Source organism: Anarhichas minor, unplaced genomic scaffold (assembly GCF_050575085.1).
Source record: "Anarhichas minor isolate MPS153535 unplaced genomic scaffold, ASM5057508v1 ptg000055l, whole genome shotgun sequence".
Lineage (NCBI taxonomy): Eukaryota > Metazoa > Chordata > Actinopteri > Perciformes > Anarhichadidae > Anarhichas > Anarhichas minor.
Genome location: NW_027466501.1, coordinates 578,829 through 857,900, shown reverse-complemented (window position 1 = coordinate 857,900; position 279,072 = coordinate 578,829). Strand labels below are relative to the sequence as shown.

Sequence of the window (279,072 nt, the reverse complement as noted above, 5' to 3'; positions counted from 1 at the left end):
TGGACTGTTGCCAGCAGAGGAATGATGTTTATATGTGTCATAAACCACTTCTATGCCAGGTGTAGCCAGGCGTAGCCAGGCATAGACAGGCATAGCCAGGCGTAGCCAGGGAGCTGGTTATCGGATTTGAAACGTTGCTGCATCAACAACACAGTTATTTGCATCATTAAATCCACTGCAAGATACTAACATTTGGGAGACCATATCAGATATACTTGTACAATATAATACTCAAGCACACATTACCCCAACATAAACATCTGAATCACTGCTGTTAGAGATAATGACAGGGTCAGGTGTAAAGTCTGAGATGATTCAAAGCTAAACACACATAAGATGACACACTGTTTGATTACCAGACAGCAGTGTGGACTTTGCTCAGCTGAGTCTGGACCACAGCCGGCTTGTGAAAGTGGAACAGTATAAAGGACCTCTGCAGTAGGGTTGTCACGATACCAAAATTATGACTTCGATACGATACCTGCCATAAGTATCATGATACCCGATACTTACGATACGATACCAGACTTCGATACAATACCACAAATACGATACGATACTGGTATATTTATCTATAATAGTAATAAATAAAACATCTGTACGGTTCCCTTTCTTACCAGGTTGTTCCTGCCCAGCTTTTTGAACACTTAACAAATGGCATTAATATTAATGTTTAACCTCTTCGCATCTTTTGAGCCTCTCTCATATTTCCGCTGGCTTTCAAACACAGCTGGAAGGGAACTCTGTCTCTGTGTTGCTGCTGACTCTGCTGACATCTGTCTGACTGTCTGTGAGAGACTGCGGTCAAGTCAGATCTCCGTGGTCAACTCAGCAGACACTTAAATTGTAGTGCACCTATACGCTGAAACTTACGGTAAACGCAACCAAACGGCACAGATCGGGAGCGAGCAAAGAACTTTGCAAAGTTAGCGGAAAGATTAACGTGAGACAACTTCCGGTTTTCTACAGACGAACATCCGGTTTTCAGAATAAGATGCCAACAAAGTATACATATTGCATAATGAAATGAGATTAAATGAATTATATTCACATTAAGTATAAAACATGCTACCTGCATCTCCTGAGTTAAAGGGAAAATACACCTAAATTGTGCGTAAAGTGTCTTTATTCTTTGATTTGCGTGTTGCTGGAAGTTAATAATACCTGACTGACGGTCAATTAAGATATTTTACGAAGCAAAAACTCTGAACTGAATTTGTATCTTCAAATGGCACATTTTTTAAATGTTTAAGGTGCTATAAAAATGTTTTTCTCAATAATTCCAGACAATGACTGACATGTATGTGTTGGGAACATCGTTGACTCCACCCATACTGAAAATTAGAAATTTGTACTGTCCTAATTAGGAGATATTTCAAAGTAAATGTCATACATTTGAATCGAGAAAATATCTAATAAATGGATATTTGAAGTGTAATAAAAAGTATTTTCTCAATAAGTCCAGACAATGACTGATATACATGTGTTGAGGACATCGTTGACTCCACCCATACTGAACATTAGACATTTTTACTGTACCAATTAGGAGATATTTCAAATTAAAACTCATACATTTGAATTGAGAAAATATCTAATAAATGGATATTTGAGGTGCTATAAAAAGTATTTTCTCAATAAGTCCAGACAATGACTGATATACATGTGTTGAGGACATCGTTGACTCCACCCATACTGAAAATTTGACATTTTTACTGTACCAATTAGGAGATATTTCAAAGTAAAACTCATACATTTGAATCGAGAAAATATCTAATAAATGGATATTTGAAGTGTAATAAAAAGTATTTTCTCAGTAAGTCCAGACAATGACTAATATACATGTATTGAGGACATCGTTGACTCCACCCATACTGAAAATTAGACATTTCTACTGTACCAATTAGGAGATATTTCAAATTAAAACTCATACATTTGAATTGAGAAAATATCTAATAAATGGATATTTGAAGTGTAATAAAAAGTATTTTCTCAATAAGTCCAGACAATGACTGATATACATGTGTTGAGGACATCGTTGACTCCACCCACACTGAAAATTAGACATTTTTACTGTCCTAATTAAGAGATATTTCAAATGAATAGATTTACAATAGTTACAATAGTTGTTGGAATGCTTAACAGCATTCCAACAACTAGGCTAAGGCTACTCGTGTTAGCTGTCTATGGGTGAGCTTGGGGGTGTTCATGTTTATAATCACATTTGCTTACCTGTCGTTCTTTGAACTCTTTGAAAAGTTGATGCATGTCTCCCCTGCGATCACTCGCTGTGAGTGAGGCTGCCTGTTGCTGTGTGAGCGCTGGGAAGCCCCGCCCCCTTGCAGTCACTGCCTGCAGGCAGCATGACAGGGAGCGGAACAGCGAGTGCGCTCTGATCGCGCTATTTTAAGTCAAGCATCAAAGCATATAATGCATAGATCTATGGTTTCACACAACACAATAATTGATTAAGTATCCCTAGCAACAGACACGAAGTCAGGGATCGGAATACGCATCTCTCCTCTCTGTGTTTGTGAGCCTTGTTCTATCATTTCCCTCTTTTCTTATACTTTCTAATGAGGAATTTGACATTCTCCTGCACAGGGAGTCGTTATCTTCACACACACACACGCCAGGTTGGGGGCCACTGTGTGTGTGGGAGTCCAGCCGTTCTCAGGGACAGAGAAGATGCTGTTCCTGCTTTCCACCTGTTGTTGCTACACAATATCCCACGGACTCACCCGCTTCACAACACATCTAGTTATACGTTTAAGCTAAACCACCTGTGAATCAGAGCTTCATCTTTGTACAGGGAGCGCGTGAGTGCCTCACCCGGAGATTCAAACCTTTACTCTATGACACACGCAACACTATTGCAAATGAACACACACACACACACACATAATACTTATACGTTTAATGCCTGTAAATACCGTTAGCATATTTCTACACATCCAAAAAATACATATAACCATATATATATATAACCATATATATATATATATAACCATATATATATATATAACCATATATATATATATATATAACCATATATATATATATATCCATATATATATATATATCCATATATACATATATATATATATATATATATATATATATCCATATACATATATATATATATATATATATATATATATTGAACTTCATATCTTAATTTGATTCGTTTTAATTTAGGGAGTTTCAATCTTCCATACTTCACATCAAATAATCTTTTAGCTATTTAGATGGAAGTGACAGTCAGATTTCAAAGGTTAAGAAAAGCTTGAGGACACTATAATCACTTTATGTTCTTTTTTTTTGTTTTTGTTTCAATTTAGGTATGTTAAAGCTTCAACAGAGAAGCTCCTATACTCTTTGCTTATTCTGTGCTCTTTTGGCTCATGGGAGTGGTTAAGAAGAGAAGGCGTCATCAACATGAGATTCTATGTGTATCTTTAGCTGTGACAGTGCTGTTTGCTGTCACTACCCTTCAATTCATTTCCTGAAAGTCAAGCACAGAGAACACCGTTTATTGTAAACCTGTGAGATAAAGTGACGGATCACACTGTGATGAACAGAATCTCCAAATGAATCTCTGCTGAGGTAAGACACATGAAACGCTTAAACAAAGTATATATGAAGTTAAATTTATCATGAATCAGCATCAGTAACCATTCTAATATACTGTATTTGTGACATTTGATTTTACTTCTACTACTTCTGTTTTATGTTACTTAATACTTCTGCTCCACTACATTTCAGAGGGAAATTTGTACTTTGTACATTACATTACATTTACTCGACTGTAGTTATACACTGTAAGAAACGTACTGTGAAATTCACAGTTATTAACTGGCAGCAATTGACAAGTTACTTACTGTAAAAAAAAACACAGTAACTAACTGTGAAAAATAATCACAGTAATTGTTACCATGTATTGTATTTTTTAATACAGTAGCAGTTTTATATTGTGAAATCAAACAAAGTAACTAAAGTATTTACTGTATTTTTAATTACAGTAGTAGTTTTATAACCGTAATATAAAGAACAGTAATCTCCAAGTATTGTAATTGTTTTGACGGTTATAGTGTTTAAACTGTAAAATAAAACACAGTAATATCAAAGTACCGTTTTTTTTACGGTAATACTGTTTAAGCTGTAAAATATAAAATAGAATGTTGTATTTGTAAGTTACAGTATCTTAATGGCGTAATTTACATATTACCAGTATTCTGCTGTTAAAATAAAATATCACTATCTTAAAATACACCCATTTTTAAGCTTCAACAATAACTGTGGGGAGACAGCAAACGATACATTTTTAACAATTTATTCTTAATTGTTGAACAGTAGCAAGGATAACATTATTCCTGTGCTTGCGAGTATACCATGGCTTCAACAAACAATGCACTAGGAATTTTGTTTTCTTTTGATAACCCAATGACAATTATCTTCTTCTGAAATGTGCATAACTGACAAGAGCTGTAATCTCTAAACATTTACAATCACAAAACGATGGATATTAATATCCAAAAACATGAATATTGCAACATTTGAAACCGTGGCGATAACAAAAACACAAAAATATGAGGCCTTTTCTTCTGCCAATTTTAGATATGTTCTGTTATTGAAAAGGCACCATTTGGTAAATATATTACACACATTATTCTTGCATAAAACACATTTTAAAAAACTTTGAATACACAAAACCAAATGCAAAAATGGTGCCAAACTAATTCATTCCCCTGAAATCCACCGATCTTACTAAACATTAAGAGTGTAGAGGAATTGCCACAGTAAGAAGGGGCCAATAAACCAAGTGCTGTGACAGTTAACATGTACTCTCTACAGGAGGAATTTGAGGTAGACAGCTTAAAAAGTAACTCTAGCTGTCTCTCAACTTTTAAGTATTAAATCTCTTTTTGAGAGCTTTTGTGCATTTACTTCTGGGTAGATATAATACACAAATATCACACAAAAAAGTATTACATCTCCATGAAAACCTTAATGCTAACTGCAAAAACAGTGTACTATACACATTAGTATACAGTGCAGTTCATACTTAACAATTGGTATATTTTATAGAAATTGAACCAATCATATGCATCAGTGACAGTTCCATTTAAAACAATGATAGTAACATCTTAATAATACTGTTTCCCCTTTACATACAAAGAGAGCTCACCCTGTTCCACGGACGAACTGAGGTGACTTCACTGAGCTAAGTAGTCTGTGGCTCCTTGCCTCTTAGTGAGTCCGTCACTATTCAGTCCATCAGCTCCACAGTGCAAAATGAATAGCAGATCCCTGAAAAAACAACAAAAACAATAGCAAATAAGAAATTAACTTAATTTGAGTGGATGAAGCAGGGATTAAGGAATATTATTTGACCTGTGGGAGATCAATGTCCCACATATATCTTTAGTGGTGTGAAGGCAATCTGGCATTCATGGGGTGGTCACCAGTGTGGGGACAGGTGTATATTTTTTTTTTGTTGTGGCGTGGGGGGGGGGGGTTACATACACCTAGGTTACAGTCGGCCCTTTCCAGCAAACTGATGCCTGAACTGTATTATAAACAAGGTTTTGCTACCAGGCGAGCAATGTCCATTCCAACCACATCTACTGGCATAAAAACAGGAAGTCAGTGGTAAAGTAGCCTGCATCTTGCTTGACTTAATTGGCTGCCTCTGTCAATTGTAACATTGACAAGCAGTGCGACTCCGCACCTGGTGCTGAAAAGTTGAGAATATTTTATCTAAGGTGCGCACGGTGTATGAAAGGAATGCAATGATTTTGCAGGTGACGCGTTTTAGCGACGCGTCTTGGTGTAGTCAGTGTGAAAATTGGAGGTTTAGTAAAACTCACATACTGTTGTGAGGAGGAACTCTGCTTTGTCTGTGTGCATGCCTGTTCTCTCACTGCCACCAGTTCATCAGTTCTAAGTTATCTAAATATTTTAAGTTGAAGTTCGCTCAAACAGACACACACGGATAAAATAACACGGAAGAAAAAAACGAGGCCACATCATCTTTTATCTGTAGAGCTAAAATCAGTAAGCCACGCTTGCTCTGGTTACTGATATGCTACATGTATATATGCAGATTTACAGTGCATATAAACCTGTTGACACAGTTAGCGCAGATGAGTTCAATAGTATATGGCATCAGAAAAAGCCACATTCTGACAGATTAACTTCCAGCGTGCAATAGTAATAAAACTCAATTCAGAGTTTATGAGTGTTATTTTACAGATTTCTTAAATTTTACTGTTGTTGGACAGAGTTTAACATATGTAATGGACACTTAGTGGTGGTAATGTTTACGATTACTTACTTACATTCAATTGTTTGTTTTTGCTGTTGCATGCTGGGAAATCTAGCAGATACAATATAAAACTTTTAATCTTACACAATACTCCATTCAATTCTATGCCATTAGACAATATACATGTATATATATACGTATATATATTTTTTTTAAATATCTATTCAAATTACTTTATAAAATCGGTCTAAATGATCAGATACAGTTCCTTTTTCCACGCTCATATGCAACAAAAAGTCTAATCTTTTATTCACAAATTATTTCTGTTCTGTGTGGAGCAAGGTTGTAATAGTTTTTAAATTAAGTATATTTTATATTAGTTTTGACTTTTCAATTTCATAGTTTTAGTTAGCATTCAGAGTATTTGCTGGTTTTAGCTTAGTTTCAGTTTGTCAGAAATGAATAGTTTTAGTTTTTGCATTTAGTTGTTATAGTTTGTTTTTGTTTGGGCTAGGTATAATGTCTCTACATACAAAATACATGGTCAAAAAAAACTGTATGAATGGCCATAATTTTGAAATCTTTTGATTTGGGAATAAACTTGTGTATTTTCAGAACCACACTCGGAAGAAAACCAACTGGCAATTTCAATCCTACCCCAGCTGGTCAACATCAGACCTGAATAGATCTGTTAAATGTAATTTGTTCTACTAAATCATATTGTTGTTAAATTCTAGACTGCATGTGCACTAGACTGCATGTGAAAAACAAGAGGGATTTATTGTGAAAGCAATTTGCAGCATCCCGTGGAATGTCATGTCTGTTTAGTTGATGGAAATTCCTGTCGTCTCCTTTTTTATCTGAAGTGATATATTAGCAGTAAAATGTTTACGTCCATTTTATATTATTTTTGTTGAATGCCAGATTGCGTTTATACCATTAATAGCCACATATTGGTCTTTTTTGTGACTAGAAGGGCAGAAAACAGACATCTATGCCTGCACACGGTTCAAAATATCCCATTTGAAATTGCCATTACATGACAATGACTATTTCTTCAGTGGAAATTAGTTCCATTGAAAACTGTCCAATGTGTGTTCTGGATATATTATTTAAAGTATCAAGGACACATTGAAAACAGATTTAACTTTAACATTATCTAAGAGACTAATATTTCAAAACTTTGACAAATAAAAACCAAACCTTCATGGATAAAACCAAACCTTCATGGATAAATACCACAAGAGCGAACTCTTTAAAGGCCATGTTATTATAAGAGCCTCACCTCCATCTGGTTATTCTGCCAGTCAAATGCAGTGAAGTCCCTCATGAAGGATTTGACGCGTTGGTTCATATCTGATGTCTTGCGCTTTACTGGTCTTCCACTTTCCATTCTTTTCTTGACCTTGGCACTGCATTTGCTGGAGTCTGGATTTACCCTGACAAGGAACCCAATACAAATGAAAGTTAATATTTAGAACCACCAAGCTCATCAGTCTTTTCAGGGCATATCAACAAGGTCATACAACGATCAAACTCTTTTTAGATAATAATTGGGCAAACGTTTTTTACAGCAAAATCAAATAGATGCTGATTGTAAGAAGTCCTATTCTTGTATTGTCCGCAAATGCCACCTAAATGCAAGTACGGTGATTTTTACCTGGTCAATGCTACAAGCAGACTTTAATGGAGAAATGCAGGTAATGCAAATGCAAAGAAACGTGATGTACATAAGAATTTATAACAATACCTTTGTATACGTTGTGGCTGCTTCCACCTGATACTCAAGGGCCAGGGCAGTTGTGAAATCTGGCATGGGAGGTAAATATGTGATTACCACACGGCCTTCTATGGACAGCATCCACCTGTTCGCAGACATACATACAATAAACATGTGCTGTACATGATTTAAAAAGTCCAATCGTGGAAAATGAGCATATTTGTTTAATCACTCTTATTATAAACTGTAAAACTTACAATCCGTGCCTCTCCACCAAGTCAGAGACGCAAACTTTGACAAGTTTCAGCCTGTTTTTTTCTGTAACAATGGCCTGAGTTTGGAGTTCCTCAAATATTTCAGGAACTTTCTTATCGAGGAGCGGTCTCAATCCATCCTATACAAACGGTTCCTTTGTAGGCTGAAAAGAGAACTAAGAGCAAAGCCGAACAAAGCAGAAATTTAGACTAATTTCCATGAGATTCTTCGAAACTAAATTTGACAAGATGTACACATAACCCCAAATAATATATATGAAAATGTACCGAGTAAGACAGACTTCTCTTGCAACAGGTAGAAAATGGGCACTTGGAATCTGTCACGGTAACTTATCTGTACACTACTATCAACATCAGTAAACTCTTGGAAATCTGAGTTAAATTTTAAAATCCTTTCAAGGACAAATCCCAATTCGCTCGTCTTTTCCAGAAGTTGGTTTGTGCTTTGGACACAATTTTTCTTTTCAATTCTTTACCATTCTGTAATGTGGTTGCGAGGACTTTCACAGATTCATGCTGCTCTTGTCTCCCTTCCTGTAAACAACAAACAAAACACACGTTAAGTACCAATCAAATGTATTGTGGTATTGACTAAATATATTCATTTATCCAGTGTTTTCCACTTTTAGAGGGTAAAGATGCTGCATCACGCATTCACAGAAAGGGAGGTCACCTAATCTTTAGTCAAATAATCAAAACTCACTACAGGGACCTTTTTTATTTGAAAACAAAACACACCGTTGCTGAATTATATTAAATATAAAAATTCAAAGAAAATTCAAATGGCATGAGAGCTATTGTGCTTATACTACAGTGCACCATTTCAACATAATACAGTTTCAGAATAAGAGCATCTACTCCTGCCTGCCAGCACATGCAAGAGGAGAGGGAGACATGGGCCCTGAAGCTCTCCACAGATTTTATATTCATGTGCTTAAAGGTCCTTCGCCCTATAGCCATATAACGGCAGGGAAAGCCCTGCCGTTATATGGCTGTTCAAGCCAATTGTAAACAGCTAGCTAATATTAGTTCCATGTAGGTTAATGGCACACTTAGTTTCTTTAACAAATCAAACACAGTTAACCCAAACTTTACATTTAATAACGTTACAGCTTAACCACTTAACGATACTTACTTTTCCTCTGCCCCATCGCTAACACCTGTCTGCTCTAAGCGCATCTAAGTCACTCTATCTACACCTCAACACCCACACACTGACGTTAAAGTTACGCACTTTCGCGCCACTTCTGACGGAACAATGAATTAAATATAACAAAGATAGCTAGCTAGGCTTGACCAACCGAGTGTTTGCTAGCTCACAAATGCTAACATGAACTGACATGACATAACGCTCATCATGATGGCCAGAACATAATTTACCCAGGCAGTTAAAGAAGCTAGCTAACGTTAGCTATCCAATATCAGCTAGCAGAGTCATTCATTCAACGTTAACCACTAGCTTAACTCAGTTCTTCAGCTAACTAGCTGATAGCTAATGTTAGCCAGATGGCTAGATACTGTTGGCAAACTATTTTAAGAGATATAATGTTAACGTTACTCACTTAAATTAATCTTTACCGATATCCAACCAGCTCTGTGTCATCACAGTGTGTGCAGACGTTCGCTCCGTACCGCAGCTCCCGGAGCTCTCTCCCCCCCATCAGCCGCACAGGCGGCAAGCGGGCGGGGAGCTCCGAGCGCTACAGCACGGGGCGAAGAGTTTCACCGGGCGCCGCTGGACTGCACACACTACGTTACACACACTTCCATTAAAATATGGGGCCACTGTTTTGGTAATATAACCAACGCCAACAACTCACCGCTAGTGTTGGAATGTCCTCCTCTGAGACGTCCATCTTCTTTGGCAGCCAGCAGTGAAAAGAGCAGCTTGACGGTTGCAAGTTGAAACATTTGAAATAGCTCAACCGTGATTGGTCAAGGCAGTCCACTGTTCCCGCTTTACCAAGTCTCAGGAGGATACACGTTTTATATTTGCGTTTATTTGGAAAGCAATAATTTGATTTCAAGTCCATTTTCAGATGGCTTATTCATACATTAAATATTTAAAATTGTAGAAACTGAATTGTCAAAAAACACATTTTGCACTCAACAACACACTCATGTGTGGGCTGATCCATTGTCATACTACATGTGTGTCTGTTAAAAGGATACAGAAATGACATAAAATGTGTTAAAGTGCCCTTGACACAGCAGATGTGTGATGTATATTAATTCAGATTCATGTTTTTCTGCTGGATGGCACCATCCCTGAACATGTTCCAGTCTGTATTCCAAACAGTCCTGTAGAGCAGATATACTAGTTTCATCTAACAGTTGGGAGTGAGGCTGAGGGACAAAAGGGTGTGCTAGCTAGCTAATTTAGTGGTCTGATTAACAGTAAATTCATAAAATGTAGTCCCCCATGTTACTATTACTCATTTCAATAATAATAATACTTTTTATTTGTATAGTGCTTTAAAAGGTACTCAAAGACACTTTACATGCTAAAAACAGAAACAATAGAAGCAATTACAATATAAACAAGATAGATAATATAACCGTATCGAACAGCACAAAAACATACATCACTAACTACACAGGTTAAAAGCAGATTTAAATCGATGAGTTTTAAGTGCAGTTTTGAAAGTGGCGATTGACGGAGAATGTCTGAGGTGCTGGGGGAGGGAGTTCCAGAGGGAGAGGGCAGCAATGGAGAAGGCCCTCTCCCCCGAGGTCCGGTGCTTGGACAGACTAGGGGGGGTAAGGAGGTTGGCGTGGCGTCATGTTGGGAGCGTGTCGATGCAGGAGGTCTGAAAGGAAAGGGTTCAGGGTTATGAAGGGCTTTGTATGTGATGAGAAGAATCTTGAACTGGATTCTTTTCTGTATGGAGAGCCAGTGGAGGTTTTGAAGGACTGGGGTGATGTGGTCTCTGGTGCGGGAGTGGGAGAGCAGACGTTCAGCTGAGTTCTGGATGTATTGTAGTTTGTTGATGATTCGGGTGAGCCGTACAGGATGCTGTTGCAGTAGTCCAGTCGAGAGGTGATGAAGGCGTGGATGAGTGTTTCAGCAGCTGTTGAGGAGAGGGAGGGCAGAGACGGGCGATGTTTTTGAGATGAAAGAAGGCGTTTTATGGGATATGATTGACGTGGCGTTAGAAGGAGAGGGTTTGATCAAAAGCAGGGACATCGATGCAGAGAGAGAAGTTGTGGTGGGATTTGTTTAGTGATTTGGGGCCGATGATGAGGATTTCAGATTTGTTGCTGTTGAATTTGAGAAAGTTGGCTGGCATCCAGGTTTTTATATCTGTGAGGCAGTTGGTGATGGTGGAGTGGGTGATGGGGTGATGGATTTGGTGGAGATTTAGAGCTGGGTGTCAGCATAGCAGTGGAAGTCGAGACCATGGTGGCGTATGATGTCGCCAAGGGGGAGCAGGTAATGAGTATGAGGATGAAGAGTAGGGGACCGAGTACCGAACCTTGGGGGACACCTTGGCCAGGACAGAAAAATGCTGTGACCGGGTCGATTGGCCGCAGGTACTTCTGAGCGAGGCAGCAGAGCGAAGTGGCCGGACGGGGGTGTAGGGCTTGACCATGGGCTGGAGATAGGAAGAAGCTGTTCCTTTCACTGCCCTGTAGGCTAGCACCTGAGTCTTAAACTGGATGCAACCTCTTACAGGGAGCCAGTGTAGAGAATGGAGAAGGGAAGTTGTGTGGGAGAACTTGGGGCGATTGAACACCAGACGAGCTGCAGGTTTCTGGACAAGCTCCAGAGGTCTGATGGCCGACGCCGGGGCTCCGGCAAGTAGTGAGTTGCAGTAGTCCAGGTGGGAGATGACAAGAGCTTGGATGAGCACCTGCACCGTCTCATCAGTGAGGAAGGATCGAATCCTCCTGATGTTGTAGAGCAGGAATCTTCAGGAGCGTGTAACCGATGCAATGTTTGCTGAGAACGACAGTTGGTCATCTAGGGTCACACCCAGATTCCTCGCAGTCCGAGTTGGCGTCAACACGGTATCATCAATGGTGATGGACAGGTCTCGGTGAGGGCAACCCCTCCCCGGGAGGAACAGTAGCTCGGTTTTGTCCAGGTTGAGCTTCAGGTGGTGTGTCGCCATCCACTTTGAGATGTCAGCCAAGCATGCAGCAATGCGTGCCTCCACTTGAGTGTCACCGGGGGGAAATGACAAGACCAGCTGGGTCTCATCGGCATAACAATGTTAAGAGAAGTCATGAGAGCGAATAACAGAACCCAGAGATGTTGTGTAGAGCGACAAGAGAAGGGGGCCCAGAACTGAACCTTGTGGAACCCCCGTAGTCAGCATGCGTGGTTCCGACACGGCCCCCCTCCATGTCACCTGGTAGGATCAACCTGTCAAGTAGGATGCAAGCAGGGAGAGTGCAGAGCCTGAGGTTGGAGAGGAGGATCTGGTGGTTCACCGTGTCAAACGCCGCAGACAGGTCCAGGAGAATCAGGACAGAGGAGAGAGAATTCACCCTCGCAGCATGAAGCGACTGTCACCGCAAGGAGGGCTGTCTCTGTCGAGTGACCCACCTTGAACCCGGACTGGTGGGGGTCCAAGAGGCTGTTCTGGTGGAGATAGGAAGACAGTTGGTTAAAGACAGCACGTTCAAGTGTTTTGGATACAAAGGGTAAAAGAGAAACCGGTCTGAAGTTCTTGACATCAGAAGGGTCAAGTGATGGTTTCTTCAGAAGAGGGGTGACTCTGGCAGTCTTGAAAGCCGCGGGAAAGCATCCTAGCAGGCCGCTAGAAGGCTACCCAGCTTGTTAAGATGAATACCATCGTTCTTAAAAGAGGAAGAGCGGTCCCAAAACAGATTAAAATTGTCAATGAAGCCTACGTTGTGGGTCCTTGACTGGAGTCAAGTGTGGAGGCTGAGGACTCTGCTGAACCGCTGTGATCCACGGCCGAGTGTCGGAGTTGGACCACTGATGAAAGCAGACCGTCCACGGCTGTCTAAAAAGTGTAAAAGATTTAAAAAATCAATCTTATTCAACTCACACTGGTGGAGTCTGAGTTGACCAACTGTGTGATTCCCACATGAACGATCATTTGCCGAATGGTAGACGGGAGTGCATGCAGCAGGCGAGGCAATTTCAACAGGATGTCGGGAGCTGTCGCTCCAGGGAAACAGTGTGTGGCTGCGTTGAAGAAATGGATATTCCTGATTATGGAATCCACGACTATCAGTGCCGTCGGGGAGAAGAGGGGACGAGGAGACAACACAGCGCGTGTAATATGGAGGAGACGAAGATTTAACAAGTGGTGACGGAGTGGACAGGGAAGGACTGAGAAAACGGGGGACAGAAGCTCGCCGCGGTGCTGGTGTAAAGAGCGGTATGGAGCGGCGAGTCCTGGTGCGAGAGGAGGGCTGAGGAATGACTGGCATAGGGATCTCAGGGGACCCGGGGCCGTGGGTCCCGCGAGGCGGCAGGTCAGATGGTGTAGTCAGAGGAGGGAAGTCGTGGAGGGCAAGAATGTCATATTTATTCTCCAGCTGGACATTAAGTCCAGCTAATGGGGTGTAGGAAGTAATGGGGTGTAGGAGAGGGATGTCTCCCTTTCCGGCTGCTGCGAGCACAGACCAGGGACCAGGGCTCGTGATGGGATGGAGTGGAGCTGACCAGGGCTTTAGGCTTAGCTCCGAGCCGTAGCCAGGAAGCCTCAGGGATTTTGACCGGAGGAGGGGCCGCGTCAGCAGGACTGGAAGCGGTGGAATCACATGGTCGCTGGCTGTGTCGGTTTGTGCTGGACCGAAGATGATGGTGTCCATGAGCTTCTCAGCATCCTGGATCCTGTAGAGTGTGGAAATTCTTCCTTCCAGCTCTGTGATTTTATCGATCAGGCGCGCGCAGCTGACACAATTGGATGGAGAGGTGAGTGGAGCCATAGTAGATGTGGTGGACAATTGGGCTCCAACCCGCAGCCCACAGCCTTGTCCAGGTATTAGCAACGTAGCTGATTCACAGACGGCCCCGTTTTCAGTTTGCTGATCACTCTGTATCTGTGGTCCCTGTAGCATTAGCTAGCTTCAAAGCCCAAAGCTAAAAACAAGCCGGTAGTAGCCCAGCAGGCTATCCGGTCTGGGGAATGCCAAACCTAAGAGGTATAGTACGTGTTGGCTGACATCGTGCTCCTAGTTCAATACACACGGATCAAAACAGCCAGGATCTCAAAAGTATAGCGCAAGAATGTGGCCAAAACTGGACAAAAATGCCAATTTGTGGAAAAGGGGAGCGGAGAAACAGCTGTGAAATAACTGAAATAAATAAGTGTGGAATTACGAAATAAAATTCCACTGAAATAAATAAGTCATTTGAAAAACATGTATTTATTTATTGAACTATACTGACTATTTTAAATATTTATCATTCCATTTATTTAAATATACAGATATTTATTGCCTCAATTATTTATTTCAAGATTTTTTTCAGTGCCATATTTATTTATTTCAGAGGCATTTTTTTAAATTTAATTTTTATATTGAATTAAATCCATTGCAATGCAGCTATCAATTACTGTGATTTTTTTACAGAATATTTGTTGTTTATTTTCTACAGTACTATGATGGGTAATGTGATTTTCTACAGTAGCTTGTTGGTTATTGTGATTTTCTACAGTACTATGTTCGTTACCGTGATTTTCTACAGTACTATGTTCGTTATTGTGATTTTCTACAGTTCTATGTTCGTTATTGTGATTTTTTACACTACTATGTTTGTTACTGTGTTTTTTTACAGTAGATTGTTAGTTACTGTGAGTTCTACAGTACTCTGTTCGTTACTGTGGTTTTTTACAGTACTATGTTCGTTACTGTGATTTTCTACAGTAGATTGTTAGTTACTGTGAGTTCTACAGTACTCTGTTTGTTCCTGTGATTTTTTACAGTACTCTGTTCGTTACTGTGAAGTTCTACAGTAGATTGTTAGTTACTGTGAGTTCTACAGTACTCTGTTCGTTACTGTGATTTTTTACAGTACTATGTTCATTACTGTAATTTTCTACAGTAGATTGTTAGTTACTGTGAGTTCTACAGTACTCTGTTCATTACTGTGATTTTCTACAGTAGATTGTTAGTTACTGTGAGTTCTACAGTAGATTGTTCGTTACTGTGATTTTTTACAGTAGATTGTTCGTTACTGTGATTTTTTACAGTACTATGTTCATTACTGTGATTTTCTACAGTAGATTGTTAGTTACTGTGAGTTCTACAGTACTCTGTTCATTACTGTGATTTTTTACAGTACTATGTTCATTACTGTGATTTTCTACAGTAGATTGTTAGTTACTGTGAGTTCTACAGTACTCTGTTCGTTACTGTGTTTTTTTACAGTAGATTGTTCGTTACTGTGATTTTTTACAGTACTTTGTCGGGTACTGTGATTTTCTACAGTACCTTTTTGGTTACTGTGTTTTTATACAGTAAACGAGTTATTACTGTGATTTTCACAGTAAAACTTTGACTACAGTAATATTTGGTTGAATTCACAGTATTTTACTGGGAAATAGTATACAGTAAGTTACTGCTCACATACACAGTAAATTACTGTGGATTTCACAGCCGTTTTTTACAGTGTAACTACAGTCGAGTAAATGTAATGTAATGTACAAAGTACAAATTTCCCTCTGAAATGTAGTGGAGCAGAAGTATTAAGTAACATAAAACAGAAGTAGTAGAAGTAAAATCAAATGTCACAAATACAGTATATTAGAATGGTTACTGATGCTGATTCATGATAAAATAAACTTCATATATACTTTGTTTAAGCGTTTCATGTGTCTTACCTCAGCAGAGATCCATTTGGAGATTCTGTTCATCACAGTGTGATCCGTCACTTTATCTCACAGGTTTACAATAAACGGTGTTCTCTGTGCTTGACTTTCAGGAAATGAATTGAAGGGTAGTGACAGCAAACAGCACTGTCACAGCTAAAGATACACATAGAATCTCATGTTGATGACGCCTTCTCTTCTTAACCACTCCCATGAGCCAAAAGAGCACAGAATAAGCAAAGAGTATAGGAGCTTCTCTGTTGAAGCTTTAACATACCTAAATTGAAACAAAAACAAAAAAAAAGAACATAAAGTGATTATAGTGTCCTCAAGCTTTTCTTAACCTTTGAAATCTGACTGTCACTTCCATCTAAATAGCTAAAAGATTATTTGATGTGAAGTATGGAAGATTGAAACTCCCTAAATTAAAACGAATCAAATTAAGATATGAAGTTCAATGTATATATATATATATATATATATATATATATATATATATATATATATGGTTATATGTATTTTTTGGATGTGTAGAAATATGCTAACGGTATTTACAGGCATTAAACGTATAAGTATTATGTGTGTGTGTGTGTGTGTTCATTTGCAATAGTGTTGCGTGTGTCATAGAGTAAAGGTTTGAATCTCCGGGTGAGGCACTCACGCGCTCCCTGTACAAAGATGAAGCTCTGATTCACAGGTGGTTTAGCTTAAACGTATAACTAGATGTGTTGTGAAGCGGGTGAGTCCGTGGGATATTGTGTAGCAACAACAGGTGGAAAGCAGGAACAGCATCTTCTCTGTCCCTGAGAACGGCTGGACTCCCACACACACAGTGGCCCCCAACCTGGCGTGTGTGTGTGTGAAGATAACGACTCCCTGTGCAGGAGAATGTCAAATTCCTCATTAGAAAGTATAAGAAAAGAGGGAAATGATAGAACAAGGCTCACAAACACAGAGAGGAGAGATGCGTATTCCGATCCCTGACTTCGTGTCTGTTGCTAGGGATACTTAATCAATTATTGTGTTGTGTGAAACCATAGATCTATGCATTATATGCTTTGATGCTTGACTTAAAATAGCGCGATCAGAGCGCACTCGCTGTTCCGCTCCCTGTCATGCTGCCTGCAGGCAGTGACTGCAAGGGGGCGGGGCTTCCCAGCGCTCACACAGCAACAGGCAGCCTCACTCACAGCGAGTGATCGCAGGGGAGACATGCATCAACTTTTCAAAGAGTTCAAAGAACGACAGGTAAGCAAATGTGATTATAAACATGAACACCCCCAAGCTCACCCATAGACAGCTAACACGAGTAGCCTTAGCCTAGTTGTTGGAATGCTGTTAAGCATTCCAACAACTATTGTAACTATTGTAAATCTATTCATTTGAAATATCTCTTAATTAGGACAGTAAAAATGTCTAATTTTCAGTGTGGGTGGAGTCAACGATGTCCTCAACACATGTATATCAGTCATTGTCTGGACTTATTGAGAAAATACTTTTTATTACACTTCAAATATCCATTTATTAGATATTTTCTCAATTCAAATGTATGAGTTTTAATTTGAAATATCTCCTAATTGGTACAGTAGAAATGTCTAATTTTCAGTATGGGTGGAGTCAACGATGTCCTCAATACATGTATATTAGTCATTGTCTGGACTTACTGAGAAAATACTTTTTATTACACTTCAAATATCCATTTATTAGATATTTTCTCGATTCAAATGTATGAGTTTTACTTTGAAATATCTCCTAATTGGTACAGTAAAAATGTCAAATTTTCAGTATGGGTGGAGTCAACGATGTCCTCAACACATGTATATCAGTCATTGTCTGGACTTATTGAGAAAATACTTTTTATAGCACCTCAAATATCCATTTATTAGATATTTTCTCAATTCAAATGTATGAGTTTTAATTTGAAATATCTCCTAATTGGTACAGTAAAAATGTCTAATGTTCAGTATGGGTGGAGTCAACGATGTCCTCAACACATGTATATCAGTCATTGTCTGGACTTATTGAGAAAATACTTTTTATTACACTTCAAATATCCATTTATTAGATATTTTCTCGATTCAAATGTATGACATTTACTTTGAAATATCTCCTAATTAGGACAGTACAAATTTCTAATTTTCAGTATGGGTGGAGTCAACGATGTTCCCAACACATACATGTCAGTCATTGTCTGGAATTATTGAGAAAAACATTTTTATAGCACCTTAAACATTTAAAAAATGTGCCATTTGAAGATACAAATTCAGTTCAGAGTTTTTGCTTCGTAAAATATCTTAATTGACCGTCAGTCAGGTATTATTAACTTCCAGCAACCCTCAAATCAAAGAATAAAGACACTTTACGCACAATTTAGGTGTATTTTCCCTTTAACTCAGGAGATGCAGGTAGCATGTTTTATACTTAATGTGAATATAATTCATTTAATCTCATTTCATTATGCAATATGTATACTTTGTTGGCATCTTATTCTGAAAACCGGATGTTCGTCTGTAGAAAACCGGAAGTTGTCTCACGTTAATCTTTCCGCTAACTTTGCAAAGTTCTTTGCTCGCTCCCGATCTGTGCCGTTTGGTTGCGTTTACCGTAAGTTTCAGCGTATAGGTGCACTACAATTTAAGTGTCTGCTGAGTTGACCACGGAGATCTGACTTGACCGCAGTCTCTCACAGACAGTCAGACAGATGTCAGCAGAGTCAGCAGCAACACAGAGACAGAGTTCCCTTCCAGCTGTGTTTGAAAGCCAGCGGAAATATGAGAGAGGCTCAAAAGATGCGAAGAGGTTAAACATTAATATTAATGCCATTTGTTAAGCTGGGCAGGAACAACCTGGTAAGAAAGGGAACCGTACAGATGTTTTATTTATTACTATTATAGATAAATATACCAGTATCGTATCGTATTTGTGGTATTGTATCGAAGTCTGGTATCGTATCGTAAGTATCGGGTATCATGATACTTATGGCAGGTATCGTATCGAAGTCATAATTTTGGTATCGTGACAAACCTACTGCAGAGGTCCTTTATACTGTTCCACTTTCACAAGCCGGCTGTGGTCCAGACTCAGCTGAGCAAAGTCCACACTGCTGTCTGGTAATCAAACAGTGTGTCATCTTATGTGTGTTTAGCTTTGAATCATCTCAGACTTTACACCTGACCCTGTCATTATCTCTAACAGCAGTGATTCAGATGTTTATGTTGGGGTAATGTGTGCTTGAGTATTATATTGTACAAGTATATCTGATATGGTCTCCCAAATGTTAGTATCTTGCAGTGGATTTAATGATGCAAATAACTGTGTTGTTGATGCAGCAACGTTTCAAATCCGATAACCAGCTCCCTGGCTACGCCTGGCTATGCCTGTCTATGCCTGGCTACGCCTGGCTACGCCTGGCTACACCTGGCTACACCTGGCTACACCTGGCATAGAAGTGGTTTATGACACATATAAACATCATTCCTCTGCTGGCAACAGTCCATAAAAACATATATTCTGCTTTTCTGTGACGCTGTGGTCTGATTACATCAGCATCAGAGCCTTCCAACTTTCTTTTTTAGCAAATGTTGCCCCTCATGCTGTAGCCTTGAATCACATTATCTCTATCTTTGTGGTGATGTGTGTATTGTGTTAATGCCGCGATGCTCTGAACCATCGAGACATGAGGTAAAGCTTTCAGTTTGCTAAAACAATGCACCACTCGCACTTTTCTTTTCTTCTCCATGTCCCCTCCCGGGCTCCGCAAGATCCTTATCGGGAACATATACAACGAATACCTCAGTCATTAGTCATAGTAGTAGTTCAAAAATAACTGAAAATAAAATGTGTCCACATTAACCAACTGTGAAAAACTGTAGTTAGCAGAAGGACACGAGCACCTCTGATCTGTATCATGAGAGTGAAAACAGATATTAGTTTGAAGGGTTACTTTGCAGAGTGTGATGTGGATTACAAAGGACTGAATGATGTTGCAAAGTGTACATGATAGAATGGATCATGTTGAACAGCAAGAGAGGGGATGCTGTCTTTGGTTGTGGCCTTGATTGACGGATGATCAATCAAAGGAGTTTCCTGGGTGACTGGATTTAGTTTGGTCCTAAAGATTGAAAGCTGAACATGTCACACTATTAGTATAGAGAGGGAGGATTTCACAACTGAGTTCAGATTTAAACAAGTTCTTCATTCACAAGTTCTATTCTTCAGCATTACAAGGTGTCAATAACCATTTGTTTTTTTGATGTATATTTTCTCAATCCAGTACCAAAGTAACTGATGCTGAAGGTGAAGACTAATCACTGATCATGAAGGCCACATTTTGTACAAGAAGGGAGATCTGTGCCCTCTTCCTCTTTCTGACTGTCTTTGTCTTCATCTTTGTGCTACGTCACATGGACATTCTGGAGGTGAGAACCTGGTTTTAGTGGGATCGTGTGAAGGGTGGACCCTGTTTGAAATGTTGAATATTAGTCAGGTTTTTGGATATTGTTTTAAAATGTGTGTTTCAATGTTCTTCATTGCAAATAAATACAATTTGAGTTCAATTGTATTTTCTCTCTCAATCCTGCACCTTGACTTGATGACAGCAGCAGCTCCTGTAGTTAAAGGACAAAGCTGGCAGTATTCTATACTTTAGAACAAACCTCTATGTGTTACAACCCACTGGTTCCCATTCGTTCTTACTGAGACATACATCTTAACAAAAGGGTCAGAAGTATAATGTTTTTAAAAAGCCAAGTGATGCCCCATGAAAGTTTTTGGAACAGGTTCTATTTTCTGCCTTTTTTTTTGCATCTGTCAGAGTTGTATCTCTGACTGAATATCCCAAAACATGAATTTCAGTTAACAAAACCTTGAAATCACACGCAAAAACAATCTTTGAATTTAACATTCACTTTCTTGCCTTGTGTAAAACAGAAAGCAAGAGTATCTTGAAACTTTTTCCCTGGGTTAATGTTAGGAACAGTTGTTAGCAACCCTCCAAATAATATTAAAATCCTGGCCCTTTTACTTTATTTGGTTCATTTTCTTTTCAGTGCATATGCTTGATGTATCTTTGACACCATCTCTCTCCACCCCCTGCCAGTTTCAGCCTAAATTCAACTCCACCATCATCATGCCGAGAGTCTCCACTCACCCTAACGAGATTCGCAGCTTCTGCACCTTCCAGCCACTGTCCCCTGAGGACGCTCTGGAGGAACGTCTCATACTCAACTCAATTGCTTGCCCTGAAACTCCACTTTTGTCAGCTCCTATTTCCCTGGAGCAGACCAGTGATCCAGCTCACAGCACCTTCACCATTCTACCAGGGAGGAAAGGGAGACAGTGGCATGTTGGGGATCAGCTGGAGGTCATGATACTAACCTCTGACTTCCAGGGTCGTCCCAAGAAGTCTGGGGGGGACTTCCTACTCGCCCGGCTGCACAACCGGAAGCTTGAAGCAGGTGTGGCTGGGCAAGTGGTGGATCATCTGAATGGGAGCTACTCTGCTGTATTCTCTTTACTCTGGGAAGGAGACGCACAGGTTGAGGTGATGCTAAAACCATGATGTTTAATGTAATGGTATTGTAAGTGTTTTTAATATCATAATTCATTGTTCACGAAGCCCTGCCCTAACTGTTGCTATGCCTGGTAACTTCCACTTCTCGCACAGCACATATGCAGTTTGTTCAGCTAACAGGGACAGATGTAACACTCACAATCTCAGTCATTTCAGACTCTTTAATTTCAGACAAATGCAGGTTCTCATGATTGTCGATTTTATGAAGCAAGGATAAATCATACACAAGACTTCAAGTGCTATTTTTTGTGGGATCTTCATTGTCTTCCCATTTTTTACTGTAATCTTTTGAATATAAGTAAATAAAAACTTGGAAATGGTTTTCAATTTACCAAAATAAAGTGGTCAAAATCTTGTACTATTTTGGCGTGGATTTTAGGAGCCGTTTTCGGTCCCATGCTGTTATACAGGCACGAGGAAACGGTGAGTAATCACACAATGTTGTGACTGCACTCCAAGAGTTGGTGCTTACCGTATCAGGCTTCAACAACACGGCCGGTATTTCTTGTTTTGAGTCACAGGAAATGGGCAGCATATAAAAAGGGTTTTGGAAACTTGAAAGGTAAGTAAAGAATATAAAACTGGGATGTGAGGATGAATCAAACTTGTGATGAACTGTGACTCGCCTACTTATTACACAGGGAATGTACATATCCAAGAAAGGTCGTAGTTGAATGCAGAAGAACATACATGATTTGGGATTCAATTAGTTATTATTAAGGTGAAACATTGCAAGAATAAACATGTTTTTTTCTTATCGACATTGGCTGGAAGACCCTTTTACCACATTTTCTCCTCCATAATGTCGTGAAGAGTCGTAGTTTAGATTACACTGAACTCAATATGCACATTTTCTACCACACATACATTTACTACTCCTAGACTAAAGCCTTGTGTGAACTTCAGAAATTGGAATCTTAAACTTTCAAAACCCTGCATCCTGCAGCAATGACAACTCAAAGCAAAGTCGTAACGGAAAAAACCTGAATCCTGTGTAATGGGAAAATATGTCATAGTCTCATGTGAAGGTTTAAAGAATGTAAGTCCTAAAAGTGCAGACACCAAACTGTAGTTTCAGTAGATGACTTTAATTAGTTTAGTATCCAGGTGTCTTGTTATCTGTTATCATTGTGCACTGTTTCTTTCTTCTTCGTAAGACAGAGACACAGAGAGGCCTTGACTAACAGAGATCCTCTGATTGAAATACTTTTGACTTCCTTTGCTGACGCATTATCTGAAGTTGTAAAGGCGTAAACCTTTGCATGCACATATGATGTGTGAGGGTAAAGAATGTCTATCCTGTCTCTGCAATGGTCATTTTAACAGTGTCACAGTGGCTTCAAAGGAAGCATCTGCTGTGAGTTTAAACTGTTTATTGTAAGGCAAACTGTGAACAAAGGGATTTGCAAACACGAGATAAAGCATCTTCCTGACTGTCTTAAATGAAGTATACTAAGGCTCGAAGGATGACCTGCCTTTTATTGTGTTCTTTGTGTATTCTTGTTAGCTAAGCAGATAACAGGAAGCTGGCTGAGCATAAATGTCCATGCATTGTGACTGTTAGGTAGAGCACTCTTCCAGATCACTGCAATGTGTCTGTGAGACTGTTCTCTTTGCTTGCAAGCAAATAAATTGACTTTACAAACCTTGATCGTTCATCAAAACTCTGTTTTACTTTATATTGATAGAAAACCTCCACTTTCTTCTCCCGACTAGTCATAGGAAATATTCCACAACACCTGTTCTGGTGCTCTGCTGATTCCCTTAGAAGACCACTGGCTCGGTCGGATGAAGGTTTTCTCCCTGGCCCAAAAACAAGACCAAGAAGTGGACCATGATGGTCGACCTGTGGGACCATGGAGATGCCACTACTGTTGCCGAGTACAGAAACTTCAGGTTGGGCAGTGCAAAAGCAGCTTTCAAACTGCATGTTGGGAAATACAGAGGAGATGCAGGTATTGCAGGCCTTTCGAATGTCTGCTTTTTTCTCATTGACCATCTTTTCAATGACAAATCTTTTCCCTTTGCCTTTTAGTGATACACAAATTTGATCCCATTTACTTCCCTTCCATTTATGCTGTTTGGAGAGGTCTTTTTGCCACGGTCATTTGAACCTTAGCATTTTGATAAATGTAAATGAAAGCTGCTCAGTGCAGAAGTTTCTAATGGCGTCAAAATAATTGTGCAGCCTGTGAGCCCAGAAAAATTGAGTTTTTCATGTTTAGTGTTTCAACTATATCACCTCAGGTACTTAGGGGTCCACCTTCAATCAGACCACAGTCATATTGTTAGTGCTTATGGTTGTGGACATATTCAACTTGTTACTTCCCACTATTTCCCCTTTGCCTTCTTCCACCATCTGCTTTCAGCACAAACTCTGTCTAAGCTCTCTTTGAAGGGTTGGTCTACACATAATAAAATGCTATGGCAGCTTTAAAGCGAGTCAATATAACTTTTGAAAGAGGGAAATAACACAATTTCCTCTTTCAAAAGTGGAATTCAGAAGTAATCAAATGCACCCCAATCTACCCTGAGGGGTTTTACTTCTCCATCCTTACTTGGTCTGGTATGACCAGTAGCTTATTGTGGCAAACATTAACTAATTTTGGCAAACTTAAGTCAAACTGGCAATACTGAAAAGGTTCACTGTCTCCTCTCTACTCATCTTGTAACTGCCACATGTGGTCACAGTGGCAACTGTTCCGCAAACGTTGCATTTCAAAAGGCACCCTCTGAATTCCAAACTTGCTTCAATGGTTTCCAACTTTGTCCACAGGTGATGCCATCCGTGGTGCCTATTCAGGCATTGACCAGAATGGCTTCAGCACCGTCGACCGCGGCAGCGACGGCTGCTCCCCATGCATCGTTGGTGACATTGCTCAAATGGATTGTACCTCTTCAGACGGTGGCGGTTGGTGGTACAGCCGCTGCGGCTCTGAACGGAGACTTGCATCCTAGTGGTGAACACGTCGATTGGGCGTCAGGCCTCCACTGGCAAACCTAGAAAACTCATGCGCCTTACTCCCTGGGTACATCCCAAGTCTCTTAATTCTCATTTCCTCGCTCCTCGATCCTCGCTTGAACCGGAAGTTGTTCTGCGCCGCCATATTGACGGCCGTCCCAAAGCTCTTATTTAGCTCTGAGGAGAGAGGATCGAGGAGAGAAGAGAGATCTCTGAGGAGCCATGAGGGAGGACCCACGAGAACAGACTTACAGGAAGTCTTTTAACGGCCGACACGCCCCCTCATTGTTCATCAGTCATGTGATTGGACGCTGCAGCCGATCGGACTGATGAGATTTTTTTCAACATGTAAACAGTGAAGACGGATCACAGATTAAACTCAAGCTTTATATTTGATTCGTTTTCTGATTCAACATCTGGTTTAAATAAATGTTCATTGTAGTCTGAACAACAAAAGGACCACAAACAACTTTCTTCATTTATTAGAAAGATTTGTCTTTTCATGATCTGAACTTTTATTATGGAAACAATTAAAGTCAGAGGGAACTGGAGAGACGAAACACGTATTTATATATATATATATATATATATATATAGAGAGAGAGAGAGAGAGAGAGAGAGAGAGAGAGAGATGGAGAGACGAAACACTTTTTACATAATTTATCATCATTTCATTCAGTCACGTGAGGCTGTTCATTCCTGATTGTCGGGTTTGATGAGTTTTATCATTTAAGAGAAACAATAATCATATTCTGGGTTATTTAATATCGACGTCACAATCTGAATTTCAAAATGTACAGACGCAAATAATTCATAAATAAGACATCGCATTCCGCTGGTACAAATGGATCCTGTGCTTATAAACAGAACACAGGACACAGTTTGTTAACAGACTACAGAGAGAAACACCTCTACAGTGATGATTACTGTGTGTCTTTATTAGTTATTAGTATTATTAGTTACTACTATTAAGTACAGTGATCATGTGAACAGACACAAACTTATCAAAAGTCTCTCCAGCTGTTAAAGCCGACTGACAGCTGATCCAGCTGTGATCATCAGCCACCGTCATCAGAAACAGACGTCGCTTCACGTGACGCAACTGAGGAAAGGACGTCTCATGTCTCTTAAAACATATTTCCTCGTTCCTCTCTCCTTGCATGGTTTCCTCCATGCATCCCTGGTGGGAGGGACTAAGACGCAAGGAAAGGACCCAAGTGAGGGAAACGGGGATGCAATTAAGAGACTTGGGATGTACCCCCTGACGGCCCCCAGAAGGATGATCAAGTCTGCGTGAGAGGACCCAACCCACATTTAACTTCATACTGGCTTTTCTAGTCCCACATCAAGGCTGGTATTACATTTCAGAAAAATTACTCTTTTATATGTGCAAATCAGTTCGCTTTTTAAGATACTGGGCCTACTGTTCACATTTCCAGGATATATGTATGTATGGTATATGACGTCATCATTGAGGTTTGACTGATTTTATTAATGAAATTCCACATACAGGCTAAGTGCATTAATTCCATTGTCATTAACACCTGAGTATAAGTACATATATATTCATTAAAGATATTTGTTTGCAGAACCCTTGATTTGTCTATTTCTTTTAAATTCCTAATAGAAAATCACACCAATTGATTAACAATGAGTAGCTACACTTTATTACTACATGAGGACTTTTCTGTAAACAATGTGTGGCATCAATACCCTTATAAACTCAATATCAAAAGTTGACATCATGTAAAAATATTACTGTTACATTATGAAAATAATCTTGTTTTCTGTTCTTTTGAGCCATAAAACACATTCATTTTTCTTGAGGGAGACTTTTATAAATATATGGCTGTTAAGGGTATAGATTAATGTTAAGGCGTTTATTATACATTTCCAAAAACAAGGGAATCACTGCTGGATAACAACAGTTTCTGGAGTATATGTTATAGTGAGCCAGACATACAGGTTTTGTTAAAGTCACGGTCAGAAAGAATTTAAAGTTGGCTGTACTCAGAAAGCAAAGCAAAAAGAGATATACAGTGTTAATTAGTGGGCTTACGAAGTGCTGGAAGCTGGATGTTGTTACCTGTCAACATAGCTCGGCTAGCTGTTACCTTGCACAGCAGCTGGATTATTGTGATGTCACGGGATCACGAGAGAATTGGAAAAATGCAGAACTTGGTGGAAACACAGAAATAACATGTAAACTCAATGTGTGCTTAAATCCACATTCCTCTCCCCCAAGACACAAACATCTAGCCGCCATTTTTAGGACATATGGAGGACAATACTTGGTTTATCATATTCCTAATAATGGGACGTGTTGGGTGGATGTTATGCGGCAGGTGGTGGGCTAGGGTCATTTCCCAGGCATCAATCAGATGGACATTCAGTCCTTTGAACATGGCTCTGAGCACCTTACCATGCTGCAGCGAGTGCCAGTCGCTATTGGTTAGCGAAAAAAAAAGGTTTAAATATTTGGGGTTCCCTGTCCGGATGAAGACCAGCGTACCTGGAGCCCTGTCCAGCAGCCGCACCACCGCCCTGCGGATGCTCTGCAGCCTCCTGATGTAGATCTCCATGGGGAAAGAGCCGAAGTGAGCCCAGATGCCCAAAGCTACAAGAGTGTTGGGGCCTCCGACTAAGTCATCTAATTCATTAGCAATGTAACGAAGCTCTCTAGTTGAGATGGGGTTATATTGGATAGGAGGACCGTGGCAGCGGTACGTCATGAAGATGTTGTTTGCATAGTCCAAGGACATGTAAGGTCCAGTTCTCTTCAGGCTGTGCAGGTCAAAATTCTTAAGACCTGAAAGTATGACAGGGGGAACACATTAAGCTGCAGTGGGAACAAAATCATCTGTTTCCAGAAATCCCTGTGGATCAGTTACCTGGTAGAGTTGCGTCGAAGAATTCAAACCACTGCCTGATGGTGGAGTCTCCATATATGTAGATCACCTTGCCTTTCAGACACTGACTGATGGCAGATGCGCTGAATTCGCGGACTGTGGTGCCACCTAGTGCTCGCCAAACACCCTGGTAGTAATAACCAGAGGGTCCAGATGTAACAGTGCTGCTCTTCTCCTTTAGCTGACCTGAGAGGAAGTTAAAGAATAACTTATCCCATTTAAAAACAATACCAAAGTATAAAGTGATTGTATGAACCTCTTAAGTACTATCCTTACTCCTGAGAGACTATAAACACTACTGACAGCTGAAGCCACATTCATGAACTTTTAGCCTAGAGCTCCATGCTCCCAGCACTCTTTTGAAATTGGGCTGAATACTGTTACATCTGCAACATTTTTATGAATAATATTTGAATGGCTCGTGCTCTTGTGTGGTGGAATGCGTGGATCCGCTGCAGGTTTGCTGGATTGATTTGTCATGCTTTTATATGAATATATGTGACTGGTTCTTATGACTTTGTGGTTGTCATTGTGTTAATTACGTTGATTTGACTATGCATTGTCCGTTAATGACGCAGCGTCCCGTCATGCACGGATTCATGTATCTGCACCGTAGCTGTTCAACTGTAGTAGGACAGCACAGAAGGCCCTGGCATAAAATGCACGGCCCGCCACTGCTGCAACGGAAAGAGGTCAAATAATTAGGGCCCGAGCAACCGACAACGTCGGGCCAGCGAAGGCCCTATTGAAATTGTAAGGGTTCTCGTTTGTTTTTATTCCGATTTTTTTTTTTCCACTTTGGGCGCATATTTGGAGTATTTGCCATACTCGAAAACTCACCAAATTTTGGTGGCTTAAAATAACCATTTGAAAAAGGATGCATCTTTCTGTGTAAAAAAATGTCTCTCTAGCGCCCCCTAGAAGTCGGACCGGCGACGACCCTCGGCAAGTATGTCCGATTTACTTGAAATTCGACACACATGTCCGACTCCACTAGATCTACAAAAAAGCCTCTCAGACCCCTAAGCTCCGCCTACTTAGATTTTCCGCCATTTTAATTTTGTGAAAAACACATTTTTGCGAACTCCTCCTACATGCTGGGTCCGATTTCTACCAAATTTGCTGTGGATTATTGGATACAAGATATGGACCAATAAACGTTTTAGGGCGTGGCTTATATTTCAATACACATAACTTCTCAACCGTTTGTCCTAAAATTACCAAATTTGCAGCATACGTGCACATTGCATCCTGTAACATAACTTGATATTTTTGCATTCAACCACTAGGGTGTGCTACAGTAAACCCATGAAGTTGTGCTTTTTGTCACTTTTTGCATTTTTCAGCCTTCGTACTTTAACAAACTCCTCCTACAGAATTTATTAAAGATAAAAAATTATCAAAATCGGGAGTTTTCATCGAAGAACCTTGACGTGGCGTGGCCGTCATTTTGCCTCATTGGTTATGGAAAAATAAGTTGTTATAACTCCAAGGTACATTATCCAATCCGCACAAAACTTCTTATGCATGATGTTACTTCAAGCCTGAACATACTTCAATTGAAAAAAATGCAATAACTCATAGCGCCGCCTACTGGCTAAAGGAAATGTCATATTTTATACTTTTATTTATTTCTCCTAGCTACGTGACCTGATGAGTCTCAAATTTGGTAAGGATAGCCTTAAGACATTGATGATGCATCATCATGAATATTGTGCGTTTTCGTTGAACGCTGTTGCCGTGGCAACGCATCGTTCGCCTTTAAAAAGGAAGCTGATGGTTTAGTGACTTGGGATGCTCAAAAACTCATGGAACTTTGTAAATGTGTACCAGGTCATTGGAAGAAGTATTTTATATGATTTTTTGGCTTGGCCGTTTTAAATTGCCTCTATAGCGCCCCCTTCAATATTTCAAAAGAGCAGCCCCAGCGCTACGTTTGAGCTACATGTATGAAACTTGGTAGGCACATGTATCCTATGGAAAATGTTAAATAAGTCTCTTGGGACCATGCTCTAAACCCTACCAATTCGGCCATTTTGATTTTTGTGTAATTTTTCCATAGATTTTGCCCTATTTCTAGTCACTATATTTTAACGAACTCCTCCTAGGGAATTTGTCTGATCCTCTTCAAATTTGGTCAGTACAATTGCAAGACCATTGTGATTAAAAGTTATCAAAAGCTTTACATTTGACGCAATGGTTTAGCCGTAGCGGGTGGCTACTTTACGTGATTCCCCATTAAATAAGCTAATGTAACTCAGCTGGACTTGTTCCAAACGGTCCCAAACTTCCCTTGCTTGATAAGACTCATGGCCTGAGGATGTCTACAAGCTCATTTTCACTAATACGCACAGCGCCACCTGCTGGCGAAAGGAAATCTGCATTTTTGTGACAAACAGTATCCGATTTACATGACTTTCACACAATGTGGTTTACATTTGATATAGAGCTACATAAGGCATGATTGCACATGTGTTCTGTAGCGCCACACAGCGGATGCAGGAAGCAGTGAAGTATTTGCAAAGCATAATTTCCAGCATCAGGCAGTCCACGCAGGAAAAAAATGTCAGACTCGCGGACGCGTTGTCCAACGGTCACAGACACTCTCCGCTGCGCGAGCCGAAGTCCCGCCGGCACCCCCGACATGCGGGAGGATGTGAGGGCCCGTTCATCGCTGCTCGCAGTTTTAATTTAACTTGTTTTGTAGTATGAGATGGTCATATACTGTAGATATTGGAGAGTTACACAATAGCATCAAAAGCCAGTACAAATGAATGATGATGAAGTTAGGCTGTATGTGTCACGATCAGGCTTTGCCCTGTGTGTTCTGTGTCTTTGTTTCTTTCTGTAGCTCCTCACTCACCTAATCAGTTCATTCAGTGCACCTGCCAGTCACACTCACCTCATCAGCTCATTACTCTCACCTGTTCACTCTGCCTAGTCACTATTTAAACCCCTGTCTTTCACTCACTCACTGCCAGATCATTGTGTTTGTTTCCCGTCCAACCCGCCCGTTTTGATCGTCCTGTTCCCGGTTTTCCAGTCTGCCTGTTCTGCCTTTTCCTGCCGGATTTTCCCCCTCGTCTTTTGTCTTGTCCCTGGATTCCCTGTTTTCGGTTCATTAAAAACCTTTTTTTCACTACACCTGACTGTCTGCGTTTGAGTCCTCATCATGCCCCGTGACAGAATGATCTGGCCCCCGGCCGCCGCTGAACCGCAGCGACCTCCAGTCCCGGCCGCCGCCGTCTCCGAACCGCAGCGACCTCCAGTCCCGGCCGCCGCCGTCTCCGAACCGCAGCGACCTCCAGTCCCGGCCGCCGCCGTCTCCGAACCGCAGCGACCTCCAGTCCCGGCCGCTGCCGCCTCCGCGCTGCAACGACCTCCAGCCCTTTACCCCGCTGGGTCATCAGTCTATCCCCCTGAGCCCCAGTCTATGGACTCCGGTTGCCCGGAGCCTCATCTCCAGCCCCTGGAGACCTGTTCCCCGTCTGATCTCTAGCCCCTGGAGCCCTGTTCCCCGTCTGATCTCTAGCCCCTGGAGCCCTGTTCCCCGTCTGATCTCCAGCCCCTGGAGCCCTGTTCCCCGTCTGATCTCCAGCCCCTGGAGCCCTGTTCCCCGTCTGATCTCCAGCCCCTGGAGCCCTGTTCCCCGTCTGATCTCCAGCCCCTGGAGCCCTGTTCCCCGTCTGATCTCCAGCCCCTGGAGCCCTGTTCCCCGTCTGATCTCCAGCCCCTGGAGCCCTGTTCCCCGTCTGATCTCCAGCCCCTGGAGCCCTGTTCCCCGTCTGATCTCCAGCCCCTGGAGCCCTGTTCCCCGTCTGATCTCCAGCCCCTGGAGCCCTGTTCCCGGTCTGATCTCCAGCCCCTGGAGCCCTGTTCCCAGTCCGATCTCCAGCCCCTGGAGCCCTGTTCCCAGTCCGATCTCCAGCCCCTGGAGCCCTGTTCCCAGTCCAATCTCCAGCCCCTGGAGCCCTGTTCCCAGTCCGATCTCCAGCCCCTGGAGCCCTGTTCCCAGTCCGATCTCCAGCCCCTGGAGCCCTGTTCCCAGTCCGATCTCCAGTCTCTGGAGCCCTGTTCCCAGTCCGATCTCCAGTCTCTGGAGCCCTGTTCCCAGTCCGATCTCCAGTCTCTGGAGCCCTGTTCCCAGTCCGATCTCCAGTCTCTGGAGCCCTGTTCCCAGTCCGATCTCCAGTCTCTGGAGCCCTGTTCCCAGTCTGACCCCCAGTCTCTAGAGTTCCGATCCCCGGACCCCAGTCTCTAGAGTTCCGACCCCCGGACCCCCAGTCTCTAGAGTTCCGACCCCCAGTCTCTAGAGTTCCGACCCCCGGACCCCCAGTCTCTAGAGTTCCGACCCCCAGTCTCTAGAGTTCCGACCCCCAGTCTCTAGAGTTCCGACCCCCAGTCTCTAGAGTTCCGACCCCCAGTCTCTAGAGTTCCGACCCCCAGTCTCTAGAGTTCCGACCCCCAGTCTCTAGAGTTCCGACCCCCAGTCTCTAGAGTTCCGACCCCCAGTCTCTAGAGTTCCGACCCCCAGTCTCTAGAGTTCCGACCCCCAGTCTCTAGAGTTCCGACCCCCAGTCTCTAGAGTTCCGACCCCCAGTCTCTAGAGTTCCGACCCCCAGTCTCTAGAGTTCCGACCCCCAGTCTCTAGAGTTCCGACCCCCAGTCTCTAGAGTTCCGACCCCCAGTCTCCAGAGTTCCGACCCCCAGTCTCCAGAGTTCCGACCCCCAGTCTCCAGAGTTCCGACCCCCAGTCTCCAGAGTTCCGACCCCCGGACCCCCAGTCTCTAGAGTTCCGACCCCCAGACCCCCAGTCTCTAGAGTTCCGACCCCCAGTCTCCAGAGTTCCGACCCCCGGACCCTCAGTCTCCAGAGCTCCGTCCTCCAGTCTGCCAGACCGGCCGTCCCTCCTCCGGACCCCCTCCACCCACCCGGTTGTGGACTCTGACTCTCGGCCTCGGAGGAGTTATAACCCTCCTCCGGGCCCCCACCGCCCTCCCTTGGAAGATGTTCATGTTTTTGTTTTTTGTTTTTCTTTTGGACTTCTGGATTCCGTCCCTTGGAGGGGGGGTACTGTCACGATCAGGCTTTGCCCTGTGTGTTCTGTTTCTTTCTGTAGCTCCTCACTCACCTAATCAGTTCATTCAGTGCACTTGCCAGTCACACTCACCTCATCAGCTCATTACTCTCACCTGTTCACTCTGCCTAGTCACTATTTAAACCCCTGTCTTTCACTCACTCACTGCCAGATCATTGTGTTTGTTTCCCGTCCAACCCGCCCGTTTTGCTCGTCCTGTTCCCGGTTTTCCAGTCTGCCTGTTCTGCCTTTTCCTGCCGGATTTTCCCCCTCGTCTTTTGTCTTGTCCCTGGATTCCCTGTTTTCGGTTCATTAAAAACCTTTTTTTCACTACACCTGCGTTTGAGTCCTCATCATGCCCCGTGACAGTATGAATACATTTAGAACTATATTAACCTATAATTTGAAATCGCCGAGTAAAATGTTAACATAATTATAAAGTGTAATTTACACAGGTATTTCAGACTCAATATTGACTGTTATGACAGGTCTTGACCACTGTTGAAAATTTAAAAAAAATTTAAATTAGAAGAAAGTTCTCCTAAATCACTCATACAAACCACTAAAGAACAAATCTGTTTGTAAGTGGTTCTTGCACGAGGACCATTGTCTGAAACATATTTTGTTTTGATTTACTGTTATAGGAAGTTGTGGCAGTAACTAATAAATAAAAATTCAATATCATGCTTTACCTTCTTTTTGTGGCAACACGGTGACATTAGCAGGTCCTGAAGCCCGAATGTAGACTTTCAAGTTAACACCGCTGAAGAAAAGCACACATAATATATCTCTTAAAAACACTTCAACATTAAGGACATAGATACAAAAGGAGGGCAAACATTTGAAATAATTTAATCAAACTCAAGCATAAAAATGGGAAACGACTGCTAAAAAGTTCATTCAAGATCACACAAATCTTAACAGCAAATCCACTTTGTAAGACTGTTCAATCAAAGTGTAGCTTTGGCCAACTGTGACCAGGGTCTGACAACTATACGGCTCTGCTCTATAAACTCTAATGCAATCCTTTCAGATTTACTTCATTTTCAGGCTAGTTTTGTTGATCTGGAGCTAGTCCTGGTTAAACGTTGTGTAATAGTGAAACTCGTTACCTGGAGAAGTCTAAACGTTACGTTTCTACATTAAAACTTGTGGAACTGACATCAGCAGAGTACTTTCGCACATCATTAACTCGGGTTAGTACATATGCTATGCTAGCTATTAAAGGTTAACTGAATGCATACCTGCAAACTCATATGAGGTGAAAGAGGTGACAAGCACCGAAACCCGAGACTTTTAAAATGTAGCATCCTGGTGTACTCTGAGAAGAAAATTATTTACTTTAAGCCAAAAACTAATTTATTGTTCAGATTAATCAGTATTTCAGCTCTAGTTGAACAGCTGGCTAGTTTTAATTTTTTCAATCAATATTATTATTATTTAGACAAAATCCATTGAGACAGAGGTCTCATTTTCAAAAGTTTTAGTCATATAAAAACAAAGATAGCAAGAGTAGCGAGAACCATCGCCTCTACAAAAGAAAGTGATTAGTTTTCATTGAACCCTGTTACTGTATGGCTTAATATTAACTTCCACTGTTACTCTACAGCTGTTACAATTGTGGCCCATCTTCTATTTTCAATTAATATGCATTCAATCCAGTTCAATTATTTAAATGAAAATGATAATCTACTCTGGCTAAGGTAGTTTATCAATAGTAAAATAATAGCTGTGACCTCTGCATTAGCAACCCGCTGAAATCAAGGTACAGGCTCCTTAACACTCTCTCTCATTACTTCAGGGCCCTTGAGAACAACTGCACGTGGGATTGGAAGTACACTGGCTGTGGTCATCACAGTGAACAGTGTCTGGCAGTGTGATGAGAGGGCATATGAGCCCTTGCTGTACTTTATCTCCTTGGAGCAGAGGCTCCATTTAGCATACCCTGCCTTATCAATGTATTTAAAATACTGTGACAACGGGAAGCTGTACTGCTCTCCCTTCACGTTTGTTTAGACCTCCACCTTTATCCAGGCCCAGCTCCACTCACATCTCAGCCCTGAATCAAGCTGCGCAACACAAACAGCATCCTCTTCTTTAAGCTCTTTGACCACATCATCTCATCAGTATCTGGGCCTCATGTTTCGTGGTCATAAAAGTTATTATGACCACGAAATCACCTCATTCTATTTTGAGTTAAAAAAAGCAACCTGCAACCAGATCCGCCGGTGTTCCGGTTTAATGTTAATGAGTGACCGCGTGAACTGAACCGGAACACGGCCCCCCCCCCGTGCATGTTTCACCATGTTACGGTCATGCAGTGGCCGTTAGCCTTAACCCAGCAAGTCTGAACTGTAACGGAACATAACGGAACTTAAACTTTAACGCCAATACAATCCATTAACGTTAACGCTAACGTGATATCACGCTGACTAGCTTTCCATGAAGACGCGGAGACATCTTAACGCTGATTGGCCAAGACTCAACAAGTCACATCAAAGACGTTTTATTGCGAAGATCGAGACATCACCTTTTCTCCTTGTCTCACTCCAATCTGAGAAACGCTGGCTGGCCAATTGACCCCCTCCCCCCTAAAAAAAAAAAAACTCTACGGATCCACACGATTCACGTGGATGACATATTTTGATTCAAAACGGCGAATTTCGCCTAAAAGCGACAAGTTTGCAGGTATCTGAATGTATACACATGCTGCTTTTGCTTTTTAATGATTGCAACTTTGAATAACGTGGACTTGTGGACTTTGTGGACTTTGTGGACTTGGAGAAGGCTTTCGACCGGGTCCCTCTGGTGTTTTTGTGGGGGGTGCTGCAGGAGTATGGGGTACCGGACCCGTTGCAACGGGCCATCCGGTTTCTGTACAACTGCAGTAGGAGCTGTGTTCGTATTCTCGGCAATAAGTCAGACACGTTCACGGTGGGTGTTGGCTTCCGCCAGGGCTGCCCTTTGTCACCGGTCCTGTTAGTGACTTTCATGCACAGGATATCTAGGCACAGCCGGTGGGTGGAGAACGTCAGGTTCGGGGGTCTCGGGATCGCCTCTCTGCTGTTTGCAGATGATGTGGTCCTGTTGGCCTCTTCGGATCGTGACCGCCAGCATTCACTTGGGCGGTTTGCAGCCGAGTGTGAGGCGGCGGGGATGAGAGTTAGCACCTCCAAATCTGAGGCCATGGTGCTCTGCCGGAAACCGGTGGATTGCTCCCTCCAGGTGGGGACGGAGTGCCTACCACAAGCAAAGGAGTTCAAGTTTCTCGGGGTCTTGTTCACGAGTGAGGGTAAGATGAAGCGGGAGATCGACAGGCGGATCGGTGCGGCTGCAGCAGTAAAGCAGGCGCTGCACCGGACCGTCTTGGTGAAGAGGGAGCTGAGCTGGAAGGCGAAGCTCTCAATTTACCGGTCGGTCTCCGTTCCTACCCTCACCTATGGTCACGAACTCTGGGTCGTGACCGAAAGAACAAGGTTGCGGCTACAAGCGGCCGAAATGAGTTTCCTCCGTAGGATGGCCAGGCTCAGTCTACACTGTGATCTGTAGACTTTAGCTTATATATTTATCTTTTTAAGCTTTTTTTACTGCTGATTCACTTTGCATCCTGATACATCCTTAAAACACATATTGCAAAAATGAGATATTATGTATTCAGTGAGTGCAGTTAGTGACGGTGTGGGCTCCATGGTAGCTCTGACATTTTGACAGAGTATCAGCAGGGGGCGGGCTAAGTGAAGGGTCAATTGTGCACTACCAACCGTGTTAATGCATATATTAAACAAACTTTTGAAAAACAGCAGACAGACAATGTTAGCGACTAGCAGGTTGAATATAGCGGCACATTTAGATTAAGGCAGATATTTCCTTCTGGAGTTGGTGAAGACCAAAATACAGCTAAAATGTGAATAAATGTGAGACACAACTCCAAATGAATAATAATGTGTCTCCATGTCAACTGGTGTTAAATAGGCCAGTGTTTGCTCACATTTTAGCCATATCTACTTTACAAGGTGATCATATGTTAATAGCTTGTTGTGCTGCCCCCAAGTGGCAAGAAAGTGTGCATCTTAAAGTTTAGGAAAAGACTACATCCAAAATAATATGATATCACAATGAATTTACAATAAAACACAAATTAATCATGGCAAATACTATCTAATGTTCCAAATGAAAGTCAACTTGTATGATATAGACTGGTTTGTTTGATTTGCAATACCTTTAAAACATCTTTATATTCAATCTTAACGCCTGTAGTTACAAACTTTTGAAACATTCCACCAATGCGATACAAAGGTAACACTGGATGTACGTATTTAGAAGTCACACAAAATACCAGTCTCTCTGCTCCCTCACCTTCGAAAGAGCTTCTCCTCATTGGCATTGACGAGGTTTTCTTTGCCTCCTCCCATGTAGTGGTTGATCCTAGCATCACAGCTCAGGTTCTCTGGCTTGTAGCAGAACCACGGCTCGCCTGTACGGAGGTCAGTGTAGTTGCACAGCGGCTGCTGGGTTGGCCTTAGGCAGACGTCACAGAGGGTGGTTTCAGAGAGTGAGCCTGAGCGGAAGAGGCTCATGTACTTCATCCTGTAGGGTTGTTCTCTGTTCAGCCTGTTCAGCACTGAGATGGCCTCACCAGAGTGAACCAGAGTCACCTGATTGGATAGAGAACCAGAGTTTTCACCAAGTCCAATCATGGTCAGTCATATCAATTGACATTTATAAAGATTCATGTCTTCAAATTCTACACCAGATTGACATCAGACAATAATCTCTGGAGAATTGTCTATTCATCTAAACCCTTCCCTGAACATCGATTGTCCAATCAAAGCTTAGCAACAGTACCTAGGCATGGCAGGTCTGTCAAACTCTAAACATGTTGAAGTGGTGTGCATGGGACTGTAGCAGGAGAGATACTCTGCATGTTAAGTGTTCAGAGAGGGAGTTGTCTTTTTGTGAACTTGTTCAAAACTAAAAAACACAAGAAAAACAGTCCTACAAATTAAGGGAATTAATTCTGTTTGTCTGCTTTCATGTAATCTGCTAATATTAGCATGAACATCTGACCAACTGGCTACCTTCATAACCTGACAACCATCATGACATAATAGCCTAGCCTTACTTCCAACACCAAGGAGTATGTAGAGGTTAGGTAAAGATATATTATCTAAAGTTACCTTCAGAACTAGCACATCTACTGTGTAGTATTTCCCCAATATGTGTGAGCCTCCTGGCTGCTGCTTTTCGAGACTAAATTGACGTTGGCAGTGCTGTTTCATTGGATTTAAAACCCCGGCCAATCTTGATATCTGAGACGTTATGTGCGCCATCCACATCAGCCAAACAGGATTATGTTAGCAATAGAATTCTGCTATACATTTTCCCATCATAACACTAGGACTACCTAGGTAGCTAATCTGCTAGTGACAGTTTGCAGATGAAAATAAATCTACAAACCTGAGAACCTGCTTTTGTCTGAAATGACTGAGATTTTGAGTGTTACATCTGTCCCTGTTAGCTGAACAAACTGTATTTTTGCGGTGCGAGAAGTGGAAGTTAACAGGCATAGCAACAGTTAGGGCAGGGCTTTGTGAACAATGAATTATGATATTAAAAACACTTACAATACCATTACATTAAACATCATGGTTTTAGCATCACCTCAACCTGTGCGTCTCCTTCCCAGAGCAAAGAGAATACAGCAGAGTAGCTCCCATTCAGATGATCCACCACTTGCCCAACCACACCTGCTTCAAGCTTCCGGTTGTGCAGCCGGGCGAATAGGAAGTCCCCCCCAGACTTCTTGGGACGACCCTGGAAGTCAGAGGTTAGTATCATGACCTCCAGCTGATCCCCAACATGCCACTGTCCCCCTTTCCTCCCTGGTAGAATGGTGAAGGTGCTGTGGGCTGGATCACTGGTCTGCTCCAGGGAAATAAGAGCTGGCAAAAGTGGAGTTTCAGGCCAAGCAATTGAGTCGAGTATGAGACGTTCCTCCAGAGCGTCCTCAGGGGACAGTGGCTTGAAGGTGCAGAAGCTGCGAATCTCGTTCGGGTGAGTGGAGACTCTCGGCATGATGATGGTGGAGTTGAATTTAGGCTGAAACTGGCAGTGGGTCGAGAGAGATGGTGTCAAAGATACATCAAGCATATGCACTGAAAAAAGAGTAAAATGGCCAAGAATTTAATATTTATTTCGGGTTGTTAACAACTGTTCTTAACATTAACCCAGGGGAAAAGTGTCAAGATACTCTTGCTTTCAGTTTTACACAAGGCAAGAGAGTGAATGTTAAATTGAAAGGTTTTTTTGGTGTGTGCTTTCAAGGTTTTGTTCACTGAAATTCATGTTTTGGGATATTCAGTCAGAGATACAACTCTGACAGATGCAAACAAAAAGGCAGAAAATAGAACCTGTGACAAAAACTTTCATGGGCCTTTTTAAAAACGATATACTTCTGACCCTTTTGTTAAGATGTATGTCTCAGTAAGAACGAATGGGAACCAGTGGGTTGTAACACATGGAGGTTTGTTCTAAAGTATAGAATACTGCCAGCTTTGTCCTTTAACTACCGGAGCTGCTGCTGTCATCAAGTCAAGGTGCAGGATTGAGAGGGAAAATACAATTGAACTCAAATTGTATTTATTTGCAATGAAGAACATTGAAACACACATTTTAAAACAATATCCAAAAACCTGACTAATATTCAACATTCCAAACAGGGTCCACCCTTCACACGATCCCACTAAAACCAAGTTCTCACCTCCAGAATGTCCATGTGACGTAGCACAAAGATGAAGACAAAGACAGTCAGAAAGAGGAAGAGGGCGCAGAACTCCCTTCTTGTACAAAATGTGGCCTTCATGATCAGTGATTAGTCTTCACCTTCAGCATCAGTTACTGGATTGAGAAAATATACATCAAAAAAACAAATGGTTATTGACACCTTGTAATGCTGAAGAATAGAACTTGTGAATGAAGAACTTGTTTAAATCTGAACCCAGTTGTGAAATCCTCCCTCTCTATACTAATAGTGTGACATGTTCAGCTTTCAATCTTTAGGACCAAACTAAATCCAGTCACCCAGGAAACTCCTTTGATTGATCATCCGTCAACCAAGGCCACAACCAAAGACAGCATCCCCTCTCTTGCTGTTCAACATGATCCATTCTATCATGTACACTTTGCAACATCATTCAGTCCTTTGTAATCCACATCACACTCTGCAAAGTAACCCTTCAAACTAATATCTGTTTTCACTCTCATGATACAGATCAGAGGTGCTCGTGTCCTTCTGCTAACTACAGTTTTTCACAGTTGGTTAATGTGGACACATTTTATTTTCAGTTATTTTTGAACTACTACTATGACTAATGACTGAGGTATTCGTTGTATATGTTCCCGATAAGGATCTTGCGGAGCCCGGGAGGGGACATGGAGAAGAAAAGAAAAGTGGGAGTGGTGCATTGTTTTAGCAAACTGAAAGCTTTACCTCATGTCTCGATGGTTCAGAGCATCGCGGCATTAACACAATACACACATCACCACAAAGATAGAGATAATGTGATTCAAGGCTACTGCATGAGGGGCAACATTTGCTAAAAAAGAAAGTTGGTAGGCTCTGATGCTGATGTAATCAGACCACAGCGTCACAGAAAAGCAGAATATATGTCTTATAACCGGTTGGACCAGACTCTACCAATATTTGATCAAGCTTCTGGAATAACGTTCGCATTATCTTTGGAGTGGAAGATACACACACACAGAGAGAAAGAGAGAGGATCAGACTGAGGAGCAGAATCTCTTCTGGTGTGATCATCATGGCCGTAACCAGCTATGAGGTCATCTATGGTCACTGCAGCGATTTAACACTCAAAAACTATCTGAAAACTGAAACTCTACTTGGTGATATATGCACAGTATTAGAAGATATTATCGTTGTCGCTCTATTGTGCCATTATTTCATGCTATTTGATGTGATCTTGGATTTCTACAACCGATGATGATAATTTCATCAGCTGATTCACAGCTGACTACGAGCGTCTGTAGCACACAGTCCTCCCTCTCCTCTGTGCTCCGGAATGTGATGGTGAGACAGTACTGATGAAATATTGAGCGGAATCTGATTAGAGATTTGAGTTGGCTTATATCTTGTACAGTTGAAAGGTGCTTCTGGAATAATTATGTCTCACTAGTACAAGCACAAATAACTCTGATTTTTTTGTGTCTGTATTTCTGTTTGCATGTTATGATCAAGTGAATATAGCCTGCACTTTATCAGAGGTGGTGAAGTTAACATTTGTGTGGACAACAAGACATAATAGTGAGACTACAGCCATGGTGTCAAAGAAACCAGACAATCTGATCTCATAGACGTAAATCCCAAATCTTGTGAATACTCTGCTCAGTGTGTACTATGAAATATCCTATTACAAAAACTGTTACTACAACAATGTGCAAACACAAGAGAACAAGAAACACAAGATGAAGATTAATTTAGTTCAGCTTTCAGATACTGCAGTATGAACTTGGGGAACATATAATATAATAATATATGATTCTAAAATGGGCCTTCTGCATTATGAGCATCTTTGCTTGAGGTACTTGAGGTATATTTTGATGATAATACTTTTGCACTTTTACTTCCATCAAGTTTTGAATGCATGATTCTATAAACTGGTCATACGTCTTTAACTTTATGTAAATCTTAAATCAACAAAGTATCCAATAACTACAGTAGAGTAAATGTAATGTAATGTACAAAGTACAAATTTCCCTCTGAAATGTAGCGGAGCAGAAGTATTAAGTAGCATATAACAGAAGTAGTAGAAGTAAAATAAAATGTCACAAATACAGTATATTAGAATGGTTACTGATGCTGATTCATGATAAATTTAACTTCATATATACTTTGTTTAAGCGTTTCATGTGTCTTACCTCAGCAGAGATTCATTTGGAGATTCTGTTCATCACAGTGTGATCCGTCACTTTATCTCACAGGTTTACAATAAACGGTGTTCTCTGTGCTTGACTTTCAGGAAATTAATTGAAGGGTAGTGACAGCAAACAGCACTGTCACAGCTAAAGATACACATAGAATCTCATGTTGGTGACGCCTTCTCTTCTTAACCACTCCCATGAGCTAAAAGAGCACAGAAAAAGCAAAGAGTAGGGGCTTCTCTGTTGAAGCTTTAACATACCTAAATTGAAACAAATACTAAAAAAAAGAACATAAAGTGATTACAGTGTCCTCAAGCTTTTCTTAACCTTTGAACTCTGACTGTCACTTCCATCTAAATAGCTAAAAGTTGAATTCTTGTGAAGTATGGAAGATTGAAACTCCCTAAATTAAAACAAATCAAATTAAGATATGAAGTTAAATGGATATATATATATATAGTTATATGCATTTTTTGGATAGCTCTGATAATGAAATCGAAAATATTTGGTAAATACCAATTATTCAACTTTTCTTTAAAGACTAAATTAATTATATTTCAAAGTGAAAATCTGCATTGCACTGAAGTGTTGTCCACTCAAGTGCTGTATATTTATGTACAATTTTGAAGTACTTTATCATTGTATGCAACTTTGTACTTCTACTCCACTTAATTTATTTGATATATCTTTAGTTACTCATTACTCTACAGATTAAGATTGTACAACATATGAAAAGCTTACAAAACAATGAATTGCTAAAGATTAAACCCCCGGGTCTGAACCTTTCTGGCTTGTCACCCCCCCCCCCCCCCACACACACCAAAAGCGGTCACTTTTCAGATGTTTAGCCATTCTACCGTTTGAGCCCTAAAGAGGTCAAACCATCCATGCTACTCAGCAGATTGGATTCAGTTTCAAATACACATTTTTGTTAAAGCATGTAGCAGTTAGGTTTTCAATTAAAGTGTTTACATTTAAGCTTTTCTATTTTCCATTCTAGGATTTAAAATTTCACTTTTCATTTTCAAATTGCAATTTCACATTATCAATTAATTTTTTCAGTTTTTTTAACATTTTAACATTTCCTGATTAAAATGGAAATGAACACAAAAAATTTGTATTTGTTGTGCTTCATTTCTTTGTTTGATTTGATTCAATTTAGACACTTTAAGTCTTCCATACTTCACAGGAATATGTTGTGCAAATTACAAGAAAGGCCCATGCTCATAGGACTCAAATCTTAGTGGCCATTATTGCTTCTTTATGGACTAATTATCTGTCTGTACTACTGTCAGGATACAGTGACAGTTTAAGCAAATATGACAAAAGCGTCATATTTATTCAAGTTAATGACTGTACCTTTTAATACTGGACGCAAGAGCTAAATCATAAGTTTAAAAATAAGTTTTTACTTTACTTTGTTTAGCTTTCTTATGCTTGACTGATTTTATAAATGAAAGTCCACATACAGAGCAGTTTGCAAAGGCTAAATGCATTTATTCCATTATGAAACACCTGAGCATAAATACATACATTAAAGATATTTGTTTGCAGAACCCCTGATTTGTCTATTTTTTTAATTCCTAATAGAAAATCACACTAATTGATTAACAATGAGTAGCTACACTTTATTACTACATGAGGACTTTTCTGTCAAATATGTGTGGCATCAATACCCTTAAAAACTCAATATCAAAAGACGGCATCATGTAAAAATATTACTGTTACATTATGAAAATAATCTTGTTTTCTGTTCTTTTGAGCCATAAAACACATTCATTTTTCTTGAGGGAGACTTTCATAAATATATGGCTGTTAAGGTAAGGGTATAGATTAATATTAAGGCGTTTATTATACATTTCCAAAAACAAGGGAATCACTCTGCTAGATAACAACAGTATCTGGAGTATATGTTATATTGAGACAAATATACAGGTTTTGTTAAAGTCACGGTCAGAAAGAATTTAAAGGTGGCTGTACTCAGAAAGCAAAGCAAAAAGAGATATACAGTGTTAATTAGTGGGCTTACGAAGTGCTGGAAGCTGGATGTTGTTACCTTTCAACATAGCTAGGCTAGCTATTACCTTTCACAGCAGCTGGATTTGTGTGATGTCACGGGATCACACGAGAATTGGAAAAATGCAGAACTTGGTGGAAACACAGAGATAACATGTAAACTCAATGTGTGCTTAAATCCACATTCCTCTCCCCCAAGACACAAACATCTAGCCACTATTTTGAGGACATATGTAGGACAATAGATGGTTTATCATATTCCTAATAATGGGAGGTGGTGGGTGGATGTTATGTGGCAGATGGTGGGCAAGGGTCATTTCCCAGGCATCAATCAGATGGACATTCAGTCCTTTGAACATGGCTCTGAGCACCTTACCATGCTGCAGCGAGAACCAGTCACTATTGGTTAGCGACACAAAAAGGTCTAAATATCTGGGGTTTGTGGTCCGGATGACGACCAGCGTGCCTGGAGCCCTTTCCAGCAGCCGCACCACCGCCCTGCGGATGCTCTGCAGCCTCCTGATGTAGATCTCCATGGGGAAAGAGCCGAAGTGAGCCCAGATGCCAAAAACTACGACAGTGTTGGGGCCTCCCACTAAGTCATCTAATTCATTAGCAATGTAACGAAGCTCTCTAGTTGAGATGGGGTAATATTGGATAGGAGGACCGTGGCAGCGGTACGTCATGAAGATGTTGTTTGCATAGTCCAAGGACATGTCAGGTCCAGTTCTCCTCAAGCTGTGCAGGTCAAACTCCTTAAGACCTGAAAGTATGACAGGGGGAACACATTAAGCTGCAGTGGGAACAAAATCATTTGTTGCCAGAAATCCCTGTGGATCAGTTACCTGGCAGAGTTGCGTCGAAGAATTCAAACCACTGCCTGATGGTGGAGTCTCCATACATGTGGACCACCTTGCCTTTCAGACACTGACTGATGGCAGATGCGTTGAATTCGCGGACTGTGGTGCCACCTAGTGCTCGCCACACACCCTGGTAGTAATAACCAGAGGGTCCAGATGTCACAGTGCTGCTCTTCACCTGTGGTTGACCTGAGAGGAAGTTAAAGAATAAGTTATCCCATTTAAAAACAATACCAAAGTATAAAGTGATTGTATGAACCTCTTAAGTACTATCCTTACTCCTGAGAAACTATAAACACTGCTGACAACTGAAGCCACATTCATGAACTTTTAGCCTAGAGCTCCATGCTCCCACCATTCTTTTGAAATTGGGCTGAATACTGTTAATCTATCTTCAGGGACCCCCAGAGTCAGGGATCCCCACTGACTCTGTCATCCCCAGGACAATTTCCTACCGGTCACTCCCCTGCACATCCCTTCTAGGTTCTTATTTAAATACACTCTCCACTTTTACATTACACTTACGTCTCACTTGTTTATAATCCTGTTATCTGTTCGTTTGTGCACTTTATGTTATTTTTCACTTTATTTTATTTTATATTTTTCTGTAAATTTTAATGTTTCTACTTTGCACTGTGTTGATTGTTGTTGATTGTTAAATGTTATGCATTTCCCGTCATGTCAAATTCCTTGTATGTTCAACATACCATGCCAATAAACGATTCTGATTCTGATTCAGGAGAACCCTACCCAGAAGAATGTAGTATGCTTTTTCTGAACTTTCTCTTACCTTTCTTCGTACGGTAAACTCGTATGAGTGTGCCACAACAGATTCAGCAAACGCTCCTAACTTCAGATAACTGTGTCAATGACCAGTGTAAACATGATGAATGCCACCTATGCATAAATGAGTGCATTCATGAGAATTATAAATTAGCATTGTAACCCCACTAAAAGATCCATAAAGAAAAGTCTCTAATTTTTAACAGAGTGAGCAGCGGAATTAAAGGACCTGCTAAAGTCAAGGGATAGGAAACACTAAAGATTGATCTCATTGCCGTGTCACCTGAGGGTCGCACTGTGACTGAAATAAAGAAAGTATGAGATGGTCATATACTGTAGATATTGGAGTTACACAATAGCATCAAAAGCCAGTACAAATGAATGATGATATAGATAGGCTGAATACATTTAGAACTATATTAGCCTATAATTTGAAATTGCAGAGTAAAATGTTAGCATCATTATTAAGTGTAATTTACATAGGTATCTCTGTCAGGATCCTGTCTGACCCATTGTGTGTTAACCTCTGTTTCCCCCCAATCTCCTCTCCTCATGTGTCTGTCATTCCCCTGTTTGTTTTGTTATGCCATGTGCTTGGTGTTGTTTTCTCGGGCCTGCCTCCAGACACCTCCCATTGCCACAACCCTGATTGATGCACAGCTACGGACAATTTGGCTCGTTATCCGGCAGTATATCGACCCTGGTCTTGCAGGCCTGGGTCGTCAGTCCGTATTGTCTTCGGCCTCGGTAGCCTCCGCCGCCGTTCTGTAAATTGAACCCCATTGTCTATTCCGGGACTAATCTCTCTCCTCTCTGCTACGGGTGTAGAGTACTGGTCGATCTGCGTACTCTCCGGTGTCGAGCCACGGGACATCACACCTTCGATCTGCCTACCCTCTGGTGTCGAGCCACGGGACTCACACCGTCGATCTGCCTGCCCTCCGGTGTCGGACCACGGGCTCGACACCTTCCTGTCCTCTTTATTCTGGCAAAATAAAATCTGTTATACCGGACTCTGTCTCCTGTGGTCTTGCTATTGGGTCCTAACCGTGAACTCCCGTGACAATTTCAGACTCAATCTTGACTGTTATGACAGGTCTTGACCACTGTTGAAAGTGGCTAAGACTCCTAAATCCCTCGTACAAACCACTAAAGAACAAATCTGTTTGTACAAGTGGTTCTTGCATGAGGACCATTGTCTGAAACGCATTTTGTTTTGAATTATTGTTATTGGCAGTTGTGGCACTAACAGTAATAAATTAAAATGCAATATCATGCTTTACCTTCTTTTTGTGGCAACACGGTGACATTAGCAGGTCCTGAAGCCCGAATGTAGACTTACAAGTTAACACCGCTGAAGAAAAGCACACATAGTATATCTCTTAAAAACACTTCAACATTAAGGACATAGATACAAAAGAACAAACATTTGAAATCATTGAATCAAACTCAAGCATAAAAATGGGAAACAACTGCTAATAAGTTCATTCAAGATCACACAAATCTTAACGGCAAATCCACTTTGTAAGTTCAATGGCACTAATTAAAATGTTCATGTAAGCAATGGTTCCAATAACTGTATAACGTGCAAGGTGCCACTCGCAGTGATGAAACCAAATATAATGATTACTATCTACACAGAATGTTTTAGCATCTTTCATTTCATAGTTTTGGTTTTATGGCCGGCAAACTAAACTGATTTGGTTGAGTCTCATTGTTCTCATCAACATATTTTACTGATGCAGTAGGCAGAGGGGGGGGTGTACTCTGAGAAGAACATTAAGTGATAAGATATTTACTTTAAGCAAAAAACTAATTTATTGTTCAGTACCACTTGTTCAGTATTTCAGCTCTAGTTGAACAGCTGGCTGGTTGGCTTTATTATTTTTTTCAATCAATATTATTATTATTTAGACAAAATCCATTGAGACAGAGGTCTCATTTTCAAAAGTTTTAGTCATATAAAAACAAAGATAGCAAGAGTAGCGAGAACCATCGGCTCTACAAAAGAAAGTGATTAGTTTTCATTGAACCCTGTTACTGTATAGCTTAATATTAACTTCCACTGTTACTCTACAGCTGTTACAATTGTGGCCCATCTTCTATTTGCAATTAATATGCATTCAATCCAGTTCAATTATTTAAATGAAAATGATAATCTACTCTGGCTAAAGTAGCTTAGCAAGAGTAAAATAATAGCTGTGACCTCTGCATTAGCAACCCGCTGAAATGAAGGTACAGGCTCCTTAACACTCTCTCTCATTATTTCAGGGCCCTTGAGAACAACTGTACGTGGGATTGGAAGTACACTGGCTGTGGTCATTACAGTGAACAGTGTCTGGCAGTGTGATGAGAGGACACGTGAGCCCTTGCTGCTGTACTTTATCTCCTTGGAGCAGAGGCTCCATTTAGCATACCCTGCCTTATCAATGTATTTAAAATACTGTGACAACGGGAAGCTGTACTGCTCTCCCGTCACGTTTGTTTAGACCTCCACCTTTATCCATGCCCAGCTCCACTCACATCTCAGCCCTGAATCAAGCTGCGCAACACAAACAGCATCCTCTTCTTTAAGCTCTTTGACCACATCCTCCTATCAGTATCTGGGCCTTATGTTTCGTGGTCATAAAAGTTATTATGACCACGAAATCGCCTCATTCTACTTTGTGTTAAAAAAACAACCTGCAACCAGATCCGCCGGTCCATCCATCCATCCATTTTCCTCCGCTTATCCGGGGTCGGGTCGCGGTGGCAACAGGCCAAGTAGGCTGACCCAGACTTCCCTCTCACCGGCAACATGTTCCAGCTCATTCTGGGGGATCCCAAGGCGTTCCCAGGACAGCTGGGAGATGTAATCCCTCCAGCGTGTTCTGGGTCTTCCCCGGGGTCTCTTCCCAGTTGGACGTGCCTGGAAAACCTCCAGTGGGAGGCGTCCAGGAGGCATCCTAATTAGATGCCGGAACCACCTCAGCTGACTCCTTTCGACGCGAAGGAGTAGAGGCTCGACTCCAAGCTCCCTCCTGATGACCGAGCTCCTTACCCTATCTCTAAGGCTGAGCCCGGCCACCCTACGGAGGAAGCTCATTTCGGCCGCTTGTAGCCGCGACCTTGTCCTTTCGGTCACGACCCAGAGTTCGTGACCATAGGTGAGGGTAGGAACGTAGACCGAGTGGTAAATTGAGAGCTTTGCCTTCCGGCTCAGCTACCTCTTCACCAAGACGGTCCGATGCAGCGCCTGCTTTACTGCTGCAGCCGCACTGATCCGTCTGTCGATCTCCCGCTCCATCTTACCCTCACTCGTGAACAAGACCCCGAGATACTTGAACTCCTTCGCTTGAGGTAGGCACTCCGTCCCCACCTGGAGGGAGCAATCTACCGGTTTCCGGCAGAGCACCATGGCCTCAGATTTGGAGGTGCTAACTCTCATCCCCGCCGCTTCACACTCGGCTGCAAACCGCCCAAGTGAATGCTGGAGGTCACGATCCAAGGAGGCTAACAGGACCACATCATCTGCAAACAGCAGAGAGGCGACCCGAGACCCCCGAACCTGACGTTCTCCACCCCCAGGCTGTGCCTAGATATCCTGTCCTTGAAAGTCACGAACAGGACCGGAGACAAAGGGCAGCCCTGGCGGACGCCAACACCCACCGGGAACGTGTCTGACTTATTGCCGAGAATGCGGACACAGCTCCTACTGCAGTCGTACAGAGACCGGATCGCCCGTTGTAATGGGTCCGGCACCCCATACTCCCGCAGCACCCCCCACAAGAACCCCGGAGGGACCCGGTCGAAAGCCTTCTCCAAGTCCACGAAGCACATGTAGACTGGTTGGGCAAACTCCCAGAACCCCTCCAGTAGTCTTGCGAGGGTAAAGAGCTGGTCCACTGTTCCACGGCCGGGACGGAATCCGCATTGCTCCTCTTGAATCTGAGGTTCGACAAACGGTCGAAGCCTCCTTTCCAGCACCCTGGCATAAGCCTTCCCCGGGAGGCTGAGTAGTGTGATACCCCGGTAATTCGAGCACACTCTCCGGTCCCCCTTTTTGAAAATGGGAACCACCACCCCAGTCTGCCAGTCCACGGGGACTGATCCCGACCCCCATGCGACATTGAAGAGGCCTGTCAGCCAGGACAGCCCAACTATGTCCAGCACTTTCAGCATCTCAGGGCGGATCTCATCCACCCACGGCGCCTTGCCACCAAGGAGCTTTTTGACTCCCTCAGCGGCCTCTGCCAGGGATATGGGTGAGCCTCCCCCTAGATCTTCAGGCGTTGCCTCCTCTGCAGAGGACATGTTGGTCGGGTTTAGGAGTTCCTCAAAGTGCTGTTTCCACCGCCCGACGATGTCCCCTGTCCGGGTCAGCAGTTCCCCCCCCCCCCCCCTGCTGAGAACAGCCTGGGATAAGCCCTGCTTTCCCTTCCTGAGCCGTCGGATGGTTTGCCAGAACCTCCTTGAGGCCAACCGAAAGTCCTTCTCCATGGCCTCCCCGAACTCCTCCCATGCCCGAGTTTTAGCATTCGCGACCACCGCAGCTGCAGCCCTTCTGGCCTGCCGGTACCTGTCAGCTGCTTCGGGAGACCCCTGGGCCAACCAGGCCTTGAAGGTCTCCTTCTTCAGCTTGACGGCTTCCCTCACCTCCGGTGTCCACCACCGGGTTCTCAGGTTGCCGCCACGACAGGCACCGATGACCTTCCGGCCACAGCTCCTAGCGGCCGCGTCCACAATAGAGGCTTTGAACATGGTCCATTCGGATTCCATGTCCCCAACCTCCCTAGGGATGTGTGAGAAATTCTTCCAGAGGTGGGAGTTAAAGACCTCCCGGACAGGGTCCTCCGCCAGACGTTCCCAGTTCACCCTCACTACACGTTTGGGCTTGCCGGGTCTTTCCAACCGGTTCCCCTGCCATCTGATCCAACTCACCACCAGGTGGTGATCAGTTGACAGCTCTGCTCCTCTCTTCACCCGAGTGTCCAAGACATACGGCCGCAAATCAAATGATACGATTACAAAGTCGATCATTGATCTCCGGCCTAAGGTGTTCTAGTACCAGGTACACTTATGAGCCACCTTATGTTCGAACATGGTGTTCGTTATGGCCAAACCGTGGCAAGCACATAAGTCCAATAACGAGACGCCATTCAGGTTCAGATCGGGCAAGCCGTTCCTCCCAATCACCCCCCGCCAGGTTTCTCCGTCATTGCCCACGTGAGCATTGAAGTCCCCCAGGAGAACTATGGAGTCGGTAGGCAGCGCCTTTCCAGGACCCCTCCCACCGACTCCAAGAAGGCCGGATACTCTGAACTGCTGTTTGGTGCATAAGCACAAACTACAGTCAGAGCCTTGCTCCCCGCAACCCGTAGGCGCATGGAGGCGACCCTCTCGTTCTCCGGGGAGAACTCCAACACAGCGGCGCTCAGCCGGGGGCTCGTGAGTATCCCCACTCCCGCCCGGCGCCTCTCACCCTGGGCAACTCCGGAAAAGGACAAAGTCCAACCTCTCTCCAGGAGCTTGGTTCCAGAGCCAGCGCTGTGTGTGGAGGTGAGTCCAACTATATCTAGCTGGTATCGCTCCACCTCCTGCACCAGCTCTGGCTCTTTCCCCGCTAGCGAGGTGACGTTCCACGTCCCTAGAGCTAGTCTATGCTGCCGGCGATCGGCTCGCCCAGGCCTCCCGCCTGACCCGCAGCCCGGTCTGCATGCTTGTCCCTGCGGGTGGTGGGTCCACAGGGTGGCTGCTCCATGGTGTTTATTCGGGCGAAGGCCCGGCCACCAGACGCTCGCCGACGAGCTCCCCTCCTGGGTCTGGCTCCGGGAGGGTGCCCCGGTTTCCCTGGTCCGGGCGAGGTGGCTGAAGTACGTGGGCTACTTATCATTAGGGTCGTTTGAACCGCTCTTAGTCTGGGCTCTCCCACGAGACCTGTTTGCCTTGGGAGACCCTACCAGGGGCTAATGCCCCGGACAACATAGCTCCCAGGATCACTGAGCCACTCAAACTCCTCCACCACGTTAAGGTGGCGATTCGCGGAGGAGTCAGGGCGGATCTCATCCACCCCCGGCGCCTTGCCACCAAGGAGCTTTTTGACTACCTCAGCGGCCTCTGGCAGGGATATGGGTGAGCCGGTGTTCCGGTTTAATGTTAATGAGTGACCGCGTGAACTGAACCGGAACACGGCCCCCCACGTGCATGTTTCACCACGTTACAGTCATGCAGTGGCCGTTAGCCTTAACCCAGCAAGTCTGAACTGTAACGGAACATAGCGGAACTTAAACTTTAACGCCAATACAATCCACTAACGTTAACGCTAACCTGATATCAAGCTGACTAGCTTTCCATGAAGACGTGGAGACATCTTAACGCTGATTGGCCAAGACTCAACACGTCACATCAAAGATGTTTTATTGCGAAGATCACGACATCACCTTTTCTCCTTGTCTCACTCCAATCTGAGAAACGCCCCCCCCCCCCCCCCCCCCCCCCTCCCTAAAAAAAAATCTACGGATCTACCCGAGATGACATATTTCGATTCAAAATGGCGAATTTCGCCGAAAAGCGACAAGTTTGCAGGTATGTGAATGTACAAGCTGCTTTTGCTTCATAATGATTGGAACTTTGAATAACGTGGACTTGTGGACTTGGAGAAGGCTTTCGACCGGGTCCCTCTGGGGATTTTGTGGGGGGTGCTGCGGGAGTATGGGGTGCCGGACCCGTTACAACGGGCCATCCGGTCTCTGTACAACTGCAGTAGGAGCTGTGTTCGTATTCTCGGCAATAAGTCAGACACGTTCCCGGTGGGTGTTGGCTTCCGCCAGAGCTGCCCTTTGTCACCGGTCCTGTTCGTGACTTTCATGGACAGGATATCTAGGCACAGGCGGTGGGTGGAGAATGCCAGGTTCGGGGGTCTCGGGATCGCCTCTCTGCTGTTTGCAGATGATGTGATCCTGTTGGCCTTCTCGGATCGTGACCTCCAGCATTCACTTGGGCGGTTTGCAGCCGAGTGTGAAGCGGCGGGGATGAGAGTTGGCACCTCCAAATCTGAGGCCATGGTGCTCTGCCTGAAACCGGTGGATTGCTCCCTCCACGTGGGGACGGAGTGCCTATCGCAAGCGAAGGAGTTCAAGTATCTCGGGGTCTTGTTCACGAGTGAGGGTAAGATGGAGCGGGAGATCGACAGGAGGATCGGTGTGGCTGCAGCAGTAAAGCAGGCGCTGCACCGGACCGTCTACCGGTCGGTCTACGTTCCGACCCTCACCTATGGTCACGAACTCTGGGTCGTGACCGAAAGAACAAGGTCACGGCTACAAGCGGCCGGAATGAGTAGGATGAGTAGGATGGCCAGGCTCAGTCTTAGAGATAGGGTAAGGAGCTCGGATATCAGGAGGGGACTTGGAGTTGAGCCGCTACTCCTTCGCGTCGAAAGGAGTCAGCTGAGGTGGTTCAGGCATCCAATCAGGATGCCTCCTGGGCGCCTCCTACTGGAGGTTTTCCCGGCACACCCAACTGGGAGGAGACCCCGGGGAAGACCCAGAACACACTGGAGGGATTACATCTCCCAGCTGGCCTGGGAATGCCTCGGGATCCCCCAGAATGAGCTGGAAAATGTTGCCAGGGAGAGGGAAGTCTGGGTCAGCCTGCTTGGCTTGCTGCCACCGCGACCTGACCCCGGATAAGCGGTAGAAAATGGATGGATGGATGGAACTTTGAATAACAACATACCTGGCTATACAGGAACAGTGTTGTACCTTAATGTCCTTAACTTTCACTTCTACACTGTCATCTGTAGGCTTTAGCTTATATATTTATCTTGTTAAGCTGTTTTTACTGCTGATTCACTTTGCATCCTGATACATCCTTAAAGCACATATTGCAAAAATTAGATATTATGTATTCAGTGAGTGCAGTTAGTGACGGTGTGGGCTCCATGGTAGCTCTGACATTTTGAGTATCAGCAGGGGGCGGGCTAAGTGAAGAGTCAATTGTGCACTACCAACCACTAAACAGCAGACAGACAATGTTAGTGACCAGCAGGTTGAATATAGCGCCACATTTAGATTAAGGCAGATATTTCCTTCTGGAGTTGGTGAAGAGCAAAATACAGCTAAAAGGAGTTTAATTTTAGACACAACTCCAAATGAATGCTAATGTGTCTCCATGTCAACTGGTGTTAAATAGGCCAGTGTTTGCTCACATTTTAGCCATATCTACTTTACAACGTGATCATATGTTCATGCATATAGTTACAAACTTCTGAAACATTCCACCAAGGAGATACAAAGGTAACACTGGATGTACGTATTTAGAAGTCACACAAAATTTCAGTCTCTCTGCTCCCTCACCTTTGAAAGAGCTTCCCCTCATTGGCATTGAGGAGGTTTCCTTTGGATCCTGCCCTGAAATGGTTGATCCTGGCATCACAGCTCAGGTTCTTTGGCTTGTAGCAGAACCACGGCTCGCCTGTACGGAGGTCAGTGTAGTTGCACAGCGGCTGCTGGGTTGGCCTTAGGCAGACGTCACAGAGGGTGGTTTCAGAGAGTGAGCCTGAGCGGAAGAGGCTCTTGAAGTACATCCTGTAGGGCTGTTCTCTGTTCAGCCTGTTCAGCACTGAGATGGCCTCACCAGGGTGAACCAGAGTCACCTGATGGGATAGAGAACCAGAGTTTTCACCAAGTCCAATCATGGTCAGTCATATCAATTAACATTCATAAAGATTCATGTCTTCAAATTCTACACCAGATTGACATCAGACAATAATCTCTGGAGAATTGTCTATTCATCTAAACCCTTCCCTGAACATCGATTGTCCAATCAAAGCTTAGCAACAGTACCTAGGCATGGCAGGTCTGTCAAGGTCTAAACATGTTGAAGTGGTGTGCATGGGACTGTAGCAGGAGAGATACTCTGCATGTCAAGTGTTTAGAGAGGGAGTTGTCTTTTTGTGAACTTGATCAAAACTAAAAAACACAAGAGAAACAGTTCTATAAATTAAGGGAATTAATTCTGTTTGTCTGCTTTCATGTAATCTGCTAATTTTAGCATGAACATCTGACCAACTGGCTACCTTCATAACCTGACAACCATCATGACATAATAGCCTAGCCTTACTTCCAACACCAAGGAGTATGTAGAGGTTAGGTAAAGATATATTATCTAAAGTTACCTTCAGAACTAGCACATCTACTGTGTAGTATTTCCCCAATATGTGTGAGCCTCCTGGCTGCTGCTTTTCGAGACTAAATTGACGTTGGCAGTGCTGTTTCATTGGATTTAAAACCCCGGCCAATCTTGATATCTGAGACGTTATGTGCACCATCCACATCAGCCAAACAGGATTATGTTAGCAATAGAATTATGCTATACATTTTCCCATCATAACACTAGGACTACCTAGGTAGCTAATCTGCTAGTGACAGTTTGTAGATGAAAAAAAATCTACAATCCTGAGAACCTGCTTTTGTCTGAAATGACTGAGATTTTGAGTGTTACATCTGTCCCTGTTAGCTGAACAAACTGCATTTGTGCCGTGCGAGAAGTGGAAGTTAACAGGCATGGCAACAGTTAGGGCAGGGCTTTGTGAACAATGAATTATGATATTAAAAACACTTACGGTACAATAACATTACATTAAACATCATGGTTTTAGCATCACCTCAACCTGTGCGTCTCCTTCCCAGGGTAAAGAGAATACAGCAGAGTAGCTCCCATTCAGATGATCCACCACTTGCCCAACCACACCTGCTTCAAGCTTCCGGTTGTGCAGCCGGGCAAATAGGAAGTCCCCCCCAGACTTCTTGGGACGACCCTGGAAGTCAGAGGTTAGTATCATGACCTCCAGCTGATCCCCAACATGCCACTGTCCCCCTTTCCTCCCTCGTAGAATGGTGAAGGTGCTGTGGGCTGGATCACTGGTCTGCTCCAGGAAAATAGGACCTGACAAAAGTGGAGTTTCAGGCCAAGCAGTGGAGTCTAGTATGAGATATTCCTCCAGAGCGTCCTCAGGGGACAGTGGCTTGAAGGTGCAGAAGCTGCGAATCTCATTAGGGTGAGTGGAGACTCTCGGCATGATGATGGTTGAGTTGAATTTAGGCTGAAACTGGCAGGGGATGGAGAGAGATGGTGTCAAAGATACATCAAGCATATGCACTGAAAAAAGAGTAAAATAGCCAAAAATGTAATCTTTCAAGAACAACTGTTCTTAACATTAACCCAGGGGGAAAGTGTCAAGATACTCTTGCTTTCTGTTTTACACAAGGCAAGAAAGTGAATGTTAAATTTGTGCTTTCAAAGTTTTGTTCACTGAAATTCATGTTTTGGGATATTCAGTCAGAGATACAACTCTGACAGATGCAAAAAAAAGGCAGAAAATAGAACCTGTTACAAAAACTTTCATGGGGCTTTTTAAAAACATTATACTTCTGACCCTTTTGTTAAGATGTATGTCTCAGTAAGAACGAATGGGAACCAGTGGGTTGTAACACATGGAGGTTTGGTCTAAAGTATAGAATACTGCCAGCTTTGTCCTTTAACTACAGGAGCTGCTGCTGTCATCAAGTCAAGGTGCAGGATTGAGAGGGGAAATACAATTGAACTCAAATTGTATTTATTTGCAATGAAGAACATTGAAACACACATTTTAAAGCAATATCCAAAAACCTGACTAATATTCAACATTTCAAACAGGGTCCACCCTTCACACGATCCCACTAAAACCAAGTTCTCACCTCCAGAATGTCCATGTGACGTAGCACAAAGATGAAGACAAAGACAGTCAGAAAGAGGAAGAGGGCGCAGAACTCCCTTCTTGTGCAAAATGTGGCCTTCATGATCAGTGATTAGTCTTCACCTTCAGCATCAGTTACTGGATTGAGAAAATATACATCAAAAAAACAAATGGTTATTGACACCTTGTAATGCTGAAGAATAGAACTTGTGAATGAAGAACTTGTTTAAATCTGAACTTAGTTGTGAAATCCTCCCTCTCTATACTAATAGTGTGACATGTTCAGCTTTCAATCTTTAGGACCAAACTAAATCCAGTCACCCAGGAAACTCCTTTGATTGATCATCCGTCAACCAAGGCCACAACCAAAGACAGCATCCCCTCTCTTGCTGTTCAACATGATCCATTCTATCATGTACACTTTGCAACATCATTCAGTCCTTTGTAATCCACATCACCCTCTGCAAAGTAACCCTTCAAACTAATATCTGTTTTCACTCTCATGATACAGATCAGAGGTGCTGGTGTCTTTCTGCTCACTACAGTTTTTCACAGTTGGTTAATGTGGACACATTTTATTTTCAGTTATTTTTGAACTACTACTATGACTAATGACTGAGGTATTTGTTGTATATGTTCCCGATAAGGATCTTGCGGAGCCCGGGAGGGGACATGGAGAAGAAAAGAAAAGTGGGAGTGGTGCATTGTTTTAGCAAACTGAAAGCTTTACCTCATGTCTCGATGGTTCAGAGCATCGCGGCATTAACACAATACACACATCACCACAAAGATAGAGATAATGTGATTCAAGGCTACAGCATGAGGGGCAACATTTGCTAAAAAAGAAAGTTGGAAGGCTCTGATGCTGATGTAATCAGACCACAGCGTCACAGAAAAGCAGAATATATGTTTTTATGGACTGTTGCCAGCAGAGGAATGATGTTTATATGTGTCATAAACCACTTCTATGCCAGGTGTAGCCAGGCGTAGCCAGGCATAGACAGGCATAGCCAGGCGTAGCCAGGGAGCTGGTTATCGGATTTGAAACGTTGCTGCATCAACAACACAGTTATTTGCATCATTAAATCCACTGCAAGATACTAACATTTGGGAGACCATATCAGATATACTTGTACAATATAATACTCAAGCACACATTACCCCAACATAAACATCTGAATCACTGCTGTTAGAGATAATGACAGGGTCAGGTGTAAAGTCTGAGATGATTCAAAGCTAAACACACATAAGATGACACACTGTTTGATTACCAGACAGCAGTGTGGACTTTGCTCAGCTGAGTCTGGACCACAGCCGGCTTGTGAAAGTGGAACAGTATAAAGGACCTCTGCAGTAGGGTTGTCACGATACCAAAATTATGACTTCGATACGATACCTGCCATAAGTATCATGATACCCGATACTTACGATACGATACCAGACTTCGATACAATACCACAAATACGATACGATACTGGTATATTTATCTATAATAGTAATAAATAAAACATCTGTACGGTTCCCTTTCTTACCAGGTTGTTCCTGCCCAGCTTTTTGAACACTTAACAAATGGCATTAATATTAATGTTTAACCTCTTCGCATCTTTTGAGCCTCTCTCATATTTCCGCTGGCTTTCAAACACAGCTGGAAGGGAACTCTGTCTCTGTGTTGCTGCTGACTCTGCTGACATCTGTCTGACTGTCTGTGAGAGACTGCGGTCAAGTCAGATCTCCGTGGTCAACTCAGCAGACACTTAAATTGTAGTGCACCTATACGCTGAAACTTACGGTAAACGCAACCAAACGGCACAGATCGGGAGCGAGCAAAGAACTTTGCAAAGTTAGCGGAAAGATTAACGTGAGACAACTTCCGGTTTTCTACAGACGAACATCCGGTTTTCAGAATAAGATGCCAACAAAGTATACATATTGCATAATGAAATGAGATTAAATGAATTATATTCACATTAAGTATAAAACATGCTACCTGCATCTCCTGAGTTAAAGGGAAAATACACCTAAATTGTGCGTAAAGTGTCTTTATTCTTTGATTTGAGGGTTGCTGGAAGTTAATAATACCTGACTGACGGTCAATTAAGATATTTTACAAAGCAAAAACTCTGAACTGAATTTGTATCTTCAAATGGCACATTTTTTAAATGTTTAAGGTGCTATAAAAATGTTTTTCTCAATAATTCCAGACAATGACTGACATGTATGTGTTGGGAACATCGTTGACTCCACCCATACTGAAAATTAGAAATTTGTACTGTCCTAATTAGGAGATATTTCAAAGTAAATGTCATACATTTGAATCGAGAAAATATCTAATAAATGGATATTTGAAGTGTAATAAAAAGTATTTTCTCAATAAGTCCAGACAATGACTGATATACATGTGTTGAGGACATCGTTGACTCCACCCATACTGAACATTAGACATTTTTACTGTACCAATTAGGAGATATTTCAAATTAAAACTCATACATTTGAATTGAGAAAATATCTAATAAATGGATATTTGAGGTGCTATAAAAAGTATTTTCTCAATAAGTCCAGACAATGACTGATATACATGTGTTGAGGACATCGTTGACTCCACCCATACTGAAAATTTGACATTTTTACTGTACCAATTAGGAGATATTTCAAAGTAAAACTCATACATTTGAATCGAGAAAATATCTAATAAATGGATATTTGAAGTGTAATAAAAAGTATTTTCTCAGTAAGTCCAGACAATGACTAATATACATGTATTGAGGACATCGTTGACTCCACCCATACTGAAAATTAGACATTTCTACTGTACCAATTAGGAGATATTTCAAATTAAAACTCATACATTTGAATTGAGAAAATATCTAATAAATGGATATTTGAAGTGTAATAAAAAGTATTTTCTCAATAAGTCCAGACAATGACTGATATACATGTGTTGAGGACATCGTTGACTCCACCCACACTGAAAATTTGACATTTTTACTGTCCTAATTAAGAGATATTTCAAATGAATAGATTTACAATAGTTACAATAGTTGTTGGAATGCTTAACAGCATTCCAACAACTAGGCTAAGGCTACTCGTGTTAGCTGTCTATGGGTGAGCTTGGGGGTGTTCATGTTTATAATCACATTTGCTTACCTGTCGTTCTTTGAACTCTTTGAAAAGTTGATGCATGTCTCCCCTGCGATCACTCGCTGTGAGTGAGGCTGCCTGTTGCTGTGTGAGCGCTGGGAAGCCCCGCCCCCTTGCAGTCACTGCCTGCAGGCAGCATGACAGGGAGCGGAACAGCGAGTGCGCTCTGATCGCGCTATTTTAAGTCAAGCATCAAAGCATATAATGCATAGATCTATGGTTTCACACAACACAATAATTGATTAAGTATCCCTAGCAACAGACACGAAGTCAGGGATCGGAATACGCATCTCTCCTCTCTGTGTTTGTGAGCCTTGTTCTATCATTTCCCTCTTTTCTTATACTTTCTAATGAGGAATTTGACATTCTCCTGCACAGGGAGTCGTTATCTTCACACACACACACGCCAGGTTGGGGGCCACTGTGTGTGTGGGAGTCCAGCCGTTCTCAGGGACAGAGAAGATGCTGTTCCTGCTTTCCACCTGTTGTTGCTACACAATATCCCACGGACTCACCCGCTTCACAACACATCTAGTTATACGTTTAAGCTAAACCACCTGTGAATCAGAGCTTCATCTTTGTACAGGGAGCGCGTGAGTGCCTCACCCGGAGATTCAAACCTTTACTCTATGACACACGCAACACTATTGCAAATGAACACACACACACACACATAATACTTATACGTTTAATGCCTGTAAATACCGTTAGCATATTTCTACACATCCAAAAAATACATATAACCATATATATATATATATATATATATATATATATATATATATATATATATATATATATATATATATATATATATATATATATATACACATATAACCATATATATATATATATATATATATATATATATATATACATTGAACTTCATATCTTAATTTGATTCGTTTTAATTTAGGGAGTTTCAATCTTCCATACTTCACATCAAATAATCTTTTAGCTATTTAGATGGAAGTGACAGTCAGATTTCAAAGGTTAAGAAAAGCTTGAGGACACTATAATCACTTTATGTTCTTTTTTTTTGTTTTTGTTTCAATTTAGGTATGTTAAAGCTTCAACAGAGAAGCTCCTATACTCTTTGCTTATTCTGTGCTCTTTTGGCTCATGGGAGTGGTTAAGAAGAGAAGGCGTCATCAACATGAGATTCTATGTGTATCTTTACCTGTGACAGTGCTGTTTGCTGTCACTACCCTTCAATTCATTTCCTGAAAGTCAAGCACAGAGAACACCGTTTATTGTCAACCTGTGAGATAAAGTGACGGATCACACTGTGATGAACAGAATCTCCAAATGGATCTCTGCTGAGGTAAGACACATGAAACGCTTAAACAAAGTATATATGAAGTTTATTTTATCATGAATCAGCATCAGTAACCATTCTAATATACTGTATTTGTGATATTTGATTTTACTTCTACTACTTCTGTTTTATGTTACTTAATACTTCTGCTCCACTACATTTCAGAGGGAAATTTGTACTTTGTACATTACATTACATTTACTCGACTGTACAGAAGTAGTAGAAGTAAAATAAAATGTCACAAATACAGTATATTAGAATGGTTACTGATGCTGATTCATGATAAAATAAACTTCATATATACTTTGTTTAAGCGTTTCATGTGTCTTACCTCAGCAGAGATCCATTTGGAGATTCTGTTCATCACAGTGTGATCCGTCACTTTATCTCACAGGTTTACAATAAACGGTGTTCTCTGTGCTTGACTTTCAGGAAATTAATTGAAGGGTAGTGACAGCAAACAGCACTGTCACAGCTAAAGATACACATAGAATCTCATGTTGGTGACGCCTTCTCTTCTTAACCACTCCCATGAGCTAAAAGAGCACAGAAAAAGCAAAGAGTAGGGGCTTCTCTGTTGAAGCTTTAACATACCTAAATTGAAACAAATACTAAAAAAAAGAACATAAAGTGATTACAGTGTCCTCAAGCTTTTCTTAACCTTTGAACTCTGACTGTCACTTCCATCTAAATAGCTAAAAGTTGAATTCTTGTGAAGTATGGAAGATTGAAACTCCCTAAATTAAAACAAATCAAATTAAGATATGAAGTTAAATGGATATATATATATATAGTTATATGCATTTTTTGGATAGCTCTGATAATGAAATCGAAAATATTTGGTAAATACCAATTATTCAACTTTTCTTTAAAGACTAAATTAATTATATTTCAAAGTGAAAATCTGCATTGCACTGAAGTGTTGTCCACTCAAGTGCTGTATATTTATGTACAATTTTGAAGTACTTTATCATTGTATGCAACTTTGTACTTCTACTCCACTTAATTTATTTGATATATCTTTAGTTACTCATTACTCTACAGATTAAGATTGTACAACATATGAAAAGCTTACAAAACAATGAATTGCTAAAGATTAAACCCCCGGGTCTGAACCTTTCTGGCTTGTCACCCCCCCCCCCCCCCCCCCCCCCCACACACACCAAAAGCGGTCACTTTTCAGATGTTTAGCCATTCTACCGTTTGAGCCCTAAAGAGGTCAAACCATCCATGCTACTCAGCAGATTGGATTCAGTTTCAAATACACATTTTTGTTAAAGCATGTAGCAGTTAGGTTTTCAATTAAAGTGTTTACATTTAAGCTTTTCTATTTTCCATTCTAGGATTTAAAATTTCACTTTTCATTTTCAAATTGCAATTTCACATTATCAATTAATTTTTTCAGTTTTTTTAACATTTTAACATTTCCTGATTAAAATGGAAATGAACACAAAAAATTTGTATTTGTTGTGCTTCATTTCTTTGTTTGATTTGATTCAATTTAGACACTTTAAGTCTTCCATACTTCACAGGAATATGTTGTGCAAATTACAAGAAAGGCCCATGCTCATAGGACTCAAATCTTAGTGGCCATTATTGCTTCTTTATGGACTAATTATCTGTCTGTACTACTGTCAGGATACAGTGACAGTTTAAGCAAATATGACAAAAGCGTCATATTTATTCAAGTTAATGACTGTACCTTTTAATACTGGACGCAAGAGCTAAATCATAAGTTTAAAAATAAGTTTTTACTTTACTTTGTTTAGCTTTCTTATGCTTGACTGATTTTATAAATGAAAGTCCACATACAGAGCAGTTTGCAAAGGCTAAATGCATTTATTCCATTATGAAACACCTGAGCATAAATACATACATTAAAGATATTTGTTTGCAGAACCCCTGATTTGTCTATTTTTTTAATTCCTAATAGAAAATCACACTAATTGATTAACAATGAGTAGCTACACTTTATTACTACATGAGGACTTTTCTGTCAAATATGTGTGGCATCAATACCCTTAAAAACTCAATATCAAAAGACGGCATCATGTAAAAATATTACTGTTACATTATGAAAATAATCTTGTTTTCTGTTCTTTTGAGCCATAAAACACATTCATTTTTCTTGAGGGAGACTTTCATAAATATATGGCTGTTAAGGTAAGGGTATAGATTAATATTAAGGCGTTTATTATACATTTCCAAAAACAAGGGAATCACTCTGCTAGATAACAACAGTATCTGGAGTATATGTTATATTGAGACAAATATACAGGTTTTGTTAAAGTCACGGTCAGAAAGAATTTAAAGGTGGCTGTACTCAGAAAGCAAAGCAAAAAGAGATATACAGTGTTAATTAGTGGGCTTACGAAGTGCTGGAAGCTGGATGTTGTTACCTTTCAACATAGCTAGGCTAGCTATTACCTTTCACAGCAGCTGGATTTGTGTGATGTCACGGGATCACACGAGAATTGGAAAAATGCAGAACTTGGTGGAAACACAGAGATAACATGTAAACTCAATGTGTGCTTAAATCCACATTCCTCTCCCCCAAGACACAAACATCTAGCCACTATTTTGAGGACATATGTAGGACAATAGATGGTTTATCATATTCCTAATAATGGGAGGTGGTGGGTGGATGTTATGTGGCAGATGGTGGGCAAGGGTCATTTCCCAGGCATCAATCAGATGGACATTCAGTCCTTTGAACATGGCTCTGAGCACCTTACCATGCTGCAGCGAGAACCAGTCACTATTGGTTAGCGACACAAAAAGGTCTAAATATCTGGGGTTTGTGGTCCGGATGACGACCAGCGTGCCTGGAGCCCTTTCCAGCAGCCGCACCACCGCCCTGCGGATGCTCTGCAGCCTCCTGATGTAGATCTCCATGGGGAAAGAGCCGAAGTGAGCCCAGATGCCAAAAACTACGACAGTGTTGGGGCCTCCCACTAAGTCATCTAATTCATTAGCAATGTAACGAAGCTCTCTAGTTGAGATGGGGTAATATTGGATAGGAGGACCGTGGCAGCGGTACGTCATGAAGATGTTGTTTGCATAGTCCAAGGACATGTCAGGTCCAGTTCTCCTCAAGCTGTGCAGGTCAAACTCCTTAAGACCTGAAAGTATGACAGGGGGAACACATTAAGCTGCAGTGGGAACAAAATCATTTGTTGCCAGAAATCCCTGTGGATCAGTTACCTGGCAGAGTTGCGTCGAAGAATTCAAACCACTGCCTGATGGTGGAGTCTCCATACATGTGGACCACCTTGCCTTTCAGACACTGACTGATGGCAGATGCGTTGAATTCGCGGACTGTGGTGCCACCTAGTGCTCGCCACACACCCTGGTAGTAATAACCAGAGGGTCCAGATGTCACAGTGCTGCTCTTCACCTGTGGTTGACCTGAGAGGAAGTTAAAGAATAAGTTATCCCATTTAAAAACAATACCAAAGTATAAAGTGATTGTATGAACCTCTTAAGTACTATCCTTACTCCTGAGAAACTATAAACACTGCTGACAACTGAAGCCACATTCATGAACTTTTAGCCTAGAGCTCCATGCTCCCACCATTCTTTTGAAATTGGGCTGAATACTGTTAATCTATCTTCAGGGACCCCCAGAGTCAGGGATCCCCACTGACTCTGTCATCCCCAGGACAATTTCCTACCGGTCACTCCCCTGCACATCCCTTCTAGGTTCTTATTTAAATACACTCTCCACTTTTACATTACACTTACGTCTCACTTGTTTATAATCCTGTTATCTGTTCGTTTGTGCACTTTATGTTATTTTTCACTTTATTTTATTTTATATTTTTCTGTAAATTTTAATGTTTCTACTTTGCACTGTGTTGATTGTTGTTGATTGTTAAATGTTATGCATTTCCCGTCATGTCAAATTCCTTGTATGTTCAACATACCATGCCAATAAACGATTCTGATTCTGATTCAGGAGAACCCTACCCAGAAGAATGTAGTACGCTTTTTCTGAACTTTCTCTTACCTTTCTTCGTAAGGTAAACTCGTATGAGTGTGCCACAACAGATTCAGCAAACGCTCCTAACTTCAGATAACTGTGTCAATGACCAGTGTAAACATGATGAATGCCACCTATGCATAAATGAGTGCATTCATGAGAATTATAAATTAGCATTGTAACCCCACTAAAAGATCCATAAAGAAAAGTCTCTAATTTTTAACAGAGTGAGCAGCGGAATTAAAGGACCTGCTAAAGTCAAGGGATAGGAAACACTAAAGATTGATCTCATTGCCGTGTCACCTGAGGGTCGCACTGTGACTGAAATAAAGAAAGTATGAGATGGTCATATACTGTAGATATTGGAGTTACACAATAGCATCAAAAGCCAGTACAAATGAATGATGATATAGATAGGCTGAATACATTTAGAACTATATTAGCCTATAATTTGAAATTGCAGAGTAAAATGTTAGCATCATTATTAAGTGTAATTTACATAGGTATCTCTGTCAGGATCCTGTCTGACCCATTGTGTGTTAACCTCTGTTTCCCCCCAATCTCCTCTCCTCATGTGTCTGTCATTCCCCTGTTTGTTTTGTTATGCCATGTGCTTGGTGTTGTTTTCTCGGGCCTGCCTCCAGACACCTCCCATTGCCACAACCCTGATTGATGCACAGCTACGGACAATTTGGCTCGTTATCCGGCAGTATATCGACCCTGGTCTTGCAGGCCTGGGTCGTCAGTCCGTATTGTCTTCGGCCTCGGTAGCCTCCGCCGCCGTTCTGTAAATTGAACCCCATTGTCTATTCCGGGACTAATCTCTCTCCTCTCTGCTACGGGTGTAGAGTACTGGTCGATCTGCGTACTCTCCGGTGTCGAGCCACGGGACATCACACCTTCGATCTGCCTACCCTCTGGTGTCGAGCCACGGGACTCACACCGTCGATCTGCCTGCCCTCCGGTGTCGGACCACGGGCTCGACACCTTCCTGTCCTCTTTATTCTGGCAAAATAAAATCTGTTATACCGGACTCTGTCTCCTGTGGTCTTGCTATTGGGTCCTAACCGTGAACTCCCGTGACAATTTCAGACTCAATCTTGACTGTTATGACAGGTCTTGACCACTGTTGAAAGTGGCTAAGACTCCTAAATCCCTCGTACAAACCACTAAAGAACAAATCTGTTTGTACAAGTGGTTCTTGCATGAGGACCATTGTCTGAAACGCATTTTGTTTTGAATTATTGTTATTGGCAGTTGTGGCACTAACAGTAATAAATTAAAATGCAATATCATGCTTTACCTTCTTTTTGTGGCAACACGGTGACATTAGCAGGTCCTGAAGCCCGAATGTAGACTTTCAAGTTAACACCGCTGAAGAAAAGCACACATAGTATATCTCTTAAAAACACTTCAACATTAAGGACATAGATACAAAAGAACAAACATTTGAAATCATTGAATCAAACTCAAGCATAAAAATGGGAAACAACTGCTAATAAGTTCATTCAAGATCACACAAATCTTAACGGCAAATCCACTTTGTAAGTTCAATGGCACTAATTAAAATGTTCATGTAAGCAATGGTTCCAATAACTGTATAACGTGCAAGGTGCCACTCGCAGTGATGAAACCAAATATAATGATTACTATCTACACAGAATGTTTTAGCATCTTTCATTTCATAGTTTTGGTTTTATGGCCGGCAAACTAAACTGATTTGGTTGAGTCTCATTGTTCTCATCAACATATTTTACTGATGCAGTAGGCAGAGGGGGGGGTGTACTCTGAGAAGAACATTAAGTGATAAGATATTTACTTTAAGCAAAAAACTAATTTATTGTTCAGTACCACTTGTTCAGTATTTCAGCTCTAGTTGAACAGCTGGCTGGTTGGCTTTATTATTTTTTTCAATCAATATTATTATTATTTAGACAAAATCCATTGAGACAGAGGTCTCATTTTCAAAAGTTTTAGTCATATAAAAACAAAGATAGCAAGAGTAGCGAGAACCATCGGCTCTACAAAAGAAAGTGATTAGTTTTCATTGAACCCTGTTACTGTATAGCTTAATATTAACTTCCACTGTTACTCTACAGCTGTTACAATTGTGGCCCATCTTCTATTTGCAATTAATATGCATTCAATCCAGTTCAATTATTTAAATGAAAATGATAATCTACTCTGGCTAAAGTAGCTTATCAAGAGTAAAATAATAGCTGTGACCTCTGCATTAGCAACCCGCTGAAATGAAGGTACAGGCTCCTTAACACTCTCTCTCATTATTTCAGGGCCCTTGAGAACAACTGTACGTGGGATTGGAAGTACACTGGCTGTGGTCATTACAGTGAACAGTGTCTGGCAGTGTGATGAGAGGACACGTGAGCCCTTGCTGCTGTACTTTATCTCCTTGGAGCAGAGGCTCCATTTAGCATACCCTGCCTTATCAATGTATTTAAAATACTGTGACAACGGGAAGCTGTACTGCTCTCCCGTCACGTTTGTTTAGACCTCCACCTTTATCCATGCCCAGCTCCACTCACATCTCAGCCCTGAATCAAGCTGCGCAACACAAACAGCATCCTCTTCTTTAAGCTCTTTGACCACATCCTCCTATCAGTATCTGGGCCTTATGTTTCGTGGTCATAAAAGTTATTATGACCACGAAATCGCCTCATTCTACTTTGTGTTAAAAAAACAACCTGCAACCAGATCCGCCGGTCCATCCATCCATCCATTTTCCTCCGCTTATCCGGGGTCGGGTCGCGGTGGCAACAGGCCAAGTAGGCTGACCCAGACTTCCCTCTCACCGGCAACATGTTCCAGCTCATTCTGGGGGATCCCAAGGCGTTCCCAGGACAGCTGGGAGATGTAATCCCTCCAGCGTGTTCTGGGTCTTCCCCGGGGTCTCTTCCCAGTTGGACGTGCCTGGAAAACCTCCAGTGGGAGGCGTCCAGGAGGCATCCTAATTAGATGCCGGAACCACCTCAGCTGACTCCTTTCGACGCGAAGGAGTAGAGGCTCGACTCCAAGCTCCCTCCTGATGACCGAGCTCCTTACCCTACACTGTAAGAAAAGTCAGTGAATTTTACAGTGAAAAACTGTTAAATCACAACAGTAAGAGACCGTAAATTGTAAATCGGTTATATTCAGTTTATCTGACAGTGAAACACCGTAAATCTATATATCAGCCAAAACAATAATTTGTGCATGTATTTCTTGTATAAAATACATTTTGTCACTGTTAAATGTACTAAACATTGTACTGATAACGGAAATACACCGTAATATGAAAGAAAAATCCATACCGTAATTTTTGCATTTATTACTTTTTAAAAATACATTTGGTTAATGTTAAATGTACGGACCATTGCTCTGCCAATGGAGGTAAAACGCATCATACAGTCAACAGCCAGCCCCGTATTTTTTGCATTTATTATTCGTAAAAAAATCAGTTTGTCACTGTTAAATGTACTAAACATTGTACTGGTAACGGTAATACACCGTAATATGAACAAACATCCATACCGTGATTTTTGCATTTATTACTTTTAAAACATACATTTGGTTACAGTTAAATGTACGGCCCATTGTGCTGCCAATGGAGGTAAAACGCATCATATATTCAACAGCCAGCCCCGTATTTTTTGCATTTATTATTTGTAAAAACATCAGTTTGTCACTGTTAAATGTACTAAACATTGTACTGGTAACGGAAATACACCGTAATATGAAAGAAAAATCCATACCGTAATTTTTGCATTTATTTCTTTTAAAAAATACATTTGGTTACTGTTAAATGTACGGACCACTGTGCTGCCAATGGAGATATGACGCATTATACATTAAACAGGCAGCCTCGTATGTTTTGCATTTATTATTCGTATAAAATACATTTTGTCACTGTTAAATGTACTAAACATTGTACTGATAACGGAAATACACCGTAATATGAAAGAAAAATCCATACCGTAATTTTTGCATTTATTACTTTTTAAAAATACATTTGGTTAATGTTAAATGTACGGACCATTGCTCTGCCAATGGAGGTAAAACGCATCATACAGTCAACAGCCAGCCCCGTATTTTTTGCATTTATTATTTGTAAAAACATCAGTTTGTCACTGTTAAATGTACTAAACATTGTACTGGTAACGGAAATACACCGTAATATGAAAGAAAAATCCATACCGTAATTTTTGCATTTATTTCTTTTAAAAAATACATTTGGTTACTGTTAAATGTACGGACCACTGTGCTGCCAATGGAGATATGACGCATTATACATTAAACAGGCAGCCTCGTATGTTTTGCATTTATTATTCGTATAAAATACATTTTGTCACTGTTAAATGTACTAAACATTGTACTGATAACGGAAATACACCGTAATATGAAAGAAAAATCCATACCGTAATTTTTGCATTTATTACTTTTTAAAAATACATTTGGTTAATGTTAAATGTACGGACCATTGCTCTGCCAATGGAGGTAAAACGCATCATACAGTCAACAGCCAGCCCCGTATTTTTCGCATTTATTATTCGTAAAAAAATCAGTTTGTCACTGTTAAATGTACTAAACATTGTACTGGTAACGGTAATACACCGTAATATGAACAAACATCCATACCGTGATTTTTGCATTTATTACTTTTAAAACATACATTTGGTTACTGTTAAATGTACGGCCCATTGTGCTGCCAATGGAGGTAAAACGCATCATATATTCAACAGCCAGCCCCGTATTTTTTGCATTTATTATTTGTAAAAACATCAGTTTGTCACTGTTAAATGTACTAAACATTGTACTGGTAACGGAAATACACCGTAATATGAAAGAAAAATCCATACCGTAATTTTTGCATTTATTTCTTTTAAAAAATACATTTGGTTACTGTTAAATGTACGGACCACTGTGCTGCCAATGGAGATATGACGCATTATACATTAAACAGGCAGCCTCGTATGTTTTGCATTTATTATTCGTATAAAATACATTTTGTCACTGTTAAATGTACTAAACATTGTACTGATAACGGAAATACACCGTAATATGAAAGAAAAATCCATACCGTAATTTTTGCATTCATTACTTTTTAAAAATACATTTGGTTAATGTTAAATGTACGGACCATTGCTCTGCCAATGGAGGTAAAACGCATCATACAGTCAACAGCCAGCCCCGTACTTTTTGCATTTATTATTCGTAAAAAAATCAGTTTGTCACTGTTAAATGTACTAAACATTGTACTGGTAACGGTAATACACCGTAATATGAACAAACATCCATACCGTGATTTTTGCATTTATTACTTTTAAAACATACATTTGGTTACTGTAAAATGTACGGACCATTGCGCTGCCAATGGAGGTAAAACGCATCATATATTCAACAGCCAGCCCCGTATTTTTTGCATTTATTATTTGTAAAAACATCAGTTTGTCACTGTTAAATGTACTAAACATTGTACTGGTAACGGAAATACACCATAATATGAACAAAAATCCATACCGTGATTTTTGCATTGATTACTTTTTAAAAATACATTTGGTTACTGTTAAATGTTCGGACCATTGCACTGCCAATGGAGGTAAAACGCATCATACATTCAACAGCCAGCCCCGTATTTTTTGCATTTATTATTCGTAAAATATTCAGTTTGTCACTGTTAAAGGTACTAAACATTGTACTGGTAAAGGAAATACACCGTAATATGAACAAAAATCCATACCGTGATTTTTGCATTAATTACTTTAAAAAAATATATTTGTTTACTGTTAAATGTACGGACCATTGTACTAATTACAGATATACACCATAATATAGCTAACAGCCAACTCTGCAACTTCTGCAAATATTATCTATTACCCATATCCCTGGTGGAGGCCGCTAAGGTATTCAAAAAGCTCCTTGCTGGCAAGGCGACGGGGGTGGATGAATTCGAACTTTGCCCATTCATTAAGTGGTTTGAAAATCAATGGAAAATTCCAAACACTTTTTGCGTAGTGAACTATGGATTTTTGACCATATTCGGCCTAAATACGCCCAGAAAACAATGGACTAGGAGGCTGAAATTTTCACAGTCAATCGACCTCTGCCCATTCATTAAGTGGGATGAAAATCAATGGGAAATTCCAAACACTTTTCCCATAGTGAACTATGGATTTTTGACCTAATTCGGCCTAATTACCCATAGGAAACAATGGGCTAGGACCCTGAAATTTTCACAGTCAATCGACCTTTGGCCAGAGATCAAGTGGTATGAAAATCAATCGGTAATTCCAAACACTTTTCCCATAGTGAACTATGGATTTTTGACCTAATTCGGCCTAATTACCCATAGGAAACAATGGGCTAGGACCCTGAAATTTTCACAGTCAATCGACCTTTGGCCAGAGATCAAGTGGTATGAAAATCAATTGGTAATTCCAAACACTTTTCCCATAGTGAACTATGGATTTTTTACCCAATTCGGCCTACATACCCATAGAAAACAATGGGCTAGGACCCTGAAACTTTCACAGTCATTCCACCTTTTCCCACAGATTAAATGGTGCGAAAAGTTGAAAATTGACTGTTTATTTCACCCAACAGAAAGGATTCTAACCCAATGGTACTTATGATCCGAAATGGCCTTCACCAGTCTTTTCTCTCAATTTTTACACTTTAAATCAAAGTAGAAATTTGAATCCTTTTCCTGTTTAAAGAGGGGCTAGTGAATATGAATTCCCCCAAATTTTACGGTCGTAGCTGCAAGTTAAGGTACCCAAACACAGCCCAAAAGGTCAAAATTGAGGCATATAGCCTTATTTTTCGGCTTTTTTTGGCAAGTGAGAAACGGGCCATTAAATCTTAGTGAAAGGTTGAAACTGCCTGAATTTTGTATTAATCATTCCCCTGTGATAACGTAATGCAGGATCTAAAGCAAGATCTCTGCAGACCCTTGGGAAAGCTAACTTCTGTTAGCAGCATGCTAATGACTTGAATCCAATTGAGCCTTTAAGAGGGTCCTCTTTTGTCCATCATATGTGAATATTAGGACAATAAGCCATTTACAAGTGTTTTCAAATGCACCCAACAGAGATGATTCGAACCAGATGGCACCAGTTTTCACCAGTCTTTTCTCTAACTTTTTATACTCTAAATCAGGGTAGAGATTTGACTCCTTTTCTCCTTCAAAGAGGGGCTCGTCACCATTACCTACCTATAATCTGGACTTCGTAGCTGCAAGTTAAGGTCCCCAAAAACAGCCCCAAAGGGCTTAATTGATGCCTTATTCCCTGAGTGGATTTTTTGACATATGCAAGAATGGCCATAATCTCTTAAATATGGGTCCCAGAACCCACAGATTCTGGACACACATTGTGGACTAGGCCTACAATGAGGTCACCTGAACAGAATTCCTCTAGATTATCTAGAAAAGATTTTTGCCTGTATGACACTCAGACCTCAGCATGGTGTACACGTCCTTAAGGCGTACACCCTGTTGTACTCTTGGTGAGATCAGACCAACTTTTACTTCTAAAGATGTCAGAGCCCTGCTTTTTTAATATGTTGTAGACTTGTTTGAAAACTCCAGAGTTACCTCTTCTTGTGGACAGTCGTAAACGCATACGTTTAGAAACGATGACATAAACACCCACGTTGTCTTTACTAGCAGCTGTTGTTCAGTTAAAGTCTGCATTTCTGCAGAGGAAGCAGCTGTTATTGGAGCGATTAGCGAGCAGCGTGTCCAGCGACGTTAGCAGACCTACGGAGCAGCCCCGTCTGAAGTCACGTTAACCTAATTCATGATATAGATTAGACCACATGGGATCACCTTTCGGTTTGTTTTTTTCCACATGGAACTATACATTCTGCCATTTCTCCTCGACTCTTTCCGCTTTGAGTCACTCAGCAGTGATTGTCAGAGCTAGCTGCACCACAAACAAACAGTCGGTTTGGACACCTGCATTTACTTTGACAGTCTTTTATGTTACAAACACTGAAGCGCATTCAAAAAACATTTGTTTTTTTGTCGATCATTACAGGCTTACATTTATGATTGTATTCAGAGCTGAACTCAAAACATTCGAGGCTTAAGACCTGGCAAAATGATCTTGCTACGCCACTGGTACACGCAGGAAATATTGTCTAACTCGTGCACGCAGTGTCTCATGGTCACAGAAAGCACGGCCGCGGCAACTAGAGTCCTGCTAGTACCCTCGACGTGCGTGAAGGTGCGAGGGCCCGATCAATGTTGCTTGCATTCATTATTTGTAAAAAAGACATTTTGTCAAGGTTAAATGCACTAACCATTGTGCTGTTTTTGTAAATACACTATAATATATAAAATATAACACTGCAGTTTTTGCAGGTACTATTAGTAAAAAGAAATACATTTTGTCACGGTTAAATGTACGAACCATTGTGCTAATAATGTAAATATACCATAAGATAAATTTGAAGGCCAACACTGTAATTTTTGAAAGACATTGTCAGTTTCAACAGTCAGAACTAATATTTAACCAACAAACAAAACAATAAGTGCTAGATGCAAACTAGTCTGCTTATTCAAAGCAGTAGAGAGTAACCTTCCATACGTTTTCCTTGTTTTGTAATCCTTTTTTGCAGAGCATAAGTTGCATCTCACCCCTCACCCCATCCCCCACCTCTCTTTTGATCTCTGTTGGTTAGTATTTTGTAACATTGCAGGTGCTTGCAGGTGCAGATCTCGCGACAGTTTCAAGGCACCCTGTGACATCTATTCCTAATGTGTGTGCAGTGCACCCTATATGATCATACTGTTTCACTGTTTAGCGATTCCCTCATGACACTTTAAGACCAACAGGTGCCTGTCTCAGTGAATAACCTGACCAAATGTGGTGGGAACACAGAGAGACAGACAGACAGAGAGAGAGAGAGAGAGTGAGAGAGAGAGAGAGAGGGACGGACGGACGGAGGCGGCAGTGATCAGACCTACACAACAATTTAAAAAAAGCAACGGTTGGAGGCTGAACTTTTGAACTCATTTCAGCGCCTTTTCTGCGCGCTCAGGCAGCACGTTACTGATGATCAACGGCCTGACTCCTGGAAACACAACACTTCTTCTGAAGGTAAGCATGTCAGCTAGCTAACGTTACATTTGAATTTGAGGCTTTGTTTTCTGCAGTTTTGTGTCGCCCTTGCAAAAACGAGTCATTCAACGTTAATAGTAAGTTCACTTAGCTATCTAAATGAGTTGAGAGTTTACTTTTCGTGGATGTAACATGGGTTATGGGTTTCTGTGTTAAACATTAGCTAGCTTACTTTACCAAAGGTTTGCTAGGAAAATGTTTAGTTGTCATTTCTGTGGCAAGTCAGTTAAAGCTAAAACATCGAGGGGTTATGTGCTTCATTGCAAACTTCATAGTGATGAACCACGTTGTTTATTTAAGTGCGTTGAAGCTGGTTGCAAGCAGACCTTTGTTAGATATGGAGCTATAAGGCTCATTTCTACCAGAGGCATAATGGTAACCTATCAGCTAACGTTACAGCTAAGCTAACGTTACTGTTGGGACGGCTGTTAACTTTACCGCTTATAAACTGTCTGTTAACGTTACCGCTTATAAACTGTCTGTTAACGTTACTGCTCATAAGTGCGCCATGTCTGTTAACGTTACCGCTCATAAATGGCTATGGCGTTATTTGAAAGCACATGTCCAGACACAAAGTAGCTAATTATTAAAGTGAGTGGATGGTCAAATGTTTTCACGGTCAGATCTTCATTTACTGCCCACATGCCACGGAGACACAAATAGCAGACAGCAGTATTAGTGACATGTACAGAGAATCTGCTTCTCCTCAGTCATCAGCTGTTCCAACTGAATCACATGACTGTGGCCCTCACCTGCATGACTCAGAAAATGTTATAGAGACCAGCACAGATAAAGGTGATATGGATATTTCTGAAAACTTCAGTGATCTTTTTCTCTGTTTATTCTACTTGAAATTGCAGGGACAGTTTCTACTACCTGCTTGGACCAAACTAACTTCACTGTTTAAAAATGACACACCAATATCAGATGAGGACATCAGCAAAGTTTGTGAGTCTTTGAGAATTTGATCTTTTCTCTGCATGTCATAGAGGGCCAATGAGGACAGCATACTCAAGAGCTCAGTCTTTCAAAAAAGGGTTCAACTATGTGGAGCCTAAGAAAATGTTTTTAGGACGAGATGAGAACAGGACTGATATGTTTTCATATTATGTGCCTGTGAAAGAGACTTTAACCCTTTAGGCTCTGCAAAGACAATACATAAAATATTAGCTGTCTATGTATCTGATGATAATTTGCCAGTTCATGTAAGGTCTGACACAAACCACATGTCACTTGTTTTATTGTGTAGAGAGAAAGATTTCAAAACATTTGTGTTCTCTGAATTACTAACAGACTTGAAGGATTTGGAGGAGAACGGGATCGTAGTATCAGATGAAACAGTAGTCAAAATAACCTTATATTGCATTGCAGGACATAATTTGGGCTCTCATGGCATTGGTGCCTTCACTGAAAATTTCAGTCACTCGCAATATTTCTGTAGGTACTGCCTAATAATCCGATCTGAATTTCAGGGTGACAATCCAAATCTGTGCGGAGCAGAGCGCACCATTGACAGCTACAACTCTGCTGTTGATCGCCTCCAGACCCAAGATAAACCAGATGTGGAAGGAGTAAAGTTCAAGTCAGTATTCAATTCTTTGAAATACTTGAATGTCTGTCAAAAGAAAGACAATTTGTTCCAGTGCTTTTGTGAAACTTCTAGGTCGAAGGCAGGTGGCATTGCTAAGAAGAATCTCCTTTAAAGTAAGTAAATTGTACACATATCTAACAAATATCTGAACATTTTAATTGGTACAAGAGCAGTTTGTGCAGATAATTAAGACAATTTACTCTAATCTTGCAACATTGAATTAATTTGCTCCTGCCACCTTTCAGACATTGCATTCAAACTCTAGTGGTTGTGGACTTGGATGGGAACAACTTGCTGGCTTTTATGACAACCAGGAAAACGGTGGGATTTTAATCCATTTAAATGCCCAAAGCAAGCAGTTGTTTTTTTTACTTTTAAAGATGATTTTTTTGTCATTCGTGTTTTATTGGACAGCAGAAGTAGAGAGACAGGGACCACAGTGGAGTGAGAGGGGATGATCTGCAACACATGGCCCAACGGGAATCAAACCTTTGTTGCTGCGATAACAATATGTGGTACGGGCTAAACCAGGTGAGGCACTGTTTTTATTTTTGAGTGTGAATTTAGCCATTTCATTTTAATTTGCAACCTTTGCATTGAAAAGAGTAAAAGTTGATGCTTGACATGATTTCATCTTTCACTTAAGAGGATGTATGTCCACCCCTTGTCTTTTTTCTCTTTATTCTTTCTTTCAGGTGTGATTACGACTACCAGCGGTTGTACTTCAGATGGACCTCATCACCCTCTTTGCTGTCCTACTAGTGTAACCTTATGATCGGATACATACAAGTGTTGTCAAGGATAAACAGAGGTAAGTTGTTGTAAAGTTCAATGTATGTTCATTTAACAAGAGAAGGCTTTAGGGTCTTCTATTTTTGTAAGCACTGTTTAGCCATTTCATGTTCAAACAGTGTATGCATGTATTGTTGATGTTAAGTACTGCATAAAACTAGGCATTTCATGATCCAATGTGATTTTAACTTCTTGCCAGAATAACCTTTTTTGACATACTGTGAATTTATTTTGACTTTATTGACATACCATACGTATTATGGCTATTTCTTATTCATGAATCATATTTGTAGCTTGACCTTTTTATGAAATCTTTAACCCTACTCTTTGTTTACCCTTTGGTAAGTTTGTTCTGTTTTACCCTCTTTAATGTTTTGTGTTTTTATAGTTTGATTGTTTTTTGTGTGAAGTATGAGAACCATTTTGCAACTGTGTAAGTGCTATATAAAGTTATATTATTGGTGATGTTACTGTTATTATTATTGTTAGTATTGTTAATGTTTTCTATGTTGTCTTTTTTTCTGGCTGGAAGATCATGCTAGCCCACAGCGAACACCAGATTGACTTGTGAGTCTTCAAGCAGAAATTATGACAACACCTGCCTAAAGTTCCAGTTTCCTGAACAGCATACCCTGTCTGTATGAGACTCTGTCCCACCTGTCTTCAGTCAAGTCTGGACCCAATGACTCAGACACCAGTCTTGTCAAGGCTAATTAGAGGTAAGCAGTGCGATAGGTGCAACTCAAACTTCACTCAATCAATCATCCTCAGGTGCACGGTCTGAGCCAACCGCTTCATGCAAACATAGATGAAACCACTGGAATATAGTTTTGTATTAGTACTATTTGTTTTTTAGTGCTCTGAACTGATATCCCCCTTACATTACGTTTCACGTAGCAGTAAAATGTCATTAATTCTGTGTACTATCTTTCCAAAATCCACCCAAAAGGGGTTTGCACCTGTGTCTTTGCACCCAAGTGGGCCCTACAGTGCACTCTTATGTTTATTTGATGGTAAATGCTGGGGGTCATTGTTTCCTATTGAACTGGGTCTCCGCCATACAGTTTGATTTTTGTTAACGAGAAGGCAGTTATATTAGCTATTGTACACTGAATAGCTCAGTTATTCAAATGCAATACAACTCAACAACAGGATACAGCTTACTGTATTCTAGTTTCTCTATTTATTTTGCAACAGTAATGTAATTGATTTTAGAGATATTTAAAAGGTCTTAAAAGTCATTGAATTAAAAAAATTAAAACAAAAAATGTAGAATTGATGGAATTAATAAGATGTGCAGATACCCTGGTTGTATCAAACATGATGATTGTCTTTACACTGTGTGCACAATTAAAAGGCAAGTTGTATTTTTGAGTATTAATTGTATTGAACAACTACAGAGCTCTCGGTCAATCCAAAATGTTATAAACCTCAAACCTGAATATTTAATAAAGTAAAAGTGAGGTTTTGGCTTTCTTAGGAGAATATATATGTGTGCACAATTATTATGCAACTAAATGAAAAATGTTCCCATCTCACTTGTTTATTTTTATCTGTTAAAGTGAGAATAATAAACAAACAACTCAAAATTTACAAATAAACGTTATTGATATTTAAAAAAAATAAAATAATCTGTGACACTATTATTTTTTATTAAGTATAAAGTGCTGGTTTCTTCTAGGTCATTGGAGCTCAGTTTAACAGCAGAAGGCAGTAAATGTTTCTGTAGGCATCATGTTGAAGCACTGCATCAATCTAACTTTGCCTTTGTTTCTGTTTTTGGGTGCAGAGAGGATCATTCCAGTCCACAGTGAATACCTGATGGTCAACATACGAGTCCTCAAGCAGAACTGGTGAAAATACACGCTTCATGTTCCAGCTTCCTGAACTTCATGTCCATGTGAGACGCTATACCATGTTGAGTGCCCTCTTCAGTCAAGTCTGGACTCAGTGACTCATTACTCTTGATCAACTCAGGGCAAGTGGCTAATCCTTTCATGTTTATTCATGGTTATCCTTCATATATATATGGACACATGCTGTTTCTTCAAGATCTCAACACTGCTTTGTGAGTATATTGTACAAGATATTGTATCAGTTCAACCTGTTTTTCACAGAGAATGTTAGTTTCTTAAGGTATATCAATGATGGTCTGTACCTTGATTTACAATCTGCTTTATTTGATATTTCCTTTGTAATTTACAATAATCAGAAGTTGACTGAAATCTATGCCAACCAATTGTATTACGTTCTATGTTGTACCGTATTTTTGTACCGTGATGTCTTATACATTGTCACTATATTTTTTACGGTAAAGTTCTGGCAACCACAGCTGCCGGTAATTTACCGTTAAGTTGCATTTTTCAATAAAATGCCGTAATGTATCATACAGTTGTACTGTGTTTTTTACTGAGAAAAACTGTAATTAGCTTCACAATATAGTTGCTGTTTATAAGGTTATTTACCGTAAACACGTTTATAACATGGCTGTTATTTCTAAAGCAAATTACCGTAAACAGGTTTATGAAATCTGTTTTTTTTATAGTAATTTACCGTAAACAAAAAACAGTTCTCAACTGTGAAATCTACGGTTGCAAAAATAATATACCGTGATGTATTATACATTCTCACTTTATTTTTTACGGTGAAGTTCTGGCAACCACAGCTGCCAGTAATTTACCGTTAAATTGCATATTACCGTAAACAGGTTTATGAAATCTCTTATTTTTTATAGTAATTTACCGTAAACCAAAAACAGTTCTCAACTGTGAAATCTACGGTTGCAAAAAATATATACCGTGATGTATTATACATTCTCACTTTATTTTTTACGGTGAATTTCTGGCAACCACAGCTGCCGGTAATTTACCGTTAAATTGCATATTACCGTAAACAGGTTTATGAAATCTCTTGTTTTTTATAGTAATTTACCGTAAACCAAAAACAGTTCTCAACTGTGAAATCTACGGTTGCAAAAAATATATACCGTGATGTATTATACATTCTCACTTTATTTTTTACGGTGAAGTTCTGGCAACCACAGCTGCCGGTAATTTACCGTTAAATTGCATATTACCTTAAACAGGTTTATGAAATCTCTGTTTTTTATAGTAATTTACCGTAAACAAAAAACTGTTCTCAACTGTGAAATCTACGGTTGCAAAAAAGATATACCGTGATGTATTATACATTCTCACTTTATTTTTTACGGTGAAGTTCTGGCAACCACAGCTGCCGGTAATTTACCGTATATTACACAGAATTTTTTTTACAGTGTACAGTTGAAAGGTGCTTCTGGAATAATTATGTCTCACTAGTACAAGCACAAATAACTCTGATTTTTTTGTGTCTGTATTTCTGTTTGCATGTTATGATCAAGTGAATATAGCCTGCACTTTATCAGAGGTGGTGAAGTTAACATTTGTGTGGACAACGAGACATAATAGTGAGACTACAGCCATGGTGTCAAAGAAACCAGACAATCTGATCTCATAGACGTAAATCCCAAATCTTGTGAATACTCTGCTCAGTGTGTACTATGAAATATCCTATTACAAAAACTGTTACTACAACAATGTGCAAACACAAGAGAACAAGAAACACAAGATGAAGATTCATTTAGTTCAGCTTTCAGATACTGCAGTATGAACTTGGGGAAGATATAATATAATAATATATGATTCTAAAATGGGCCTTCTGCATTATGAGCATCTTTGCTTGAGGTACTTGAGGTATATTTTGATGATAATACTTTTGCACTTTTACTTCCATCAAGTTTTGAATGCATGATTCTATAAACTGGTCATACGTCTTTAACTTCATGTAAATCTTAAATCAACAAAGTATCCAATAACTACAGTCGAGTAAATGTAATGTAATGTACAAAGTACAAATTTCCCTCTGAAATGTAGCGGAGCAGAAGTATTAAGTAGCATATAACAGAAGTAGTAGAAGTAAAATAAAATGTCACAAATACAGTATATTAGAATGGTTACTGATGCTGATTCATGATAAATTTAACTTCATATATACTTTGTTTAAGCGTTTCATGTGTCTTACCTCAGCAGAGATTCATTTGGAGATTCTGTTCATCACAGTGTGATCCGTGACTTTATCTCACAGGTTTACAATAAACGGTGTTGTCTGTGCTTGACTTTCAGGAAATGAATTGAAGGGTAGCAAACAGCACTGTCACAGCTAAAGATAACAATAGAATCTCATGTTGATGACCCTTCTCTTCTTAACCACTCCCATGAGCTAAAAGAGCACAGAATAAGCAACGAGTATAGGGGCTTCTCTGTTGAAGCTTTAACATACCTAAATTGAAACAAATACTAAAAAAAAAGAACATAAAGTGATTACAGTGTCCTCAAGCTTTTCTTAACCTTTGTACTCTGACTGTCACTTCCATCTAAATAGCTAACTATCTTTAGTTACTCATTACTCTACAGATTAGGATTAGCTAATAAAACAATGCATTGCTAAAGATTAAACCACCGGGTCTGAACCTTTGTGGCTTGTCACCCCCCCCCCTCACACCACCAAAAGCAGTCACTTTTCAGATGTTTAGCCATTCTACCGTTTGAGCCCTAAAGAGGTCAAACCATCCATGCTACTCAGTAGATTGGATTCAGTTTCAAATACACATTTTAGTCTCCAGAAGGCAAACCATGACCAGATGGACTGCCCTATAAACCCTTGTAGGAGGCAGAGGAGGAGGAAGGAGTGATCCCCCGCTCCCACTGGGCCGCAGCGACTCCCCGCTCCCGCTGGGCTCCGGCCGACTCCAGCTCCCCGTGTCCTGTCGGCGGTTTGGCCGGTTTTTACACGAAACAAATAATAACCGTAGCTGTGTTTCAGCTGCAGGACAGTTTGAAGGCCCAGGTATAAAATGCACAGCCCGCCACTACAAAAGCGTAATCTTTATTAAAGTTACCGATAGTACCTGTGGAGTCTTAGAACAAAGGATGAGAGCCTGCTAGGCCGCAGGACCTTCGCTGCTGCAAACTTCTTACTACGCACGCGTACCAAAAATGAGCTGGATCCGGTTCAAAATCAAAACAATATTTAATACTTAAATGTAAGCAAACAATTGCAATCTGAATTCTGTGTGGATAAATGGCACAGTTTATGCGTACTATAATATAGCTTACTCTTTCATGACATATTTAATGTGCTATATCATGACATTTATCAAAATGTCTACTAAGTAGTAGGATTTGTGCAGTCAGGATGGCTGAGCGGTGCTGCATTCAGGGTTCAGTCTTTTCCGTCTTTACCTGTATCTGAGCACTGTATTCATATCACAGCGTAAAGCTTAGTGCTCTGTACACTCTGTACACTCTGTACTCCAGCTTCTTCATGTTAAAGACAGTAACGTGTCATTGTTGGAAAATCTGCTCTCTTGTCAACTGTGCACGCTTAGTTTACACCCAAGACTGAGTTTCTAAAATACTCAATCTTACGTGTTAGCTACTTTTCTTGTCTGTGTGAATACAGCATTAGTACTACAGCCTGTGGTCACTTGGTCCTGAAACTGTCCAGTAAGAAGTACTCAAATTACATTGTGGAGTTTTCCTGTAAATTTAGTTTGAAGACCACGACATGACCAACTTTGTATAAAAATTCTATATTAATAAAAAATATAAATCCATCGTGTAAATGATTGTGTAATGTTTTCAGTGGATTCAATAGTGTTAAACTAAAGTCTAACTTCTTACCTTTCTACGTGAATTGTTTTAATTATTAACCTTAGCTTTGCTTTTACCAGAGTCGGCAAAAGGACGCTAACGCCGGTGAATTAGCCGTGCGCTGCCCTTAATGAAATTTGGTAATTGTTTAGTTCTAACAATTACTCTGTTTTTTATATTTTGGAGCAACCTCCTCCGCCTCTATGGACCAGCCTCTGGTTCATCTTTGGTTCATCTGTCTGCAGGCCTGGAGGAGTCATCACCGTCGCTGTTTTCCAGCTACTTCCTGCTCTCCACCTGCTGAATGTAACAAAATGTTATAATAAAAAATCAGTTTGCTGATGTCACTCCCTTTCTGACTTCTAAGTCCTGCAGCAGTCTTTCATTAGCTTTGATTTGCCAATTTGTCACACAATTCTTTGCTGTCACAACATAATCTACAGATGTGCCCAACTAAGATCTTTGCTTGACATTTGTTGTGGTTGTTGTTGCTCCTATGAAAAGCCTTTGTTTGGATTATTTCCCTTTTTTCCCAGGGGATGACATGGTGGCTTCCCATTCAAGAAGTCACAGTCAATAATGTCACATTTAACCATGCTCCCTTTTGGGTCCATACTGGTATTCCCATATCTTCATACCACCGTACATGAAAGGCACTCTGTCGTCACTGAGCAGTAAGCACTCAGTCTTTCTCGCCTTCTTCCATCATGTGAAGGCAAATAACAGTTTGACACAGGGATACAAAGCAATTGATCTGTTATCATCATGTTTCGGTTACATTAAAACCTTCTGTACGATCCAATGTGCATGTCCCTCAAAAAAGAAAATATATAAAAACACACACATATATATACATGAATGAATAAATAAAAGCTCAAATTGAGTTAAGTAGTATAGGTACCAATTGAAAGTCTGAAATTGAAGCGATTGAACCCTGACCTTTGCCATCCAGGCACACTACTTCCTTAGCTACCAACTTGTCTTTAGGTTATAGACTGGGAATTTAAGATTAACAGTATATTTAAGGTTGGGGTTAAGGTGTGGAGAGAGTCGATTGATCTGTAAACCGACGCAAGGAAATTCTACATTGTTTGCACGTAGCCACTGCAAGGCAGGTTTTACCTGGGAGCTATTTAACAGGGCAAAAAAACTGTTGCATAAGCAGGGCCTCAGTTTTATAAACAGGCCCTCAATGTTCCTGAATTCCCCACAGACACATATATCAAGCAGAGATATGTGTTGTTTCATATATTTTTTAGTGAATTAAAGTTTAAAGCCTTTCTACGAGATGGAAACCTTTTTTTCAGTTAGGCGGATCATTGGGCAGCTACTATATTTTCGACAACACAGAGGGGTCCTTCGTTGAGCGCCAGTTTAGATTTTCTCCCTCGCTCCGAGTTGTGGTTGTGGAGACTACAAGAAATGTTTAAGTATTATGTTTTATAAACTATAACTTCTGACTTGTACATTACCAACCTCGCGCGTCATGATGATTATTGGAAAACAAACAACATATTGACAGGTTGGACGTAGTTGTAAACTCCATCAAAGTGGCATTCGAGCTAGAAAAGGACACAAAGCTGTAACACCTGAGGTAAGTTCGCTGTCTCATTTTCTTTGAGGAAACAAACACATAGATGGAAAGTTACATTTTAAATAAAATATTTGATGAACGTTTCATTTTGTTACTCGGTATTCACAACTCCAAATGTCCTTTATGACTCAGTACTACTGATATGGTATACAGCCACTGAGTCAGTAGCTGTATACCATATTAAATGTTTACCTGTCTGACCGTTCAGTTCTACTTTAAAGCTGAGACTGTCTTGGAACAGTTCACTGGAACATTTAAAGTGCTAAAGTTATATTTCAAACTCTTGTTTTTTTTAGAGAGAAAGCAGTCCAGTCATGCAGATGTCTGATTGTTTTCTCAGGTCTACAATTCATGTTATTATAAGAGCTGCCAAAGTAGCCTTTCCTTCACTTCACACAATCATAACTGTCTGCCTTCTTGTAGGTCACCAGCTCATCTGAAATCGGCACCACTACTAACATCTCTAAAATGGACAGTGAGTATCATGGGATTTAAAACACCTTAAAATAGAGCCTCTTAAACAGGTCAAAACATAAGTCAGCTCATGTCTTGTCTGTCCAGGTGAGGATGATCTGGACATGTTGACGGCGCTGCTGGCTGAGAGTGAGGGAGTCGGAGAAGAACGGGGCAGTCAGGAGCAGGCAGACGACTTGGACGGCCTGTTTGACGGCGACAATGATGAGGACGAGTACAAAGAGGGTGTCGAGGAGGAAGGGCCAGATGTGGGGACCGAGGATGCCTTGTCGGATCTCTTCGGGGAGGTGGATGACATTGAAAATGAAGAGAAAGAGGCTAAAAGAAAAGGAAGTGGCGGAGAAGCCTGCGAAAGCCTGGACAGGTCCAAGGAGGATTTACAAGGTGTGTACCGCTGATCTGTCCCCTCTTATCTGCTTCTAGTTGCTGGACAACGTGTGTGTTCACAATCTTTAAATGTCTGCCTTCCTCAGACGAGCTGAGGCGCATGCAGGAGCAGATGCAGCGGTTGCAGCAGCAGCTGGAAGCGAGCCAGAAGGTTTCCCCCTCATCTTCCACTCCAGTCTTGACTGCAGGGAGCTCGGCTGGTCCCAAACCAATGACACCCAAACCGACACCCACTCGACAGCCGACCTCCAAACAGACCAAACCGGCTTCTACCACGCAGAAGGCCAAGACACAAGCAGGTAAACATTTTGTTGTTCGCCAGCCACAGCAGTAGACACATTCTGAAGTCCACTGGCCATGTTTTTACATATAATGTACAGAATAAATTGATAAAGGCACAAACAACAAGAGTTGATTGTTTTTTTTCTTGTCTTCTGACAGCAGCAACATCTTCATCCACTCCAGTCAGAGGAGGAGGTCTGAAGCTCCAGGAGTCCGCTGACTTTTTTGATCAGCTGAACAATTCTGACTCCTTCAAACGCAAGCCCAGGGTAGCTCACCATACCAAACCCAGCACATCGCCAGGTACAACTTATCCTTACGCAGTCCATTGATGAAAACCAGAGTTACTGAGTTTTGTCATTGGAAGTCGGGGTGTTTTTCTGTTAAAGAAAATGCTACTTGTGCATGTATTTGAGTGTATTTTCTTCACTGTTTCCTCATCAGAAGACAGAGGTCCACTGATGGAGATAAAGATTAGCAGCTCCTTCCTGCCAGTAGAGAGCACCAGCAAGGTTTGCAATCCTCTGCGTTCACCTCCAGCTGCATCAACAGGAACGCCCAAACCTTCTTCTCTTCCTCCCATTCCTAAAGATGTGGGTGTTGAGAAATACTCAGGACTGCGGCTCAGGTGAGGACACTGAAGAAATGCTGGCTTTTTCAAATTTACCATCAGCAGCGGAGAGGCCGAATTTGTGTCTCATACACACAAACAAATCCAGTGTTTCCGTCTGAATCTGGGCTCACTTTCATTTCAGAAGACCGCGCGTTTCCTCATGCGAGATGGACCGCAAGATGGCCGACCGCCGTCTGATCCGTCTGTCGCAGCTGCCTGAGCGTTTGGCTCGGGAGAAGCTGGAGGACAGCGACTGGGTGACCTTCGCTGTGCTGGTCAAAAAGGTCACACCACAAAGCAACAGCAGTGTAGGTCTATGCTTAAACCTCCCACCCCTGGTTGTGACCCTGATGTGTAGTTTGCTACAAATCGCACGCTTTTGTCTTCATTTCAAGAAAACTGTATGCTATCATACACAACAATAATACAGAATATTTTTGTTCTCGTGGAGCTCTGCTATTTTGCAATTTATTGTAATTTTGTAAAGTAAGGATACGGCGACATCCCCACCAACCTCCGGTTCTGCCGAGTGAAGCCGATGCGGAAGTGTCTTCAAACTTGCATTCTCTCTAGTGACCAGCAGGGGGCGACTCCTCTGGTTGCTAAAATAAGTCTGGTTGTAGAGAAGTCTATGATAAAATGACTCTACTTCTCTCTTGATTTATTACCTCAGTAAACATTGTAAACATGAGTTTATGGTCTCAATCTCTAGTTGCAAGTCTTCTTCAATACAGCATGATGTTCATTTAGTACATTATGGTCCATTTAGAGTCAAACAGACCATAAAGCAGGGGATGCTTTAGGGCGGGGCTTATGCCGTCTCTACGTCACTCTTCCGCATTCCAAATATGGAAACTTTCATTCACCGGTTGCAAAAAGTCAAGATGGCGACTAGAAAAACAATTGAATTTCTCGTTGCATAGCCTACGATGTCATGTTTTAGATTTTTTTTAATGCTTTTTCTCAAAGATTTAATTTTGCAGGTACTAAAGCCCCTGCAGCATGAGTTGATCATTAAGGCTTTGTTTCAGTCCATAGAGACGCGTCTCTGTTATAGACTTATAGCCAGTGCACTTCATTAACAGGCTCTGTGCTAAATTGGTTTTTGTTGATGCTGCGTACATTTTAAATGTATAGTTTGTGGATTTTGTTTACGTGGGAAATGCCAGAATGTATATTAGATTACAGTTAAAACCGTTGAATAAAATGATTATAAATGATGGCGAGGTGTGTGTGAAGGTACATTTAAGAGCAGTGACACAGAAGCTCACATAAATGTACTGTAGAAAGCATTTAACACAAAATATTTAATGATTGTAATACATTCACTGTAAAATAATACTGTAAAATGCATGCGCCTACTCGGCCGCTGCTATTGCGATATTCACGCTTGTTGACTGAGCGCTTCCTCTCCGCAGGGCAAAACCTTCAGCATCTGGAAACTGAACGACCTCCATAACCTGGAAGTCTTTGTGTCTCTGCTGCTGTTCGGCGAAGTCCACAGAGAGCACTGGAAGACGGAGCCCGGCACCGTCATCGGAGTCCTAAACCCGACCCCCATGAAGCAGAAGGACGGGTATGACGGGGTGAGCTGTGTGTGTGTAATGTACGACCAGAAGAGAGGCCGGCGTTCTGGTGTCAGAAACTGCAGATTCCAGAAAGATAAAACCTCCTTTTGAACGTGTGCAGGTGAGCCTGACGGTGGACAACCCCCAGAAGGTGCTGCTGATGGGCGAAGCTCAGGACTACAGCACCTGCACGGCCATGAAGAAGAACGGAGACCCCTGCTCTCAGCTCGTCAACATGGTGGGTCCATCTTCCCCTGCAAAATGGATCAACCTTACTTTTAGATCCATACTCCCCACCAGGGGTCGGTGTTCCCACCATGTTTTACGGTCTCTGTGTGGCTGTTCGTTCACAGTTTGAGTGCCAGTTCTGCCAGTATCACGTCAAGGCCCAGTACAAGCAGATGAGCGCGAAGAGGGCCGAGCTGCAGTCTGCGTTTTCGGGCAAAGCTCCCAACAAGCTGAAGGGGAAGGGCGGCAACCTGAGAGATCGGCTGTGTCAGGACGGCTTCTACTACGGCGGCGTGTCCTCAGCCGCCTGCGCCTCGTCGCTGTGAGTGATGTCAAACGCTGCGAGCAGGCTAACTGCAACCTCCGTTGCCGGGAACACAGTGGGGAACTGGGTAGAATCTGAGCTGCCCGACATTTTCAGTAACGGGTCTGTGTGTTGCAGAACGGCGTCCAAACCGAACAAACCCGTCCAGAAGACTCTGGACAAGCTGTTTGTGAAAGGCTCTGCTCAGCTCGTCAATCAGGCCAAGAGGCTGGGTAAGCACTGATAGGCTCTTACACACACTCGTATGCGCCAACTTCAAGGCTGTCGGTTAACCTGATTTTGTCTGTTTTGTTTTTGTTTATTTTATTAGCCATGCAGTCCGGTGAAGTTGCGGGTTGTTCAAGTGAATTTAAGAGCCTGTTGTCAGCGCCAACACCCGGAGCTCTGCAGCTGAAGAAGCACTTAATACAGGGCAGCCAATCAGGTACCTGGAAACATCCCTGTGCCTTTTCCTGCTCTAGCTATGAATTAATGACGTATTTATTTTCAAAAGGCAGGTCCATTAATATTGTGGTTTTTCTTTTAGGTTTTTATATCGTTCAGTAGAAGCATTTCTAAAAACTTGACCTGACGTAGGTTTCTGCGTGATGACGCTGCTACATATAAAGTTCATACACGTCCTTCTAGTCGGTCTTTTACATACAGCAACTGGTGGTCAGCGCGCTCCCAGACAGAACAACACCAACGCTGAAGCTAAGCAGCGTACTGCTGTGGACGCAACGTTAGCTTGGATTCTGAAGTCTCACAATAACACAAACAAACCAGCAACTCCTGTGTTCTGTGAGGTAATGTTATAGTTTTTTTGTCAATGGAGTCTGTGGCTTTAGATAACGTCTTAAGCTCCCCGTCAGACAGGGCTGTCTGGAGGCCAGGTTAAGCGGTGAAAATATTCTAGATATAGCGTACGCTTGAGCTTTTCTGCCGCTCGCCTACACAGCTGCTTACTTCGACGTCAGACTGCCCTTTCCTACAGGGAACTGAAGCCATCATCAAGACTCCATTGAATTCAACCTCTCAGAGCACGGGAGTAGACACACAACCCCACTTCAAAATATGTTGCTAATTTGAAGCTCTCTTTTTCAAACAACCATTTCAGACAATCCCCAGTGATATTTATTTCAACTTCACCCCCCCCCCCCCCCCCCCCCCCCCCCCCCACACACACACACACACACACCCTTTTATTAACCTGTTATACATCTTCCGTCTCCAAAGATGCAGCTTCAGCTCCACTTCAGTCCATCTCAGCCTCGGACCTGCTGAAGCAGCAGAAGCAGAGGCAGCGGGAGTTTCTGCAGAACCGGCGGCGGCGGGCTGACGAGATCCAGAAGAAGGTGCCGCAGAGCTCGGCTGGGCCCAGACCCGGGGCGTCGTCCTCGCTGGGCCGGGATGGTCTGACGTCCCCGAAAGCAGCCTCCGAGGTCCCCAAGGCCACGCAAAGCCCCGCGGCCCCCCGCACCCCCACCCTGGGCCGAGGCTTCTCTGACGGCGAGGACATCCTCTTCTTTGAGAACAGCCCGCCACCACCGGCGCCCGCTCTCAGCCTATCAGCCGCCAAGCTGGCTGCTCTGAAGAGGCTGAAAGGCAAAGGGGCGGGGCTTGAAAAGGAAGACCCCAACGCTGTGAAGAGGAAGAGGAGTAACGACGGCGAGATCAGCGCCCGAGTGGAGAAGAATCTCACCTCACCCAATGGTACACAGTGAAGAGCCATCTTAGTTATTGTACTTGGGACCAGCTCACATAAAAAAATCTGAGAGCTCACCAATGAATGTGAAGAAATGTAATCTCTTGATTTGATTAGTAAAATGCAGAATTCTGCATTTCAATTGTATACAAAAGGACTCATTTGTTGCTTGTTATAACTTGCCCTCTTACTTCCTGCGCAGGCGAATCGTCCGGTATTGAGGAAGAGGAACCGGCTCAGAAGAAGAAGCGAGAACAGCTCCTCTACATCCAGTCAGAGGCGTTTCAAAAGATCCTCAACGCCAAATCTCGCCACGACGCTGCACTACAGGCGGTACGACAAGTTGGAACTTAACCATGTGCATCCGTTAGGACTTCTTTTACTTTGCCCGTTTTGAATTCTCGCAATCGTTTCTGCAAATCTATCTGCGTATTATCTACGAGTTAAACACTGTTAAGTGTGTCTGAACTAAAGACTTGTCCTTCTGAATCTCCTCTCTCTCTCTCTCAGGCGGAGTACCAAGTGCAGGAGCGCTACTTCGATCCGCTCGTGAAGAAGGAGCAGATGGAGGAGAAGATGAAGGGCATCAGAGAGATGAAGTGTCGTGCTGTTTCCTGTAAAAAGGTACCGAGTTGAATTCACACCTACTTGGTTCAGATATGTATAAAAACATAAACATTCATGAGATTTCTCTGTCACTCGGTCAGAAGCAGGGAAAGTCATTTTTTCCATCTTCCTTTCCCTCCAGTGTAGTTACACCTACTTCAAGCCGGCAGACCGTTGTGTGGAGGAGAATCATAACCTGCGGTGGCACGATGCCACCAAACGTTTCTTCAAGTGTCCCTGTGGACAGAGAGCCATCGCTCTGGACAGACTGCCGAACAAACACTGCAGGTTAATGTTCGCTTCCCGGAGCTCTTGTCACGTCTCTCTCATAACCTTTCGATACCGTTTCAGTTTAATAACGCGCACGTTCTAACTGATCTTTTACCATTTCAGTAACTGCGGTCTGTTTAAATGGGAGCGCGATGGGATGCTGAAGGTAAGATGTCCCTCTGACTCACAGTTCACCTCTCACGTTGTGAAAGAAAGCAGAGCTGATGTTCCTCTCCACGTTTGTTTTTTTATTGCAGGAGAAAAAGGGACCAAAGATCGCCGGAGAGCTCCTCCAGCCTCGAGGAGAGGAGCACGGCAAGTTCCTCAACAGCATGAAGTGACGGCACCGGCATTTTTAAATCTGTAATTTAAACGTCTCAGTAGCAATTTTGCATTTGTGTGAATTATGATTTTACAGTTGTGTCATTGATTATGGAGATTTGAATGTCTGTGATTTTTATTGAATACACTTTAAATAAGCTGATTAAAGCGATACGTTTCGTGTCTGTTTCTGAGAAGCTGAGCAGATCTGGAAAGTATGGACTAATATTTAATAGAATGACTTATTAGTAACAGCTGTTCTTTTCCTACTATGCTGAAGGGTCTGCTGTGAAAACGGCCCGTCCTTTTTAGATACAACCTCAAACGTAAAACCAACTTCAGCTTTGAGGAATGATAAGAAAATAGTTCCACTTAACGGTTTATTGTATAAGAAGTTCAAACTTAATCAACAGATAATCCAAACTGAGTGACACCATACAGCAATGAGAGCGGACATTTCATTAAGGGTAGGTAACCTTCTACAACACTACCTTTATGCTTTATTTACCAAAAATCTAATGTTAAAGGGAAGAAATCCTGCCTTAAACATGTCAGATAAAGTCTAGCTTTACACCCGAGCTGCACTTGTTTTTCACAGGGACACAACCAGTCCCCTGCATCAGGACACAAACACACTCCATGTGTTATAGTGATGACTGCCGAGGCCAGGTGGCGCTCACACAAGTCTGCGAGCCAACCCGCATGGCCTCCAACAGGAAAGGTCTGAGCTGGGACCACAGTTAAGAGATAAAGTCAGGCTTTGTGATGTGGTCAGTGAGTACGGAGTGACACGCCACGTTGTTTTCAGGGTTTTGTTTGCTGTCATTATCACTGCTGGGCCTTTTTGTCACTCTCTGCCACGATTGCGTCTCCCGTTTCCACTCTGGAATGTGGAATTGGATTCAGCGTGATGACTTCTGCAGCTCACCTCATCTTCTCTTTTATTCCACACTGCCTCCCTCCCTCTGAATACTCCAAATACCAGACAGTGCTAGAGTGAGTTAAGACACATCAGTGGTCTGGGAATCAGGAAACCCACCCTCATAAATTTGTCATTTTGACTTGAAGACAAAGTCAGTTTGTTTTTTGCTAAAATGAAGCTACAATCAATGTCTGTTGTACGAGGTTGATTTATTGCTGCTAATGCCACAGGCTGACATAAAAGGACATTGTGTAGCTTGTATGTACATGTAAAAACAAGCATGCAAAACATAGAGCCTCCATTTAATATAAAGTTGAGCTTATAATACCCAAACTGCACTTTTAATACATCTTACAGTTTGATGTGGAGACATATTGCACAATTTAGGGGTTTTATTTTATTTTAAAAGGAAAGCGTTTGTAGAGAAAGGTAAGAAAAAGATCCGAACATAAGTTTAGCACTGTCTCAAAGTGTCAGGAGCCCCCTGGGGTACAGGTGATGGCAGCGCTGGCTCCGGTGAGAGGGGCCTCCATGCGGCCGTACGCTCAGTGGAACCAGTAGTAGCGAGGTTGGTGGCCGTCGTAGTGATACTCTCGCAGCTGCTCGTTCGTCTCCCTCGATCTCTCGTTTTGCTCTGCGGATAAAGAATTTGTAATTAAAGTGGCTATAATTTTAAAAAAAACAATGTAAATACCAAAGGATCACATGACTACTGGTATGTGACAGGGGTCAGTCGTAGGGGGAATTGTCACCGGACCTTGCACTTCACCTCTGCTTTACAGAGCTTTATAAAATAATTTATAATTCGATTTTCCAGCCAACAACGCCACATACACACATTATCACTGAGAACGCAAACATCCAGGTAGGAGTTATCAGGGATTTCTGTTCCCTATGATATCTCCCACTCTTTGAAACCAACTACAAGGGCGCCAACAAACAACAAACCGCTGACAAAACGGCGGCAAAGCCACCATCGCTGGCAGTTACACCTACATCCAAATTTGAACACTAATTCAATGAATTCAGCTCATGAATGCAGTTTGTTTGAGTCTGGTTTCCACTTGTTAATGACTCGCTACAGATACAAAGACAATGTGTAAATGCAGCATAAAGAGACAACAATGTGACGTAAAAAAACAGAGTTTTGACATTTATGGACCAATAAGCCGGTTTCTACGGAACCTGAGTGTGTTCTGTGGCCTGGTGGAGATCGTTTTGTCCTCCTAAACCACCTCATAAACCACCCAAAACACTGTGTACCTTAAAACCCCACTCTCATCTCTATGTGTTTGCAGTTCTTAGTTTAGAAACCGTCACTGCTACTATATCACACCAGACAGACAGCCGCAAGAACAATTGTCAGCTCGGGGTCGACCACAAATGGACGCTTTCATTTTGGTCTCTCCGCTGTGGTCCAGACTCGTGGGTGCCGAGAGGTTTTTGTTCAAGATCCAAACTCGGCCTTCCCTCGATGCGTTCTCCCTATAGTGAGTCCTCTCGTGACGACTGCCATTCAAGTAAAACAAAGTGATTCTGAGATGCAAATAATGTCAAATGTGTTATTCGTCGTCTGTGGAAGGGGTGAAAATGAGGATTTGACGGAGGGTTATTTTGTCTCTATTCATTTCTGCTTTTGTTTGACATTCAAGCATTACGATGGCTGTACTCTCAATTTGAGGAAAGACGGGGTTGAGAGGAATCCAGGGTCTCACCGTCGCGCTCCTCCTTGATGTAGTTGTCGTACTCGTCCCTTTGCTCCTCGTTGTACTCCCTCCTCCGCTCGTTCAAGGAAAGCCTTACCCTCTGCTCGGCTGTGGGGAGAAGAAAGGAAAGGATACTGATGGATGAGGGTCAGTATGCCACTTTAGTCCAGATTGATATATACATCTCAACAGCTTGACATTACATTCCGTACAAACATTCACGCTCCCAGAGGATGAGCCCTAATGGCCACCTTCCACTCGAGTCTCACCAGCAGCTCAGAGTTTTCACTTGTCCTGTGAAATATCTCAATTTCTCCAATAAGTATTGTAACATTTTGTACAGACATTTATGGTTCAGAGGTGGAAACCTAGTGACCACAGATGATCTACTGATATTTCCTCTAGGGCAGGCATGTCCAAAGTCCGGCCCGCGGGCCAATCACGGCCCGAGGTCAGATTTTATATGGCCCGCACCTTCTGTCTTAAAATGCATTATTTATGGCCCGCCAGCACAGTCAAAACGGAATGAATAAATCATACAAATTCAACATGCAATTCCTCTTTTTACCTCATGGTGGCAGCACCACTCTGTAACTGTCTGGCTGTTTGAAATTGGCTCTGACCCTTGACCTGTCACGTTACGGCAAGTAACAAAAGGAAAGTCGATAATGAGGGCCGCCGCTTCCAGGAGAGGTGGAGATCGCAATACTTTTTTCACCGAAAACCGAAACAACTGTGTCTGCCTAATTAGTCATGAGACTGTTTCCTTGTTTAAGGAATATAATGTAAAGAGACACTACGAGACCAAACATGCTAATGCTACAACAAGCTATCAGAGCGACCGAGCTAGAAAAGTGAAGCAACTCCAAGATAACTTGGCCTCACAGCAGCGGTCCTTTTCACATGAAAACATCATCAAAGTAAGCTACCAAGTGGCCATGGGAATTGCTAAACATGACAAACCTTTTACGGAAGGTGAGTTTATCAAAGACTGTGTTATGAAAATAGCAGAAAACATAATTGCCCCGAGAAGAAGACCGAGTTTGCTAATGTTTGCCTGGCTCGTAACACTGAAGAGCTATCATCAGATACTAAGAGACAACTTGATTTTTTTCGTTAGCCTGTTTCATGCGTGTTGAACTTAAATGTGAGACAACTTTTCATTACCCTCACTAAGTCATATTTAAGATGGTCTTGAGGTGAGAATATTGATCGGTTTCTATGTAATTAGCTTTTAGATGGCTTGTTCTTTGTGTTATCTGACTTTCAAGATGTGAAAGAAAGGCAGAATAGTTGTTGAGATGTGTTCATACATGAATGCTTACATTTGGTTACATTGCTATTTGCTGTCATTGAAAATAAAATGATTAAATAACAATGTATGTATAGGCTACTTGTATTGTTTAAAATAATGTCAGCAGGGACTGTTGGCCCTTGGGCATTTTCACATTATCAAATCTGGCCCTCTTTGAAAAAAGTTTGGACACCCCTGCTCTAGTGCCACCATGAGGTTGACATTTATGGATTTGAGTAGAATCGCTCAACACCTCCTGGAAGCCAAAAAGTAAAAAGTGAAGCCAAAAGTGAAGTGCCTGAAACTTGCATTCTTTCTAATGATCAGCAGGTGGTTGCAAAAAAGAAGTCTGATTGTATGGAAGTCTATGATAAAATGACTACTTCTCTCTTGATTTATTCCCTCAGGGGGGGTTTGATTAATGGCGTTGCTTACTTTGATGAGAATTGAGACCGGACCTGAAATACATCCATGTTATATTTTCTGATTAGCATTAAGCCCGCTAATATTGAACATGGATGCTGATGTTATAGCATGAGACTCACTGTGATTAGAACTTTTATTATGTCCTTTTATCAGAAAAAGAGATCACAAGCTAAAAGAAACTCATAGGAAGTTTTGAAAAAAAAAAAAAAAAAAACTGCACTGAAGTCACACTTGGTTATGCAATCATCCAACATCTGTTGGAAATATTGCATATACCCGATTTAAGGTTTTTTGATTCCTTTTAATAATGGAGCAATGCAGCAAGGGGGGGGGGGGGGGGGGGTTCTATTTTCCTCTTAGACTAAATGAGGTTAAACTGATTATATGAAATCATGAAATTGGCTGACAAACCACAACAGTCTATTCTCAGTATTACCCCGGTACACAACCTGTGCATCACTTTCTGGCAAAATTTTAAAAAAAGTCCTCCCAGCTGCTCGGCTGTCCCCTCAGGTTCTCATGAACCGTCCTGGCAAGGGGACATCAGTGTTTTATTATTGTTCCGAGAATGTGGGCCTGTTAGTGCAGAGCCGAGGCCCCGTTTGGTGCTCTGATGGGCGGGCAGAAGAGAATTCAATTAACATACTTGACTGTAAATACGAGCGCCGCCGTTGTCGGCAGCATATCGACAAGTCCGGCCATTTTTGTGCTTTAAAGGAAGACAGGAATCCTGTTTGGATATGTTGGATGCTAGAGTATGATAATGAGTTCCTGTGTGTTTGCAGCTTTGGCCTAGAACACCTCTCATCCGTGTGTTTGTTCAGTTGGTTTGAAGTGGCAGTGGAAGAATGAGCTTATTGTGCCGAGAAAACTGAGAGAGGGGGAGCCTGCTCCATACTACCCTGTGACTCCTTCAGCGGCCTCCAGTGTGTGTGTGTGTGTCAGATAGAGCTGGTGCTATGTGGAACAACACCTGCTTGAGTTTCCACGACTCTCTTTCTATTTCTCTCCTGAACTTTCGCAGCTTGCAGTCAAAAGCTCAAACCACGTCATCCTCGGAACTACAAACCAATAGGTAGATATCGAAGAACTTGCCTTGCAGCTCGTAGTATCGGGTTGAGCGGCGACTGCGGCGCTTGAAGAAGTTGGAGGCGTCCGACTCGGGCATGAACACTTGCCGCGCTGCGCCTAAAGGTCAGAGGTCAGAAGGCGATGGTCACGCAGGGAGGAAATGTGGAGCGAGGTTTTTTTGAAATCGTTAAGAGGCTTGAAGAAGTGTCACCTTTAGGATCGGCTGCTTTTGAGTCGCCCCGCACCGCCGCGCTTCTCACCACACTGGAAACTGTGCGGAGAAGGAGCAAGGATCATTTCCCGTCTTGGCACCAAAGCATGCATATGGGGCCAATATTGTAACACTACTATTAGCACATGCATGTTGAGATTTGCTAAACTGTATTGCCATCTGTTTGTGCGTTTAAAATTCTGAAAATATATACTCAAAAAGTTGGTGTGAATGGCCTTTTATTAATATTAATGAGCATTTGGCATAAAGAGCTGGAAACTGAGAATTCAGACATGTTCTTATTTCTTTATCCCTATGATAAAGTGGACAATGAAAACCTCATTTATATACGGAATAAACCCCAAACTTCTGTGCAGAAGCACTAGATTATGATTTACATAAAGCTTTCTAGCCCCCTATTTCTTATTTGTACCAGTGTTTGATGTTTGGGCCAAAAATAATTCTAAATTGTCCTCTACAAGTTACTGCACTACAGTTTACAGTTAGAAACCACGTCTCAGAAACAAAGTACATGCAAAGAAATAACATCACACGAGATTATTATTATTACAGGCGGACCTCTGATGTCACCAATAGACCGAAGTTTGCGTTGGCCTTCATTGTCCCTCTACAAGTGACCAATGTGCCAGATTTAAATGGGATTAAAATAGCCACAATCATAATTTCTCATAATGACTGTAAACCGTAAAATGTCTTGTTTGGCTAATCCATCTAACAGTTATCACTTTGATTGACTTAAAACGTTTCAATTCAATTAAACAATCAGCATTATTTTCAATTTTTTTACTTTTACAACTTTACAAGTTGATTCACACTGATCCCCAAATTGCAAATATTAAGCTGAATTTAGAAAATATATGTGGAATCTAAAATCTACTTTGACAGAGTCAAACTCTGATACATACAAAAGAAATCATGCTCAAGCAGACTAACGGACCTCACATATCAGCACTTTATATCCTCAAAACCTTTCTGCTTATCGCCCAAGGATGATGTTTAACCCCCCCAAAAAATACTTTTCCCCCAGTCACCCAGACAAGGTACTCACAGGTGAGGATGAGGAGGGTGGTGAGCAAAGAGAGCACGAAGACTCGAGTCCAGGACATCTTGAGAGAGAAAAGCAAGAACTACAGTGGACTTAACGCACAGTTAGATGAACTGAGCTGAATGATGAGGAAGGTGGGAGAGTGGAAGAGAGTGGGAGGAGAAAGAGGAAGGGAGGGGAAGGAGGCTGCTGGAATACCAGTTGTCCAAAGGAAAAGAAGAGGAGGAAGAAAACAAGGAGTGATGAGGTGAGGTGAGTTTAAAAAAAAGAGGGCAGCAGAATGGAAAACCACAGTATGCGTAAAGTGCCTTTTTTTAAAGAAAGAGGACAAGGACATAAAATAATGTCAAATGTCTCCAGTATGTTTGTTAGCTTGAGATGCATCTCTTTGGCCCAGTGTTCATGAATCTTGTGTCACATGCTGGCAAATTATGGGTGGATGAGCTGACATGAACGAGGACACGTCTCTCGCCACCAGCCGATCAGTTATCCAAGATTCGTCCCGGATGTCTATCGCCCTTTGGTGCCTTTAGGATCAAGTTCAAACAGAACTCACGATAGCGGTCCTTAGACAAAATGTTTTTGTTTTTGTGTATTTGATTAGCATCACGGGTTCAATTTGAGTCCGTCTGCCAAAGTTCACTGTTCAGTTCGACTGTATATTAAAAGGTGCTCGATTCCAAATTCGGAGCATACCTACGATTGAGGGATTGTCTCCACGCGGCTCTCAACATGGCGACGGCCGAGGCGGCAGCTGGCAGCTAACGGTGCCAACAACGGCAACAGTGCTGACGGAGCTAACGCGGCGTTTACCGGAGGGGGAACAGAGGTTATCGCCGTGTGAACGCATTTTGTTTTTCAATGCTCTGAAATTTAGCTCCTTTAAGTGAGGAAAATATCGGTTATTTTGCAGTTTGAAGATTTTTAACAGAATTCTTTTTTCATGTTTTGTTGGCTTTATGACCCTATTGTGCATTGTAACCTTTCCATGGGAATGACGTATACTTCCGCTTGCAGGCAGAGTGTGTGCAGGTAGCATCTTGAAGCTGCAGCGGACCCGTTCATTATCATTCCAGGTATGACTGATCTCAGGTTCTTAGCACTAAGCTGTGGTTAACGCTACACTAGTATAGCTATGGAACTGCAAGCAGAGGAGTTTGGCTTCAAGCGAGAGATGCAAAGTGCACGAGCTGCCATGGATCTTTCCTCTGACTGTGTGTGTGTGATGTTGTAAAATCTGGTATGTGTTTCCTCCGTAGGAAACTGGGCAGAGACGACTGGCCTCTTTGCTCAGGAAAGCGACATCAGATCTGCAGTTTGGGAAAAAATTCACAGTAAATAAGTCTGCAGTTAGAGACTTATTTGCTGCGTGTGCATTTGTACATTTATGTGAATGTGCATGTGTGTTTTTATATGTGTGTTTTTGTGCGGGTGTGCATATATTGCATAGGTGTGTGTAAACACACACAAAAGCACAAGTTTGCTTCTGCTTATTTGGTGTTTGTCCATATCATAGACTGCATGGTTCATATGCATGTGTCAGCTTACCACCTGCTTTAATGCCGACTGCGACAAAGCCTCCACATGTCAGCTCTCCTGCATGTGAATGGATTTCCTGCATTTCTGAATTAAAGAGCTGAGAGCTTCCCGCCGGGTTCGAACAAAGACTCTGTTTAGCTCTCCTGGATCGGGTGTTATTTTGGGCGGGGGGGGGTTCCAGCACGGAGAGCCAGGATATAACCGGGCCTCCGTCTGAAAAACAGCCAAACCCTCATTAAAATGTTAATGAGCAACAGTTTCAGCATCGTAGATCCTTCACTCACTTGTTTCAACATAATCTACATATCACATACATCATAAAGTATTGTATGTGATGTACAAATAAGGTGTTAATGTTTCAAGATGTTATGACATTGGTATTTAATTATGTTGTTGACTTAATAATCGCTTATAATCGTATGAGATGACCGACTGTTATTGAATTACATTACAGGTCAAATTGGCGAGTGTGTGTTTCTGTGTCTGAAGCTTTAAAAGGAAATGAAACCAGGTCTCATTAATAATGAATATAGCTTTCATTTTTATTATGAATGGTATTAAAATATTACATTTGTACACAGGAAGATTGTAGGAAACAAACATTCATTCGCTCATCATCACACGGACATTAACACGTCGATACATTTATAAGGCAGTACTTGGGTCAAGGCCTCTGTTTGTGTTAATTAACGAGAGCTACAATCAACACTGATCACTCGCACATTTCTGCTTGAATACAGCTTTCATTATTCTCTCTCTCTCTCTAAAGCTCGCTCTACCTCTCTGTCACTCACAATATGCTTACTTTTCTTAATCAACATCCCATAAATCATCGTCAACTTCCCTTTCCGTGAAGGATTTGTTGAATTAAACTGCATGTTGTGCTGTAAGACACTGTACAGCACGTAGCAGCAGGTGTGCTCATAACCTTCATTCTGCATGACAGTGTAGTGATTTACTGACTTTTTCTATTGAAATAGTATTTCCCGTTTTTAGAATAACATGGATTACATTCCCAAAATGTTAACGACGAGCCCAAACTCCGCGGCCTCAATTAAATAAACAGGAAGTGATCTAAAGCAAATTAGGGATTGCATCATTAGAAATCTGTTTTTTCTTTACGACAGGAAGCCTTGAAGACGTCCTGTGCTGGTGCGAACGTGCCCCTGTTGCTTCTTATCCGATCACCGTGTCGATCTGTGGTCGGTCGCGCTGCAACGACGTGGCGTTTGCTTCGTGCTTCGCTTTCACAGCGACGTCCTCTCTCCTTGAACCAGGCGGCCTTTGAAAGCCCAGGTGTCCTGTAGCGGGGAAAAAAACGAGTTTACGGGTCAGCTCGACAAAAACAAACCTTCAAAAAAAGAAAAGGGTTTCTTATTAACATGTTATCTATACAACTACATTATGTCCCAAAGATAATCAGCCAGTTTACTGATATATTAATGCTTATTTTTGAGCAAGACACAATGCACGAAGCATGCTTCTATGTTTCTCTTACGATGGGTTCCAAGCTCTCAAATACGTGTTGCTCTGCAAAGGCTAACCGCAAAGTAAATGTAGCATGACAGCTGCTTGTAAACAATAACAAGACACCAGCTAGTATCAGTTGTTATTGCAATTTATGAAGTCGGTTTGCAATTCTGGTGATGTTCAGGTGATGTTCAGGTGGCAGATGGCGGTCGTGCTGCTGCATTGGTTTCCCTAGAATCCATCCCTCTCCTTGTGCCCGGCAGCTGACGGACCACATGGCCCACGCATAGGGGATTGCACTTAATAGATAGCTGGTGCTCTGGCTTTGTTTTCAAATACACGCTGGCATTCTCTCATAAAATCATGTGGTCATGTAGGATTGTGTGTAAACGGTGTGAAATATCTAAAAATCCAGAAGTAATCCAACTGTATCAAGCGCATTCGAGCCTTCTGAATATCAGATTGTGTTGTCGGAGGAAACGTTTTAAACAGATGGATGTCATGTGAATGTAAGCGTCTGACCTTAAATTCAAATCCGTCGTCCAAATCGTACTTCCTGGTTGCGATTTCCTTCACTTCCTTTTCTATGTTTTCCTGCGTGGTTCCTTTCACGTCGATGTAATAGCAGTCAGCGCTGGCGTAGTGGCAGGAGATGGCCTGGACACACACACACAAACAAACACACACGTGTTCACTCACCTTTCCCTTTAAAATGTATAATTTTCATCACATCTGCCGTTATGATTTGCTTTTTGTAGATCACAAAAACAAGAGCGCACACAAAAATCCTCCTGAGCAGAGGCAGTACGGAGCTAGTTTGTCTGAGGTGGATTATGGGTAGCGCGGTACCTTGCGGAAGCCCTGCGTCTGGTTCATGCCGGAGCCGTGGATCAGCAGCGGGTGGAAGAAGACGGTGTCGCCCTTCTCCATCTCCAGGTGCACGCTGGGGAGCGTCGGGTCAAAGTCGCGCACTCCGTGGTACATCTTGTTCACGCCACCCTGAGGACATGCGAGACATTGCACACGTGTGTTCCTTCTGGCGGGCGTTCATGGTGAATGTCACGTGTGTGTGTGTGTGTGTGTGTGTGTGTGTGTGTGTGTGTGTGTGTGTGTGTGTGTGTGTGTGTGTGTGTGTGTGTGTGTGTGTGTGTACCTGTGTACCTCCCACTCTGGGTAGTCGTGCTCTCGCAGCGTGCTGGTGTGCGTTCCCGGCAGGACGACCAGGCAGCCATTCTGCCTGTCCACTCTCTCCATCGCAGTCCAAGAGCAGACGATCCGGTCGGCCGGGCGGAACGGGAAGTAGTGCAGATCCTGATGCATCGGGTGACGAGACGTCTTCTTACCTGAAACAACAGTTGATGTGTTTGACCGAACTGGATGAGGCTTATTAATACGGCAGTTCCCGTGTTGAGGTAAACAAAAAAACAGCTTATTGTGAATACGAATAGCTCCATACCTGCATCAGGAGGTTTGTTGATCAGCATTGTGTGCATGGCCATGATGTTGGGTCCGGTGAAACACTCGACATACTTCAGAATCTGACATGGGAAAGCACATGTTCTTGCCTTAACGGTGTTCAGGTTTTAATTATTTCAAATGTAAGTTATTTTAAAAAAAAGAATACAAATTTGAGAGTTCATTCTGTTGACATATGTTTTTGTTTGTGGAAAATTGGTGCAGTTGGGTTTTTAAACCAACTGCACCAATGTGTGTGTGTGTGTGTGTGTGTGTGTGTGTGTGTGTGTGTGTGTGTGTGTGTGTGTGTGTGTACGTACCTGTGGCAAGGAGCAGTACCGGAACAGTTCAGGATCTTCCTGGAAATCCTGGAGTTTGGAGACCGCTTTCTGATCCGGAACGAACTCGGACTTAACGATTGCCACGTCCCGCATCACCACCATTCCGGGAACCTTGACTTCCTGTCGACAGACCCGTTCAAACTCCTTCCTGAGGAACACACATGGATCACATTCATCACCTGACAAAACATCTGCAGGTCTATAATAAACATACCTATTTATTCACTGTGGAGTCATGGATCGATATTGTACATGTCAGTAAGATATACAATATCCTTGGAGACGCGTCATAGTGAGTTTGCTGTTCTCAATAATGGGTTTAATTGTATTTTGTAGGTTTTATAGTTCCACTGCTATATAAGGCCTCTATTGTTTCTTCTTTGTGGTTGGCAGAGTCTCTGATGCTCACCTGAACTTGTCGATGTCCTCTTCAGACACCAGATTCTTGATGAGGATGAAGCCATTTTCCTCAAAGAAGAGTCGCTGTTCTGGGGTCAGCAGGTCGGTATTGTCGGTGTATCTGCCCAGAGAAAGGGATAACAAACATCCATATCAACATCTGTGTTATGGAAGGTTCCTATAAACCGGTAATGACTGATAGACCATGTTTATGTGAACGTTGCATTCAAGTCATATTGGATTTACAGTAATTTACAGTTGTTGGCTTAGCTACTTACTAACATGGGACATGAACTGCCACTAAATTATCTTTTTTTTTTTTAAGTAGGGTTTGTTTAGTCGTTGTCTTATGAACACGTGAAACTAAATGCACCACCTGCTGCTACACGCAGATAAAGTGGAGAAACTGTGTCAGAGGTGAATGATAAACATGCATTGTATAACTTGTGACCTTAAGCCTGATTCAACCGGCCTGCGTGTCCCTACCTCAGTCTCTGTGGGGAGCTGTAGCTGAAGCTTTGAGCTGAGGTCGGTGCGGCTCTCTGCAGAAAACAGGTCAAGGAAACGACAGTGTGGAAAGTCAAAGAAATAGAAAAGCCTTCGACGTATATAACTGAACGTATTAATTAAAGATAAAAACACTCACGCTTTACAAACGACCCTAAACAGACATGCTAACGTTAGCTTTCCTGAGTTATTTTAAGCTAACGTTGTATTGTCTCCGCTACGTTAGATAGACGTATAAAGACAATGCCGGAGCCTAACGTAACTGTAGTGGCCATTTGTCGACTTCATCCAACTTAAACAAACAATACTCAAACGCCACTGATGCACCGTGGTCGGTATTTTTACGCAGCCAGAAGAGAGTGGATTGTCCATGCAGGATTCCGATTTTTGTGTTTATTGAATAAAGCAAACAAACGAACTAACAAAACTCGTGTCGTGCTGTCTCTCCTGTGATGTGATATGCTGGTAAAAACTATACGCCCGGTGCATGCTGGTCCTATCCTTCTACTCGTATATATAGCAACAGGTGCCCACAGTAATTACCCAAAAAACAATATAACTAAACAAATTACTATTAAAGAGAAAAATAATCTTAATATATAAAACATCTACAATAATTAAACAATACTACTTATAAATGAAATAACAAAATACAATATCAAATAACAGAACACGCTGGAGAGATTACATCTCCCAGCTGGCCTGGGAACGCCTCGGGATCCCCCAGAATGAGCTGGAACATGTTGCCGGTGAGAGGGAGGTCTGGGTCGGCCTGCTTGCCCTGCTGCCACCGCGACCCGACCCCGGATAAGCGGTGGAAAATGGATGGATGGATGGATGGATGGAATATCAAATAAATAGCTCCAACATTAACTGTTAGAGATATATTTCCAAACTCTTAAATCTAGTAGGCAGTAAATGCCTCCTGTATTGATCCTCATGTTACTCTAGGCCTGCAGTCGACCGAGGGACCCCGGGCTAGCCCACCAGAGCTGTCCGCTAACCGCTCCCGGTGATCCAAACATATAAACAAAGCATGAACCAAAAAGGATACAATCGTGGCAGGTGGTCGATCAAGATGACTGATCAGCAGCCTGAGTCTTTCCGCAGCCCGAGACATGTTCCAGTCAGGTAGTCTCCCGGTGTGATCCAGATAAACAACACCGATGACAGGAGAGAGCGGGTCTGACTGGGGCAAAGAGCAGAGTGACGACAGCACTCACACGTACACTTCAGACAGCTGTTCATACAGCTGTGTACAAGCAACTCAAGAATACAATGTGTCCGTGCCTCCAGCTGCACAAAGGAAATGTCATCGACCTCCATTGTAATTGTAATTGTTTGACAGGAGAAGATTTAGAGATAGATATCTCAAAACCTGCTCTAATAATTAAAAATATATATATATGTCCCAGAGAGGTTAAATGTCAATATACGTTTTTGTGATTTAGGTAAGCTAACTCTTTAAACATATATTATATTGTGAGATATTAGCACTGTAAATCCCTGCAGGACAGTAACACCAAAAATAGGATTGGATTAATTGTCGCCGCTGCAGCTTTTGTCCAGCAGGCGGCGCCAAATAACCAGAAATAAAGCCTAACGCGCGTTATGTTTATGGTTGTCTGTCCAATTTATGTCCGATGTCCCATTTTTCTGTTTCTGTTTTTCACTCAGATGATGGCTATTGATATTAATATTCATCCTTTCAAATCAATTAATTAACCCAATCATTGAAGGAAGAAGGAGAAATGAATTATTCACTACATCACACAAACATCTTTTCAACTTTAAATGAATTTCCTGAATATGTATTTCGTTGTAAATCTTTTTACATACAGTCCACGGTCAATTTTAGAATGTTGTTGTAAATGGACAGCCTGTAAACCACCATCTGATAATCTCAAGGATTATTTTATAATGAATCCCTTGAGTATAATTTGGTACAACTGAACAGATTTACTACGAGCGCCATTTATAAACCTTTAGATTTTTTGTAATACCCTAAATGTCTTTTATAAATGATGAGTACTAGTGTTTTGTAATTATTGTTTTATTGTCATAATTAAATACATCCATGTAGTAAAAGCTGCATATTTGATTGAAGATGGACTGAAGATGGGAGAAACTGTATTTTGAATCATTTCTACAATGTTACATCCTGTTATGTCCGCTGAAAAGCTACATTGTTGCAGTGTAAGCGAATGTGTTACAAGAAACAGTTGAAAAGAAAGCCATTCAAATAAAGTCACCTTTGTTTCGTTTATCTGCATTTCCTACTGCGTCCCTCAACTTCGTCAAGTTAACTGCAGTTTGCAAGCATTAGCGGAAAGTTGACTTTCTCTTTGCACAATGATATCATATAAGCCAAAATCATACCATTAAATATGTCAAAACACAACATTGAGAATATATGTATGCGTGCGTGTTCATAACTATCTAGATATTATAGAAAAAGTTATTTATGTCAGTTTTATTTTGAATACAACACGACAGACGTCAGCTGATAATAGTTTTATTTTGAAATTGTACAGGAAGCCTTATAATATACCACTGCGTTGAGCTTGATGGCAGCAGGGTTACACCCCTCCCTTCTCCTCTGTCGACACAGATCCTCCTCCAGCCTCTTTAAACTGCTTTCACCGCCACATGAACGACATTTTGGGGGTTCGGTCTTAAGCTCCCCGTCCTCCAACCTCTCACATTTCTCTGTGTGTCTCGGAGGATATTTCTTTTTCGTTTGGAACCGAAACCGAGCACAGACGGAGCTGTGTTTGACTAACGTTACTTCAGTGGGCGGATAAAGCGGAGGAGGGCATCCGGGCCTGGCTGCTCCGGAGAGTCGGCTTGAAACGACGGAATTCACCATTTTTCAGGTAAAAATGACTCAAATGTGAGTAACACACAGTCTGTCCGATAATGGACTCCGTGGCGTTACATTTTGTCCCGGCCGCTTAGGACGAAGACTGAATAGGGGTGTGTGGACATGTCAACACTGCAGTTTGAGAATAATTAATAACCAGCTAATTATAAATATCATATTTTACAGGTACCTGCGGTGCAGTTGGGGCTGTTCTGTATTGAGCAAATAGTCTGATTTGTTTACCTAACATTTCCTTTTAAATTGTATTAATACCACAAACTGCTGGACTATAATTTGAGTGCCAACGCAAAATATCATCCCGCCTATTGAAATTAATAGCGAGGAGAACATCCCTGCATTGTCAGTGTGAGTTCTGGGCGTCCTATTCACACCAATAATGCAGGAATGTCATTGCCAAATCTAAAAAAAGAGATAAATAATCCTGCTGTAACTCAATATGTAACACTGCCGACACACTTCTTATATCACTCCTCTAGCCATTTTGAATGTCCTTAATCTGTGCCCACAAACACAGATTAATGATGCCCTCACCACACTGTACTCAATTCTATTCATTTTGTAAATGCAGTGAGATTATCCTTTCATGTTTAAAGCAGAAAAGTTGCATTTTTCACAGTGAATATGTGGATATTTGATGACTCCTATCTGCTTGTATAAAAAACACATTCTTCCCTGATATGACATAGCATAAACCTAAAAACGTTAACTTTTCTGCTGTTGGAAGTGCTTGTGCCTGTTGCAATCCCCTCCTTTTGAAATGATTTGTGTTCATGAATTTAAAATGACTCGTAAATGACGACCTTTAGCTGGTGATGATTTTTACCGCTGTTTGCCATCGAGATGCGATTTGTAACCTGAGTTGGAGGATAACGGTGCACAACTTCCTCCTTGTAAATTACCCAGACATTGCTCTGCTTTTTATAGCCACCTTGAGTGAATGGTTAATCCCACACGGCGCGAACGCACCATCCTGTCGTCACCCTGGAAACAGTGAGCTATTAAGTGAATTGTTGGAGAAACTGATGTCTAAAATCCCTCAGAACCTCTAAACATGCTTCATATTTCATTTAATTACAGACAGCTGTCAATCATAATATCATCATATCACCCACGTATCATTTAACAGCAGATGATAACCAGTCATATCGACCACTGATCATTCACTTTTGCACTGAAGCGTTTGTGATGCATTTGGACTCTTTTCCGCTTCCTGCTTGACCTGGATACACTTTCACTGTCCTTCATCTGGAGCAACTGGCTGCTCATTTGTGTGTGAGTGAGTGAGTGTGCATGATATTGACCCACATTCACATCTAGGCTGTTCGCTGTGAGAGCGATACACCCCCAGAGGACAAAGTAATCACCCTGACAGCCCCCTCCCCACGTCTGTGGGCCGTACAGCAGCGCTTGTATTGATCCGTCTCTGCATTATGTCGCCTACAGCAGGAACATGAGTGTGTGTGCTGTGAATATGTGTACACACACACTCTCTGTCTCCTGGGACTGGCGGATGAGAATAGGTACAGTGAAGTGAACTGTCCCCTAGCAGAGTTGAGGTGTGTGATTGGTTTGAGAAGAAATAACTCTGGAAGAGGTTTCCAAAGTCTGATAAAGTAACCCCGACGATGTCGTTAGGGGTTGTCTCGGCTTGGCCTTGGAGACTACGACTTTATAGCAGAAAGCCTCGGCCTCTGTTGCTTTGATTTGGACCGTACGATTAGTAACGTCCCCCAACGTTATGGAAGTCCAGTGCTAAATTATTGGAGTGGCTCTTTAACTCGTGCAAACGCTGAAGCGACGGGAGCCAAAATCGTACTTGTTAGAGAAATGGGTGAAATGCGGTCGATGACATTGTACTGTGAAGGGAACAGCTTGCTGTCAGCTGAACTGTTCTGATGTCCCACACTGTGGCGGTCTGTAAAGCTGGTTTGCCAGTCAGAATCAAGTGGGCACGTGGATGAACCAGATCACCGTAGTGTATTGTTAACAAGTTGCAGCTAAACATAAGCGTATCATAAAATCTGTCTGTACTTCTGAACGGCTGACAAAAAAAAGAAATCTGTGGTGCAAAGCGTGGCGATATCCCACCATGCTTTGCAGCAGAGCTCGCTGCACTTACTGATGATCAGCCTCCAAAACACTGTTGCCATTGACAACCAGGCTAGCAGCTTGCTGTCTCTCCCCCCCCCCCCTCTCTGTTTCTCTCTCCCGTTTATATAACTCCAACGTGTGCAATGTTTTATTGATGTGTGTGTGTGTGTGTGTGTGTGTGTGTGTGTGTGTGTATGTGTGTGTGTGTGTGTGTGTGTGTGTGTGTGTGTGTGTGTGTGTGTGTGTGTGTGTGTGTGTGTGTGTGTGTGTGTGTGTGTGTGTGTGTGAGAGAGCGCGCATGTATATCCTCTTATGTGTGGGTTAACGTGTGCACGAGTGTGTTGGAATGTTATTCCAGTGAATGCATCACTGTATGTATGAAAGCGTTGCCTGTGTACATCTGTACACACACCTTTCTCAGGGTGTATGTGCACCCCCCCCCCCCCCCCCCGTCTTCTCTTCTTTGTTGGTAAGCAATGCCCAGCGCTGTCTGCGTATAATTTCTTGTTCCACCTGAGGAAGTGCAGAAAATGTAAAAAGCAGTAGAGTGTTACTAAATCTGAGAGGAGGACTCTCCAACAGCGATGGGAAACGTCTTCCTGTCACTGCACTTGCCACAGGGTTGGCATCATGTGGGTGAAGTAGTAATTATTGGTTTTTTTTGGGGGGTCTGAGTAATTCTAGGGCTCCAAAATGAGTACAATTAGTGTGGACTGAGTGCAGCGGAACACACAATTACATACATTCGTAGCCATATACACACACACACACTCACACTGATGAGGAAAGTTATGTGAGCGATGCAGAGAATGTGAAGTGGTGTGAGCTCTCTCGCTCTCTCTCTGTCTCTCTCTCTCTCGTGTTGTCATCTTATATGAATGTGTTTGGGTGTCAGAAGGGATGTTTGGTCTTGTAAGACAACTATGTTTGTCCATTAGTGTGTGTATGTGCACTAGTGGGAAAGAGAATGGGCCAGTGTGTTAGACCTCTTTGTTCTCTCTCACACAGACACACACACTGTATGTTTTGGCATCACGTCCTGTCCAATTGCCCCCAGGATAAACGATCTCACCATGCTTTTGTCAGGCGTGCGTGTGTGTGTGTGTGTGTGTGTGTGTGTGTATACTGTGTGCGTACGGAGGGTTTAGTTGGGTGGCTCAGATTGGCTCATAATCTGAAGATTAACCAGACGACACAAACGCAGAGGTCACACTTTCAAATACACGGACCTGCAGCTCATTCATGAAGTCACTTTCCCCTCACGCGGTGAGCTCTCGCTGTAGACTCGAGCGGTGTCGCTTCACAGCGAAGACGCTGAAATATTCATCGACGCTGACACACGTGGTCTGAACAGGATCAGTGAGATTCCTCAATCGTGTTTTCTTCCTAAAATGGGCTAAAAAGACGCCAGGAGACATGAAATGTTAATGTTATTAAGGAACACTATTATGCTAATCCATTCCTTTTGCAAAATAGTTATTCAACTCTTCATCTCGCCTGATGAACCCTAACTTGACTCAATCCAAAACTCTAAACTGACTGCTTAAAGAAATACAGCACAGACCCAAACTACCTTATCTTGTTAAAACATTTTCACAATAGGACTTAAAGATTTAAGGAAAGCATCTAATTACCATTTTTTCCCGACCGCAGTCTAGATTTGCACTTTTTTCAAACGGACTCCAGGCCCATGTTGGTGGTCTGCATGGTTTTCACGATTCTAAAAGTGGACTTTATGTGCTTACAAAAACACAAATAAGTGGCACAGTGTTGGAGCCGCTGCCAAGTACAGTCAGCTGTAGTTGACAATCTGCTGTTCAGTACATCCCGTCCTACACAACTCTCGCCATCTGCCTGCTTCTCTTAAACTATTTATTTGCAAATCCGTCTCGCCTATAATCATGACAATGGAATTATTCTACGTGCAGTTGAGTTTGGCCGATTTTTAGAGGCTGTTTGTCTCTTACCGGATTTGAACCTGCGAACTCTGGGATTTCAAGACAGGCTTTTGTGCCCTTGTTCCGACTGCCCTCGCTTCCTCTTGCTGCCTCCTCATAACAGTGAGTGTTTCTTTTTAATCTCAAGCAGGAATCTCTAATTACATACCCCTCTTTCTTCCCGACGGGTTAATCACTGCCTCACAGACACAGGCGCTATCTGCAATCAGTGCCAACAAAGAGCATCGGAAGTTCACAGGAAACAGTCATGGAAATCGGATCTCTCACGGAGCCCAGAGAGGCAGTCGGGCTTTGTCTGTGCTTAACTTAACCATTTCTAATTCATTCTATCAGAAATGTTGCTGAGATGGCAGGAGGTTGTCCCAATATCCCTCCGAGTGTCTATGTATCTCAAGCCCTTTGCCGTATCTGCACCGGTATGCACCCAATTCACCGTTATCTGAAAGGTCGGATCAATTCGAGGTCGGTGTCGCCCGGTGCGTTTGCACACACGCGCTGATAATCTGGTCTAACCAGATTAACGCAACACTCCGACACGTGGGGTGATAGCAGCCATGGCTGATCACACTGACAAACTACAAGAACCTCTTGACTTTATCAACAGGAATCCCACGGATGAAGAGATTAGAATACAATTCCACGCTGTTTGATTGACGGGTGAGCCCACTGCCGTGAGCGCGCGGCAGCAAAGATAGAAACTAAACCGGTAAACAGTACACAGCCGTCTCTCATGAATGCTGCAAGAGATACTGACATTTGACATCCATACATTGACATGAGTTCAGTGGACTTTTGCTCCTGGCTGGTAATACCCTAAAGACACAATTTGGGAAATACACTCATTTGCTTTCTTGCTGTCTGTCTGCACAGTAAGTATGAAGCTACCACTAGCAGTTGGTTAAATCAGAGTAACACAAAGACTGGAAACGGAGAGAAACGGCTACGAGGTGTTATGTGCCCGACTATTTCCTTCACCAGGCAACCAGCTGAGACCCCAGCAAGCTGCCAAACCAGGTCACGACATAGTCCAGCACAACCCCAGTAACACCACAAAGCTTTTGTTTTTGGTGAAACTGAAATATAACATGTGATCTTTAGGGATGTTTGTTGAGAGATTTTGTCGGACAGCCTGTTTCCCTGTGTTTCTAGTCTTTGTGCTAAACTAAGCTAACTGGCTGATTGATATAGTTTTGTATTTAGTGTGCGGACATCATAGTGGTTTCAATCGTCTCATCTAACTCTCATAAAGAAAACAAATAAGCCTATTTCCCCCAAATGAACTATACTGTTTAATATAAAGGCAACGAGCAGACAATCTCTTCCTTTGTGTAGCTCAGATATAGAATCTTGTTACTTTGACCACTGAGTAGTGTTTTATTCTTTAATTTTCAGATTTTCTCCCCCTTGTTTTTTATTATTCGGTATGTGCATTTACAGAAAATGCGTTGCCGCTCCAGAAAAACAAACAAAACAAACTCCCCAGCCCGCCTGCCCCCACAAAGTATTGTTATTTTTAATTCATACTATTTTGTTCTTCTTCTTTTGTCAAACTTATACGGGGTTTTGTAGAAAGGCATGTTAGTACTTCTCAAAGTAAAGTATAAAGAAAAGTCTTTTGATATCTCCGTGGAAACTCCGGGATCATATTGACACTAGTATAAAACACATTCAAACGATACCAAGCTGAAGGGGTTAAAGATATTGTGTGCGATGGACAAACACACAAACCATTTATTGTTTGTGTTTTCATGAACTCCAGCAGTCACAACTACCTGGTTTAATCGAGCTTTGTGCGTCACAGCACATCTAGGAGGCACAAAGACATTCTTCGGCCCGCAGACGCCGGATATAATGAATTCATGAGAAACGTTGCATCTTTGTAAAGAGCCCGGGCCACTGCTGGATGACGTGAACAGCTCACAACACACGCATTCACACAAAACGGGGCACCTCCGGGGAGTGAACACCTGTTCCCACAGGCCTCGGGGGGGGGGGGGGGGGTGAATGGCGATGGACTCGGGAGACAATGTTCATTGGAGCGGTGGGGCGTGAGAACGAGGATGCACGATGCAGAGACAGAGGAGGCGGAGGAGAGGTAATAATAGAGGGAGGGAGGTCAGAGTCCTGTTGTGTAAGACAACCTGCCATCCTTGGAAGTCTCTCCGTGGTGGAGCGTTGCCTTTTTGTCTTCGTGTTGTTGGGTGTGGGCGACTGTAGCTGTTGTTGCTTTCATCTGACTGAGTACATTTGAATGTGGATGACCCCAACCGGCAGCAGGAGGTCACTGATTTTCACATCTCTGCCCAGGAACTTTAACAAAAAAACCCAAAGAAGTTTTTTTGGGGGTTTTTTTCATGCAGCTTTTCAAATTTTACAGCTTTGAAAGTCGCCGATATGTGGCTGAATGTGCTCCATTCATCGGTCACACAAAGAGACACTGCGGGAAAGCCCTCAACACTTTGCAGCAAATTAGACATTTGAATCATCTAATGGAAAAGATGGCTAAGGACGTTTTGCAACACGCTCATCATTTGTCAGACATAATTTGTCATTCACAGTATTATCAAAAGGTCCTCTGAGCGAGTTGAGACCTTGTTTTTTCTTTCAGCTTTTCTATTGCAGTGCAACGTAATTTGCATAATACACTCTCATTGAGGAAACAGCTTATATATGTGTGTGTGTGTGTGTGTGTGTGTGTGTGTGTGCGCCATCTTAAGCTCCTACAGTTTCCCATCTCTCCACTGGAATGTGCGATTTCCAGCTGTGTGTTTGGATTCACCAACCAAACATCCAGACAGGAAAACACATATTCTTGGTACGCTGTCTTCATCCAGCTGTGTGCGTGTGAGTGTGTGAGTGTGTGTGTGTTTGTTGGACAGACCGGAAGCTCCTCATTAACCCTCGTTAGTCTGGTGTGGATGTAATGAGACAGACGAGCGTGTAACAGGCCAGAGGAGAAGGAGGGTGTTGATTCCACAAACACAATGGGCATTGTGTTCGCGTACTGTAGCAGCAGCTGATCATCGCGGCTGGAGGAGCACAGGGAGGGTTAACAGCAGGTGCTTCATGATTTCCTGACAAAATATTTTTTACTGCCATGAAGAAAAGATCCTTTTAGGTTGTTTTTTTTCGGCAACAACCTCGGACCTGTAGCACATTATGCAGCTACGCACACAGCTAGTGACGGCAAATCACTTCTTTAAACAGACAGAAGCTACAGTGAGGCGAACAGGGCAATGTGAACATCATTCGTGTGCAATAAAACCGCCTCTCATACGTAGCGGACAGCGCCAGATAACAACCACTTTCACTGCACAAACAACACGGTGACTGTGAAGTCGGGGAGCAGCATGATCTCTCAACAAACAGCCAACAGTCACGTTACAGCCTCCGAAATAAACGGTGTCCCAGCTAGCTGTTTTAAAGCCAAACAACCATTTGGAAAACCAAAGCCAATCGGTCGAGAGCAAAACCATCCTCATCAACTTTTGAGGAAAGTTATAGTTTTTGGTAGACTTCGACAGATGGTGGATTTTCAAAGGCAGATAAATTAACGATAGTTTTGGGGGAAAGGCGATGGCGGGTTGATCGGCTGATACCTGTCAACAGCTGGCAGTGTTGCATTATTTTACCAACCCTATCGCCAGAATCATGCGTGGAATGTTTGTCGTGGTGCGTAGAATTGCTTTCTGTCTATCTAAATAATAAATGTATACCATTTAATTTAAAGTCAGTCGTGCATTTTTGCAGCCCTCGGCCACTATCAGGACCCAGTTCCACTGATACCGATAGTTCACTTTGAAGCTGTGGTGGGGACAGCACAACAAGCTGTAAACAACATGTGTTCGTATGCAAATTGCTCCATTGTGGTCACCAGCTAGTAGCTAACTTTACAAAGAGCTGACACACACCAACTTCCTCTGTAGAGCTGAGGGGAACAGCACAGTGGTGTGATGAACCTTTCTCGAGCACATAGTCGTCTCATTCCTTTTGAATATACACACACACACACACACACACACACACACACACATACAGACGTTAGTGTGCGTGGGTGGATTGATTACAATGCCGGCGTGAACAAGTGATAAGAGGATCATCTATCCTGCACACAATCTCTGTTTGGTAAGTGGAGATGGATGAAGTGTATTGCCTTTGGCATGACCTCGAGCTAACCCCCCCCCCCCCCCACACACACACACTCACACACACAAGTGCGTGTACACAAACAAACACCCACAAATGCATTTATATATATTTATGTATACACAGTGTGTTTGTTTCCTTCAAACCTCGCCCTCCTGCTGAAAACAGAAGACACAGGAGTGTGTGTGTGTGTGTGTGTGTGTGTGTGTGTGTGTGTGTGTGTGTGTGTGTGTGTGTGTGTGTGTGTGTGTGTGTGTGTGTGTGTGTGTGTGTGTGTGTGTGTGTGTGTGTGTGTGTGTGTGTGTGCATTCAGCTGGGAGACACTGCAGCCTTCTATAGCTAAAAAGACCCCCCCCCCCTTCCAGCTCCCTTTTCCTCTCCCAATCCTTTATCTTCATTCTTCCCATCTCTCCCATTAAACCCCAGGATCTGTGTTCTTCTCCTTGTTGTTTTCTTCCCAGGTTCTGCATCATCTTTTTGTTTATGTCCTTGGTAGATTGTTTGTACTGTTTTGATGGGTTGAGTGATGTACAGCTCACTCAAATGAGATACTATTTGTCAGAGAGATGTGATTAATTTCCATGTCACTGATTTAGCCAAATTAGGCAAACATAAATCCACGGCAGATTAACAAACCGCAGCATTTAAAAATGCAGTTTTCACACATGGGAAAAGAATAAGATCCTGTTGTTCCTCGTGGTTACTGCTGACTCAGATGTTTATCGCTGTAGATTAATTGCGTTGCAGAACAGATTGCGGACCATTTAGATTAGCAGCGGCGACAGTGGAACACGCGGAAGTTTTGGGATGGAGCAACAAAGAGCCACACAAAGCACGTGGATGATTCTGGTGTCTATTTGTTGACCAATAAGACTCAAAGTTGTCTCACTTCTCTTTAAATACCTCCTGCTCTCCCTTGTTCCTCTTCTCTTCCCGCATCTCTTTTTCACCCAAGTGATATTCTTCATTCATTGGCCATCGGTAAAGTCTTTTTTTAATATTAACATTGTCGCCTTTTGTGCTCACACAGACAGGCAGAGGGTTATTTCAGCTCGCCCCTCTGGCTCAGTCATGCTGAAGCTCTTTTTTTAGTTTCTCTCAACCAAAACAAAGGCTCTTTCAGTGGAAAGCACCCACTGCACCGGGCTAGCAGCACTGGGTGTGTGTGTGTGTGTGTGTGTGTGTGTGTGTGTGTGTGTGTGTGTGTGTGTGTGTGTGTGTGTGTGTGTGTGTGTGTGTGTGTGTGTGTGTGTGTGTGTGTGTGTCCCCTCAGAGCTGCACAAACGCATGCTTGTTACTGTACCCGGCAGGGTTCAGCTGATGGGAGCGCTAGTAAGTTTGATAATGAAGCTGAAGATATTGTTGGTTGATACACGAAACACATAATCTAAACACTAGAAATTTGGGAAATATCCATTCACTGGATGGGTGCAGTCTCCTATTGGATTCAAAGCTGGCAAACCTACAGAGCGAAGATGGAATCAGCAGAACGTAGAGTCTTTGTCCACAGTTAGTTTTATTTAAGTAGGCCTCACAGTTGTGGTAGTGATGATATCGGATGCAGGGATTCATGCACCCCGTGGGCTTTGGCGAGGTGACACTGTGGCTCCTGGTCTTTGAAGTCTTTGCAGTGGTGTACATCATGTAGGACAGACAGCGGTGCTTTGGTTGAAATGTATACCTTCACTCTGAGGGAAACTCCCTCGTCTGTGTGATCTGTATATGATTATATGATTGCAGTGCTGTAATCAGTGCAGTGCAGTGCCTGAGGCATCGCAAACATTATATTCACCTGTGATCCTAGAACCAGACATTTTGTAAACCAGGGTGGGGGGGGGATCAAAAGTGAGCACCTGAGTGAGTTCAGATTTCGCCTTCTAGCTTTCTTTTTCTTTTTCATCTGAACCTCTCTGATTAACACGTCTGTCGCTGCTTTTAACAAAAGTGTGATTTCAGTTGTGTGGCGTGCGTGTGGGCGGCCGAGCAGGCTGCGAATGTGGGAGTCATCGGTCAATGAGACGTTCACAGATAAAGGACGCTTGACAATTGTATAATAGAACAGTTTGCCAAAGAAAACAAATGTCGTAAAGCCAATTCCTCATTATATAACAGCGAAGACGCAGAGGATGTTTGGGCGTGGAGCCGAGCTGATTAGTCAAACAAGGTTCGAAACGGTTTAAAAAGTAACGCTGCCAAAGGTTGGAGGATGATTCCAGATATTGTTGTTGCCTTCGCGGCGAGTTAAAGGATAAGGCTATTGTTGCTCTGTATCTTTTTTATTGTCAACATATCCAAAGCGAACGATGCATTAGTATGCCCGTCAATACCTTCTGGCTTTCCTGCTATGCCTGTGGCTCACAGACCAAGCTGATTCTTTCCTACAGAGGGCTTGAAACACAACACGTATACATAGTTTAATTAATTAAGTAATATCCTGAAACAGCTGGCTACTGTAGTTCTGGACAGATGTTGCTCAAACAGGAGTAAATAGTGCGTCTGTTAGGAACTATTCTCAGGACTATTCACGGATGAATGCGCATTTGACGCGTTAGTGTTTGAAGCAGCAGGACGTGCACGTGCGATTGACCTAAAAACAAACTACGGTGTCCATGTTCGTTGCAATGGAGGAACGTGTCGCTCAGTGGTTGCAATGGTTCGGCTCATTGATGTGTTTTCAATAGTTTCTATCCAACAATGGAGCTCTGTGGCCCAGAGAAACCAGCTACTGTATATATCGGGCTTTTAGCGAGAAAGATCTAATTTGCCATGGAGAAATGAGTTTTTCTCTACACAAGCAACACTTGTTAGCAAGATGAGTTCATTAAGGATTTTATTCTTCTCTTTGGATTTGCAGCATTATGTATTTCAACTTTGAAACATCAACATACCCTCACAGTTTAGTCAGGCATCTTTAAAAAGGCTTTGGTTGAACAAATAACACAAATTTCCAGTTTTGATAAACCAAGTTTTGGTATCGCCCACATTCACTCTTGATTACATGGTGCAACAAAGTCGTATTGAATGAAGCAGAATAGTGACACAGTGTTTTTTTACATTGTTTGTGCGGACATGTGCAAAGTCATCCACAAACCACAACAGGAACTTCTCCCTTTCTTTGGGCACAGTTGGCTGTACGCATGAGGATAAATCGGATATAGTTGATGCCTTTAGGCTGCAGACGTTAGCGGATTTGCCACAAAATGTTCTGGCAGCTGCTCGGTGTGTTGATGAAAGGCCTCATTTTGTGACTTTCACAGTTAGCTCCTTCCCGACTTCCTGTCCCCACTTCTTCCAGCCCCCTGGCTCGGACCACACCCAGCTCCGAACTTTGCCTTTATTTTCATCTCAACTACACACCTGTAACGTGGTAATGCCAGTAATTGTCTCATTTTGCACACGGTCACCAACCTGCAATCATCTGGTCAATAACAAGTCAGGGTTGGGCAAGGGTTAAAAACGGACACCAACAATACAGGGCAATGTGACTTAATGAGCATCAAGGATTGAACCACGTGTGAAACTTTGACCAATAGATCCCTCAGAAATGTGAGCTAATGTTCCCTTCGGGCCCTGTTCTCCTAAAGGAGAGTGAATGGGATTCCATACTGAGCAGGTTTATTTTGAGCAGCGATTTTAACGTCTCTATCTGTTTTATCCGTTTTTAGGAAGTGGCGACTGTTCAGTCTTCCTCTCAACTCTCCCTCTGTTCTTTGTTTTGTTTGTTCCCCCCCGTCCTTTTTTGGAACTGACAGAAGTATGGAAGAGAAAGTTGTGTTTGTGCATGCTTAGACTACTGTGGTCAGACATTTCAAAAAATATTTAAGAATCTCTTGCCCTAACTGAGGAACTGAAACATTTGGGATTTTATTTTAGGGAATAAACAGATTTGGGTAACGCACTCAACGATCCATTGAACTAGGGAGCAAACAGCGGATGAGGGGTCTGCATTTGAGGACCACAGACACTTGATGCTTGATTAGATTTTGGGAGCACACTCTCACATACTTGATGACATTATATCAAACCCAATTTTGATCAAATGTATGGCTGCCATTTTTAGTGTGGGAGAAGGGCTGACCCTGAGGGATGGGCATTTTAAGTGATATCAATATTCGGGTACTCGCTCAACGAAAAGCTGCCGTATGCTGGTCATCAGGACTGTCTGTAGGACACCGGTCTGGGGAGCTCTTACTTGACGACTAATTCAATCTTGAAAACATACATTTAATGTGTAATTACAAAGGGAACATGAACTTTATGGCCCACTGGATCTGGGGAGCACACACTTGGTTGGCCAACTTAAAAAGTTAATGCTTTTAATTCCCAAATCTGCTATTAACACAAAAACTAGCCACTGAAACCAAACCTAATATAGAGTTGACTCCACTCCCCCCACCTCCCCTTCTCTCTCTCTCCCTCCCTCCCTCTCTCTTTCTCTCAGCAGCACTGTACATGCCTGCAGTCACACTGGTGATTTCATGGCTCTTAACCAAACACAAAGACTCCGTTATGGCTCTGTTCTCTGAAATAAACTCACTTGCTTTCTCCTATTCCTTTTCTCCCTCCTCGTCCTCGTCGTCTTCTTCCTCTTCCGCCTCCCACTCTTCCTCTTCACACTCACCCACATCTCTGAGATTGGCTGTAAAGCTACGTCTTCCATTTCATTACCTCATTCCGTATTTGAGTTGGGATAGAAGAGAGGAAAATAGGAAAAGGAGGGAATGAGAAAGGAAGGAAGGCAAGGACTAGAGGTGGGAATGTGTGTGTGTGTGTGTGTGTGTGTGTGTGTGTGTGTGTGTGTGTGTGTGTGTGTGTGTGTGTGTGTGTGTGTGTGTGTGTGTGTGTGTGTGTGTGTGTGTGTGTGTGTGTGTGTGTGTGTGTGTGTGTGTGTGTGTGTGTGTGTGTGTGCTCAGTAATTAGGCCTCGTCGCCTGTTGTCTCCCCTCTCGCTCACCCTTTGAAGTTTCCTCCCCTGGACTACCCACAAGCCCTCAAGAGGCTCCAGGAGAGGGTGGGAGTTCTCGGGAATGTGGGTCAAAAAATGTGTGTGTGTGTGTGTGAAAGAGAATTTCTGGAGGTGATGGTGATGAAAGAGTGTCTCGGTTCTCCCTCTATGTCTCTCTACCGACGGCAGATTGCCTGTGCTGCTTTTCATGTTGGATTCCCCACACACGCACATACAAGCATCATTCATGTGTGCCAGATGCTGTAATCTCAACACACACTGACACACACACACACACACACACACACACTGACACACACACACACACACTGACACACACACACACATGTCACATGAGTCTCTTTGTTTTGGTTTGCAGCGGAGATAGAACCCGGCTCTGTTGCACTCCTCTGTACGGGAGACAAAGAGCACTTATCTCACACGCGGCGAGTGTGTGGGTGTGTATGGGGGAGAGAAAGTGTGTGTGTGCATTTGTCTCAGAGGGTTTCTTCAATGCAGTCATATTATTTTTGCATAGAGATTTTTACGAGCAGGACTGTCAGCCTCATTAGCTGGAGTGTTGTATCCCCTTTTCCCCCCATTTCCGGACCGTCTGATAGCTTTTTATGTGCATGTTTGTATGAGTGTATGAGTGTATGAGTGTATGAGTGTGTGTGTGTGTGTGTGTGTGTGTGTCGTCATCAGATCTGAATGCCGATGGGGCCAGCATGACACACTTCCCCTCCAAAATTGGGCTAATGACACACCACATGGGTTACTGGCCAGTAGATGGAGATGTTTTTAAAAAAATCCATTAAAAAAATGTTACTGCCAGTTGGGTTGGGTCTGAGATTCGGGTGTGTTACTGTATGCTGTTGTTCAATCTTTCCATTATTCTTCGTACTTTTGGGACTTCTCATCCATGCTCAAAGAGGGTTAAATTCATCTTTTATAGCCAGCTGCAGTGTACGCACAAAACGAGCCACTGCCCCCGGTTCCTCTGTCTCACACATGCAGCCGTGCACCTTCCCAGTGAGTCTCCTCCGCATCAATTAGTTTAGCTGCACAAGGTGTCAATGTGTCCGCTGTGTGTCCAACCAATGGTTTTGTTGAAATAAATCTGATTAATCACAGGCTATTTATTAGTAAGAATAAAAGTCAGAATATAATCTATGTCTATTTTAATGATATCTAACCCCTGTTAGTCTAACATACTACAGACTGGTATTACCTCATAAGCGTGTGTGTTGTAGTCTCACAGGATCTGATGAACAGGCTGTGGTTGTGTGTTACTCTGAGGTTGCGGGCATACGACGTCCCAACACTGATTGATGAAGAGTCCCTCGCCACGCAGTGCCATGAAGACAAATTACCGAAGTGTGTGTGTGTGTGTGTGTGTGTGTGTGTGTGTGTGTGTGTGTGTGTGTGTGTGTGTGTGTGTGTGTGTGTGTGTGTGTGTGTGTGTGTGTGTGTGTGTGAGCGAGCAGATGGTGTCTCATGAGTACGAGGGGCGCTAACGACCTTGAGCGAGGCTGAGAGAGCGTGAGAGAGCGAGAGACGGCAGGGGTCAGTTAGTTCTGGTCCGAGGGTCGGGGCGGAATTGGCGGGGCATTTCTGCTGCTGCTTCCTCACTGCCTTTCCTCCACTCGCACAGGGTGCCCGGTCCTCACACACACACACACACACGTGCATGGGGCGTTGACACGGCAACACAATGAGCAGGGACTGGCTTGAGGCAAATCGAGCAAGGTGTTTCCTGTGACCTGGACGACTGCTGCGTCAACGCAGACACACTCGTCTGGCACAACACTCGTGTGTGTGTCTGATAACTGATTTGACTCTCTCCTCCTTCAATTAGAGTTGATTAATTTCTCATTGTATAAATGTGTGTGCAAGTGAAAACAGCTGTATTCAAGTCTGTGATATTCATCCTTTATTCATGCTTTGTTCATGCTTTATTCATGCGCAGAGTGAATGAATATTGGATTAAAAGCAGCTTTACGTTATTCATGAGCTGAGATATTTTGGTTTGTACGGAGGCTTCTGGAATCCCCCCAGGCTGTGTGTACACACACACACACACACACACAACAACAAGGCAGTCCCCTAAATGTTGCGTGCATTTGTCTACTTGTGCATCAGTCCATTTCGGCTGAACTAAGGCTGACTGGGTGTTTCTCTGTGTGTCCCACAGGCCGCACACTGCCCTGCTATGGAGAAGATGAAGAGGATTAAGAAGCACCTGTCGTTAACACTCCGCTCCAGTCAGACCATCGACGAGTCTCTGTCTGAGCTGGCTGAGCAGATGACCATCGAGGACGGAGGCACCAAGGACAATGGTAAAAATTCACCCTATTTTTATAAAAACACATCTGGGAATTTTAAAAACAAGTTTTTACAGAGGGATTCTGGTCTATAATCAGCAGTGCATTGGCATATTCATCCCATTTTCTTTCTTAATTTTGTGTGACTGGAAGTTTTTCTGAGCTGTTAGGGTTGTTTAAATGATGAAGCACAGCAGTTCACAGCGTGTGTGTCAGTAACAGCTGTAATGGACTCTCAGTGAGTAGCTCTCTATCAAGTTATGTAACAGGAGCAAAAGCAGGGCAGCTACTTGAACACACACACACAGACAGAGCAGCTCAGCAAGTGAAAAGGTAGTGTGTGTGTGTATATATAGTGAGCAACACACTGGCAAGTACACTTTCCTTGACATCTCTTAGTTATATAACTTTCTGCCTGTTTTAGCATCGCGGTACAGTTTGTCTCCAGGACGCTCGACGGTGTGATAGACACATGAAAGTGATTGGCTGCCACTTGTGATTGACAGCTGCCACAATACAAGGACTCGCGCGTCCATCATTTACAGAACGCTTCCCATTCAGTAATCTGGCTCCGTATCCAGACAGATAAATGCAGCTGTAGGAGAAGCTTCAGTTCCTGGCTCAAAAAAACAAACTACAGATATTCAGCAGTAACAGATGTCAAAGGTCAGAACCACCCTGTCTTACAAAGTGCAGAGGAGACTATGAAGGTACTCTGTAATCTCTCTCATCAAAGCCACATTTTCATTGATTTAATGTTAATTGTTCAGTACGGGATTTATAAATGACCCAGTGACTCCTAAATTGAAATATGAGATGTATCATATTTTACCATCAGTTGCTGAAAAGCTTTCTATAATTCATGCTCAACATGTAATTCTGCTACGACTGACAAGCACCCGAGGGCAGCATACTGTTAGAATGTGAGGTTGACTTGTGGGAACACGGCACAGTCCGTCGCGTCAGAGTTTAAAAGGTTGGCTGAACGAAAAGAAAGTTGGCAGGAGCAGAAAGATAAAGCCACAAGTTGCGAGAGACTTATGGCCTCTCTAATGCAGATCAGAACGGGGCCATTTAAGACCTTTTCGTGAGGGTGCAGCAGCTGGACTCTTGACAGCCACGCTGCCCACAGGGAGAACACTGGGTCCTAATGTTTGCTTACAGGGTTTCCTTGCAGGCTGTGATTGGACATTTAATCGCTTATCGGGGCCCGTGAGTGAGGCTACTATTTTGCCCTCATTGGTGGAGTAACATAATTGCCCTTTGGCTCTCAGTTTTCCAGTACTGCTACTGTCGTGCAAAATGATGTGAAGCTACAGCCAGCAGGCGGTTAGCTTAGCTTGCCAAAAGATAACAAAATCCACCTGTTTGCACCTGTAACTATGTGTTCGCGGCAGAAAGAGAACTCTCGGCGACAAAGTGAATATTTTCAGAAATATTTCACAAAACTGCTCAATTTCCTTGTGAGCAGAACAGTTTGTGTAACATCTGATTCTGCCCATATCGAGCCAGTTTCTCCAAGCTAACGTGGTGCAACATTACATAACTTTGGAGAATATTTGATGTCTGTTTTCATCTATTTATACACATTTCTCTCTAATTTAGGCTGATGTTTGGTATTTTTGGAACCGCCGGGTCTTAGACTTTAAATGTCAAATAAAGTCCTGTAGGTTTAAAGAAAGCTTGGCTGCACAGCATGTGTTTGAAATGAAGAGCACACTGCAGTGGGTTGAGGAAGATGAGAGATGATATTTAGTTTCATCCATGTTTGTGTCTGAGGTGGGTTATTGAAGACAATTGTGCTGCGGCTGCAAAGCCTCCGTTGATTTATGGCCGTTGTTGTTCTGTTGTGTTTCAGAGCCCTTCATGAGGAACGGCCGCCCCCCCACCTCGCACAGCATGCACTCCTTCCTGCACCAGTACACCGGCTCCTTCAAGAAGCCCCCACTCCGCCGGCCGCACAGCGTCATCGGCGGCACCCTGGGGTCCTTCATGGCAATGCCACGCAACGGCAGTCGTCTAGGTGAGACACACACACACACACACAAACACATGTTCACACACTCGCACGCAAGGAAGGAAGTGAGTAGTGCGAGTGCAGATGGCATCCGGGAACAGACAGAAAACGTGTCACGGCCCTGACATTTTCCATCCTGTTTCTTAATACTCGAGAGCACACTCCTGGCCAGAGTGACTGGGTGTCCACATCCACGAGTGACAGATGGATGGGGGGGGTTCAGTCAAACATGACGTGGTCTCACCACTATCGAGCGGTGGCAGCGAGTCTCGGACCAAAGGTTGACGAGATGATTCAGGGGACAGCGTGAAACGGAGGAACAAAGTGTTGTGGGTATCATAATCTACCAGCCTATGGGCTCTCTAGATGTTCAGTCAAGCAAGCCTGGCAGGATCTGGAGGGACAAACAAACGCTTTGAAAACGCTTGATCTCAACAGATCAAGACTGATCTGTTGAGGCTTCAATTAGAGCTCTGAGTTAGCTAATTGCAGAGGTTCCCCTCTTCATATTTTGGTGTCACAGCTTCTTTACCCACCGCTGATTGGTTATGGTGGGGTCAAGATAGAGCTGAAACCGTTAGTCGACTCACTTGACGTGAAATTGTGCACAGATATTCATGGTTCCCAGAAGATGAATCCCACTGACATTAACGATCTCCTGACTTTTCCTCTAGTGCCACCAGATGGTTGACATTTTTCACTTATCCAGAGAATTATCACTAAACATAGATAGGGAACATCATAGCTGTTAAACATCAGCGTGTTAGCATAATGATGTTAGCAGTTAGCTGTGCTTAAGTACAACTGCTGTAGACTCTTAGTCTTGCTATTAATCATGTTCAAATTGTAGTATTTTCTGATTGCTCCGTTACTATGTCCCTTTAAGAATACTGACAGGCATTCCTTCCAGATTCATTATTGATTTCACAGCCTGTATGATCAGCTACACTCCACTGTACCACACAGATGCTGCCTTAAACCTTAAACAAACATTGTTTAACACTGTTTTGACTGTATTATTTCCACTTGGACAGGCAGCAATAATCAGCATCTGTGTAACTGTTGGACTCAATGTTAGAGGATTTACCACTTTGAGTTACTGGAATAATGTTTATTATTTCAGTAAATACGTGGACCCTGATTGATGCTTCTCGAAGCAGATTGTTTTGGCCGGGCGATACACGAGAGGACCTGTTGAGTCTCGCACTGGACCCTGGCCTAGATAGAGGGACTTGGATCTAAAAACAGGACAGTTAAGTAGGACATTGATGAACCACATACTGCTGCTCCACTCTGTATGCTTCTTAGCAAAGCTGCTAAAGACAGTAAAGAGTAAGTAGGAAGAGAGAAAGATCACAAAGTCAGAGAAAGAGTACAAAAGACTGTCAAGAAAGAAAGGAAGGATGTGTGGAGAAGGACAGAAAGACCAAAAGTGGGTGGAAAATCAATTCCTTCAAGGTTTTTGGATAGAGGAAGAAGTGAGGCAAGAGAAGATAAGAGACCTGCAAAAGAACAACAATGCAGGAAGATTATAAAACAGCCTTCAGGGTTTTTGAAGAGCAGCTATGTGTCTGTTGGAAGGCGAAGGGATGATGGGAGACGGTGAAAATATTATTGTGAGGGAAAGAATTTGGGAGGTTTTTTTGGAGGAGATGACGGGATAAAATAGCTGGAGATAATGGAGAGGCATGTGAAAGGAAAAGGAGGCTGAAAGGAAAAGAAAGTAGGACAGATGAGATCATTTGCACAGGTAGCGAAGGAATGTGTTGACGCAACAGTGGGAGTCAGATCGGCTGCCGCAAAAGAGAAAACAAGTTGGGAGCGATGAAGAAATATGTCGAGTGAAAGGGAAAGAAAGGCGGGAATGGGAAGCGAAAGAAATTGCTGAGGTTTTTGACGTCGGGCAAGAAACGTGAACACCAGAGACAGAGAAGTGACAGAAAAAGGGAACAGAGACCATTTGGTTTTTCCAAGAGGAGACAAGTTGAAGAAGGAAAGTGGGGCGAGAATGAGTTGTTTGCAAGGTGTTTATAGAGAGACGGAGGTGATGTTAGGAAGAATAAAGTCTGGCAGGTATAGGGAAAATAGAACACATTCTAAATATGTGTTGAAACAAACAAAACTGCTCCAAAAAATGCGTAGGATGGGTTGAATGCGGTGGTCAAATGTCATGTGGGCGGCCTGTATGTTTATGACGACTGTAATAAAGTTTTTTTTTTTTTTTTTTAAGCTCTGTATCGATCTGCTTGTGCGCGTACAGGCCCGTTTACGTACTGAAACGCGTAGGAACATCTACTTGGTCAGAAATACAACAGCAGAGTGATCGATCTGGTCACAGTGCAGCCAAATATAGTCGTGCTATTTTGAGAGAAAAAGGTCAGTCAATTATTAGCCAATTTCCATCAGGCCATGAGCAACCGCAGGCTCATTTCATGCTGCTCATGGCACACGACAGGGGTACGATGAAAGTTAGGAGTTGGTTACCTTCCTGAGTTTGAGGTGAAGGTCTTCATCAAACAGCTCGCTTTAAATGCTCCTTCTTGTTCCTTTACTCCCTTGCAAATATCAATAATGATACGCGGACAAAAAGTGATGAATGTAACTGCAGTCTTGTTTTGCAGATGCATTTTTGATGAGCGATCGTGGTTAGCGGCACTAGCTTCCGTGACAAATGCATCGTGGAATGGTTCACAGTAAGAAGCCGCGTGGTGTTTTTGCCAGTTCTTTTGATGAGAAGCAGGAGAAATGTTTCAATAGCAGTAACGTACTTCAGCTTTGTGGCAGCAGAAGAAGAAAACAGTAAACAGCGAGGCTGATATCAGTGAAATAGAATCATATATTTGCATCATGTCCTGTAAATCCCACATGTGGTCATTTGAGCCCTGGGTGAGAATGGCGGACCCCGCCTCTAACAATGAAAACTCCTGTATAGAGACCGACTTACAGAATGTAAATACATTGAATAGCTGTCGCTGAAAGTTGGCGACCATAAATAGTATAAATATCTTAACTTAATTTATATAATTCAATCCGAAACAAATGATTTCATTGTTTTCCCAATTAAGAACCGGCCGGTAGGGGCAGCAAGGGATCAGCAACTGCCTCAGTAGCAAAAGGCCTTTACGGCGATCGACTCGGCTAAAAACAAACCTTACCTAGTCTGTCGCTGGACTCATTTTTGCTAAAAAAAAACTGACATCCATAGAAAAGTTTGATCTCGAGTATTTGCCGATTACGTACGTATCCAACCAGTATGTTATAATCCACTACAGTTATGCTCGACACAAGATGAATATATCCCCATTTTTATGTAGCTGCCATCTTGACTGTAAGGGAGCCGTGAGGGACGATTGAGTGAGACTCGGCTCTACTTTGTTTGGGAGGAGAGAGGGAGACACACCTGGAAGAGCTCTGCACTCTACTGAGCGTGCTTTTAAAGTTGATAAAAATGGGGGCCCTTGGGAAAACAGAGGAGATGGATGAAGGTAGATGGTTGAATAGGTGAAATAGATGAAGAAATGAGGAAGGATGTGGAGCAGAAAGAAACCTTGCAACAATTTCCTGTTCCTTCCGTTTTTCTAATTCTTTTCATCTCCCTCACCTTTTCCTATATCATGTCTTACTATTTTTTTTTTTTTTAGCAAGACAGACGGGACATTTCTTCTTGCCTTCTCTATCGTGGTGAATTCCACAGGCAGTTTATTTTGGGCTTTATTGGGCAAAAACTATAATAACCCTTCAGCATCTTGTAATTCAAATAGACTTCTGTGCCTCCTGTTGGGTCTATTATTAGGCTTTAGAAAATATAGCCTATGACGGGAGACTTTGACCAATCACAGGTCATTTCAGAAAGAGGGTGTTCCTACTGGCTGGTCTACAAATGCAAAGAGTGTACAGGTCCCTTCAGGGAAAGCCTCACTCAACGCAGGAAAACTGCAGGAAAAGTTGCTACCACAGCATTGGCATCTACCTACACTGTAAAGCAACCCCAAAAAAAGGAAAGAGGACTCATCAAAAAGGAAGTGACGATATCGGTGAAGCGTTTCAGAGATAATAATTTAGCCTTCTGCTAAACTCACGCTAAGGTTAGCACAAACCTAAGCTATTAGCAACCTTTTCTCTCCATCTCTGAAAGGCTTCACCGATATCGTAGCGAAAGGTTTATCTGGAATTTTTGCCCAATGACACCAAACATAAACTGCCTACCCCAGCTTTAGAGACCTCCTGTACAATATCAAGTTCTCCCACTCTAACCAAAGCCAAAGTTCAGATGGCGCCGCAGCAAGACGAACCTCACTTCAACCATCCGTGGAAAACAGAGTGACACGCGGAGTAGAATTGAACGGGTCAGCCCCAAGAGGAAAATCCTGAAAACGTCTTGGGTTCTAAAAGTGGATCAGTATTTCCTTTTAATCTGAGGAGACTTTGTCTTGTTTTTTTTCCCAGATGACCACAGACAGGTTCACATTCTGGGGCAAAGTGTTCTTCTGGGTTGTGGCCAAACCGCGGAGTACAGAAATAGGACTTTACTGTATGAAGGGAAGTTTGTTAATAAGGCGCATGAATAGAGTAAGAGCTTTGTGAGGGTGCGAAAACACAATAATTCTCTCCTAAAATCTAGACTAAAAAGGATAATTAATTATCTCCGGTGTGATATTTAGAGAGTTAATCAGGTGTATCGTGTTTGAAATAATTGGAACACTTGATCTACATCAACAAAGGAATTCTTTCTCATTTCTCTGCTCTGCTTTCACATTAGATGACAGACTGCGTGGTTGGAGGCGCTGACATGCTGATGACAGAGAGCTGCTCAACCATGGCTACTCATTAACTGTGTGTGTGTGTGTGGGGAGGGGGTTGCATGTGGTTTGTGCATCAGTGTGTTTGCTCCTGCTGTACTCTGGTAGTGGTGGTAGTTTTATTGGTGGAAGTGGTGCTGGTTAGAGAGCTTAATATTTGGCCTCTGGGGTTACAAGGGTGTGAGAGGGGGATGAGAGAGAGAGAGCGATGGGTAGAGAGACATAGAGAGTCAGACGGTCAACTAAAGATGTGCATTTCATAACATCTTCACAGGTTGCTGTGCGGTTTGAGGGCCAGTCGAAAGCTAATATTTCTGTTCACTCTCTCCAAAATATTCAATTTATATACGCCTACTACAAGTACTGCTACTCTCACTATAACTAACTATAAGCATTACTTAAACCAATTTAATATGGAAGCCAAACATGTTCCCAAGTTAACTTTTATTGAAATAACATGATTATCAAAAGAATAATAGATTAGTAGACTTCTTCTTATTTGCCTGACGAGGACCACCAGTGTTTCTTTTTCTTCCCCGTCTGTCCATCTTGTCCTCAACTTGTCTTTCTGCTCTCTGGGTAGATCTTGCTAACACAAATCTTGCTAGCCTTGCAAAATTTGGGCACTCTCAATTCTCTGGCGTTTCCAAATGCCATTTTCCACGGAAGACATTTTGACTCGTCACAGCAGGAAAACCATAGGTGGAACTAATGACATTAACGACGCTTCAGCTTCAGCAATTCATAATATTTGTGACTAATATTCATAATTAAATAATAATAAAATAGCAACTTAACAGTAATGATAGCTCTGTTGTCTATCCTGGTCAAAATTGATTTAAAAAGAAGAGTCCAGATTAGACTTCCTAAAGTCAACAGTGTTCATCAAATCAATGGTTGAGCAGTTATTCAGTTGTTGGACTAGTTGATTGACAGAATTAATTGGCAACAATTGTGATCATCGATAACTCATTCAAGTCATTTATCAACCTAAATGTCAAACGTTCTCTGGTTCCAGCTCCTCAGAAGTGACGATTTGCTGCTTTTCTCTTTTCTTTTGAATATTTTACAATAATGTGAAGAATCCCCTTCGGCTTTAAGAGGTTTTGATTTGGAATTTCTCACTTTTTATCTGAATATTTTATGGACCACATAATGGATTCATTGGAAATATAATCAATTGTTGCAGCCCTAATCAATCCATTTGCACATGTAATATATATTTCTATATCTAATAAATATTTATAACCAGCAGATAAGCATTTAATGGTTTATAACGCACTATATATAATGAAGTTGTAAGCATATCATTATAACTCCTCCTGTGGGTACTCACAAGAGGAGGCTGCTTTATTAACAAATCATGAATTACAATATAGAAAAAAACAGTTGTGATAATATAAACTAAGTCTTCATCGGAGAAGAACACTTATTTATATATTTATAGTACTTACAACTACATTATAGTGCGTTATAAACTATTTGTGCTTCTATAGTGCTTATAAATGCTAAATGGGGGACTTAACGTGATATCGATCAAACTGCAACCTATCTGTCATAGTAGACGGACTGGACCGGGTCAGATTTATAACAAACGGACCACTTTAGTCCGATTTATTGCCACTTTGTACCCTGTTGGAAAAAAAACCAACACCATGTGTTTCTATTTGTCTTTTTAAGTATTGTATTGTTCTCATTCTGTCTCAGATATTGTGCACGAGAACCTGAAGATGGGCTCCGACGGGGAGAGCGACCAGGCATCGGGAACGTCTTCAGACGAGGTGCAATCTCCGACCGGCGTCTGTCTGAGGAACCGCATCCACCGGCGGATCTCCATGGAGGCGAGTCACACGCACATGCACACACAGTAACTGAAAAAAAGGCTTACATGGCAGCGTTCCACGTGTCACCCCCTCTCCGTCTGCTCTGCTCACTACCTCCTCCTCTCCCCCTAAGCCTCATGGGAGATCTGATGAGAGGGGGGGGGGGGGCTCCTAATGGGCTCTTGGTGTCCAAGAATCATGATATTGATGGCACTCCCGCTCCACGAGGACCACAGCAGCGGCTGGTAAAGAGATGCAATGTGATGGTCTGTGCTGTAAACCACAGCGATTCTTCTGTACGTCGGCCATCTCTGTGCGGCTCCAGAGCATGCTGGGAGAGGAGTCTCCTTTGTTCCTCTTCTATAGATAGTGAACTTATGCCATTCAAAACTAAACATAAACAAACTAAACATCATTTTTATTATTTGCGAAAAAATACCGTTGCAATACGCAAACAAATATTCCATTTTTAACATTTTTAGTAGAGTCCTACCCGAAACAGGGCACAAGGCTCCTTCCCCTCCAGTCAGTCATTTCCATGTGTCGTTCATATTTTCTGGATGCAGACACGCCCCTTTTCCAACCAAAAGCTGTTTCATCAACGTTTTCACCCTTTCACCCTTTCATCAAGCTTTTTAAACACCGGCTGGATCAAAGATGATAAATTGGCCTCGGTGGCCTACCTCAGACACAGTAACATGTACGAGCTCAGCAAATAAACAGGATGAATAGTAGGGGGAAAAAAAGAAAAACCTCCTCATGATTATCAGGGGACTCGTTTGCCTGCAAGTTTGTAATTTCACGGTGTTTTTTGTCTGAATTCACTGAGACACTCTTGCTGCAGGCCACCACTAATTTATCCGGCATCTGTTCCATTGTTTCACACGAGCTGTTATAATAGCTTTAAAAGGTGGTGAACCAATTATTTTTTGCAGATCAAATGATGCTACATTTTGGTTATGTTGTGGACTCGCTCCACATTGAATGCAGACGTTCCAAATATATCATCTTCATCTTTATAAATATTGAAACCCTGAGGGAGTTTTCATCTGAAGAGGACGAGCGTCTCAGCCTGGAGGCCTCCTGCCCCCTGCTGGCAGAAGAGCGAATGTGACAAAATCAACCTTGGAAACGTCCTTCTGTCTCTCACACACACACACACACCGCGACCTATTTTGCTCTTGCTTTGAGTGTTTTTCACATCTGTGGGTGCACAAAACAAGAGGAGCTGAAGTATCTGGTGATAATAAGTCAACCTGGTACACACACACACACACAAGCTCTGTTACATGAGCGGAAGTGCACTGCTCTTCTTGTGGTTCTTGAGGTTTTAATTAAGCCGTATTGTTTCAGAAAGGAGGTTGCGGTCACAGAGTACGCTTGCTAATCGACAGCAGTGTTGTGCTTCCACTCGTCGTCACCGCAGACATTTTTATTTTATATTTAAAGGAGACGCAGTTATCCTCAATCATAAAATACTGCACCTCAAACCTACAGTACAACATTGATGTATAATCCCAATGAAAGGGTGGAGGGGTGGCAGCTGAATATCATATGGAGAATTCAGTCAATACTAATCTTTTTAAAAGTTGTTACGAACTTAGGGGGCTGAATATAGTGTTTTAAGACATTATATTACCATTTTATTAGGCAATGTGTAATGCGTTTTAGAAAGGGGCGGTGTCCTAAATCTCTGTGTACGCCATGACAGGTGCAGGACTTTATCTTCCACTTCACAGCAATACCAGCACAGGTTTGATCATGTCCATTTTCTTCAATATGCACAGATTAATGTGAGCCTTGTATATCAGTTATCAGTTATCAGTTAGTTGTAAAACTTGCAAAACGGTGATCGGGTTAATATTCTATTAATTGTTCAGCCCTAATGCTCTATTGTGTTAACCTTTATGTATACAGGGGAATAATCATTTTTAGTGCAACTAAGTGCACATTTGCTTCTATTTGCATGTAAAGTCAACACAGGCTTTGGTATGACCCAGCACGGATCGCATCCAAATAACTAATTTAGTATGCAAGTAATAAATAAAACAATCATTATTTTCCATAAATCTGTCCACAAGTTCAGTCTGATCAACAGGCCAACACCCAAAGATATCAAATTTGATATGTTGCAAATCAGAGCCATGCGGCAGACGTTCATGTTTGAGAAGCTGAGCCAAGAGAATTTATGGATTATTTTGTTGACAACTTCAACAATGAAAGGATTATTTGTTGGCAGTTCATTTTCTCTTGACTGTGATTCGTTATTTCAACACTATATGCAAGTGCTGACATTTGCAACAGTTTTTTTTTAAACAAGGCTGACAAAGTGGTTAACTAATAGTTAAAAAGACAAGTTAATAGAAATGGATGAAATGCTTAGCGGACAGACGCAGTCTGTCGTGGACTGACATTAACTGATGACTTTTAAAGACACCAGTTTACACCAGAGGGAAAGCAACGCTGAGTCGCATTATGTAACACTTCCCCTCCTCGAGACACCGATCTGCTCTCCATAATTTGAGCTTCTACTTCAACTCTCGCTTGTCATAATACATGACAAAGCGCCGCGGTAATGAAATGCGAGCGGCCGACTTGATGGTATTTGTGGAGAGGCCAGAGCTTGAACGCGCGTGCGATGAGCAAACAGATGAGACGTCTTCTCTCGCTGTATTTTTACTCCACTCGCCCTCGTTTTTTTTATCCTCACATCACTCGGCATCGTGTCAGTTCGTCACTATCAGATGTGCTCTTATTTAATCCTGAAATAGATATGATCAGTCATCCACAACAATGAGACATGAGCTCAGTAATGTTGACGATGACAGCCTGCGCTGTGAAGACAAGCTTTAAAGAGGGATGAACATATGTGTGTGTGTTTTTTATCCTTGCCTTGTTCTCTTGCTGTTCTGCTTGCAGGTGTGTGTTTTCACACACCTGCAAGCTATTAACCATCCTTTCATGTGGTTACCTCACAGTGAGTGCTGAGTATGAGTAGCTTGAATTTGCCTTTTAAATATTCAGCTTCTTTTACAAAGGTGCAAAACTCCTTGCCCAAAGATACCCCAGCTCCACTACAGGAATGCCAAATCACAAGCTCGGTTACAAATCAAAACATTTAAACAATATTTTTTTCCGTGTGTGTGTGTGTGTGTGATTTTAGGACCTCAACAAGCGCCTGTCGCTGCCGGCCGACATCCGAATTCCTGACGGTTACCTGGAGAAGCTGCAGCTCACCAGCCCACAGTTTGACCAGCCGCTCAGCCGTCGCTCCCGCAGAGCCTCGCTGGTCAGTGTGTGTGTGTGTGTGAGTGTTTTATTGCTCTGCAGCGCAGACTCCCTCTGTGCAAGTCACCATGGCAACTGGCCCGCTGTGAGACCGGGATGGATTAAGCGCTCACCTCCTGCCTTTAGCCCATCAAATTAGATCATCGTACTCAGCTGTGGTGTGATTATGCAGCTTTGTTGCAGACTGTCGGCGACGTTGCAGGTTTATGTATATCAGAAGTTCGCCAACAGTGACACATAAGCTTAAAGAAGTTATTGTTGGTGCCAACCGGATACTGTTTTTGATTCTTGAAGTCAGAAATGCTGCTTTTCTTGCCCCTTTAGTGCTTTGATATATTGTTGTTCTTCTTTTGGCCAATTCGGTCCTGCCAGCTGAAGAGGATGCTCGTACTTTGATATGAGGAAGACGTAACAACCTGATGATTCTCAGCACACGCTGATGTTATACGGAGTGTCTTTTTCTCTTCGGTTTTCTAAGTAATTTGTGTGTGTGTGTGTGTGTGTGTGTGTGTGTGTGTGTGTGTGTGTGTGTGTGTGTGTGTGTGTGTGTGTGTGTGTGTGTGTGTGTGTGTGTGTGTGTGTGTGTGTGTGTGTGTGTGTGTGTGTGTGTGTGTGTGTGTGTGTGTGTGTGTGTGTGTGTGTGTGTGTGTGTGTCAGTGTCATACCTGTGCATTCAGATTTGACTGAGTTATGATTCCGAGAAGGAAACCGGGCGCTGAGTGTATTAACTACTCTCACTGTTTGAAAACATCCGATGTAAAGCATCGACTGTGCTCGTCATGTTTGATGTCGGTCAGAAACAAAGACTCAATCTACAGAGAAATCCATCACAGAAGAGACACAAAGGAAACAGAATACCACACTCCTGCGTTATGTTTTGGGTTTATATGAAGATGCATCTAAAGGTTTGGGGAAGCTTCACTTCCCGAATGAAAAGATCCTGTAAGTGTGTTGAAATGAGCTTTATTCTGGTGTTGCAGGAACAGTTTAACCAGAGATTGAGCATATAGCAGAATCCAAAATGGGACTCTAACCTTAACCTGTGCCTAAAGTGACTTTGTCCTCTGTCTTTTCCTCAGTCGGAGATTGGTTTTGGCAAGTTGGAGACGTACATTAAGCTGGACAAACTGGGAGAGGTGAGGAACTCCTGAAATCCCATCCGACGCTATTAATGAAGGCAACATGTTTCACAGCTCCCGTTAAGGCCGTAATATTAAACCAGCATTGTGTGTTGCCTTCAGGGAACCTACGCCACAGTATTTAAAGGGCGCAGCAAGCTGACGGACAACCTGGTGGCACTGAAGGAGATCCGGCTGGAGCACGAGGAGGGAGCGCCATGCACCGCCATCAGAGAAGGTAATCGCCTTTTGTCTCCATTTTACACCTTTCACCAACAAAAATGCATATTAATAACATTTGTCTATGAAATATTTGTTGAATTGGGGTCAATTAAAAAGTGTGACATCGGTCTGTCTTTGTCTCTGTCTGTAGTGTCGTTACTGAAGGACCTCAAACACGCCAACATCGTGACGCTTCACGACATCGTCCACACTGAAAAGAGCCTCACGCTCGTCTTTGAGTATCTGGTAAGACTTCCTTACCTTTCTCTTTTGCCAATCCTCTCCGGTTAATTTATCCCTCAACATCACTAAACTCAATGAAAGGGAAAACCGTACACCATTTATATGGATGTCCAATCAGTGTAGATGCTATATGTAGTCAATTGGAGCAACTGTGCCGGCGGTGCCTTAAGAAGACTTTTTGTTGCATCAACAGGATGTGTGAAATAGGAGATTGATGAGTCTGAAAGACGAGGTGAAACGTATGTGGAAAGAGATCTCTGGGTGTCATTGGATCTACTTCCTGTCTGACGGTGTCATTTCTCCCTGTAGGATAAGGACCTGAAGCAGTACATGGATGACTGTGGAAACATAATGAGCATGCACAATGTGAAGGTGAGATTACTGATCTTTTTATTCTGCGCTCTTTACTTATTGTAATGGTATCGTCCCTTGCTGTTGTGTTTGGGTGGAACCAAATGTTCAATACGAAGTTGCAGTGATGGCCCTTTGACAAAATAATTCCATGAACTTAATTTAGGGACTAAAAGTCTTTTTTTGCACATTTCAGTTTGCATTTACATCCCATCTGAGGAATTGAAAATTAGGCAAATTAGACTAATAAAGGATGAAAAAGTGCTGGATGTATGGGACATTTTAATCCCACCAGTTGTGTTCCTTGATTCTCTTTTGAGTGAGATAGATAATCAAATATCCAACAAGCATTGTATTGCCTCATATTTCTAGTAAAAAGTAAAAGAACATTTCGAACTCTGCAGCGACGAACCATTGGGTTTCACATCACGTTTACCCACACATCTCTCCAGGTCTTCCTGTTCCAGATTTTGCGAGGGCTGTCGTATTGTCATAAGAGGAAAGTTCTCCACAGGGACCTGAAGCCCCAGAACCTCCTCATCAATGAGAAGGGAGAACTCAAACTGGCTGATTTCGGTAAGCGGAACTACAGGCAGCAGCTGTTTCCTTCAAGGCAGTGGAGAATGGTTTCCTGTTGTCCTCGCAGTAAACTCGCAAATTTAAGCTTGAAAATAGTGTGTTCTGCTCTTTACAGATGCAATGCTTCTCTCCTGTGTAAACAATGTGTCTTGTGTCTTTTACGGGCTGACAGGGCTGGCGAGGGCCAAGTCTGTCCCGACTAAAACCTACTCCAACGAGGTGGTGACTCTCTGGTACCGGCCTCCGGATGTTCTACTGGGATCCTCTGAGTACTCAACGCAGATCGACATGTGGTACGAGCCCCACGGGAACCCCGCTGCTCCCACGACTAACACTCAGTGAAAGCGTGACTAGTCCATGAATCAGTGTTGATCATAGAAAAATAACTCTCTTGATATTCATTCAAAAAATTTGAGCCATTCATCAAGTAAAAATACCAAACATTTTGAATCAACAGCATCTGAACATATACTAACTCATAATAACAATTTTAAAAAGGTAATCAACCATGCGTGTGTCTCTGCAGGGGTGTTGGCTGCATATTCTACGAGATGGCTGCAGGTCGGCCGCTGTTCCCCGGCTCCACCGTGGAGGACGAGCTCCACCTCATCTTCAGGTTACTGGGTGAGTGGCTGCTGCCGGCAGGCCAGAAAACCCAAAAGTCTCACGGCACACGTTTAACCAAACCCGGCAAAACACCGCATGTCTTGAGTGGCTGTTATTCTCTGACTTCAGGCACACCGACGGAGGATAACTGGCCGGGGATCTCCTCCATCGACGAGTTTAAATCCTACAACTTCCCCAAATACAAGCCGCAGCCGTTACTCAACCACGCTCCCAGGTACGGTGGTCTACGTTTCTGAGCATGCACGATCTTGTGTGTGTGTGTGCATTTTGTTTGTGTTTTATGTATCCATGGCATCCTTCGCATGTATACAATAATAGTGTGTTTTCATGTGCATGTGTGCCGTGGGCAGGAAATCCTGTGGAACATTTCACAGACCACTTCCTTCCTCCCATGAGCCCCGACATTCCTGTCCAGCCCGTGTTGCAGGCAGACAGTAAACCGTTGCTCCTCCTTTTGTCTCCTCTAGGCTGGACGGCGAAGGCATCGAGCTGCTGCTGGCTTTCCTCAGAGTGAGTCTTTACTTCCTGCATAATACCCAGAATGCAAAGCTCATTTCACACCTCTCTTTCATTTATCATTTTCTCATCTTGAAGCACATATTAAGCTAACCTACCCATCTTTAACTTATAAACTGTTAATTATTAACACAATATGCTTTCTATTTCTCAGAATTGAGTTCCTTACTTAGTATAAATATTGCACTGGTATTCTAAGTTTTATTTCTAGTGCCCTTTTAAAATTTTAAATATATCAACAAAAAGATCAGCATGAACACATCATTATTATCATTATTACACACATTATTAGTTGTATTATTGGTCATTTTGCTGCACTAAACTTCTAATTGCTTGATTGATTCTTAAAGTGCATGAATGTTCATTGTTGTCAATTAACTCGCTCTCTGAGCCTTCAGCCACATCTCACAGTCTTGTCACATGACCATGATGTGAACTTTGGGTCACATTACAAGAAAAGGAGGCAATAATTCATCATGAGATAACAAATACTTCAAACAGCACAACCCTTTAACATTATAATCCTCTCTCCCATCATTTGATTTGATTTTGGGAATGAATTCCTTCAGTACCATTTGTAGACAGCAGGGGGCAAAGCACTATCAGTGTTCTCCCATACACAGTGTTTCCGGTGGACGCTACTCTGGGTTCCTCTTTCTTATGTGCTTTAGTTTATCCAAGTGAATCACTGATTGTTTCCTGTTTCTGTCTCCGCAGTACGAATCTAAGAAGAGGATTTCAGCTGAAGAGGCAATGAAACATTCCCACTTCAGGCAGCTCGGGATGAAAATTCACACACTGCCTGAGAGTGAGTGCTGCAATCTGCCTTTCTCGGTGCCTTCTTACTGCATTTCTTTTCTTCTTCCCTGCTATTGGCTGTGCACTGAAGCTCTCCTCTGTCTTGCAGGTGTATCAATATTCACATTAAAAGAAGTGCAGCTGCAGAGGGACCCTGGTTACAGGAACTCCTCGTACACAGAGTCAGGTGGGTGGGGAACACATCCACGTGCTTCAGCATTTAACCTTGTTAGATCATCAGACCAAGAAGTAAACTGTTCTTACTTAATATGATCATGTGGCCATCATCAGAAAGCAGGTCAAATGAGACTGACGGACACTGACCCCAGGGGATTGTCTTATTTGATTATGGCAGTTAAAGATACTCCAGTGATGAAGTATTATACTTCCATGAAGTTGGGGGATTCACCAGAGATGAGGGGGAGTCATAATAACACCAATAGTCCACACTGAAGTAGAAGTGAAGTTTAAATTTCCCATCATGCAACTGGAATTGTCTTTAATTGGACCCCCACACCCCTACGTCCTAAATGTCCACTTCTTGCAAACCACATCTCCAGTGTGTAATTTAGACTTTCCATAAAAACATTTTAAGTCTCAAGCCAAAACCCAGATAACCCCGATGACATCATGGTTTTTATTTTATTTCAAACTCTTTTATTATGTTTTCACAGGCTGCATAGGGCTCCTTATTATTATTATTATAAGTAAACTGAGCGTGTAACATCGGTGATGCCCCTTAAACCCCTTAAATGACGGCTACGTAGCATTATTAATGTAAAGCAAAGGCAGTATGGGTATTGTATTTTTTTGACTTTTTCCTTTCTGTCCAGGTAACGGCAAGATCAACAGGAGGCAGAGCATGCTATTCTGATGTCTGATGAAGAGGATGGTCGACTGCCCAACTTCATCATCAATTCCCACCAACCTCTCGCATGAGCCCACCTCCCCTTGGAGTCCCCCCCCCCCCCCCCCCCTTTGTACCTGCACACAAACACGCACACACACCCCTCTGAGCGTGTGATTCTGGGTTGAATCTATTTGGAGACTGTTTATTTATTGGGGGGTTGAGGTTGAATTATTTGCTGCTAAACTACTACTGTCTGTATTTAACACACCGTGTGTGTGTGAGTGTGCGCGTGTGGGGGTGTGTACATGATGTGAACTCGAGACGCCATGCACAGTTGAGCAGTCAGAAAGGTTACTATTGTTTTACTCCTGACGACGATTCTCCGGCTTCATTTGAGTTAGAATTCCACTGATGTTGATGTCGACGCTGTGATCCAAGTTGTTGTTCTTGTTGTCGTGCTTGGAGACCAAACGCTTCAGTTTCTTTTTTATAAATATGTATATCTATATAGATCTATATCTATATCTATATATATATATAGATATAGATCTATATATTTGGAGTTTATGTTTTGTTTTTCTTCGAGCTTCCGTGACTGAACCACAACATTTCCAGGTTTAGAAAGACTGGGACGCGAGATGGTGGGGGGGCGGGCGGGGGGGGGAAACGGTTCCTCTGGACTGAAAACATTTCAGTCGACCCTTTTTCTAGAGGCCCTGCTGCCCTCGGGGGGTGTTGCACTGAGGGTCAAACAGCAGGACTTTGAGCTGATTGTGGTAGCAGTTTTAAGTTGATGGTTTAAGAAGCACACAGACTCCAATCAAACTGGGAGAACATGAAACCAACATTCGGTTCTTTTATTCTTTTTGAACGATCTTCGCAATGGGACCAAAACTGAGGAGTGGGGGGGAGGCAAACAATTTGGAAGACGAGCGCAAAGCACGGTTGAAAGAGGAATACTCGAGCTGAACAGGAAGTCATGTGACGTCCCACAGGAAGCCAGCAAGCCTTCCCTAAAACCCCTCAAAAAAACTGCCAGGACGTCAGTGCTTTAAAAAAAAAGAAAAAGAAAAAAAATGCAAGCTACACGTTCTCGCTCTGTGCATTGAGATTTCACTGCAGTAAGTCTTTGTTTTTAACTTGCACTTCAGTGTGTGTTTTTTTGGAATCAGGGACCTGTGCCTCGACACGGCCGAGTTTACCCAACAGTATTAAGATGTGTCCTCTTTGTCTGTGACCTCTGACCTGGGGGGGGGGGAGGCCTTCAAAAGCAAAATGGTTGGTTTCCACTTGGCATCAGACTACTGCTCTCTAGCATTTGTACACAAGAGAAAGAAAAAAAAAAAAAAAAGATTTCAAATTGAAATTTTAGATTTAACTGCCCGCTGTGTTGTTTGCAACTGACAGTGATGCTACAGATGAAGCCGGTTGAGAAGTCTCACTTTTAACTGCATGTTTACTGAAGCAAATAGAAGATCTCCCGAAAATCACTTGAGCAGTTTTAAAGTGGCTGCTGGTGTGCTTTGCATCCCTGGTTTAATTTATACTTGGTGTATTCACATCTTGTCCAGATAATTTCAGCAGCTATGCGACAGCAAAAAAGTGCTTTTAAGGACTGTTTGACATTTTGGGCTAGAGTTAGATGAGAAGATTGACGCCCCTCTCATATCTGTACAGTAAATATGAAGCTAGCACCAGGAGCTTGTTAGCTTAGTTAGCTTAGCTTAGCGTGAAGACTAAAATCGAGGCTAGCCTGGCTTTGACCAAAGGTAACAAATCTGCCTACCAACACCTCTAAAACTCACAAGTGAACACATTTAATTTTAAGTTGTAGTTTTATAGGGGGGGTGACATGCTGGACTTTTTCTTAACACGGTCAATTTTTGGAATCTTGTAGAGACTGTGAGGTTGCTACGCTGGCAATTAAACAGACTTTTTTTACACATTGTTTTTTGTACGAATTACACAATGACAAGTTGAATAGTTAACCTCAGAGGTGCTTTTCAGCAGATTTTGTTACTTTAAGAGAGCTGTTACCCCGTCTCTATTTTTATGCTAAGCTAACCTGACCAGCGACATGTTTATTGTGCAGACACGAGTGGGAGTGATCTTCTTGTCTCACCCTAGGCTAAAAAGCAAATAGGCCTATTTCTCAAAATGTCTCAAAAGGTTTGTGGTAAACATCGAGTTTTACTGTCGGCGATTCAGAATCACATTTTGATTCAACAGTCACGCAGAGAGAAATCTATCATTCAAATTCACAGCAAGCGATTTTTACACTCAAAGTAGCAAAAAAGGAGTGCGGTGCATAAAAGCTGAATTACACCAGGAATGCATTAAACATCACAGGTTGAACATGCAAGAGTGTGAGAAGATCTGAGGAGATTTTCCTGTAACTGCAGCTCTTTTGTTCAACATCTACATGAAAATTTCACATTTATTGTCTGCTGAGATTTAAAGGATTTGAGCAACACAGAGTTGCTGATTGGGTAGAACATGCTAGAGAAGTGCTGTAAGCACGACTAATGCTTGTTAAACCCATTAATAGCTGAGAGAATTAATGTAATAAACATTAACTTTATCACAGTTTGCAGCTAATAGTGTAATAATCCTGTAATACTAATCATTTCACTAGTTAAAACCTTTGGCAGGATATTCTCCTTTCAGCGTGGAATAGATTATATATATTTAACAATTAAAGCTCCATACAAACTGTCACAACAGAATAAATTAAGATGAAAGATACTGTTAACGATTTATATTTCAAATAATGTAACAATTGTATTCACAGGACAAAAAGTCATTATATTAATGGTAGACATCCTGTATTACATTGACCCATTGCCCAATGATTTCTCCATAGGTAGCTTTACAATGAGAAAACCTTTTTCTTCCCCTCATGTTGTATTTCACGTGAACTGTATCAGTGTGTTTAGATGCTTCACTGACACTTTATCACACTTGAAATAAGTTGTCTTTCATTTATTACGCATGTCGCTGTATTCAATGGTAAGAATGAAGGATTATTCCACCGTTAACTGCGAACTGTGTCACTAATAGCAGTTTTTTTGTTTTTTTTTCATGAACAGCAGTGACATGCACGAAAGGAGATTTCTGCAACCGCTAAATGTTTATTATTGTAAAACTGTAAAACTTTTTCAAATGTATGAATGACCTGAATTTATGTGAACGTGTCTGAGCGAGCGTGCGTGTGTATGTGTGCCTGATGCATGGAAGGCCTGCTGTGTTGTGAATTCGACCTCTCTGAAACACTGAGCCGCCGGTGAACAGTTGGTGTGTGACTCTTTTTACTGGAACTATTTATTTCTCATAACCATCGAAAGTAAATTTAATCTGTTTCATAATCAGTCTGTGCAGCGGTCGTTATTTGAGTGGTGAAAAGTGTGTTAAAATGAATATAGTACTTCTGAATATTCATTCATTTTATTCCAAAAAACAGTAATATTTCTCTCAACAAAACACAAGCAAATCACTGAGAATACATTTCCATTAATTTCTTTATAAAAATAACCAGGAGTCATTTTACAAAATAAAAGCTTTTGTGCAATTTTGACCTGGAATATCTATGAAAACCTGGTTTAAAGCTTAATACATTTACACAAGTCTTACAATATTGAAGGCACAGCTGGTACAAGGCTGAAACGTACAGTGCATTTAAAAAAGAAAAGCATGACACTATTCGAATAAAAACAAGTTCACAGCGTCAAGTAAATGCAATGCAGAAGACAAAATGAAAAGACTTCTACAGTGTTTTAGCGTGCTGGCTAGCAGGTGCTCTGCTAGGAGTCAGTGAGGGATTCATCTCATGGCCACACTCAACATCTGGACAAATCTTTATCAAGTTCAAAAATCAAAATTGTAAAAATTATCATTGTACTTTTTTGCATTCCCAAAAGGTTGACAAATGAGACAAAGCTATTGGTTGACTGTTGTAACACCCGAAACTGGTCACATTGTAAGATTTGTTCAAATTAAAGGAAGCCTCCACATTTTGGGAAATACTCTTTCTTGCCGAGAGTAAAATGACAACATTGATGACGGCTCTTCAGTTAAATATGTAGCTACAGCCAGCAGCTGGCTTGCTTAGCATACATACTGGAAACAGCTAGTCTGGCTCAGCCCAAAGTTAACAAAGTCGGCCTATACCTGTAAAGCCTGCTGTTGAAGATTAAATTGTCTGTTTTTAATCCGTACAAAAAAACGACACATTGTGGTTTCAGCGGATGTTATGTGCCAAACAATTTTTTTGCCTTCAGTCCTCCATAAAACAACAAATTGTTATTTTTTCATTTTTGTACAGTCAATTTGTTAACTAGTACGCTTATAGCCGCTTGTGAGATTTTGTCACCTTTGCACCGAGTAAGGCAAACTGTTTTTCACATCAGCAGTCTTTATGCTAAGCTAACCGTCCTCTGGCTGTAGCTTCATATTAAGCTTACAAACATGAGAGCGGTATCAATCTTCTCATCTACTCTCAGTAGGAAACCAAATATGTCTCTTTCCTCTTAACTGTGCGTTAGCATGACAAACATTTATTTACTTAAAGGAGCTGTACTTGAGTCTATTAAAGGAAGCATCTGTCGTTCTTCAGATCTTGTTATCTCACAATACCTGACAAAGATTTCCCCAGATCATTGTTTCAGTCAGTGATGTGGATATTTGACATTATTCAGGGCAGGGGGGGGAAATAGGGATAACATTCATGAAATTGCAACCAGTCTGCATCACTGAAGTTTAAACCAAGTGAAATGACACGAGATATAAAATGAGATGAGAAATGTAATGAGGTCTGACCTCCAGTCAATATCTTTGCCTGAAAAGAAGCACCAAACACCCGCGTAAAGAACATGAGGAGTTGAACTGTAGTAAACACAAAGAAATGTCTAATGCGGATACTCCTCTCAGAGAGCAAAGCTTCAGAGTGAAGCTCCTGTTTCTTGATATGATAAATGCAAAGGAACAGGTTTCACATCAAAGTCTAAATCGACTCAGAGGAAGTCCAACTCCTGCGTGGTTCATCGTCAGAGTCCAAGGCTGATCTGCTCTGTGCTGATCTGGCCCGGCTTGGTCTGGCCCAGTTTGCTCTTGGAGCTTGGTCTGGCATCAGCACTTGTGGGAGCTGGAGGAGAACAGCAGAGGAGAGGGACCATCCATGCTGGGTAAAGGCATAGAGATGTGTCCATTCAGCAGAGTGGGGAACTGTAGGGGGACAGGTGAAATCAGAGGTGGAAGACACAGATAATATTTAACCCCCTGACATATTTCTTTATCAGAGAAGCATGGTAAGTTATGACATATTCATTAAAAAAGGAAAATACATTTTTATAAACATTTTAAGACGGTGAAGAAAGTGCAACTTTTGGTATTTACTGTTCAAGCACCTGTTGAGAATGTATGTGTTCATATAGTCTTTCAAATTAGTCTGATGGCATAAGGTGATGTTTGTAGAAAAAGTAGGCAATTGGATCAGATTTGATTCCAGCACTGTCTCTGCAGTCCGAAATGTTCAAATCCAACAGAGTGGCTTTAAAGAGAATTAATATGGTTAAATGGCTTAAGTCATTGTGGCTTTACACCGATTTAAAAATGTAGTGTCATTTAACAAGTGTATACACGAGCATATTGATTTATTGATCATTACTAGAAGATCGATATACAGTAGTCATTACATTAATGACGTGACCTCCATAATGGTGACAGTGATGTTAAAGTTAGTCAATGCTTTCACAGAGTAACTTGTGCAATAAGATGAGGGAAACGTATATTCTGTCTGAGGTGATTCAATGTTGTAACAAACCTGTGTGACAAACATTTTCTACAGCTCTCTACTACTGCTGCTGCGTCACAGGAGGAGAATCTGCTCTTACTTACAGTGGGTACGGAAAGTATTAAGACCCCTTTAAATTTTTCACTCTGTTTCATTGCAGCCATTTGCTAAAATCAAAAAAGTTCATTTTATTTCTCATTAATGTACACTCAGCACCCCATCTTGACAGAAAAAAACAAATGTAGAAATTTTTGCAAATTTATTAAAAAAGAAAAACTGAAATATCACATGGTCATAAGTATTCAGACCCTTTGCTCAGTATTGAGTAGAAGCACCCTTTTGAGCTAGTACAGCCATGAGTCTTCTTGGGAATGATGCAACAAGTTTTTCACACCTGGATTTGGGGATCCTCTGCCAGTCTTCCTTGCAGATCCTCTCCAGTTCCGTCAGGTTGGATGGTGAACGTTGGTGGACAGCCATTTTCAGGTCTCTCCAGAGATGCTCAATTGGGTTTAGGTCAGGGCTCTGGCTGGGCCAGTCAAGAATGATCACAGAGTTGTTCCGAAGCCACTCCTTTGTTATTTTAGCTGTGTGCTTAGGGTCATTGTCTCGTTGGAAGGTGAACCTTCGGCCCAGTCTGAGGTCCAGAGCACTCTGGAAGAGGTTTTCTTCCAGGATATCTCTGTACTTGGCCGCATTCATCTTTCCTTCAATTGCAACCAGTCGTCCTGTCCCTGCAGCTGAAAAACACCCCCATAGCATGATGCTGCCACCACCATGTTTCACTGTTGGGATTGTATTGGGCAGGTGATGAGCAGTGCCTGGTTTTCTCCACACATACCGCTTAGAATTAACGCCAAAAAGTTCAATCTTGGTCTCATCAGACCAGAGAATCTTATTTCTCATAGTCTGGGGGTCCTTCATGTGTTTTTTGGCAAACTCTATGCGGGCTTTCATATGTCTTGCACTGAGGAGAGGCTTCCGTCGGGCCACTCTGCCATAAAGCCCCGACTGGTGGAGGGCTGCAGTGATAGTTGACTTTGTGGAACTTTCTCCCATCTCCCTACTGCATCTCTGGAGCTCAGCCACAGTGATCTTTGGGTTCTTCTTTAACTCTCTCACCAAGGCTCTTCTTCCACGATTGCTCAGTTTGGCTGGACGGCCAGGTCTAGGAAGAGTTCTGGTCGTCCCAAACTTCTTCCATTTAAGGATTATGGAGGCCACTGTGCTCTTAGGAACCTTGAGTGCTGCAGAAATTCTTTTGTAACCGTGGCCAGATCTGTGCCTTGCCACAATTCTGTCTCTGAGCTCCTTGGGCAGTTCCTTCGACCTCATGATTCTCATTTGCTCTGACATGCACTGTGAGCTGTAAGGTCTTATATAGACAGGTGTGTGCCTTTCCTAATCAAGTCCAATCAGTTTAATTAAACACAGCTGGACTCCAATGAAGGAGTAGAACCATCTCAAGGAGGATCAGAAGAAATGGACAGCATGTGAGTTAAATATGAGTGTCACAGCAAAGGGTCTGAATACTTATGACCATGTGATATTTCAGTTTTTGTTTTTTAATAAATTTGGAAAAATTTCTACATTTCTGTTTTTTTCTGTCAAGATGGGGTGCTGAGTGTAGATTAATGAGAAATAAAATGAACTTTTTTGATTTTAGCAAATGGCTGCAATGAAACAAAGAGTGAAAAATTTAAAGGGGTCTGAATACTTTCCGTACCCACTGTATATTACATTGTGGGGACTTAAGTAGTGCACCAGCGTTGTGAGGACTAAATCACCGGCCATTAGATGCTTAACAGTTTGTTTTTGGAGTTGTCTATGTCTGTTTGTGTCAAGAGAGTTGACATGGCTGGGAGGAGCTCCTGACCAACCAGCCCTCTCCCCCTAACTAACAGGATGTTGCCCCCTCTTCTTGTCCCCACCAGAACGGAAACATCTGTGGCTTATTTTGAAACCCTGGCACACAGTGAATCGCACATAACTGTGTGAAAACAACGGACGAGTCAAATCTTTTTTTTTTTACACAGGTCGGTCAGAAGTGAAACATTTTAGAACTTATTTCACATAATTATCCATAAAAAGGGTATACAGTATGAAAGGAACTGGCATTTTCTCTTAGTATTACTGGTGTGTGTGTGTGTGTGTGTGTGTGAGAATACATTTCATGTGTATATTTTCTTGCGTTACAATACTTAGGAGAACCAAGTCAGGGTTAGGGTTAGCAAATTGACTCAGTTACTCAACACCTAACATCTACAGTTTGCTGACGTTAGCTAACATTAGCCACCGGAAGCTACTGGTCATATCAGACCAAGAAAGGTTGTAGCAGCAGAACTCCTGAGAGTATTAACTGTGTTGTGAATTCTCCTTTTCATTTGTAAAAGTAAAGGATGTGTTATTTTATGTTTCATGAATTCCATAGTGTCGCTTTAAATTAGGGTAAAGGCTAAGGTTCGGGTTGGTTTAGGGTAAGGATGATTTTATGTTATTGGAAGAAAGTTTACAAAAACACAGTGCTTGTCTAATTGTTCAACTGACACTGAAACCTCTTTTCAACGTGGGATACAGTGATTGGCCATTTGTTTGTTTGGCCAACAAGCAGTCTCAGAGTTCCTCACATATACAGCAATTCTAAATGCGTGGGGTTGCGTATGTGTGTGTGTATTACCTGAAAGAGGGGGGCATGGCTCTGCAGTTGTGCAGGGCTGAGGGGTCCCACTGGACTCAGGCTGGACCAGAAATGGATATTGGAGAGTAGAGGACTGGGAGTGAGCAGCAGACCAGACGGAGTCTACATTGACAAAAACCCAAAGTAAAATGTAGGATAAATACACCACGATGGAAATGTTGGTGTTTATTCTGGCCATGAGCCCAGAGAGCTGCTCATGGTCTGTGGTGGAGTTGTCAAGTCATACAGTCTCACCCAGAGCTCGAAGCCAAGTCTGCCCTCTAGTGAACTCATGTCTCCTAGACAGACGGACTTGGCAGACTGACTCCATGCTAGTCAGGAAGCTCCACTCATACACAATTCATGACATCTATTTTCTTCTGTCTCGTCTTTCTTTTGTCTCTTCATATTTGACTAAAGCCGGTTTTCTTTCTGGTTCTGTCACAGGAACATAGGATTTCTACCGACTGTTCTACCATGATAGTCCGGAACTACAGTTCAGGAACAACAGTTTCCTCAGTGCGTTTGTGTTTATAGTCTCACCGCAAAGGAGAAGTGCCACCACTGAGGTTATTGTTATCTGAATTTGTTTAAAACCCTGCTTCAATTTTATTTTAGCAATGCTTAATATATATATATGCCTTTTTGTTAACAGTCAAGTCAATCTTTAAAAAGGTGCCCTGGTGGCGTCGATCATGACCTTTGCTGCAAGTCATCCCCCATCCCTTTCTCACCTCGTTTCCTGTCATCTGTCTATCGGCTTTCTAATAAAGGCATCAAATGAGCTGACAAATATTTAGAAATCTGTTTTTCATTGCAGGAAGCTGTCTGAAACGCTTCCTTTGAAAAAATACAAGGCTGTGCTTTGGCTATATCTTATTGCCGGTCATCTTTGTATCTCAAATTTCCTTTGTTTGACCACTCATACTTCTGCTGATCTAAAACAGGCGTATGAGCCTTGGTGGTGTTCAGCTCCATTAAGCTCCTTGATCAGGACCAGCTTATGCTTTGCTTTTGTCAGTGTTTTGATGTTTTTTTGCCGATTTACCAGCCAGATCGAGCTCATGGCTTGACTTGCAATATACCAGTTTACCCCCAGAAACCACCTTAAACTGGTTTCTGGTGAACTAAAAACAGAATCACATCTGTCCAGGGGAAAGTGGATAAGTGGCTGTGGATACCAACAGCTCAGGTGTGCTTTGCAAACACTTAATCATACAAAATGTTCAGCGATGAGGGAACAGTTTAGCGTACACTTTTACTTTCCATTAAGTACTGTACACACGCAGCATATCATTGCTCGGTCTGGATAAAGGCGTCAGCTGAATGCCTGAATGTAGTCTACTGTCCTGGTTTGGTCAGTGTGTTGCTGCCAGTGAATCAGGAGCTTCAGAAACATATGGCTTCACTTATGAACCTCCTCCCTCCCTGGCCTCCTCCCCTCTTTCCGCTCACCTCTTTCCATCTCCTCCCTGTCTACAAGCATAATTTTCTTCCTCCCTCCCTAAAAGCATCGTCCTTTCTCAGCCTTTTTCTTCTCCTTTTTCCTCACCTAATACCACCTGTATTTACAGAAGGACTGTGTGCGAGTGCAGTGGTGTTAGTACATGTGTTATGTTTCATGTTGTACCTGTGTGGTGAGGAAGGCAGGGGTCAGGGAGCCTGAAGGCAGCGCCGGGCTGTTGAGCGCAATGGAGACAAGGTCGCTTCCTGTCAGGAAGAGCGAGGAGGAGGAGATTTCCAACCTTTTGGGTTTCCTGCTTTTCAAAGGCCCGCTATTGGCGAATCTCCTGCATTCTGGCATCGCATGTGACCTCTCTCTCTCCCTCTGACCAGATGAGAGGTTTAGAGGTTGGGCGCTCTGCTCTAACTCATTAGTCTCTGAGCTCTGGCCCCGCCCCCTCCACAGTGCGTGGACAGGGCTTTGCGGCGGGGAGGAGGAGCAGGAGGAAGAGCGGGCCTGGACCGGAGACGGTCTGGAGGAATGGGAGGTCTCAGTCGAGGGTGGGGTTGGGGGCAGGGAGGAGTGGCCGCGGTTGGTTACGAATCGGATGACGGAGGAGCTGTCGCCGTAGTGATCGGATCTGGGCTCCGTCTTGATCGGCCGATGCGGTTCCAAGGGGTGCTGCAGGGTGCTGACGGTGAAGGAGGAGTACAGGCTGGAGTGGAGGTACTGGTTTCTCCCACCACCGTCCTCGTCGTCAGCCTCAGGCTCTGACGTCCCGCCCCCACTTTCCTCACTGCTGCGGCCCGACTCTACCACCGCAGGGTCCATCTTCAGGATCTCAGGGAACGACACAAACTTGTAGACGAACTTCTGGCCGATCACCTTCTTGATGATGTTCTGCAGAGGAAACGAGATGTGATTTTATTAGTGTAAGCCCCTTTATTAACAGTTTTGGTGTGTTGATTTCAATTGGGTTTCATGGCCCTTAGGACATAAATCACATCATGAAACCAGTCAGATGGTTTAACAATGAATAGTTTTGAAGTGTATAAGTTGCGTACTTTGTCGTAGTAGTAGCGCAGGGCTCTGCTCAGCTTGTCATAGTTCATGTTGGTCTTGTTCTTGCGCAGCCCCCACAGCTTAGCCACCTCTTCTGACTTAAGCAGCTTGAACTCGCCGTCGTTGGACGTCCAGCAGATGAGATGTTTGTGGCTTTGGTCGATCAGCAGCTGTAGCAGGAACTGCCAGAGTGTGATGGAACTCTCCATGACGGGATGACACCGGAGACACAGGCGACCTACAGAGGAGAATCAAGGCTTAATGAAATCACAACAACCACGCATTGCTTTGTATTATCAAGAAGATTGTCATTAAAACACATATCATCTTATTATAAATCCCCTGTCATTTTAAAATGTGTCAGCAATCAAATGTCATTTTACATCTCCAGCAAACATAACCTAAGCATTCATTTGGAGTCATGTTTCAGGCCACAACGTGAATTAAAGTTCAATATTCATCCTGTCTTTGATCACCTTGTTTGTCTGCTGTTTGGTGCTGGGTGGGTAGCATACAGTGGGTCTATCACTTTAAAAAAAATCAAAAACAGCTGTAGTAAACTGGTTTGATGAAAGAGGGGAGACTCAACCAAAACAATACAGTTGTGGTTCGTAAGAAAAACCAAATAATGAGCTAAGAAGATGCTAAATCCCTCCGTTGGCTGAGGGGAACACCTGAGTTGACTGATAATTATCTGCGGATTTGTCAATAAGAGTGACACCTTTCACATCAAACATGTTCTAAGATCCATTGTTGGTATACAAATATCGATTAGTGCAGCTTTAAACCTTTCCAGTAAAGCCCTTAAAAAGGTCTTGTATTGAAATAATTGCACACATTGCTGTATTTTCGGGAATCATACGCCATAGAAGACATAAAGTGAAGTAAGGATCAAAGAAAAGAGGGTAGGTGGGTAGCAAGGAAGAGGAGGAGAAGCTGGAGGAGGAACTGTCGATACGAATGCAAACCGCAATCCTTCCTCTGGTGCAAACTCCACTAAAAACTACAAGCATAACAGAGCTGATCATGCCCACCCATCCTCTCCGACTAGGAATTCCTCTCCGACTAGGAATTCCCTGTCACACAACACAACACAAACAAACACCAAAGGCTCTACTGGACATTATGATTCTTGAGCGAAATATGTAATCAATACCTCTATATGAGCTCACGCGCTTTTATCGCTTGGATTTGCATACTTTGGCCGCCTTCCAAAGCAGGATGGAGGCAGTAGTAAATACAAGTGTGAGTGAAGCCGCCATTGATGCTCAGGGTTACGCCTGTCCTTGTGCCCTTGCTTCACCTCCTATTTAAATATTGGAAAGAGCAGGATTTGTGGACAGATGAGTGACAAATTAGAAGAACGTGTATACTGTCTCTCTCTCTCGTGTGTGTGTGTGTGTGTGTGTGTGTGTGTGTGTGTGTGTGTGTGTGTGTGTGTGTGTGTGTGTGTGAGAGAGAAAGAGACAAAGAAAGAGAGAGGGCCAGACTTCCGTATGTTTCCATGGTGATAAAGCAGGATGTGGTCAGTGACCTTCTGCCAAGACAAGCACGAGTCTAACCGACGTGTTTACCTTGAAGCCACCGACTGTCTGTGAGCGTCTTCCTGTCTGTTTCTCCGTCTCCTTTGTGCTCTCTCTCTCTCTCTCTCTCTCTCTCTCTCTCTATTCAATCAATTTACAAGGTGCTTCATTAGCAGGAAATACAGAACTACTTACTGCCACAAGAAAACACAACAAATACATCATTAGAACCAGATTTCATTTGCAACCATGACGATATCACAGTTTGCAGTTGCATCACAAATCCCCATGGCAACCACATCTGCCTCAGCAGTGGAGAAACATTGGAGGAGAGGACCTCGAGCATTGCCACCAGAAGTGAGGGTTCCTCTACCCACCTTCATAATCGACCACTAATTCAACATGAAAACACAGTATGCATCCCTTCTTCTCGCTCTGTCTCTCTAACAGGAAACCACCCAGCAGAGAGGGGAAAGTGTGTGTGTGGTGCGAACAATGACCCATCGCCATGAACACACACAAACGCATATCCCCGCTTCCTTTTTCCTGCATGGGTGTGTGTGTTAAGTGATGGAAGAACTGTAGTGCTGTCTGTCTGTCTAAACGAGGACTTCCTGTCATTCAGCTTCAGGGGGCGTCTTCCCGGAGTAAGGCCTTCCTTTTCTGGGAGGTAGGACGTCCTGTCACTGGGAACCACCAGGAACACACGCACACGCACTCGCACACACACACCTATACTTCTTTTTTAGAGCAACAATTCAACACAGGTCCACAACAGCATATGGAGAATGCATCTATGTCCTCATCTCAGACTCTGTTTGATCTATGTTCACCCTCTGAACAAATCTGGACTAGAGAGAAACAAAGGAGGAAATGTTGATTTTTGAATTTCAGAGTAAATTTGCACTCTCTTTCTTTCTCTCTTTGTGAGTACAAGTTAACACATAACTGATCCATGCATGAACATTTTCCTTCCTCAAATGTGAATCCATCAGATATACACTTCAGTGTAATTACGACACTCAAGACAAACCACACCAAAAAAGTCGCACATGACCCTCCATCCCTTTTCTGGGCTTGTTGTTTCTTTTTCTTGGAGGTATGTGTGTGTGTGTGTGCGTGTGTATGGGGAGGGAGTTGGGGTTCAGCTGGAACTCAAATGGTTCTTTGTTTTGCCCCAGTGACTCATTTTCAAGATGTTGTCTGCTGCCAGCTTCAATCCGGAAGCGCATGGCAATTAGTCTGCGAGGTCCAGACAAACCAGAAAGTCTACAACCAGACTTTTAAAGGAGCCACGGCTAATTTTTTCATGGGAGCCGGGACACTGACCTGTTTTCTTTCTTTCTTTATGTCGTCTCAAATGTAGCAAACTAAATTTTGGCAAATTTACGCATGCGTCTGTGCCAAACCCGGAGAACCCACGGCTTTAACACCTTTTTACGCACGGCATTAACGCTTATTACGCACAAGGTTAATCCCTTACGCGCAGCATCGACGTGGTTTTCAAGTTGACAGTGAATATGTGAACCTGATCGGGTTTCATCAAATACGAAAACAGCTATAGAAGTGCGCTTCTGTCTCTCCGTTACGCACGAACCCGCACCCATAAAAAGTTGGAAGTAGAAGTAAACTTGTACCTACCCTGCTGTGGACGGCCGCTGCTCTTCTGCTAGTCTGGCCGTGTATGAGGTGTGTGTTTGTGTCTTATAGCGGTGTGTGTGTGTTGTGTCGGGGCTCCATGCCGCTGCTGTCTGAAAGCGGATCTGCAGCTTTTCTCTCCCCTGCCTCAGAGCAGGAAGTCGGGACGCGCAGACGGAGAACCGGCGCACTTCCTCTGGCGTAGTATTCCCGTCTGTGTAAACACACACACACACACACACACACACCCACACACACACAGAGCGAAAGAGAATCTATATTTCCCAGAAACACACTGTCTTTTTGACATGTTAACTCATGCACTTAAATAGCCTACAGGTAGACGCGCTCATTTTCTTCCTCCTCGTTCTCTCTCTCTCTCTCTGTCAAACACACTCAAATAGTATATTGTAATTCCGACTCACTCAGCGTTGAGCCAACTGACAACTGACGTCACCATCTTCCTGCTCACCAGGAGAGGTTCCTGTTCTTATACACACACACACACGCGCACGCGCACGCACGCACGCACACACACACTCACACACGTTCGGTACTTTCGTAACTTAAAAGTGTTTGATTACACGTTGATAGTGCTGCGTGTTGCCAAAGCAAATAGAATGAATCAATTAATGAAGGGAGGTGTACTTATTTATTCTGGCAATTGAACAGAATAAAATCATATGTATCATTGGCCTTCAGTTTAATTGAAATATCACGTTTTTTTTGGTTTACTTTACTCGTCTTAATTGTTTTACTTTATTTTTTTATATCTGGCATTGCAGCCTAGACATTCTTCAAACTGGATTAACTGTTCTCATACAATTTGAAACATATAATTTGCTGCAAGATACAAAAAAAAAATCATACACCAGCTAAAAATACCAGGTGATTAACTAGCGTATCAGAACCACAGAGTGAGGGAATTCCAAAGATTGTCTATGTTTGAGAAACAAACTCATGTGGTTGGACAAAATCACCTATCCAGTGAAGCACCTGACCTCATGCTCACAATCATTCCCACAGTGTGACAAACCATGGAATTATTGGTAACCAGACAAAAAAATTAGCATAGAAATGAATTGGGTCTATTACTCTGACTGTTGATAGAGAACCATTTTGAACAAGGAAATAACACGGAGGCGTCCTCAGTTTGAGAAGAACTGTGTGCGTGACGGAAGTCAGATCTGTTTCAACCAACTCTGCACAATGGACTGTCCTGATTATCATGTGGCTCAAAGGCCATGTCAACAATCTGATGTGTCCTTTAAATCTTGCAATTGACAGGAAAACGTTGCATCTTTAAGGGGGCACTCCACCCATTTAGTGTTGCACTTCCATACATTTACGAGGGACAAATTAAAAAGAGAACGGTGAAGGTCTAGGCTGCAGAGAGATACCACGGCTTTTAGTCACCTCTATTGGGCAGCCTCCATCTCGTATCCCCTCTTTCGAAAGACTTTGGTCGGTAAATGTCCTGGTATCCAGTTTGTAACACAGTCTTTACATTTTTTATTTTCCAAGCCTAACCCGAAATAACCCTGGTGACATCACCAGAGTTATTTCATAGAATCAGCAAGTAAATAAATTTTGATACCCGGTAAACGAGACAGAGTGAGATGCTGTTTCCATCTCTCTGATTTAATCTCCCGACGCCTCCTTCGCCCCGCCTCCCTCTTTGAAACGTCAACAGCGCCAAACTTCAGGCTCCCTCACGGGAAGATGACCACTGGTGCCGAGGAGCCGCAATGGAGGAAAGTCCATTCCGTCGCAGGAGTGGTACCGCGGTCCAGACACGGACACCGTGCTGCTGCTATACGGGAGCTGGTTGTTGTGTTCGGTGGTGGAAATGAAGGGATAGCGGAGGACCTCCATGTTTACAACACTGGTAGGCTAACGCTAGCGGCTAATGTTTTTAGCATGAGCTGGGGTCAAAAAGACCCACCCCGGTCTTTTGCCTTGTGTGGTTCCTTTAATATGTCTTTGACAATTTTAGCATAATTTCGGAATTACGGGTTTTCTTTGCGTAAACTAAACGCTAACTTGAGCTGGATATCGTAACTTAAGCTGAATAGGTAGCGTCAGTAACGTTAAGTATTTCCCCCCCGAAATCTAACGTTACTCGTTCCGTTAGCTCACTAGCTAATTGTTACATTAGCAGGCAACGCTGAATGACGAGCCAAACACATTTAGCATACTGGCAGTAACGCTATGTCATGTGTTTGGTCAGTGCAGCATTAACTGAAAAAAAATAATGACTTTAATGAAAAAAGTGTGACAAAACAAGACAGTTGAGCGTGACACCGGTGTTTGTATTTAGGTGTAAATGTGTTTAACACACGTGTATTTTGGGTGTGTAATTTAGACTGCTCTACACGATCTTGTCTAAATTAGGTTATGGAGGACATTGTGCATTCAAAGCCATTAAATACACTGCTATTAGTATTAAAAGTGCTCTTCATGTGGTGAGGCTGTGTTTAGGGTAATATTTATCTTAGCTACGACATAAATAGCTCTGTTTTTAAGGGTTATTGAGTTCGAACAGGTTTTATAAAATGTCTGAACAGCAGCATTCACCAGGATATTCTGTCGAATAGAATATCTGACATCTGCTCATCTTCACAGTCTCAAAGCAGTGGTTTCTGCCTGCAGTGAGGGGTGACATCCCACCCGGCTGTGCTGCCCATGGCTTTGTCTGTGAAGGCACCCGAATACTGGTCTTTGGCGGCATGGTGGAGTTTGGGAAATACACCAACAGCCTATATGAACTTCAGGTAATGCCGTCACAGTTCTTCAGTCGTGATTCCAATCCAGTTGCTCTAGAGAAGAACATTTTCAAATCTTGACTTTGGTCCCGTGTGGCTCAGGCTAGTCGCTGGCTGTGGAAGAAGCTGAAGCCCAGAGCCCCCAGGAACGGTCTGCCTCCCTGCCCTCGGATTGGACACAGCCTCACTCTTGTGGGTAACAAGTGTTACCTGTTTGGAGGGCTGGCCAATGATAGTGAAGACCCCAACGGCAATGTAACAAGGTACTGTGTAAATACACACAAGAACAGTAACATTTAATCAAGGGTTTGTTAACACTGGGGTTTTAGTGAATCCTAAAAGCAGGGCAGACTGGTTGTTTGTGTCTGATTAATCTGCAGATTATATTTTTGATTGATTTAATTTGTGAAACAATAAAAGATGTGGAAACCCAAAGATATTGATTTCACAATGATATGTGACAAAGAAAAGATGCTTCTCGAGACTGGTATTTTTCACAATTTCTTCTCGCAAAATGACTGAAATGATTGATTGATTATCATTAATTATAACTTTTAAATTAGGGTTAAATCCAGAATGAGCTTTGAGTGACTTGTTGATGCAAATCCACAATTCAGTGAAACCAGCGTGGAGACTATTCATTTTGATATTTAACCTCTATGAAGATAGTTGCATCAATGAGTTGGACCTTCTTTTTTTTTTTCATCCTAGATACATGAAGGACTTCTATGAGCTGGAGCTGCAGTCGCTGTCGGGGGCAAGAGGCTGGAGCATCCCAGAGACCAAGGGTGGCGGTCCCTCAGCGCGGGAGTCCCACACCTCGGTTGCCTACACTGGCCTCGGCTCCCCGAAGCTCTTCATCTTTGGAGGGATGCACGGACGCCGGTTAGACGACCTCTGGCAGCTCGACCTCGGTAGCGTGTTGTTGTTTTTGACAGATTATATTGACTATCTGTAAGTTTCAGAAAGGAAATTTAAACATTTGACATCCTTTATTTGCTGCTGTACCTTGAATTTAATACGAAACTGTGGTCGGCTAGGCTTATTTGCATGTTGTGAGAAACAATTCTCTGTAATATTTATATTTCCTTATCATTGTCCTTTTCCTTTCTTCAGACACAATGGTTTGGTCGACGGCTGAAACCAGGGGCTCCACGCCACTTCCCAGAAGCCTTCACTCTGCCAGTGTCATTGGAAACAAGTGAGAGATCTGTCGTCATCGGTGTCATATCTCTGTTACAGCAGATGTCTATGTTGTATGTGACACCTGACCTGGCGAGCCTCGACAAACTACTGTGCCCTTCTGTCCGCAGGATGTATGTTTTTGGTGGCTGGATTCCTGTGCCAGAGTCAGACAAACACAATGCTTTAGGAACTGAATCCATCTGCAGTGACTCTTTAAGTGTACTAAACTTAGGTCAGTACATTTCTCTATAAATATCCCACGCTCTTGTCAGAGTTTTCATGCAGGGTGAAGCCCTGGAGAGCATCATTCTGCATCATTCAGAGGCCAGCAAGTTCACTTCTGCCCTGCTCTCCTGTCACAGACACTATGTGCTGGCAGAACCTGGGCCCAGAGCAGCAAGACAATATCGAGTCCCAGCTGCAGAGCCAGGGACCCCAGAGTGACGACCAGTACGCCTGTCGGCCCAAAGCCAGGGCCGGCCACTGCGCTGCCACTGTCGGGTCCAGGCTTTACATCTGGAGCGGCCGTGACGGATACCGTAGGAGCTGGAACTACCAGGTCTGCTGCAAGGACCTCTGGTACCTGGAGACAGGTGAGGACTGAGAACTAGCTGTTAAGAGAGGCTTCAAGCGATCCATCGATCGCTGAAGCCTTGTTTATTTTGATTGCTGTATTTTCTAAAGCAAATTGTGTCAGTGTTAAAAAAAGCTACAGTTCCTCAATATATTCTGTTTTTTTGTCCTCAGGTCGACCAGCCGCCCCAGAGGCAGCCTTACTCATCAAATCCACAGTCGGCATGCTCCATGTGGCGTGGCGCCCCCTGGCGGCAGCAGACCACTACATCCTTCAGATCCAGCCAGCGCCTCCACCAGCCAAACTAGCCCATCCAACTGGAACAGACGGACTGGACACTAAGGGGAAAGACTCTGCAGGTATGGAGAGTGCATATATTCAGCTGTCTGAAAGAATCCGTGGCATGTTTATCAGGGTGAGCAACTTTCTGAGATTCGTGGCACTACGGTGACATTTTGCCTTCTCTCCTTTCTCAGGTGTGCAGTCTCTTCAGCCTCAAACTGGAGGAACCTCTAATATAGAGGCATCAGCACAGGTAGATGTGACTTACTGAACAAAGCTTTAGGTTATTACATGTTGGAACACACCCCTGTTTTATCATCAGATATGCTGAATGGTATATTTGATCTAGCAGCAGAGATGTCGGTACTTTTTCTTTCAGATTGAACTTGAACACATCATGATGTTGTTTTTCCATGAGCATGTTTAGAATGGTTTCATCAGAGAGATGAATTCAAAAAGCAACCTAATACTACTACTACTACTGCATTGTTCCGTATTAGATTTAGATGTGAGTCTCTATTCTGAGCCCTGATCCCTAATACTGGATTGTGGAGGATCCCTCTCAGTGAGCACACTTTCAGCACAGTTTCTTGTGCTTTAATTTCCTCTCTGAATTGCAGGATGCTTCAGCGGGGCAGGAAACTGTGGCAGAATTGGCCAATGGCTCAGCAGAGACCAAAGCACAAGGAGGGATGAGTGCTGGGAGGGAGACAGAGAAGGACTCTGACACACAACGCTGCGGTACGTCTTGTTTTCAAGGGATTATGTACTGGATGATTCTTGTACTTCCACAAATGTAATTGTCAGAGACAATAAAATATGCACTAGGCATGTTTATATTAATACAGCTGCATCAATAAATGTATTACCCCAGTTCTAGAGACCTTGCTCTACTCCCCACTAGGGATGGGTATCGTTTGGGTTTTTTCCGATACCGGTGCTAAAACGATACTTTTAAAACGATACCGGTGCCTGAACCAATATATTAACTGTTTAAAGTATACTATAAATAAATACAAAACACTTGGCTTCAAACTACAGCTTCAAACTTTTTAACTTCAAACTATGAACAATATATTAACTGTTAACAGTTTACAGTATACTTAAATAAATATAAATAAATACAAAACACACACACACTCTGTACACACACTACAGCTTCAAACTTCAGCAATTCTTTTGCAGAAATATGAGCATATTTGCCTTCTCTGGCAAAATACGACACCTCTCCTGACTAATTTTATTTTATTTTATTTTATTTTATTTTACCAGTTGGTGGCGGTAATGCGGCAATTCATCGTTAGCCAACCGCCACTACACCTCAAAGAAGAAGAAGACGGTTTCGCGTGCCTGTGGATGTTGTGTTTATGAGCGGCAGTGCTAAGTACCCGGATGTCAATGGAGGAAGTCAGTAGCCTGCCAGCCGTTTGACAGGTCTCGTTCTCGTTCTCGTTTTATTTTTTTTAATAAATCATGGCCGAAGCTTCGCCAGTGAGGAGCGGAGTGAGGAGCAGAGTGAGGAGCGGAGGACCGAGGCTATCGTTACCTGCTGCCAGGACGGAGTCATCAGAGTAGTGTAAAAAAAGTATTTCAATCGGCTCAGGCACCGAAAAGAAGCACCGAAATCTGCGTTGCGTTTCGGTCCGGTAGATACCGGTCGTATAGGAACCGGTGCAATATTGGCACCGGGTACCCGGTACCCAACCCTACTCCCCACAGTGTTTGAGTTGCCCTCGTCAAATAAGACGTGTCTTGTTGTGTTGGTTGTAGGTGCCGGACAGGAGACATCAGCAGCAGAGGTCAGCAGCTCAGCTCAGCACCAGACGGGTAAAGACGATGCTCAAATGTCAGCGATAAATCAGACGGCATCCCTCTGTTATGGGAAGTTTACTGTGGACTTTCCTTTATTTTTACAGAGTCTCAACCTGTTTCAGCTGACAAGACAACAGACTTCTACGCCCATACACATCAGGTGAGATTAGGGCGGGGCGATATGGTGTTTAAATGATACATCTATATTTGTGGCTATGTTGCGATATTTTCACATATTCTCGAAAACACTTTAATTTAACCCGTTGATGCTTAATCAAAGATTATTCTAGCAAACTAATCTGTCATTATGAAGTCCAATTTTTTTTTTAATTGACATCACATTCACTTTTATGTTGAAGTGAGTTCTAACATGCTCTTACCGTAATGCCTAGTATATATACGTACCGCAAAACAACGTGGGGGCTAGTTTGACCGTTCTTTTGTTAGTGGAGGCTGTCATCCTCCTTCACTGTTTCCGACCTCGACACGTATAAACTCGATTTGGCTCTCTTTCCCTGTTCCCTGCTTCCCTCCAAATATAAAAACATGCACGCAATACACACATTCATGCTCATACGGCATGCACACTCACCCAGGACAGTGTGTGTGTGTGAGGGGCAGGGCCGCGGGAGAACCAAAACATCAAAGCGAGTCTCAGGCGTGAAGTGAAAGTTAATATTTGTCCTGGATGTTTGCGACATGGTCATTAACTACATCCCACGGGGAACGAGCCACAATACATGGAGTGTATTCAGTATATCCTCCCCCCGTAATCGTTTCCCCTCAGAACAGTAATTATTAGCTCTCTTGGCTTCATCCTAACTAAGACTCTAAACTCCTCCCATCCAGCAGAATCCAGACGAAGCTGTGTGGTTTGATGTTGGTGTGTTCAAAACACTCTTCTCTGAGGTCAGCCACTACTTTCTACCTGCTGACAGTGACCAGGCGACTGCAGCCATCAGCAGCCGGCCGCCAAACACTAAAGAGGTAAAAAGAAACAACCTTCATACAGTAATACATGGTGGGTCTTGATTGGGTCTCCATGAAGATGCCAGTCATCCCTTTCTTCTCACCCACACATCCTCATCGGTTCTTCCTCCAGAGAAAGCTTCCAGGGCCTCAGGACTATGAGAGCAGAGAGAAGCAGGAGCTGGCTCCGGGTCAGACCTACAGGTTCAGAGTGGCAGGCATCAACTACTTTGGCCAGGGAGACTTCAGCCCCGTCAGCGAGTTCAAGACCTGCCAACCTGGGTTCCCTGGAGCGCCCTCTGCTGTCAAAATAACCAAGGTGACATATCAAAGATATTTAAACTCAAAAGCTGTTGATAAAAAAAGGAGTCGGTGTTGTCTTCACATTTTCCCTAATAATCCTTCTTCTGCACAGGCCAATGATTCCGTCCACATCACATGGGAGGCTCCCCCCTCTCCATCAGGCCGGATCTTGGAGTATTCCATGTACATGGCGGTAAGGAAGAGCCGCTCCACCAGCTCGGAGCGTCCGGGTCAGATGTCCTTCATCAGGATCTACCGCGGCAGCAAGACGTCCTGCTCGGTCGGCTCCGCCCACCTGGATAACGCCCAAATCGACTGCTCGGCCTCCAACCGGCCGGCTGTGGTCTTCCGCATCGCTGCTAAGAATGAGCAGGGCTACGGCCCGGCGACGCAGATCCGCTGGATTCAAGGTGGAGTGTTCTCAGTTTCTGCTCATTTTTCACATGAAATAGTTTGTTGTGGTCAGATCCCAACTTGACTCGACCTCCTGTTTCTGTCTTTTTAGATTTCAGTAAATTGCGAGCGTCTGCATCCAAAGCCGACGGCAATGCTGAGGCCGACCAGGATGCTGCTGACAGGTAACCACAGTGACCACTCATGATTCTATTCATTTTTACTTTCTAGATTGGATGTTTTTTATTGAACTGTCTCTCACTTTCTCTTTTTTCTTGCAGCTCCAGTTGAAAATGTTCGGAGCTATGACACCGTGTTTTGGAGAAGACGATGTGTGCACTCAGGAAGTTGGCAAAGTACCCCAGTCAGATGTTGTATATTTCCCACAGATAGTTATGTTAATTTATTTTTTTTATGTATTATTACCGTGTAAATACATTTCCACAGTAAGTTTCACCACGTGGCTATTTTAAAAAATTGTTTTGTTAAGTAATAATATGTAACTACAAGCAGGATCTACTGCATCAGCCACTGATGCTTTATAAAGTATGTCGTGGTTTTGAATGAAACACAGATGGTTCAATGTTTTCAGGACCAGGACGTCAGAAAGAAAGTATTTCTTTGGCATGGACCAATTTTACAATCCAATTTACACAGCGAGGCTATAAAATACCAGTTGTGTCTACAGCGGAATGTTACTGTTGTTTTACAATCGGATCATTTACTATCATTCAGGTTTGGTTTAAGATCTTTGTTGATGTGTTTTGTTAATGTACACATATGTTACTACAAACATTTTCACTCCATTACATTGCTGCGTCACATTTATTTGTTTATGATTTTGTAGCATTTCTTTTATGCCATCAGATTATTCACATTACACATTTGTTTTACAAGTTTAAGTCAGAAAAAAACAAAACTAAATGTTGCTGACTGAAACCAAAGAGCAAAGCACTACTTGCGTTTCTGATATTAATTAAAGTAGCAAAAATGCCACAGATGTTACAGGAAGATATCTACTTGTTAACACTATTGTTGTCTCTGGTTTGACCAGCTCACCATTTAGTGGGCAAGAAGTACTATTATTATCTTCCCTATCCTCCTCCATCATATCTGAACATGTGGACAGATTGTTCACTGGACCTCACATCATTGAGACCAGTGCTGCATCTCGTCATGTTCTTGCTATAAAAAAAAAGCCAACAGGTTCCTTACTTCCAGAGAACAACATTTCTCTTCTTGTATAAAAATAACTAGATTTAACTTGCAGGTTGAAGAAGATATGCACGAGTATTGTTTAGATTTAACATTCTACATCGAATTTAGCTGTAGACTCATTATTTCCCTTAAGACTTTTATTGATCCCTGTTTTGAGTCTTTGTTGTCCCCAAGAGTACAATTTACTCGTACTACCCACAGATTATCATTTTAGATATAGTGTGTGTGTGTAATGCAGCTGACTATGTTCTCAATGGGGACAAATACAATTGTAAACAGAGACCTATGAAACGTTATGGCCTGCATTTGGCTTTTTAATAGCAGTAACCAAAGCATTTAACAAAAAAGTGGTTGTGGGGAAAATCATTTCTGGCAGTGTTTATGGTCTGGTTGAAGCCAAGTCAAATTTTATATAAACCAAGCTTTTTTACTGCAATATTCCCAAATATATATGAGTAATTATTGTTAAGAAGTGCAAGAATAGCTGTATTATCTGTAGTATTTGCTGTATGTAACGATGAGTGAGCAGCTTAATTGGCTGGCCTGTCAAGCAACTGGTGGGTGTCCAGCTGTGAACTGATACCTGTTAAGATGGAGTTCAACAACAGTTTATTAAGGCCCCTCAGAATTACTGAGGTAACGTTAAATGTAGATTTAATGTTACTGGCTGATTTCCACATGCATGAAGTGAGCAGGTGTGTTTACTTTTGGGTGGATATAACTTGACTTTTGTTCACTTCTCTGTGCCATTGACTGCAATATTAGAAGTCTATGCACTTAAAAATAAGCTAAAATACACAGATATGCTCACTTTGCTAATTGAGTAACTATTGGTTACTCAAATTTGGTTAAATAAATATGAAGGACTAGTTAGTATATGCTGAGCATATTCAGTGCATATAGGTGATGTATTAGTTACGATGGAGTGGTCCAAGAAGCAGTCCTAAAACCCGGAAATAAGGTAGCATTTTTGCACTTCCGGTTCCCTCATTTTTTAAATGATATATATGTGGTTAACACAAGTTTAATATATTTAAATGTTTTGTTTTACGATGATAAATATGTCGGCAGAAAACTATTTTTTAACTTCTAAGTGTATTAAAAAAGGCGATCGCTAACAAGTGGCTAAATGAGACTACAAAACGCCATGATGTCGATAAGTCTGCCCCCACTGCCTTCATCGTTTATACTCGCGCTAATGCGACCGCGTTGTAGTTTGTTTTTAGCCTAACATTAGTTGTTTTTTTTACTTCGCTTCAGAAATTAATAAAAGTGCAGTTAATTTGTGGAAAACTATCTCGCTGGTCAAAACGTGTACCTATCATAAACTTGTGTTTTCCACAGTGCTTTTTTACTGCAATATTCCCAAATCGATTTCCCTAATTTCAAGTAAACCAGTGCGACGCTAACTTCCGGGGTTGGCCTCCAAATATGTCATAATTGCGCGACTCTACAGTAAGTAGCGGGTAGTTATAAACTATGCGGTTATAAAAGTATATAAGTACACGTCAAAATATATATAGAGCCAGTATGAAAGTGTTGATTGAAATAGACGCTTGATAAGGTTTGTACGGTATTCCTTTAACGAGAGAAATGCACTTTAGGAAAACATTCCCATGATCCCCCAGTTTGTAGTCTAAAGATTAGCAACCTAGCGCCGGTTAGCAAAGCAAACAGACAGAAAGTAGGAAAGAAAGCTCTAAATTCAACAAAAGGTAAGTAGCTTTCAGCAATCAACTGATAAAGTCCATACATTAAATTACTATTGTTTATTACTACTTTATAGTGTCGTAATTCATTCTTTGTAACCCAAATATGCTCTGATTGTACACAGCTGTACGTTAGCCATGTTTTCAAACTGAAGTTCCTATTTCCGGTTTAGCTGACCGGGTAAGTTAGCTAGTCGTTCACGTCGCTCATTATTTAGTTTGAATAGTAGTTATGTTTGCATTTTCATTGAGAAAAAAACGTCTCAAACAAAGCAACAATTTCTTGTTTAAAGTGCATTGTCATGCCTCTGCAAGGAAAATGTCAAAGGCAGCGAGTGTCCGATAACAGACGCACTATGGTAGCTAGCTAGTTAGCATATCGTTATATGAGAGCGCGTTATTTAAAAACAACTCAATGCTCTTGACCAATTTCAAACATTAGTTTGACATTTTTACAAGCCCACTTTGTATGCGTATGTCTGGTGTAAGTTAATTTAGGTTTAATTTAACACTGCAAGAGGTATAAACAAACAAAAAGTACACAGTAAGTTAATGTTTAACGTTTTTCCAATTTTGTTTTGTGGCGCTTATAACTACCTAGCTTTATTTATTGAACTGTTTTATCTTTTGTCTGCTTATGAAACTACACATTATTATTATGTTAGTTTATTCTCACAGAATGACATTGGTCTAACATTTACCTCCAGAGATAGATTTGATGCTTGATGTTGTTAAAGTGTTTATTAGTTGCATATCCACAGCAGACCTACAAGCCAGGGAATGGAGCTAACTAATCACTTGAGATTGATTCAGAGCCTTGTCTTGATTGCTAAGAGGTTGTGATTCACAAGTAGCTGGGACACGCCTCTCAAAGCCACCATGGTAACTAACTGACAACAAAGCCAGGAATCACTTTGGCCCTTTAAGAGCACCTCTCCACACTTGGAGAGAGTACAGTCAGTTTTTGTCACTGTTAAGAAGAGAGAGCACACTATTCATTTTTTGTTGTTGAATACACACAGCAATTCCTTCGCTACGTTCATCCAGCTTTTCTTTATCTCCGCCTGTCTCTTTGCTGCAGAGGTGAGATGGCCTCCTCCGCCCTCGGCCAGTTGACACCTATCCTCCCAAACCTGGAGCCTGGGATGGGGAAGTCGGCAGCCGTGCTGGGCTTCTCTGCTGGGCTGGGAGGAGCAGAGATGGAGCTGCAGAAGATGCTAATCGATGAGAGGATGAAGTGCGAAAACCACAGGACCAACTACCAGACGCTAAAGGCTGAACATGCCAGGTAAATTTGATTAAAGATAAACTTGTTTTATATTGATATATGATTTTTATATATGTATATAACATTTATGGTTGCAGGAGTAGAGAAAACATTTCAAATAAATAATTTCTCCATAACCATCAACAACAACACTGACATGGGCTATGATTTTATTGGGCAAAATCTGTAGTTATAACAAAGTGCACTTAATTCTGTTCGTCACCGTGCACGCTTTCCCATGTCGTTGTGGTATCTGTGGGTACTGTGCTCAGTCTGTCCTGGTGTTAGGGACGGGATGATAAAGGGTTTTATTGCAGATCAGGATATAAAGAAAAACACCCAATAACATTTTCAAGTAAGAAAAAAAACAGTCATACAATGTTGCTACTTTAAACAAATTAAATGATCCTTTATTTATACTGGCCAGTGGGACTTTATGATTTATGATGACCTCATTTAAGATATTTTAATTGTTTTTCACCCAAAAATATGTTTTTCATTTAAAAAGAAGTGCATCCCATCTGTGAGGCAAACAATTATTTATTTCTTAACCGTATGTAAGGTGAAGTAATTCCAGAATGCTTTAGTGACATTTTAAGAGTTTTATGCACATTTAGATGATTGTTGGAAAAATGTAGTAATTCGGTAAAAAAAAAATTTGGCCATAATAATCGTGACATGAAAGCCTCCCATGTCTACCTGGTGTCTTTCTTGCAGCTTGCAGGATGAGTTCACCCAGGCGCAGGGTGAACTGAAGCGTCTGCTGAGCGACAGACAGGCACAGCAGGAGAAACTGCAGCTGCTGTTGGCGGAGCTCCGCGGAGAACTGCTGGACAAAACCAGGGAGCTGGAAGAGCTGCGACTGCAGGTAAACCACGACACCACGAAACAATCTTCTGCTCTTTGATTGTGACCAAACCTCCTTTGGCATGAGGGGTTACGTTCACAGATCAAAAACAAAAGGACACTTCTTGATTTCTGTTACATTAAAAAAAAAAAATTATCTCTGCAACTTGACTTCCCCTGAATTTCTCAAAACGTGTGTGTGTGTGTGTGTGTGTGTGTGTGTGTGTGTGTGTGTGTGTGTGTGTGTGTGTGTGTGTGTGTGTGTGTGTGTGTGTGTGTGTGTGTGTGTGTGTGTGTGTGTGTGTGTGTGTGTGTGTGTGTGTGGACCAGGTGATGACCCCTCAGCGGCTGGAGTTGCTCAGAGCTCAGGTGCAACAGGAGATGGAGGCTCCAGTCAGAGAGAGGTTCAATAAACTGGAGGAGGTCAGTCCGTTTGTGTAGCTCAGTGATGTGTGACATAAGTGCAATACATTTACATTACCCATGAGAGAGAGAGAGCACTGGTGTCATTGATAGAGTTGCTACCCATCTACTTATATTTTATGTTTAGTGTACACTTCTCCATGTCATTATGGATGTCACAAATTAATATGCTAATTGATTTTTAAGGATTAATTCCCGGGGGAAACTTAAATGACTGCATATAGGAGTCAGTATGATAGACATGTAATGAAATGCAGCACTAATATAAAACAATAAACAGTGGGATAATGCTAAATAGATTAATGTTCTTTCATGTTGACTGTTGTGGATTATGTCAAAATGGAATTTGTTGTTAAAAATGTACATGGATAAAAAGGCCTTATCTTTTAATACCTGCTGTAAATCGGTGTCAGCTATGGCTTTTAAGTTCAGAGCAAGGGTTCTTTTTTTTGGTTTGTCTTTGTCAGCGTTTATTGATTGCTGTCGTGATGTAAAGATCATTTCAACAATTATAACAAAATGCTTTTTGACGATCATTTGAAAGCTAATTTCCATTTCGTCTGCTCGATGGCTCCTGCTCTCCTCTCACTGATTTTTGGGGTAATTTGTGTTCTCGTGTTTCTTTGTTTCAGGAGACTGAGAAGTACAGGTCTGAGTACAACAAGCTGCGGTATGAGTTCACCTTTCTCAAGTCCCAGTTTGACCACCAGAGAGAAGAACATGCTCACATGCTGGAGGAGAGGAGGATCCTCTATGAAGCAGAGGTATGTTTGTTGTTCGGTTGCTCAGCATTTGGATAGTAGTTGTGGTGGTACACTGATTGCTAAAGAAGATACTAAATAAAATGACCTCCTGCTGTCGTCAGATCTCTCGTCTGGAGAAGGACCGAGAGGACCTGGTGGCTCAGTACCAGGGTTCAGACACACTGCGTGATGGGAAACGAGTGGAGGCCCTGCTGAGGGAGAAGGCCCAGCTCCACCTGAGGCTGAAGGGCCTGGAGGCAGAGTTGGCCGAGCTTCGCGCCCAGAAAGACAACTCGGGCCAGCAGGCCGAGAGCGTCCAACGCATCCAGATCAGACAGCTAACGGAGTCTCAGGCTGCTCTGAAGTCGCTGGAGGTGAGACGGCAATAACTTACCTGACGCACTGGTTAGGATGAGCACATTTCATCTTGATGGATCCGATTGGTTGTTGTTGTGACAGGCGGAGCGTCAGTCGTTGCGTCTACAGCTGGAGCGAATGGAGAGCGAGCTTCATCTGACACACGAGCAGAACAGCCAGCTCACCGGACGACTGAACAAAGCTGAGCGAGAGGTCAACTCTCTCACCTGTCAGGTACACAGTTGTTTTACCTCTGACCCCGTCCCTTTTTTCGACGTTAATATCATTACACAGCACTTTCTGGGCTTTTTGTCCATCCAGGATTTGTTTGCCTCCATAGTTTATGGTGTAAAAGAGCCAGTGTGTAGCATTTAGAGGGATGTATTGGCAGAAATGGAATATCTTATTAATAAGTATGTTCTCTTTAGTGCCCAATCACCTAAAAATGAGCGCGTTCTCTTCACGGAGCAGGCCACCGGGTTTCTACAGTAGCCCAGAACAGACAAACCAATCACAGGCTCTAGATAAGGCCGTTAGTGTTTCACGATTTCGGGTCGGGCACAATAGTTCTGCACACAGTAGTAATTTCAACACTACATGGCGCCAATTCCTACACTGAAGCTGTAACAACATGAATTCTAGTGGTGTAACAGAGAGTAGCTGATCCCTGATCTGCCGATCGTTGATTGAAATTGGCTGATATTGTTTTATTTCCTAATCCTTTTGAACTGTGTGTTTTGATGCAAACAACTACAAAGTATAAAAATAACATTTGGCCGGTGAAATGATGGTGGGGAAAAAAGTAGTCTTGAGCCTTGTATACTAACAATCTGTATAGATCAATAGGACTCATTGATGAACGGTAATCCACGTTGGCGGTTCCCTAAAAGTTTAATTTGCTGTGTAGTGTGTGGTCATGAATGGTGCCTCAAGTCCTGTCAGACCTAGCTGAACCTAAGATACTCCAATGATTCACTATCTACTTGTGGTGTGAAGTTGTCCAATCTGTCTTTTCGTGGTTCTCAGATTGACAGCCTGAAGCATTCACATAAACTGGAGGTGGCCAGCGTCAAACTGGAGTGTGCTCGCTCTAAAGGGGAGCTGGAGAGAGAGAGAGACGCACTGCACGGCCAGATTGATGGTATGGATCTCACACACACACACACACACACACACACACACTCTACAGTGAGAGGTGGACCGTGTTCCTAAAACATATCAACTGTTCTAGGGTAGACGGTATAGACGGTGCACTGCTATGAATTTGACTATACCGTGCTGACCAATCGGCTGCCATAGACACAGGCCACATGATAGCTTTACGTCGGTACACAGCCACACATACATGTAGGTAAGTGAAGAAGACTTAAAGTTCACAGTAAGTCGGGAGGAACAAACCTAAGAGAGAAATATGACCAGTTTAGCTTCCTAACACTATCTCTAAGTAGCTTTTAATACATATTTAAAGTACTAATTCAAGTTTTCTTTTAATCTGAGCAAATAACCACTGTTGACAATAAGAAAAGTAAAAAGATGATACTTTTCTGTCGGTTTTCATTGATTTTGAGTTGGTTGATATTATGCCAGGCTGTAGCCATACAAGTGCGCCAACATTTTAAGAAAAAAACAAACACAGTGATATATACCGTTAACGTCCATGCTTCACAACCATACCAGCCACATGTTTCAGAGTCTATGTAGCATTAGTCATCAACCTGTTTCCTTTACCCTCCGGTCCTCATGGGGACTCGTGTGTCTCAGGTCTGCAGACAGACGTGGAGGTGCTGAAGGCTGCGGTGGAGCGACACAAGGAGGTTCTCGTGGAGAAAGAGAGGGAGTTGGTCAGGAAGGTGCAGTCTGCCCGCGAGGAGGAGTTCCGCAAAACTGCAACCTTGCACGAGGAAAAGTGAGAATCACTTTCAGTTACTGATACGAGTCAGCTGGTAGCAAGTCTTGCTTTGGAAAGATGCCCGGTGTTGAATTTAAATGCCTTGTTTTACAAAATCCAACAGATTGATTTATTTTCTTCCACTGTGCATCTCATCCTTCTGTCTTATTTCCTGTTGCTAGGTTGGAGGTGGAGAATCGTCTCGCTGCTCTGGAACAGCAGAGGGCTCTGCAGGACGCTGCGGATCACAGCCAGAAGGAGGAATGGGAGGAACGTGTTCGCATCACCCAACAAGGAGAGGAGTCCGCTCGCAGGGAACTGCAGAACCTGAGGTCAGCTTTATACTGACTGTTGTTACAAAATCTACACAGCTGCTCATTCTTTATATAATGAATAACTGTACATGTAGATATAGAGGCCACAGTTTAATCTCTGAAATCCATTTAGAAGAAGTGTAAGACTACTGCACATATCAGCAATCACTGTCTGTGGTGGTTAAAGAGTGTTTCTGTAGCCATACAATGTGTTGCAGTCTATTGCACTAATTAAATAGTGTCAAGGTCAGACTTGTCCAGTTTTCTGCTATTTTTATTTAGTGAGAATCAGGACAAGTAATGTTGAAGTTGGTTTATGATCACACAAGAGAGAAATGAAAACTAGCTTTCCTTTGAAAAGGCTTTAATGAAAGTGTTTTGTGTCTTACAGAAGCAAACTACAGCAGCAAAGCTCACATCTTGAGGAGCTTGAGAGACAGAAAGCAGAGATCGCTGACCTACAGCAGGTGAGTCCAAGTGTCATCTGTCCTGCAGCTGGCAAAGCCAGGGGAGTTGGCTGAAATAATAGTTTTGTTTGACTCAACAGCAGAACCAGGAACTGGGTGTCCAGCTAGGGACGCTGGCTCACTCTGAAAGTGACTTGATGGAGACAAACCAGCGACTGAGAGAAACTCTGGACAGAATGAGGGAGGATCTCAGGACGGCCCGAACCCAGGCTGAGAGGAGCCAACACGAGGCAGAGAGGTACTGTACTGCCTCATGTTGGGTAGATTATTACAGCCATGAAGTCATGCATCTTTGAAATATGGCTTCAATTAAACCACCAGGCTGGTGGAGGACCATCGGGTTGAGTGGTTGGAGGAGAAACACAAGCTGCAGGAGCGAGACGCTGAGCTGCAGCGGAAATACTCTCTGGCCAAAGAGAAGCTGCAGAGGGCAGCAGCGGCCCAGAAGAAGGTACTGCTGCTCATACCGTCTTTAATTTCAGCAGTTTGAGAATGCATCATTACTTTCTTCATGCTACTTGGTGTCCCTTTGCTTGTTTGTCATTTTTAACATTGCAATATTGAAAAGGTCTGAGGAGAAACATACAGATAACTTGTGTGTGTGTTTTGCACAGAGAAAAACGCTGACAGAGAACAAAGAGAAGAGGATGCAGGATAAGATTCAGTTGCGGGAGGCCAAGATAGAAGAGCTGGAGCTGGAAGCTACTGCAGCAAAGAAGTAAACTTCAAACCTTTCAGAAACTTTAGACGTGTTAAAGCCCACCAGTAAATAACCCAAATTAAACCTCCCCCTCTCTATCTAGACGTTCATCGTTCTCAGAGGAGCAAGTTCAACTTAACAGACGATTGAAGGAGCTGCAGCGACGACATAACGAGTTTCGGCGTCTCCTACTGGGCGGTCAGGGTACCTACAGCGCTGGCCCCGCCTTCTTGACCCCCTCACCCTTTGTTCTCCTCGGGTCTGAGGGGCCGTTAGCCAACATACCAGTAAGCAGAACTTTTTTCATCAGTCTGTAGCTGGTGACAATGTTGTGTAGAACATCCGGAGTTACAAATTAAATATGTTTCAATCACATGCTGATGTAACTCGGCACAACAACACTCAGGCTGTCATCGTAGAACCACAGTGAAACGCAGCACTATGGTATAACACGGTCTGCATACATGTAGCCAACATTGCTGTTGTAACATTTGCTTGTTTCTCCTCCGTGCTGCAGGAGGAGCAGCATCAGAGGGAGCTGACCCTCCTCCGTCGGAGGCTGGAGGACCTGGAAAGCGCCCAGCAGCAGCAGCTGGAGGAACTGGGATCTCTGGTGCAGAGGGACCGGGACATTGTTTCCCAGCCTGACCTCTGACCTTTACACTTCTTCCCATTGACATGAAGCACTAGAATGGACTTTAATAATATTTACAGAATATCTAATGTTGCACCTTTTTAAAAAAACAAAAACTGATCACAACATCCTCAACTTTTGTATTGAGAGCACAGAAGCCACTGTGTGGGGGAAGGTTTTTATACAGAGGAGTAGGCGCTGTGAATTGTACATACAGTCTGTTGATGTAATTAAAAATGTATTAACAGTAGTCACTTTTTTTCCTGACATCTGGATTCAATCCAACTGAACATGTATCAGACACATGACCGGTCAACAGTGCTTTCAGTAAAAGGTTCCTTCTTTACAGAACTGACAAGTGAGGATCGGCGGTTCAATCCAGCTCAGGCTCCATTCGATGTGTCCTTGAGCAAGACACTTAACTCCAAAAAAATAAAAATTCCTACGGTGTGATGTAAGTCGCTTTTGCTAAATGACTAATGTAATGTGTGCCTCATCAGTATCTTCAAAAGTGGTTTTAATGCAAGACAACTCCTCACTTGTTCATGTAATACCTCATCTTTGTAGCAGGAGATGATCCACTCTGGGAAAAAAAGTTCCCAGTAAAAGGATGGCAGCTCAGTTCCAGGAGCAGCTTTTTAGTCCATCAAACAAGCTCTTAACATGATGTAGTTGCTCCATCAGCTCAATAGGGGCTCCGTCTTTGTCCAGCTTCTCTTTGATCTTTAGAAATGACAAAAGAGTAATTGTAAGGCGTTTATAAAAATCCATCTCTACAATCTCGTCCAAATCATGTCAGTAAGATATATTCCAGACACACCTTTCAATTAATACCTATACATGAAACTCAGGTGTACTGTCCAAAAACATGCAGCGTAAAATGTTAAAAGAAACGGCAGGATTCGTTCAGCTTGTGAAGGAGTTTGTGGTGTTACATTTTGAAAAAGTACCACCCTGAACAGGAAACGACTGCTGAGCAATGCAGAGGTAAATCAAAGGTCTCATTTCCTCTACAAGTGTCTTGTGACTGTTTCACAACTTAATCTCGATGCCAACATCACAGATGAACTGTGGAAAACCTCTGATCAGTTGTGCAAACTCCTTCATGACCAGCACAACTGATCCAATATGAGATTCATATTCATATCACCTACTGTTGACACCACTGATTCAAATGCCAGCTTAAATTCATTTTAGCATTGCTCGCTGTATCAGGCTGTGTCCTGGTTTAGATTTACCGTCACACACACACACACACACACACAGACAGACAGACAGATTAAATTGTATCACAGTGTTAAAACTCAGACAGGCATCGTAACTAAAATATATTTAGAACAAAACCAGACGAGAGAAGCACCGACCTCGGTGAAGTATCGCTGTATGAATTTGTAGAGCTCTCCGAGGGCTGCAGCTTCGTTGAACTCGTTTTCATGTTTCTGAAATGAAAAGTCATCCAATAACTGCCGGTCTTCACTGTGCCAATTTTTTAAAGATGTTCTACAGAAATAGACATTACCTTTGACTCTTCCTGCAGGAATTCCTTGAATTCTGACTGTGTGATTTGTGACTGGTCTCTGATGTGCTTGTAGTAGGCCTTCACTTCCTGTTTGAACTTGGGGATGTCTTTGGCGTAGAGTAGCTTGTTGGTTGGTGCATGCTGAAACAACAATATTCAAGGTATAGTGCGACTCAAACTCCTAATTAAAGTTGATAAATAAATTAACAATTAATACTCTTAAAAAGACTTGCTTGTGTAGTAACCCCTTTGTGTAGCGCAATGTATTTCATGAAAAACTCACATGCTATAGCCTACTATGACTTTTAAAAAAAAAAAAAACTTTTCCCAACATATTATACTATGACTTATTTGACTTTTTTGGACATACTACAAACTGTACTATGTCTGATAAACTCCCGACTCGCGTGAGATTCTCACACACGGGAGTCAGAGAAGACCGTGGACAGCGAGACCAGAGCCTTTAAGAATGAACAGACTTCTTCCCACGGGCAGTTCAAAACCAGTATGACTCCTATGTTCAGAGACCGTGGTGATTAATAAAAGCAGCAATGTGAAGCGCCGCTACGAGACAAAGAACTCTTTTGAGCAAACGCACCCACTCAATATGATCAGAATCCTAACACAGTTCACTGTCCAACAAAGATGTTACCAGAGAGGAAGAGAGCTGAAACAAGTGGTTCAATAACCGCAGATAAAGTCCCTGCACACGCAGTTTTATTTTTAGAAGATAATATAATATTGGGGCTTTTTTGGGTGACATCACTTCACACCTGAATGAACTAAATTTAAAGCTGCAGGTCAATTCAATTTTCTAAAATGAAGTACTTTATCATAAGATGCACATTTTTTAAAAGCTTTCTGTATGTGTATTTTATTTGTTAATCCAGTCCTAATTTGACTTGAAATGAGAGAAGACAATTTATTTATTATTAGAGTATATATGTATGTATTATAATTCATCCGGTTCAATTTGAAAACTGACAATAAATATTGTTGAGATATTATTCAATTGCACTTTCTATATTTGAAATTACAGTCAGTTGTTGACTACATACAGACGTTTAGCTGTTGGCTAATTCAATATATATGGTACTAAAATCATAGCGCAAGTTAGACATTATTGTGATGTTCTGGACCTTTGCGTGAGGAAATTCTCTCTAAATGGACTCGCTATAGTGTGTCTTAAAAGTCATAAAGTAGTATGTTGATGAATGTCAAATCATTCGATAAATGTCATAGTATAGCATGTCGAAAAATTAAAAAAAAAAGTCATAGTATAATTAACCTTTCCTGCATATATATATATATATATCAGGGAGGATCTGTTGCTGATTCCACCTCTGCCTCACGGCTGAACACGGAAAGGTCACGTGGGTTTCCTGTAATAGTAAATTATAAGACATTTGTCTTTTGCGTTACCTTTCCCAGCTGGGTCTCGCTGAGGGAGAAGGAGTCCATGAAGGCCTGAGCGATAACAGTTAGGCAGCTATCGAGTTGGGGAGTCTTCTCCATGTCAAAGACAAACTGGGGGTTTTTCAGGATATTGACCCAGAAGCGCAGAGGCAAACTGTAGACATGTCAGGGGAAAAAAAAAAAAAAAAAAGGTGTTTTAAGGGAAAACTTCTGTCCTAAAGATTCTCAAACTGTCCACAGTGCTTTGGATGATCCAACAATACCTGTTGGTCTTCCAGATGTGCAGGACATCTGGGTCGGTGATCTTCAAGGTGTCTGCCTGAGTGTCCAGGAAGTCAAAGAAGTATTTGATAGCTTGCGAGGCTCTGCTGTGCGGCGTCCCCCAGATAGATCTGAACAGGTTCTCCACAAATGAATGCACCGCCACCTTAGAGAAGGAGAACAAGGTGATGTCATTTCCTGCTTTCCCCTATAGCTCACAGTAAATATATAAAGAGAAGTTTAAATTCCAAAATGCAGGTGACATGCAATCAACAGAGTGCCTGAGCGTATCCTGTGTCGACTCAAGGAGAACACAAATGACATGCTTGGTATGGGTATTTTTAGTGTTGGTGCTGGTTCCTCTTGCCTTGGTGGAGAGCAGCTTGGTGAGGTGCACCTCCTTCAGTTTTAACTTCTTCCTCTCTGGGTTCTTTCTTTGGTCCTCGTCTACATCAGGATCAATCTGCAGAAAAGAGCAAATAAAGAACCATTTAAGTTCCTCAATTCTTTTACAGTATTCAGTGATATACAACTAGATCTGCCTCTTACCAAGTGGAAGTATTTTCCCGAGAAGTTCTCATCGTCTAAAGGAAATGAACAGAAATGAACAGTGATCATTATAATAAGCCAACTTCTCTGCCATCCAGCAGTTGGTTTGGTGCTTATGGATTTATTAAAAAGGTGAAATATTCAACATTTATTTCATGGATGGTTGAAACATTTTGTGGAATTTGCCATTTGTTAGTTTCACATGTGTACTGCCAGCTGTAAGTTGATTTGTGCACCATCAAAACTAAAATAGAGGCCACAGTGCAGGTGGGGCAACAACACACAAGTCATATTGCTAAACCAAGATAATTCCCTTTCTGGCTCCATCTATATCTATAGAAGAGTGGTATTGATATTACGTTAATCAAACAATGTTTTCCTTCTCTTCTCTTACCCTTCACACTTCGTTGCGGGCTCAGAGGAGGATGACTTTTCCTCGAAAGCACTTTGATTGTAGCTCCATCAGGAACCTACAGGAGAACAAACAGACCAACAGACAGAAGTGTTAATAAATGACAATAGGTTAGTTTGAGATACGCTGTGCCTGAATGGTGGACGAGAGCAGGAGGCGTTGAAAAAAAAAGCTCCGGTCAAGCCGGTCAGTTTCCAGCAGCCTTGAAAGAATAAACAGGAAGTCAAATAAACAGTCACATCCTGTTAGATCCCATCTGTAGGCTACTTGTAGTTTACAGACCACGTTCGGATTTGTTTATGCATAAATATAAGTTTACGTGTATCTGGCATTGTATTCTATCCTTTGTTCTTTTCATGTCTGCCTTGTAAAACCCTTTGAAGCTTTGAAAAGTGCATTATAAATAAGCTTTACTAATATCAACCGCAAAAGATACGTTTTTAGATTAAACCTTCATTGCACAGCATGAGACTAATAGCGTTAAATATTAGAATTTCACAGAAAATTTGAATTTCTACTAAATCTGCTGTTTATCCAATCAGATCTTTCATCTGGCGACAGTTTCCCATCATACTCTGGGTCTAGCGTTCGTTGAAGAGCGACTGCTGCACCTGGCTCTGAAAACTGCGGCCACATCGATTTCGTGAGGTTATTGTTGCCCACGTGTGAATCATATCAGAGCAAGTCAGACATATATCTATAGAGATAGAGATAGAGATAGAGATAGAGATAGAGATATATAGATATAGATATATATATATATATATATAAACAGTTTCAGTTTTAAGTTTCACACATAACCACAGAAACCACTCAGATAGACCCATGTGTTGCAAGGAGACGTTCAAGAAACATCAACCTTCAGGAACTTAAGAAAACCTCTTTATTTGCTCAATTCTACTTTCATTAAAACATAATTTTCTCCAGAATTAAGCAATACGTGCAATATCTATTGTTGCGTGCTTAACTAATCATGTTTTTTTTAAGTTGTGTCGTGGCTTTGTGATATGGCTGATACTGTCCAGCCCATCAGTCATCTCTCACAGGCTCTGATGTACTCTGATAGATGATAGACACAAAAAAAGACTCCATGATCCAATTATGAAGCCATTAGGAACCACTCTTACTGCAGTAAGTTTCTGTTCTTCCTCTTGTCGAGCAAAAAGTCGGTCTTCTTGTAAGTTTTAATGACAAAGTGAGACGGGGTCTCTCACTGAGACGTGGTAGACTGACTCCGTTGTCAGTTAAATTCTGTTGTGGCCTACAGGAAGTGATTCGTCTTAACAGCACATTTCAAAGTAAGGAAAGTAAAAGTACATTTTTGTGTTCAGTATCTGCTTGTTCTTTTGGCACAACACCACATCGACCACATTGGTGGGTTAGTGTGTTGCGTCACCTTTCTCATGTCCTAAAATAGCTTCTTCTCGCTGCTTTTTGGGTCCAACGGCACGATGTAACCTTTTTCTGTCACATTAAAGCTGTTGATGTTCAAACTATCAAGCGAGGTATATTTACATGTGGAGCCAGTTTCTGTCAGGCCGTCTTTCAATATTTATACGACAACCACCACAGAAAATACTTGCATGCTCGTCTCCTGTGGGCGGAGAGGGGAACAATAACACTCAAAGTGACGCAGGCCCAGGCCTGCTGCTCTGCTCCCAGGTGGACTGGGATGAGATGCAGCGTTTCAGTGGGCGCGTTTTCCACTGAACACAAACACGAGCGTGACAGAAGTTGAGAGCCTTCTTCCACTGACACAGATATTTTAAATAATCCCAATCATCACCTTGTAGTGCTCGAGTTTGTTGAGCATCGTCACCTCCCCGATAACCTCAGAGCTCGCGTCCACTTCTTCGAGAGCAACAAACAATCCATTCTTCTCATACTCTGGTGGGAATAAGAGAGCAGGTATGGTTAGACTGTGTGACAATAAAGACATATATATGCGACCTGTTTTTAAAGATCTAAGTTTTTTTTTTTTTTTTAAATCAGAGGCTCAGTAATTTGCCTAAAACTGTAGTTTGCAGCAAATGTTATTCAAACAGGGGGAAACAGTACACTTATAATATACATTTGATGCACCACCTTCCATATATTGTTACCCACCGATACGAACGTCCCGGAGGTGGGTATTGTAGGGGAACCCAAACTTGGCCTTGAAGGTGGACAGGATTTTCTCTTTGACTTGCTCCACTGAGTCACAGCTGAGAGCGTTAACCTCCAGAGGCTCGCTGACCTCTCCGTCACTGCCCACTGCAAACAGCACCTTCAGCTTCTGTGAACAATACACAGAAACATGGACAATGATTGACACGTCATTGTATTTGCTTATTACCGGCAATAACTCTTTCCTGACCTTTATAGCGATCCAAGATTTGAACAGCTATCTCTGAATTTATGTGCCGTCAGAAAACCGGTAAAATTAGCAATAATGCTCAAAGCCTCATTGAAACAACGGCTGTTTCATATTCTAACGCATGAGAGAAATACTAGAGATCCTCAGACGTCATCCTTCATTCATTGTTGGAAAGTATAACAGCTGCAGGGATCTTTGAGGAAAGGTGTGGTTACTGAAAGGCTTTCACATTTGTGTGGTACGAGTTAATGTATCATCACACTCCATCTTATTTCCTTTCTCTCCCTACACACACACTAATGGTTGGAAATGTGCAATAAAGTGAGTTGGTGGTTTGTTAGATTAAATGACCATGACCTGCGTGTGGACTCACTGGCAGCAGCAGCAGAGAGAAGGAAATGTTGCAGAGGTCACACAGAGTGCAGAATATTGTAACAGAGTGAAGTGTTACATTAGCAGAGCCTACTGGAGAGAACTCAGATAAATTGCTGTTGCAGGTTTACGGACATTTGCAGTTTGTTTGCAGGGTGTTCATGTGTTTTATGTGCTAAAATCTAAACGGCATTAAGACTTTGCAGGTGACATGTGTAGAAGTTAGTGACTATTTGTCAAATTATAAACATGTAGCTAGCTTACTGTCAAACATTTAATCCTGAGGGGGAAACATAAATTGATTGGCAGGAATAACTGTTGTAGATTCTTAAAATATTGACTAAAACATTAAAGCCCCTGAAAACGTTTTTGTTACATTTGTTGAAATTATCTTTAGTCAATAATAATTTATATTTTATATCAATAAATGAAATGCTCTGACAAAAACAAGAGAAAATAATCCGGTGTCTGAGGCTGTCGCAGGACTAGAAAGAGCGCGTCCAATCATTTATCTTGGCTACCTGCCCGTCTACCTGCCTGTCCAAACTCTGCCCGTGCACTCATTGTGCGTCACCAGAGTCTTCCACAAGCTGCTAGCTTGACAGCTGTGAGTAACAATAGCCATGTTTGTCGTTTACGTTCATAATTGAATATTTGGGGGAGTGGCTTTGGAGGGAGGCCTGAAGGGACGGGCTGCGAGTGTTTCTCGCTAGATTCAGCAACTTTTGGAGCTGGTGCTGCTAGCTCCTGTCGTTGGATAAGAGTTGGCAACACCTGGCTGGGTTTTGTTAGATTATTTAGAAAACCTAGTGTACTCTTGCTAGTTTCTGAAGATTAACAACCCTAGCTTTAATTTCCATGATAATATTACCCAAACGATGACATAACCAAGACAAAGTGCCAGCAACATCTCTCCTGCACTGAGGAGTAGAGTGTGTTCAAAGTGAGCTTAACATACTGTGTGTGGGTTCATTATGCTGAGGCGCTCCACTTCCTTGAATTAGTGTTTTCGTCAACACCAACTGTGAGTAGCTGCTTCCTGAAACAGGTGTGTCACAGCATGAAATGGGATCTCTATATCAGGGTTACTCCTCATCAGAAGCAGCACATTCATGCCAGTAAAAGACTGTATGCAAAGTCTGTTCCATTTTAAAACTGGCTATGCACGCTACGGCGGTTGAACATGTAACATTTGATTTAAATTTGGGGATGCATGCCAAAAAAACCTGGGCACTTTCATATACTAATAGGCTATTCATCATCTTAACACAGTATTTCCTGTCACCTTACTCAACACATCCCTTCTTGCCATAACTACACTTTCACTTTTAGTGTTATTGTTTGACAACAAACAGACATTTCCTACCAGGATGATGAGATAGTACTGTTTTTCAGTTTCACTTGTGTTACCGAGTCGTAAAAGGTTTTGAAGTCTAAAGGCGACTAAATTGAGTTTCTCAACAAAACACATGTTTATTAATAGTTAATGAATTAATAATGTGATGAATATTTTTGTCTGTGTTTCTGAAACTATTTCAGAAGTTCTCTGTTGCGCAATGTCCAGGAAAGTAGTGTGCTCAAGATGACCTTAAAAGATGCAATAAATACAGCCACGTCAAGCTTTTTAAATCTGTACTGCCTTGCAGAGTGCATGGAGGAGGAAGTGGTTCAGTACCAGCCGCTGTGCACTGACAAACTGCCGTCACACAGAGGATGTGCTACTTGGGTACAGAGGTGCGTTGAGCTAAATGCCAACGTCCGCGTGCACGAAGAGTCTAAATGTGAATAAAGATCATTTATCTCTACAGAATCCCTGTTAGCCAAGCAATGGGTTTGGTGATCTGATGGTTGTATTTTTGCCAGTCTATTTCTGGAACTATTTCAGAACTTCTGTTGTGCAAACGGTCCGGGAAATTTCAAGATGAAAAAAAAAAAAATAAAAAAAAACATGCTGTAAATAAAGCCAAGCTTTGCATGTTTGAAGAGGCCTTAATATATCTGGAGGAGGAAGTGGTCCGGTACCAGCTGCTGTGTGCTTGACAAGCTTTCATAAAACTGTCAGTGTGGCAAACGTGCTCTTTTCTGATTACAAGTGTGTGTTAGAAGCTTGGGGGGTACTGTGTATATATTTAGTTAATAGACAGAGCTTTAAGTCAGTACAGTTTTGTACTTACCAAACTAAAAAACAGAACTAAGAATAGGGAAGTGTTCATGACTGCTTTCTACATGTAAAAGCACACCTGACTACACTTGTGACATACTGACAGAGCGATACACAAATGTACCAAAGAGTTTAGTATTTACCCCATGAGAATTCCACAAAATGACCTCTTGTTTGGATCCAAGTAATCAGCTCAAGTGCTAATGCCCGAGGTGTAAAAAGAGTGTGTGTGTGTGTGTGTGTGTGTGTGTGTGTTTCTGTATACCAGGGAGGTGAAGTCTTGAGCCTGCCACAGCAGCCAGTCCTCGCTGAGTGTGTACAGAGCTTTCTCGGTCACGCAGTCCACAGGTCCTTTTGCTGTCTGCTGCGTGAGAGCGCTCACCATCAGGAACAGGTGCTGGCCAACACTTTCCTGCACAAAATCAGAAACAGGAACTCCAAAGAGTCAGTCGGTCAAACGAAGAAGGCACAGAGGACGCGGTAACTTTGTGTGGAGCCCTCTGTGGTTTCAACCAGCGTGGGGAAATTTAATTTGTTGCATCTTTGTTTTTGGCGTTGAACTATACACAGGTAGCATTATACATATGGATAGGAACATTGTAATTTACCCATTCGTTCATTTATATAGAAATAGGACGCTTTGCTTCTTCGAACAACAGCGCTCTTATTTTTGTGTCGAGCGTCAGCTTACATTTACAAACACACCCTCTGATTCCATGTTACATGGCAATGTTTCCTTTAGGTCTGTAAACAATAGGATGTGGTTTATGAAATGACTGAAGTCACTCTAGCTTCTGGGGTGACTGTAAATAATTGGTAAATAGCCTGTTGGGACCTCACAGAAAAAAATGTCCCAACAAGATCTAATAATCAAAAGTCAATCACTGGACAGAGATGCTGCAGTCTGGTGCAACAACAAGCCAGTTCTGATACTTGTTCTCTCTGCTGTCATTTGATCGCCTTTCTTTTAGCTTCACAGAACGTGTTCCTGTTTATTTCACACATTGTGTTTTGTCGACATGCAAGGAGGAGGGGACTCTAAGGGTAAAGACAAAACAAAGAGACTACAGCCGTGCTAACAGCTCTATGGCTGCACTTCAGCTAACTGCAAATGAGCTGAATCCTAATGTCAGCATGCTCACAATGTTAACATGGCGATGTTTAAAAGGTATTATGTCTACCATCTCAACATTTGCTAATTGTGAATAAACACAAATTTCAGCTGAGGCCGATGGGAATATTATTAGTTTTGCAGGTATGAGAGTATAAATCAAAATGTATGAGAAATGATTATTTTGACCTGATGGTGGTGCAACATGAAAGTCATGGGATCTCTAAAGTTATTATAGTTCAGTACACAGACTGACAGACATTGCTTTCTAAAAGCTCTTGCTTTTAAAGTAGCTGCACTTTTCCTAGAAGTTGTATAGAACAGCAAAAACTAAAAGAGACGCAAGAGCAACTGACCCTGAGGAAGCCGTAAAGGCAGATGGACATCCAGTTGGTCAGCAGTTTCTCCACGGTGGACTCAGTGCGTCGTAGCAGCAGTTTGGGCTGAGCGTTGCTGTTCTGCTGACTCAGAGACTTAAGCAGAGCCTCCATCACCTCCGTCAGGTACGACAAGTTGTTGTGGAGCGCTACGGTCAGTAATGAAGCCAACACACACCTGGAGTAGATAAAGTGAGGAGACAAGAGAAGGCAGGGACAGGATGCAAGTTCAAACACAATACAGAGGAAAAGGAAAACAGAAAAATAACGTGCAATAGGAGATGAGAATAGAGTACGGTCGACTTTGTCAAGCAGAAAGACTTACAGCGGCATTTTACTACACTTCAGACATCTGTTGTGCAATAGTGCATGCAAGAGACGATCACACACTGCAAAACACCACAAACTGACTTGTCTTTGAGAGTGAAGCTCTTCTGCTCTTCCAGAGCGTGCACCATAGATGTGAGAAAGAGCTGGTCCTGGAGCAGCCTGGACACGCCCTGGCAACATTCGTCAAGCTGAACCTTCACCACGTCCTGATTTCAGGTCAGATACAGCAACATATCACCGACAGTTACAAAGTGGTACCGACATCAACAACAGCTGGCGTCAAACCCTTACCTGACCAATGTCTTTGATGCACAATGCCATCAGAGATTCACTCTGGAACAAAAAAAGGTGGTTTTGTTAATCTGGCAATGATATTACTACATGTAGATCATATTTGATAGCTCACAGTTCACAGCATCAGTTTGTATGACTGTTTTCCAGCTCCTATGTACCTCTGGAAAAAAGATCCTGGAGGCAAAGTGCTTGTAGTCCAGGAAAGGAATCGCTCCAACGGTTTCCATCAGGTCAGTTTTCTCTGTCTGCAGATCCACGAAACCTGTGGAAGACAGCGAGGCTGCTTTTATGGACTATAGACGTGCGTGTGTGTGTGTGTGTGTGGCTGAACCTGGCACGTCTGGAGAAAACACCTTGTACAGAAAAACAAACAGATTCCATATAGTTCTCTTAAGTGTCAGGTAAAAAAGCTAAATAGTGAAGCAAGCATCAGTTTGCAGGTCACAAGCAAAAAGACGAAGTGAAACTGGCTGACTCAGACTGTACTGGTGCTGCAAATCACCAACTGTTCTTACACCTCTGCAGGCCAAATGCAGATTACTACAAATAAGGCCTGTGCGAGCGTATGCGCGTTAACATGTTTCTTTAACACCAACCGTGTATCTGTGAGAAGTATAGCAACAGAAAAAGGAACCAGTTCAGGACATTTCACTTCATAAAAAGGAACTGTGTGTGTCGAGGCCGAGTTATCTGTAGATAGTACCGTGGAGTGGAACAACTCGGGGCCAGTGTATGATAAGGTGGAGCCGTTTGTCGTGTCACAATCAGATACAGCAACTACAAATTGTAATTGCCATGCTGCCAGCTCTGTGAAGCTGCAGTCAGGCACAGTGGTACATGCCAACAAGCTGATGTTCAGCAGGTATAATCTTTACCATGTTCATCATCATAGTATACAAAATAGAGCTGAGGCTGATGGGAATGTTGTTAGTTTTGCAGGCATTTGGTCATAAAGCAAAGTATTGGACAAATTCAAATTCCGATCTGTTGATGGTGCTAGACGAAAAGTTAACAGAGAACTCCACAAATTTAGCATTGCACTCCTACGGAGATCCACGCATTCTTTTTCCTTGTCAAAACCCGGCGTCTACGTCACCCACAATGCAACTCGAGAGGAGACAGTTTGGTCAGAGTCAGAGATTTGGGTGCGTTATGCTAGCAGCAGTTATTGTAGCCTGGAGCCACTAGCCTCAAACAACAAAGAGGAGCAGGTTACAGAGGTCCGTCTTCTATGCTTTCATCCCTGCAGATCTTTTTAATTTTCAAACTTGTAGTCTTCAGTCCCAAACGACACTGACTCAGAAGACATCACTTGAGGCAATTTATCAGATTTCACACAGCTCCCTTTGGAAACACAAAGGCTTTGTACAACTTTAAAAAAGGGTATAATATGCAATAATTTCCTAAAAAAAACAATGTATAGACTGATACAAAAATAACGAATGTCTGTACCATATTTCATGGCAATACATCTAATAGTTGTTAAGACATTTCTCTAAAAATAAAAAATATTCTAAGTCATGGGTGTGCCAGAGGGAAAGTCAGAAGATCACCAGTCAGTAGGATTCATCCTCTTGGGACCATGAATGTCTGTAGAAAATGCATTGACAATCTGAGGGTCTAATCTAGTAGCTGTTGAGATATTTTAGTCTGGACCGAAGCCGTGGGCTGACTAACGCCGTCATGCAGAGGGCTAAAAACCATCGCGACTCTATGTTCACTACTCTTTGATGGGGATCTGCATGCCCTCGACTACAGTAGTGTATAGAAATGTTTTAATAGTGGTGATACAATACCTGAGTTTTAGTTCAGATACCACCCAATACCTTAGGTATTTACATGGTCGCCCAATATGGCTACGTGTACAACTGCCACCTTAACGCTCATGTCAATCATCATTCTGGTTGAAGCAGCCCTTTTTGGTTTACGGAGTTCACAGATGTATAGCAGAGAAGTGGATGATGCTACAGGGGTGGCTTCAAAAGACTGACCTTGTCTAATGTCATTCCTGATGTCGAGCTCCAGGTCTTCCATATGCTTGTTCATCTTAGCCGTGAGCTTCTTCTGTTGGCTTCGGTAGACGAGAAACACCGCTGACAGACAAAACCAAGCAGACAAAGGTCATTCATCTCATTGAACTAGAAATGAGTCTTGACCTGCAGTGCTTTTGAGGCTGGTAGTCGACCAAAACGGGTTATTCAACCATTCTTTGTGTATATTACCAAACATAATGAAGGGTATCAGCAGAAGGAAAAGAAGCAGGTACAGCTGCAATGAAGATTTCAAGTTCAGCGTTACCGTCTGGTCCCCATACATGATCTGTAAAAAAGCAAAAATCACACTATATTTGAGAGGAATTTCACAGTGCACAAATGCAGGTTTACTACTTTGTTTAAGTAACTATTACACGGAAACCGATGCACTTCCAAAGACATCGGGTGTATTTGGTAGCACATTGTACTGTTGTAACTATTATCACAATAAAATCAACATTTTATTTCTCTATAGAATTGTCGAGACTGTTGTGTGGCTGAAATATTTACCAATAACTGCTGAAATTCAGCGTTGATCGTCTTTGAGCTTTGAATCTCACAGATGAAAAAGTCTGTCTCATTACTGGTGTCTTTGGGTTCCATGACACAGGGGTATTGGTTTCCTTCCTTAACACCCCACACCGACAACTCTTCTGGGGTCATCTCCAGTTTGTCTGGCTTTTTCTGAAACAACAGAAACAATTTTGAACTTTTATGTATCCATTTGTGCATGCGTGTTAAAGATATGCATTACCTGTAAGGTGATGTGGACATTGTTCCCCAGCCTTGTGGAGGTGAAGCTAGTGAACTCGGGGTCTGGATAGTAGTTTATCGTTATGGAGCAGGCCAAGGTTTCATTAGCTACTTTCAGAAACAAAGTGCTGCTCGAAACCTTTTTGTCAGCTGCAGGTGTGTCATAGGTGAGATTCTGCAGAGAATTAAAAGAACACAGAGTATAATATAACAATCTGTATATGGCATATCATGACATGGTGATGGTAACCCGGTAAGCAAAGTAATGCGACATGACAATTAAACAAAAGGACACGTCATAGCATGATGTGACATAATGCAAAAGGTTACATGTGATAACGTAGAATGACGTCTAATACACTATAATTGGGCTACCTGATCGTTTGTGTTTCGGGGAGGTCTGACCTCCTGCAGGACGTGGTTGTGCATGACCCCTTCCACAAAGTCCAGGTGGGATCCCGTGAGTGTGATCTTCCTCTTCCCACTATCAGAAACAGAGCAGCAGCCAATCAGAGAAGACGACGCTCAATTGTGCTCCGGGGATGACGTCTCTTTGTAGGCCAATAATAGTTGACAGGCCAGTGCCAAGTCATTAGTTTTCTAATTTCTGCAGCGCTCTAAACCAGAGAAGGCGTTTTCTTACCACGATAGTCTGAAATGATGGTAAAAGGACATCTGTGGCTACTGTTATATAAGGGTGACCTACGCATGAGAACACACGTTTAAGTCTCTTATTGTGGCTTCTGGAAGCTTCAGTGTTCACTACACCCGACTATATGATTGGAAAAAAACATATTGAAAATGTAAAAAAGAATAATTTAAGATTAAATTACAAAAGTGTAGCTTACATAGAGGAAAAACTGGGAAGTCTAGAAGGGCAAAACCAAAACATGTTGCTGTTTAACACACTAACTAGTTCCTTCAAGAATTTGAAGGGAGCAACTTGAAAGCTGTGCATGCTGACTGGTGATATAAATGACAAACCACCATACTGAAAACTGTGTTATAATAAATAATAATGCCATAATGCTTATGGTCCTGGGATTATTTGATTTTTGTACGTTTATGTTCTGGACATATGCACATCAATTGTTTTTGAACCTTAATAAGAAACCGTGTAAAAAGACAGAAGTGGCACTTTCAGCTGCTGCAACTAAAAAAGGGAAGAGCTGTAATGGTGAAAGACATTGCTTTTGGGGAAGTGGCGTTCTTTCCCCATGAGATGACCCACAACTGTTAACTGCTGCTCACTTACTAACACGGTTTCCTAGAATAAGTCTCAGCTAAATGTACTGAAGTTAGTGACAAAGCACTGGAGGCAGATCCCACAATAGCAAACTAAAGTTGTCACTGCCCTTTTTGATAGATTAGCTGACAGTGCTGTACAGAGCATTTGGAATTGCCAAAGTATAAAAGAAAGTAGTCAGATTAGTCATAATAGACCACAATGTGTTCCTTTCTTCTTTAAAAAAAAAAAAAATGAAGACCACATTTCCGATCAACCCGTGTGGCCTGACAAGAAAGAAAGAAGTAACCACGACAAACATGTACACACACACACACACACACACACACACACACACACACACACACCTGATCCAGCTGCTCTTTGGTACAATGTTGGTGCAGGACGGGGATGACTGGTAGATGACTTTAGCATTGCCATGGCAACTACCGTCTGGGAGGAGAACACATGCGTTGACCGTGCCTTTAGTCTCGGCACTGGGGATGTGGAACGTTAGTGTCACACCAGTGTGGTTCCATACAGGAGACCTGAGAGAGGAAACCAGTTAGCCTCACTGAGATCAAGACTTTGACACCATATTAACCATATCATGCAGAATACTTCTATACAGCCAAAGGAAGAGCAGCAAAATGTGCCAGAACATAAGTAACCATCTCTCTGAACTCCCTGAAAAGGTGTTTTAGAACAGAAAGATAAAAACACAATCCTGAAATAGCTTAAAATCGTCAATCCCTAAAACAGAAGCACACTTAGCTTTAGTTTCAAGTTGATGCTCGGATTCTAAAATGTCTGAGCAACAGCGCTGACAAGCACAAGGTGCACAGGTTTATACTTAAAAAGGGAAATGCCACTCATTTTGAGGCTTTCCTAAATCTAAAAACTGGGCATCTGACGTACCGTCAACCTGTCTAATGGGTGGAATTTACCTGTGAGGTAATAAGTGCCATCTTTAAATTGTAATTTCTAGTGTAAGCGTAATTTTAGCCGCTCATAAACTGACTCACTCGTGTGGAGTGCAGTCCATGTCCGCCTGGATCCTCACTCTGGTCACGTCACTGAGGTTGTAACCAGACAACACTGCATGGTTTCTGCCGTAGAAAGACACGACGCTGGGAGTGATGGAGGAGATCTCCGGTTTCTGACAGTAAAACACACACAAAGATAATCCGTTTTAATGCATGTCACCCTGTACTGATGTTTTAATCTCTACTGAATGTGAAGGAGGTGAGCATCAGAGGAAGAATGTGTGAGAATTGAGGTTCAGACTTACTAAAAAGTTCATCCCTGACTCCATTAATTGGCAAACGTTGTCCTGCAGGAGGAAGTGAGGGGAAGAAATGAAGCAGGTTCACATGACATCCACAGTAAAGGCACTCAACTCATTTCCTGTTAACTTATCTGGTAGTTGCTAAATGTAGCCAACATGAAGTTAACATTCTTGTTAAATATGTTTTGAAAGAGTTTAAATAATTCTTCTTAACTAGTAACAACAAATATAATTATATACAGTCATAGTCTTCAATCTTACAAACGGCTCAAAATGAATGTGGTGTTGAGGCATTGGTGTTCAAATGTAGCACTTGGAAACATGTGTGAGCTCTGGAAAAGCCTACTGCATATAGGTAAATATAATAATATAGGTAAATATAATATAATAATATAGGTAAAGATAAATACATAAAAACATGCATAATTACATCCTCCACTCCTCCATCTGCCCAGGAACAGCCGCTTCTGCTCCAGCCACATCCAGCCTTGATACACCGCCGACACCTGAAGAGAAAACAAATGTGATCACCTGTTGTTGATAAAAGGTGAATCATAATGACACAAAGACCACATGATCGTAATACTGCATCATGTTTCCTGATGATAAAACATGACCACTGCCAGACATATTTAAAGTATCAGGCTAAGCAGTAAGCTGACCGTTGGTTCCGTCTTTTTATTCTCGTGCTTCTGCCTTGCAGTCTGTTTATGCCGTTTGATTGTGTTTCATCTCTTGTTAGTAGCACAATGAGGCTTTGCTACTAGGCTTTTCATCTCAAACATTAGCTATTTACAATGTTAAATATAGGAAAAGGGCTGATTCAAATTTTTCAGACGGCATTTGCCTGAGCAAAACACACTCACTTCCCCGACAGGAATACATTTTGCCCAAAACCAAACAGGGGATGCAAGCCTTCACCTCCTTCATGACTCTACAAGCTATTCGATTGGAGATATGCTGCCCCTACCTCTCATTCCCACTGGAGTGGGGACTTAATGTTCTGTTGGAAACTTGAAGATGACTCAGTTACTCCACTTAAGTCAGTGAATATGTTTTACTTTTTCTATCCTTTTTTAATTTCGGTATTTTTTGTCCTTAGTTATTTTTCTATTACTTTCTTAAATCTTTTGTTGAATATTTATTCTGTTTCTTTATTACTTCCTTTTCATGTATAGAGTCTTTTTGGTCATTATCATATGTGGTGTAATAGGCATTTGTGTGTGAAGCTTCGAGTTGTATACGTGTGTGTCTTATGTCAGCTGGATGCCTGAGGTTGAGTTAACAGCTAAAATGTTTATTTGTACTGATCCACTATGGTACTCAATACACCTGGGAGAGAATGAAAGTATGAGGCTTTGCAGGAACAATGGCTTTTATCCAACAGAATTTAGACAGTTGTGAAAAGACGAGGTTCATTTCTTTCCTGATCATTTCATCAGTGATGCATCTGACTGACTGTGGACTTACAGGACAGAAGTTGGCGGTCCACTGATCTCAGAGCAGTCGAACAGCTTCAGTTCTTCCCTCAACTGTGTCGTCCCAAGTCTAAACCTAACCGTGACAGGCAGGCCTGTTAGGTGAAAATAGTAGAGTGAATGTCAGAGTCTTGGTCGTAATATTCAGGAACACATGTTTTATGTGATGTAACAATATATAACATCTTAACTTCTTCATTTAACAAAGACTCTGATATTATATCCATTACTCACTGACCTTCAGCAGGAAGTGTGCTTTTTGAAAGGATGCAGGTGCATTGTGGGAACTGTGGAGGAGGGCTTTTTGTGCTACAAGGCTCACTGGTGGAGAATTGACAGGTGAAGTTAGACCGAGCCTCCTGGCCCACAGTGAGGTGTGTCTGGATGTTTAGTGTGATCTGAGAAAAGGAGGATAAGAGTGTTTAAAGGAGAAACATGTGACAGTCACAACGGAGTAGAGTTCAAAGCTTGCATGTGATCTGTACCTGTCCAGAGCCGTCCTTTAATACTCTGTAGGAAACCATCTTCGGTTGAAAATCATCAGGAATGGATATCCAGTCTGAGTCTTCACAGTCATCTTCAAATGTGCAACTAGGAAGAGAAACTAAATGTTTTAACCGAGTTCATGATTATTTAAAGGTGTCAACGTGAGATGTTGTTTCCCCGACCTGTTTTTAGAGCCGCACCAGACGCAGTACGGATCCTGTGCAGACCAACAGTCCTGCACGTTTGTGTATGTGCTGCAATCAGACACGGGTACACGCTTCATCTAGAACAAAGCACAAACACAGCAACATTTTAAAATACAGCACACGTACATATCACATTGTGGTAATGAACACATCAGAACATGTTTAAGTATTCATAATCTCTCAGTGTTCACCACAGCCCTACACATGATACATGTGCAATGCACCTACCTGGTTTTGTAATGGCATGTACACATGTTTAAGATCCACTTGATCCAGAAGCATTTTGGGAAACACTTGGCGGTCGTCGTTGGCCCTGTAGAGCACCCTGGGACAGGTGGGGTGGTAGTTCTTGTCCACAGCGAGCTGACAACAACAACGTAGCTTTGTTTAGTTTCAGACTGAGCTACTCTGCTGGTAAATACCAAACGGTTACAGTTTAATGAACGGATTGAAAAAATGTTTTTTGCGCATTAAGTTAGCCAACAGGCAAACAGCTGGAGAGAGGGTACTACTCTGGTCAAAATATAAAAGTAACTAATTGTTTTGATCCATTTAAGGCTTCATTAGCCAACAAAAATGATTGTTTGGCTCTCTCTCTCTCAATATGTCTTTTTCACAGCAGACCTTTTGGCTTGTCACAGCAGGAAATTCATTTCATTATCTACAAATAGCACAACTATAGATACAATCTGCCAAAAGCATTAGCATGAATGACTTAACACGCTAAAAAGAGTATCTGCTGCTGCAAGCGATGGCTGTAGAGGATTAGTTGCATTTCCTGGTGAGTCTGTGGTTCCGGTTTCTCTTCCATGTCAAGCTACCACTACTATCTTAAACCATTGATGTCTTTGAGTCTTAATACAGAACATTATGTTCACATCAGGTCACGGCCACTGTGTTGCCCAACTTAACAATTTACCAGCACACAGGATGTGATTCAACTATACTTTGTGCTGTCACCAGTGTATAAGCTGAAGTTTTTCAGGTTCCGTCAGGCTTCACTTACCCCTTTAGGGAGTTTCCCTCCTCTGGCAATCACCTGGCCACACACCTGTCTGCACAGCTGGACCTAATTTCCTCAATCATCTCAGTGCATATGGAGGGCAGCTTTTCAGTCAGCCTTCTTTGCCATGCTGCTGTAGATGTGCAGCTATTTTTTTTTAACCTGCATGAGTTTGATGCCAGTTACCCGTTTGTTTGACTTGCATCTTGCCTCGGTGCCTGCCCTCCTTTCTCTGACTCCCCCTGGATCTGTTTGCCTGTTCTGTCTGCACACCTGTTGGCAATCACTGACTGACTAATATTTAAAGGGATAGTTCAGGTGTTTTGAAGTGGGGTTGTATGAGCCACATAGTCGGTGTACTACTACAGTATAGATGACGGTCAATGCCCCAAGTTTGGAGAAGCAGGCAGAAGTACCAGTAAAGAGCAAAGCTATGTACTGCTGTGGAGCGGGGGAGCAGTGAAACGTATTAAGTGTAAGTGTAGATTGTATTTACAATATTTTCGCTGCTTTACCTTGCCATGACAGTACTTTCCGATGTGGAACTGAAGCCGTTGTATCTGTCAATACTCGTTGCCAAAGTCACCAGGCTAACTAATTTTACCTCCCAGATTATTTTTACCTTCTGTTCACCCGTTGGAAACAGTGTGCATCTGTGTCACGGCAAGATAAACCGACAAAAATATTCTATATATATAGGTCACTTAAACTGATATTTCTTTCTCTTAGGTGGGCCTTTCTTTGGGGTGGATAAAATACATGTTGCTGCTGCCTCTATCCACAGGAGTATGTTGATTTGCTTTCATGCTGGTACTACTGTCTGCTACTCCAAACTGTGGCCGTACCTTCTGTCATCTATTGTAGGTAATAAACTGACCATCGATAAACGCCTCAAACAAACCCACTTCAAAACACCCAAACTATCCCTTTTAGATAAAACTGCCTTTAACTCTTCCTACCCTCTGAGTGTGTGAACTGTGACAGGAAATGAATCTTTGATGTTAGGAGGGACGGGGCTGAGAGTAGTCATGTTATTGGGCTTAATAAGCTGCTTTCTGCCCATGAGTTTTGGTTACACGTCCATACTACCCTGACAGTGAACCTACTCTCCCACTACATGATGTGTCGCATTAGATTTGATTTTATTATAATGAGCTGGTGTTGTACAGCAATATACTGAGCGTGATGATTATAAGAAGCTCTTGTTTTTGTAAATTTTACGTTGAAATAGTATACTTGTGTGTAATTTAGGAAAGTCTGAATAATTAATAGAAATAAATATTGCTGAACAAACAGAATTTGGTATGTCTGATATTTGACCACACCCTGTTAATAGTTCACAACCAAAAGGTGGCATAGCTTTCTATGTTTGTTCTAGTTATTTATAGGTCTACACCTCACACATATCATCACACTATCATCTTGGGCAAAAAGCAAAACCCCACTAGCTGTCAGGTGTCTTCCCCTCTGCGTTACATCTGCTAGCGAGTCAATAATAAAGCCATTCTTCTCTGTTAGGCCTCAGATGCAGAGCTGGGAGAAATGCACTTCGGGGTTTTATGAAAACTTGAGAAAGTAAACTCGGCATGAAAGAGCCCATTGTGTCTAGCAGAGGGTTACTGTGGAGTGCTTCCTGTTTAATTCTTTAATCATGTGAATGAGCGCGTGTAAAGACTCTCTGCAGAGTTTCATTTGTTGTTTTAAGAAGACAAGAGGATGATGTGATGAAGAAGTGACAGAAGAGACAAAGACGGGGGTGACGGGAAGCTGGTCAGAATTTACCAAAAATAATGCAAGAAATTGGACATTATTTTTCAAGCCCCACAAAGAAGACTGAAATATGGATTTGTCAACTTTAGTCACAGTATGGTTCCACTTGACAGTTAACATTTTAGAGCGTCTGTCGTCCTATAGAGCATCGCCCTCTTTCCTATCATTAAATAAACATCAGTGACAACGTATAGATAGTTAACTAACAGAACACATTGGAGAGCATCTGGTGCATGCATAAGTACTAATTCTAAACAAGTATTTCCACACACCTTAATGAGCTGCCCATCTCCTGTCCCGATGAAGAACACCACCCAGGCCTTCTGTCTCACTGCCAGAACAGAGGTCATGTACTTCTGCCTGAAGAGCACGGCCTTCGGCTTCAGAGTCTTTGGCTGAGAATCAAACACACACACTGATGATCAGATTAGGACCCAACAGGTATTTATGGATTCCTGAAGTAGTGTTGAGGGCAGTTGAAATAGCTTATGACGACTCAAAACTCATCTCAGTGCATTGCTGGGTCATCAAGTGATTTTGACTGATAATAAATTATGTTCATTCATATTTTTTGTTTGTCATTTCATTGTGCCTTTGAATGTGAGCCGCACCAGGAAAGCTCTGTCATACGCATTAGCATAAAACCCTCCCTGGATTCAGTGAGTTAGTCTGTGCTTAGCCTACACCTTGTTCACCTCGTCTGCTCTGGAATGAACATCCATGTGGGTGATATGCGAGTGTTCAGTGACAGTAAGTGACATTTTAATTATTTTGTCACCATCTCTATAGCAATCAACTCCATAAGAGCCTCATAAACCAACTTCTCACCTTTGGATCACAGTTTTTCTTGTTTAATAAGACAAGTCAGTGAGCAAAACCTAGTTCCCTCCTCAAATATGCTGACACCAGCAGACAAGATTGCACTTTGAAATAACTTTGACCTTGTTTCTGTGTTCATTTACATGGAAACATCTATGGGGAAAAACTTAAATCATGTGAATTAGTAAGGTAAGTAAGTCCCAAATGATTTATTTTTAAATAAGTTTGCTTGCATTATTTTTCTAGCTTCTTAGAACGTTGCTCATTCATTTCACTCTTAAAGCACTTTGTAAACTGTGATTATAATATGAAATATACACATTAGTATTAGTAGTAGCAGCATACCTAGTATAATGTCTTTATGATCGACGTTACCCATATGGACATTGGTTTTCACGTACTTTGTCAGTGCGTAAAATGAGCCCGTGATTCTAGTTTTGTAACTTTAATGGAAACAACACCCGATCACTACAAAACGCTTATCTATAATAAAACCACCCACCGTCAGTGCTGTGTTAAGAGGGCAGACAGTGCCGAAGTCTGGATCTGCATCGGGGTCTCCACTGAGATCCGGACTGATGTCAAACAGAACCAGCTCGGTGTTGGTTTGTCCTCCGTCCACACTGAACACGCCGCCCCACAGCACCGGCGGCCCGCCCGGGATCACCGCGGAGGTGAGGAGCTTGCTGCCTTCACCCCCATCACCATCAGAGACACGCAGGGTCGCGCCCCGCAGAGACTCGAGAGTCTTCTTTTTGGTATTTTTACCATCGAGCCAAATGAGACGGACTTTGTTGTTCTTGTCACTTGAGGGCAGGTTGGAGAAAAGATAAATGATTAAATTGATCTGAAATCCATCCACAAACTCAGCATTGCGTTGGCATCGTTTGATTGAAGTGGTAGTGAAGTCGCTATTTAAAGAAAATATAAATCCTGTCTGATGGTGATTCGTATTATGAAGGTTCACTGCTTCTGGTACAAAGGAGCAGCTTTTCTTTGCGGGCTCATTCGGCTCATATTGCTGATTGGCAGTCAGAATGTAGGTCTCGGTACTTGTCTGCTTCACATCCACCAGGAAGCCGACGGACGCGCTGCCTGTCCACAGGGATCCCACCTGGATGTGCTCCCTGTACAGCACATTAGAAATGTTCCTCAGGTCCAGCACTTCGCAGTAGCCGCACTCGATCACGCCGCAGCTGATCAGCGTGTGATTCTCAACAAACGGCAACAATATGTTGACGTCGAAAGTTGCGTTCCGCTCGTCCGTCTCGGCAACCCGGGAAAAGTGCGCGTCGTTGGTCCGATCGCTCCCCGTCAAGATCCCTCTCTGACTCAGACTCTGGACCAGAGTCAGGTCGTGGCTCAGCTGGTACAGCCTCTCCTCCGTAGCGACGTAAACCGTGTTGGCGGCCACGGCGAAGTGGCGGATGTCTCCATCAAAAGTGAAGCCTCCGTTCTCCTCCAGGCACCGAGCCGGTTCTCCCCAGAGAATGAACAACAGACCGGGCAGCAGCAGCAGCATCTTCCCGCAGCACAACACTCACACGCTGACGGTCTTCATGGCACTCTGCTCTCCTCCACAGTGTCACTGGAGTCGCGCGTGGTCCTGCTGAAAAGAGAAGTGCTGAAAGTGGGAGGGAGCGCGCGCGTCCAGCAAAACCGAAAACTAACACACATAATTTGTGCGACTTTACCGTTTTACGCTCATCTGAGTTTGTCCCATTTTGTTTTTACCAAGTGTTAAAGCAAAGTGTATATTGTGTTAGTCTGATCAGTGACAGCCTCCAGCTGGGAACGCGTCTGATGCAAACACTTCACATGATAAACACTTTATGAATAAGGCAGCAGAGGTCTGATTGACCCGCTCAATAATCAATTATCATATGAATGTAGGCCCTAAAATGAGTCCAATAAAGATCACGTGATTCATTTACATTGCGTCTTTGATGCTCCTCGATCCTCTATAAGTTTAGCAAAGAGTCCCAACAGGCTGCATTATGGTTACGGGTCAGAGAACCTGCATTTCAAATCATGTTTAAACTACAGTAGAGCTAATATGACATCTAGCGTCAGCTTTGGGAAGGTTGTTCTTCTAGTTGTTGAATGTCACTGACTCAACAAGTCAATGCAAATAGATATGACACTATTTTCTGAGATCAGTTTTACTACATTGACAACACCAGCCAGATGTGACCTAATAAAATATCTTCACCAGCAATAGATTTGTGTGCCGCGAGCGCACCCCGTCGTCAGGTCCGTAAATCCTCGGAACAGGCCGCGGGGCAACAACCCAGGGGTGACGGGGGTAGAGGCGAGGCAACGCAATCAGACCGAAAAGGCCCAGACTAGAGGTTTGAACGCGGGCGCCCGAAGACGCTCGCGCGCCTCGGAGGGTTGGATCCCCCGCTCCGCTATAGACGAGACTTTTTACTAGTTTCTTCGTGGAGAAAAAGGTACCGTTGGAAAAGCTGGTGTCGGTGACAACAGACGGGGCTCCCGCGATGACGGGCCGGCATGCAGGCTTCATTGCGCAATGCAAAGGTGACCCAGACTTCGCAAAATGTCTACATTACCACTGGATCATTCACCAGCAGGCGCTGTGTGCAAAAGTAACCGGCTTTAATCATGTGATGATACAAAAACATCAGAGATGTGATACCTCTGACTTTCAAATGTTGAAACAAATTAACAGAAATAAAAGTTGCATGTTTAAATATGTATGTGTAGCTATACCATCATTGTTGTGGAAATCATTATTAATAATTATTGTGAGGAATAATTAACTGACATGTGATCAAACAGTCTTCACATATATTATTATTAAGGTGATCTGTGCAATTTTGTTATTCAGGAAGTTTGTATCAAATAAGTAGCCCTTCGTACTACTCGGTACCCTTGAAGTAGCTCTCAGTTTAAAAAAGGTTGGTGACCCCTGATGTAGACTATAGCCATAGTATGGAAGCTATAGGCTTCTAGCACTTCAATGTTACTTTACTAGCTCATTAACACGGATGATAAAACATAAAACACAGGATCACTTTTTTAAAACTAACTAAATAACCTAAAATAAGTACAATTATTCAATTTACATAATTACAGAAAGCCTGCTGTAAGGCTGCCCTCTCGTGGTTGAACTGGTTCCTGTTGTCAGCTACTTAGTCCAGTTTGTGACTTCCTGTGGTTAAAGTATGTACAAGTAAATAGAATGCGTCTAGATATTTTCTTTTGCAGTTTGTTATTCAGTTTCCATTAATATTTAGGCTAATTAATTTAGCTACGTAAGAGGCAGAAGTTGGCTCGCGCCGACCTGTCGGCATTCTCTGATCTCTGACCGGGTCACGTGACGCAGTATTTATTTCACCGTTTACTGTATAGAGAGGGTTAACTTAGAAGACTAGTTAAACATTTTAAACATGGCGGGGCTTTAGATGAAGCTGCATTACATCAGTGTAACAGTTTGTTTTCAATCGAGTTCTGGCTGCATATTAATATTATTTATTATTCTTCTCTTGGAGTGAGTTCTGCAGCATTTTATGGTGAAAAAGTCAAAGCCTTTTCTCAACTCTTCAATTCAACTATTTAACTAATATTGTGTCAATCACACATCAAAGAGCTGTCCGTATTCATGTTTTTCTTTGTGTGATAAAACCTCATCTGAACTCAGAAGTAAAGATGTTAAATTAAAGAAAAAGAAAACCAAACAGAAATAAATATGATTAATATTTCTTTTTAAGAGAAGCTTTTAGGTAAAATAAAACAAAGACCAAACACACAGGAGCAATTAACAGTAACTATGGATGAACATTTTAAAAAAGGATCATTTGATTGCAATTTCCCTCTCTCATTCAGTGTATGGTTAAGATTCAGTTCATATGACCACAGTGAACTTTACTCCAGTAACCCACCCATGTTAATCATGGAGAAAATGTCCATCAAGGAGGAATACAAGATTGACATGAGGTGTCCATCTTGATAATGGAGTTGCAAGTTCACCAGGTTTGACGTAATGATCAGAGCGCGTTCGTCTCAGCAGTGAGCCTCGATTGCCATCGACAGACAATCACCAACGCTGAAAGACAAACAGGTACTGATATAAACCAAACACAGACAAGTAGCATTGAATCCATCAAATCACAACGGAAAGAGAAAAAGGTCTTATGTCTAACAGGTTTTTAAGACCAACGCCTTTTTGGATTGGAGCTGCCAATAGAGGACATTTTGAATTGATAATCAACATTTTGTCAATTGTTCTCTGTGAGATCCATATCCTGTTGCAGGCCTACTATTGTTCTCCCAACCCTTGTCGGCTGACCGTCTGCCTCAGCCCCTAGGCCCTCCAGCACTACACCTGTCGCATTCAGGGTGGAAAAGCTTCTCAGTTTGTATTTTTACCACGAAGGGATTCTTAGATGCCTTTGAAAGTGGTAGAAAAACAACCTCTAAAGGACGCATATCATGCTCGTTTTCAGGTCCATACTCTTATTTTGTGTTTCTACTAGAACATGTTTACATGCTGTAATGTTCGAGACCACCTCCCTAAAAAGCACAGTCTGTTCTGATCGGCTCGCAAGAAAAATATGGCGCGCCATTGCAAAGATAGTTCTCAAGCCGTGGGGGAGATACTCAGATAAGGGGGGGGGGTATACTGTGAAGTTTTCACATAAACAGCCGGCATTGAACTGATCGCAGACGCAGACTTCATCGTATATATCACAGTATAAATCACTTTATGAGTCAAGCGTACTTCGTGTACTTACCAAGAATAATAAAAGGTATCAGCAGAATACGCAGTGTCAGAATGACCTGATGTAATAAAGATGGAGGCCCAAGTGTTACCGTCTTGTCACCGTACGTTACCTGGAAAACAATAACGGCACCGCTGTTAAATAGGAATTTTAAAGTGAGACGTCTGCCCAGAGAAGAGAGTCAAAAATGTATTTACTTTGTGTATGATTAGTACTTTCAAGTAAAGATCAAAATTTGAAAGCCATTGCATGAAAACTAATATACATCTGAGGATCTTGCAGTCACATACTGTAATCTGGTGCTATGACCCACCAATGTCCTGTCTGCAATCACAGTAAAGTCTAGGTTGTATTTTTGAAAAGTACTGTCAAAATTAGTGCAGTCTGGATGAAAAAACATTACTTTTAAGTGCTGAAATTCAGCATTGGGTGTCACCAGTCAGTAGGACTCATCCTCTTGGGACCATGAATGTCTGTAGAAAATGCATTGACAATCTGAGGGTCTAATCTAGTAGCTGTTGAGATATTTTAGTCTGGACCGAAGCCGTGGGCTGACTAACGCCGTCATGCAGAGGGCTAAAAACCATCGCGACTCTATGTTCACTACTCTTTGATGGGGATCTGCATGCCCTCGACTACAGTAGTGTATAGACATGTTTTAATAGTGGTGATACAATACCTGAGTTTTAGTTCAGATACCACCCAATACCTTAGGTATTTACATGGTCGCCCAATATGGCTACGTGTACAACTGCCACCTTAACGCTCATGTCAATCATCATTCTGGTTGAAGCAGCCCTTTTTGGTTTACGGAGGTCACAGATGTATAGCAGAGAAGTGGATGATACTACAGGGGTGGCTTCAAAAGGCTGACCTTGTCTAATGTCATTCCTGATGTCGAGCTCCAGGTCTTCCATATGCTTGTTCATCTTAGCCGTGAGCTTCTTCTGTTGGCTTCGGTAGCCGAGAAACACCGCTGACAGACAAAACCAAGCAGACAAAGGTCATTTATCTCATTGAACTAGAAATGAGTCTTGACCTGCAGTGCTTTTGAGGCTGGTAGTCGACCAAAACGGGTCATTCAACCATTCTTTGTGTATATTACCAAACATAATGAAGGGTATCAGCAGAAGGAAAAGAAGCAGGTACAGCTGCAATGAAGATTTCAAGTTCAGTGTTACCGTCTGGTCCCCATACATGATCTGTAAAAAAGCAAAAATCACACTATATTTGAGAGGAATTTCACAGTGCACAAATGCAGGTTTACTACTTTGTTTAAGTAACTATTACACGGAAACCGATGCACTTCCAAAGACATCGGGTGTATTTGGTAGCACATTGTACTGTTGTAACTATTATCACAATAAAATCAACATTTTATTTCTCTATAGAATTGTCGAGACTGTTGTGTGGCTGAAATATTTACCAATAACTGCTGAAATTCAGCGTTGATCGTCTTTGAGCTTTGAATCTCACAGATGAAAAAGTTCGTCTCATAACTGGTTTCTTTGGCTTCCATGACACAGGGGTATTGGTTTCCTCCCTCAACACCCCACACTGACAACTCTGCTGGGGTCATTTCCAGTTTGTCTGGCTTTTTCTGAAATGACAACAGAGACAGATTCTGCCTTTTTATGTATTCATTTTCTTAAATTTGTGCATGCGTGTTAAAAATATGCATTACCTGTAAGGTGATGCGGACATTGTTCCCCAGCCTTGTGGAGGTGAAGCTAGTGAACTCGGGGTCTGGATAGTAGTTTATCGTTATGGAGCAGGCCAAGGTTTCATTAGCTACTTTCAGAAACAAAGTGCTGCTCGAAACCTTTTTGTCAGCTGCAGGTGTGTCATAGGTGAGATCCTGCAGAGAATTAAAAGAACACAGAGTATAATATAACAATCTGTATATGGCATATCATGACATGGTGATGGTAACCCGGTAAGCAAAGTAATGCGACATGACAATTAAACAAAAGGACACGTCATAGCATGATGTGACATAATGCAAAAGGTTACATGTGATAACGTAGAATGACGTCTAATACACTATAATTGGGCTACCTGATCGTTTGTGTTTCGGGGAGGTCTGACCTCCTGCAGGACGTGGTTGTGCATGACCCCTTCCACAAAGTCCAGGTGGGATCCCGTGAGTGTGATCTTCCTCTTCCCACTATCAGAAACAGAGCAGCAGCCAATCAGAGAAGACGACGCTCAATTGTGCTCCGGGGATGACGTCTCTTTGTAGGCCAATAATAGTTGACAGGCCAGTGCAAAGTCATTAGTTTTCCAATTTCTGCAGCGCTCTAAACCAGAGAAGGCGTTTTCTTACCACGATAGCCTGAAATGATGGTAAAAAGACATCTGTGGCTACTGTTATATAAGGGTGACCTACGCATGAGAACACACGTTTAAGTCTCTTATTGTGGCTCCTGGAAGCTTCAGTGTTCACTACACCCGACTATATGATTGGAAAAAAACATATTGAAAATGTAAAAAAGAATAATTTAAGATTAAATTACAAAAGTGTAGCTTACATAGAGGAAAAGCTGGGAAGTCTAGAAGGGCAAAACCAAAACATGTTGCTGTTTAACACACTAACTAGTTCCTTCAAGAATTTGAAGGGAGCAACTTGAAAGCTGTGCATGCTGACTGGTGATATAAATGACAAACCACCATACTGAAAACTGTGTTATAATAAATAATAATGCCATAATGCTTATGGTCCTGGGATTATTTGATTTTTGTACGTTTATGTTCTGGACATATGCACATCAATTGTTTTTGAACCTTAATAAGAAACCGTGTAAAAAGACAGAAGTGGCACTTTCAGCTGCTGCAACTAAAAAAGGGAAGAGCTGTAATGGTGAAAGACATTGCTTTTGGGGAAGTGGCGTTCTTTCCCCATGAGATGACCCACAACTGTTAACTGCTGCTCACTTACTAACACGGTTTCCTAGAATAAGTCTCAGCTAAATGTACTGAAGTTAGTGACAAAGCACTGGAGGCAGATCCCACAATAGCAAACTAAAGTTGTCACTGCCCTTTTTGATAGATTAGCTGACAGTGCTGTACAGAGCATTTGGAATTGCCAAAGTATAAAAGAAAGTAGTCAGATTAGTCATAATAGACCACAATGTGTTTCTTTCTTCTTTAAAAAAAAAAAAAATGAAGACCACATTTCCGATCAACCCGTGTGGCCTGACAAGAAAGAAAGAAGTAACCACGACAAACATGTACACACACACACACACACACACACACACACACACACACACACACACACACACACCTGATCCAGCTGCTCTTTGGTACAATGTTGGTGCAGGACGGGGATGACTGGTAGATGACTTTAGCATTGCCATGGCAACTACCGTCTGGGAGGAGAACACATGCGTTGACCGTGCCTTTAGTCTCGGCACTGGGGATGTGGAACGTTAGTGTCACACCAGTGTGGTTCCATACAGGAGACCTGAGAGAGGAAACCAGTTAGCCTCACTGAGATCAAGACTTTGACACCATATTAACCATATCATGCAGAATACTTCTATACAGCCAAAGGAAGAGCAACAAAATGTGCCAGAACATAAGTAACCATCTCTCTTAACTCCCTGAAAAGGTGTTTTAGAACAGAAAGATAAAAACACAATCCTGAAATAGCTTAAAATCGTCAATCCCTAAAACAGAAGCACACTCGGCTTTAGTTTCAAGTTGATGCTCAGATTCTAAAATGTCTGAGCAACAGCACTGACAAGCACAAGGTGCACAGGTTTATACTTAAAAAGGGAAATGCCACTCATTTTGAGGCTTTCCTAAATCTAAAAACTGGGCATCTGACGTACCGTCAACCTGTCTAATGGGTGGAATTTACCTGTGAGGTAATAAGTGCCATCTTTAAATTGTAATTTCTAGTGTAAGCGTCATTTTAGCCGCTCATAAACTGACTCACTCGTGTGGAGTGCAGTCCATGTCCGCCTGGATCCTCACTCTGGTCACGTCACTGAGGTTGTAACCAGACAACACTGCATGGTTCCTGCCGTAGAAAGACACGACGCTGGGAGTGATGGAGGAGATCTCCGGTTTCTGACAGTAAAACACACACAAAGATAATCCGTTTTAATGCATGTCACCCTGTACTGATGTTTTAATCTCTACTGAATGTGAAGGAGGTGAGCATCAGAGGAAGAATGTGTGAGAATTGAGGTTCAGACTTACTAAAAAGTTCATCCCTGACTCCATTAATTGGCAAAAGTTGTCCTGCAGGAGGAAGTGAGGGGAAGAAATGAAGCAGGTTCACATGACATCCACAGTAAAGGCACTCAACTCATTTCCTGTTAACTTATCTGGTAGTTGCTAAATGTAGCCAACATGAAGTTAACGTTCTTGTAAAATATGTTTTGAAAGAGTTTAAATAATTCTTCTTAACTAGTAACAACAAATATATTTATATACAGTCATAGTCTTCAATCTTACAAACGGCTCAAAATGAATGTGGTGTTGAGGCATTGGTGTTCAAATGTAGCACTTGGAAACATGTATGAGCTCTGGAAAAGCCTACTGCATAAAGGTAAATATAATATAATAATATAGGTAAATATAATATAATAATATAGGTAAATATAATATAATAATATAGGTAAAGATAAATACATAAAAACATGCATAATTACATCCTCCACTCCTCCATCTGCCCAGGAACAGCCGCTTCTGCTCCAGCCACATCCAGCCTTGATACACCGCCGACACCTGAAGAGAAAACAAATGTGATCACCTGTTGTTGATAAAAGGTGAATCATAATGACACAAAGATCACATGATCGTAATACTGCATCATGTTTCCTGATGATAAAACATGACCACTGCCAGACATATTTAAAGTATCAGGCTAAGCAGTACGATGCAGGGGGGGGGGGGGCGGTGGTTCCGTTCGTCTTTTTCTGCATTTTCATTCTCATACTTTTGCTTTGCAGCCTTGCAGAATTTAGACAGTTGTGAAAAGACGAGGTTCATTTCTTTCCTGATCATTTCATCAGTGATGCATCTGACTGACTGTGGACTTACAGGACAGAAGTTGGCGGTCCACTGATCTCAGAGCAGTCGAACAGCTTCAGTTCTTCTCTCAACTGTGTCGTCCCAAGTCTAAACCTAACCGTGACAGGCAGGCCTGTTAGGTGAAAATAGTAGAGTGAATGTCAGTCTTGGTCGTAATATTCAGGAACACATGTTTTATGTGATGTAACAATATATAACATCTTAACTTCTTCATTTAACAAAGACTCTGATATTATATCCATTACTCACTGACCTTCAGCAGGAAGTGTGCTTTTTGAAAGGATGCAGGTGCATTGTGGGAACTGTGGAGGAGGGCTTTTTGTGCTACAAGGCTCACTGGTGGAGAATTGACAGGCGAAGTTAGACCGAGCCTCCCGGCCCACAGTGAGGTGTGTCTGGATGTTTAGTGTGATCTGAGAAAAGGAGGATAAGAGTGTTTAAAGGAGAAACATGTGACAGTCACAACGGAGTAGAGTTCAAAGCTTGCATGTGATCTGTACCTGTCCAGAGCCGTCCTTTAATACTCTGTAGGAAACCATCTTCGGTTGAAAATCATCAGGAATGGATATCCAGTCTGAGTCTTCACAGTCATCTTCAAATGTGCAACTAGGAAGAGAAACTAAATGTTTTAACCGAGTTCATGAATATTTAAAGGTGTCAACGTGAGATGTTGTTTCCCCGACCTGTTTTTAGAGCCGCACCAGACGCAGTACGGATCCTGTGCAGACCAACAGTCCTGCACGTTTGTGTATGTGCTGCAATCAGACACGGGTACACGCTTCATCTAGAACAAAGCACAAACACAGCAACACTTTATAATACAGCACACGTACATATCACATTGTGGTAATGAACACATCAGAACATGTTTAAGTATTCATAATCTCTCAGTGTTCACCACAGCCCTACACATGATACATGTGCAATGCACCTACCTGGTTTTGTAATGGCATGTACACATGTTTAAGATCCACTCGATCCAGAAGCATTTTGGGAAACACTTGGCGGTCGTCGTTGGCCCTGTAGAGCACCCTGGGACAGGTGGGGTGGTAGTTCTTGTCCACAGCGAGCTGACAACAACAACGTAGCTTTGTTTAGTTTCAGACTGAGCTACTCTGCTGGTAAATACCAAACGGTTACAGTTTAATGAACGGATTGAAAAAATGTTTTTTGCGCATGAAGTTAGCCAACAGGCAAACAGCTGGAGAGAGGGTACTACTCTGGTCAAAATATAAAAGGAAACTAATTGTTTTGATCCATTTAAGGCTGAATTAGCCAACAAAAATGATTGTTTGGCTCTCTCTCAATATGTCTTTTTCACAGCAGACCTTTTGGCTTGTCACAGCAGGAAATTCATTTCATTATCTACAAATAGCACAACTATAGATACAATCTGCCAAAAGCATTAGCATGAATGACTTAACACGCTAAAAAGAGTATCTGCTGCTGCAAGCGATGGCTGTAGAGGATTAGTTGCATTTCCTGGTGAGTCTGTGGTTCCGGTTTCTCTTCCATGTCAAGCTACCACGACCATTTAGGTTGCTGAGGGAAATCTTAAACCACTGATGTCTTTGACTCACATCATGTCACAGCCACTGTGTTGCCCAACTCAACAATTTACCAGCACACAGGATGTGATTCAACTATACTTTGTGCTGTCACCAGTGTATAAGCTGAAGTTTTTCAGGTTCCGTCAGGCTTCACTTACCCCTTTAGGGAGTTTCCCTCCTCTGGCAATCACCTGGCCACACACCTGTCTGCACAGCTGGACCTAATTTCATCAATCATCTCAGTGCATATGGAGGGCAGCTTTTCAGTCAGCCTTCTTTGCCATGCTGCTGTAGATGTGCAGCTATTTTTTTATTAACCTGCATGAGTTTGATGCCAGTTACCCGTTTGTTTGACTTGCATCTTGCCTCGGTGCCTGCCCTCCTTTCTCTGACTCCCCCTGGATCTGTTTGCCTGTTCTGTCTGCACACCTGTTGGCAATCACTGACTGACTAATATTTAAAGGGATAGTTCAGGTGTTTTGAAGTGGGGTTGTATGAGCCATATAGTCGGTGTACTACTACAGTATAGATGACGGTCAATGCCCCAAGTTTGGAGAAGCAGGCAGAAGTACCAGTAAAGAGCAAAGCTATGTACTGCTGTGGAGCGGGGGAGCAGTGAAACGTATTAAGTGTAAGTGTAGATTGTATTAACAATATTTTCGCTGCTTTACCTTGCCGTGACACAGCATTTTCCGATGTGGAATCGTTGTATCGGTCTATACTCTTTGTCAAAGTCACCAGACTCTATTGAAAAAAACCTGTAATTTCTCCTCTCCGATCACAGGAGTGTTTTTCCCAATGGAGTCTGGTGGCTTTGGCGAGAGCACAGATAACGGCTGCTGTTCACCCGTTGGAAACATACTGTGTATCTGTCTCACGGCAAGATGAACCGACAAATAAAGGTCACTTAAACTGATATTTCTTTCTCTTAGGTGGGCCTTTCTTTGGGGTGGATAAAATACATGTTGCTGCTGCCTCTATCCACAGGAGTACGTTGATTTGCTTTCATGCTGGTACTACTGTCTGCTACTCCAAACTGTGGCCGTACCTTCTGTCATCTATTGTAGGTAATAAACCGACTATCGATAAACGCCTCAAACAAACCCACTTCAAAACACCCAAACTATCCCTTTTAGGTAAAACTGCCTTTAACTCTTCCTACCCTCTGAGTGTTTGCACTGTGAACTGTGACAGGAAATGAATCTTTGATGTTCAGAGGGACGGGGCTGAGAGTAGTCATGTTATTGGGCTTAATAAGCTGCTTTCTGCCCATGAGTTTTGGTTACACGTCCATACTACCCTGACAGTGAACCTACTCTCCCACCACATGATGTGTCGCATTAGATTTGATTTTATTATAATGAGCTGGTGTTGTACAGCAATATACTGAGCATGATGATTATAAGAAGCTCTTGTTTTTGTTAATTTTACGTTTGAATAGTACACTTGTGTGTAATTTAAGAAAGTCTGAATGTCAGAAAGTCTGAAAGTCCCGTCACCCCCAAAGACGGGGGTTCCGCTTGACAGTTAACATTTTAGAGCGTCTGTCGTCCTATAGAGCATCGCCCTCTTTCCTATCATTAAATAAACATCAGTGACAACGTATAGATAGTTAACTAACAGAACACATTGGAGAGCATCTGGTGCATGCATAAGTACTAATTCTAAACAAGTATTTCCACACACCTTAATGAGCTGCCCATCTCCTGTCCCGATGAAGAACACCACCCAGGCCTTCTGTCTCACTGCCAGAACAGAGGTCATGTACTTCTGCCTGAAGAGCACGGCCTTCGGCTTCAGAGTCTTTGGCTGAGAAACAAACACACATGTATTATCAATTTTAGATTAAAACAGTATTTATGGATTTGTCAAGTGAAGAACTTTCAGGATGGAAACCGGCTTTGAGTGCACAACATATTTAAACATCACTGCTCAAAGCTGAATTAAATGAAGAGACGGACTGTTTTTGTGCAGCTCTCTCCTGCTACCACAAGTAAAAGTAAAAACGATCAAAACTATTCAACCCTCAAATATATTGACCTCTCACTTATGTTAGACATAAAGTCAACATAACTGAACTCGATTTTGTAAAGAATGTCTTATACTGTAATTAAGTATAGTAGTATAAAGAAGGATCTTTGGATGGTTATTGTTACAACTTTATAACGGACTAGAAATGTCAAGATCAGGACCCACCGTCAGTGCTGTGTTAAGAGGGCAGACGGTGCTGAAGTCTGGATCTGCATCGGGGTCTCCGCTGAGATCCGGACTGATGTCAAACAGAACCAGCTCGGTGTTGGTTTGTCCTCCGTCCACACTGAACACGCCGCTCCACAGCACCGGCGGCCCGCCCGGGATCACCGCGGAGGCGAGGAGCTTGCTGCCTTCACCCCCATCACCATCAGAGACACGCAGGGTCGCGCCCCGCAGAGACTCGAGAGTCTTCTTTTTGGTATTTTTACCCTCGAGCCAAATGAGACGGACTTTGTTGTTCTCGTCACTTGAGGGCAGGTTGGAGAAAAGATAAATGATTAAATTGATCTGAAATCCATCCACAAACTCAGCATTGCCTTGGCATCGTTTGATTGAAGTGGTAGAGAAGACGCCACTCAAAGAAAATATAGATCCTGTCTGATGGTGATTCGTATTATGAAGGGTCACTGCATATGGTGGCAAGGAGCATTTTTTCTTTGCGGGCTCATATTGCTGATTGGCAGTCAGAATGTAGGTCTCGGTACTTGTCTGCTTCACATCCACCAGGAAGCCGACGGACGCGCTGCCTGTCCACGGGGATCCCACCTGGATGTGCTCCCTGTACAGCACATTAGAAATGTTCCTCAGGTCCAGCACTTCGCAGTAGCCGCACTCGATCACGCCGCAGCTGATCAGCGTGTGATTCTCAACAAACGGCAACAATATGTTGACGTCGAAAGTTGCGTTCCGCTCGTCCGTCTCGGCAACCCGGGAAAAGTGCGCGTTGTTGGTCGAATCGCTCCCCGTCAAGATCCCTCTCTGACTCAGACTCTGGACCAGAGTCAGGTCGTGGCTCAGCTGGTACAGCCTCTCCTCCGTAGCGACGTAAACCGTGTTGGCGGCCACGGCGAAGTGGCGGATGTCTCCATCAAAAGTGAAGCCTCCGTTCTCCTCCAGGCACCGAGCCGGTTCTCCCCAGAGAATGAACAACAGACCGGGCAGCAGCAGCAGCATCTTCCGGCAGCACAACACTCACACGCTGACGGTCTTCATGGCACTCTGCTCTCCTCCACAGTGTCACTGGAGTCGCGCGTGGTCCTGCTGAAAAGAGAAGTGCTGAAAGTGGGAGGGAGCGCGCGCGTCCAGCAAAACCGAAAACTAACACACACAATAATTTGTGCGACTTTACCGTTTTACGCTCATCTGAGTTTGTCCCTTTTTGTTTTTACCAAGTGTTAAAGCAAAGTGTATATTGTGTTAGTCTGATCAGTGACAGCCTCCAGCTGGGAACGCGTCTGATGCAAACACTTCACATGATAAACACTTTATGAATAAGGCAGCAGAGGTCTGATTGACCCGCTCAATAATCAATTCTCATATGAATGTAGTCCCTAAAATGAGTCCAATAAAGATCACGTGATTAATTTACATTGCGTCTTTGATGCTCCTCGATCCTCTATAAGTTTAGCAAAGAGTCCCAACAGGCTGCATTATGGTTACGGGTCAGAGAATCATGTTTAAACTACAGTAGAGCTAATATGACATCTAGCGTCAGCTTTGGGAAGGTTGTTCTTCTAGTTGTTGAATGTCACTGACTCAACAAGTCAATGCAAATAGATATGACACTATTTTCTGAGATCAGTTTTACTACATTGACAACACCAGACAGATGTGACCTAATACAATATCTTCACCAGCAATAGATTTGTGTGCCGCGAGCGCACCCCGTCGTCAGGTCCGTAAATCCTCGGAACAGGCCGCGGGGCAACAACTCAGGGGTGGCGGGGGTAGAGGCGAGGCAACGCAATCAGACCGAAAAGGCCCAGACTAGAGGTTTGAACGCGGGCGCCCGAAGACGCTCGCGCGCCTCGGAGGGTTGGATCCCCCGCTCCGCTATAGACGAGACTTTTTACTAGTTTCTTCGTGGAGAAAAAGGTACCGTTGGAAAAGCTGGTGTCGGTGACAACAGACGGGGCTCCCGCGATGACGGGCCGGCATGCAGGCTTCATTGCGCAATGCAAAGGTGACCCAGACTTCGCAAAATGTCTACATTACCACTGGATCATTCACCAGCAGGCGCTGTGTGCAAAAGTAACCGGCTTTAATCATGTGATGATACAAAAACATCAGAGATGTGATACCTCTGACTTTCAAATGTTGAAACAAATTAACAGAAATAAAAGTTGCATGTTTAAATATGTATGTGTAGCTATACCATCATTGTTGTGGAAATCATTATTAATAATTATTGTGAGGAATAATTAACTGACATGTGATCAAACAGTCTCTTCACATATATTATTATTAAGGTGATCTGTGCAATTTTGTTATTCAGGAAGTTTGTATCAAATAAGTAGCCCTTCGTACTACTCGGTACCCTTGAAGTAGCTCTCAGTTTAAAAAAAGGTTGGTGACCCCTGATGTAGACTATAGCCATAGTATGGAAGCTATAGGCTTCTAGCACTTCAATGTTACTTTACTAGCTCATTAACACGGATGATAAAACATAAAACACAGGATCACTTTTTTAAAACTAACTAAATAACCTAAAATAAGTACAATTATTCAATTTACATAATTACAGAAAGCCTGCTGTAAGGCTGCCCTCTCGTGGTTGAACTGGTTCCTGTTGTCAGCTACTTAGTCCAGTTTGTGACTTCCTGTGGTTAAAGTATGTACAAGTAAATAGAATGTGTCTAGATATTTTCTTTTGCAGTTTGTTATTCAGTTTCCATTAATATTTAGGCTAATTAATTTAGCTACGTAAGAGGCAGAAGTTGGCTCGCGCCGACCTGTCGGCATTCTCTGATCTCTGACCGGGTCACGTGACGCAGTATTTATTTCACCGTTTACTGTATAGAGAGGGTTAACTTAGAAGACTAGTTAAACATTTTAAACATGGCGGGGCTTTAGATGAAGCTGCATTACATCAGTGTAACAGTTTGTTTTCAATCGAGTTCTGGCTGCATATTAATATTATTTATTATTCTTCTCTTGGAGTGAGTTCTGCAGCATTTTATGGTGAAAAAGTCAAAGCCTTTTCTCAACTCTTCAATTCAACTATTTAACTAATATTGTGTCAATCACACATCAAAGAGCTGTCCGTATTCATGTTTTTCTTTGTGTGATAAAACCTCATCTGAACTCAGAAGTAAAGATGTTAAATTAAAGAAAAAGAAAACCAAACAGAAATAAATATGATTAATATTTCTTTTTAAGAGAAGCTTTTAGGTAAAATAAAACAAAGACCAAACACACAGGAGCAATTAACAGTAACTATGGATGAACATTTTAAAAAAGGATCATTTGATTGCAATTTCCCTCTCTCATTCAGTGTATGGTTAAGATTCAGTTCATATGACCACAGTGAACTTTACTCCAGTAACCCACCCATGTTAATCATGGAGAAAATGTCCATCAAGGAGGAATACAAGATTGACATGAGGTGTCCATCTTGATAATGGAGTTGCAAGTTCACCAGGTTTGACGTAATGATCAGAGCGTGTTCGTCTCAGCAGTGAGCCTCTATTGCCATCGACAGACAATCACCAACGCTGAAAGACAAACAGGTACTGATATAAACCAAACACAGACAAGTAGCATTGAATCCATCAAATCACAACGGAAAGAGAAAAAGGTCTTATGTCTAACAGGTTTTTAAGACTAACGCCTTTTTGGATTGGAGCTGCCAATAGAGGACATTTTGAATTGATAATCAACATTTTGTCAATTGTTCTCTGTGAGATCTATATCCTGTTGCAGGCCTACTATTGTTCTCCCAACCCTTGTCGGCTGACTGTCTGCCTCAGCCCCTAGGCCCTCCAGCACTACACCTGTCGCATTCAGGGTGGAAAAGCTTCTCAGTTTGTATTTTTACCACGAAGGGATTCTTAGATGCCTTTGAAAGTGGTAGAAAAACAACCTCTAAAGGACGCATATCATGCTCGTTTTCAGGTCCATACTCTTATTTTGTGTTTCTACTAGAACATGTTTACATGCTGTTATGTTCGAGACCACCTCCCTAAAAAGCACAGTCTGTTCTGATCGGCTTGCAAGAAAAATATGGCGCACCATTGCAAAGATAGTTCTCAAGCCGTGGGGGAGATACTCAGATTGGGGGGGGGGGGGGGGGGGGGGGGCGGCCCTATATTCTAATGAGTTTGCATGTGACACAGGAATGGGAGCCAAATCTGAATGGCTTGTTGAATCACATGTTTTCTGATGAAGGCAGCCCACTAAAAACTGACTGGGCTGTCTGGTTTCACAGTTTGTTGGTTGGTTGGGACTCCAGCTACCTAACTGTACGTGTGTAAGAGTATATAGAATCTAAAGGTACAACTGTGAAGTTTTCACATAAACAGCCGGCATTGAACTGATCGCAGACGCAGACTTCATCTTATATATCACAGTATAAATCACTTTATGAGTCAAGCGTACTTCGTGTACTTACCAAGAACAATAAAAGGTATCAGCAGAATACGCAGTCTCAGAATGACCTGATGTAATAAAGATGGAGGCCCAAGTGTTACCGTCTTGTCACCGTACGTTACCTGGAAAACAATAACGGCACCGCTGTTAAATAGGAATTTTAAAGTGAGACGTCTGCCCAGAGAAGAGAGTCAAAAATGTATTTACTTTGTGTATGATTAGTACTTTTAAGTAAAGATCAAAATTTGAAAGCCATTGCATGAAAACTAATATACGTCTGAGGATCTTGCAGTCATATACTGTAATCTGGTGCTATGACCCACCAATGTCCTGTCTGCAATCACAGTAAAGTCTAGGTTGTATTTTTGAAAAGTACTGTCAAAATTGGTGCAGTCTGAATGAACAACATTACTTTTAAGTGCTGAAATTCAGCATTGGGTGTCACCAGTCAGTAGGACTCATCCTCTTGGGACCATGAATGTCTGTAGAAAATGCATTGACAATCTGAGGGTCTAATCTAGTAGCTGTTGAGATATTTTAGTCTGGACCGAAGCCGTGGGCTGACTAACGCCGTCATGCAGAGGGCTAAAAACCATCGCGACTCTATGTTCACTACTCTTTGATGGGGATCTGCATGCCCTCGACTACAGTAGTGTATAGACATGTTTTAATAGTGGTGATACAATACCTGAGTTTTAGTTCAGATACCACCCAATACCTTAGGTATTTACATGGTCGCCCAATATGGCTACGTGTACAACTGCCACCTTAACGCTCATGTCAATCATCATTCTGGTTGAAGCAGCCCTTTTTGGTTTACGGAGGTCACAGATGTATAGCAGAGAAGTGGATGATACTACAGGGGTGGCTTCAAAAGGCTGACCTTGTCTAATGTCATTCCTGATGTCGAGCTCCAGGTCTTCCATATGCTTGTTCATCTTAGCCGTGAGCTTCTTCTGTTGGCTTCGGTAGCCGAGAAACACCGCTGACAGACAAAACCAAGCAGACAAAGGTCATTTATCTCATTGAACTAGAAATGAGTCTTGACCTGCAGTGCTTTTGAGGCTGGTAGTCGACCAAAACGGGTCATTCAACCATTCTTTGTGTATATTACCAAACATAATGAAGGGTATCAGCAGAAGGAAAAGAAGCAGGTACAGCTGCAATGAAGATTTCAAGTTCAGTGTTACCGTCTGGTCCCCATACATGATCTGTAAAAAAGCAAAAATCACACTATATTTGAGAGGAATTTCACAGTGCACAAATGCAGGTTTACTACTTTGTTTAAGTAACTATTACACGGAAACCGATGCACTTCCAAAGACATCGGGTGTATTTGGTAGCACATTGTACTGTTGTAACTATTATCACAATAAAATCAACATTTTATTTCTCTATAGAATTGTCGAGACTGTTGTGTGGCTGAAATATTTACCAATAACTGCTGAAATTCAGCGTTGATCGTCTTTGAGCTTTGAATCTCACAGACGAAAAAGTCTGTCTCATTACTGGTTTCTTTGGCTTCCATGACACAGGGGTATTGGTTTCCTCCCTCAACACCCCACACTGACAACTCTGCTGGGGTGATCTCCAGTTTGTCTGGCTTTTTCTGAAATGACAACAGAGACAGATTCTGCCTTTTTATGTATTCATTTTCTTAAATTTGTGCATGTGTATTAAAAAATATGCATTACCTGTAAGGTGATGCGGACACTGTCCCCTGCCCTTGTGGAGGTGAAGCTAGTGAACTCGGGGTCTGGATAGTAGTTTATCGTTATGGAGCAGGCCAAGGTTTCATTAGCTACTTTCAGAAACAAAGTGCTGCTCGAAACCTTTTTGTCAGCTGCAGGTGTGTCATAGGTGAGATCCTGCAGAGAATTAAAAGAACAGAGTATAATATAACAATCTGTATATGACATATCATGACATGGTGATGGTAACCCGGTAAGCAAAGTAATGCGACATGACAATTAAACAAAAGGACACGTCATAGCATGATGTGACATAATGCAAAAGGTTACATGTGATAACGTAGAATGACGTCTAATACACTATAATTGGGCTACCTGATCGTTTGTGTTTCGGGGAGGTCTGACCTCCTGCAGGACGTGGTTGTGCATGACCCCTTCCACAAAGTCCAGGTGGGATCCCGTGAGTGTGATCTTCCTCTTCCCACTATCAGAAACAGAGCAGCAGCCAATCAGAGAAGACGACGCTCAATTGTGCTCCGGGGATGACGTCTCTTTGTAGGCCAATAATAGTTGACAGGCCAGTGCCAAGTCATTAGTTTTCTAATTTCTGCAGCGCTCTAAACCAGAGAAGGCGTTTTCTTACCACGATAGTCTGAAATGATGGTAAAAGGACATCTGTGGCTACTGTTATATAAGGGTGACCTACGCATGAGAACACACGTTTAAGTCTCTTATTGTGGCTTCTGGAAGCTTCAGTGTTCACTACACCCGACTATATGATTGGAAAAAAACATATTGAAAATGTAAAAAAGAATAATTTAAGATTAAATTACAAAAGTGTAGCTTACATAGAGGAAAAACTGGGAAGTCTAGAAGGGCAAAACCAAAACATGTTGCTGTTTAACACACTAACTAGTTCCTTCAAGAATTTGAAGGGAGCAACTTGAAAGCTGTGCATGCTGACTGGTGATATAAATGACAAACCACCATACTGAAAACTGTGTTATAATAAATAATAATGCCATAATGCTTATGGTCCTGGGATTATTTGATTTTTGTACGTTTATGTTCTGGACATATGCACATCAATTGTTTTTGAACCTTAATAAGAAACCGTGTAAAAAGACAGAAGTGGCACTTTCAGCTGCTGCAACTAAAAAAGGGAAGAGCTGTAATGGTGAAAGACATTGCTTTTGGGGAAGTGGCGTTCTTTCCCCATGAGATGACCCACAACTGTTAACTGCTGCTCACTTACTAACACGGTTTCCTAGAATAAGTCTCAGCTAAATGTACTGAAGTTAGTGACAAAGCACTGGAGGCAGATCCCACAATAGCAAACTAAAGTTGTCACTGCCCTTTTTGATAGATTAGCTGACAGTGCTGTACAGAGCATTTGGAATTGCCAAAGTATAAAAGAAAGTAGTCAGATTAGTCATAATAGACCACAATGTGTTTCTTTCTTCTTTAAAAAAAAAAAAAAAATGAAGACCACATTTCCGATCAACCCGTGTGGCCTGACAAGAAAGAAAGAAGTAACCACGACACACACACACACACACACACACACACACACACACACACACACACACACACACACACACACACACACACACACACACACACACACACACACACACACACACACACACACACACACACACACACACACACACACACACACACACACACACACACACACACACACACACACACACACACACACACACACACACACACACACACACACACACACACACACACACACACACACACACACACACACACACACACACACACACACACACACACACACACACACACACGATCCAGCTGCTCTTTGGTACAATGTTGGTGCAGGACGGGGATGACTGGTAGATGACTTTAGCATTGCCATGGCAACTACCGTCTGGGAGGAGAACACATGCGTTGACCGTGCCTTTAGTCTCGGCACTGGGGATGTGGAACGTTAGTGTCACACCAGTGTGGTTCCATACAGGAGACCTGAGAGAGGAAACCAGTTAGCCTCACTGAGATCAAGACTTTGACACCATATTAACCATATCATGCAGAATACTTCTATACAGCCAAAGGAAGAGCAGCAAAATGTGCCAGAACATAAGTAACCATCTCTCTTAACTCCCTGAAAAGGTGTTTTAGAACAGAAAGATAAAAACACAATCCTGAAATAGCTTAAAATCGTCAATCCCTAAAACAGAAGCACACTCGGCTTTAGTTTCAAGTTGATGCTCAGATTCTAAAATGTCTGAGCAACAGCACTGACAAGCACAAGGTGCACAGGTTTATACTTAAAAAGGGAAATGCCACTCATTTTGAGGCTTTCCTAAATCTAAAAACTGGGCATCTGACGTACCGTCAACCTGTCTAATGGGTGGAATTTACCTGTGAGGTAATAAGTGCCATCTTCAAATTGTAATTTCTAGTGTAAGCGTCATTTTAGCCGCTCATAAACTGACTCACTCGTGTGGAGTGCAGTCCATGTCCGCCTGGATCCTCACTCTGGTCACGTCACTGAGGTTGTAACCAGACAACACTGCATGGTTCCTGCCGTAGAAAGACACGACGCTGGGAGTGATGGAGGAGATCTCCGGTTTCTGACAGTAAAACACACACAAAGATAATCCGTTTTAATGCATGTCACCCTGTACTGATGTTTTAATCTCTACTGAATGTGAAGGAGGTGAGCATCAGAGGAAGAATGTGTGAGAATTGAGGTTCAGACTTACTAAAAAGTTCATCCCTGACTCCATTAATTGGCAAACGTTGTCCTGCAGGAGGAAGTGAGGGGAAGAAATGAAGCAGGTTCACATGACATACACAGTAAAGGCACTCAACTCATTTCCTGTTAACTTATCTGGTAGTTGCTAAATGTAGCCAACATGAAGTTAACGTTCTTGTAAAATATGTTTTGAAAGAGTTTAAATAAATCTTCTTAACTAGTAACAACAAATATATTTATATACAGTCATAGTCTTCAATCTTACAAACGGCTCAAAATGAATGTGGTGTTGAGGCATTGGTGTTCAAATGTAGCACTTGGAAACATGTATGAGCTCTGGAAAAGCCTACTGCATAAAGGTAAATATAATATAATAATATAGGTAAAGATAAATACATAAAAACATGCATAATTACATCCTCCACTCCTCCATCTGCCCAGGAACAGCCGCTTCTGCTCCAGCCACATCCAGCCTTGATACACCGCCGACACCTGAAGAGAAAACAAATGTGATCACCTGTTGTTGATAAAAGGTGAATCATAATGACACAAAGATCACATGATCGTAATACTGCATCATGTTTCCTGATGATAAAACATGACCACTGCCAGACATATTTAAAGTATCAGGCTAAGCAGTACGATGCAGGGGGGGGGGCGGTGGTTCCGTTCGTCTTTTTCTGCATTTTCATTCTCATACTTTTGCTTTGCAGCCTTGCAGAATTTAGACAGTTGTGAAAAGACGAGGTTCATTTCTTTCCTGATCATTTCATCAGTGATGCATCTGACTGACTGTGGACTTACAGGACAGAAGTTGGTGGTCCACTGATCTCAGAGCAGTCGAACAGCTTCAGTTCTTCCCTCAACTGTGTCGTCCCAAGTCTAAACCTAACCGTGACAGGCAGGCCTGTTAGGTGAAAATAGTAGAGTGAATGTCAGAGTCTTGGTCGTAATATTCAGGAACACATGTTTTATGTGATGTAACAATATATAACATCTTAACTTCTTCATTTAACAAAGACTCTGATATTATATCCATTACTCACTGACCTTCAGCAGGAAGTGTGCTTTTTGAAAGGATGCAGGTGCATTGTGGGAACTGTGGAGGAGGGCTTTTTGTGCTACAAGGCTCACTGGTGGAGAATTGACAGGCGAAGTTAGACCGAGCCTCCCGGCCCACAGTGAGGTGTGTCTGGATGTTTAGTGTGATCTGAGAAAAGGAGGATAAGAGTGTTTAAAGGAGAAACATGTGACAGTCACAACGGAGTAGAGTTCAAAGCTTGCATGTGATCTGTACCTGTCCAGAGCCGTCCTTTAATACTCTGTAGGAAACCATCTTCGGTTGAAAATCATCAGGAATGGATATCCAGTCTGAGTCTTCACAGTCATCTTCAAATGTGCAACTAGGAAGAGAAACTAAATGTTTTAACCGAGTTCATGAATATTTAAAGGTGTCAACGTGAGATGTTGTTTCCCCGACCTGTTTTTAGAGCCGCACCAGACGCAGTACGGATCCTGTGCAGACCAACAGTCCTGCACGTTTGTGTATGTGCTGCAATCAGACACGGGTACACGCTTCATCTAGAACAAAGCACAAACACAGCAACACTTTATAATACAGCACACGTACATATCACATTGTGGTAATGAACACATCAGAACATGTTTAAGTATTCATAATCTGTCAGTGTTCACCACAGCCCTACACATGATACATGTGCAATGCACCTACCTGGTTTTGTAATGGCATGTACACATGTTTAAGATCCACTCGATCCAGAAGCATTTTGGGAAACACTTGGCGGTCGTCGTTGGCCCTGTAGAGCACCCTGGGACAGGTGGGGTGGTAGTTCTTGTCCACAGCGAGCTGACAACAACAACGTAGCTTTGTTTAGTTTCAGACTGAGCTACTCTGCTGGTAAATACCAAACGGTTACGGTTTAATGAACGGATTGAAAAAATGTTTTTTGCGCATGAAGTTAGCCAACAGGCAAACAGCTGGAGAGAGGGTACTACTCTGGTCAAAATATAAAAGGAAACTAATTGTTTTGATCCATTTAAGGCTTCATTAGCCAACAAAAATGATTGTTTGGCTCTCTCTCTCTCAATATGTCTTTTTCATAGCAGACCTTTTGGCTTGTCACAGCAGGAAATTCATTTCATTATCTACAAATAGCACAACTATAGATACAATCTGCCAAAAGCATTAGCATGAATGACTTAACACGCTAAAAAGAGTATCTGCTGCTGCAAGCGATGGCTGTAGAGGATTAGTTGCATTTCCTGGTGAGTCTGTGGTTCCGGTTTCTCTTCCATGTCAAGCTACCACGACCATTTAGGTTGCTGAGGGAAATCTTAAACCACTGATGTCTTTGACTCACATCATGTCACAGCCACTGTGTTGCCCAACTCAACAATTTACCAGCACACAGGATGTGATTCAACTATACTTTGTGCTGTCACCAGTGTATAAGCTGAAGTTTTTCAGGTTCCGTCAGGCTTCACTTACCCCTTTAGGGAGTTTCCCTCCTCTGGCAATCACCTGGCCACACACCTGTCTGCACAGCTGGACCTAATTTCATCAATCATCTCAGTGCATATGGAGGGCAGCTTTTCAGTCAGCCTTCTTTGCCATGCTGCTGTAGATGTGCAGCTATTTTTTTATTAACCTGCATGAGTTTGATGCCAGTTACCCGTTTGTTTGACTTGCATCTTGCCTCGGTGCCTGCCCTCCTTTCTCTGACTCCCCCTGGATCTGTTTGCCTGTTCTGTCTGCACACCTGTTGGCAATCACTGACTGACTAATATTTAAAGGGATAGTTCAGGTGTTTTGAAGTGGGGTTGTATGAGCCACATAGTCGGTGTACTACTACAGTATAGATGACGGTCAATGCCCCAAGTTTGGAGAAGCAGGCAGAAGTACCAGTAAAGAGCAAAGCTATGTACTGCTGTGGAGCGGGGGAGCAGTGAAACGTATTAAGTGTAAGTGTAGATTGTATTAACAATATTTTCGCTGCTTTACCTTGCCGTGACACAGCATTTTCCGATGTGGAATCGTTGTATCGGTCTATACTCTTTGTCAAAGTCACCAGACTCTATTGAAAAAAACCTGTAATTTCTCCTCTCCGATCACAGGAGTGTTTTTCCCAATGGAGTCTGGTGGCTTTGGCGAGAGCACAGATAACGGCTGCTGTTCACCCGTTGGAAACATACTGTGTATCTGTCTCACGGCAAGATGAACCGACAAATAAAGGTCACTTAAACTGATATTTCTTTCTCTTAGGTGGGCCTTTCTTTGGGGTGGATAAAATACATGTTGCTGCTGCCTCTATCCACAGGAGTACGTTGATTTGCTTTCATGCTGGTACTACTGTCTGCTACTCCAAACTGTGGCCGTACCTTCTGTCATCTATTGTAGGTAATAAACCGACTATCGATAAACGCCTCAAACAAACCCACTTCAAAACACCCAAACTATCCCTTTTAGGTAAAACTGCCTTTAACTCTTCCTACCCTCTGAGTGTTTGCACTGTGAACTGTGACAGGAAATGAATCTTTGATGTTCAGAGGGACGGGGCTGAGAGTAGTCATGTTATTGGGCTTAATAAGCTGCTTTCTGCCCATGAGTTTTGGTTACACGTCCATACTACCCTGACAGTGAACCTACTCTCCCACCACATGATGTGTCGCATTAGATTTTATTTTATTATAATGAGCTGGTGTTGTACAGCAATATACTGAGCATGATGATTATAAGAAGCTCTTGTTTTTGTTAATTTTACGTTTGAATAGTACACTTGTGTGTAATTTAAGAAAGTCTGAATGTCAGAAAGTCTGAAAGTCCCGTCACCCCCAAAGACGGGGGTTCCGCTTGACAGTTAACATTTTAGAGCGTCTGTCGTCCTATAGAGCATCGCCCTCTTTCCTATCATTAAATAAACATCAGTGACAACGTATAGATAGTTAACTAACAGAACACATTGGAGAGCATCTGGTGCATGCATAAGTACTAATTCTAAACAAGTATTTCCACACACCTTAATGAGCTGCCCATCTCCTGTCCCGATGAAGAACACCACCCAGGCCTTCTGTCTCACTGCCAGAACAGAGGTCATGTACTTCTGCCTGAAGAGCACGGCCTTCGGCTTCAGAGTCTTTGGCTGAGAAACAAACACACATGTATTATCAATTTTAGATTAAAACAGTATTTATGGATTTGTCAAGTGAAGAACTTTCAGGATGGAAACCGGCTTTGAGTGCACAACATATTTAAACATCACTGCTCAAAGCTGAATTAAATGAAGAGACGGACTGTTTTTGTGCAGCTCTCTCCTGCTACCACAAGTAAAAGTAAAAACGATCAAAACTATTCAACCCTCAAATATATTGACCTCTCACTTATGTTAGACATAAAGTCAACATAACTGAACTCGATTTTGTAAAGAATGTCTTATACTGTAATTAAGTATAGTAGTATAAAGAAGGATCTTTGGATGGTTATTGTTACAACTTTATAACGGACTAGAAATGTCAAGATCAGGACCCACCGTCGGTGCTGTGTTAAGAGGGCAGACATTGCTGAAGTCTGGATCTGCATCGGGGTCTCCACTGAGATCCGGACTGATGTCAAACAGAACCAGCTCGGTGTTGGTTTGTCCTCCGTCCACACTGAACACGCCGCTCCACAGCACCGGCGGCCCGCCCGGGATCACCGCGGAGGCGAGGAGCTTGCTGCCTTCACCCCCATCACCATCAGAGACACGCAGGGTCGCGCCCCGCAGAGACTCGAGAGTCTTCCTTTTGTTTGTTTTACCCTCGAGCCAAATGAGACGGACTTTGTTGTTCTCGTCACTTGAGGGCAGGTTGGAGAAAAGATAAATGATTAAATTGATCTGAAATCCATCCACAAACTCAGCATTGCGTTTGCATCGTTTGATTGAAGTGGTAGTGAAGTCGCTATTTAAAGAAAATATAGATCCTGTCTGATGGTGATTCGTATTATGAAGGTACACTGCATCTGGTACCATGGAGCATTTTTTCTTTGCGGGCTCATATTGCTGATTGGCAGTCAGAATGTAGGTCTCGGTACTTTTCTGCTTCACATCCACCAGGAAGCCGACGGACGCGCTGCCTCTCCACGGGGATCCCACCTGGATGTGCTCCCTGTACAGCACATTAGAAATGTTCCTCAGGTCCAGCACTTCGCAGTAGCCGCACTCGATCACGCCGCAGCTGATCAGCGCGTGATTCTCAACAAACGGCAACAATATGTTGACGCCGAAAGTTGCGTTCCGCTCGTCCGTCTCGGCAACCCGGGAAAAGTGCGCGTCGTTGGTCGAATCGCTCCCCGTCAAGATCCCTCTCTGACTCAGACTCTGGACCAGAGTCAGGTCGTGGCTCAGCTGGTACAGCCTCTCCTCCGTAGCGACGTAAACCGTGTTGGCGGCCACGGCGAAGTGGCGGATGTCTCCATCAAAAGTGAAGCCTCCGTTCTCCTCCAGGCACCGAGCCGGTTCTCCCCAGAGAATGAACAACAGACCGGGCAGCAGCAGCAGCATCTTCCCGCAGCACAACACTCACACGCTGACGGTCTTCATGGCACTCTGCTCTCCTCCACAGTGTCACTGGAGTCGCGCGTGGTCCTGCTGAAAAGAGAAGTGCTGAAAGTGGGAGGGAGCGCGCGCGTCCAGCCAAACCGAAAACTAACACACATAATAATTTGTGCGACTTTACCGTTTTACGCTCATCTGAGTTTGTCCCTTTTTGTTTTTACCAAGTGTTAAAGCAAAGTGTATATTGTGTTAGTCTGATCAGTGACAGCCTCCAGCTGGGAACGCGTCTGATGCAAACACTTCACATGATAAACACTTTATGAATAAGGCAGCAGAGGTCTGATTGGCCCTAAAATGAGTCCAATAAAGATCACGTGATTCATTTACATTGCGTCTTTGATGCTCCTCGATCCTCTATAAGTTTAGCAAAGAGTCCCAACAGGCTGCATTATGGTTACGGGTCAGAGAACCCGCATTTCAAATCATGTTTAAACTACAGTAGAGCTAATATGACATCTAGCGTCAGCTTTGGGAAGGTTGTTCTTCTAGTTGTTGAATGTCACTGACTCAACAAGTCAATGCAAATAGATATGACACTATTTTCTGAGATCAGTTTTACTACATTGACAACACCAGACAGATGTGACCTAATACAATATCTTCACCAGCAATAGATTTGTGTGCATTTAATGTTCTTCTCACATAAACCTTAACATCATATCTTTGTGTAAGTGTGGTGTATGGACTCTGTATTTGCTTTTCATTGTAAACACATAATATAGCTTCATAATCACAATATAGACTATAGCCATAGCATGGAAGCTATAGGCTTCTAGCACTTCAATGTTACTTTACTAGCTCATTAACACAGATGATAAAACATAAAACACAGGATCACTTTTTTAAAACTAACTAAATAACCTAAAATAAGTACAATTATTCAATTTACATAATTACAGAAAGCCTGCTGTAAGGCTGCCCTCTCGTGGTTGAACTGGTTCCTGTTGTCAGCTACTTAGTCCAGTTTGTGACTTCCTGTGGTTAAAGTATGTACAAGTAAATAGAATGTGTCTAGATATTTTCTTTTGCAGTTTGTTATTCAGTTTCCATGAATATTTAGGCTAATTAATTTAGCTTAAGAGTTAAGAATTAATTAATTAAGAGGCAGAAGTTGGCTCGCGCCGACCTGTCGGCATTCTCTGATCTCTGACCGGGTCACGTGACGCAGTATTTATTTCACCGTTTACTGTATAGAGAGGGTTAACTTAGAAGACTAGTTAAACATTTTAAACATGGCGGGGCTTTAGATGAAGCTGCATTACATCAGTGTAACAGTTTGTTTTCTATCGAGTTCTGGCTGCATGTTAATATTATTTATTATTCTTCTCTTGGAGTGAGTTCTGCAGCATTTTATGGTGAAAAAGTCAAAGCCTTTTCTCAACTCTTCAATTCAACTATTTAACTAATATTGTGTCAATCACACATCAAAGAGCTGTCCGTATTCATGTTCTTCTTTGTGTGATAAAACCTCGTCCGAACTCAGAAGTAAAGATGTTAAATTAAAGAAAAAGAAAACCAAACACACAGAACTAAAAATGATTAATATTTCTTTTTAAGAGAAGCTTTTAGGTAAAATAAAACAAAGACCAAACACAGGAGCAATTAACAGTAACTAAAATGGATGAACATTTAAAAAAAGGATCATTTGATTGCAATTTCCGAAATCTGTTTTATACAAAAAGTAATTTTAATCACACAAATCACAAGTCTCTGAACCTTGGTTTCTATTCCAGGACACATTTGAATTCTTCAAATGGTCTCCATCTAAACTTGAGTTAAACAATATTAAAAGTAGTTGCAAGACACTGTAAAAGCCAAATATTAAAGACTGCAGGAAGCCCTCTCTCATTCAGTGTATGGTTAAGATTCAGTTCATATGACCACAGTGAACTTTACTCCAGTAACCCACCCATGTTAATCATGGAGAAAATGTCCATCAAGGAGGAATACAAGATTGACATGAGGTGTCCATCTTGATAATGGAGTTGCAAGTTCACCAGGTTTGACGTAATGATCAGAGCGTGTTCGTCTCAGCAGTGAGCCTCTATTGCCATCGACAGACAATCACCAACGCTGAAAGACAAACAGGTACTGATATAAACCAAACACACAGACAAATAGCATTGAATCCATCAAATCACAACGGAAAGAGAAAAAGGTCTTATGTCTAACAGGTTTTTAAGACTAACGCCTTTTTGGATTGGAGCTGCCAATAGAGGACATTTTGAATTGATAATCAACATTTTGTCAATTGTTCTCTGTGAGATCTATATCCTGTTGCAGGCCTACTATTGTTCTCCCAACCCTTGTCGGCTGACTGTCTGCCTCAGCCCCTAGGCCCTCCAGCACTACACCTGTCGCATTCAGGGTGGAAAAGCTTCTCAGTTTGTATTTTTACCACGAAGGGATTCTTGGATGCCTTTGAAAGCGGTAGAAAAACAACCTCTAAAGGACGCATATCATGCTCGTTTTCAGGTCCATACTCTTATTTTGTGTTTCTACTAGAACATGTTTACATGCTGTAATGTTCGAGACCACCTCCCTAAAAAGCACAGTCTGTTCTGATCGGCTTGCAAGAAAAATATGGCGCACCATTGCAAAGATAGTTCTCAAGCCGTGGGGGAGATACTCAGATAAGGGGGGGGGGGGGGGTATACTGTGAAGTTTTCACATAAACATCCGGCATTGAACTGATCGCAGACGCAGACTTCATCGTATATATCACAGTATAAATCACTTTATGAGTCAAGCATCCTTCGTGTACTTACCAAGAATAATAAAAGGTATCTGCAGAATACGCAGTGTCAGAATGACCTGATGTAATAAAGATGGAGGCCCAAGTGTTACCGTCTTGTCACTGTACGTTACCTGGAAAACAATAACGGCACCGCTGTTAAATAGGAATTTTAACGTGAGACGTCTGACCAGAGAAGAGAGTCAAAAATGTATTTACTTTGTGTATGATTAGTACTTTCAAGTAAAGATCAAAATTTGAAAGCCATTGCATGAAAACTAATATACATCTCAGGATCTTGCAGTCATATACTGTTATCTGGTGCTATGACCCACCAATGTCCTGTCTACAATCACAGTAAAGTCTAGGTTGTATTTCTGAAAAGTACTGTCAAAATTGGTGCAGTCTGAATGAAAAAACATTACTTTTAAGTGCTGAAATTCAGTGATGGGTGTCCTTTGAATCTCACAGACGAAAAAGTCCATATCATTACTGGTTTCTTTGGCTTCCATGACACAGGGGTATTGGTTTCCTCCCTCAACACCCCACACTGACAACTCTGCTGGGGTGATCTCCAGTTTGTCTGGCTTTTTCTAAAATGACAACAGAGACAGATTCTGCCTTTTTATGTATTCATTTTCTTAAATTTGTGCATGTGTATTAAAAAAATATGCATTACCTGTAAGGTGATGCGGACATTGTTCCCCATCCTTGCGGAGGTGAAGCTAGTGAACACGGGGTCTGGATAGTAGTTTATCGTTATGGAGCAGGCCAAGGTTTCATTAGCTACTTTCAGAAACAAAGTGCTGCTCGAAACCTTTTTGTCAGCTGCAGGTGTGTCATAGGTGAGATCCTGCAGAGAATTAAAAGAACACAGAGTATAATATAACAATCTGTATATGACATATCATGACATGGTGATGGTAACCCGGTAAGCAAAGTAATGCGACATGACAATTAAACAAAAGGACACGTCATAGCATGATGTGACATAATGCAAAAGGTTACATGTGATAACGTAGAATGACGTCTAATACACTATAATTGGGCTACCTGATCGTTTGTGTTTCGGGGAGGTCTGACCTCCTGCAGGACGTGGTTGTGCATGACCCCTTCCACAAAGTCCAGGTGGGATCCCGTGAGTGTGATCTTCCTCTTCCCACTATCAGAAACAGAGCAGCAGCCAATCAGAGAAGACGACGCTCAATTGTGCTCCGGGGATGCCGTCTCTTTGTAGGCCAATAATAGTTGACAGGCCAGTGCCAAGTCATTAGTTTTCCAATTTCTGCAGCGCTCTAAACCAGAGAAGGCGTTTTCTTACCACGATAGTCTGAAATGATGGTAAAAAGACATCTGTGGCTACTGTTATATAAGGGTGACCTACGCATGAGAACACACGTTTAAGTCTCTTATTGTGGCTCCTGGAAGCTTCAGTGTTCACTACACCCGACTATATGATTGGTGTTACGTGTTGTGTTTTCTCCCCTCCTGCCCTTCCTTTTTTCTCTCTCTCTCTCTCAGTTCTCCTAACAGATCAATTGGGTGATTGGATTCCACCTGTGGGGGGCCAGTTGTCCTGATTGGTGATTGGCACCAGCGGCAGGCTGGCCAATCGGTGGAGGGAGAGCCACAGATAAAAGGCAGGAAGCCTCAGCGTTCAGGGGACTTCATTTCACACTGTTTATGTCAATCCTGAGAAATGAACGTGTTAGTATTTGTGGTGAGAGGTTGCGGACAGTAGGTGAGTCTGGGGTACCCTGTACATTGGCACACATGTAGGATTTTCTGTGTCTAGATACACTAGGTTTATTGGTCGGTGCCTCATCTGTATTTGGGTTTTGGTCAAGCACATTTAGATGAGTTAGTAAGCCATTTTGTTTGTTGATTTCAGAGGTTAGTTAGTTAGGCCAAGTTCTGTTATCTTTGTTTCAATTGTTTGGCACGACCACACCTGTCCCATCCTCTCCCAAATCTTGTGTTGAGACTCGCTCATCTTTCACTGTCAGTGAGCATAATAAATGTTGTTTATGGTACACGAGCTAGTTGGTTTTCATTTGTGTTATTTTGTGTTAGTCCCTAAATCCTTCCCCTGGACAACAGAGAAGGAACGTAACATAATTGGGGGCTCGTCCGGGATCTTTCCGTGGAAAATTATTAAATTAAGTTGGAAGTGATGTCATGGTAGTTAGAGAATAGAATAACCATGAGTTTTGATTTACAGGACTTTATATTAAGTCCAAACTTTGAAAAGATTAAATCATGCCGCAAGGATGATTTATTGTGTATAGCAGCCCACTATGAAATTTCAGTAAAAAAATACCATGTTAAGAGAGAAATCAGAAATAAGGTATTGGAAGGACTAATGGAGTCAAAAGTACTAGTGGGTCCTACAAGTAGTGTTTCTGGACAGGATGAATTTTCTGTTCCAGATAAAGTAGCACCTGCTACACCTCCGGGGGAAACGGTTGAACCTAAGGCTCCTCCTGCAACTTTGCCTCGGTTTGATCCTTTTTCCCCAGAATTCCGTGGATCCAGCGAGAATGCCAAGTTGAGGGTACACCTAGCCCGCCTTCAGCTAGAGGTACAGGAGAAGGAGATGGTGCGTAAGGCCGACCATGATCTTCAGGTACGCAGGCTCGAAATAGAGGCTGAAAAAGAAGTCAAGTTACGGAAGCTTGACATGGAGGCCATGAGAATCTCTGCTGGACAAAAATTAACAGCAACTTCTGCACCTTCCCAGACAGTCCTTCACAAACCAGGGTTTGATGTTAGCAAGAACATTGCCTTAGTGCCAACTTTTCGGGAGTCAGAGGTTGACTCCTACTTTAATGCATTCGAAAAAATTGCTACTGCACTAGTCTGGCCTAAGGACATGTGGCCAATTCTACTTCAATGTAAGCTGGTAGGTAAAGCACAGGAGGTAGTGTCCTCTCTATCCTTAGAAGAAAGCTTGCAATATGATTTACTCAAAGAATCAATATTGCGTGCCTATGAGCTTGTGCCAGAGGCCTATCGACAGAAGTTTAGAAACCATAAAAAATCTGGTGAACAAACTTTTGTTGAGTTTGCAAGGGAAAAGGGAGTTCTCTTTGATAAGTGGTGTGCCGCCAATGAGGTAAAGAATAGTTTTGAGTCTCTTTGTCAGTTAATGCTGTTGGAAGATTTCAAGGGTGCTTTACCAGAGAGACTGGTGATATATTTGAATGAACAAAAGGTGACTTCACTGTCGAAAGCAGCTGTCTTGGCTGATGAGTTTGTCCTCACTCATAAAAATGTGTTTGTGTCTTCCTTCCGCCCAGACAGTTTCAGTACCACACCCCATGCGACCTGGTTTTGGCCACCCTCCTTTTAACAAGGCTAGGGGACCACCGTCACCACCTCGAGGGGATCGTGAATGCTTTTATTGTCATAAGAAGGGTCACATCGTTGCTGATTGCCTTTCTCTGAAGCGTAAGCAACAGTTTCCGCCAACCTTACAACATCCAAAAGGCATGGGACTGATTAAAAGAGTGACACTACCAAGGTTGGAACTGTCACAGTCTAAAGAGAATGAACCTGATGACTGTTTCAAACCCTTCATATCAGAGGGATTTGTTTCGTTTAGTGGGGATCCTAAAGATCAGCAGCCAGTAAAGATATTGAGAGACACAGGAGGCTCCCAATCTATTGTTCGAGAAGGCATCTTACCTCTGTCGTCTAAATCGTCGTGTAACTCAAGTGCAGTTGTTCAAGGTGTTGGAATGAGTTTCATACCTGCGCCTTTGCACAATATTAATGTTCAGTCTCCCTTAGTCAGTGGAATCTTTGAAGTTGCAGTTCTACCTGCGTTGCCCATTAAAGGTATCGATTTCATTCTAGGAAATGACCTAGCAGGGGGCCAAGTTATGCCAGTCCCTGTGGTGCTAGACAGCCCTGATTTAAGCTCTGACTCTGACAAGATGGCACAAGTGCTTCCTGACGTCTTTCCTGCTTGTGTGACTACACGGGCCCAGACAAAGAAATATGGCTTAGACTTGTCTGACACTTTTCTGGTCACAGAACAGTTACCCGAGGTAGTTATGACTAAGGCCAAACATCAGCCTGAGGTCCAACATGCTGACACTGGGTCTTCTCACACCAGTCAAGAAAGGGTAAAACTGCCAGCCACCAGGGAAGAGTTCATAGCGGCACAAAAAGCAGACCTCACTATTGAAAAATGTCATTCATCTGTTCTTAGACCAGAAGAAGCCAAGAAAAAGAAAATGGCCTACTTTCTTGATGATGGCCTGTTAATGCGTCGCTGGACTAGTGGTATCTCAGAGGATATGGATTGGGGTGAGATTTACCAGGTTGTTGTACCTACAGTCTATCGTTCTCAGGTACTGTCATTAGCTCATGACCACCCATGGTCAGGACACATGGGGATCACTAAAACTTATGAAAGAGTCCTCCGGCATTTCTTTTGGCCAGGACTCAAGACTGATGTTGTTAGTCATTGTCGTACTTGTCAAGTTGTTGGAAAACCGAATCAAGTGATTCCTCCAGCTCCTCTCTGTCCCATTCCAGTAATGGGTGAACCATTTGAGAGGGTGATTGTCGATTGTGTTGGGCCATTGCCAAAGACCAGATCTGGGAATCAGTTCCTACTAACTGTCATGTGTGCTTCCACTAGGTTCCCAGAAGCCATTCCGCTACGAAGGATCACAGCTCCAGTTATCACCAAGGCTCTGGTAAAGTTCTTTACATTGTTTGGTCTGCCAAAAGTGGTTCAAACTGATCAAGGTACCAATTTCAAGTCAAGAGTCTTTACCCAAGCACTTAGAACATTGGATGTTAAACATGTAACATCTAGTCCTTACCATCCAGAAAGCCAGGGGGCGCTGGAGAGATTTCACCAGACCATGAAATCAATGTTACGCAAACATTGTCATGAGTCAGAGCGGGATTGGGATGACAGTGTCCCACTAGTTATGTTTGCTGCCCGTGAGGCTGTACAGGAGTCCCTAGGTTTCAGTCCTGCTGAACTGGTCTTTGGACATGAAGTTAGGGGTCCTTTGAAGGTTCTTAAAGAGCAACTGGTCATACCAGAGAAGAGGGTCAGAAGTATCCCAGAGTACGTCAGCAAGCTCAAAGATCGCCTCCAACCAGCCTGCTCATTGGCTAGAGATGCCCTGACCTCTTCCCAGGCAGGGATGAAGAAGCGGTATGACCAGCGAGCAGTCGCACATTTGTTTCAGCCAGGTGACAGAGTATTGATTCTTTTGCCTGTACCTGGTTCTGCACTTTCTGCCAAGTTTTCCGGTCCTTATGTTGTAGAAAAGAAGCTAAGTGAAACAAACTACGTAATCCAAACTCCGGACCGCAGGCGACGCACCAGAGTGTGTCACGTGAATATGATGAAGCAGTACCACCTCCGAGAAGGTCAACAAGGGTCATCCAAAGTCCATGAGTTAAAGACTGAAGTCTCACCTATGGCATCCATTTCAAAGGTGAGCACTCCTGATAATGGTGATGAAGATGGGTTGGTGATGCGTAATGCTACACCACAGGGGGCAAGGCTAAGTAATACTGAGGTATTGTCCAACTTGCCCCACTACTTGTCTCATCTCCCTGATGACCAGAGAGCAGATGTCATGGAACTTATTAATGACTTTCCGTGTCTGTTCAATGACATTCCCTCCCAAACTTCTGTCATAACTCACGACGTTGTCTTGACTAGCCCTATGCCGATCAAGCAGCATGCCTATCGGGTAAATCCGGTTAAGAGGGAAGTCATGAAGAGGGAGGTTGACTATCTAATACAGAATGGATTTGCAGTACCCAGTTCCAGTCCATGGAGTTCTCCCTGTCTCCTGGATACCAAGTCTGATGGTAGTCCAAGATTTTGTACTGACTTTCGCAAAGTAAATGCTGTAACTGTTCCTGATGCACATCCATTACCTCTAATTGATGACTGCATTGATGAGATTGGTCCTGCAACCTATGTGAGCAAACTTGACATGTTGAAAGGGTATTGGCAAGTTCCTTTAACCCCACATGCTTCTGAAGTTTCAGCTTTTGTGACACCTGATCATTTCTTACAGTATACCGTCATGCCATTTGGTATGTGTAATGCTCCTGCTACTTTCCAAAGGCTAGTAAATGCAGTACTGGGAGATGTTCCACGCTGCCGAGCATATCTTGACGACATTGTAGTCTATTCTGATGACTGGGTTGGTCACATGGATACATTGAGGGAGGTTTTCAAGTGTCTTTCTACTGCATCCCTAACACTCAATCTTGCCAAATGTGAGTTTGGAAAAGGAACTGTTCTCTATCTTGGTCAGCAGGTTGGTCAAGGACAGGTTCGTCCTGCGGAGGCCAAGATCGCAGCCATTGCGACATTTCCTGCACCAACCACCAGGAGAGAGCTGCGCCGTTTCCTTGGGATGGCAGGATATTATAGACGGTTCTGCAAAAACTTCTCCTCTGTAGCAGCTCCACTGACTGATTTAACCAGTCCCGCAAAGCCCTTTGTGTGGTCTAGTGAGTGCAATCAGTCTTTTGAAAGTCTTAAGAGTAATGTGTTGCACTCCTGTCCTGGCCGCCCCAGATTTCTCCTCGCCTTTCAAACTGGAAGTTGATGCCAGTGCGGTTGGAGCTGGGGCAGTTCTTCTGCAAGAAGATGACCAGGGCATCGATCATCCTGTGAGTTACTTCTCCCGGAAATTCAACACACATCAACTTAGATATTCCACAATAGAGAAGGAAGCTCTAGCAATGTTGTTCGCCCTACAACATTTTGAGGTTTACATTGGGTCAAGTGTTAAACCTATTAAAGTTTTCACCGATCATAACCCACTTGTGTTCATCTCCAGAATGTATAACCACAACCAGCGTCTTATGCGTTGGTCTCTAATCATTCAAAACTACAATCTGGAAATCATTCATAAAAGGGGGTCTGAAAATGTTCTTGCGGATGCTTTGTCGCGTGCGCTGTAGAATCAAACATTATGTTTGAGCTTATATGGGTGGGGGTGTTACGTGTTGTGTTTTCTCCCCTCCTGCCCTTCCTTTTTTCTCTCTCTCTCTCTCAGTTCTCCTAACAGATCAATTGGGTGATTGGATTCCACCTGTGGGGGGCCAGTTGTCCTGATTGGTGATTGGCACCAGCGGCAGGCTGGCCAATCAGTGGAGGGAGAGCCACAGATAAAAGGCAGGAAGCCTCGGCGTTCAGGGGACTTCATTTCACACTGTTTATGTCAATCCTGAGAAATGAACGTGTTAGTATTTGTGGTGAGAGGTTGCGGACAGTAGGTGAGTCTGGGGTACCCTGTACATTGGCACACACGTAGGATTTTCTGTGTCTAGATACACTAGGTTTATTGGTCGGTGCCTCATCTGTATTTGGGTTTTGGTCAAGCACATTTAGATGAGTTAGTAAGCCATTTTGTTTGTTGATTTCAGAGGTTAGTTAGTTAGGCCAAGTTCTGTTATCTTTGTTTCAATTGTTTGGCACGACCACACCTGTCCCATCCTCTCCCAAATCTTGTGTTGAGACTCGCTCATCTTTCACTGTCAGTGAGCACAATAAATGTTGTTTATGGTATACGAGCTAGTTGGTCCCTAAATCCTTCCCCTGGACAACAGAGAAGGGACGTAACATTGGAAAAAAACATATTGAAAATGTAAAAAAGAATAATTTAAGATTAAATTACAAAAGTGTAGCTTACATAGAGGAAAAGCTGGGAAGTCTAGAAGGGCAAAACCAAAACATGTTGCTGTTTAACACACTAACTAGTTCCTTCAAGAATTTGAAGGGAGCAACTTGAAAGCTGTGCATGCTGACTGGTGATATAAATGACAAACCACCATACTGAAAACTGTAATGTTATAATAATGCCATAATGCTTATGGTCCTGGGATTATTTGATTTTTGTACGTGTATGTTCTGGACATATGCACATCAATTGTTTTTGAACCTTAATAAGAAACCGTGTAAAAAGACAGAAGTGGCACTTTCAGCTGCTGCAACTAAAAAAGGGAAGAGCTGTAATGGTGAAAGACATTGCTTTTGGGGAAGTGGCGTTCTTTCCCCATGAGATGACCCACAACTGTTAACTGCTGCTCACTTACTAACACGGTTTCCTAGAATAAGTCTCAGCTAAATGTACTGAAGTTAGTGACAAAGCACTGGAGGCAGATCCCAAAATAGCAAACTAAAGTTGTCACTGCCCTTTTTGATAGATTAGCTGACAGTGCTGTACAGAGCATTTGGAATTGCCAAAGTATAAAAGAAAGTAGTCAGATTAGTCATAATAACCATGGTGTAGACCACAATGTGTTTCTTTCTTCTTTAGAAAAAAAAAAAAAAAAAAATGAAGACCAAATTTCCAATCAACCCGTGTGAACTGACAAGAAAGAAAGAAGTAACCACAACAAACACGTACACACACGTACACACACACACCTGATCCAGCTGCTCTTTGGTACAATGTTGGTGCAGGACGGGGATGACTGGTAGATGATTTTAGCATTGCCATGGCAACTACCGTCTGGGAGGAGAACACATGCGTTGACCGTGCCTTTAGTATCGGCACTGGGGATGTGGAACGTTAGTGTCACACCAGTGTGGTTCCATACAGGAGACCTGAGAGAGGAAACCAGTTAGCCTCACTGAGATCAAGACTTTGACACCATATTAACCATATCATGCAGAATACTTCTATACAGCCAAAGGAAGAGCAGCAAAATGTGCCAGAACATAAGTAACCATCTCTCTGAACTCCCTGAAAAGGTGTTTTAGAACAGAAAGATAAAAACACAATCCTGAAATAGCTTAAAATCGTCAATCCCTAAAACAGAAGCACACTCAGCTTTAGTTTCAAGTTGATGCTCAGATTCTAAAATGTCTGAGCAACAGCGCTGACAAGCACAAGGTGCACAGGACCAGAGCCATATTATACATAAACAAGACCAGTTAGACTTTAGGAAAGAGCGGTGCACATATAGTATTGATTAGACAGTCACTAATAAGTATTGAATTTACCTGTGAGGTAATAAGTGCCATCTTTAAATTGTAATTTCTAGTGTAAGCGTCATTTTAGCCGCTCATAAACTGACTCACTCGTGTGGAGTGTAGTCCATGTCCGCCTGGATCCTCACTCTGGTCACGTCACTGAGGTTGTAACCAGACAACACTGCATGGTTCCTGCCGTAGAAAGACACGACGCTGGGAGTGATGGAGGAGATCTCCGGTTTCTGACAGTAAAACACACACAAAGATAATCCGTTTTAATGCATGTCACCCTGTACTGATGTTTTAATCTCTACTGAATGTGAAGGAGGTGAGCATCAGAGGAAGAATGTGTGAGAATTGAGGTTCAGACTTACTAAAAAGTTCATCCCTGACTCCATTAATTGGCAAAAGTTGTCCTGCAGGAGGAAGTGAGGGGAAGAAATGAAGCAGGTTCACATGACATCCACAGTAAAGGCACTCAACTCATTTCCTGTTAACTTATCTGGTAGTTGCTAAATGTAGCCAACATGAAGTTAACATTCTTGTAAAATATGTTTTGAAAGAGTTTAAATAATTCTTCTTAACTAGTAACAACAAATATAATTATATACAGTCATAGTCTTCAATCTTACAAACGGCTCAAAATGAATGTGGTGTTGAGGCATTGGTGTTCAAATGTAGCACTTGGAAACATGTATGAGCTCTGGAAAAGCCTACTGCATAAAGGTAAATATAATATAATAATATAATATAGGTAAAGATAAATACATAAAAACATGCATAATTACATCCTCCACTCCTCCATCTGCCCAGGAACAGCCGCTTCTGCTCCAGCCACATCCAGCCTTGATACACCGCCGACACCTGAAGAGAAAACAAATGTGATCACCTGTTGATAAAAGGTGAATCACAATGACACAAAGACCACATGATCGTAATACTGCATCATGTTTCCTGATGATAAAACATGACCACTGCCAGACATATTTAAAGTATCAGGCTAAGCAGTAAGCTGACCGTTGGTTCCGTCTTTTTATTCTCGTGCTTCTGCCTTGCAGTCTGTTTATGCCGTTTGATTGTGTTTCATCTCTTGTTAGTAGCACAATGAGGCTTTGCTACTAGGCTTTTCATCTCAAACATTAGCTATTTACAATGTTAAATATAGGAAAAGGGCTGATTCAAATTTTTCAAATGGCATTTGCCTGAGCAAAACACACTCACTTCCCCGACAGGAATACATTTTGCCCAAAACCAAACAGGGGATGCAAGCCTTCACCTCCTTCATGACTCTACAAGCTATTCGATTGGAGATATGCTGCCCCTACCTCTCATTCCCACTGGAGTGGGGACTTAATGTTCTGTTGGAAACTTGAAGATGACTCAGTTACTCCACTTAAGTCAGTGAATATGTTTTACTTTTTCTATCCTTTTTTAATTTCGGTATTTTTTGTCCCTAGTTATTTTTCTATTACTTTCTTAAATCTTTTGTTGAATATTTATTCTGTTTCTTTATTACTTCCTTTTCATGTATAGAGTCTTTTTGGTCATTATCATATGTGGTGTAACAGGCATTTGTGTGTGAAGCTTCGAGTTGTCTGCATGTGTGTCTTATGTCAGCTGGATGCCTGAGGTTGAGTTAACAGCTAAAATGTGTATTTGTACTGATCCACTATGGTACTCAATACACCTGGGAGAGAATGAAAGTATGAGGCTTTGCAGGAACAATGGCTTTTATCCAACAGAATTTAGACAGTTGTGAAAAGACGAGGTTCATTTCTTTCCTGATCATTTCATCAGTGATGCATCTGACTGACTGTGGACTTACAGGACAGAAGTTGGCGGTCCACTGATCTCAGAGCAGTTGAACAGCTTCAGTTCTTCCCTCAACTGTGTCGTCCCAAGTCTAAACTTAACCGTGACAGGCAGGCCTGTTAGGTGAAAATAGTAGAGTGAATGTCAGAGTCTTGGTCGTAATATTCAGGAACACATGTTTTATGTGATGTAACAATATATAACATCTTAACTTCTTCATTTAACAAAGACTCTTGTGACAGTGTGAAAGTCATTGATCACCAGGTATTTAATTCACTGGATTGATATTATATCCATTAATCACTGACCTTCAGCAGGAAGTGTGCTTTTTGAAAGGATGCAGGTGCATTGTGGGAACTGTGGAGGAGGGCTTTTTGTGCTACAAGGCTCACTGGTGGAGAATTGACAGGTGAAGTTAGACCGAGCCTCCTGGCCCACAGTGAGGTGTGTCTGGATGTTTAGTGTGATCTGAGAAAAGGAGGATAAGAGTGTTTAAAGGAGAAACATGTGACAGTCACAACGGAGTAGAGTTCAAAGCTTGCATGTGATCTGTACCTGTCCAGAGCCATCCTTTAATACTCTGTAGGAAACCATCTTCTGTTGAAAATCATCAGGAATGGATATCCAGTCTGAGTCTTCACAGTCATCTTCAAATGTGCAACTAGGAAGAGAAACTAAATGTTTTAACCGAGTTCATGATTATTTAAAGGTGTCAACGTGAGATGTTGTTTCCCCGACCTGTTTTTAGAGCCGCACCAGACGCAGTACGGATCCTGTGCAGACCAACAGTCCTGCACGTTTGTGTATGTGCTGCAATCAGACACGGGTACACGCTTCATCTAGAACAAAGCACAAACACAGCAACACTTTATAATACAGCACACGTACATATCACATTGTGGTAATGAACACATCAGAACATGTTTAAGTATTCATAATCTCTCAGTGTTCACCACAGCCCTACACATGATACATGTGCAATGCACCTACCTGGTTTTGTAATGGCATGTACACATGTTTAAGATCCACTTGATCCAGAAGCATTTTGGGAAACACTTGGCGGTCGTCGTTGGCCCTGTAGAGCACCCTGGGACAGGTGGGGTGGTAGTTCTTGTCCACAGCGAGCTGACAACAACAACGTAGCTTTGTTTAGTTTCAGACTGAGCTACTGTGTTTTGTGTTTAGGTGTGAGTCAAAGCTGAACTGGAAAGAGGGGAAAATCAAAATACCAGTGACAATACCAGCCAATGCAATCAAGCTGTAAAAACTGGTAAGACTTTTCCACCATTTAAATCATTTCTGCCTATGAGAACATTATGCTGTTTTTGAGAAGTAACCGCGAACATTTGCGTTGCTACAACTTCTGCAAATAGAATGTGTATCTAAGAAGAACTTTACCAGGAAACATAGCTGTTTCCTGGTAAAGTCTGATATAGAGATAGCGTGGCTTTTCTTGGTAACCCACGACCACAACGAGCGTTAACGTGAAACATACTGTATATAATCTTTTGAGTATCAAGACATAAAAAAAAAAAGATAATCAGACTGTGAATTTCCACAGAATCATCTTTAACAACAAAAAGTAAACTAATAGACTGACTTTTCCACCAAGTCCTGCTCTTTAGAGTGTTATATTTAAATTTATAAAATCTATTATTTTTAGAGATCATATAAACACTTTTGAAATATATAATATATATATAATATTATTTTTGAAATCTTTAATCATGTGTGTTGAAAGAGGCTCTGCAGCATTTCAATGATGTTAGCTAAGTGATGGAAGGAAAGCGATTGATGGTGTGATGATTGTGAAGATTTGCGGTGACAGGAAGCTGGTCGTTCTCAAGCACGAGTTCGACATTATTTTGCAGACTCCAAGCGACTTTTGAGCTATTGAAGAGTATAATCTGTTCTGACCTTTTTTCCAATAATGAATAGAATGCAAATCACTCAACTTGTTACACACACCTTAATGAGCTGCCCATCTCCTGTCCCGATGAAGAACACCACCCAGGCCTTCTGTCTCACTGCCAGAACAGAGGTCATGTACTTCTGCCTGAAGAGCACGGCCTTCGGCTTCAGAGTCTTTGGCTGAGAATCAAACACACACACTGATGATCAGATTAGGACCCAACAGGTATTTATGGATTCCTGAAGTAGTGTTGAGGGCAGTTGAAATAGCTGATGACGACTCAAAACTCATCTCAGTGCATTGCTGGGTCATCAAGTGATTGTGACTGATAATAAATTATGTTCATTCATATTTTTTGTTTGTCATTTCATTGTGCCTTTGAATGTGAGCCGCACCAGGAAAGCTCTGTCCCAAATTATTTATTTTAGAATAAGTTTGCTTGCATTATTTTTCTAGCTTCTTAGAACGTTGCTCATTCATTTCACTCTTAAAGCACTTTGTAAACTGTGCTTATACTATAAAATATACACATTCATAGTATTAATAGTAGCAGCATACCTGGTATAATGTTTTTATGATCGACGTTACCCATATGGACATTGGTTTTCACGTACTTTGTCAGTGCGTAAAATGAGCCCGTGATTCTAGTTTTGTAACTTTAATGGAAACAACACCCGATCACTACAAAACGTTTATCTATAATAAAACCACCCACCGTCAGTGCTGTGTTAAGAGGGCAGACATTGCTGAAGTCTGGATCTGCATCGGGGTCTCCGCTGAGATCCGGACTGATGTCAAACAGAACCAGCTCGGTGTTGGTTTGTCCTCCGTCCACACTGAACACGCCGCTCCACAGCACCGGCGGCCCGCCCGGGATCACCGCGGAGGCGAGGAGCTTGCTGCCTTCACCCCCATCACCATCAGAGACACGCAGGGTCGCGCCCCGCAGAGACTCGAGAGTCTTCTTTTTGGTATTTTTACCCTCGAGCCAAATGAGACGGACTTTGTTGTTCTCGTCACTTGAGGGCAGGTTGGAGAAAAGATAAATGATTAAATTGATCTGAAATCCATCCACAAACTCAGCATTGCGTTGGCATCGTTTGATTGAAGTGGTAGAGAAGACGCCACTCAAAGCAAATATAGATCCTTTCTGATGGTGATTCGTATTATGAAGGTTCACTGCATATGGTGGCAAGGAGCATTTTTTCTTTGCGGGCTCATATTGCGGCTCATATTGCTGATTGGCAGTCAGAATGTAGGTCTCGGTACTTGTCTGCTCCACATCCACCAGGAAGCCGACGGACGCGCTGCCTCTCCACGGGGATCCCACCTGGAAGTGCTCCCTGTACAGCACATTAGAAATGTTCCTCAGGTCCAGCACTTCGCAGTAGCCGCACTCGATCACGCCGCAGCTGATCAGCGTGTGATTCTCAACAAACGGCAACAATATGTTGACTCCGAAAGTTGCGTTCTGCTCGTCCGTCTCGGCAACCCGGGAAAAGTGCGCGTCGTTGGTCGAATGGCTCCCCGTCAAGATCCCTCTCTGACTCAGACTCTGGACCAGAGTCAGGTCGTGGCTCAGCTGGTACAGCCTCTCCTCCGTAGCGACGTAAACCGTGTTGGCGGCCACGGCGAAGTGGCGGATGTCTCCATCAAAAGTGAAGCCTCCGTTCTCCTCCAGGCACCGAGCCGGTTCTCCCCAGAGAATGAACAACAGACCGGGCAGCAGCAGCAGCATCTTCCCGCAGCACAACACTCACACGCTGACGGTCTTCATGGCACTCTGCTCTCCTCCACAGTGTCACTGGAGTCGCGCGTGGTCCTGCTGAAAAGAGAAGTGCTGAAAGTGGGAGGGAGCGCGCGCGTCCAGCAAAACCGAAAACTAACACACATAATAATTTGTGCGACTTTACCGTTTTACGCTCATCTGAGTTTGTCCCTTTTTGTTTTTACCAAGTGTTAAAGCAAAGTGTATATTGTGTTAGTCTGATCAGTGACAGCCTCCAGCTGGGAACGCGTCTGATGCAAACACTTCACATGATAAACACTTTATGAATAAGGCAGCAGAGGTCTGATTGACCCGCTCAATAATCAATTCTCATATGAATGTAGTCCCTAAAACGAGTCCATTAAAGATCACGTGATTCATTTACATTGCGTCTTTGACAGTGGTGTACAGTAACGAAGTAGAAATACTTCGTTACTGTACTTAAGTCGTTTTTTTGGATATCTGTAGAAAACTGATACTTTTACTCCGATACATTTCCCCTGAAACCTTCGTTACTCGCTACAAAATCAAATCTATCTTTAGAAACAAAATGAATCATGAGACCAGCGTCGGGGACTGTGGTGGAACAGAGACTGCAAGCAAGCAGGTTTGGTGAATCAGTGGTCCTAGCTTACAAGTTAAATCATTGGTTAATCACGTTAATGCGCAAAACAAGTGCTCTCAAAGCCGCGGTGTTTAGATTCCCAGTGATGCCCAGGATGCTACATGCTATAGCTAGCGAGCGACAACACACACAGGACGGGTGGGATGAGGAGAGGTGGATGGGTCAAACAAACACTGGTGTTTCCTCCAGGAGGCCGCAGTTTGTGCCGTGTGTGAAACGAGAAGCCAATGTTGATTTATTTGTGACGTGACTTCCGTACTTAAGCAACGCCACTTCCGTAGATATTTTAACGCAAACCACGAACTTTTCCTAAACCTAACTAAGTAGTTTCATCGCCTAAACCTTAGTTGTTTCCTGTGAAGATGGAAGTTTATTTTGAAAAGACAGTATGCGTGTAACAAGCGAAAACAGACTCATGTTGCTGGACTTTTGCAGGAAAAACGCACGAAAAATGAGGAGTAACTTTTCGTAAGATATCAATAAAACGGGGATGAATTAATATCATTGTATAAAGAGACATGAGAAGATCAATCTCATGTCTGTAAGTTAAATCAGCTATAATCACTCTTTTAAAGTGATTAGTGACTCGTCTAAAACATTTAAAAAAGGAATAACTTCAATATAATCATTCTATACAATGTAGCTTCTTTACATTCTATTAGAATGTAAAGAAGCTACAATGTAGTAGAATTGTCTTTTGAAGATGAACAGGACATTTTTCAGGTTCAAGTAATGACTGGGTTGTTACTTTCGGTGCTGCTTTAGTATCGATCATGTTTTGATATTTGAGTCATTTTGTGGATGATCAGATGGAGTTATGATGGTAGCAGTCGCCCAATTGCAGATTCAGCTTGAGCAAAACCTTTGCTATTGTGTTCAAATCAGGCCCATAGGAGTTTACAAGGCAGGTGTCCTTTCTCACAACACTGACCTGATGCATCAAGTGGATATTTTTTGCTGAACACAACATTATGCATTTGCCCTCTACATCCTCTAGTCAGAATGAGCATACTTATAAACACACTGTTACAACTCCTTCATAGCGTCATATTGCTTTTCGGAGAATTATGATGATAAGTTCATAGTAGATGCAAAAGTATACTTATGTACAATATATTATGTTGAACATTGTTGCTCCTGGATGGATCACAGCCAACCCAATTATTGTCAACACAGCTCCATGTCCTTGGTCATGGTGCCACAGCACTTAAAAGAATCAACTTCATAATTCTCAAAATTCTGACCCTTTGCTTTTTTATTAACAGCATTTACTTGTACTTTTACTTTCAATACTTAAGTACATTTAATATCAGAAAATTACTTTTGCTACTTAAGTACAATAAATATCAGATACTTTAAGACTTTTACTCAAGTAGTATTCTAATAGGTGACTTTTACTTTTACTGGAGTCATTTTCCAGTAAGGTATCTTTACTTTTACTCAAGTATGGCTTTTGGGTACTTTATACACCACTGGTCTTTGATGCTCCTCGATCCTCTATAACTTTAGCAAAGAGTCCCAACAGGCTGCATTATGGTTACGGGTCAGAGAACCCGCATTTCAAATCATGTTTAAAATACAGTAGAGCTAATATGACATCTAGTGTCAGCTTTGGGAAGGTTGTTCTTCTAGTTGTTGAATGTCACTGACTCAACAAGTCAATGCAAATAGATATGACACTATTTTCTGAGATCAGTTTTACTACATTGACAACACCAGACAGATGTGACCTAATACAATATCTTCACCAGCAATAGATTTGTGTGCATTTAATTTTCTTCTCACATAAACCTTAACATCATATCTTTGTGTAAGTGTGGTGTATGGACTCTGTATTTGCTTTTCATTGTAAACACATAATATAGCTTCATAATCACAATATAGACTATAGCCATAGCATGGAAGCTATAGGCTTCTAGCACTTCAATGTTACTTTACTAGCTCATTAACACAGATGATAAAACATAAAACACAGGATCACTTTTTTAAAACTAACTAAATAACCTAAAATAAGTACAATTATTCAATTTACATAATTACAGAAAGCCTGCTGTAAGGCTGCCCTCTCGTGGTTGAACTGGTTCCTGTTGTCAGCTACTTAGTCCAGTTTGTGACTTCCTGTGGTTAAAGTATGTACAAGTAAATAGAATGTGTCTAGATATTTTCTTTTGCAGTTTGTTATTCAGTTTCCATGAATATTTAGGCTAATTAATTTAGCTACGTAAGAGGCAGAAGTTGGCTCGCGCCGACCTGTCGGCATTCTCTGATCTCTGACCGGGTCACGTGACGCAGTATTTATTTCACCGTTTATTGTATAGAGAGGGTTAACTTAGAAGACTAGTTAAACATTTTAAACATGGCGGGGCTTCAGATGAAGCTGCATTACATCAGTGTAACAGTTTGTTTTATATCGAGTTCTGGCTGCATATTAATATTATTTATTATTCTTCTCTTGGAGTGAGTTCTGCAGCATTTTATGGTGAAAAAGTCAAAGCCTTTTCTCAACTCTTCAATTCAACTATTTAACTAATATTGTGTCAATCACACATCAAAGAGCTGTCCGTATTCATGTTTTTCTTTGTGTGATAAAACCTCGTCCGAACTCAGAAGTAAAGATGTTAAATTAAAGAAAAAGAAAACCAAACATAAATAAATATGATTAATATTCATTTTTTAAGAGAAGCTTTTAGGTAAAAGATCATCTTCTGGCAGCAGAACACTCCCACGCTGACGGTCTTCACGGCTCTCTCTCCTCCACTGTGTCACTGGAGTCGCGCGTAAAAGCGCACCGCGCCTCCGTTGACGCGCATGCGACTCGCGGAATTCTATAGTTTCTGTCTAATTCACCGTGAGACTGAATATGCAGAGAGAATGTGAGGGAAGTTTGCAGTAAAGTAAAACGTTTGAAGTGAATCGTCAGCTAGAGTTGTAGAGACCAACACCAGCGTGACCAGTTCAGAAGGAAGGAAGCCCTCCCTGCAGTCTTTGTTAAACCCACTGGAGGGTGCACTTCACCGCAGTGACTTCTGCAGAAGTCAACTTCGTATCAACTTCCACTCATCTTAAATGTCACGCGTTGGCGTCTCAGAAACGACGATGAGGAAATGAAATGATGTAACGAGCGCAATTCAGTGCCACAATGACGAGTGTTTGCAAGCAAAAAAAAAACACTGGCAGATGTGTTCGTGTGGCAGCAGCTGCGCCTGGTGAGCTGAATCATGCATATTGCTTCACGACCAATATATTATAAAGTCCTCCTAAAACAGGTCTGTACTCAACCATCTTCTACCTCCTAACCAAGGGACTAAGGGCATTACATCACGATCACTTTAATTTATAGCTTTTAACTGTACGTTCCAATAGGCCTAGGTTGTGTGAAGGATTGTTATCTCGTAATTAAGTTCAGTTTGCCTTATCAACTGAAAAAGTGCACAGGTTGCACTAGAAAGATGAGGACAAAGCCAAACTTTAAATCACATTTATAAGAGCATAAACATCTGATTAGTTCACAAGATAATTGACCTAATTACCAATTCACTGTCGTGATGGAGTGGAAGCATAAAAGTAGTCAAATTCCTTTTCAGCTTCAGAAAATAGCGACATTTGACTGCCTAATAAAAACCATCATGACTTCTCTTCCTTTAATGATGGTTCAGAGTTCATGAAACATCAACGTTTTTATCTTCACTGAAACAAATGGTGATGTGGCATTTTCGTCTAAAGAAAGAGACCTTACATAATTGCAATTAAGTACAACGAGACGTTTAAATGGGTGGATTTGCTCTTCAGAAGCCCGGAGCTTGCGCTGTCGCTTGCTGCCACTAGAGGGCGCTGTCCCCCCTCGGTGTGTAGATGCGGCGGCATGCAGGCAGCAGTCCGGTCAGAGGCAGCAGAAACTCCAGCAGCTCCGCTCCGTATATCTCCGCTGATCCTCCGTGTGAGGGATTCATTCATCCCAGTCAGAGCAGCTGCTCGGTCTGTCCTCACGGCGTCCGTCCATCCAGCTGTTGATATCCCCTCCTTCCATCCAGCGGTGCTCTGCGTCCGCATCTGCGTCTGGGAAGGTCAGACGCATCATTTTTAAAATCAGCGGACCTGGCAACCTTTTGCCATTTCTCTCTCTTTCTCATCAACGTTTCATCCCCGGGAGATTCTTCTGCATTCAGCGGGCGCTGGTGAGTCTCCCTGTCGGTGTTTTCATGTGAGGTGCGGGTCCCCTCTGGACCCAAACCTCTTGTCAAGCCAGATGTTTAGTATTTTATTGACCAAACGAGACCTTTGAGGAAGGTCATATGCACTATCCGTTTCTCTCATGGCATAAAATGATAGTTCTGTATCTGACTGGCGGACATGTTTTAGTATTCATGTGACTTTAAATAAACATTTCTTTCTTGATATTTAAATATGTTACAATCAACAGTTTCCTCAGTGATCTTTGTTTTTTATTTCTAAGATGAACTGTAACATCTTAAAAGTTGGACAAATCTGTTCAGTCAGTCACTTGGGCTGGTGAAAGTGAACACATTCAGTTTTCTGTGATACAGTCAAAGTGCACCTCGAGTTCAATCTCCCTGAATGTGCAGTTGTGTCTCCCTCCACCTCGCCCTATTGAGTTTCGAGTACGTAATTGTCATTCACGAGCAGCTCTGAGTGTTGCATAATAGCCCGCATCTCAATGGGATTTAGGGTCAGTCGACACATCCCACACGGGTGCTTGCCAAACCGGGGTGCTGGGGACTCCCAGGGGTGCTGAAGGAGGTTGTGGGTTGGGGGTGCCAGCTAAAATGACGATGGAGGGAATGAAGGCACTCCAACGTCATCTGAAACAACAAGTTACAGCGACTCAGCTGGCATGCACATAAGAAGATAAAGTGCATCTTGGTCCCAATGAAATGTTAATGACTCAGTGTAGGAATGTAACTAAGTACATTTACTCAAGTACTGTACTTATGTACAATCCTGAGGTACTTGTACTTCAACAACTGCACTGAATTACTTTAAAAATCAAGATTTTACGTGGAAAATATACAATAATCATTAAAAAAATATGATGCTGTTAACACATAAGTAGGCTTATGTGGCTTTTAAAACTTAAAAAGTTTTCTCTTTGAACTGTAGTAGTAGCGCTATGGAGCGATGTTTTTATGAGAATGTACACCTCATTGTATTTGTTAACAACTCCACCGGGCGCCTTAAACTACACTTTGTTACAAATACTTCTGTTATTTAACTGAAGTAAAACTGTGAATTAGACTTTAACTTGCATCAGAGTATGTTCTACACTGTGGTATTTCTACAGCTACTAGTAAAGGATTGGAATACTTCTTCAAACTGCAGATGGCTCATAGAAAGTTTTTTACCCTCCGACAGCAGAGAAAGACTAAATCTTCTCAGGCAGGAGCGCTTGCGATGAAAAAGGTTTGCTCAAACCGGTCCAAAGTGGATCAGGATGAGGGCGCTCTGACAGAGACCGGTCCCCTCTGGATGAAAACAGGCAGTGAGTAGGACTCAGATGACAGGCCTGTGGTTTGCAGGCTTTCTATAGCTCGCGGTGCAGCAGGTCTCCTCCCATGGTCTGGAGCTCAGACTGGCCTGTAATCTCCCTGAACCGCAGCGGCACCACCACCCAGATTCATTTCTCAGGGTAAAAATGACACAAAGCCCCAGCTGGGCACTCAGCGGAGTACGAAATATACTCGTGTCCAGTTTGACAGTTTGAATGGGGTCCCTGTAGAGCAGAGGTCCATGGGTAAAAACAAACACACTATACAGGACGCATCAGGTTGTATTTCAACAGTAACAGAAACACTTCAGCTGTGTAGAAATTAGAGTGGCTCAACCTAAAGGAAACAAATCTGTACTGTAACCATACAGAAAGTTAATAAGCACAGCTGAAACCCAGCTTGTACTGCAACAGTGTTACTCATTTTTGCCCTGCAGTCTATAGTTATTATTTGTTTTGAGTGCGTCATTGTGACGATATGTGTAGGTGTACATACACTGTTTTGTAGACCATTTTCAGAGAGACCGAGAGAGAGAGAGAGGATGGTGGGTGGAGTGGGCGGACGCCATAAATGGCAAAATGTGAAGAAGAATGACGGTGGGGAGACACTGCTGTGTGTGTGTGTGTGTCTCTTCCTCCTCTCTCTCGCTGGTGTTTCCCTGCTGCTCCGTGGGAGAGCGAGGGGAACACTGCAGCGGTGTGTGTGTGTGTGTGTGTGCGTGTGCTCTCGCGGTAATACGCGTGAGAGGTATCTGTTGCCATAGTAAAGAGCCATAGAAGCGGTTTGTATGAGTTACTACTATTCTGTTCATTTGCTGTCGACATTTTACACAACGTATTACAAAAAATGACTGAAGACGTTCCCTCCGCCCTTGTTCTTTGTCTCCTTTAGAGCGCATCTTTCTGTTGAACTGATAGCGTGCGTGACCGCCGTGGATGTCCGGGCAAATGATGCAGAAACGCCGTACAGGGACCAACTCATTTTAGAGCCAACGTGAGATTAGATTCAGGCAGAACTTGTTATTTTTCAGTTGGTCTGGTTCATTTCTAACCAACATGCAGAAGCCAATGGTTTCCACAGTTTGGTTAAAAGGCACCATCTGAACAGCAGCAAATTCGCACATTTGTTTGCATGAGTAGATGAGGATTGGCTAAGACGTGGGAGTGATTCAGGAACCAACAGAAACATGTTTTGGACCAGAACTCAGCTGGAGCATTCTTCTTCTTTTTTGTAAGGAATGGTTCAACATTTGGGGGAAACACGCCGAGTGTTAGATGAGCAGAAACGACTCATGTCCGTAATCTGCCTACCAACACTTAGCTAACACGTTTGTTTAACCCGTACAAAAAAACAAGGTGTAAAAACAACATGTTCGGTTGTTACGTGCGGGACTAGTTCTTGGCAAGATGCACATACACTTCACAATGAAATACAACGTGTTGATTATTGAGCTTTAGAGGTGCTGGCAGGCACATTTTGTTACCTGTGGACAGAGCCGAGCTAGCTGCTTTCAGTCTTTATGCTAAGCTAAGCTAACCGGCTGCAGACTGTAGCTTCACTGTTGCTCTTAACCCCTTGTCGGCAATAACCAAGGTAGTCGTGGAGAACTCATTTTCAGGTTCATCCTTTCATTTTGAATTTATACTAGAACATTTATACTCGCTTTAATGTTCAAACAATTGACAATTGATTCGCCTAAGGTGTAAAAGACTGGATCACGATCCCAAAAAGATGCTCAAAAAGCTCAAACTAAACTAGAGAGACAGAACAAAATGTTCCTGCTGTCACTGTTATTTCCATTACAACATCCCTACGGTATAACGCACTGTTTTGACTGGTGGGCTGAATCGTAGAGTTCACATTAATCCTGTTGAAAAATACTAATATTTAAAGACGCCGACGGCTGCCACGGGGGCCCCCGCTGAGAGAGACACACAATGATGGATGAGCGACCGCCGCTTGAGCCACACAAGCGGCACACAGCCACACCATATATGGGCGCGTGTGTGTTGGTATAAAAAGGGGAAAAGGTTAGCTTAAACTCTGGAGTGCGTGCTGCAGCGGATGAGCAAGCAAAGTGCTGGAAGTTTGCTTCATACCAGTGCTGGAGCTGGCTAACATGTCTCTGGCACTGACGCGCACAAACACATTTTTCAGCTTCTATTTCACCAGGCACGGTGCGCTCAACGTCTGTTTTCACTTTTTCTCGCTCTATCTCGTTTCAGCCAGCAGACACACGGATGAGTGAGGAGATTTTTTAATGACGGCCACTGACGATCATTTCTCAAACACGGCCGACACTTCAGCCGGAGATGTATCGGTTCTCAAAACCAAGCCATCTTTCTCTCAACTGATACTTTTTGTAACACAATACAATTACCAATTTTGGAGTTACTGTTCGCTTTGGATTGTCAGATATTGTTGCGTGTTCCTTTATTATATTTGATTTTCTTTTTGCCATGTCTGAAAAGAGAAACAGAAAGGCGTCGATATGTGTTATGATATTAATAAAACAAACATTAAATGGATGAATGATCAGACAGTTTGAGCCAACAGAAACCTGGATTGTGAACTTTCTGGCAGAAGGAATCTGTATCATGCCAAAACACTTAAGCATGAAAACATATCGGCTGAACGTTGGGTAAACAGCGTTCACCTTCACCACCATTTTATCCACAAAGACTTTTCCTCAACTCAGAGGACTCTATCACTTCGGCACCACGTGTTCGTCCGACAGTGACAGCGCTGCATCACTACACCGGCCTGTTCGCCTCCTCTTTGATGCCTTAAGTGCAGAATGTGAGACAGAGCAGCACTGATCTCACATTAAGATGAATGCAGATTCTGTCAGCTGGCTCAGTGCCGGTGAAGATTTAAGTGACAGTGGAGACCATAACATGCCAACTGATGGACTGAAACAGTGACAAACTCACAGGGGAGGGGGGGGGGGGGGGGGGGGGGGGCAACCACACACAACTCTCTGCAAGAAACCAAGACACAACCAAGTGTGTTTTTGTTGTCTTCTAAATAATAGTCGATGACAATTCACTGCGTTCTGGCTGCATTACGGGTCAGGTCGACAGACGTGCTGCGGTATTCTAGTCTGGAGTTTCTGTTGTGAGACGGCAGCACAGCACAGCTCCTGAGGAGGCTTTCCTCTGCAGCGGTTCAAATCCATCACCCGTCACTTCACACACACACTTCCCTATGAGGGGAGTGCTGCTGCCACCACTGAACACATTCAAAACAAACACAAGCCTCGGCCTGGTGTGTCTGCTGTTGTATTATCTCTACTGATTGGACGTGCACCATTCCACTGGAGTCATTTACAGTTCGATTTCAATAAAGATTCTAGTTGTTGTCGGCATGTTTTGGGTTAAAAGTTGGAAGAGCCGTCAGAAGAAAAACAGAGTGTTTGAGGCAGAGGTTTAGAATCTATTACCTGCTGAGATAACTTCACAGTGGGATGTTTTCTCACTAAACAGACCTGCGCCTGCTTGTTTTAACGGGCTGCAGTTGTGTTTCCCTTTGGATGACTTCAGCGCTGAGGTGCGTTATTCTGCGCTCTATCTTCCTGTCACATGTCTCACACACCTGCAGGAAAGAATCACAGATAGGAGGTCAAACAGACCGACACCGCCGTCTCTTTACTACACACCCAAGAGGGAAATGCGTGGATTTTGTTTTTCTTCCTGTTATTCTCTCTCTCTCTCGCTCTCTCTCTCTCCCTCTCTCTCTCTCTCTCTCAATTCCCAAACATGACTTTATGAACCACTTAGGTCACACAAATATAAACAGAAAAAGGTAACAAACATACTAAAAGTCGTGTTACTTAAGGGCTGAATTCAATATAAAGACATTAGTAAGAATATACTTTTCTATATTACAGTATACAATCATATATATCATTATTTCTACATGAAATAATATTGAATCAGCCCTCACATGCACTAGATATCATAGTTTAATAAGGTAGCATAAATAAGAGAATCAAACTTATCATTTTCCCTTGGAAGCGTACTTTGAGTTCTACATAATTATTCAAGGCCACAATTGCGTTTCCTGCAAGCCGTATTTGGATAAAACTAATTTGTCTGACACAAAAGGTAACTACAGGCTTTTTTTCAGTGTAGTCATTCATAGCGTGACGCTTCTGCTAATGGAAGTCCTCCAGCTGGAGGACACTGAGAAATCACAGTATGACTCACATGGATGGTGGTGGGAGCTAAAAGTAGTAATACTGGCAGAAAGAAAGATACAGCATAAAACAATCTAATGCCAGAAAAACAATCACGTTGTTAGCGTTGGACTGTGCCTAAGCATCAAAACTAAAAAAAAAATGCATTGTGACGTATAAACTTGTCCGACATGTTTCCTCAGACGCTGCGAGGATGGCTGGCTGACCTCGGAGCTCACCGATTGGTTCGCTGATCTTCGCTGGCCGCAGCTGCCGCCATGGCCAAAAGCCCAGAGGTGAAGCTGGCCGTGTTCGGCAGAGCGGGGGTGGGCAAGTCAGGTAAACTGCTCGATTAAGTGTTCAAAGTCTGCGTAGGTCCTAATTCACAGGTTCTTTCAAAAGTCTCTTAAGACTACAGTACAGTTGTTTTTGACGAAAACTTTTAAGTGGAACTATTTCCAGCATTTAAACTGTTGGGTATCTGCAGGTTTCATGGTGTGTTTTATCCTTATTGGCCTCATTTATGTTGCCACTGTGCGTCTCAGCATGACCTCTGCTTTCTAATGTTTTCCCTCCAACATCCTGTCAGTATTTTTATACTCGCCACAAGTTCTCCTCGTGCTTTTGTTTGCGTAGTCAGCGTTTTTGGAGGAGGTTGTTTGCGGTCTGGCTGAAATACACCCTCCCTCCCACAGATTAGTCCGTCGAGTCATTATTCGGTTTCGGCGTTCCTCTGTAGGCTGCGTTACCTCGGCCTCAGCTGGGGCCCATGTATGTTTCCTCCGGTAGCTAACACGATAACACGGACCATATGTTTCCTGCCCCGCTGCAAATCAAGACGGATCGCTTCGGCGTAGCAATCAGCTGTTGGAAAACATGCCTCGAGATCTCCATGTCGGAGGAGCCCATTAAAATGCCTGAGGAGGTCAACTGAAGTACTGTACTGCAGAGTTCATAACCGTCAGCTGAGAGGAGTGTGGCTGTAAAACACGGCAGTGAGGCTGATGGCGTCTGACATGCACGTCTGAAACAGAGACATTGAAGCTCCTTGAACTAAAGAAAGCGCACCGCTGGTCCTGACCGTCTCCCCCTCACTTAATGAAGCCCGTCATTCCTCTTGATCAGCTGTCACCTGCCCTGATCTTTCACCACAGCTGACATTTCTTCTGTTTTCTTCGGTGACTTCCTGCTCTGTGGCTGCTCACCTCGTGTTCGTCACTTACAATACTAGAAATGGTTGAAACGGTTATTGTTCAGGCTTCAGGCGTGACTGTATGTCACAGCTCCTTTTCTTTAAAAGATAGCACCGCAGTGCAGCACATGTTCACCAAAAAAATACAATACCAACTCCCCTTTCACGTGAATGGTTGATTCATGCAGCTCTGCAGTTGCCTGATCCTTTTCAGTCGAGGCCGTGCTCTTTTTGATAGGAAAAAAAACAGCCACACAGCAGGACAGTAGTCAGCGTTGTCACATCTGACGCCACATGTAGCCCTGGTGATCCCTTCAACAATGAACGGCCCTCAACTAAACATAGCTCTTTAGTGGAAGCCCACGGATGCTAATAAAAACAGAGGACCACAGCTCAACCTACCACCTACCCTCTCTCTATGCTTGAATAAAAATATCATGTTCATCCAACAGTGCTTCCATCGTGACTGCGGACAGCAGTACGTGTGCATGTGACGCTGATGTTTCTTACTTTATTTGGACGTCAGCGTATTTGTGCTTTCCTGGTGATCAATCACATCCAGGAGCTGTTTGCTCCCCTGCTGGGTGGAAAGAATGCGTCCGTAACGAGCAGCAGCAGACCTGCTGGGGGCCTTGGCGTCGTTGGGAGTCGGTTGGGCCCTTCGTGATGGTCTGACCCGGACTCCTGCAGAGCCATCCAGCCCCAATAAAGAGCAGAGCGTACTACCTCAAGTCGGTTGTTCTGGCACTCTGCAGCCTTTTGGTTTATTGACTCAGCAGAGGGAAACTGGGGTTAGGAAATCAGATAGATTTGTCCAATTACTGTACCTCCAACTTGGTCCCTGGTATAAACACAGACAGTGAGTTCATCTCAGTAATTAAAATAGTCATAAGCAAGGTTTGGAGAAGTAAACACTCCAATGACTATATCTGTAATACTTATATTTTACTCTTATTATTGACGTATTTAAGAGGAAAACAGCAGCAAATGATTCAGGAGTAGGTACTTTACTGCAGAGATCCAGACTCAAAAGTCTTTTAGCTTCTTTTAGCTCTTTGTTTTTTTTGTTTCATGGCCCAGAACTTTACTTTGCTTACTCTCACCAGCTCTGTTTTGTACACTACCAATCCAGCATCAAGCAGCAGTTAGACAACATTAGTGACTAGCCGGTGAACACAGTGGAGCATTTAGCAGCTAAAGAGTGAAGATATTTCCCTCAGGAGTTGGTGGAGACCAAAACGGAGCTAAAAGGAGCGCGGATATCGGACACAACTCCTACTGAATGCCAACGTTGCTCAGTGTCTGCAACTGAACTGTGAACAAACAAAGTTGTGTTTAAAACAACGACCATAACTCACTGAAACACGTATCATTGAGGTCTAACAAAAATGGTGAATGCGTTGCCTTCCTCATGAAATATTTGCAATCATTTAATAAACAAACTAATGATTACCAATAAAAACTTGCAGAAAATGTTAGTCACTACCTGGCGTTTAACAAATGATATGAAGAGAAGCAGGCTTTTTATTGTTGGCACACATTCGCATATAGAGATGGTTGGACGTTCTTTTGGGAAATTAACTTTATGGGGTGCAAAGCGCCGGCTCGTAAAAAACAACTCGTCTCGTCGCTCCCCAAACATTCTGCCTCCTCCCCTCAGCCTGTCTGACGGCCAGGAAGCAGAACAATAACAATGGAGCGGGCCAACATGTGTCCGCCTCAGGAATACTACAGCTTACCACCTTCAACGCCAAGATGGGACCATGAATCAGCCTAATGTACGAGTCTGCAGCATGATAACAGTCATTGAGAGGGCAACGCCACAGAAACAAACAGCGCCGGACGGACTGACGGCTACTGTGCTGGATTGAGAAGTCATGTAAAAAACTCCCAACAGCCATGTGCTTTTTACAGTTTAGTCAACGTCTGGGATGGTGACGATTACTGATCACTTGTCAAACACACTGTGTCCGCTGATAGTGGAACAAAATAGAAGGCAAAGACATTTATTATTATTATCATTAATATAATATTAGATTCTCCGGCTGAGGAGCCTACGATGTGTGAGGTAACATACCAACAGTGGTGTATAAAGTACCCAAAAGCCATACTTGAGTAAAAGTAAAGATACCTTACTGGAAAATTACTCCAGTAAAAGTCACCTATTAGAATACTACTTGAGTAAAAGTCTTAAAGTATCTGATATTTATTGTACTTAAGTAGCAAAAGTAATTTTCTGATATTAAATGTACTTAAGTATTGAAAGTAAAAGTACAAGTAAATGCTGTTAATAAAAAAGCAAAGAGTCAGAATTATGAGAATTATGAAGTTGATTCTTTTAAGTGCTGTGGCACCATGACCAAGGACATGGAGCTGTGTTGAAAATAATTGGGTTGGCTGTGATCCATCCAGGAGCAACAATGTTCAACATAATATATTGTACATAAGTATACTTTTGCATCTACTATGAACTTATCATCATAATTCTCCGAAAAGCAATATGACACTATGAAGGAGTTGTAACAGTGCGTTTATAAGTATGCTCATTCCGACTAGAGGATGTAGAGGGCAAATGCATAATGTTGTGTTCAGCAAAAAATATCCACTTGATGCATCAGGTCAGTGTTGTGAGAAAGGACACCTGCCTTGTAAACTCCTACGGGCCTGATTTGAACACAATAGCAAAGGTTTTGCTCAAGCTGAATCTGCAATTGGGCGACTGCTACCATCATAACTCCATCTGATCATCCACAAAATGACTCAAATATCAAAACATGATCGATACTAAAGCAGCACCGAAAGTAACAACCCAGTCATTACTTGAAACTGAAAAATGTCCTGTTCATCTTCAAAAGACAATTCTAATACAATGTAGCTTCTTTACATTCTATTAGAATGTAAAGAAGCTACATTGTATAGAATGATTCTATTGAAGTTATTCCTTTTTTAAATGCTTTAGACGAGTCACTAATCACTTTAAAAGAGTGATTATAGCTGATTTAACTTACAGACATGAGATTGATCTTCTCATGTCACTCTCTTTATACAATGATATTAATTCATCCCCGTTTTGTTGATATCTTACGAAAAGTTACTCCTCATTTTTCGTGCGTTTTTCCTGCAAAAGTCCAGCAACATGAGTCTGTTTTCGCTTGTTACACGCATACTGTCTTTTCAAAATAAACTTCCATTTTCACAGGAAACAACTAAGGTTTAGGCGATGAAACTACTTAGTTAGGTTTAGGAAAAGATCGTGGTTTGCGTTAAAATATCTGCGGAAGTGGCGTTGCTTCAGTACGGAAGTCACGTCACAAATAAATCAACATTGGCTTCTCGTTTCACACACGGCACAAACTGCGGCCTCCTGGAGGAAACACCAGTGTTTGTTTGACCCATCCACCTCTCCTCATCCCACCCGTCCTGTGTGTGTTGTCGCTCGCTAGCTATAGCATGTAGCATCCTGGGCATCACTGGGAATCTAAACACCGCGGCTTTGAGAGCACTTGTTTTGCGCATTAACGTGATTAACCAATGATTTAACTTGTAAACTAGGACCACTGATTCACCAAACCTGCTTGTTGCAGTCTCTGTTCCACCACAGTCCCCGACGCTGGTCTCATGATTCATTTTGTTTCTAAAGATAGATTTGATTTTGTAGCGAGTAACGAAGGTTTCAGGGGAAATGTATCGGAGTAAAAGTATCAGTTTTCTTTGCAAAATGTAGTGAAGTAAAAGTAAAAGTCAACAGAAATATAAATAGTAAAGTAAAGTACAGATATCCAAAAAAACGACTTAAGTACAGTAACGAAGTATTTCTACTTCGTTACTATACACCACTGCAATTATTTCTCTTATTTTAATATTTTACATTCTATACAATTGTATTGCATTTGGAAGTCTAATTCCTGTTAATGCAATACAGTCAATGAAGGAGCCATTGTACAAGATAACAGCAGGTCTCTAAATGGTTTTGACAATATTACATTGTGGGCTCATGTTAACGACTTTGAAATGGGCCTCCTGCTGAAATCTTTTACACTCAAATCACTATTGGAGGGATCATGCTGCTTCAAAAATCAACTTCCTGCGATGCCTGCTGGAGGATATGAAAGTTCTGGACAGTAATCAAATAACATCCATCAGGGCTCTCTGTGCTTAGCGCCTCGCTCTGCACACCGCCGGCCAATTAGCGGGACGCAGCGGCTCGGGGACAGACGCCGCACATCTCGGGCCTTTTGACAGCTGAGAGAGAGCCACACAGCTGTGAAGCTGGCCGGCTGTCTGACTCCCGGTGATTATATTCTGCGCGTCGAACCCGGTGAGCCGCCCAAAGCGGTGACTCATCGCATGCATATGTGCTCTAATCAGCGCGCCAGAGGTAGCTTTGCCTCTTCTTAGATAAGAGAGCCGGGAAAAAGGTTCACGAGTGGCTTTTAAGAGCAACTGCAGCGATGTGAGTGTTCGGATCAGTGACTTTCATGTACCGATTAGGAGTGTGTTACATAAGACTTTGGTCAACTTCACTTGAGCGTTGTTCTTTGTAATTGTGCTTATTTGTTCAGTTTGTGTAGAGCTCAGACTCGGAGGTCATGGCATCTTGCTGATGTGTGGCTGAAGTCGAGTAGGCCATAGCAACAGTACAGCCATATAAACGACCAACACTAGATTGTGATATTGAACAGGATGAGTTATGTGGCTGCAGTGTAAAGGAAGTAGTTTTAGGGCTATTTCCTGTCGCTGTGGGGATGTGTGCAATCTTTGCAACAGACAAGGACAGAAAACTGCTTTAGTGGAGTATTTTAAGGATGGGAAAGACATTCTTTGAGATTAGGAAAGACAGGAACCACTGAAGCGAGACAAGTTATTAATTCTTCATTCAAGAGTTCATAGAGTTTTATCTAAGCTGCCTGTAATACAGAAAACTGGCACAGAGAAAGAAAATGTCATGGACGTCAACGTCAGGCACCGGTGGGTTTCTTTCAGCCTTGAATGGCTTTTGATTTGTCTGAAAGAAATTGTGCTTTTAGTGCTTTTTTCTTTAACACTTATTCTTTACCTGCAAAAAAATGCTGAGCTACGATGAACAGCGTGTTTGTGATTTAAGGAATAACAAAAGCAGAAGCTGCACAAATGAATAACGTGGTATTAACAATGGACTGTGATGTGAAAGGAGTCGCTTGTAGGGACGAACCCACAAAGAATTCCACTCTGCGGTTACCCATAACTCTACAAAGCGTTTTATCGTCTTTTGGTTGTGTTGGTTTTACAGTCAACAACTTTAATATCTTGGTTCACCGCTCTCATCAACTCTGCTTCCCGCCTCAGCGGCAGGCAACTGTTTTCAGTGGAAAAGCTCCGACAAACCTCGCCAGTTGCTATAAATCAATATTAGCAAGTTGCACCGATGGAGACCAATGGATGATTAAACTGATGGATAATCTATAACATAAAATATATCAAATGATCAGCTGCATCCCCTCACTCTGAATGATAAAAGGTTCCTTTAGCCTTGAAAATAAGCACTGCAAATGTGAAATTATCGTCTGGTAACTGTCGCCTATTTTACCCACGCAGCTGAGCCAGGCAAGGTAAAGCTGCAGCTTTATGTACAAATGGGAGATGAAATAGGACAACAAAGCCAAATTGCTTCTGTATTTGCTCAAAGAAAATTGGTTTCTATGCAAACACGGTTTTCTGCTCACAGGAAGTGCTTAAAAAGTACTCGCAGCAAAGTGAGAATGAAATAGCTTTTTACCTTGGTCGGGCGTCATTCATGGTTTACAAAATACATTTGGATGGATTATGATTAAATTCCTTACAGATATCTATGATCCCCAGAGAATGAATCCTAATGATCCTGATGATATTTGAGATCTCTTGAGCATTTTTAAATACATAAAAATAAGGATTCAAGGATCACTTATTGTCATTATGCAACAACGAAGTGCAGTCACCATCCTCCTGTTGTCTTATTTCATCCCTCTTATTTTCCCGGAACCTGACATCAGACATCCAGGAGTAGGCCGGGTAGTGAAGTAGCCTTTAGTCCTAGCGGAGTTAGCTTAGCTTCCATCTCTGCTCTCCACCCTGAGGACAGGGTCTACAACATAACGGTGAACATGTACAGACGTTCAAGCAACATAAATGAACATTTCATGTCCTAAATGGAGTGGGAAGAAGCAAATGCTTGTCTATGCCTACACCAATTAATCAACATGTTAGCATGTTGGCATTAGCATTTAGCCATGTACCAACAGTTAGCTATAAGCTTGCTAGCAACTGACAGCCTCTGAATGAACTCAGAACTTTCCAGGATCTTTGTTTTGTAAAGACAGATAGCAGGCATAAATTGCATTTATTTATTTTTATTTCACGGACAACAATAGTCTAATTAAGGAGCAGCAGGTAGATGCAATTATATCACTGCAGCCTAATGGCCCAAACTCACTGAAGGCAATTAATGCTCCGTATTTGAAATGCAGACATCACAGAGTCAGCAGTATTTTAGGAAACGGTTGCTATTTAGGCTTTATTTGTGTATATTACAGATACCCCTCAATCTTTTAACTTGATCTAAAAAATGCAGGTCCTGGTGCAAAACTGTAAAATGGATAAGATTAAACAACTGGTTGAAATCGTTGGGACCACAAAAACACTTGAAATTGTACAGAGTGAAGCTTCTCTTGCCTCATTTACAATCTTTGGCTAAGTACAACCAAGTTATATTTTGGTCTACCATCAAGTAACAGCCGATGTGACCAATCGTTGGCGACGTTTGTCATTATAAACAGTGAAAGCAACAGTAGTAGTATTATTATTAATCCCTCATTTAAAACAACAGGTGTAGTTAAAAGCACGCGTCAGACACATTAGCACACACACACATGCTTAACCAAAGAAAGCTGTATTTCTGTGGTAGCCAATGTTCTGTGCCTCTAGTCAGTATAAATATCAGCAGATTAACAGACGTCCCTGGACTCACGCACAGCCGCAGCGGACCCATAAAGGGAGATGGCTGTCACAGGAAGGTGGGCTTCTTGATTGGTTGGGTCTATTTCTTCTGTTGAATTATTTTTAGTGCACGCCTCCGACATATTGTCCGTTCACCACGCCGCTGTCCTTGGTCCGGCGCGTGAGTCATCGCTGGTTATTTCCCTCCTTGCTTTTTAACAGCCTAACCGTCTGGAGATTAGCAGCGCTTTTAAAATTTCATAATGGATCCATTAAGTTGTTTTGTTAATATAAATTCTGAATGCGTGTTATCAGCCAAGGTTCAGGTTAATGTTTAATATTCAGAGCCACTCTCAGCGGTATTTGATTCATTCATCACTGGTCCCGCCCACCTCAAACCCTTTATTCTCCTCTTCAGATCAGTTATGTAACTTTCTGCTTTCCTGTTAATCATCTCCACACTGGAACATAAAGCTTTACTCTGCATTCATTCATTCATTCATTCATTCATTCATTCATATCACAGCCTACGGAGACTCCCAGTCTCTGTCAACGTGACAGCAAACAAAACCAGGATCAGTCTAGACTGTCCTTGAAAACAAAAAAAAAGGACAGCATTAGTGCCATCGGGACAATAGAATGAATACTTCCTACCCAGCTTTACATGTTCACTTTACAAGAAGCACTGCTAATACAACTTTTTGATCAGATTTGAACAGTGACCACTAGGTATATTAGAAAGGGTAAAAAACAAGAAAAGTGTTATTTTCTAAGCCAGTATCTGAAACAAGTAACACGATTGATCAGATGTCTACAGCGATGATGTGAAAGTTTCCTTTCAAACTGTCGTGTTTTTCTGCCGCTGCAGTGTGAACAAGGTTGTTGTATAAAGAGCTATAAAAACGCGGGTCGACAGCCTTCACGGTGAAAGTAGGCTCCTCACTTTTCCCCCAGCTGCTCTCCGCCTTCATGTGCGTAACCACAGTGAAGATCTCTCTCTGAGGGTGTGGTTGCCACAGCACCTCGGCCCTCATCTGCCTCACAGATGGTTCTCGGTGAATAGCGCTGCGGTGGTATTGTCAGGGACTAAATTAAAAAAGGGGATGAACGCGGCGTTAGAATCCGCACGCCCTTCCCGTTCTAACCCCCGCGACTGCAAGCTCCCGTCCTCCTGCCTCTCCAGAGATGTGAAATCAAAGCCTCTCTGGTGTCCCTTGTTACAGAGCGGCGGGGCCCTCGAGGAGAATGACTCTCTCTCTCTCTCCCCGTCCCTCTGCCATTGTGTGCTCATGGAGCTCGTCCAAAGCGGAGCTGGTCTGACCTTCACTGTCATTCAAAGGGAACTTGATACTTCACGGTGTTGTGTTGTGCTCGAGCGGAGGTGTATTGAACAGTTGCAGCATTGCACAAGGCATACCAGTGCTTCTCAGAGGGGGAGCAAACAACTTTGAGCTCTAAGTGAGTGAGTCAGCAGAACTGGTTGAACGACAATTGGCAGTATTTGTCGAGCTCCAATGGCTTGTTCGACACGGCTCTCGTGGTGGTTAGCTTCAACTTGTGCTTGGCTGTTGTGTCTCTTTCTCTCGATGCGTTTTTTCTATGTTTGGCCTATGTTGTTGTGATCTTCCTCTCCATGAACTATGTATATTAAATATGGAAGAAATGATTTCGGAGCTCTGTCAATGGTCTCATATTGATTATAAAATTGAAAGTGCTGATCGGTGAACCTCCTGACAAAGCTAATCGCTATCCTTGTAATAACAATAAATATTTGTCCACAATGTGTTTACATGATGTTCTCTATCCCCTGTGGTCAAATAGTCATTTCCCAGAGACGGAGCTGCTCAGGAAGACAGAAATAATTTCATTAGTCGAGTCAAATCTCAGTGGACGTCAGTGTAGTTATTATTGAATGGACGTGAGGACTCACAGGACCGGACTGTGACTGGCCGACAACAGCAGGTCATCCAATTCAAATGAGCTGAAATCTCAAATGATGATTTAATTAGACAAATAATGGTAATGTCTTTTGTGAGAGGAACAGTTATCAACAAGGTACAAATGTGAATGTATTTAAATGGCTTCATGATGGACAGTTTATTAAAATCACATATCTTTTCACTTAGAGCGACATCAGTCATTTTGAGTCATACTCCTGGTAACCTGACAGATGAAAGTCCAATATTCCCTTTATTTAGCTCTGGTTTTGTCTCCCCCCAAAAAATATTTGGCTTTTCAGCAGCTAAATGCACCATGTTGTTCACTCGCTAGTTGCCAACTTTGTCTGCCATTTGGGTGCTGACCAGGAAGTGTGCATTATGTTTAGAAGAGCTGCTTTTGCTAAAGAATAAAAAAAAAGACTAATTAAAGTAGTGCGAGTGAATTGAAACAGCAAAGTTGCGAGCTGTAAAACCAAAACGATGAGCTGAGACGCTAAAATGCTCCGTTAAGCTGAGAGGAACAGCAGAGTCATGTGACCATTTTATCTGGGTTCACCGTTAATAATGAAACCTTTCACATTACAGAAATGTATTTGCAACAATAGTTAAGATGCAAAAAAATAAAAAGGTAGATATTTAAGACAATTTCATCAGTATCTTATATCTTTAATTACTCACGTGTGTGTTTATGTAGAAGGCAACCCGATGCAAAGATAGTCTTCGTTTTACCAACATTACCAGCTGATCTAATTACACTGCTCATGATTGCAGCATTAGAGACTTATAGAGGAAACTATTTACTAGCTCAGGAGAGTAAAACACTGCTGCTTACGGCTTAATTGCATTTCGATTTATGATGAGAACTTGGCTTGAGGCGGCAAAACCGTTCTAGCAGCCATTTCATCTTTTGACGGAGTGTGTTTTCTGCACAACATTTGAATGGTAGGCCGTCTGCCAGCCACAGACTGGGGGGGGGGGGGGCTGCTCACACTGATATTATGAGCGATGGATACATTTTCACTGCGGATCACAGCAGCTCAAGGGCTAATATTAGCAGTTGGGATATTAGATGGAAATTGGTACGTGTGGGATTAAAAGGGGTTCATGCAAAAAACCCTCAGCGCTCAAGGGTTGTTCATTTAAAATATGTAGTTTGTTTACAAGGATAGGCCTAATTATGAATTATCCCATGGCTAATGACTAATCAAGCATGGCAGAAAATAAATGGGAAGCTGGCCTATTATTCCCAGAGGAGCAGTTGCTCTGATTATGCCTGACATCTCATTAATTTAAATGATGTGCAATAACCGGGAATCTGCAACACTCAGTCCCTAATGAGTTTACCGTGCAGGCACGTAGGAGAAAAGTGATGAGTTTTGCTGGTAATTGGCTGTAATAGGATCCGGCGAACAAGAGCGATGCTGAGATCTTCTTGAAGTATTACTGGTTTCGTAATTTGGGAAAAGATATTGTTCCTCAAGAATGCACGTTACTCACATCTCTTATTTTCTGATCAATGTGAACGGTAAAAAGTTGCATCAAGTTGCGTTTTTTTTTCTATTCCCATCTGGGTCACATGGATAATCAAATTCCTAGCTAGCTAGCTAGCTGATGGCTCCATTGATTATTTGCTAAGCCCCTTCCCTTTTAGTTACTGTTGCTAAGGCTCATATGCAGTTTATGACAGAGCTCTTAACGAGGTAGACAAAAGCAGGCGCGTTGTTTCTAACAGGTGAGTATTTGACAAATGAGAGGACAGCTCACTGGCAGACGTCATCAGCTGTACTGCAGATAACTAGCTAATTAAGCTAACGTTAGCTCTGAGTTGGCTGAAACCGCCGTCCCCCGGCTGATTTTTTTATGTTTACAGCCGACTCATTTCAAAAGGATGAACTTGTGAGAGGGTCTTGAATATGTGCTTGATGGCCAGATGGCCTTGCATGTTAGTGTTGCAACGATACAAAAATTATAACTTAGATGTGATACCTGCCTAAGTTAGCGATACTGAAACGATATCACGGCAAAAGAACTCAACACCGGGAAAAATAATGGAATAACAGATGACAGAACATATAAAGTAAAACTTGTCTTTTTTATCAACACTATTTGGTATTCATAGGTTGAAACATTTGGTACAGATGGACTTTGTGGAGTCCTTGGACTTATGTAAGTTATGCAAGTGAAATATTTCCAAATTCACTTCCTCGACCTGCCGTGGATGGTCAGCAAGAGTACTTATATTTGCAGCCATGCCTTTCATTTTGCCACCATGAAACCTGCAGAGTGAGATATGAGACAAAATAACAAAAATCTTTATTGTTCTCTACTTAAAATTCAGAGAATTAATATAGCAGCAAACAACTATTTGCTTTGTAAAGATATAGTAGAGGAGTAATGTCTATCTGGGCAGAGAAGGAAGTGGCTTTTCAGTGCATGTGAGCGTGCGCCACTGGTTCCCCCCTCGGAAAAACACGGTCAGCTCCGTAGCACTGTTGCCGTAGTTTGCACTGTTAGCATCCGAAACTCTGTAGCCACGGACACAGCCGTTGCCATGTTGAGAGCCATGTGGAGGCAATAGATAAACTCATCAGTATAACGTTTTGCACCTTTATAGTACCATTACTAATAAAACGTTTAATACAGTTTATAACTGCAGGGTATTAACATACCTTTCTAGTATTGTGCAAGACTAGTATTGTTCAACCACTCCTTACACAAAGCTAAACTTCCCTGAACCCCAGCTCAAACAAAGTGAAGTATTTGTTCCTGATTGGCCCAGACAGTTTCGCCATTACTCATGGCAGATGACATGTTTACTGTTGCCTTGTGTGTTATTGTTACTGTGCTCACTTTAGACTTCCCACATCCCTTCTCGAAGGGTATTGGTTCAATTCCAGAATAAATATGAATGGAGCCTGATTGGCGGGCTGTAATCTGATCTGGAAAGAGGCAGAGAAGATAAGATGTCTTGACTTGATCTCATTTATATTTGGCAGTAGACAGAGATTTAAAATGTCCCCTGGCACTGTGGGGGCTCCCAGAAGTCCCTGTTCCACAGACGTACATTTCCTCATCGTGAAAAATCCAGTTTTTGTCTATCCCGCCGTTCCAGAGAGGATTGGTGTTGGTGGTTAGGGACACAGAGCCCCAGGGAGAGACTGGTGGTGAGAGGAACTCTGGGAAAGCTCTGAGACTGGGAACAGTGGCCTGACCTCCAGTACAGGAAGTGGTTTGGGTGCTTTTGTAGCTAATCTGTCTTTAATGCCTTTTGCATCAGGGCTGTCACTTCTGTGTGTGAAGAAGCATGCCCATACAACAATGCATGCATATACTTACACAGGAGAGCAATGCAGGTTGAGCTTCTGTACGATTTAGACACAGAAAAAATTGTTTCCATCTGCTATGTCTTGCAAAAAACCAACGAGAAAGTAGAATCTGCTGCTGCCGGCGCTGCGACAGATTTATCACAGTGCTTTAAAATGACCTTGTATCTGTCACATTAATAAAAGAAGTTAAATAAATCGGAGTGAACCCTGGAGCCCACCTTCTCCTACGTCTATCATTTGGTTCACATAATGTTTCTCTTATTGTCTTCCAGTGGAATGATTTAGTCCAGTGACACCTCGTATACATGCTAAGGCATCTGCATCTGCAGATGTTCAGGATTAATGCTCGAGCAGAGCCCCACGACTAACGTGTCCTAATTTTTTCAGCTATCTTTCAAATACCGAGTGGATTTGCAGGAAAGCATGAATCACTAATCAGCGCACAATCTATAAGCCTGTCCTCAGCAGCTTCGGTAATAGGTGGTGAGGATATTGATTAGAGATCAGGCCCTTCTACAAAACGTAATTTCATAGTCATTTAGGCCAGTAATGAGTCCTACAATCTCAAACTACTTGACAAAAATGTCAATTGTGGAGGAAAAGATGGAGAGCATATTAATGGCATAGATTGAAGTGTGGAAGAGTCCAGTAAACATATTGCAAAAGTCCCTTACAAGCGTTTACAAGTAAAGTGTGGCTTCCTTTCTGCCAACACAACAGCAGGGCAGCGATCGTCTGCACAGGAAACAGCTCGTCTGGTCAATGACTCACTTCTCTTCTATTCACGTAAAACATGATGTAAACAGGGTTTACTGCCAGCAGAGAATCAAATGTTCAACAAGTGTGGTGACATCGATCAGCACATTATCATCAGTCTAAATCAGAAATAAGGCTGAAACGGATTTTTCTGAGGTCTTGCTGGAGACTAGCTTAGTGAGGTCTAGGCTGGTCACCAATGAATTATTTAAATTTCTTGCATTCTTAATATTTCCAGGCTCTCATCTCTTTAAGAGAGATGGAATGTACTCAGTAACTGAAGCCACTGAGAACATTCAGTCCATATACTGGCCAGTATGATATGACCCGACGTGACGTGAACACAATAGGTAGAAAACCTGACTGCAGCTGCGCAGCTCTGGGAGAGCTCCACTCGTCGGCCGGTAAAGAGGTGTTTTTTGTGGCCGAAGGGAACCAAAGAGCAGTGGGTGTCCGTCTGATGGCTGATGGAATCAATAGAGACTGTTCAATGAGTAACACAGCGCCGGCTCAGAACGGGGCCGTGGGCGCCGCTAATTGCTTTAGCTTTGTTTGCAATTAGTCCAACATTCTGCCGCTAATGCGATTAGGTCACTTTGGACAAAAGCGGCGTTTGGCAAACACCTCCCGCGGATGATGTGTTTGACACAAATCTGAAAACTCGGCACTCCTCCATCCAGCCACTCAGAGCCTGTGAAGTCTGGGCCGAAGTATTTGATCAAATCTGATCCGTTAACCAGCTATAGGTACGCCTGTGACCGTTGCAATGAGGCTTCACCAGCTTTCCTCTCGCCGCACACAGCCAGTGAATCTCCTTTCTTTGTGATCAGCTCAGCCTGGTGATACAGAACACATTATGCCCTCCGCAGACCCGCAGTCAATCTGGGCCACAATGTCCATATTGACGCAGGTTAACAAAGGCTCCTCTCTTCTGTGTGTACATTTCTTCTAGTGGCAGGGGGGGGAGCAGGAGATACGGTTACCTCTAATGAGGAAAGGACTTCACACCCCATTGGTTGTTGTTCCGTCCACCTGGAATCCAGGCCACTGTGGCAGAAACGACACGAGATAACCTCAGTGGGAAATTCTGTCAGCAACAGGAGACGTAGACGTGCGTGTCCGTCTGCCTTCTCCACCACACGACAAACGATCTGCTGCTTGTTCTGCTCCGAGCGCATTCAGGGAATAATTAAAAAGTTGCGTGACACACTCGTCCTTTGCCTGAAAACACAGTCAGTGTGTTAGGAGAGCAAGGGAAATGTGGCTTACTACAGGAGAAAACCAACAAAATCAGGGTAACAACAGGCTATTTCAAGCTACGTGTATGCAACATGAAAAGACCTGCATGTCTCTCTGTACATGCTGCATAACAGACCCACTCATGCAACACTGTCAAGTAAATTAAATGTTTTGACTGCCACTTCAGCTGTGCGAAAGACAAATTGAAACGTTTTAGCACCAGTCTCTCAGAAAGCATCACACGCTGAGCTCAGAGACTGGACTTGAGTTCTTTAGGAGCACAATGAAGCGTGGCAGCGACACTCTGGCTGACATAATAGGTTCCCTTACCGTTCCTTGTCCTGGCTAATTATGAGCGAAAAAAAAAAAAAGGCCTGGCCAAGATGGATGTTTTTTTCTCCCCCCCCCCCCCCCCCATCCCATTTCAAAAGCAATGCTGTTTCCCCATTGTCTCTTTGACACAAGCAGCAGCTCAGCAACTTGACACGAGGACACGGATACACGCCCGGACTCAAAGTGGACCACTCAGGCCTATAGGGAGTCACTCAGGCACATGACAGCTCCCACAGACAAGCGTATTGGAAGTGTGAACACTTGCTTGTCCGGGTGTGGTAGCAAACAATTAGGGAAAAAGCCAAAAGAAATAGGGTTCTTATACAGCGAACGTCTGGAAAAATGTAGTACGGCTGTCTTTTCACTGGCTTTGACTGTAGCCGTGTCGATTGACGACGTGGTCGGACAACGAATCTTAGGAACTAGTTCTGATCCGAGCGGTGGCTAATGTTAGCAAACTTTAGATAGACCTGTAGTCTTTTTAAAGCATGGCGGACAGTTTGGAAAAGTGGTTTACTTGCTATCCAAGAGTGAGATGAGCTAAAGGTGGCGCTAAAGGGCCTAGCGTAGCATATAATGACAACAGACATACCTTTATCTGGGACATAGCGAGGCTAGCCGTTTCCCCCTCAACACCCTCTTTATGCTAAGCTTAGCCAATCAGCTCCTGGCTCAGCTCCATATTTCATGCACAGACATAAGAGCACCAGAGGACGGGGGTTTGCGTGGTCCTATTCATACGACGTATCAAATAGAAGAGTGGATTTTGGCTTCTAGATGGAAAAAGTGCAGCTGGGATCACAGAGCCGACACACTTTGATCGGTGAATGAATGATTTTATGCAGCTCCGCGGCTTTTCCTCAAAAGAGTTCACGCTTCAAAATAAGCCGAGAGCACACAGATGGTTTGGTTCACATGTAACGGCCTCCTAAATCCGTCTGAATGAAGGAGACGGACGTGTTACTTGTTGATGGGAAGTCATTGAGAGAGTGAGTCACCAGCCTGCTGGGGATGTTGTTCTGTTTACTTGGCGCTATAAAGAGCGGGCTAACTATCCCATAAAAGCTCTTGTTGAACCTTCAGGCTGCTTGGATTCCGCCTCAATGATGTGGAACTGTTCAAATAGGTATTAGCATTTAGATGAGAAGTGTATTAAAGTGGTTCGGATGTCGCAGCCTCTTGCTGGTTATCCACAGCTGATTAGCAATTGAAGACACAATATGCTGTATAACTAAATCCTACAAGTCTAAGTGTTTCTTGTGCTGTTTATTCTGATAATAATATTTATCCATGTTATTATTTGTACTCCACAGCGTTGGTGGTGAGATTTCTGACCAGACGCTTCATCTGGGAGTACGACCCGACACTCGGTAAGACAACAACATATCTGTAATACTGTGACCACTAGTACTACCATTGCTACTGCGGCCGTCCCTTTTCCTGTGACTACTGCAATGATAACTACAGTGTAGCTGCTGTTGCCATCAACACTACGTTGCTATCGGTGTATCCCACAGGGTTGTGTAAGACTGTATGGTGGGTGGACCTCGAACCCTCTACGGGGGAAGAAAATGTTGTACATTTATAAGTTAAATGCATCTATTTGGTGCACGTTGAGCTAGAGTTGTGAACAACTTTGTCATCTTGTACACAAGTTTCTGCTCTCGTTTTAGCAGTGGTGGAATGTAACTTTTTTGAGGTACTTGTACTTTACTTGAATATTTCCATTTCGTGTCACTTTATACTTGTACTGCGCTACATCTCAGAGGGCAAGATACGACTTTTAAATTCACTACATTTATTTAACAATATTAGTAATTAATTAAAGCTACTTTGCAGATTCAGAATATAAAAATATGAAACAACTAATAAACGAAGATGCACATCATCGCTGTGGAGGAAATGCACTTTTGACATTTTGGGAAGTACTCGCTTTCTTGCCTGAGAGTTAGATGAGAAGATAGATGCTGCTCATGCCTGTACGCCAGCCAGTTAGCTTAGCTTAGCATAAATACTGGACGCAGGAGCAAAAGACTGGCTTGGCTCTCTTTTTCTGTACAAAAAGTGTAAAAATAATAAGAATAAATTGGTGGTTTTATGGGAAGATACGTGTTGGAAGAGTGGCTTCCTTAAGTCTCTACAGGCCCGGAGAGAAATCAGCGCACAAGTCTTCACTGAGCCTCAACCTTCCTGCACAGATTGACACGCGAGATATAACCTGTTCATTACTGCGCTTTACACGTCCTGGTGAGTTTTTGTTACCATTGGATCCTTTATGCTAAGTTAAGCTAACCATCTTAAGCTTAATATTTAGCTTGATATCGATCTCCTCATCTAACTCTCGCCTAAAGAGTGAATCAGTAGATTTCCCAAAATGCAGAACTATTCCTTTACGTATTTATATTCAGATACATTTGCTATTTTAAAAAAAAGGTGTAAAAATAAGGAACAGTATCCAGATGAAAAGAAAAATCATAGAGAAAATAAATATGAGCAATGAAGTCATTAATCATGCAGTGAATACAACTTCAAAGCGATGCAATCAGGTTCCTCTGCCCTCATCAGAGCGACATAGAACTGGCCTTTTTTTTTATCCACCGATGCAGATGGAGCCAATTGTGTACACTGTAATTACGGGGAACAAAGACATGACATCTCCTCTGCGAGGTGCTTTTCATTTCCCGGCTGTACACGACAGGTCAGAGCCTCGGGATTTCTCACACGGTGCTCTCCTCAATACCGTATCCGGTCTTTTGTGACATGATGTGCAGCATCTCAGCAGAGCGCAATTATCACACTCGGGAGCATTTCTAGCATATTTTTTTAATCTTTGTTAAATCAATCACCTCTTCATGTAAAAACATCATCACTGTCAGTCATTGTGCCCTCCGCTTCACACCACAGCGTACGGCTGGGCAGGTATGTTAGGAACCCTTATTTTACAGAATGTGTTGTTTTTGTTCGGCATAGATGGAGCTTCAGGGCAGAAGACAGGTACCCGTTATCAACCCGTCTTTCCTCAGCAATAGTACCCCTTGATATCTTTGTTGTAATGCAGTGTATTGGTACTGTGTGTACCAGCTTCACACAACACGTGTATTAACTTCAAGTAGTGCACATGGTCTAGCCACAAAAAGGCAGAAAAGAGCGATATTTGCCTCCTTGATTACAAGAACTGGCGTCACAACCACAGAAAGCACAGCTTCAGGTGCACACTGGGAGTTAAGTACAGCCGGAGGGTGTCTGCGACCAATCAGACCGCCTGGCTGAAATTACCCACGAAGTGGTCGACGCATTATCAAAACCCTATTATGGGCCCATCACACAGGTCTGCGTAAAGAGCGCTGGTCTTAAAAACACGAGATTACTGCACTTCATCCATTACAATATGCCTGACAGGGTCTGCAGCTCACCAGTCATTATCTACCTATGTAGTCCTTGCAGTGCGGGGCCAGGCTATCTCATGCGATGGAGGTTTTGTTTTTGTAGTTTCAACCCAACCAAATAAAAACCCCATGCCAGATTTAGCCGATTAGCACGCACTCACATACGGCATGCACACGATTGCCCGTCCTTGCTGCAGCATGTCCTGGATCTGCCTAAAGGCAAGAACCCGATGCACATCAGCTCGCTCAAGGAAATGTGAAGCAGTGGCGGAGCTGGAGAAATATTTACGGGGTGGCAGAAATATCTATATATATGCTGATTCAATCGCAAACAATATGTGAATATTTGTTTGGAAAAGCCCCCAAATGAAGATATTATTGGGGTACATGATTAAAGCATTGAAGAGAAATACCTAAAAAAGGATTAGAAATTTCAGAAAGTAAAAAATAAAAAAAATAAAAAGCAACTTTATTTTTCTCTAATGTGGCAACTTGAAAAATCCTACTTTCATCGAAATTATATATTTAGACTAATTTATGTTTTGGAGTGCTTATGTCACAGGTGTCTCTGATACCAAGTTTGCATTTTCGGGCTCTAGTGAGCTTGTCCAGATCCAAACACGTATCAAATGTTCTTCCAGACACCCACGGGTGACTTCACTGACGCTGCGTCAGCAGAGGAGGAAGATAAACGGCGTGGTTGTTGCACGCGTCATCAAACTGCTGCATCCTGTGTTCCTGCATCATCAGAAATGACGCAAAAAAATACATGAATATGTGCATAAATAATGATTTGACTTTGTGTTCAGTCATCGGCTGTTACAAGATGTCCAGAACACAGATGGCCACAATGCATTAGTTATTTGTGTCTCTGCACACCACCCGCTTACAGAATCTAATGAACTACTTCTACTGCGGTTTGGCGTTTCAGTCACAGAGTGCAGACCGAACTTCTAGTAGGACCACTTTGGGAATAAAGTACCGTGAGGCGTGCGTAAGAGCGAAATGACTTTACGAGCTATGTCAACACACTGGATTATGTTCCCAGCTTCGTCACTTATCGTCTGGCGTGACACTTTCTCTTTTAACCTTCTGCCAAAGCAGTCCTTGGGCAGTAAAGGGGGGGGGGGGGGTTGAATTATGAGGGAAGAATTGCTCGCTGCCAGGAACGCGACTGCTTATTGTTTCTCTCCAAGACCTTCAGATGGGTATGGTGGGGCCGGTCAAACAATCCCGGCCCCCGCGTCAGAGCAGTTGGCCACAGACACGCAGACGGGTGGACGTGGACGGATTCGGTGCCGTTCGCAGCTGATGGAGCGACGGCTCCTGAAATAGGCCGTCCCACGGGTCACTGTGTGAGACTCTGGTTCTCCTCCTCACAGATGCTCCTCGTGCCTCCGGCCAAACGGCTATAAATCAGCTCTCCGTGACATTTCATCTGCGTCACAGGACGCCGTTTATCCCCCGGAGAGGTGAGCGCACCTGGGACACGGAGGGTGGGACGTGCGGAAACCGGAGCGACAACAAGCTCAGAATCTGCTATTTTAAACTGAAGATCACTGAGCTATTTCAATGCAGCTGGTACAGATTTATCAATTTAGTCATGCAGGGAAAAGGGGGAATTAATTGTTCAACGTAATTAGATTTGAACAAGCATCCACTTTATTAGCTCGCTAGATCTTCATGTGTTCAATGTTTAAAGAGGATAATGAAGCATATTATTTTACTTACTAATTAGTTTGCTCGGCACTCGCTGGGTCTGAAAGGTGTGAAACACCAAATACTCGTGAACGAGAGCTGCACTTTAGATTTGGAGGAACAGACCCGGGTATACCAAGGCCACATAACAGTCAAACCTACCAGCACTACTAGCTATAGAGTTCCAAAGTGGTGGTGGAGGAAGAGGAAGAGGAAGAAGAAGAAGAAGAAGAAGAAGACACACGGTGTCTTGTTCTTACATTAAAAAAGTCAAAACTGATGAGAGGAACAACATGTAAAAAATTCACCGAAAGAAAATACCGAAGTCTGGTGATTTTTCCCCCAAGATTGATTCCTTGACATACTAATCTTTCGAATAGTCTCCCTTCACAAAAGAAAATAGCAGAGCCCGAAGGACATGGGTCACACGCTGAATGCAATTGTAAGTGGTAAAGCCTGGAGAAAGCGCCGGCTTTAGCCCTGTGGTTCAGAGGACAGAGAAATCCTTTTAGAATCTCGCTTCTTAAAAAGGAGGCTTTTCTGCGGCTCCGCTGCTCTCTGGGAGGTGTTTACACAGATGGGCTTTTTACAAGGGGGCAATTTAGGAGGATAACGCCTGTGCTGCTCACGGCGGAATGAAAGGTCAAAGCCACGGCTCACACCTGTGTTCCTGTGCCAGGAATAAGAAGCTTTTATCCGGCTTTTTAAAACCAGCTAGAGGTGAAGCTCGGGTCTTCCGAGGTCACTGCAAGAATCTGCCGTTCTGTCAGCAACCAGGAAGTTCAGCAAGCTGCTGAGAACAAAACCGAAGCGGTTGGCTCCAAAGTGCAACATAACAATTTCATGGAAAAAGAACCGCAACAAATGGGAACGTCGTGTCCTTTTTTAAACAGAGTGTTGCTCCTCGTTTTGACCTCTGATGTCCATATCACACATACGTCTCTGAAGCTTTATCAAGCTAGGGAGCGCGCACACGCACGCACGCACGCACGCACACCAGGTGTTTATTGGTTAACTTGCTGTAATATCCTAGTCCTTTCAGAGATCAATTACTTATATATATTTAGTAAGTAAAGATGCATTATAATGACTTTGACTGCCATGTTAGGAGTCAGGCATCACTACTATCAAATGACGCTTCACAGTGGATTACATTTGTAAAAAATGGATGGATTTCTGTGTCTCTCGTGTCGAACAGAATCAACATATCGCCACCAGGCCAACATCGACGATGAGGTCGTCACCATGGAGATTCTGGACACGGCTGGGCAGGTGAGATGAATTATTCCCGTCTCTAATCCAAACCTGACCTGAGATCTCTCCCTCCATCTTCAATCCATCCCAACTGTCTCGCTCACTGACAGGAGAGGAGGGATTACCACAGTGCTGTACTTGATATGGGGTAGTACTTCTACTGTTAGTGTACTAACAAAGTCAAGTATCGTCAACACAAGTGCATTCTCTAATGCTGTGCTTCCAGAGACAAGTGATGGATGTATATTATATATTATTTGTATTCCCTTATTCTATTCACAGTTTGACAGACCAGTTTAATTTAAAAAGGTAAAATTGACTTGACTATAACATTTGGTCCTTTACATATGGGATTAAAAAAGATCAGCTGTCAGAACCAGAACACATCTTCCGGTAACACCGGAACACACAAAAGAAAAACACCTCTTGTTATAACTTCTATGTAGTCGGGATGTCACGAGAGACTTTGGGACCAAGCCAATGATATAATTCTGAAAGCGTGACTGTACTGCAGTAGCACAGGTACTGGAGAGGCTCCAGACTGACTAAAATGTGAGGGGACACAGTGAACTCACTGTTGCTACATTGTGAACAACAAATCTGTGTTGAAATCAGCAGGAAGAGAGCTAGTTAGGTTAGCTGTTAGCAGCCCAGACAAACTGTTGTTTTGGGCAATAAACTGAATAAATACAGCTGTTTAAAGATGTTTTATGTATGATGAAATAGATATTAGAAAAGGGAATTATGACCCGTTTAACTTTTACACCAGCTCTGAGTGTAAAAGGTGTGTGTGTGTATATATATATATATATATACACACACACACACACACACACACACACCTTTCATTATTACTGTGGTATTGAATTGGGTATGGAGAATCATGTAATTTCACTGGTATTGGTAATGAGTGCTTACTTTCTGGTATTGGGACAGCGTTAATATGTACCTCTATATAATTTCAAATAACAAAGGCTATACGTAGAAGTAAAAGTCTAATAAATTGTACATCCAACAGAGACATTGTGAAAGCCTAAAGTCTACCTGATAAAGGTTCTCTCCTCTCGTCTTCCAGACTTTCTCCAACTGTTTACTTCCATGTCTAATGTATTGTGCGGCTCCCAGTAAGAAAAGAAAAGAAAATTTATTTTCTTTATTACTGAGATAGTGAGAATTGACACGTATATTTTCAGAAGGAGAGACAGCAAAACAATCCAAACTACAAACCATTCAGTTAGAAGAGTACTGAGAGCTTTAATATACTTCTTTAAAAGAGGTAAGCTGGCTCCACTTGTTTATACTGCAGATCAGCTTCAATGCCCGTATTTTGGAGAGACGGTGGTGTAAGTAATGGTAGGAGTGGATGTGAGACTCTAGATCTCTAAGACCATTTCCTGCAGTCTGGCAGAAGCGTTGCCGGGTCCTGGCCGTGAGGGAGAGCTTGCGCAAGTCCTCGTGCAGAAGATGAATATGCTGCAGAGCTGCGTAGGTGTTCTGCTTGCGGTTGATTTCCCCTGCGACGCTTCAGCCAAGTCGTCCCTCTCTCTCTCTCTCTCTCATTATAGCGTAGTCTATTTTCAGCTGGCATGAGGATGCGGTCTGAATGCTTCCAGACACGGCATGTGTTGAATGTCAGGTCTCTCCTGACTCTGATTGGAACAAAGCACAGAGCTTTAACTCCGTGATTTGTGGAGGTGGAGTCGCCATCGGCAGCTCATAAATTCCAGGTTCAAAAGTCAGTCAGGTACACAAACGTCACACTCTCTCGTGTTTCCTCCGGAGGGATAAGCTTCCTCTCACAATTATGAAATCAGGATCTGTGCAACTCCCTCCAGTCCGATTACGGTTTAGAGTCTGCCACACGACCAGTGAGGTCATTACAAGCAGAGGGACCGTCTCTGCTACAGCGTGATCAAATAGGGAGGATATGCCTAAATGTTCACAATCCTGAGACGGCTGCGGAGTTAAAATTTCTGGCTTTGGCAGGTGAGGGAGAGAGTGAAGGAGCAGGGGTCAGGGGTCAGGGATTGGAGACAACGGTTTCTGCGTATACCAAAAACGGAAGCTTTTTATGTTCAAATGCAAACAGGAAATATTAAGCGTGCAGGGAGCAAACAGTCACCGATGGAAGAAAAGAAGTCCTTGCATTTAGCTTATTCATGTTTTTAGATGATTTTTTTTTTAATGGTTTGAAGTCACAAAATGTAATAGAATAGTTTTATATTTTAGGAAATTCCATTCATTACAAGGAGTTAGATGAGAAGATTGATACAACTCTCATGCTGTATAGTAAATATGAAGCTACAGCTAGCAGCCTTTAGCTTAGCACAAACACGTCAAACATGGAAACAGCTAGCCTGGTAACACACTCCAGCATCTCAAAGCTCACCGATTAACGTTCTGTGTCCTTTACATCTCGTTTGTTTTCAGCCACAACAAAAACATGTTCGAAATAAAGAAATTCTGGTTTTAAGGAAGAAGACAAAGTTCCTCGGCACCAAATAGTGTGGCACATTCTGTACAGATTAAACAAACGAGATATAACATTATTCACTAAGTCTTAGATGTGCAGGTCGGCAGATTGTATTACCTGAGCCAGGCTAGCTGATTCCCTCCGTTTCCAGTCTTTATGCTAAGCTAATTGGCCGCTGGTATTAGCATACAGATATGGGAGCAGTATCGATCTTATCTCAATATCTGCAAGGGAATTTCCTAAAATAACAAACTATTCCTTTGACAATCCTCTAAATTTAAGTTACAATAAGCGTTTTTTAACCATTCTTTCTCCATCCCAGGAGGACATCCAGCAGAAAGAGGGTCACGTGCGTTGGGGTGACGGATTTGTCATCGTGTACGACATCACGGACCGGGGGAGCTTCGAGGAGGTGGCGCCGCTCCGAAGTCTCCTGGAGGACGTGAAGAAGCCGAAGAACGTGCCCCTGGTCCTCGTCGGCAACAAGTCCGACCTGGACCACGTGCGGCAGGTCGGTACGGAGGAAGGCGAGCGGCTGGCCGCCGAGATGGCGTGCGCCTTCTACGAGTGCTCGGCGTGCGCCAACGAGGGCGGCGCCGTGGCCGAGGCCTTCCACGAGCTGTGCCGCGAGGTGAGGCGCCGCAAGGCCGTGCAGGGCAAGGCCAGACGCCGCAGCTCCACCACGCACGTCAAACAGGCCATCAACAAGATGCTGACCAAGATCAGCAGCTAGGGAAGACGGCGCCAGCAATGTACTATTCTTCTTCTGTAAATGTGTCAAGCAACTAGCGGCTCCGCAATGGACGAAATGTGACTGATGTTATGTGGAATGTGTTCTTTACTTATTCTCTCATCATGCTCCATCAAATAGGCAGCGTCTCCTCCGTCTGGAAGAGGTAGCTCATGTCGTCGCTTCAGCATGGGAGCCGTCCAAACTTTTCAAATGTCACTTGGATCAAAGTAACTCTGGATGCAGGTGAGGCGTTGGTTTCTCTGTAGCTCGTCTGTTGGGGGATAGTGCAACTGTTCCGTCAGCAGTGGTCAAAGAAAAATAAGATCAGCGAACTACTATCGCATAAAAGTAGATCCACTGTCCCTAACGCATGTCATCCCTACAAACAGTCATCCACACAGTCCTTGTAAAGTCCACTACATTATCTTGACACGAAACGTTTCTGCTGTGGAGTCCCAACACGTCACATTCCAGGGAAGCTCCTCATGGCTGTCATTTTTAAATACTTTAAACTACAGTATGTATGATTTGGTACATTGCCAAAGACGGTACTGTCATTGTTGAAATGGAATATGTTTGTATGTACGTGACCTGTATGATCAAAACAACCAGATGTGCACTCGTAATTAAAAGAAATGGACGTATATCCCACTGGTTTTCCTCTTCATGAGTCCGTATGTTTGGTTGACATCCGTGTTTTATGTCATCGCTGGGTGCATGGTGTTCCACAGTGGGGTACTAAGTTCTAAAATAATAAATACGGTGTCAGATACGGACGCCTTCAGCCAGAGCAGCGGCTGTTTATCATACGAGCTCATATCAAACTCCCTCGGGCTCATCTGCATCATATTTTGATTGAGCTATGATTAGGATGACGGCAGACAACAACACGCTAAGCGCTGATAGTTTGAAGTGTAACCACTTCAGTTCAGCGATTTAGTGTTTTAATAGATAAGAAATAGAAATTGATGGATTATGAGACAATCCAAGAGCAAAAACTGAATGGGACATAACTACTTCTCACTGAGCTCTTTGACCAACGTTAACAGTCGCTTTGCATTGTTCAGGCTCCCCCTGTGGTTACTGACGGCTACAGCAACAGCTGTTTAGTACTGCACGTCCCAGACATCTGGGGGAAGAAACACATTGCCATAGCAGATATTTTGTTAGAGACGCAACAGGAGAGCAAGTGGTGTTTCTGTTTCTAGTGGAACCAAACATTTTTATAAAGCCTGTCAGTAATAATACACAATCGCCTCCCAGTTCTGACACAAGTGTAAAGAGAGTGAACAGTGACGTTTTTAGACTCTCGGGTCTTCATAAAGATCAACAGATAATTGATTTTATGCCCCGACATTTACACTTTTAAACTTCCTCTTTAAAAAGGCTTCATGGTATCAAGTGTGATACATGTTGAGGAACGTACCACGTTAATGCTGTATGTTGAATTTATTGAAAAAAGCTGCTAAATTCTATATAGCTTCTTTCACGCCATCCCGACCCACTGCGTCGTCTCCTATGCGCGCCGTCCAACAGGTAAAAACTACAAGGAAGTCACATCCGTTTGAAAACGGTGAACAGAAACACAGGACCTCATCCTACCAGTGGCAGCAGAGCAACCTTGTGGGTGTTTTTACATTGAGATAAAAATCAATCAAATCAATGTGTATCCATGTGATCGTATTACTCAATAAGCATACAGCGAAGCTGCCGCACTTCCACACACGACAAAGATGGAGTCTGTGTAGCGGGTAAAAAAAAAAAAACCTCGCCTGTGGGACATGTCACGTCTGTGAGAGCGACTGGATTGGGAACAAAAGCAGGAAACAACAAGCGTCTCCTGGAACTGGGAGAATCCGTTCAGGCTGGAGAAACCAGAGCAAACGCCGGGTCCCCGCTGGTAGAGATGCCCATCCGGCTTTTGATGTCATCGGTCAACAGTGAAAGGTCATTATGAATCATTTTGGATTTAGAATCAAAATTATGACACTCCTAATAAGGCAATCTGAATCTGACTCTGGCCTTATGTTGCTTTGCTTTTTTGGGTTGTGGCAGAGTGTGAATACATTTAACGGTTATTTTAAAAAAAATCCGAGACCATAAATAGTATCAAGAAAGGGGTTTCATTTCATGAAAATCTGAAGGAATATAACTTCCTTTTGTACTGAAACTAAAGATCTATGTTCTCTGTACAAGTTGATTGATACTCACACACACACACACACACACACACACACACACACACACACACACACACACACACACACACACACACACACACACACACACACACACACACACACACACACACACACACACACACACACACACACACACACACACAAATTCCCTTATCATCTTACAGTCACTGACAATACTGGGTGGATTCGTTGTACTAGTACAGCTCACCATTTCAGCAGGTTTTTTTGGGACAATATGGATTTCAAAAGACACACCTTTTGTATTATATATTTTTTCATTTTTATTGCCCTGAGGCCTGAAATTAAAACCCATTCAAACGAACGTTCCCTTACTTCCCATTTAGTAGTAAACCGTAACCCACTTCTGTCACAGCACCGTCTTAAAAAAAGGAAACCTCCCACTAAATACACCCTGCTTTCTTCAAATAGACTGCTGACTCAGGGAGAGGACACAAAAACAAAAAACGGCTTTCTTTAGTCTGTGTGAAGCAGAAAGGAGTGGCCCAGCTATAGATAATTACTAGAGGCCAAAACCCCATAACAACCAGGGGGAAAGGAGCCACGATGCTCCTCCACATCCTGACCAGTCGGAGACTATCAGAGGACAATTTCAGGTTGTAGCCTCCCCCCAATCAACTGGGACAGGGGAGAAGTGTTTAGGACGCGCCAGAAGGGAGGGGGTTGGTGTGTGTACGTCATGCTCTGAAAGTCGGCGCGAAGTGTGCGGCCGTGAGATCAAGGCACCGTGGGCCCACTCGTCAATCTCCATCGCTCTGACGTCAGACACACACACACACACGGTGGCTCGGTTGGAAAGTGCTGCCGAGACGGGTGAGGGGAGCGATCGGGCCAAGCCCGGCGCATTGATCCCACACAGTTCTCATGTCCAGCAGGACCTCTGCTAGAAGGGTTAGGGTGGCTGTGACGCAGGCATCGCCCGGGCACCAAGACGTGCGACTGAAACTCGCCGGGGGTTTGAGTTCACACAGTTCTCCTCTCTTACGTCGATGTAAAAGAGAGATGGGGAGGAGGGGGCAGTAAGAGACCATATGGGTGGGGGTGGGGGTGGGGGGGGGGGGGTGGCTGACAGTGGAAACAGAAGGAGAAAAAGACACTTCTTGTGTTGAGGAGATGGACATATTGGACACATGGGCGCCATTTTCAAATTCAATTACAGTTCAATTACTGCCTTTGGGCACTTTGGGCATCTGCATACTGTTTACACTTATGTTTGATATGCTCACAAATGTTTTTATGTACAATCTGTGTGTCATAAATATTTTGTACAAAAGATGATCTTACTGTTATCAAACAGCAGGTTGTCATGATCTCATAGATAACTACTGTCTGCCTGGGGTTCAGACCTGCCATGGCAGAGCTAGCACAGCCGGGAATGAGAACAGGGCAGAGGGATGCAGTCTGTGGGAATGACGCTCACATCTTCATGCAACGCATCCCGCCGGTACTCACAGTTCCGTGGAAACTCAAGACACTAAACAGCCCGTCAGACCCTCCAGAGGCGGCCTGTGGAGGAACACCTCATGACGCTCTGTCCAGGTTCACGTGCTCCTCCCGCGGCACACGTGAGGACCACTTCCTCTGCTGCAGCGCTCCCAAGCACGCCGTCCTAGAAGAGCCACAACCACTCATAAAGCTATTGTCTTTATAACCGTAGACTTTTACATGAATTCTGTTCATAGTAGTGACCGTACTTAGCGCGACGTGTTTCCCACGCAGTCTCTTCTCAACCAAGGAAGTGACAGCTAAAGTTAACTAGCAACAGCTGCACGCACAAGCTAACGTTAAACTGAATTAAAGACAGAAGACGGCTCAGTGCACGGCTTACTTTACTGTTTACTAAACAATACAAAACGTCTGTCTTTAAACGTATAGAGCGTGACGCATTTTAACAAACTAAGGACCCGACCCACGTGTGGTCCCTCATACTAGTTATTCTGTTTTCTGTCGTCCCACCCATCCAGGAATTGGGGTAGGTTACAATCCTCATCACTGATTGGCTAATTAACAAGACATGACCAACCAATATACGACGGATAAATACAACGTGATGGATTCAAGGACTGCTCTAAACGGAGGACACTTCGCTTGCTTCATAAATCTATTCATTTTGCCATAATAGAGACACGTTATCATAGAAAAGACATTTAGCCAGTCCATAGTTTAAAATGTACATTTGCAAACTGAAATACGTGTCAAAACTAACAGAGTAAACACAATTAGAGCTTGGTGGTTACCTGAGAGAACTACTTACTACTGGAAACAGAAGTTGACAAAACAATCTCACTACATAGAGATGTGATGCGTTCAAACGCTAGAGGAACCTTGACTGGGCCTTGAGGCGGGACTGCTTTGTGGAGGATATTTTAGTTTCCCTTCACTGAACGTTTCAATTGCCAGACTACCTCCAATTAACTAAACTGTCCTTGATCCGATACAAGTGTTTTTTAATTAACTCATTGTCTGACTTTGAGTCTTTCGCAGCATTTTGCTCAGCTGGAGAAAAATATTCTGCAAACCCATTTAGAGAGCACGTGACTCTCTCTCTCTCTGCTGATGCTACTAATATCTCTGGAGGGAAACGAGCCTCTCTTGAGCAAAAATGATTTCCATATCCTTGCCGAGACCGATATCCCCCATACGTCCTGTTTAGATCTGCAATCACGGGGAAAGTTAGCTCTGTAGTGATTTCATTTTCTTTGACTGCAAGACTAAGATTAAAATCCCAGCAGAAGACAAACGGAGACGAATTAATAACAGAAAGTAAATTAAAGTGATTTTGGATATTGACATAAGGCGTATGTTTATTTTTCTTATAAACTTATTTGGTAGCTCGAGTCCCTCTTGATGAAATTTTCCATTAGAATGCAGAAGAGGGGGAAACAGAAAGCAAAGCAGAGGAGCTTCACAGCAGAGGAAATGAGAGACCTACAGAGAGGGGCAACGATCCCTCTGTAAACAGGCCGACTCTCCTCTTCAGCACAATCTCTCACAAACAGCACATAAGTCTT

At 42.5% G+C, this 279,072-nt stretch overlaps 14 protein-coding genes, 1 long non-coding RNA gene and 2 pseudogenes across 23 annotated transcripts; 7 read left to right on the top strand and 10 right to left on the bottom strand.

Moving 5' to 3' along the window:
- The first annotated feature begins 20,369 nt into the window (after window positions 1-20,369).
- On the top strand, window positions 20,370-24,674 carry LOC142931860 (angiopoietin-4-like; annotated as a pseudogene).
- Window positions 24,675-26,842: 2,168 nt separating this feature from the next.
- On the bottom strand, window positions 26,843-39,435 carry LOC142931921 (NXPE family member 3-like). The gene is made up of 6 exons (XM_076076076.1): window positions 39,334-39,435; window positions 38,235-38,672; window positions 36,930-37,228; window positions 33,266-33,336; window positions 27,479-27,682; window positions 26,843-27,396 (listed from the first exon to the last, which is right to left on the bottom strand). Exons 1-6 carry the CDS (start codon window positions 39,433-39,435, stop codon window positions 26,843-26,845), a joined length of 1,668 nt encoding a protein of 555 aa, XP_075932191.1.
- Window positions 39,436-43,735: 4,300 nt separating this feature from the next.
- Window positions 43,736-55,986, bottom strand: LOC142931939 (NXPE family member 3-like; annotated as a pseudogene).
- A 6,921-nt stretch (window positions 55,987-62,907) lies between these two features.
- Window positions 62,908-66,440, bottom strand: LOC142931858 (NXPE family member 3-like). The gene is made up of 4 exons (XM_076075976.1): window positions 66,428-66,440; window positions 65,625-65,732; window positions 63,544-63,747; window positions 62,908-63,461 (listed from the first exon to the last, which is right to left on the bottom strand). The coding sequence occupies exons 1-4, from the start codon at window positions 66,438-66,440 to the stop codon at window positions 62,908-62,910; spliced, it is 879 nt and encodes a 292-aa protein (XP_075932091.1).
- An 8,479-nt stretch (window positions 66,441-74,919) lies between these two features.
- On the top strand, window positions 74,920-78,210 carry LOC142932002 (uncharacterized). 2 transcript variants are annotated; one of them, XR_012947442.1, is made up of 7 exons: window positions 74,920-75,022; window positions 75,104-75,144; window positions 75,277-75,352; window positions 75,449-75,562; window positions 75,727-75,842; window positions 76,356-76,542; window positions 77,613-78,210. It is a non-coding gene; the product is annotated as an uncharacterized LOC142932002 (long non-coding RNA). The 2 variants fall into 2 exon arrangements; XR_012947441.1 differs by having other exon boundaries at window positions 75,446-75,562.
- A 4,719-nt stretch (window positions 78,211-82,929) lies between these two features.
- Window positions 82,930-90,037, top strand: mcm10 (minichromosome maintenance 10 replication initiation factor). Its single transcript, XM_076076097.1, has 18 exons — window positions 82,930-83,107; window positions 83,531-83,582; window positions 83,669-83,965; window positions 84,055-84,267; window positions 84,410-84,553; window positions 84,695-84,878; window positions 85,006-85,171; window positions 86,282-86,449; window positions 86,553-86,669; window positions 86,785-86,981; window positions 87,102-87,196; window positions 87,295-87,408; window positions 88,200-88,676; window positions 88,871-89,001; window positions 89,179-89,292; window positions 89,417-89,562; window positions 89,668-89,710; window positions 89,802-90,037. The coding sequence occupies exons 2-18, from the start codon at window positions 83,576-83,578 to the stop codon at window positions 89,883-89,885; spliced, it is 2,697 nt and encodes an 898-aa protein (XP_075932212.1). The 5' UTR covers window positions 82,930-83,107; window positions 83,531-83,575; the 3' UTR covers window positions 89,886-90,037.
- Window positions 90,038-91,332: 1,295 nt separating this feature from the next.
- On the bottom strand, window positions 91,333-96,657 carry ucmaa (upper zone of growth plate and cartilage matrix associated a). Its single transcript, XM_076076299.1, has 5 exons — window positions 96,565-96,657; window positions 95,496-95,555; window positions 95,309-95,401; window positions 92,503-92,601; window positions 91,333-91,421 (listed from the first exon to the last, which is right to left on the bottom strand). The coding sequence occupies exons 1-5, from the start codon at window positions 96,620-96,622 to the stop codon at window positions 91,333-91,335; spliced, it is 399 nt and encodes a 132-aa protein (XP_075932414.1). The 5' UTR covers window positions 96,623-96,657.
- Window positions 96,658-98,627: 1,970 nt separating this feature from the next.
- phyh (phytanoyl-CoA 2-hydroxylase) lies at window positions 98,628-103,392 on the bottom strand. Its single transcript, XM_076076077.1, has 9 exons — window positions 103,315-103,392; window positions 102,252-102,307; window positions 101,776-101,886; window positions 101,346-101,514; window positions 101,027-101,108; window positions 100,732-100,913; window positions 100,420-100,569; window positions 100,093-100,227; window positions 98,628-99,401 (listed from the first exon to the last, which is right to left on the bottom strand). The coding sequence occupies exons 1-9, from the start codon at window positions 103,390-103,392 to the stop codon at window positions 99,348-99,350; spliced, it is 1,017 nt and encodes a 338-aa protein (XP_075932192.1). The 3' UTR covers window positions 98,628-99,347.
- A 1,461-nt stretch (window positions 103,393-104,853) lies between these two features.
- cdk17 (cyclin dependent kinase 17) lies at window positions 104,854-139,273 on the top strand. 2 transcript variants are annotated; one of them, XM_076076015.1, is made up of 17 exons: window positions 104,854-105,148; window positions 120,490-120,634; window positions 122,478-122,642; window positions 129,143-129,276; window positions 132,422-132,547; window positions 133,626-133,682; window positions 133,788-133,902; window positions 134,038-134,132; window positions 134,439-134,501; window positions 134,933-135,056; window positions 135,232-135,352; window positions 135,586-135,683; window positions 135,795-135,900; window positions 136,154-136,196; window positions 136,920-137,010; window positions 137,110-137,187; window positions 137,834-139,273. In XM_076076015.1, the coding sequence occupies exons 2-17, from the start codon at window positions 120,508-120,510 to the stop codon at window positions 137,872-137,874; spliced, it is 1,584 nt and encodes a 527-aa protein (XP_075932130.1). In that variant the 5' UTR covers window positions 104,854-105,148; window positions 120,490-120,507; the 3' UTR covers window positions 137,875-139,273. The 2 variants fall into 2 exon arrangements, with proteins under 2 accessions (XP_075932130.1, XP_075932131.1); XM_076076016.1 differs by lacking the exons at window positions 104,854-105,148; window positions 120,490-120,634; window positions 122,478-122,642 and adding an exon at window positions 123,894-127,469.
- Window positions 139,274-141,275: 2,002 nt separating this feature from the next.
- Window positions 141,276-152,410, bottom strand: elk3 (ETS transcription factor ELK3). Its single transcript, XM_076076014.1, has 5 exons — window positions 151,986-152,410; window positions 148,824-149,059; window positions 147,946-148,659; window positions 146,316-146,438; window positions 141,276-143,070 (listed from the first exon to the last, which is right to left on the bottom strand). Exons 2-5 carry the CDS (start codon window positions 149,028-149,030, stop codon window positions 142,975-142,977), a joined length of 1,140 nt encoding a protein of 379 aa, XP_075932129.1. The 5' UTR covers window positions 149,031-149,059; window positions 151,986-152,410; the 3' UTR covers window positions 141,276-142,974.
- A 1,242-nt stretch (window positions 152,411-153,652) lies between these two features.
- hcfc2 (host cell factor C2) lies at window positions 153,653-161,071 on the top strand. Of its 2 annotated transcripts, none has more exons than XM_076076238.1 (17): window positions 153,653-153,870; window positions 154,608-154,756; window positions 154,850-155,010; window positions 155,459-155,661; window positions 155,864-155,948; window positions 156,061-156,164; window positions 156,295-156,525; window positions 156,680-156,865; window positions 156,983-157,041; window positions 157,409-157,529; window positions 158,559-158,615; window positions 158,705-158,760; window positions 159,453-159,587; window positions 159,703-159,888; window positions 159,985-160,282; window positions 160,378-160,450; window positions 160,547-161,071. In XM_076076238.1, exons 1-17 carry the CDS (start codon window positions 153,705-153,707, stop codon window positions 160,554-160,556), a joined length of 2,280 nt encoding a protein of 759 aa, XP_075932353.1. In that variant the 5' UTR covers window positions 153,653-153,704; the 3' UTR covers window positions 160,557-161,071. The 2 variants fall into 2 exon arrangements, with proteins under 2 accessions (XP_075932353.1, XP_075932352.1); XM_076076237.1 differs by having other exon boundaries at window positions 159,450-159,587.
- Window positions 161,072-162,929: 1,858 nt separating this feature from the next.
- Window positions 162,930-172,624, top strand: cep83 (centrosomal protein 83). 5 transcript variants are annotated; one of them, XM_076076240.1, is made up of 16 exons: window positions 162,930-163,198; window positions 164,274-164,480; window positions 165,177-165,327; window positions 165,636-165,728; window positions 166,361-166,492; window positions 166,594-166,845; window positions 166,931-167,062; window positions 167,855-167,969; window positions 168,590-168,734; window positions 168,899-169,048; window positions 169,422-169,497; window positions 169,578-169,735; window positions 169,819-169,948; window positions 170,112-170,215; window positions 170,301-170,484; window positions 170,715-172,624. In XM_076076240.1, exons 2-16 carry the CDS (start codon window positions 164,281-164,283, stop codon window positions 170,850-170,852), a joined length of 2,160 nt encoding a protein of 719 aa, XP_075932355.1. In that variant the 5' UTR covers window positions 162,930-163,198; window positions 164,274-164,280; the 3' UTR covers window positions 170,853-172,624. The 5 variants fall into 5 exon arrangements, with proteins under 5 accessions (XP_075932355.1, XP_075932358.1, XP_075932356.1 ...); XM_076076241.1 differs by lacking the exon at window positions 162,930-163,198 and adding an exon at window positions 163,308-163,736; XM_076076239.1 differs by lacking the exon at window positions 162,930-163,198 and adding an exon at window positions 163,308-164,074.
- On the bottom strand, window positions 170,996-194,686 carry plxnc1 (plexin C1). The gene is made up of 31 exons (XM_076076235.1): window positions 193,553-194,686; window positions 192,504-192,626; window positions 189,687-189,821; window positions 189,435-189,535; window positions 189,252-189,357; window positions 189,005-189,164; window positions 188,759-188,861; window positions 187,719-187,794; window positions 187,292-187,333; window positions 187,026-187,159; window positions 186,369-186,548; window positions 185,151-185,259; window positions 184,777-184,950; window positions 184,533-184,706; window positions 184,212-184,308; window positions 183,981-184,082; window positions 182,148-182,251; window positions 181,987-182,028; window positions 181,777-181,901; window positions 181,345-181,543; window positions 180,143-180,289; window positions 177,095-177,263; window positions 176,775-176,875; window positions 174,971-175,046; window positions 174,577-174,611; window positions 174,395-174,490; window positions 174,030-174,193; window positions 173,773-173,920; window positions 172,351-172,491; window positions 172,196-172,270; window positions 170,996-171,554 (listed from the first exon to the last, which is right to left on the bottom strand). Exons 1-31 carry the CDS (start codon window positions 194,570-194,572, stop codon window positions 171,450-171,452), a joined length of 4,563 nt encoding a protein of 1,520 aa, XP_075932350.1. The 5' UTR covers window positions 194,573-194,686; the 3' UTR covers window positions 170,996-171,449.
- Window positions 194,687-196,761: 2,075 nt separating this feature from the next.
- On the bottom strand, window positions 196,762-207,995 carry LOC142932029 (plexin-C1-like). Its single transcript, XM_076076236.1, has 18 exons — window positions 206,588-207,995; window positions 206,078-206,200; window positions 203,777-203,911; window positions 203,525-203,625; window positions 203,342-203,447; window positions 203,095-203,254; window positions 202,851-202,953; window positions 202,460-202,535; window positions 202,005-202,046; window positions 201,739-201,872; window positions 201,082-201,261; window positions 199,854-199,962; window positions 199,480-199,653; window positions 199,222-199,395; window positions 198,901-198,997; window positions 198,670-198,771; window positions 197,808-197,907; window positions 196,762-197,119 (listed from the first exon to the last, which is right to left on the bottom strand). Exons 1-17 carry the CDS (start codon window positions 207,596-207,598, stop codon window positions 197,894-197,896), a joined length of 2,841 nt encoding a protein of 946 aa, XP_075932351.1. The 5' UTR covers window positions 207,599-207,995; the 3' UTR covers window positions 196,762-197,119; window positions 197,808-197,893.
- A 1,785-nt stretch (window positions 207,996-209,780) lies between these two features.
- Window positions 209,781-221,103, bottom strand: LOC142932032 (plexin-C1-like). Its single transcript, XM_076076245.1, has 18 exons — window positions 219,988-221,103; window positions 219,478-219,600; window positions 217,173-217,307; window positions 216,921-217,021; window positions 216,738-216,843; window positions 216,491-216,650; window positions 216,245-216,347; window positions 215,857-215,932; window positions 215,448-215,489; window positions 215,182-215,315; window positions 214,525-214,704; window positions 213,079-213,187; window positions 212,707-212,880; window positions 212,448-212,621; window positions 212,127-212,223; window positions 211,896-211,997; window positions 211,035-211,134; window positions 209,781-210,138 (listed from the first exon to the last, which is right to left on the bottom strand). The coding sequence occupies exons 1-17, from the start codon at window positions 220,996-220,998 to the stop codon at window positions 211,121-211,123; spliced, it is 2,841 nt and encodes a 946-aa protein (XP_075932360.1). The 5' UTR covers window positions 220,999-221,103; the 3' UTR covers window positions 209,781-210,138; window positions 211,035-211,120.
- Window positions 221,104-222,582: 1,479 nt separating this feature from the next.
- On the bottom strand, window positions 222,583-238,546 carry LOC142931975 (plexin-C1-like). Of its 2 annotated transcripts, XM_076076154.1 has the most exons (16): window positions 237,203-238,540; window positions 236,544-236,666; window positions 235,566-235,700; window positions 235,314-235,414; window positions 235,131-235,236; window positions 234,884-235,043; window positions 234,589-234,691; window positions 233,552-233,627; window positions 233,138-233,179; window positions 232,872-233,005; window positions 232,215-232,394; window positions 224,840-224,948; window positions 224,466-224,639; window positions 224,212-224,379; window positions 223,821-223,920; window positions 222,583-223,125 (listed from the first exon to the last, which is right to left on the bottom strand). In XM_076076154.1, exons 1-16 carry the CDS (start codon window positions 238,223-238,225, stop codon window positions 223,097-223,099), a joined length of 2,763 nt encoding a protein of 920 aa, XP_075932269.1. In that variant the 5' UTR covers window positions 238,226-238,540; the 3' UTR covers window positions 222,583-223,096. The 2 variants fall into 2 exon arrangements, with proteins under 2 accessions (XP_075932269.1, XP_075932271.1); XM_076076156.1 differs by lacking the exons at window positions 222,583-223,125; window positions 223,821-223,920; window positions 224,212-224,379 and having other exon boundaries at window positions 232,213-232,394; window positions 237,203-238,546.
- Window positions 238,547-242,958: 4,412 nt separating this feature from the next.
- Window positions 242,959-274,442, top strand: rerg (RAS-like, estrogen-regulated, growth inhibitor). The gene is made up of 5 exons (XM_076076197.1): window positions 242,959-243,055; window positions 248,765-248,900; window positions 265,612-265,668; window positions 270,581-270,654; window positions 273,432-274,442. The coding sequence occupies exons 2-5, from the start codon at window positions 248,840-248,842 to the stop codon at window positions 273,840-273,842; spliced, it is 603 nt and encodes a 200-aa protein (XP_075932312.1). The 5' UTR covers window positions 242,959-243,055; window positions 248,765-248,839; the 3' UTR covers window positions 273,843-274,442.
- Window positions 274,443-279,072: the final 4,630 nt, after the last annotated feature.

Excerpts from the sequence above, each read along its gene's own strand:
- LOC142931921 (XM_076076076.1), bottom strand. The coding sequence starts at position 39,435 with ATGAAGGCCACATTTTGTACAAGAAGGGAGTTCTGCGCCCTCTTCCTC. Across the intron at positions 33,337-36,929 it reads GAGGAGAAGCTCTTTCGAAG|CGGTGTTAACTTGAAAGTCT; the intron begins GTGAGGGAGCAG and ends GCTTTTCTTCAG. Across the intron at positions 27,397-27,478 it reads CTTCGACGCAACTCTACCAG|GTCTTAAGAATTTTGACCTG; the intron begins GTAACTGATCCA and ends TCATACTTTCAG.
- LOC142931858 (XM_076075976.1), bottom strand. Across the intron at positions 63,748-65,624 it reads CGTGTTGCCACAAAAAGAAG|GTCAACCACAGGTGAAGAGC; the intron begins GTAAAGCATGAT and ends ACTTCCTCTCAG. Across the intron at positions 63,462-63,543 it reads CTTCGACGCAACTCTGCCAG|GTCTTAAGGAGTTTGACCTG; the intron begins GTAACTGATCCA and ends TCATACTTTCAG.
- mcm10 (XM_076076097.1), top strand. Across the intron at positions 85,172-86,281 it reads CACCACAAAGCAACAGCAGT|GGCAAAACCTTCAGCATCTG; the intron begins GTAGGTCTATGC and ends TCCTCTCCGCAG. Across the intron at positions 87,409-88,199 it reads AATACAGGGCAGCCAATCAG|ATGCAGCTTCAGCTCCACTT; the intron begins GTACCTGGAAAC and ends CCGTCTCCAAAG.
- ucmaa (XM_076076299.1), bottom strand. The coding sequence starts at position 96,622 with ATGTCCTGGACTCGAGTCTTCGTGCTCTCTTTGCTCACCACCCTCCTC. Across the intron at positions 95,556-96,564 it reads CACCCTCCTCATCCTCACCT|TTTCCAGTGTGGTGAGAAGC; the intron begins GTGAGTACCTTG and ends TTCTCCGCACAG. Across the intron at positions 95,402-95,495 it reads AAAAGCAGCCGATCCTAAAG|GCGCAGCGCGGCAAGTGTTC; the intron begins GTGACACTTCTT and ends TCTGACCTTTAG.
- phyh (XM_076076077.1), bottom strand. The coding sequence starts at position 103,392 with ATGTCTCGGGCTGCGGAAAGACTCAGGCTGCTGATCAGTCATCTTGAT. Across the intron at positions 100,570-100,731 it reads ACGACTACCCAGAGTGGGAG|GGTGGCGTGAACAAGATGTA; the intron begins GTACACAGGTAC and ends GCATGTCCTCAG. Across the intron at positions 99,402-100,092 it reads ACGACGGATTTGAATTTAAG|GACACCTGGGCTTTCAAAGG; the intron begins GTCAGACGCTTA and ends TCCCCGCTACAG.
- cdk17 (XM_076076015.1), top strand. The coding sequence starts at position 120,508 with ATGGAGAAGATGAAGAGGATTAAGAAGCACCTGTCGTTAACACTCCGC. Across the intron at positions 122,643-129,142 it reads ACGCAACGGCAGTCGTCTAG|ATATTGTGCACGAGAACCTG; the intron begins GTGAGACACACA and ends ATTCTGTCTCAG. Across the intron at positions 135,684-135,794 it reads CCTCATCTTCAGGTTACTGG|GCACACCGACGGAGGATAAC; the intron begins GTGAGTGGCTGC and ends CTCTGACTTCAG.
- elk3 (XM_076076014.1), bottom strand. The coding sequence starts at position 149,030 with ATGGAGAGTTCCATCACACTCTGGCAGTTCCTGCTACAGCTGCTGATC. Across the intron at positions 148,660-148,823 it reads TGCGCTACTACTACGACAAA|AACATCATCAAGAAGGTGAT; the intron begins GTACGCAACTTA and ends TTTCCTCTGCAG. Across the intron at positions 143,071-146,315 it reads GCCATGCCCCCCTCTTTCAG|TTCCCCACTCTGCTGAATGG; the intron begins GTAATACACACA and ends GTCCCCCTACAG.
- hcfc2 (XM_076076237.1), top strand. The coding sequence starts at position 153,705 with ATGACCACTGGTGCCGAGGAGCCGCAATGGAGGAAAGTCCATTCCGTC. Across the intron at positions 153,871-154,607 it reads CCTCCATGTTTACAACACTG|TCTCAAAGCAGTGGTTTCTG; the intron begins GTAGGCTAACGC and ends TCATCTTCACAG. Across the intron at positions 155,662-155,863 it reads CCTCTGGCAGCTCGACCTCG|ACACAATGGTTTGGTCGACG; the intron begins GTAGCGTGTTGT and ends TCCTTTCTTCAG.
- cep83 (XM_076076240.1), top strand. The coding sequence starts at position 164,281 with ATGGCCTCCTCCGCCCTCGGCCAGTTGACACCTATCCTCCCAAACCTG. Across the intron at positions 164,481-165,176 it reads CTAAAGGCTGAACATGCCAG|CTTGCAGGATGAGTTCACCC; the intron begins GTAAATTTGATT and ends TCTTTCTTGCAG. Across the intron at positions 167,063-167,854 it reads TCAACTCTCTCACCTGTCAG|ATTGACAGCCTGAAGCATTC; the intron begins GTACACAGTTGT and ends CGTGGTTCTCAG.
- plxnc1 (XM_076076235.1), bottom strand. The coding sequence starts at position 194,572 with ATGCTGCTGCTGCTGCCCGGTCTGTTGTTCATTCTCTGGGGAGAACCG. Across the intron at positions 184,083-184,211 it reads GATACCCTTCATTATGTTTG|CGGTGTTTCTCGTCTACCGA; the intron begins GTAATATACACA and ends TTTGTCTGTCAG. Across the intron at positions 174,491-174,576 it reads CGGGAAAATACTTCCACTTG|ATTGATCCTGATGTAGACGA; the intron begins GTAAGAGGCAGA and ends TCTTTTCTGCAG.
- LOC142932029 (XM_076076236.1), bottom strand. The coding sequence starts at position 207,598 with ATGCTGCTGCTGCTGCCCGGTCTGTTGTTCATTCTCTGGGGAGAACCG. Across the intron at positions 201,262-201,738 it reads ATGGACTGCACTCCACACGA|GTCTCCTGTATGGAACCACA; the intron begins GTGAGTCAGTTT and ends TTCCTCTCTCAG. Across the intron at positions 199,396-199,479 it reads ATGTCCGCATCACCTTACAG|AAAAAGCCAGACAAACTGGA; the intron begins GTAATGCATATT and ends TTGTCATTTCAG.
- LOC142932032 (XM_076076245.1), bottom strand. The coding sequence starts at position 220,998 with ATGCTGCTGCTGCTGCCCGGTCTGTTGTTCATTCTCTGGGGAGAACCG. Across the intron at positions 216,651-216,737 it reads TAAAGGACGGCTCTGGACAG|ATCACACTAAACATCCAGAC; the intron begins GTACAGATCACA and ends TCCTTTTCTCAG. Across the intron at positions 212,622-212,706 it reads GTGTCCGCATCACCTTACAG|AAAAAGCCAGACAAACTGGA; the intron begins GTAATGCATATT and ends TTGTCATTTCAG.
- LOC142931975 (XM_076076154.1), bottom strand. The coding sequence starts at position 238,225 with ATGCTGCTGCTGCTGCCCGGTCTGTTGTTCATTCTCTGGGGAGAACCG. Across the intron at positions 235,415-235,565 it reads ACATGCCATTACAAAACCAG|ATGAAGCGTGTACCCGTGTC; the intron begins GTAGGTGCATTG and ends GCTTTGTTCTAG. Across the intron at positions 232,395-232,871 it reads ATGGACTACACTCCACACGA|GTCTCCTGTATGGAACCACA; the intron begins GTGAGTCAGTTT and ends TTCCTCTCTCAG.
- rerg (XM_076076197.1), top strand. The coding sequence starts at position 248,840 with ATGGCCAAAAGCCCAGAGGTGAAGCTGGCCGTGTTCGGCAGAGCGGGG. Across the intron at positions 248,901-265,611 it reads AGCGGGGGTGGGCAAGTCAG|CGTTGGTGGTGAGATTTCTG; the intron begins GTAAACTGCTCG and ends TGTACTCCACAG. Across the intron at positions 265,669-270,580 it reads GGAGTACGACCCGACACTCG|AATCAACATATCGCCACCAG; the intron begins GTAAGACAACAA and ends CGTGTCGAACAG.